The sequence below is a fragment of the Canis lupus genome, chromosome 11 (assembly GCF_011100685.1).
Source record: "Canis lupus familiaris isolate Mischka breed German Shepherd chromosome 11, alternate assembly UU_Cfam_GSD_1.0, whole genome shotgun sequence".
In the NCBI taxonomy this organism is placed as follows: domain Eukaryota; kingdom Metazoa; phylum Chordata; class Mammalia; order Carnivora; family Canidae; genus Canis; species Canis lupus.
In genome coordinates, this window is record NC_049232.1 from 10,264,417 (window position 1) to 10,536,317 (window position 271,901).

Genomic DNA, 271,901 nt, shown 5'->3' on the forward strand with positions numbered 1-271,901 from the left:
TGTAGGCTTCACCATTTCTCAGCACTTAAAAGACAGTTCTGATAATGAATGGGATGTTTTTATGTTGTATAATGAAAGGTGTCAGAAACTGAACGTTCTGCATAAGTCTATGAATGAAGATTTTTCACATGACCAGTGCACAGTGGTTCATGTAAAATAGCAAAGGGCAAGACAGGCCAGTGTCTTTTAATAAAACAATGAGAATAATCCATTGGTATGGTTTCAGATTGAACCTTACAACTAACCTGTAAGAGTTTACCACATGTTGAGTGTTAGTATATAATATCAAAGAATGATAGTCTCAATTATCTGATAAGGCTATTAAAATTATCTTCCCTTGTACAATATATACATTTGTGATGTAGGAATTTATTTATTTATTTATTTATTTATTTATTTATTTATTTATTGATGTAGGAATTTCTTTACATACTTTAATCAAAACACTCTGCAATAGATTTAATGCAGAGCAGATTTGAGAAGCCAGCTATAATATTCTTTTAAGTCATATGTGAGATTTGCAAAATTGTAAAACAATGATATTCTGACTTTTTTGGAAAAATGTGGCTATTTCCTATAGACAAATATTTTATGTGAACAGGTAATGGGTTTTTATGGTTATTTGTAAATCAAATTAAAATACTTTATAAATTTCTTTTTCAAAGTATAGTATGAAAATAGAGTTAAAACTCAGTTAAACAGCAGCTCTTTGGAATCTTCATGTACTTTTAAGAACATAAAGAACATGAGATAAAGTTTGAAAACTGCTGGTCTAAAAAAATCTGATTGATTATTCCAGAACCTGATTCAAACTTCAGTCTTAAGAAACATTTTCTATAGCTCCCTAGCCTCTCACTCCCTCCCTGTTTCTATGTTTGTATAGAATTTATATAATACATGCATATAAGACATGCCTTTGCACATGTGTATTTTGTGTGCGTGAGAGACAAAGACAAATAAACTCATACACAGGTATAATCAAGCAATGGCTGTTCATATAAAGTGCAGACAATGGTACATCTATGGACAAAGACAAAGGATCAAGTGCGTAGGGAAAATAAAAATTAAAAGAAAAATGCAGGACAACAAAGCAAGAATACCTGCTTGGTTTTAAAAATACTGTTTGTGAAAAAGAACCAAAATAAAATAATTAATCTTAGAAAGCAGTGACTGTGTTTCTCTGTCTATATTGAGAGAGGTTAGAAGTGAGAAAGATTTAGTATTGGTGAAATGACAACTAAGAACAATGAGAGAAATCATGTTAATGACCTTATCCTTTCAAAACAAAAAACAAAAATCCAAAAAACAGAAACTCCACCACCTACTAAAAGAAAAAGATGGGAGGGGAACTTGGAATCATGGCCACACAACCACCCTGGCTAGGAAACCAATAGAGATGAAATAAAATATTTATAGCATGATGGAGGGAGTATGGCCATGGTGAGTAAGTTCGGATGTTTGCTAGAACCTCTCTGACCTTTCTCTGACTTTCTCTTGCAGAACAGGGCAGAGAAAGCTACTGAGAGTCAAAGTCAAGTTAAGAACCAACAGAAACAAAGCCATGGAAAAGGGAGCCATGGAGAAGGGAGCCACAGAAAAGGGCAGGCGTGGGACTCTGCTATGAAGAAATTTTAAAGAGAGGTTGGTTTGTTGGCTTTATTTGGCTGTACTTTTGTGTTTTGTTTTGTTTCCATTTGGCTATACATTAGGCATAAAGCAAATTACCTGAATAACTGGCAAATAATAGGTGTGTATTATAATTTTTGAGGTCTAGCTAATGTCTAATTTAGTTAAGACTAATGAACAACTTTACTAATTATTATTCTAATTATAATGCTTTTATGAGGATAAGGAGTACTCAGGGTAAAACAAACCCTCTGCCTTAGTTCTAAGAAAACGATATTTGAGGCTGGCATGTTGTGGGATCTCTTTCAGTAGCAATCATCCTGATGTGCCAATTGGTGAGGGTTTAGCAGTTCATGCAAGTAAGATATAGTCTGTATAGCAGTTATAAACTGGATCTCATAAATTAAGTATCATGTTCTTTTTGCTTCTTTGGAAAATTAACCAGTGTTCGACCTTAGTCCTGTGACCCAAAAAGGAGTTAACAAACTGGTTTGTGTACTTCCGGCAATAGAGACTTTTGGTTCCTTTTCCGGTTAGCTCTTCTATCCTCCAGTGAGCTTTCCTTGATTTCCCAAGTCTAGCTAGATGCCTTTCTCCTGGACTCACATAACACACTATGTCAACCTCCCTCTTGGAATATATCATATCTATATCTATATCATCTGTATCTATATCTATATCACCTATATCTATCAATATCTATATCTATATCTATATCTATATCTATATCTATATCTATATCTATCTATCTATCTAAAACTCATTCACTTGTTTGCATCTCTCAGACAAAAAAATTCCTAAAGGGGAAGATATGTATTTTATGTATAATATCATTCTCAGAGCCAGACAAGCACCAAGGAAATGCTATATAATTTGTAAATATTTTTGATCAACTTGAACACACACACACAAAAAAGAAAGTATGAAAACAAGTCACAATGGCTTTAAGCCTAAGGTGGTCTTTCCAAGCTAAATAAAGGGCAAGGTAACATACAGGAAAGGGCTTCAGCACTTACATTTGCACATGCAAACCCTGTAGCTCTTTAGTGTGGCTGCAGGAGGTTCTGAATGAAGTATTACACAGACAACTAGCACATCCATGCTCCTTTATGATGTAAGCATCTGGGGTCACATGTTTTCTTACATACACTCACAATTTTTGCTGAAATATTTGAAGTATTTTATGTCACCTTCATCGTATTGGGGACCTTCTACTAGTCAGAGAATCTGTAAGACCATAGTGAATTGTCATGCACTTCTCTGGATATGTATTTAAATTAGAAAAAATATTCACCAAATTCTATCTTTAAAATGTTCAGATATTTATTGTATTTTTATTTTTTTAAAGATTTATTTATTTTAGAGAGAGAGAGAGAGCATGAGCGGGAGGGGCAGAAGGAGAAGGAGAGAGGATCTCAAGCAGACTCCTGAGTGCAGAGCCTGATGCAAGGCTCAATCTCATGACCCTGAGATCATGACCTGAGCTGAAACTAAGAGTGGGTCACTTAACTGACTCTGCCACCCAGGGGTCCCTAAGGTATGTACAGATAATTTTAAATGATGCTTTTGAATATGCATTACATGCAGTTAGCTCATCACTCAAAGGTTGTAGAAGAATATGCATAATAGAAGAAGTCTTCTTCCTTTTCACATTGCCCAGGCACTTAACTCAATACACTCAAGGCAAATACTGATGGAGATTTTTATAGATCATTTGTAAAATGGGAAATTAAGTTAGGTAGAATATATTTTTAAAGTAAGTTCTCACCTGACCCTTCATTTTGGCTTACTTTCTCTTGTTATTGGATCCTGTAATATCAGATCATTTTTCTTACAATACATATCACATCCACAACTTAGTATATAGTATCTGTCTTTTCTGCTGGATGGTAGTTTTCATAAAGGAAGGGGAAAATGTGTGCATCTTATTTCCAGGTGTACTCTTACCCTTACACTGCCTTTCAAAAGTCTGATAGGTACTGAAGTCTGGGTGAATGAATGGGAAATGAATAAGTGTGGGTTAATCTATGTAACCAATCAAAAAAATAGAAAGAGAGAGAAAACCAGAACTAGGTCTTTCAAAAAGAGAGAATAAAATTCAAGGAACTGTTTACATAGAGTTGCTGGTGAATCATGGTGAGATAAGGAGGCAAACCAAAGATTAATAACATATGTTGAAAGCATGATTAGTCTGGGAGCAGATGGCACAGAGGGAAGAGGTAGTGATACCAGATGCAAAAATTGGAGAGTAAGAGGAGTAAAAAGTAAGGGGAGCTAGAATAATGGCCATCAGTGGTTGGGGCACAGAGGGAGGGGCTGTTCTGCATGGGCTAAGGAGATGCAGCCACTGCTAAGGATGTTGCCACAATGTCTAACCATCCTGTAGGAAAGGAAAAAAGACTCCCATTTCTTACTCTTGCTTCCCTGTTTTCACCTTTGCCTAAACCTGCAGAGAAGCCAGTTGGCAAGAGAAGCTAGGTGGCAGAAAAATGGTGTAACCTGTGATGAAGAACAGAGTGAGGGTGAAGAAAAGCACAGAAAAAGGATTAGTGAAGTAACAAATACCCAGTGCAATTGACCCTATAAATACCTGGTGGACTGATTTCCAGCAGAGCGAGCCTGTGGCCAGTGGGACACATACTATTTCAATGTAGATGAATTCAGTATAGATGTCTTCTCTGGCATTATTCATTTTAGGAGAACAAGGATATGTCTTTCAAATATGTCTCTTTCAAAATGAAAGTGTTACAGACACTAAATCTATGAATACTACAAGAGGGCCCAGTGTATGAGAAAACATACTGAGTAATTAATAAAGTTACATACAATAGAGAATCATGGTGAGAGTAATCATTTCTCACATGTAGAGTGTGTAAGGCTGCTAGAAACATGAGGAATAGACTAGCAAAAGTATTTTGATACTTATGTGGGAAACATTTATAGCTTCTGGGATGTAAAAATGTGTGATCATAAAAGATCCTGTGTTTTTTCTGACATCAACTTTATGGTCCAAGTAATAGATTTCAGCCATCAGAGAAAACATTCCAGACCCTTTTTTTCATTGTTTCATTATTAAAGAGCTGGAAAGAAAATGAGAAAAACAGTTTGTCAGTTACATAAACATGGAGTGTTTTTAACAAATATTCTCTGATTTTAGAATAAAGAAAATATTATTAATGGCAAGAAATATGTGGCCCAAATATTGGTAAAGATAAAAAAAACGCACCTGTGTGTCTGTATTGTTGATGTAATGTAGCAAAGGAAAGAAGCAAAGGACACAGGTGGTGACTTATTTTTGTCTCTTGGTAAAATCTCCTATGAAAAACAAAGCAAGGCAAGAAAAGTGAAGTATTTGACTTATACTACCCAGGTCATCAAGCAGTGTACTTTAACATTTCTAGGCACCTGATACAAGTTCACTGAGTAAATGATTAATTGGAAATACAAAATATTACAGGTGGAAAATATATGAGGTTCATAACATAAAATGTTGTCATTGTGCAGAAAAATTGAAACCCAGAAAGAATAGAAAGAAACATAGTCAAGTTTATAGAGTCATGACAGATAATGAATGGCGTTCCTGGTTTTGTGTTTTCGTTTTTGTTTTTAACTCTAGCAGTAGCAGGTAAGGCTACTGAATTTATAGTCAGTCAGCCTTGGGATCAATTCAGAACTCTGCTACTTCTTGTGCAGAACTTCCACATTCAGGGGTGCCTGGGTGGCTCAGTTGGTTAAGCGTCTATCTTTGACTCAGATCATGATCTTGAGGTCTTGGGATTGAGCCCTGCATCAGGCTCTCTGCTCAACGGGGAGTCGGCTTCACCCTCTCCCTCCGCCCCTCCCCCTGCTCATGTCTCTGTCTCTCTCTCTCTCTGTCAAATAAATAAATAAAATCTTTTTTTAAAAAAAGAAAACCTCCACATGCAGTTAAGTTCTTTATTTTTTTATTTTTTTTATTGATTTATGATAGTCACACAGAGAGAGAGAGAGAGAGAGAGATGCAGAGACATAGGCAGAGGGAGAAGCAGGCTCCATGCACCGGGAGCCCGACGTGGGATTCGATCCCGGGTCTCCAGGATTGCGCCCTGGGCCAAAGGCAGGCGCCAAACCACTGCACCACCCAGGGATCCCAGTTAAGTTCTTTCTGCCTCAGTGTTCGCATCTGTACATAGGGATAAACATTATGGAACTTTAGATGTTTAGAAGGATGGAATGAGCTAATGCATCTAAAGGATTGGGCAGAGTGCATAGCAAGGAACAATGCAGATGAAATCTTTTTCATGTTTTGCTGTACCACAGACTTTTCATCAAGGACTTATCATCCAAGCTTTTGAGTTGAAAAGATAGTCTAAATTTCTTTTTTTCTTTTAGAGATTTTATTTATTTATTCATGAGAGATACAGAAAGAGAGAGGCAGAGACATAGGCAGAGGGAGAAGCAGGCTCCATGCAGGAAGCCTGATGTGGGACTCGATCCTGGGATTCCAGGATCATGTCTTGAGCCAAAGGCAGGTGCTCAACTACTGAGCCACCCAGGTGTCCCGATAGTCTAAATTTCTAAGGTGATCTCTAGGGAGCAGGAAGACAGCACTCAAGTTTCCTGTGATATGTTCTTCAGGACCCACTTGAGTATCTTCCCACTATCATCGTGGGTTTTTTTTTAACATTTATTTATTTATTCATGAGAGACACAGAGAGAGAGGCAGAGACATAGGCAGAGGGATAAGCAGACTCCCTGCAGGGAGCCGGATGTAGGACTTGATCCCAGGGCTCCAGAATCATGACCTGAGCCAAAGGCAAATGCTCAACCACTGAGCCACCCAAGTGTCCATCATTGTGGTTTTCTTGTCCAAACCAACAGTCTAGATTTATTATTTCCTGATTACATCTTTTCATATATATTATATACATACATATATATGAAAAGATATATATATGCTTTTATTTATTTATTTGAGACAGGGAGAGAGAGCACAAGCAGTGGGGAGAGGGAGAGAGGGAGAAGCAGACTCCTCACTGAGCAAGGAGCCTGATGAGGGGCTCTATGATCCCCAAGACCCCACGATCATGACCTGAGCCAAAGGGAGACACCTAACCGATGAACCACCCAGGTGCCTCTCCTGATTACCTCTATTATCTAAAGCAAACAGGTTACTCAGCAGCAAACTGAACACTGAGATCTTTAGTCCATTTGGACAAAGAACTTTGTAATTAGCCCTTACTTACAGGTGTGGATATAGGGAGCGTGCAGTGAGGAAAACACTTCTGGCTGTATGGTTTTTACAGAGGGGCATGGGTATGAGTGACGGTGTCACATTGATTAACACAAAATTAGCAAGAAAAGGCAGTAAGTATCCACTGAGATGCCTTGTACACACCTGGTGCCCATAAATTTCTGTTTTTAATGAACTAGGTTAAAAGATATGGAGTTGGAATATGTTCCAGGCATGGTTTTTCTGAAGGACATAGGAAACATATCAAGGACTTTGCAAATGCTTAGCATTCAATCAAATACATATATCATATGTATCAATCATATATATATGTATGTGTGTATATATATACATGTGTATTGTATATACACACATTATATATGTGTATTGTGTGTTTATATATATATAGTGTCAGTAGCTAGAATCAAAGCTTTGATAGGAAAGATGTGGGTACATGAGACTAAGGATGGGTATATTGAGGTAGAGGCAGTTGAAATATACTAACTCCGAGATTCCCTCAAGCTCTCTATGCCTGTGGACTTACTCTGTTCTGCCTTTTTAGAGAAAAATGGGCACCCTTGTTCAAAGACATAACTGGTATTTGCCTTTCAGGGCAGTCTTGACCTATTCAGGATTATTCCTCAACTACTCTCCTTGCCACCATACCAATAATTTTGTCAAATCTGAGCATGACTCGAGACGGGAAGAGCTCATTATGTGAAGAGAAGAGAGGACTTTTTTGCCAAAGGAGCTATCAAACCTAGCTAATATAACCTGCCTAGTACATGCCAAAATCAATTGGAGACTATGTCTGTGAGTGGAGACTAAAGACCCTGAACCAGAAGGGACAAAAATATAATTGTGGAAATAAGAGAGTTTTCAATTTGAGGCACTAGTTGCATGCCTTAGAAATTAACACCTTGACCCAGGCCTTTGGAGATGATAGTAATGTGCTTCTTGGATGATTCTTAGAAACTTGCAAAACTCAATGGCTCACCTTCAGTGAGTTAGCAGAATAGCTATGGGAGAGTGTGCAAGAATGGGTCTAGAGTCTCAGAAAAGAGCAAGTGCTAGAATGAATCCGCTATGGAAAATTGGAAGAGACTCCAGTTGCAAATGCCAAAGCAATAAAGGATGTGCTGGTGAACACCAGCATTCCTAATTACCTCAATAATGGCTGTCCTCTGTATGACAGGATTGACAGTGGACAATTCCATCACTCAGTGAGGATGAGAGAATTCCAGAGTAGCCAAACTCAGGGAGCAGCACTTAATCATCAAAAGCAATGTGGGTGTAATGACCAGAAGGGACATCTCAGTCAAATGGCAGCCTTGAGACATCTTACAGCTGGGTCATCCTTGGAGATGACTCCTAAAACATGATGTACTCAGAGTGTCTGTTTTATATACGTAGCCTTGGTGGTGCAATTCATGTTTAAGAGCTCTTGATGGGACGACACTAGGTCACAGTAGGAGGTCAGTCTTCTTCTGACACTGTTATGGACTGAATGTTTGTGTCCTCCCAGAATTCACAAGCTGAAGCCCTATGCCCCATGGTGATGGTATTTAGAGATGAGGCATTTGGGATCTAATTAGGGTTAGTTAGCTAGATGAGATCATAGATTAGATCTCATAGGGTAGATTAGAGCCCTCATGATGGGATTACTGCTTTTGTAAGAGGAAACCCTAAAGAGGCTCACTCCCTTGGTCTCTGTTTCTCCCTGTAAGGACACAGTGAGATGGGGGACATCTACAAGGCAAAAGAAGAGGCTCAGATGAACTTACCTTTCTGGCATCTTGATCTTGGACTTGCCAGCTCCCAGACTGAGATATAAATGACTCTTATTTCATCCAAGTCCATGGTATTTTGTTATTGCCTGTTTTATTTATAGTCCTCTGCTTTCCTCACATCCTTCCATGCTCTCCGTGAGAGTACTCAGGCAAGAATCTCTGTCTCAGGTTCTGCTACTGGGGAACCCAACATAGTATAGTAATGTTTACTTACATATTTACTGAGTATATACCAGTGCCAGGCACGTCCACACAAGATATGCAACAGTGAATAAGACAAGCACTTTAGTGGCTTCATAGGGCTCAGAGGCTAGTGATCTCATTAGCATTATTTACTAAGCATTTTATTAATGAGATCTGATAGGGATTTCTAAGAATACTTTTATTCATTTCATAATGTCTTTTAAAGTTTTTATTAGCTTCTGGATATATTGTGTTTTGATCAGAGAATATGCCAAATAGTATCTTATTTACAGAAAATGTACCAAGGGCTTAATAAATTTGATACATATTCCAGAAATATTCAAAGATCAAGTATCTTACTTGACTTCTCAACCTATTCTTGTCTTATACTTTTCTGGTGTTATTCCATAGGTGCCATATTTTCTGGTTTCTCATTGATATTTTTAAATGGGTTTTGTTTATAAAAGTATTTCCTCTGGTTTCTTTATTAAATTATCTCTTCAATCATCCTCTTTGCTATTTTTAAAGTTATTTTTTTGTACTTGTTTTTGCAGTAATCAGTCCCCATATTCTTTGTTTCTCTCTCTCTCTCTCTCTCTCTCTCTCACTCTCCCTCCCTCGCTCTGCTCCTGCCCCATCCTTATTTGAGGAGATCTGTTCCCCATCTCAGTGTTTGCCAGCAATCATGGACTGCCAGTTTCCCTATTCTTTCCATATTCCTCTTGGGTACTGTTGAGGACCTGAGTACACATGTCCGGTACAACCATAAGGTACATCGTGATGTATGATTCCAGGCTTATTCTTGGCACTTAGAGTTGGTGTATTTCTGCCTTAAGAAATGGTCTCATTTTACTCTCTGCTGTCTTCTTATGCATCAAACTTAAAGAATTAATCTTTATGTGAAAACATACAATTTCTAGTGTGCAGAGCTACATCTTGGCCTTTTCCCGTCTTACTTAATTTTACATCCCAGGGCTCTACCCTCCCACCTGGGTTTCAATTTGCCACCACTTATATCTCCTCTTCCCATAGTTGCCCCTATGTTGTTCCCATAGTTATCTGTCAGCCACAGCCTCTGCCTGGAAGAGGAGCTATGCAGGTGGACATTACTGTATTCTGATCACATTAAGAAGGAATATTAACACTGGTTAAGATTGCTTTCACCTAATACTTTTGTTAGTGATCCAGCATCTAATTTTGGAAACAAAATTTCAGGAGGCAGAATCATCAGACACCTTGGGCAAAGAAACATTTAAAACCACAACCAGCTATTTACATTTTGAGATTTTTTTAAATAATAAATTTATTTTTTATTGGTGTTCAATTTGCCAACATACAGAATAACACCCAGTGCTCATCCCGTCAAGTGTCCCCCTCAGTGCCTGTCACCCATTCACACCCACCCCCCGCCCTCCTCCCCTTCCACCACCCCTAGTTCATTTCCCAGAGTTAGGAGTCTTCATGTTCTGTCTCCTTTTCTGATATTTCCTACCCATTTCTTCTCCCTTCCCTTCTCTTCCCTTTCACTATTATTTATATTCCCCAAATGAATGAGACCATATAATATTTAAATGCATGTTAACTTCAGCTACATTTTTCCAAAGGACAGATGCATTCACACTCAACAGATACCCTGAGAGCGCTTCTTGAGAATATGATCACTCTCTCCATGCCTCAGTGAAAATCCATCCAATGTGTCTTTCAAGCCTTCCATTTTATAGAACTATTGTGGAGACTTTGCAAATGGAGACTTTGGAGGAGTCCAACAATATATAACTCTATAGCAAAATGCAGATACCGTGAAATACTGCACAGGGTTGAGTTGCATCTGTCATTATAAAATATTCAGATGAGAACACCTAAATAGGAAGAATAAGCCAGCATGGCATGGAAAAAAAACAACTTCTAACAGAGTTTCTAAAATAATTAATATGTAAAACAATTTTAATACATTCTTCTCAAGTTAATTGGCAGCACAATTGACTATTCTTGTATGAAAGATGTAACCACAGGAGTTAAAAATAATTCAACTGCATTTTTAAAATATTTATTTCCACCTATCGTGTTGCCCAATCTCTTTTATTTGCCTGACATTGCCTATGGAAGAAACAGTTGGCACAATTATACACATTAATAGTTCCCAAATATGTTTTATAGCTTAGAAGAATAATCTGAACAAGGTGTATATGATGGAAAAGTTATTTGCACAATTTAAATGGAAGAGCTAAAGAAAAAAACACTAGAAATATATAAAATTTTGTGCACCTGTGAAAATGTGTTACTTTGATCATTTAAATTTGCCAAAATTCTACTGTTTTGAGCTAATATGTAAGTAATTTATTAAATAAACTGGTTATGAATGCACTCATATTCCAAGGTGGGCATGTGGGTGGAAATATGAGCCTGAAGATACACCCTCTATTATAAAACACACACACATGTACGTATTATTTTCCTGCAATGACTGTCAATTTAGTAGAAAAGCTGGGACCCTCATTCACTCTTCTCTGAGAGTAAAGGAATTCCTACACAGTTCTTTTATATTTGTGCAAGTAGGGCCCCAACTGGTTGGCCAGCCATATGTATGTAGACGTGTTCTACTTGTACTGTGTATAATAAAGCAGGGTGAAGTAAAACATGGCGCTTTCACATAGGGTAATTTGAAAAGAGTTTAATAAAAGAAAAGGTGACAAGTGTGCTCAGGGTATAGTGACATCAAGCCGTGGTTCAGAATGTGAGGTGACGCCGAGGTCTGAAGAGAAAAGTGGGGAGAAGGGAATACATGGAACCCAGGAAGGCTTTTGTCAAGGGCTGTGAAACTTGCGGACACAGTCAGCTGTGCAGGAAATATGCTAAAGGAATATTCTCCCTCTAGTCCCCATCGTCTAAACCAGTGTGGGGGCACCCGGGTGGCTCAGCGGTTTAGCACCGCCTTCAGCCCAGGGCGTGATCCTGGAGACCTGGGATCCAGTGCCTTGTGGGGCTCCCTGCATGGAGCCTGCTTCCCCCTCTGCCTATGTCTCTGCCTCTCTCTCTCTCTGTGTCTTTCATTAATAAACAAATAAAATCTTAAAAAAAAATAAACTAGTGTGGAAAGCAGAGAATAAAGGAACGCATGGATGTAATCCACACAGGTGGGTCTTCTGTGCAGAGATCACTGCAAAAACTAGTGGACAGTTTGTCTGGTTTCATTAATTCAAACTCTTGCTCTGGTGACTGCTTCATCAGGCTCCATTCATCACCTCTCTCATCCCTTCCTGCCGTCCACCCTGCATTTTCTGGCTGCAGAATCAGCCTAGTAGAAAGGGACTGGGGAGCTCCATTTTAGCTTTACTTGGGCTATTCTTACAAAATGGAAAAGATTTTAAGGTATGTGTCATGTCAAAATCAAAAGGAGACTACTGAATTAATTTTATAATATGTAAGTGATGACTGGAGTAGTAAAACCTGTGTATTACAACCCTGAGTTTCAAGCCTGGAAACATGCATGTTGTCACGTAAATGAGAAATAGCTCATACCTCTACCAGAATCGGTATCACATAAGTCATTGATTTGGAGGCTGCAGTTCATAAAACAATAAATAAGTGAAAATCCTGGGTCACGAGCAAATTGAATCCAGTGGTTATATTATTGCAGAATTGGGTACACGGTGTGGTTTTCACACCGTTCCAACCATCAGTTCACTCGCTATAAATTACCTGGCATTCAGCTTATCAAAAGAGGAGCTAGCTGAACGTTACCTAGTGCTAGAGCCTGATGATGTGCCAGTGGAGTCTAAGTCACACTTTCTGTTCGTGTGCTGCTCTACCAAACAGCTCAGAAATGTCAAGAATGTTACTAAGCTGCCAGTGTGTCAAATGCATGGTGGAAAGTACATGGCAAAAAGCTTTCCCTTTTGTTTTCTTGGTTGCATTAGTGTATTCTGAGCTCTTTTATGGCTCCAGATGGGCAACATTTGAACAACTGCTTTCCTTTCATAGAAAACACTGTCATGCCCTTGAGGCAGGGAAAGTCCGATTGTTATAGCTCATACTGTTCTGCTACAGAATTATTAACCCAAACCTTTGAGTGGATTCACTCTAATAGTCACAGTCTTTGAGGTTTCTTGAATAAATCTTGATCTGAATTTGAGAATGGGTTACTTTTCCTTAAGTAATTCAAACCAAATAGAGCCCTCCCAACTTCTTGCTCTCCTATTCCCAAATATCCTGTAGCAAATAAAGATTGAGTTTGGTTATCAGGCAGCTATAAATAGGCAAATTCTCCCCTTTAGGGGGGTGTCTGACCTAAAGCAGAAAATATGCAAGTTTTTGGCACTGAAAGACAGCAAAGAGAATCAGGGGTGCAGGGTATGAAAGGCTAACGAGCTGGGAAGCTTTTCATTGTAGAAGCTCAATGAGCAAGAATGAGGACACCAGCTTTGTGCTGCTGGTTGTCCTACAACAGTTGTGTGATCTCAATTAAGGCTCCTAACCTTAAAGTGAGGATAATAGTACTGCTCCATTCGAGTTTTATTGCTTGATACCGAGCATCAAGGGAGATGATGATGTGACAGTAGGCAGTGGATGGAAAATAGGATCTATGAAAATGCAGCCTGATTAAAAGTAGAACAAAATTTGTGGTTTTTTTTGGAAAAACACGTGAGCATAAAAATACTACCAAAACACACAACATGATTTCTGATAAAGCCCTCTTATACCAAATAATCTAGGTATACAGAATCAACTCTTAGGAAAAGCAAAATATGATCAAGAGTAATCATCACTAGAAAGTTTTGGAATAGATCTTACTAAATTTTGCTCCATGAAATTCTTTAAGCAGAATACTTACAGGTGTTATGTTTTAGGAAGAAGTAAGGGAAGGGATGGGAAGGGAAAAACAAGACATGGAAAGTTATGGGATTCTATGGTCAAATAAAATAAATTTGGAAACTAAAATTAAACAGATAAGATTTTTCAGACTTTAACACCCTGATATTTACCTTCATCATATATAAGAGGGGCACATGGTATGCAGTGTTTCAAAAACATTTTTTTTAATTGAAGCTGCTGGAATATACTTTGAAAAAATTGATGTTGTAGAGAGGTTTACTTAAGCACTTCTGGAAAGCAGCCAAGTCCTGGAACAGTGGAGGTAGCAGGTTCCTTGATGCACAGAGAACATCAATCAAAACAAACAGAAAAAATAACAGTGACTAACTGAACTGTGTGTTCAGTAACTCACAGATTACAAAACATTTCCACATAATTATCTCTTTTGATTCTCAGTTCACTTTTGCAAATAGGTCCTGTAAACACACTGGCAGATAAAGAAGCAAATGGTGGTGGAGTTTCAGTGTCTAAGATCACAGAACTAGTGAGAGAATAGGAGTTTCAAATCTAAAGTGTCCAACTTCAAATCTACTGAGTTTCCACCATCACCTGCTGCTTTATTGTTTAGAAAGAATAAGAGAGACAGTGTAACACTTTGCAATAGTTCCTTAAAAACCCAAAATAAGGGATAGAGACTTTTCCTTCTATTAGATCCTAAAAACCACAGGGCAAAGTGGTTTTTAAAGGAAACCTCTCTAGGGTCTTTTAGATATCTGGACAGTTGATATGGGTGACATTTAATGGGATGAGGGACAATATGCCGTCCCACTGTGCTATGTGGGAAAGGGCTGAACCATTTTCGAATGCCCTGCTAAACTACTAGCTGAGCTTATCCTAAGCACAGTAGAAATATGGTCTAGCAGGACTTTATACGTGGTAATACTAAAAAGTTTGTACAAAAATTATGTGAAAAGCTAATATATAAGGTGTTATGATGGGATACCACTATGGAATAAAGACACTGTCTTAAATTGATCAACACTGAGCATTCTTCTGTATTAATTTTGGCATTGACAAATACATGCTGGGTTGAAACTGGTTTCAGAGAATTAGAGGGGCACCTGGAGTTCAGTGGGTTAAGCGGCCAACTCTTGTTTTCAGCTCTGGTTATGATCTCAGGGTTGGGAGATTGAGACCTCACCTGGCTCACATTCAGCATGGAGTCTGCTTGAGATTCTCTCTCTCTCCCTCTGCTCCTGCCCCCACCTCTCTCTCTCTCTCTCTCAAAATAAAATTTTAAAAAATACCTTTTTCAAAAAATTAGAAGTTATTATAAAAGAAATAAAACATCTGACAAGTGTGAAAAGGATATTGAGAAAAATTTAACAAGATTAGAGCCAAAAAATGAAATAGCAGAGATATCAAAGCTTTGATCACATTTCAGGAGTGACAAATGGTTAAAAATATTTCCTATGTTGCCATCCAATACACTTTTGAAACATAATAAGAAATCTGTGTTATGGGGATCCCTGGGTGGCTCAGCGGTTTTGCACCTGCCTTTGGCCCAGGGCGTGATCCTGGAGTCCCGGGATCGAGTCCCGCATCGGGCTCCCAGGATGGAGCCTATTTCTCCCTCTGCCTGTGTCTCTGCCTCTCTCTCTCTCTCTCTCTCTCTCTCTCTCTCATAAATAAATAAAAATAAATCTTAAAAAAAAAGAAATCTGTGTTATGAAAAGTTACATACTAATTTTTTTTTGGCTCTATTACCAAGTTAACAGTTTCTTTTCTATCTTCTGATATTGTCCTTGGAGGTCTCCTATACAGCTTTTCTAGAACCTATAGTACTAATGCTTCCTTTTTCTCATCCCTGTTGTCTTTCAAAGAATATTGTCATTAAGACCTGTCAGAGTACTAGAGATTGGTCATAGGCCTCAAGATGTAGGAGCTTTTAAGGTAGGAGAGATGGTTCTTATGATACCTAATTATTATATAGTGCTTTTGAAAAGATTTAGTTTAGGGACAGCTAATGTTCTTCTGACCAATTGTATCATTCTAGGGTCCATATATGATCAAGTATCAGAAGGTCTGATTCTGGTCACTTCTTAATTCTGTGTAATCTCTCTGTACTCAGTGTCTATATTAGTCAAATGAAAAGATTTGGATTAAATGGCTTCTAAGGTCATTTCCAATCCTGAAATTCTAAGATTTTCTTTTTTTTTTTAAGATTTTATTTATTTATTCATGAGAGACACAGAGAGAGAAGAAGAGGGAGAAGCAGGCCCCCTGAGGGGAGTCTGATATGGGACTTGATCCCAGGACCCCGGGAACATACCCTGAGACAAAGGCAGATGCTCAACCACTGAGCCACCCAGGTGCCCCTACTGAAATCTCACTGTAATGAATATTTTACAGTAGGGTGCAAGCACCTGCTTATTTTGTGATGTTGACTATCCTTATACATGAACTTTGACAATAATATCTGGTCTTTGAATGGTATATCCTTTACATACACACTTGAACTCTGCAGGAAAATAGCACCTACAATCACTTGGTTTCCTATTAGATGATACATTCATTTTGCTTATTTTTCCTTCAGTCCACCAAGATGCATCATTACCAGATTATGTATGACTTTTAAGTATATTTCAAAGCATATTAGGATGAAAACTAGCAAATAACATAAACTCAAAATCTTAAAATCAAACTTGACTTCCTTTACACTGATGTCTTGAATTAGTTGCCAGGGCATGTCGCTGATACCTCCTCATTCCTAAAAAACCTATGGATTATTTCCAATCCAGCCTCATTATTCCTATTTAGTTATCCCTGAGGCTGTATCAATTGTGCATCCACGACAACCACCCTAACTGGACCACCTGCTGTTTCTCTCTCCAGACTCCTTTCTGTCCATGTCAGAGGACTTTAACATTCAACTTCTCAGCTTGTGAATTGCAAAACCCCAGAGAGCATTGTTCAGTACACACTGCATGCATTAACCAGACTCCACAGCTTAACTCAAACACTCTCTAAGAGATAACATCATCTTTATGTAATAATAGAACTCCTCTAAGGTGGGTAATACCTATCTTAGAGAGCTCTGGCTGCCATAACATAATACCATAGACTGCGTGGCTTAAACAACAGAGATTTATTTTCTCGTAGTTTTGGAGGATGAGAAGCCGCAGATCAGCATGCCAGCAGATTTGGTTGCTAGTGAGAGTTCTCGTCCTGGGCTTGCAGATGGCTGCCCTCTTGCTATGTCCTGACAAGAAAGGGCCTGTCGTTGGTGCTTGCACAGAGAGGGATAGAGAAAGGAAGAAAGAGATAAGGGGAAAAAAGGAGGGGTGAGTGAGAGAGAAGTATTGAGAGAGTGCTTCTTCTATTAGAAGTCACTAATCCTGTCATGAAGGCCCATTCTCATTACTTACATAACCCCAATTACCTCCCAAAGCCCCATCTCCAAATAACACTGGGCTTGGGCTTAAACACAGGAGGGAGCGCATTCAGTCAATAACATCACACTTCAGGCTCCCCCACATTTATCTCCCTCACACATGCAAAATGCATCCATCCCATCCCAACAGCCCCCCAAATCATAATTTGTTCCGGGATTAACCCTACAGCCTAAATCCAGAATGTCATCTCAATATCATCAAAATCAGATATGGGTGAGAACTGGAGGTATAATTCATCCTGAAGCAAAATTGTTTTTCAACTGTGAACCTGTGAAACCAGACAGCTGGTTAATGTGCTTCCACCATACCATGGTGGGACAGGTTTACGATAAACACTACTATTCCAAAAGGGAGAAATACAAGGAAAGGGAGATGGGTCCCCAGCAAGTCCAATATCTAGTAAGGCAAATTTCATTAGATGTTAAAGTTCAAGAATCATCAATCCTCTTTGGTTCAGAGGGGGCAGTTGTCCCACTTCTGTGGCTCTGCTGGGTTGCGTTACAACCCCCAGGCTGTGAGCTCTCTGGTTCCATGGCTTTGCAGGATGGACTCATCTCCAAGACTTTGGTTGAGGCCTATCCAATCTGTTAAAACCAAAATGGTGGCCCGGATGATCTCTGAATTAATTGCCTTTCGGGGGTCCTTCTTCCCCTTTCTTGAAGAAAGGTGTAAGTTTACATCCTAATAACACTATGGCTCAATCCTATAGGATCTAACAAGTCTGACGGCCTTTCTTTACTTTGTCCCATCTCCATCCCCTTCCATTCAAACTGGCTGTATTCAATTTATACAATCTCAGTCCCACCCTTGTGTTCTCTCTCTCTCTTTTTTAAAGATTTTATTTTATTTGTTTATTCATGAGACACATACACAAACACAGAGAGAGAGAGAGAGAGAGAGGCAGAGACATAGGCAGAGGGAGAAGCAGACTCCATGCAGGGACTCCAGGATCACGCCCTGGGCTGAAGGCATGTGCTAAACCGCTGAGCCACTCAGGGATCCCCTTGTATTCTCTTTTGAATGCACTTATTATTTATTTTTACAAAATGGTCAGGCTAATAGTTTTCTTAATGATTAAGTTCTGGTTCCTTTTATATATATATATATATATATATATATTTATATTTATATATATTTATATTTATATTTATATTTAATTTTTAAAGATTTTATTTATTTATTCATGAGAGACACACAGAGAGAGGCAGAGACATAGGCAGAGGGAGAAGTGGGCTCCCTGCAGGGAGCCCGATGTGGGACTCGATCCCAGGACTCTGAGATCACGCCCTGAGCCAAAGGCAGATACTCAACCACTGAGCCACTCAGGCATCCCAGTTCTGATTCCTTTTAACCTAATAGTTCCTCCCTCAATTAATCTCTTTCTTATGTGTTACACTCCAGGAGGAGGCACACTGCTTCTTCAACTTATTGCTTAAAAATTCCTTTGTTAAATATCCAATTGCATTGCTCCCAAGTTCTCCCTCCTACAACACAGGAAAATGCCAAAACAATTCAACCAAGTTCTTTGCCTCTTTATAACAAGGATTGCCTTTCTTCCAGTTTCCAATAAAATATCCCTTATGTCCATCTGAGAACTCACCAGGATGGTCCATCATGTCCATATTTCTACAAACATTCTGTGCATAAGTATTTATGCACTCCCTGAAAGGATGGAGCCTTGCTCTCTCACTCTCCTCTTCCTCAGTCCTCACTAGACTAGCCCTAATATCCATAGTTCTAGCACACACCTCAAAAACCCTCCAGCCTCTGCCTCTCACCCAGCTCCAAAGCTGCTTTCACATTTTTACATATTTGGTCCAGCAGTGTTCTACTTCTCAGTATCAAAATCTGTGTTCAAATTACCATCTGACTCAGTAGTCCCACTCCTGGAAATATATCCAAAGGAAATGAAATCAGGATCTTGAAGAGCTATCCGTACTCCTATGTTCATTGAAGCATTATTCACAATAGCTAAGATCTGGAAACAACCTGAGCATTATTCAACCATGAATGAGTAAAGAAGACATCTCTCTCTCATTCTCTCTTTCTCTGTCTCTCTCTCTGTCTCTCAGTGTTGTATTATTTAGCCACAAAAAAGAAACAAACCCCACAGGGACATCTGAATGGCTCAGTGGTTGAATGTCTGCCTTCAGCTCAGTGCATAATCCTGGGGTCCTGGCATTAAGTCTTGCATCGGGCTCCCTGTAGGGAGCCTGTTTCTCCCTCTGCCTGTGTCTCTGCCTCTCTGTGTGTGTCTCTCATGAATAAATAAATAAAATCTTAAAAAAAAAAGCTGAACCCATAGAAAGAGACAGTAGAGTGGTGGTTACTAGTGGTAGGTAATGGTGAAAAAGGGGAGATATTTGTCAAAGGGTACAAACTCTCTATTATAAGATGAGTAAGTTCTAGGATCTAATGCTATAGCATAGTGACTGTAGCTAACAACACTGTATTACATACTTGAAAGTTCCCCAGAGAGAAGATCTTAACTGTTTTCATTCCAGAAAGGAAATGGTAAGCATGTGATAGGATGAAGGCATTGGCTAACATAATGGTGTCCCTCCTTTTACAACATGTAAATCATCACATTGTACACCTGAAACTTCTATAGCATTATAGGTCACCTATCTCAATAAAGCTGGGAAAAAACAAAACAAAACAAAACAAAATCTATCTAAGCTTAGGCTTCCCATAGCAGAATACTAAAAGCTAGGTGACTTAAATAACTGTTACTTATTTTCTCATAGTTTTGGAAGTTAGGGAATCCAAAATCAGGGTGGTGGCCAATTCAGGTCCTGGCGAATTGGGGATTCCTAGGTCTGGGATGTCTGTCTTCCCACAGTAGCCTCACATGGCCTTTCCTTGGTGCATGCTCATAGAAGGAGACATCTCTCTCTTCCTCTCCTTATAAAGCCACTAAAGCTGGGGTGCCTTGGTGGCATAGTTGGTTAAGTGAATTTCTCTTCCCTTCTGCTCAGGGTATGATCTCATTGAGGTGCAATTGAGCTCCTCATCGGGCTCCATGCTCAGAGCAGTATCTGCTTGAGTTTCTCTCTCCTCCTTCTGCCCCTCCCCCCACATTCTCCTTTTCTCTCTCTCTGGAATATACAAAATCTTAAAAAAAAAAAAAAAAAAAAAAAAAACCTCAAACAAACCCTAATGCTATCCCAAGGCCCCACTTTCATGAACTAATTTAAGTCTAGCTACCTCCCAAAGGCTCCATCTCCAATGCCATCATTTGGCATTCAGTATGTGGGGCTTCAATATGTGAATACATTGGAGATACAAACATTCAGTCTATAGCAATATATATTTGAAGCTTGGGTTGAGTCTTGGGCCAAAACTCATGGACTTTTGGTGAGCAAGACAGATTAAAGAGTGCAAGTAGCATGTCAATCCAATAGAGTAATAGCTTGATTGTGGAACTAAAACTGCATACTCTATCCAACCATACACAGTGGATGACATTGCTGGCCACCTTATACCTGGCGGGACCTGGCTTTTTTTCCCTAAGGGGCAGAGTACTCGTTAAGCAGAGGAAAGAGTACAATAGCTGCCAACTTCTCTGTCCACCATGACTTTATCAAAACCAGTAATTCTTCCTGGCTTACCCTTACTTACTTTCTTGGAGGGAAACAAAAACTAAGACAAAAACTAGGGATCCTGAAACTTAAAAGGACAGTGATCGCCAAGTATCCACTGAAATTAATTGGGTGCATGAATGATTGAGTAGAATTTTCAATGATCTTGGTGCTACTAGTGTATATTGTTTTCTACTAAATGATCAGGTTTTCCTTGGTTGTAGCTGAATCGCCTTCCAGGGAAAGAGGTTGCTAAGCTGTCAAACTGTGCAGAGTGGCAGTTGGCCAGGTTTTAAAAACACCTTTCTGGCATGTCTGTTAAGTAGTTGTGCAGTATCAAAAGTCTCAGGTTCTCTCTTCACTTGGCCCTGAAGTTTAAAGCAGAGAGGCAGAATGAGATGTCAGGCACAAGTCCCAGAGATTCAGGATGAGTGGAAACTCGCGAAGGCTTGGGTGAAGTGCGTAATTGTTTCAGAATTGCTTGCACATGTAGTGGGGCAGTTTGGCAGCTCTGGGATGAGTGAGGTCTTCCAAGCTGGGACCCTGAGATGGGACTGGATGAAGGGTTCTTGGTATGGGTAAACTGAATGCCCAGTTTAAGACTTGAGTGAAACTAGCTTAGGGAAGATGTGGAAAAAAAAAAAAAGTAAGGTATATGATCCAGTTAAGGTCTATATGGAGGATACTTGTTATTTCTATATTCCCAGAGGTACATCTCCTCTTTTCGGTGGAGAAATAGGGCACTGGTGTAGGCAACTTGATCCAAGTTGGGCCAGTCATTGTACATCCTCACCACCCGTTGCTCACCCAAGCATTGCTAGTCTATATGGTGTCTTTCTTCGTGTGAATCTGGAAATGACTTTGCTTCTTGAAAACACTTTACTTCTATTTACGAAAATTCTCATAATATACAGATTTTGGAGGAAAAAACTTGTTTTACTGCCACCTGCTGGATATTCATGGCAATGAGTATACAAATGGATGTCTTCTGTAGCAATGGCACAAATCTGTTATGAAGCTTTGCACCAAACCAAGTCACAAAGATTGGCTGATGTGTCCATATCCTAAGCTAGACCTATCAAAGTCTTCTCCTGGAAGCTTGCTGTGATGATCTTTTTCTTTACTAGTTGCAAAGTTTGTGAAGATGTGAGCCTGGATGTAACAGTGACCAAATTTTAAACTTATGTAGAAATGAGCTTAAGAGAAAGAAGCCATCTACAAAGAGGGGTTAAGATACAGGAACAGAAAGAAATAGTCCCAGTTATCTTAGAATTTCTGGCTCCAACTCCACTTAAAGATATTTCTACCCTTACCTTTCTTTGGTTTGGCTACAAAACAATGTCCTTTGTTGAGTTAAGCAAAAGTTCAGTTTCTGTCACATGGATAAAAAGTAAAAAACAGGGGCACCTAGGTGGCTCAGTGGTTAAGCATTTGCCTTCGGCTCAGGTCGTCATCCCGGGGTCCTGGGATCGAGTCCCACATCGGGGTCCCCATGGGGAGCCTGCTTCTCCCTCTGCCTGTGTCTCTGCCTTTGCCTCTCATGAATGAATAAATGAATGAATAAATAAATAAACAAATAAAATCTCTTAAAAAAAACCCCACACAGGTATATATTGACTTTGGACGTCAAGTAAAGTTAACTGACTATAAAGTTGGAAAAGAGCACAAGATGAGATACTCTGAGGTAATCTCAGTTTTTATACTCAAGTCATGTGTGGAATTACCTAATTGTTCCTTCTAGAACTATGTTCTGTTAAACTTAGTCACTAAGTACCCTCCGTAGTGTAGATTCTTGCCTAGAGTAGCCATTTAAAAAATATTTGTTAAATTAATCTCAAAACGCATAGAGAAGGACATTTTATTCAGTATTTTCTTTCCTTGTCAAGTATCTATTGAGCAGCTGCTTTGCTGCAATAGACACAGTTCTACTTAGAATACTTCCATTTAAACTTTGAGATCCCATTTTTTAAACCAACATGCATTTCTAGAATAGGTGGACATCATGCCCAAAGCAGTTAAGAAAAAGGAGGCTCTTCTCCAAACAAATGGAGACCACTCCACAAAATGTAGGAGTCCACATTTAATTTGTTTTCTCTAGATGGGAAACATTGCACATAGCATCTAACCTCCCAAAGCCTGAGTTTTCTCATCTCAAACACAAATATCACTAGATGATCTTTAAGTTTTACTCTGGCTCTTTTCAGCCTGAAGTTTTCTTTTCATCTCTCAAACCAGTGATTTTCAGAAAGTGGTCCCTTTCCAGCAGCCTAGAGAACATGTTGAAAAGCAAATTTCAGACCTCACCCCAGACCCACTGGATCAGATACCCTGGGAGTGGGGTCCAGTAATCTGTGTTTTAACAAGTTCCAGTGCATGTCAGAGTTTAAGAACCACTGTCCAGACATATGCCATGTATTTAATAGTCAAGGTATATATGGAGAACTTTCCTTATTTCTCTCTGATGTGTTTCACTAACAACATTTTATCTTTTTGCTACCTATGCCCTTCACCACTCTCCCCTACAATCCTCAGTGAAAACTATTTTGGTCAGAGTAATGCTGCCATTCTTTTTTTTTTTTTTCATTTTTTTCAAATCTCTCTAATAACTTTATTAGATTTTACAATGAGAATAAATTCATGCAAAAGAAAAAAAAGAAAACCAAAAGTATCCATTAAGAATGATGTTATATTACGCACATCATCCATTGTTTGAGAATCAATGAACATCTTTCAGGTAATAAGTCAGTAAGAGCCACTGCACCAAAATGGGACAAAGTATTTGGAAATATTCTTGAACTCTTTATGAATTCAAGATTATGTCAGTGTTATAACATTTCCTGCAGGCTAATAATTAGGGATCGATTGCAATAGATTACACATACACAAACATACATACACACACACTCAAGAATACTGATAAGTGCTTGTAACTAAAAAAACAACCACTAGATGATCTCCTATAATTATCCAATCCTTCTTGCTGCAAAACTCAGAAAATAGAAAGACACAGAAGAATAAAATGCTGGGTGCGCAGTCACTTCTGTGAATAAGACCTTCCTTTACTTTCTTTTAGAGATCTGTTATTGTGTCTAAGTTTGTAAGTGACGAGGTTTGAGTATGTACCTATATGTAGGTAGTTCTGGTACCTAAATAAATTTATGGACAGATTCATCAGAAATTTTTACTATGTGTCACTTTTGCTCTGTGGTCCCCATAATTTAGCTTTAAAACATCATATATGAACTCCTGAAAGAGTCCAGGATGAGCCAAAGGGATGAATGATTTTTTTTTTCCCCATAGGATAAAAATAGTAGAAAGTAAATAGACTTTCTGTATGTGTGTGTATATATATGTTTGTATCCTTTTCATTCTTCTTCCTTTACCTCAGTATTTTTTAACTCTCTCTGTAAAAGTTTCCTCTTTAGGAATATTTTACTCATACCTGCGTGGTAACTGGAAGATAGTGGTAGCCACCACTGCTGAGCTCCTATAAGCTTAGTTTGGGTTTGGAAGTCAGTTTTAACTTTTCCTCTTCCAATGGACTCTATACTATATTCAGATATAGACATAGATAGGTGATAGCTATTATTTAAGAATAAGTTATGATATGGGTGTGGATGGTGTGTTTTTTAGAGTAATAAATATAATTCAATTTTGAGCCAGCAATGGATATCATAGGACAATAGTTTTTTTTTTTTTTAATCTTTAGTGAAGGAGATTCAGAGTAGCATAGGTATTGTCTTATATTACAAGAGAATTGTTCTGTCAGTGGGAGAGAAAATACTACTTCTTTCTTCTCCAATATTCTTGCCTCAAACCACTATACTTTGAGTTTGGGGGCTTCCGTATTTACCTGCTTGCTACTGAGTGTCAAAAATTCAAACTGAGAGGAAAAGCACTTTTTCTTTTTTTCTCAGATGATCTCCTGCCATTTCTAACCATTTATCTTTATCCACAGATGATATTTAAATCTACTTTCAATTATTGCTTCTTTTTTCTCCTCTCCAATTTGCTTACTGCACACTGGTTTTCTTATTCTTTCTTTAATTGTACCCCAGGAACCTCTGCCTTCCACCATTCTTCTTTGTCCTCTGACTTTTCAATGTATTTTTCAGAGCTGTTATTGTTTTGACACCATTATCTAAATTTCTATTTTTTTTTCTGTTGCCTCTTCCTCCCTTCCCCCCATATTCCATACATGGCTTGCAATGATTTTGGAGTTAAGACTTAAGGAAGTCAGAAGAGAAGAATTGCCAAGGGTTCCTGGTCTGTAGAAACTTGTTGCAACCAACCTGAGTTGTGAGAAGGAAGAAACAAGGCCTTGCTAAGGCATGACCAAAATGGAAAGCCTATTAAAATAATCATTTGGAGTCGTGTGCACTGAAGACAATAAAGTGCAGCCATCCTACCAGGTCAGTAGCTAACAGCCCATGGGTTTGTTACTAAGGAAATTAAAACTTTAGCTAATGAGAATGGGAGCCACCTACTGAGAATGAAACTGAAGGCTTCCTATTAACTCCCCTCCCTGGGTCCTTTTGACAACAACAGTCAGAAAGTTATTTCCTATTTAGTAGCAGAAAACGTGAAATGGAGATTAAAAAAAAAAAATTTGATGGAAAAAAAAAAGTTGGAGGCACTCTTCTTCAACTCTTCTAAGAGTTGCAGACTTCTTATCCCTCTACCGAAAACATACATCAGCATAGGTCATGAAAACAGAAAGGTAAAAAATAAATAAATAAATAAATAAATAAATAAATAATAAATAAATAAATAAACAAGCAAGCAAGCCGTCCCAGGTAAGTACAGGCAAGATGACTTAGACGGGGTGGGGGTGGGGGATTTTTGGTGTGGGAACTTCCATCAATAAATCCGCTATTAGTTTTGTGGAATGAGCAGGATTAGCAACCTCTTTCAAAAATATTGCTTGAATTTCATTCTTCCAGGGGGGAGAGGGGTTATCATTTATGCACATTTCTCTCGCTCTCTCATGCTCTCTCCTGAGCAAGTAGGAACACCTCTGTTTACCTCGTGGGTCACTGGGAGAGTGACTGGAGCCTTCGGCCCCTCCTTGGGTGCTGGCTCCACTGCGAGGGGCGCTTTCGGGCGCGCGACCCCAGCTCCCGGGCCTCCTGCTGCTCTCCCCACTCGGTCGGAGAGTGGCGGGGGAGGAAGGAGGCAGCGAGCCGGCCGGCGGCGGGAAGGCCCCCCACGCCGCAGGCTGCGGAGCGGAGGGCACCTCGGGGTCCCGGGCGGGCAGGGCGCGGGCCCGCCTCCCCGCTGGCGGCCGCCGCGGTGCCGGGCGAGGGCTCCCGCAGGGCCGGGCGGCCGTCTCCGCGGGCGGGAGCGAGCGCGTGTGTGCGCGGGAGCGGCGGGCGGCGGCGGGCGGCGGCGGGCGGCGGGCGGCGGCGGGAGGAGGCGCAGGCGCGCTGCTCGCCCGCCCGCAGCCCCGCGCCCCGCGCCCCGCGCCCAGCGCCGCGGCTCGCGGAGTAGATGGCAGCACCGCGGCGCGGCCGCCCTGCCGAGCGCCGAGCGCAGCCGCCCGCCGCCGCCCGGGGAGCGTCCACCATGCGGGGGGGTCGGGGCGCCTGCGGCCGCGGCAGCGCCAGGGACGGGGGCGCGCAGCAGCCTCCGCTCGCCCGCCTGTGCTGACCTGCCTCGCCTGCCCCCAGAGAATGTCAGCCAAGCCCAAGGGGACCCCCTCCTCGTCCTCTCCAGCCGAGGGGCCGCCGGCAGCCTCCAAAACCAAGGTGAAGGAACAGATCAAGATCATCGTGGAGGACCTGGAACTAGTGCTGGGCGACCTGAAAGACGTGGCCAAGGAACTTAAAGAGGTGAGAGGCGCGCGGGTGGGGAGGAGTTCGTCACCTTTCGCCCCCTCGGCGCCCGCCCCGCGTTCACTGGGCACCGCCGTTTTTCTTGGCTCCTAGAAAACTAGAGAAAGACGCCTGCACACGGACTTTCTTTGCTCTGGCGACTCCTGAGAAGAGTTTTCGCACTTTTTTTTTTTTTTTTTTCTTTTTGATCAGGAAGAAATCAACTAGTGTTTTAATCGATGGACCTGAGACGGTGGGAAGGGCGAGCGCGCGCGCGCGTGTGCGTGTCGGTCGGCGAAGGCGAAGGGGGCTCCCTGGGGGTGTGTCGACGGAGGGGGACATGGGCAGCCCGGCCGGAGCGTGCCCTGCCCTCCTGCTCCCCCAGTCTTTGGCAAGCCGCTCCTTGCCTGGCAGTCTCCCCAAGCCGGGGCTGGACGGGGGCCGGGGTTCGGGCCCTGGGCCAGGCCGGGAGGCTCCGGCTCCCCTCCCAGCCTCTCGAGCCCCCGCTGGAAGGGAGGCGACCCGGGCTGCAGGCAGGGGAGCCCGTACTTGGGGATGGAGAGGGGGGTCCGGGACTTCCTCACTTTGGCAGCTCCTGAAGCATCCCCCCGCTCTCTGAAGGTCGCTCGCAGTAACTCGGGGGCCTTCCTGCCGGCCACCTCCTTCCTCCCTCCGGTCCTGGAGCCGCTGGGCGTGGAGCCTGGGCAGCGGCGCGCGGCGGTGAGAGTGTTCGTGTGGGGGTGTGCGTGCAGCAGGGTCTTGCCACTAGCGTCCCGGCTCCCGGGAACCGGACCGTCTGGGTCCTTTCCCGCCGCCCCTCCCCCCGCCCTGCCTTCCGCTTCTCCCCTCCCCACCCCTGTCCCTGGTGACTGGGGTTGAAAGAAGCCCAGGCGGTGTCGGGGTGGAGGCTGCGTAAGTCCGGCTGCTGCTCCCGGCGGGAGGGAGGGCGGGGTGGGGTCTCCCGCGAGCCGGCCCCGCGGGCAGCCCCGGGCGTCGCCGAGCGGGTGGCGGGGGCCGAGGCGCTGCTCCGCTGCGGGAGGGCGGCCGCGCGGTGCTCGGCCCGGGAGTCCGCACCGCAGTTGTGCGAGAGCGGAGACTGTAACTTCTAAGGTGGTGGGAAGGCGAGGACTCCGGAATTTGTACTCCCGGGTTCTGAGCCAAGCGGGAGGGGACTGAGGGTTGTTAGGCCGTCCGGCCTCTCGACGTGCCCCTGTCCTCCCCACTTCGCCACCCCCACCTGCCCAGCCCAGATCCCTCCCCCCCGACTTCCCCTCACCTCTAGGAACTGAGCTCCGCATTTGCTGCACCACCTGAAAACCTGTTAACATGGCCCATTCGCCGGCAGGTTGGGTTTGCCAGTGGCACGTGCCATTTCTGTAGGTCGTTGCAGAGACAGAACGTAATTACCACTGGGGTCCTGAGAGTGGAGATTGTTGGAGCTGCTGAGTGCGAGGAGCCAAGTTGTCGGCGCTGGCGGGGCTTCCGAGGGGTCGTTGCTGCACAACTGCCTGGTTGACGGGGGGCAGGTTACGCGTTGAAATCCAAGTCTAAAGATGCAGTTCGTTTCTTCTGTGTTATTCTTTTATTTGACACCTTTGGCAGGCTGTGTTTCCATCTGAAACGTTATGGCGTTTCGAAAAATGAACAAATGTGGGCACGTTCCTTTTGGCAGAATTGTGCTTTATAGTAGTGAAGGTTTCTACACTGGGGGTGTGGGAAACTCCCATCGCAAAGTAACGTGTTTACTGCCTTAGGGAGGAGGCTGAAATGGACAGAAAGGCAGTCAAACGTCTGCCTCTATGGGCACATGCTTCCGTACCTTATGATGTGTCACTCCACTCTCTATTTTAGACAGAATAGATAAGGAGGAACTGCAGAGAGTCCTGGTTCTGCTTTGGCTCATTATCCTGTAGACATTTGGAGACCAGGTAGATCTACAGTGAAACCTTTAACCTCCCGGTATGGTTCTTGATTAGAATCGCAAAGAGGTCAGTCAGGAAATCTGTGAGTCTCTTTCATTCTTTCTGTCTTCTTTTATATGAGCATTTGTAAGGGAAAAAACAAAAAGAGGTCGTTTACAAAAAGTATGGGGAAGCATAAATAATGTACAACCAAGTAAATGAAAGGATCTATCTTGTAGGCAGATCCAGAGATAAAATTTTGACTTAATGCTTTGGAATCTTTGATTGGCTGCCAGGGCCTGTTTATGTAACAATCTTACCCAGAGAGTGAAATTTATGAATGATAAATGGTGTGAGGTGGTTGTTAATTACTTTTGTGAGGCTATCATCCAAAGTTTACACATGGTGGTGTTCTACTAAGGCTGAATCTCAGAACATTGGCCATTTATATAATGTGAATGATAGTTATTTTGAGAACAAATATTTATGGGGTGTGTTTAACCTATGACATCTTGCAGTTGTCCAGCATTCATCATTGTAAGATAGTACTGCACATGTGATTGAACATGTCTCTGATGTAGTTTTGAATGGAGTAACTTAAAACTTTGTAAAATTGCAAATCTTGGTCTCTATATCTATGACTTGTGAATTTCACTGCGCATCAGTTATATTCAATATTCTGGCAGCTTATCATTGGTGTGTATTAAACATGAACTGTTATATTTAGAATTCTAATTCTTTTATTGGCAATGCTGTGCCCTTCGACCATACTATATCTTGATATAAATTAGGGAGTTCTTACTAACTTGGAACAAAAATTAGAAATAAAAAAAAAAGTGATTATGACTAGATCACTATACCAGTCACCATATGGTATTTGTTTTTCTTTTTTTGCTTTTTTATTCTAAAATGCAATATCCTTTTTTGAATATTCTATTTTTTATTTTTGCATAAACTCCGTACCAACAGTATTGGACCTTTGAGGTTATTTTGAAATTGCTTTTCTTTTTAGGAGTTTTCTGGACTTGAGTCATCTGAAAATCCAGGTGTTGGAGTAGATTCAAACATAGTATAACTGCTTGAAACACTTAACTAATTAGAACAAAACTCCACATTATAATGAGTTTATGATTATTTATTTATTTATCCATTGCTTCATCATTTATAATTGGATTATATATTGGAAGAAGAGGAACAGCATTTCTCAAAGTCTTAGGGCAGTTTTATTCTGCCCTCAGCATTCAGTAAAATCTCAAATGACGTGACTTCTCAGAAATAATAATAATCTTTTGATCTTCTACAGTATAATGGAAAATCCTTAAGGATAACAACATATTTATTTAGTGCCTACTATGTGCCAAGTGCTATGTAATCTTTATACATCTACCAAGATAAATAAGTTGTAGTTTCTGGTCTCACTGAGCTCAGAACATTAGTTGCAAATGCATTTTTCCTGTCTTTGAACATCAATGGTATAAAAAGGCATTACTGCTTTTAGTGGCTACTCTCTTATCTAATAGGCTTGAGAATAAGAAGCAGAATTGAAAATAAGAATTAGTGTATGCAGATTTATACAGTGATATTTGCTATGTACTTAGTAGGATAGCAAGACTTTGGTGAAGAAATTAGAAGCTTAAAACGATAGTAAGTTAAGAATTTTAAGGGGAACCTGGGTGGCTCAGCGGTTGGGCGTCTGCCTTCGGCCCAGGGCATGATTCCTGGAGACCCGGGATTGATCCCACATCTGGCTCCCTGCATGGATCCTGCCTCTCTCCCTCTGCTTGTGTCTCTGCCTGTGTCTCTGCCTTCTCTCATGAATAAATAAATAAAATCTTAAAAAAAAAAAAAAAGAGTTTTAAGGAACTTAACAATTTATTCACATTGTCATAATTAACACAAATGGGGGATCCCTGGGTGGCGCAGCGGTTTGGTGCCTGCCTTTGGCCAAGGGAGCGATCCTGGAGACCCGGGATCGAATCCCACGTCGGGCTCCCGGTGCATGGAGCCTGCTTCTCCCTCTGCCGGTGTCTCTGCCTCTCTCTCTGTGTATGTGTGACTATCATAAATAAAAAATAAAAATAAAAAAAAATTTAACACAAATGAATTGATGCCATATAGAAGTCACATATCCAAGTCCTACAACTGCGTATTGGGAGTTTTTCATGAGGACAAGTCCTTTAGGTAGATGAACAGTCAAAAAGGAAAATTTTAGATCTTCGATATGTGGATACAATTTGAAGAAGTAGAGAAGAGATGTCATCAACAGGAAATACCATTAGGATATAATATTAACCCATGATACTTTTTTCTGCACATTAAAAAAAGTAGTAGTGAAACCCTAGAATTTTAGGGATAAAATTAACCATTACTTGCTTATTAGGTGTGAGTGTATCCTTTTTTTTTTTTTAAAGAAATATAGAAAAAATAGTTATTACTCTTTAAAAATAGTTATCAAGTAATCTGACATCTTTGGGTACCAATTTGCCTGATCTTTTATAAAGATTTCACTGGTAAACTGTTCTGCATCAGATGTTGGTGTTAATATGGTATCACAAATCTTGTTGATTAGACAGAGATTGGAATATGTAGTAAAGAGCCTTTGATTTGGAAACAAAATTTGTTGCTGCTTTACCTATATTCTCTTTTAGTTTAGACTGATAATAACTGAACTTTTTTGTAGTGTTTTATTTTACAATTTGAAGTAATAAGACTGCTGATGGGTAGACTATATGCATATATTCTTTATTTGTTTAATACATGTAATTTATTAAATTTAAAATATTTGATAAGTTACATATGTTCTGTATATATATGTGTGTATCTATCTATATAGAATTATATATATATATGATTTATTTATTGCTAAGCTTTTTGAGTAGATATGTCTCTCATAGACGACCCAGATAAGGTGAGTTATTCTTTCTGTACTCTGGACTCACTCAGTGGTGCAAAGTTGTGTCAACACTGTGGCTGTTGATTGGAAAGCACTCATGATTTTTCTTGAGGTCATAAACGGAAATAAATTAAGCTCAAGTTTAATATTAAAAAGTTGGAAAATCTACTAGAAACAATACATTAGGGGACTGATGAAAACAGAAGTGACAGAATTCAAAATTACCTGCAAAATATTTTTGTTTTTAAATGTTTTCCTCTCTTTCAATGGCTTACGCATGTCAGGTTCTGTAGTTTATTGCTCTAGGAAATCCTACCAAGTATTTTTTGGTGAATAAGTCCATGCACATAAAATTCATTACTAGAAGAAATTATAGAGAATAATCTCTAGAGCATTTTCCACTTCTAAAGTTGTGAATGAATAAAATTTCACAGTTCATTCAATTGTAGCAATAGCTGTACTTTGACTACTCTGTTCAAGAGTCTACCTCCTCAAACTCTCGAGGATATTTACCAAATGCTAAAATGTTTTTTTAATTTTTCCTGTCTTGAACATGATGGCTTAGCACATTACTGAAGGAGTAGAATGGTTCTGAGAAAATAAAGATAACCAATAACCATCTTTCATTCTCTCTGTTTTCAATGCATTAAAACCATTCAAGACTCAGGGAATTAGTCGATAGGAAACTCACGCAGCCTTAAAGTAATAAATAGATAATGTGCCTCCCCCAATAGTGAAGTAAATAGATAATAAAACCAATGCAATAGGTTTCACTGTTACCTGGATTCTGTTTTTTTCCACGCTTACTACACAAGGGATCTTAGATATTCAAATCAGAATGTAGCAAAAGAGAAATGCAAGTTTGAGTAAAACAAATTTTCCCTACAAATTAAACTACAGATCCTTCCATGGATCTAGTTTCTGAAAAAATTCATGGGAAATTTTTGAGAATTAGAGGGGTAAAATTCCAATAGGTTGTTGATTCAGTTCTGACTGAGATGTCCATAACTGTCATCAAGCTAAATATAAAAGATAAGAAAACAACAAATAGTATTTTTTTCTTTTTAAAAAATAGTTTAGACATTTATTTCCCTTATTAAGATTTTATTTTTTTATTTTTTTAAGACTTTATTTTTTAGAGCAGATTTAGGTTAACAGCAAAATTGAGGTGAAGGCACAGAGATTTCCCAAATACCGCCTCCCCCGCCCCGCCATCTCCACACAGGCATTGTGTCCCCCCATTATCAACTTATCCCGGCATTTATTACAAGTGATGAATCTACCTTGACACATCATAATCACCCAAAGTCCATAGCTTATAATATGGCTCACTCTTGGTGTTGCACATTCTACAGATTTGAAAAAAGGCATAATGACAAGTTTCCATCATCATGGTATCATACGTGGTGTTTTCATTGCCCTAAAAATCCTCCATGCTCTGCTTATTCATCACTCTTCCAAAACCAACTGCTCAGGTACTAGTTTTTTAAATAACTAATTTTATTTTTTTTCTGATTTCAGAAGTAACGGAATATATGAATATTATGGAAAGTTTGGAAAAATCTAAAAATTATACAGAAGAAACTTCAAATTATCTGGAATGTCAAACAGAAGTAGATATGTTAAACATTTTGCTATATTCCTTTCAGCCTTTTTGTATGCATATTTTTAACGTAGGTAAAGTCATATAAAATTATGAAATTATATGCAGGAATATTCTTTCTTGAAGAGTATTAGATCATAGTGATTATATAGATCTCCCCTGCAGAGAGCCGGATGCAGGATTTAATCCCAGGACCTTGAGATCACATCCTGAGCCTAAGGCAGGCGTTCAACCACTGAGCCACCCAGGCATCCCTGAAGTGGGTCTTTGATACCAGGCATTTTCGTGCTAGAACCTAGGCATTTAATCACTAAGTTCTGTGACTTTTCTTAACTTTTTTGTTGTTGTTTACATTTTCTTAGAAGTCAAGGGTGTATAAGTTTTAGAGTTTTCAATTCAGGGACGCCTGGGTGGCTCAGTGGTTGAGCGTCCGTCTGCCTTTGGCTCAGGGGCTCAGGATGTGATCCCGGGTCCGGGGATTGCGCCCCCTGTCAGTCTCCCCGCAGGAAGCCTGCTTCTCCCTCTGCCTAGGTTTCTGCCTCTCTCTGTGTGTCTCTCATGAATAAATAAATAAAGGCTTTAAAAACAAAGTTTTCAGTTCATATTCAGTCTTCTAGGGAGTTTTTAGGAATTTTTACTCCCAGCAGCAGTATATATAGATGCTGTTTCCTTTTATTTTCTTTAAGTATGATTAACATACAGTGTTATATTAGTGTCAAATGTACAATATAATGATCCAACAATTCTGTATGTTTCTCAGTGCTCATCAAGATAAGTGTACTCTCAATCCCCTTGATCTATTTCATCCACCTCCCCACCCTTCTCTCCTCTGATAACCACCAGTTCTCTGTATCTAAAGAGTCTATTCTTCAGTTTGTCTCTCTTATTTATTAACTTTGTTTGTTTTGTTTCTTAAATTCCACATGTGAGTGAAATCATATGGTATTTGACTTTCTCTGACTTATTTCACTTAGCATAATATTCTCTAGCTTTATCCATGTCATTGCAAATGGCAAGATTTCCTTTTTTTTTTTTTAATTTCCTTCTTTTTATGGCTGAATACAATGTTCCATTGTGTATATATAAGCCACATCTTCTTTATTCATTCATCTATCAGATACTGTTTTTTAAAAATTTTATATAAAGGTAATAAATCTTTTTTATTTTGTTTTGTGGTTTATTATTTTGTGGTATGGCTTATTACTTTGTGGTAATGTGCATTGTTTTCTTGGATTACACTCAATTATGGGCATCAGTTCCAAAGTAGAATTAATAGTCAGTCAGCCCTTGAATTTGCTTTGTCCAAATAAATAGGTGTACAAGATTATTTTTGGCCTACTTAGTATTAAAAAATGTTAATAAGGATATTATTTAGCTTTTTTATGTTGTGACAGCAAATAAAGGAGCAACTAATATGGGTGCTTGCTGATATGTAGTTTGTGTACAGCTATTTAAAATGAACTTAAAAGAATTTGGGGAACTTATTTTCTTTCGATGTTACCAAATTGGCTTGGAAGGGGGGTAGCATCCCTAAGTTTTTTTGAGGTGTTTGGGGTTTCATAGCTTTCTGCTACGACTGATGAAGAAAAAAGATTGTTGAACTTAAGGAAGAACTGCTTTAGGCTACAATTTCTCATAAGAACTGAGGAGAACCCAAAGTAAGCACTTCTTGGGCTCTAAATAAGACCCAGAAGGTAACATTAATTAAAAGGAGGAAATAGACATATCTACGTAATGTCCAGGCAAAGTAGGTTCACAAGTTGGCCTGTTAATGCAGGACGGATATTGCCTTATTTGCTCTGTGCCCTATTTTTGTTTTTTTGAGAATGGAAGGACATGCAGTTTCCCAGGGAATTTAGCTTTTAGACCCCACTTTAGGTAAAATCATTACCATTATTAAGACAGAACTTATACCTACAGTCTTTCTCTTCCTTCCTGCTTTGCAGATGCTACTTCAAGTTGGTGTTTGGGATAAATGTTTACTTGTAGAATAATTGAAATGAGTCATATTATATACCTGCACCCAGTGAATCAGTTATTATGGTGTTTGGCACACTATAAATAGATTCTCAGCAACAGATAATGTATGCCATAGTTGCTTGGAGAAAGCAAATTTGATGATTTCCAACAGATTTTCTTCTCTAGTACTACATGAAAGCTAACAGATACGTTGGCATTTCTTTGCCTCTTGCCTAGTATCAGATTTTATCCTAAGATTTCCAACTGCTGCAGAAAAATACCAAGTTAAATTTATATATGTGTGTGTATACTTATGTGCATATATATAACTTGATATATAATTTGTATATATGTGTGTGTATATATATATATATATGTGTGTGTGTGTGTGTATATATATATATATATATATATCAATTACCTCTAGCAGCAATAGTTCTTAATTTTTTCCTCTATATCACAGAGCCCTTTGAAAGTTTGACAAAATCATGAATATTCCTCCTGGGACAAAAGCTCATATGAAAGTAAGATTTTGCAGATACTGAGAGAATCTTGAGTAGGTGAGAATAACTCAGGTAAAGAGACAAAACAAATGATTGCTTGTGTGTTTTGTTTTTGATTATCAGGTAGATAATTGAAACCTAGCTCCATAATTTTCAAGATCATATGTCCTGCCTATATAAAAAGGAGAAAGAGAGGGGCAAGAGTAGAGAGTAGCTCAGTCAGTTAAGCATCCGACTCTTGGTTTAGGCTCAGGTCATGATCTCAGGGTCGTGAAATTGAGCCCCATATTCGGCTCTACATGGCTATGGAGCCTGCTTAAGATTCCCTCTCTCCCTCCCCCCCTCCCCCCCCCCCCCGCCGGAAAAAAAAAACTCAGAAAGGAATAAAAGAAATACCGATGGCTGTAATTTGATGGTTTTTATGCTGGGGGGAGGGGGGCAGTGGGTAGCTTATCAGCAGTTTCCTTCTGATACACACACACACACACACACACACACACATTTCACTACTCTTCCCAAACTGTGGGATGGCCATATGTCTAAAGGTTAATTCCCCTTTAAAAAAAAAAAAGATAAGTGCTATAGTACATCATACATAGGACAAAATGTTTTCAGAGTTTATTGTAAATAAAGCATTTGTTTTTCTTAAAACTACTCCCAGAACAGTGTTTTTCCTTGTTTAACATTTTCCTCTATGACATTAATTCACGAAATAAGAAAGGTTTATTAAAATCTTGGTCTGTGCTGAAGACCATAAAGGATACAATCATGAATAAGCTCAAGGGCCTGGCCCTGAAGAAAGTCATCTGTCTTAAGGCCCCCCCTCTACTGGGGTGAAAGAAGGCTCTCTAAGGCACTGTGGAATGTGTAAAGGGCCATAATGCTACCCCAAGAATGGAAATATCAGAAATTCTTGTTGCTTTCCACTTTAATTGATTTCTCTCTACTTAGGAAACTGCTTAGTAAAACATGTGCTAACTCCTCTAATAATATACATCATAGGGATGTGAAGGCAGGCCTTTTAAACTCCTACATTTCTTGGTTTGTCATTCCATGTTAGAACATTATTCTCAGATATGATGTTAATATATTATAAAAACACATATTGGAAATAACAGAAGTTACTTTTGTGAGACGTCTCTCCCAGTGTTCTCTGTTGCCAAAGAAATATGTAAGCAGTTGAAAACCATCAGCAACCAGTTATTGTTCTCTTTAAAATTTGCTAGAATAAATCATTAATGTTTTACATACATTGTGTTAATCAGGCTCTTGTTAATATATGATTTAAACATTTTTAATTCAATTTCAGTAAACCAGCTAAAAACTGTGACAATTGCTAAAAAAGGTATCTAGGTAACTATTTTTTACTTTTGATGATAAAACTATACTTGATTGAAAATAACTTGTGATCTTAAAGCTCAAATATCTGTGATAAAAGTTTATATCTATTCTGTTGTATGTAGAATAAGTGTAAATTTGGTTATTCCTTGTTTTGATAGCTGGATACTTTTGACAGATATTTGGAATTATTATTATTATTTTTTTTAGTAACAGAAAAATTGGAACCTACTGTATGCCAGGCACTTTTCTATTTGCTGGGCATGTACTGGCCACCAAAATTCCTCCTTGGAGTTTACATAGTGGGTGGGGAGAGCATGAGGAAAACAGACAAACATAATTTTCAAATCATGTCAAATCCTAGAAAGTGACAAGTCCTAGAACACAATATGAGATTATAAGTCATGGGGAGGAGGTGCAATTTTTGCAGAATAAGCCTGGCTGAGAAAGAGACAGCACTGTCAAAGGAAAAGCTTGAAGGTGAAGAGGTATCCTGTATGGATATCTAGGAGAACATTTTTTGAGGTAGAGAGAATAGCAGTGTCCTGCGTATTTGCAGAAGAGCCAGGAGGCTAGTGTGGCAGGAGTGTATGAGCAGGGGTCAGGAGGACACAAGGCAACATATCTAAGGATTATAGAACTCCTAGAGTGAGATGGGGACTTTGCAGTTTTGAGCAGAGGAGTGACTAGATCCTATTGATTTCCATATTTTCCTCTTTTTTTTTTTTAAGAAGATTTTATTTATTTATTCATGAGAGAGACAGAGAGAGAGAGAGAGAGAGAGAGTGAGAGAGGCAGAGATGTAGCCAGAGGGAGAAGCAAGCTCCCTGCGGGGAGCCTGATAAGGGACTCAACCACGAGCCACCCAGGTGCCCTCCATCTTTTCCTCTTTGACTTAAATCCCTGGTTGGCACGTTCTCAAACATGCTTTATTGACATTTTGGGCAGAAACTTCTGTTGTTGAAGACTGTCCTATGTATTGTAGGATATTCAGCAGCAGCCCTGGCCTCTTCTAACTAGATGCCAATAGACACCAAAAATGTCAGTGCAAGAACTGAAAATGTTTCTAGATGTTGCTGGATGTCCCCTGCGGGAGAGGAGACTCATTGTGGTTGAGAACCATTGGTCTAGGTCTTCCCTCTTATCCCATGTTACTTAATATTGCTTTCTTCACCCACCATTTCTTTATTTATGCTTTTATTTGGTGTTTATCCATCAAGCGTTGGGATTTTGTGTTTCTTCTGTATCTCATATTCTCTCTCTTTAAATAAACCATTATTTGTGGGGTTTTTATCCCCCTATATTTACCTGATTCTGTTTTCCTTCACTGAACCTACCTTTAAAAGTCACCTCCTCATTTCCATTCATTCAGCACTTTTCCAATTTCCTTTTTTCCATTTTTCACAATGAAAAGTGAAACTGACCCATTTCAAGGAATTTAAGGGCATGTCTGTTTCACAATTTGGGGAAAAGAAAGGAGACTCAGCAGGGGTAGTGGCAGCAGCTAAGTGCTCATGTTTTTACTGATCATGGTTCCTGAGGGAAGTCAGTGGCCACCTTGCCTGGAAGGAAGGGCTCTGCATCTCACCTGCCAATTTGTTTTATACTCCTTCTGCATCTAACAAGCCTGTAGAGATAGAAGAGGTTCCAATGGTGTCTCATGCTCTGGGGTCTGGCATGAGCAATAGAAGAAATACAGCGATGGTGATGATGGTGGTGGTGGTGGTGGTGGTAATGGTGATGATGAACATGACTGATAATCTGTTTGTGTATCAGGAGCTGTTCTGAGCTAATTCATGGAATCGCCCCCCCCCCCCCCCCCCATTAGCTGGCCTGTGAGGTTATTACAAGGTGATTATGAGGTTGATCTCTCTCTGGGGAAGCTAAGCTAAGACAGGGTCACTAATGTGGAGAACAAGTGGTGGAGTTGGACTTGGGGTATTTCTCCCTTTAATTTTTTATTTATTTATGATAGTCACAGAGAGAGAGAGAGAGAGAGAGAGGCAGAGACATAGGCAGAGGGAGAAGCAGGCTCCATGCACCGGGAGCCCGACGTGGGATTCGATCCCGGGTCTCCAGGATCGCGCCCTGGGCCAAAGGCAGGCGCCAAACCGCTGCGCCACCCAGGGATCCCTAGTTCTCCCTTTAAACCATCGTCTATAACCAGCTTCCCATTCCCTGCAGCAACCAAGTTGCTCTTCTGTTTTCTGGCTTTTTCACTTTGCTGGCCTCTTTTTCCTCTCCCTCCTCTCCTTTCTTTACTTTATCCATCACTTTCCCCTTTCTGGTTCTTTCCTTCTTTTTCCCCCTCTTCCTGTCTTCCACATTTTTTGTCCTCCTCTTTTTCCTTTTGCTTTCTTATCGGCTTCTTTGATATGCCCCAACATTGTATTCCATTATTCAGAGATTTTCTTTAAACGGCTGCCCCAAGTGAAGCAATGGAAATAAAATAGTGAGCACCACGGGCACGGCCCCTCCCATCCGGAATTTCTGTGGTAGTGTGGAGTCCGCGTTCAGATAGGGACAGAAATCATATTTATGAAAGAGCGTTAAGGACTCCGAAAGAAAAGTGCAGGATGCCACCAGAGCATAACGTCACTGATAAGTCTTGCATAGCATTGCAAAACAGAGGATTTCGGATTGGCTGCCTTCTTCCTTCCCACTGCCACCTCTCTAATCCCTTTGCTGTAAACTTCATGGATGATGTTTTAATAGCCCTACAGCTAATCTCTCCTTTGTTCTCTGCAGATTCATTCTCTAAACACAGCCAGATTAATCTTCTTAATGCACTGCTTTCTTCGGGCCACTCCCCTGCTTAAAAGATCCTATACTATCCTCCTGATACTTAAAATGTCAAATGAACAAACCCAGCCTCTGAGTTTAACGTGAAGAGTCCTATTTTTCGTTTGGCTTTATCTCTGTCTTCCCTTCAGTGAGCAGCCTGGAGACCATCCCTGCCAATCTTGACATCATCTCGATTTTTTATCTGACTTACATTCTGTAGTCCTGTTTCTCATCACTGTCACTGTCACTGTCACCAACTTGCATTTGCTTACATTGCTTAACAACTGTTCCTTATTTTTGTTTTCTTAAAAACATCCAGTACCCTTTCTCTTTTAAGTACTACCAAGGTCATCATCAGTAAAGCATTTTTAAGGTCTCACTCTTGTTATCCAATGAGGAATTTGAACTTGAGGGTCCATTTCCCGATAATACTTATTAAAGGCATTCAGGGCTGAAAGCTAGTCATTCTACTTATGAAGGAGAGCCTCTCCTTTACTGTCTACTCAAGAAAATCCCCACCACTCTCCCTATCTCTTCTATGCCTTCCCTTTCTCACTCTGGCCCAGATGATGCCCATCAGTGTACAAATGAAAATAAAAATAATAGTGAAATCCTCTCTTGACCCGGCTTCCCTTGAATATTACCATCCTCCTTCCTAGCTCCCTTTTACAAAAACCTTGAAAGTTGTCATCTTCACTACTGTCACCTATTTCCTCTTCTTTTCTAAATCCACTCTAATCAGATGTATGCTCTAACCGCTGGACCATGCCTGCCTCTGTCACAGTTGTCAGTGACTCCTTACTTAATCATAGTTGATTTTGAGACCTCATTTTGTTTAATCTACTGGCAGCATTTGAGAGTCTCTAATAATCTTTCTTCACTTGGCTTGATGAATACTATCCTTTTATCACATGATTTTTCTTTCTCTGTTACCTTTACTTATTCCTCCTCTGAGATGTCTGAACTCAAATTTTGATGCTCTTTTGAAAAAAAAATATTTCCACTCTTCTGTTTGGTGTTTGTATTCAGTCTTTGGGTTAAATTCCATGGAGAGGTCTATATGCCTTCCAAATTTGTATCTTCAGCCCAGACATTTCTTCTGAGGTCTTCCCCACAGAAGACACATCTGTATTTGGATGTCTGAAACACATTGTTTTTCATTTCCAGAACTGAACCCTGATCTCCTTCCTCCCTCAAAACCTACTTTGCGATCTTTCCCATGTCAGTAGATGGCATTTCTAGCCTTCCAGACCTTGGAGTCCTCATTAGCTTCTCATTCTCCTATGCGTTGTCGACAGTTCATTGCAAAGTCTAGTTGGTTCTGTCTTTAGAATGTTTCCAGAATCTGACCAGTTCTTCTTGCCTCCTGTCACCCTCACCAAGCCAACATCCTCTCTCCTATGGATTGCTACAGTAGACTCCTGTTTTTCTCTCTTGCCTCCTTCAGCCCTCTTCCAGCTTAGCAGTCAGGATCAAGCTATATCTCATTACTCTTTTCAAATCCCCTTAGCCACCTCCCTTTGCACTCAAAGTCACAGTGCTTTTATAATGGTTCTCAGGCTCATGATATTTTTTTCATTGCCTGTTACCGCCTTCCCCTCCTTTCTTTCTGGTTCTCCTTGTTTCACCCACAATAATCTTGCTGTCCCAGGAACGAATGTGCCATGCACATTTTCATGGCCCACTCTGCTTTTGTGCTGACTCTTTCACCTCATTCATGATTTGCTCCATTGTCGCCCTACCACAGCCTCTTCTGGCAACACCATCTGTGTTTATAGAGTCTGGCATTCTCTTCTTTCCCTGTTAAGCCTTTTCCCTTTTTCTTAATACTTAGCAGCTGCTGTCATACTAAACAATTTATCTCTAGTGTTTATTATTTGTTTGTGTCCCATTTTTAGAGTGTCAGCCTCTAGAGAGTGTGCATTCTCTTATGCATCTCAAGTTCATAGAACAATAATTGTCATGTGAGATGTACTCACTAAACAAATTAATGCATAACTGGATCTCTTCCAGCTCTTGTTCCATCAAAGTTCTCAAGGACCAGCCTATCACCTTTACTCTCTACTGCATCTCTACTAGTTACAGAGAAGGAGCATATAGTAGATGCTTATTAAATACTTTCTACAAGAATTTTTATAATCTTCCTATTAATATGCTTTTAGAGTTAGGTTGGCTGAAGGGAGCACTTGTTTCCCCTCCTTCAATTTCATAATTTACTTGTCTTAATGCTTAAATGCATTTCATTAAAAACTCAATCCATATTCTTATGCTTTGAAATAAATCAAGGGGGATCCCTGGGTGGCGCAGCGGTTTGGCGCCTGCCTTTGGCCCAGGGCTCGATCCTGGAGACCCAGGATCAAATCCCACGTCAGGCTCCCGGTGCATGGAGCCTGCTTCTCCCTCTGCCTGTGTCTCTGCCTCTCTCTCTCTCTGTGTGTGACCATCATAAATAAATAAAAAAAAATTAAAAAAAAAAAAAAAAAAAAAATGAAATAAATCAAGGATCTCTCTGTAATACCTGATACATTAAATGTTTACTATGTGGGAGGCAGAGTGTTTAAAAAATATTAATTCATTTAGTCCTCATGTTTCTGGTCCCCCCAACCATTGGTTCCCATGTTATCTCTCCCATATGGAAATTCTGGAGACAGCTTGTCTGTGTAGCCCCTAAATGCAGTGTAACCTCAGGGCTTCACCTTCAGACAAAAGCCTGGCTCTGATTTGAACGTTATTTCCTTCAACCCAGGAATGTCATTTTAAACTCTTCAAAGTACTTAAGATCTAATTCTACTGTCTTCTAATAGAATATGCAGACTAAAATGAGAAGAACGTATGTCTACTTTTTATAGCATTCACTTTGTTTTGCTATTTCTTGACTATTGTGTACCTTTCTTGCCGGTAGGCATTATAAATTTTAAATTAAGTGGCAAATGGCATATAAAAAGGGATATTGGATGCCGTTTAAAAACATTTTAGTCATTCCACCATGTCCGTAAGAAATAAGCAGGCAATTTGTTGCAAAGACCCAATATTATGTAAAACCCTGAAGAACTAGGTAATATCAGCATTGGGCTGCTTTTTCTTTAATGTACTCCCTCTAGTGTTAAAAAATATGAGTACTTAAAATTAGCCTATTGAGATACTAAAGAACAGACATTAATGTAGAAAAAGGGCCTTCTTAACCTAATGTTGTTGTTGTTGTTATGTTGCTTAGGAGATTATATTGTCTGGTTGCTGAACTTCTGACATATTTTATGAAAAACATATTCCCTCTCCTGCTTTCCTACATGTATCTAGTCATGTCTGTCTTTTTGTGTACTATTTTTAATCTTCCACCTCAGTGAGTAAGAATATTGGACTTCTTGGCTTCTGTCTTTATTTATTCATTTTTTAAAATATTCTATTTATTTATTCGAGAGAGAGTGAGTGAGCAGGGGGGCAGAGGGAAAGAATATCAAGCAGACTTCCTGCTGAGAATGGAGCCTCCCACAGATCTCGATCCCACAACCCTGAGATCATGACCTGAGCTGAAATCAAGAGTAGGATGCTTAACCAACTGAGCCACTCAGATGCCCCTTTGCTTCTGTCTTTTAAAGACAATACTATATTACAAATAGTTCTTCAATTTTAAACTGAAATCTAGGTTTTAGTTGGGCAATTTGGATATGAACAAAAACTTTTTCACATACTAAATATATACAAAATTGAAAAGAATTTATGAACTAGAGAAGTGTGTTTGAACATAGAAGTTAAAATATTTAAATAATTGGCATCCTTTTTTGATACATTGAAACATTATTTGAATGCATTGGTTTCAAATTACCTTAAGAAATGACCAAGATATCCCTAGGAATAACAAGTAAAAAGAAGTAATATATATTTGTCATTTAATATAGAATATTAATAATTGCTTGGCATACATATAAAATAAGATATTTGTAATTTGTAAAGTTAAATAGTTATTACTGTTTATCCATTTTAAAAAATCAGAGACTATTGGTCAAAGTTAATTTTTCCAAACATCATATAATTATGTTACTTATATTTGTTTAATGCCGTACAGGCTTTAAACCACTTTGATATTCACTGTTTCAGTTACTCACTATCGTATGACATAAAAATAGAAAAAATAAATTACTTTTAATGACTCAGAGATGTTATTTTCTACCTTCCCTCTATCCCATGAAATTTATATTCAGTACTTAAACCTTATTCATAACCGGATACATTGTAGCCTGGAGTTAGTAAGAGTCATAATGAATTCAACAGCCTCTTTGGTTACCTGGGTTCTGATATTCTCTGTATTGAATACTGAATTGGCCAACAACACTTCTAGGGTATTTTTTGGTGGGTGTGGGGGGAGGGATAGTTATAAAAAAAACTATCCAAATTCTTACTCATACTGCCTTTCTTTTTGTCATTCTACTAAAAAGTAGTCCTATCTTATATATTGATAATTTATTATTACCTAACAGAATAAACTCCTTTATTGTCATGTTTAGTCCTTTCTTAGATTTGAAATGTTTCTAACCATATGATATTCATATTAGTCTCTAATCACCTGTCTTCTTTCCTCAGGAAAATTGATGAAGGAAAAAAGATTTACTTAAAAAGCACTGATAGCAGAACAGAGTTGCAGAGAGAAAAGAAAAACAGAACAAGGGATATCATTGAATGGGAAATATAATAAATAAGCTTATGTTGTTTAGAGTTAAGTCACTGTTGTTATAATATTTAGTGAACATGAAGATAGGCTATTATTTACTAAGTTGACACAAAATTATGAGACTGTTTTAAATTATGAGGGTATGTAAACTAATTGACTACTTTTAAGTCACTAACTTTCATCTCATTTGCATTTATAGTATAAAATTGTCTTATTTTACTCTATTATCAACAGTAAATGTATGAGGACTGATTGAATTCATGTCTTCAGAAGTCCTCTATGCTACCCCGTCTAGTACTCCTCAACTTGGCATTGACCTCAAGTGCTTTCAGACCATAAAGTACATGACAGACAGGACTTTGGCTGACTTACTTCCCTTTGATATTCATTAACTTTCAAATTAGACACACTTTACCAGCATCTTAAAATATATCATTACAAATACTGATTCCATTATTAGTATAGGAGAAGTATTTAGTACACATGTATGCATTATAAAATTCTGTGGGAAGTCTTTGGGAGACTCTTTGTTTTTTGAAAGTAAAGATAAAAATGATAATACATTAATATTGTTCCTATAAGTTATAGAAGGCATGTGAGTTTTATAATACAGGTGGGAAGTGATGCATTAACATGACTAGGAATACAATTTAAAAATGAGATGTTTCTGTAAATTTCAGAAAAGCTTCTTAGCAGAAGTGTTGCTTCAATGAACAGAATTTAGCTAGTGATAGAAGTTTAGATTTTGGGATTTAAATAAAATTTACTTCAATTTGCCTAGAATATTTCTTTTGCAAAATTAATTTTGAAATAGTGTAATGATTTTCCTCAAAGAGGCTTCCATTACTAAAGAGAACCAAGAAATATCCATATTTGATTTAATATCTGTCATTCTAACAAAAAGTGATAATGGTTCATTTTTGGTTGCCATAACAGCTGTAATTTTAGTATATTTTATAATAAAATTTACCAGGAGAATGAAAATTACAGATATGATTATCTAATAAGAAAATTGCCATCCTTTTCTTAATGAGCATATTCCCCGCTGGCCATTTTCTTCCTTACAATCCGATGTATGCTCAATGAGAGTAAGGACTGTGTGTGTACTTTATATTACTTTACCTTCTTAATTTAGGGCAGTGCCTATCATGTAGTAGCCTAGCAAAGTATATTTAATGAATACCTTTAAAAGTAAAATGTAACATTTGTTACATTTTGTGTTGACAATATATATAGCGATAGAATGAATAAGGAATTTTCAATATTTAAACATCTGTAATTTAAGTCTTATATCAAGTGTCTTTGCTCTATTTCAGAATCCAACTCTTATATTGGATAAGATAGGTTAGATTATACAGCAATAATAAATTAACCCTGAAATCTCAGTGTAACTCAACAAAGGTTTATTTGTCCAAAACACTGTACTCTTGTATGCCTGTTGGGATGAGGGTTGTAGCTGCTTCAGAGTTGCTAAGGGATCCAGGCTCTTGTGATCCTGCTACCTCAATGCATGGTTTCCAGGCAAAAAAGAATTCAAGGAGAATTTATTGCATTTAGTCTGCAAGTGACACAGAGTGCTTGTGCATATGGAACTGTAGTAAAAACCTAAGTGCAAGGGAAATGAAGTCTTCTTGTAAACAAACCCATGATGAAGAAAGTCAGTTGGTATTTGATGAACCCATTGTTGTCTTGGCCACAACTTGACTGTCTTCAGATTCTTGTTTTTCAAAATGAAGTTTATGGAATGCTCATTTCATTGGATAAATTTTAAACACACACACACATATACACACACACAGAGATTCCTACATTCACGGAAAATTTGTCAAACTCAATAAATTTGGCATTATTTCCTAAACTTATTGGAGTGAGGATTCTGCTTTTTGGAGACCATCTGTCAGAACTAGTATTCTGTGGTGCAATTTTAGAAAACATTCTTCTTGATTGAATAGATTGAATAAATGGCAGGATGTGTCATAAAAAGAAGAAACTCACATTTAATGAAATCTTTACCCTACAGTAAACTCATGAACACATCACTTTTGATTGTGCTTGTCAATAATACTTAAATGGAATAATAACTCACCATTTAGCTTATCGTGAGAGGGAATTTCTGATGATCTCAAGTGTCGGAGCCTAGCCACGGACCAGAAATTAAGAGAGAAAAGAAATGCATGTAATTGACTTAAGTGACTCTTCACTAATTTGTGCAAAGACCATGCACTAAAGCAAGTTTATTTCATTTAATTCCAGCTTGTTCTTAGTTGGCACAAAATATTAACATGAGCTGGTTTTCAGCCCATAGCAAGTTATAGCTTAGAATGGCTTGCAGGTTTTCTTTTCCCGCTAGAGACTTGTGAACTGGCACTCATGTAAAACAAAAGCATAAAAACCAACAATTAGGAAAAACCCAGAATGCCTATTAAAAAACAAGCAAATATGCAACAATTAACCATATTTTTAGTAGAAGAAAATATCTCTATTCCACTATTATTCAGGTTCTCCCAAATAAAGTTAAATTACCAGTAGCATACTCTGTTTTAAAAAGACAGGCAAATACATGAAACATTTTAAATGGTGTTATTTCAGCTATTCAAGGTAAAAAACAAGTTTCATTCCTTAAAACTGGAAACTTCAGAAATAGGAGATTTTCAGCATACATTTTCATTTCTGTCGATATAAATTAGAAGACAATGCTATAATGGTGTTTTGAATTTCTAGAATAAAATGTGCCATATAGATTTTTATTTCTCATTTTCTCTCTTAATAACATGGCGGTTGTGCACTTCTACTAATTTGCAGTTACAATGAAATCTTAATTAACTTGCTAAACTGTTATGTTTTAGGATTTGTTTTAGCCCATTTAGAAGGATAGATTTAAAAGTGTTTCTCTGTATCTTGTATAATAATTGTACTTTTGTAACAATTTGCTTCACATTTTTGCTCAAATTGTTTTTCCATAGTTCCCAAAAAAGTATTAGGATAAGTACTGATTATCTGCAGTTTGAGGCATTTTATTAGTCAAAAATTAGTACACATAATTAGGTATACTTTTCACCGGTTTTTGAAGATACATTTTGAGTGATGGCAAATGCCAACATAAAGCAGGCATTAACAGGATTATTTATGAGTTTATAACATCTGCTGTTTGTACCTGCTGTGGATTTCCTAAAGTTCTATTAAATGAAAGCAGTGATGTATCATGCAAAGTATAAATCAACTGCAGTGGAATTGTTCATTGTGAGTTACTAGTGAACCTTTTCCATATGTTGGTATAAGGCATGTCTAGATTTAGTTTTTAATGCTTTCTACTGTCACATTGAGTTTAGCTTGAGAAGTCACTCAAAAAGAATAGAATATGGCTAGGTCCCATGATTAATTTTCTTAGAAATCTCTTTGCTTGAAAGTGCATTAGAAATACTGAAGTGAGGGATCCCTGGGTGGCGCAGCGGTTTGGCGCCTGCCTTTGGCCCAGGGCGCGATCCTGGAGACCCGGATCGAATCCCACGTCGGGCTCCCGGTGCATGGAGCCTGCTTCTCCCTCTGCCTGTGTCTCTGCCTCTCTCTCTGTGTGACTATCATAAGTAAATAAAAAAATTAAAAAAAATTTTAAGAAATACTGAAGTGAGACACCTGGTGATGCAGTCAGATGGGCATCCAACTCTTGGTTTCTTCTCAGGTCATGATCTCAGGGTCCCTACATCGGGCTCCATGCTTAACTGCAATTGGCTTGGGACTTTCCCTTCTGACCTTCCCCCTTGCACACTCTCAACTAACTAACTAAATAAATCTTAAACAAAAATACTGAAGAGTATTTTCTTTTCTTGTATATTTTGTATTAACTTAGATATAAGACCTAGGGGCACACATTATTTATTTTTAATACTTTTCTTTCTTTAGACTATCTGCCAGTTAAGGGAATGGTGTTACTTTCAAGATCAGAAAGCCTTAATAGCAAAATCCCATAGGAGCATCTGATTACAATCAGTGAGTTGAAATGACACAATTACCAGTGTACATGCTACTACAGAAAATGAAAATGGAATTAATCAATTATAGTGTTTAATCTCTTTATTCACCTTTATTTTTTAAAAAGATATTTATTTTTATTTTTTTTTAAGATTTTATTTATTTATTCATGAGAGACACAGAGAGAAAGAGAGAGGCAGAGACACAGGCAGAGGGAGAAGCAGGCTCTGTGCAGGGAACCTGAAGGTGGGACCCAATCCTGGGTCTCCAGGATCACACCCAGGGCTGAAGGTGGCGCTAAACCGCTGAGTCACCCGTGCTGCCCTTCACCTTTATTTTTAATTCACATATGCAAAACACACTGTGTTCAGTTTTCTAAGGTTAATTTTTGGAACTATTGTTGTTTTTTTGTTTGTTTGTTTGTTTGATGTTTAGTTGAAATAACAAAGAGCCTATTGATTGGTTAAGGGCACTTTATACCTTAACGGTTACATTTTTCCTTATGTGTTGTTTTTCTGAAGTCTTCAATATGTAACTTTTTTTTTTTTAATCTAAAATGTGTTTATTGCGATGGTTTCCTACTCATCTTGATTCAGAGTGCTCTTTCTGATGAAGCATCCTGCATCCTTCTGTAAGCCTTGCTTTTCCTCCTGTAGGCTGGCAGAAGACAGTAGACCAGCCAAACTAACTGTTGTGCATGGCTAAAGTTGGTGCTATTTTTATAGGATCCTGGGCACTTCACATTCACAAAGTAGGAATTGTGTATCTTATATCCTATGACTTTGCTGAACATATTTATTGTTGCTAGGAGGTTTCTTTTTTAGTTTAGTTTTGAATTCTCTGGGATTTTTCAGGCAATTATGTTATCTGCAAATAAGGACAGTTTTATTTCTGCCTTTCTTATCCATTTGCCTTCTGTATCCTTTTATGGCCTTGTTTCACTGACTAGACCTTCCAGTAAATGTTACAGAAAAAGTAGGGATGGTGGCTGTCTTTCCTTGTGCCCATTGTTAGGGAGAATATATTCATTTATTTCACCAGTCAATACAATTTAACTGTTGGGTTCTTGTAGATGCTTTTTATGAACTGAAGAGAGTTTCCTTCTATTCCTATTTTTTTTTCCCCTGAGAATTTGTATCATGAATGGATATTGAATTTATTTATTTATTTATTTATTTATTTATTTATTTATTTATTTGATATTGAATTTATTTAAATGCTTTTTTCTGCATTGATTAATAATCAAGTGATTTTCTTTCCCTTAGCCTTTTACTATGGTGATTAAACAGTCCTGCATTCCGGAAATAAACACCATATGGTCATGGTGTATAATTTATATATACATGAATTTTATTTGCTAATACTTTGTCAAGGATGTTTATTTCTGTAGTTATGAGAGATATTGGTACGTGTTTTATTTTCCTGTACTGTCTTTGATGTTGGTGTCAAGGTGATATTAGCTTTACAAAATGAATTGTGAAGTGTCCCCACATCTTATATCTTCTGGAAGAGATCATGTTGCATTTATGTTAATTCTTTTAATGTTTGATAGAATTCTCCATTAGGGCTTGGAGGTTTTCCTTTTAAGGAGCTTTAAAATTATTATTTCAACTTCCTTAATGGTTATAGGATTATTCAAATTACCTGTTTTATATTGAATAAAATGAAGTCATTTGTATTTTTCAGACTTGATCAATTTCATGTAAACTGTCAAATTTATGTCTGTAGAGCCGTTTATATATTTTTTATTGTTTTGATATCAGCAGGAATCGTGGTGATTTCCCCACTTCCATTCCTAATCCTATTAATTTGTATTGTCTATTATTTTCTTTGCCACATTCTAGAGGTGTGTCAGTTTTATTGATCTTTTCAAGGAATCAGCTGATTTCATTTATTTTCTACATTTTTCTGGTTTTAATTTAATTGATGTCTACTCTTATATTTATTATTAACTTATTTTATCTTGTACTGGTGTTTTTTTTCTTTTTTTCTAGTTTCTTGAGGTGGGAATTTAGATTATTTATGTTAGACTTTTCATCTTCCCTAATGGAAGCTTGTAGTACTATGTACTTACCTCTCAGCTCTGCAATAGCTGTGTCCCACATAGACTGACATTTTATATTTACATTTCCATTCAATTCAGTTTATTTTTTAATTACTCTTGAAACCTCTTCTTTGACCCACGCATGGATTGTTTAGAAGTGTGTTGTTTAGTTTCTAAGTATTTGGAGAGTTTCATGTTCTCTTTTTGTGATTGATTTCTAGTTCAATATCTGCTGAGGTCAGAGAATAAATACACTATGTATGGTTTCAGTTCTGCTAATTACTTGAGCCTTTTACTTATAACCCAAAATATGGTATTTTTCGGTATGTATCCCATACACAAGTGAAAAGTGTGCATCTTGCTGTTGTGTGGAGTGTTCTATAAATGTTAATTAAATCTTGTTGGTTGATGGTATTTTTGAATTCTTTTATATCCTTATGATTTTCTGTCTAGTTGTACTATCGATTTCAAGAGAAGGGTTTTGAAGTCTCCAACTACAGCTGTGGTTTTATCTATTAGGTTTCGCTTAACTTGTTCATAGCTCTGTTTTTGGTGCATTCTTGGGGTTTTCTATCTTCTTGGATTGATCTTTTTATTTTTATGTAATATTTATTTTTCTGTGATACGTTTTTGCTCTGAATTCTATTTGGTCTGATATTAATATAGCCGCTCTTCCTTTTTTTTTAAATTAATGCCTGCATGGTATGTCTTTTTACTTCTTTTCTATCATTATATTTAAAGTAAGTTTCTTGTAAACAATATAGAATTGGATCATTCACATTACTAAGCTCTTTCTTTTAATTGATGTGTTTAGACTATTTACATTTAACATGATTATTGACATGTTAAGGCTTTAATTTGTCGTTTTAGTTTTGTTTTCTGTTTGTTTTCTTTGCTTTTCATTCCTCTATTTTTTCCTAATCCCTTCTGTGTTACTTGAACATTTTTGGAATTTCATGTTGATTTGTCTATAGTGTTTTTATGTTTCTCTCTCTCTCTCTCTTTTTAACTCTCTTTTTTTTTAAGATTTTATTTATTTATTCATGAGAGACACAGAGAGAGGGAGATGCAGAGACACAGGCAGAGGGAGAAGCAGGCCTCATGCAGGGAGCCTGACGTGGGACTCGATCCTGGGTCTCCAGGATCACACCTTCGGCTGTAGGCGGCGCTAAACTGCTGCGCCACTGGGATTGCCCTGTGCCGGCCTCTCTCTTTTTACAGCTTTTTTAGCAGTGGCTCTAGGATTTGCATTATATATGCATAGTTTGTCACAATCTACTGATAATTGTCATTTTACCAATTTGAGTACAGTATAGAAAGTTTACCTCCCTTTGCATCCATCCCTTCAATGTTCCTCATATGTAATATTTGGCTTAAATATTTTCTCTTCATATATTTAAAACCATATCAGGTGATCTTAAACGTTTTTATTTTACCACCAGACATAATATAGAAAACTCAAGAGCAAAGCACTATCTATTGTATTTACCCATGTTTTTGTTTGTTGTGTTTTTTCCTTCTAAATGTTTTAAGTGTCTTTTTAAATTATTTCCTTTTTGTTTACAGAACATCTTTTAGTCCTTCTTTAAGTAAAGGTCTTCTCATGGCTAATCTTTTAGCTTTCCTTCATCTGAGAACATCTTTATCTTTCATTCTGAAAGGATATTTTCACTGGTTATAGGATTCTAGGCAAACAATTCTTTACTTTTAGCACTTAAGAAAAAAAAAAAGCTGCCCCACTTCCTTTTTATCTCCATGGATTCTGATGTGAAATTTGCTGTAATTTTATTACTTTTCTCAAAGATAAGGAGAAAAGATAGATAAGGAATTATTTCTCTCTCGTTAATTTCATTATTTTTTTTTTGTTTTTAGTTTTCAGAAAGTTGGCTTTGATGTATCTTGGTTTGTATTACTTTATTGAATTTATCTTATTTGCAGTTTCCGTATTTTCCTGAACCTGAAAGTGTATGTCTTTTGAAAAATAAGAGCAATTTCAGATATTATTTCTTTGAGTACTTTGTAACCCTGTCTTTCTCCTCCCCTTCTGTGAAGTCAGTGAAATGAATGTTAGATCTTTGATTAAGGTCTTATAGATTCCTGAGGCTCTTTTTGTTGCTGCCGTTGTTGTTTTCAGTCTATTTTCATGTTTTTCAGAGTGGATTATTTCTTTTGCTCCATCTAATCTTTAATATTCAAATAAATTCACTAATTCTTTCTTCTATCCCCTCCATTCTGTTGTTGAGCTCATGCACTAAGTTTTTAATTTTGATTATTGTATTTTTCACTGCTAAAACTTCCATTTGGCTCTTTTTTATCTCTTTGATTTCTTTGCCAAGTCTTTCTATTTCCACTTTTTTTTCTATTTTTCCGTTTGTTTCAAGCATATTTATAATTATTGAAGGTTTTTTTGTGTGTGTGTTTGTGTGTGTGATGGCCTCTTTAAAATCTTTCTCATCATATCTCTTGATTGTCTTTTTTCTTTTTCATTCATTTTGGAAAATTTCTGGTTCCCAGCTAATGAGTGATTAGTGATTCCCAGCTAAAGCCTGGACATTTTGGGGTAGTATGTTATGAGAGTCTTGTGAAGTGAATGTAATACATGATTACTGCTAGAGTGGGTACTGATGAAGTTTTAGAATATAGGTGAGGTTTGGTGGGGTGAAGTCCAGAGCCGACGACCAAGAAAGAATTCTTGAGATGTCTTTGGTGCAAAATGGTGGTTTTATTAAAGCACCAGGACAGGACCTTTGGGCAGGAAGAGCTGCTGCCCCAGGCCTGTGAGGGGTGGCTGATTATATACCTGGAAGTTGGGAGGGGTTTGAGGATGGCACACTCTCTAAGGAATTTTGGGAGCAAGGTTTCCAGGACCTTGAGGCGGCTAGCTATTGTTGGGGAAGTGTCATTTATTACCGTCTAATAAAGCCTGAGTCATGAGACCTTTCAGATATATATATATCAGTGGGCTATGGGCTTGGAGGGTGATTGCCAACACATATCTTGGGGCTTTAAAGCTAAAGGAAATTTCTAAAGGAATTTTTATATGTTAAAGTAGACTTACAGGCTCCTGGGGGTTGGACTAACATTGCCAAAATATAAAAATTGAGGCAGTTGAGTCTGTAGAGGAATGTCCTTTTGTCTGTTTCAAGGACTTGTCAATGTGCTGCCCCAGGCCTGTGCTTTGTCCTCAGCTAGTCCTCTGTTCCCCCATCAGGTACAAATCCAGTTTCTGTACTTTGCTCTTTTGACACCCAAGGGAAGGAAAGAAGGCTGTAGGAAGGGGAGGGATAGTTTTTACTATCCTTTGAGTATGAAAGTCCAGGTTCTCTCCATACCCAATCTTTTCTGGAGTGCCTCTTTATAGCCTCTCAAGGGTGGAAATCTAGGCTCCCACTTGGTCTTTCCTGCTATAGGTGGGAGTGGGTCTACAGTTTTTCTGTGTTCGGTTGGAGTAGAGCAGCTGTTGTCTAAATTTTCCAGTTTTGCTGGGTTGTTCTCCTCCTGGTGATTTGGCTAGAGGAAGAAAGATGTTTGTTGACCCTTTTTAGTCTACTTCCTTTGATATTTCCAGCTTGCTGGCTCCTTCAGCAACAAGTCATGGATATATAATGCAAAAAAATAAAATAAAATTCAGGGGACTCTTCATCATTTTTTTTTCTCTTGGATTTTGAGCTCCTTAGCTGTTCTTCTTCCTTTTCTCTTCCTCTTAGAGTCCTATTATGTTCATTTTGTATGCAATGTGCAGGGATTTTAGTTATACTTCATAGAAGTGATAAAATACATCTACCCCATGTTTTTGGAAGCAGAAATCTTTGAAACCATTTGCTTTTAAATGGGAACATTAAACAAATTCTATGTTTGTTATAGTGTAGACATACTGTAATAATTAAACTTCCTTGGCTAAATTGTTAAAACTTAAATGATGAATCTCAAAAATATGGCAGTCACCAAAGAGAAGCATTAATTCTTGATTTCTTGCCTATTTGTAATTAGATAATAGAAACGTCACATGGAAAACTGGTTCCCTCTGAAGAAATTTGTATTTTCTGTCCATCTCATTAAAGGAAATACAAATACAGAAATTACAGTAAAGGTCATGACTTTTTCTTATTTTTTGTTATTAAAAGGAAGTGGTCTTTCAGAAGTGGTCTTACAGTGGGCTGTGTCAAATAAAGTAAATCCATGACAAGAGAAGCAACATTATTTAAATTATGCTAAATTCTATAAATTTTATATCCTTTTCTTTGTTATCTGGTATGGTGATTAGAAATTAATGTTTTGGATAAGACTCCCTTGTATTTATTTTGGATTTTACTGTTTTGATCTTATTCCTACATAATAACCAAGAATCCTTAAAAAACAAAGCAAGTAACTGTAATACGAAAGATGATGGAAACACAAAGTAAAAAGATCTGAATTTATGGAAGAGACACTTAACTTCAAATGACAAAGATGTTAAACTTATTACCTTAAAATAACATGAAAGGTTCTGCATTAGTATATAAAGTAAATGTGAAGGACCATAGGAAAGTAGAAATGTGTAGGATTAATTAATAAATAAATCTCAGAATTGCCTTTATTATTTGTGAATGACACACTTCATTTAATGGCGTGAATTAAATTAATTGCACTTTGCTTCTGAATTCTACCACTTACTCTTAAGGAAGTAGAAATAGGTTTAAGCATATGTTATGATAGTATTAGAGAAAAATATTATATCCATCAAAAGTTTAGATGCCAGATATTTCTTTTGTCTAAAAAAAAAGGGTGGCTTAGAGATATTAAATCACACACATGCATGCACACACACCCCAAACTGGATCTTGATAAGCAAAGATTAACTTCTAAAAATAGGTCTAGTTTATGATGGTATGATGAAAGACTAATTATTTGCTACTTCATTCTTTTAAGGAGACATTATTAATACATAATATCTTCTCTACAATTTGAAAGACATTATACTATGATGGTATTTCATCTGTAAGATGGTTCAGGTCTCATTCATAGAAATGAGTGGAGCTATCCAAATCAAAAAGTGTCAGAAAATGTCATCTAGTGGTCCATAAAATAAAAAAAAAAAAAAAAGAGGCTAGTATACATATGAAAAATTACTGTGAAGGGCAAGAGGTAGTCAAACACTTTCAAAACAAAGCTAATGAAGATACAAATTAGAATAATAGTTCTTGAGGGCAGTTTGTCAATATCTCTCAGAAGTCATGCCAACCCTGTATCCCAGTAATTTAACATCAAAGAATCCATTCTAAAGAAATAATCAGGGAAGTTCAGAAAAATGGAAATAAGTATGTGTGTCAAAATATCTGTATCAGTTTTTCTGTTTGTTTTACTTTGTTTGGTCTTCATTTTCTTCATATTTCTGCTCTTACTTGTCTTTTGTATTTGACAAGTAATGGTATCACTTTCCAAATTGGTAAAGAAATCTAAGAAATTTTATTTTCAGAAACCTATACTTAAACTATAATATTTGACCCATTTAAAACCCATTCAGTAGTAGCCAATCAGGGGTTAAATATTCTTCTTACTGTCTTTGTTACTCCTTAGGCACAAAATCCCTTTAATTCTTTCTTGTGTCTGTGATAGGAATGTTTAAAATGGGAGAAAACAGAAACTGTAATAAAAGACAACTGATATGTTAAGAAGCTCTGTGTGCTTAAAATGCATAGCCACCTGGTGTGGAACCCACAGGTCCTAGTTTAGATTCCAGCTTCGTTACTGACCTTTGGCAAATCTGTTAATCCCTCCAAAGGCAGTTTTCTTTTTATTAGTTGAAACATATGATGTTGCTGTTTTTGTTGGTCAAAATAGTTCTCTACTGGCTATTTCTGGTTCAATGTAATAAAATGAATAATAGATTTTCTCCTAGCACCAATGATCTGTGAGTTTGTTGTAGAGTTAAGGCTGATTTGTCTAAAAAATAAAGTTTCTTCTTATTCAAAAAATCTGCTTTAAGGGATCCCTGGGTGGCGCAGCGGTTTGGCGCCTGCCTTTGGCCCAGGGCGCGATCCTGGAGACCCAGGATCGAATCCCACGTCAGGCTCCCGGTACATGGAGCCTGCTTCTCCCTCTGCCTGTGTCTCTGCCTCTCTCTCTCTCTCTCTGTGACTATCATAAATAAAAAAAAAAAAAAAAAAAAAAAAAATCTGCTTTAAGAGGCAGAGGAGACTCTGGCCATTCAAAAATCTTCTCATATTAACTAGTGAAATGGTTAGCTTATCCTTTCATTTAAAAAAGTATTTTCCTGGTTCACAATCCCATGCTATGTTGAAGCACAAAAAGAAAATACTAGGGGTCCACTAGGTTGAAAAAAGTCAATTGTTACACATTTAGTTAATCTTTAAGACCTCAAATTTCACCTATAAGAAAGCTTTAGAATAAGTTAGAAAATATCTGTATCGAGCATTTTTGTAAATGTCATAAAAATAATAAAATCAGTCAGACTCGGGACTAAAGTATTTTGTGTTGGATGAAATGAAGGAAAAGGAGAGAAAATGTAAACTATAGAAAAATATTTACTTTAAAATGATGCAAATTCTAAGCATTTAAAGCTTTTTTTAAAAAAAAATTAATAGAATTTTATTCCTTTACAACTTCCAAGAAGTGATATAATATTACATGGTCTAATTTTAGGGGTAGGGAAAATGAGTTTGTTGATATAGTATGAATGCTCTAATAGAAGTAACAATACATGCAATCATTGCAGGGAAAATCTGGAATCTGATTGCCGCACTGCTAAAGTATGGTGAAAGAAGAGGGCAGAGAGATTCAGATAACCTCATGAGCCGAGGATACTTATCACTCGAGTAGTTTCACATTTCTTTGGAAAAACAAACTGTAAACTAATCCACCTGTTGGGAGACGGTGGTATTTGGCAGAGGTTTAGACTCTCACCCGCTGTCTTCTGCCCTCTGCCCTCTTCCCTCTGGCCATGGTGCTGATTCTGCTGGACATGAACAGCCAACCTCATTGTATCATCATTATTTCCTGTGGGAAATGTGTCACTGGCAACACACCAGAAATCAGCAGACATGCATTTGGGGGTCTTACAACATATTATATACTGATGGAGACAAATCAAAAGGGATGATGATAATTTCTTTGAGTTCCTGCCAGACGTTTCTTATATTCAAAGCTGATGAGTTAGTCAAGAAATTGTGTGGATATGTCATGTACTGGGCTGACACATGTTGAAAAGAAACTCTTTTCCTTCAGTCTTTGAGAAGTACTTCAAATTAACAGAGAGCAATGAGTCACTCCTCATAGGGTTGACAGGGGCAGTGAACATTTGGTTTAAAGAACGGCAGACTCTGGAAGAAAATGATGATGTGGTTAGTAGAGAGGAGCTCATGCGGGAATTCAGAAGAGAGCACCGAGCCAATTCCTTGCTACACAGCTGTGCAGTCCCTGTTAGCCACAGGGAACCCTTCTGAAGCCAAGATGCTGAAGGAGATGACCATGACTGTGGCCTTTTCATGCTGATTCTTAGGCATCTTGAATGCAAGTGCCAGAGAGTCACAGACTCAGGAATTACCTATACCTTCATATTGAATCCCTTAGGGCCCATGGTCACATATGAATAGGCAAAGAAATGTTCTGCATCTTTGAGGATGTAAAGATCCCACTCACCAATGGAAACAGGAAGACAGAGTTGATGATAGGAAGCAGGATCATTTGTGCTTGATATTGACAGCTTTTATGATAGTACCTCTCCATATTCTTAGAAATTCTCTCAATTTGGTATTATGTTTTCTGTACACACTTGGAATGTAATCTGGAGAATCAAGCTGAGTTTCAGTAGTGTTAAGAATAATGCTAAATAGAATCCCACCTGATTAATTTAATCCTCTTTACTTTCTCTCCTCCTGCTCTTTTTCTTCTGCCTTTCCAAACACTTTTCTGACTACTAGAAATGAGTTGCAGGATAATAGAAACTTAATGAGGCTTCTCATAAGTATTTCAGTTGAAAACTCGAATGTCTAAAGAATTACTGATGGGCTCCTTAATAAAGGAGCAATTTCCAATGCATTTGGTTATTAAGTGTTCCAAAGAAAATGTAATAAAAACAGTCCAAGTTCTGGATAAGAACTCTGACAGGGAGTTGGTTACTTTAAACATGTCTGAATATGGCTTTTGCATCCTGTCTGGGAAGGTGTCCAGTCATAAATGGATTTCCTAAATGGGAAATGGGGTCCTTCGTACCCACTTACCAAATGGAAAGGGTTTGAGTATGTGAAGCTGAAATTCTAAGCATGGTTCTCAAGTTTTTCCTTTAGATTGTTCATTATTAAGAATTATCAGACTCTCTCCATCACTGCAGGACAAAGGTTGTATGCATTTGGCTGTTGTTTAAGTGTCAGTTATTTTGATGGAAAAAGTGGCCTGGGATTTTCCATTTTTCTTTTAACAGATTGCTACAGAGTAAGTTTTAAACAGGTTGAAACCTTTTGTTATGTTTCCTCTTTGAGTAAATCTCAAAAGCTGTACAACGTCAAAATTGTTCATAAGTTATTTGCATGTCTACCTTAAACTGCTGTAATATCTACTTTTAAATTTCTACTTCTCTTCTGAAAGTGTGTATATGTGTGTTTTATGTATCTATGTGCATATATGTAAATAAAAATGTACTTCCCTTTTTGTGAAGTCACATATCAGCTCATATTGTGTCTTGACAAAGTAATATCATGTGATAAGGAATGAAAGATTCCTTGCTTTGAAAACTTAAAAATACTGATGTCTCAGCAATGATACTTTATAAACAGATTAAGAAATAGAGGAATGTATATACTATATGGAGGCCACAGAGTATTTTCATATGAATTCCCTTTGAGTCACCAACTATGTATCTCTGGTTCAGTTTAGAATTTTGATAAAAATTACCTTTTAGGGGGTGCCTGGATGACTTAGTCAGTTAAGTGTCTGCCTTCAGCTCGGATCCGGGAGTTCAGGGATGGAACCCTACATGGGACTCCCTGCTCAGTGGGGAGTCTGCTTCTCCCTCTGCCCTTCACCTCACTCATGTTCTCTCTCATGCAAATAAATAAAATTCTTTTAATAAAATTACCTCTTAGGTTTATTCACAACTCCTTCTATTTTTATTCCATTTTATAAGGAAAGGATAAATATAATATTATTTTAGGAGAAAATCCCTGCAAATGAAAATTAAAACGTTGGAATATATTTTGTGTAGGTATTTCTAAATAATGTTTAAAGGTTTCTGCCAGAGATACAGCCTAATGTTCAATGAACACAAACATGTAAGCTGAACTGGTTTAAGTTAGGACTCTCTTCAAGCTATGGATTTTAGAAAACCTGATTAATAGTGGCTAAAATTTATGACAGTGATTTTTCTGATGTAAGAGTAAATTCTGAGGCAGGCAATCCAGAGCTAAAGCAACAAATTCACAGTGTCATGAGGCTCTGAGACATCTTCTGTCTTTCTATTTCTCTACCCACATCATGTGATTTTTATTTTCCCTTCTGGTGACAAAATGGTTGCTGGATGCCAGCATCAAATCAGTTTCAGGCAGAAAGAAGGGAGAAGAGCAAAAGGCTAAAGAGGGTTCAGAAGTGCTTGCTAGCTATCTGTTCCTTTAAAAAAGTATTCCTTTCTGTTCCATCTCATTGAACACAGTTGGGTCCTATGACAAGCAAGGAGGCTGGAAAGGGGAGTATTTTAGCTTTCTGGCCTCAGAAGAAGGTACTTGTAAAGGTGTTGGAGAATAATTTTGATGTCTGCCACCCCATTCATCACAGCTTTCTGTCAGTGATCTCACAGGGCTAAAGAAATCCAAAGGAGAGGCCTTTTAATTTTCAACATTAGCCATACAGCTTCTCCTTTTCAATCTGATCATTGAATGATTTAATTTAGAAGTCAATTTTTATTTTTGAGGCTATATCCAGAAGCCCTAAAAAACTAAAATACATAAAGATATCCTCTTTCTGGAACATGTCACACTTTTATGGGATAATACTCCACATTTAATCTTAAAGATTTACATTATCTAAGGCATTTTTATGTTGTGTGTATGTCTCTATCTGCCAAAGCTAAAATGTACATTAAGATTTATTTCTGTTTGATGACATTATATCTGGAAAATAGTTACTTCAGTTACAAAACAGACATTTCATTGATTATCATTCCTAATTTATGAGTAGTGTTTTTCAGTTTGAAAAACCTTCTAGTTACCAAAATTGGCCCATGTATGACTGAATGCAAACAGATGGCATACCTCAACAATTTAGTTTGCTCTTCTTACAGAAAAGTATGAATTCCCTAATGATCAACATGTCCATATCAGTCATGGAGGTGACAGGGTCAATGATGTAGGCATAGTCTGTCTATATAAAGCCTGAAGAGTGCAATTCAATATTTCGGTCATTTTTTATTACTTTGTTTCATATATTTTAATTGGAAATGTCTTTTTTTCCTTCCTAACTACAAGCTCAAGTCTGTTTTAGGATATAACTTGAATTTTAGAGTCAGAGAACACAGGTTCAAATTATTTCAGGTGTCTGATTTCAGTGAAGTCACTAAGTGGGGAGTGGGGAGTTTATTCATGAGAGACACAGAAAGAGGCAGAGACAGGGGCCTAGGGAGAAGCAGGCTCCCTGCGGGGAACCTGATGCAGGACTTGAGGCCAGGAACCTGGGAACCTGCCCTGAGCCTAAGGCAGACGCTCAACCACTGAGCCACCCAGGCGTCCCTGTTTTCTTTTTTGTAAACAGTGACAATTCTGCCTCCCCCGTGAATCACAGTCATGTTTCTGTGAGATAAAACATGTGCCGTACCTAGCACAGAACCTGTGTGTGGTGGAGTCCCTAGTTTCTTTTCCTTCCCTCCTTTTCACTTCTAGCTTTTTACCTTCATACCCCAAAGAGCCTTTTTCTATTATAATCTTTGTTTCAGATGGGGCGGTGGGGATGGTGGAAGAAAGTTAACAGTATTTCAGAGTCTTCCTGGAGTGTCACACGTGGCACCTGGAGCTTAGAGATTCAAGGAGTGGCCATTACTGCCAACATTCTTCTGGAACTTTCGAAACTCTGTCCTATTGTGTTTGTATGCAGAAACGACTAGACAGCAAAGCAGTGCATTCATATCAGCAGAAGATATTGCTGGTTGACTACTCACTGCATGTTCCCTCTTTCTCCCTTCATGTCAGAATGCCAGTATGGTTGGAGGTGCTAATGTGCCTCCCTGAATAATTACTTTTCAGCCCCTTTTTACTAAAATGAGATGCAGTCAGGTAGTGACATCTAAATTTCAGTCACTGGTAGTACTTCCAGGAAATCTTTTAAAAGGAAGTAGACAGCTGCACATACCATTCTCTTTTTTCTTTCTTACCTCCCCTTCCTGCTGCCCAAAATAGGGATATAATGCCCTGGGACACAGCTGCCCTTCTGAGCCGTCGGGATTAAAAAGTCACACCAATATGGGTGACATCTGGAGTATTCATTCCAGACTTCTTGTGGTTGTAGCATCATCTCTGGAGTGCCTAAAATTGGATTTTCTGTTATATAAATCTCTATGTGCTAAGAGCAGTGTTATTTATTATTATTTTTTTACGTGCAACTTCACATGTTTTTCAATTTAAAGGAAAAAGTGTGGCGACTAATGACAGTTTGCCCTCCTAATAGCAATAGCAGTCTGCTGCAGTATGATAAAATCCACTTCCTTCAGACAGTTGATAATCTGAGCCTCAATTGCTTTAGAAATTACATTGGAAAGGAAGGGATTTAGAACAATGGTATGATCCTTCCCCTCACGCTTCTCTTGTGTGTGCAAAATGTACCTATTATGAAACTTCTTTTTACTTAGCAGCACTTCATGTGGGTAACACCCCTCTGCAGACATTTTACTTATACACTTTGAATGTTTTTTCCCAATTACAAGGATCATCTTAGGTTTTATTTATTTATTTTAAAGATTTTATTTATTTATTTGAGAAAGAGAGAGAGCACACATGAGCAAGGGAGAGGAGCAGAGGATGAGTGAGCAGCAGACTCCCCACTGAGCAGGGAGCCTGACCAGGGGCTTGATCCCAGAACCCCAGAGATCATGACCTGAGTGGAAGGCAGATGCTTAACCATGTGAGTGAGCTACCCAGGTGCTCCAATTCATCTGAGGTTTTAAAGCATTAATTTGGGGACAAAGCTACTATGTGATCATGATCTGCCTAATCAAACAGTGAGTATATTAAACATATATAATTGCTGCATACATTAAACCATAAAGTCATAAGAAGTGCCAGGGTTGTCATTGTGTGAATTTAAATATCCATTATTAAATGCTTTTATTCTGTATAATTTGGATGGTGATGATAATTTGCTTAGTAAAACAAAATTTGTCAAGTTGGAACTGTATAGTGATGGGCCTCACTCAATCTAAAATAGGCAGTTGATTATACAGCTCTATCTTCTGTGTAGGTTACCCATAACTCTAGATAGTGAATTTCTAATTAGCTAACAAAAGGCAGTAGTGTAGTCAATCCTTGTCTTTTATGTTCACGCGTGTTTCTTGTATTCATCTTGTAAATACTTTAACTCCCATGGTTTATACGCAGCACAGACCCACTCTGGTGTAATCATACATCTGTGGGCCAGATTTTCCCCTTGGCTTCTGTTAGAGTTTTCTGCATCCATCTGTAGGACTATTTACAACCATATGCTTTTGGGATTATGGGAGAGGAAAAAGGGCCATTTCAGAACACCAGAAGATGGATGGCAAGTCTTTCAAGGGTACTGAAATTTTTTCATTTGAGGTAGTCACATGCCCCGGGTGGGGTGGGGGGCGGATGCTGGTTGCCAAGGCTTAATTTTCTTAGTGTGGGGTAGAAAGAATAATGCCTGAGAAGGGCTCCCCCACTGAGGCTTTCTCTCTCTGTTGACACTTCCCTTCCTCATTCTTGATAGTTAAATGTAGTAGCATCTAGACATTATTTGGAGGTGAAGGGAGGTGGATGTAAATTAGAAAAGATGAGGCTATCAATTTTATGCTACTGATAGCTGTTGAATTTCTGGGATATTTCAGCACCAGAGTTTTCCCCCATAGTATTGAGTTAGAGCCAGAGGAAATGCATATGAACCAAAGTTGGCAGGTGAATATCAAGGCAGTTCAGTTTTCGTCATATCTGTTCAATCAGAAACGTGGGAACAAATAACCTAAGTTCACTGCTGAATTTTGTATCAGCACTGAGTATTATTTAATCTATAATAGTTTACCGAGACTTCACGTGCTTTTTCCGGGATATTCTCCAGCTCGACATACTGGGCTTCTGGTGTGTCAGGATGACTGGTTCCCTGTTCATTATAATGCCCTCTCTATGTGTCAGGGTTTGTACTAGTACATCAATAAGGCTGCTACTAGCCAAAAGAAGGTTTCCAAAAGAGCCAGTGCACCAAAGATTAAAAGATCCTTATGGTAAAATGGCCCAAACTGGGTAAATACATGTTTTATTCTAGTTGGGCTTATCATTTAAAGTGTTTTGTCATTAAGTTACTCTGACCTCTGACTTAGTGTTCATTTCTCAACTGTTAAAGGGGGAGAATGATTTATGCCTGCTTCCAAAGAGATGGTATTACGAGCAAAATACTCATGATTGGCACCACACTTTGTGTTCCCAGAAAGCTACTTAAATACTAAATAATAACATTCAACATGTTACATAGGGGCTTGTTAATATATGTTAGAATACAGTTCATAATAGAAATATGAGAAATGGATAGGTCTTGACAGTTGAAACTGCTCCTCAGTTGAAATTGCTAAGATGAAAAATTACTCTCTGGCATGCTTATCATTGTGCAACAGAGCCTGCTATCTTTGAGGGATTATTTTGCACTTCCTATCATTTGTAGAAAAGGATCATGTCCCGTGAAATGCCATCTGTACCCACATATTGGATGTTAGACATGGTACGATGCCACTAGTTTTTTTTTTTTTTTAAGTATCATAAGCAGCCTTATACGTGGCAGATAAAGGAGAAAGGATGCGTTGGATGATGATGAGCAGGGAAATTGAAAATCACCTATAATTAGATAAATGAATTCTACACAGCATGGTCCCCAGATGGGAATACCTAGAGGATTCCTATTCTTCCCAAACCCTTAGAATTTAGTCAGATTTAGTGGATAATTAGTGTGTCACGTATATCTTTGATGCAGCGTGGACAAGAAATGGGGAGACCCAGATTCCAGTCCTTGTTCTACCATGTATGGGCCATGTGACTTTAGTTATCTAATCAGTGAAATGTATGGGTTGCCTCTTTCTACTTACTTGAAAACTCTCATGTCATGTGGATGAGAGTACAGCACGACATTATGAGATATGGTCTAGTTTTCAGCCTGGCTGTTTCAGAGACCTGATTATTGGCACACTGAATGTGAATCTGTCTCTTAGGATCCCCCATACAGGCTCCTATAAGCTAATGAATAAAAGCAGAATGCCAGTGTATTAATATATAATGAGAAATAGCATTACCAGAGGAGCTATTATCTTTTGGCTAGCTGATTTTTCTTTTTCTTTTCCTAAAGGCAGGCTACTTGAGAAACCAGAATATAATTAAAAGCCTGTACAGGTTGCATGAAATCAGTTTAGATTAAATGGCATCACTCTAAGGTAAGTTAATTCATGCATAGAAGGCTTTATTTATCCCTGGGACCAGAGAGAACATATCTTCGGGCCAAAGCCTTTCCTCCCTTGGACCAGGCCTCTCAGAATGTTCATTTTCTACATTTTTCTCAACTTCCATTGCTGTCTCTCCTCTGACTGGTTCATTATTATTGATGATAGCCAGTTTTTCATGTCTGGGAACCATTTCTGGCTCTTCAAAATAACTCACCTTATCTCTCTCTAACCCATTATGTGGTGATTTTATAATTCAATTTTCGAAGGAAAACTTATCTCTCTTATTTCTAAGTTCTTGATGGAATTTCTTTCAGTAGCTTTCTCCTCCCTTCACTGCCTATATTAGATTAATTCAATATTTAGAGAAGTCAGATCTAGGACAACTTTCTACTCATTTAATGCATTTATTTGGGAAATTCTTGGTGTTTGAGGAGCAGTTAGATTTTTCAGATTTTACTCTCATCCTATAGAAAAGAATCACATTTCTTCAAAATGCAAGCTAGACGACAGAGAAGTAATAACATTGTTTTTGACACAGTTTTCGTGCCAATAACACACACACACACACACGCACACACCAACACCTATAGGAACTACTGTGGATATGTCATTCCCATCGATTTGAGTTATCTTGGAAGAGGGAAAAAAACAACTTACTGCTTCTGGAGATCTTCTAGGAAAATGAACAACCATTGTTTTTAAAAGCCTTGGGTGCAAGAGAAATCTGTTAGAAATCCCCAAGCCATACAGTTAAATAATTCACCGCAGCATTAGGTAATGCTTTATTAGTGTGGCTAACTAAGCAACCTTGAGAGGAAAGATGCTAATAGAGTTTCAGAACTTTCTCCATCACAGCTGTGCTACATTTCAGTACTGCCCTAGATCCAGGCATTACTGGCTTTGTAGGCTATCACTGCTACTTGGAACCCCCACTGTGGCTGGACTCCCCTTCTGTTGACCTCTTCTTCCCCACCCCTAGGCAGAGGATAGTGTTCCCTCCTGCATCCATTGTCCCTTACTTTTCTAGGAGGCATAACTTCCTGTTTCTGCCCAGCTTTCTGAGCATTGAGGTTGTGAGGGCTCCTGGGGACCCAATCCTTAAAGATCACACTTGCTTGGCTGTGGCTTTATATTTAGCTAATAAAATCAGCAATCTTGAGGATGGGGTGGGGAACTGCCAGTAAGGCTGGAGTACTGGTAGAACTTGATATATGCAAACCCCTTCCTCTGAGACCCTTGCTCCTGGCCATTTTTCCTATACATTTGGAAGGGAAGGATAAATTTCAGGAGGTTGGATTTTGGTAGCAGGGAAAAACTTAGGATGACATTGAGGTGGTATTGCTTACAGGCACTCTCCAAAGAGCCTACTGAAGGCTTAAATCAGATCAGTCATTCTGCTTGTATCCTTTCAGTGACTTCCCAGTAAACTGAAAATGTAGACTTCTCCTTGTGGCCATCTCTTGTTGCCTGCCTTTTCAACCTCATTCATCCCAGACCTCATTCTCCTTTATTCATTACAACGTAGCCACACCTATCCCCTTCCAGTTCTCAAAACTTAATACTCTCTGGGTTCAAAGTCTTCACATCTGCTTCCTTTGCCTTGAGTGTCTTTTTTAAAAGATGTTATTTATTTATTCATGAGAGACACAGAAAGAGAAACAGAGACACAGGCAGAGGGAGGAGAAGCAGGCTCCATGCAAGGAACCCGATGTGGGACTCGATCCCAGGAATCCGGGATCATGCCCTGAGCCAAAGGCGTCTAGACAGTCAACCACTGAGACACTGAGGCGTTCCATCTGCCCTGAGTCTTGACCTTCCTGTTCTTTCACCTGACTCCTTATTCATCCTCAGACCCTGAGTCCTAAGTGCTAGCCCTGTGCTCCCCTTCCCAGTATTCTCTACTATATTACTGTGTTCTCCTTTTCCAGAGAACTTGTAGTAGAACTTGTCATAATACGTAATTTTATGTTTACTTGTTTTTTTTTTAAATAGACACACAGGGTTAGCAAAAACATCTGTTTCATATTATCATATGCTTAGTATTTAGCACCGCCTCTAGCATATAATAGGTGCTCAGTAAGTATTTTCTAAATGAATGATGAAGAGATGAATCTAAGTTTCCAGCCTTAATGATGTACTGATTCTCTATACCACTGTGACAGGTGGCATCCATAATGCTTGGACAGTCACTAAATCCAAGGATTCAGTTAATGGAATTGAAGGATCTTTTAAGATTTGTAATAAAGGAATATTGATGCATTTTCTTCAACTGTCAAAGATGTCTTTATGGAGTGTATCATCTGTCCCCTAACATCTTCCAGGGACTCCTTAATATTCCTATTAAACTTCTCCCTTTTTTTAATTAGATAAATGTTAAATGTCCTATTCTATTTTCAGATGAAGTACCATTATAAAATAATCTACTTTGTAAATTAATGAGAAAGTAATATGTGATGGTTAATTCTGGTGATGTAATACTGCTTGATGCTATGGATGACAGAAACTCTGTGTAATGTGGCTGAGCGTGACACCTTTCTTTGGAAATTGTGTGGCTTAAACAGCATCCAGAAGACCCTCCCTACTGACCATTGTTCTTTTTAAAAATCTTTGTCCCCTCAGTCACCCCCAAAAAACAGGTTAGTGGTATATTGTATCAGTCTTTGACACATCTTCCATATGTATGTGCATATTCATTTCTGCAGTCAACACAACATGTTTCTCACCATCAGTTTTAAGCAGTATGTTACAGAAAATTCACCCCTGGAAAGTGTAATTCAGTGTTCCTTGTGTGGATTACGATTATGCAAAGATTCCCACACTCCTTGCTTTTATAGCATTTATATATTCTGTAATTACTTTGCTTTTATCTGTTTGGAAGGTACAGTAGTCCCCCTTTATTCAGGGGGAATATGATCCAAGACTTCCCCTGGATGCCTGAAACCATGGATAGTACTGAACCGTATGTATCCTGTGTTTTTCCTACACATACCTCCTTTGTGATAAAGTTTAATTTATAAATTAGGCACAGTAAGAGATTAAACAATCACAACTAGTAATGAAGGAGACCGGTTAGAGCAATATACTGTAATAAAAGTTACATGGATGTTGTCTCTGTCTTAAAATATCTTACCTTACTGTGCTGACCCTTCTTGTTGTGATGGTGTGAACTGATCAAGTACCTGTGTGATGAAGTGAAGTGACGAGAGAAAGTGAGGTAGATGACATAGGCATTGTGTCACAGCTGATGTAGTCTTAGGCTACCATTGACCTTCTGATCATATGTCAGAAGGAGGATCATCTTGGACCACAGCAGACTGCAGGTAACTGAGAGGGAGACATAAGACTGGATAAAGGAGAGCTTCTGTATTTCATACTTACTATATTGATATAATTTCTTTCTCCAGTGCTCTCTGGAGAGTGCCTGACCTAAAACACCTGTCAAATATAAATTGGTGGTGTTTTTCTCCTTATTGAGGATATTCTGGTAGGTGATTTTCACTTTTCTGACAGGTCTCTCTTATTAGTACTGTTGTTTCCCTACATTGTCTCCATGTTACAGTTCAAATTTGAGAATTTTTATGTTAGGAAGTAAAAAAGAAAGTCTCAATATTATCTCTCAGGAAGGAGGTAGACATACATTGTCAGTTGTAGAATGTTTACATTGCACTTCACAATGATCCTATCACAACATTAGTGTCTATAGGATATTACTTCTGCTGCGCAAACTATCACCTCCATAGGTGCTTTGCTTTTTACACTTTCTTCTTTCAAAATGTGGCTATTTCAGGGATCCCTGGGTGGCTCAGTGGTTTAGCTTCTGCCTTCGGCCCAGAGTGTGATCCTGGAGTCCCATGATTGAGTCCTGAATTGTGCTCCCTGCATGGAGCCTGCTTCTCCCTCTGCCTGTGTCTCCGTCTCTGTCTCTGCCTCTCTCTCATGAATAAATAAATAAAATCTTAAAACAAACAAACAAACAAAAAACAAAATGTGGCTATTTCAGGTGTCAGTCAAATAAGTAAAAAAGAAACTGGCACATATCATTTGGTATACCACCATGGATTGGTGATTCTCCATGAATAGTGGGCATTGCAGAAGCAGGAATGCTTTGCATCAGACTCATACTAATTCTACCATGGCAAGGGAAGCTGATGACTTCAGAACCTGCTGCTTTTACTTCCCATTTTAGCCATTTCCATATGGCTCGTATGGTACCTACCAGCAGGCTTTCCCAGGCAGGACCACTGAGTAGCCTGTGGCATTTTGAACATCCTGCTGGGTCTGTATCATAACCAAGAATGATTTCTATTGTTAGCACAATCTGTGAGAAATCCTCCTGAGGTAAATACAATCCAAAGAGAAGGCTTCTTTGGGGTTTCCCTGAGTCAGTAAAAAATTGGTGCAAAGAAATCTTTGGCAGCAAATACTTTTCCACCACTCTGCTGGAAAAGTCTGGGAGAAAACTGCTATGACAGAGATCATTGGCCAGTTAGTTTACTTGACCTAAATCCTTTTGGAAGGTCTACTTACTGTTTGGTTCAAAATATTAGTTTTGATATTTTATCTATCTTATATTTATTATCGGTATACAAACAATGGATTAATTCAATTAATTCCCCTTTAAGAGAGAAACAGTTGGAGCAGAAATGTGCTCTAGTACAATGCGCCTGGTTCCTTCTCTCTGGGACCCCCCACCCACTTCCACATACTTTCCTCCATAACTCTTAAGACTTTTAAGACTTTTGTTCGTATTCTTCCATACACTTCACAATTTTTCGCAAACATAAGTGGGTTCCCATAGCAAAATATAGTTCTCTTTTCTTTTTTATAAGACATAAATGGAAGGAAAAAACTTTTCTATGTCAAAAAATATATCCTAAGAAACCTCCAGGGTCTTTAAAATGATTGCAATTTCATAGATTGCCTTTCTTTTAAGAAGTAGCTAAAATTTTTAAAAATTTCTCTTTCTTAAAGTGAAGAAGTACTTTAGAATATTCATGGTTAATACTTTGTAGGTAATGGAAGAGTGTTCATATGTTAAACTTTTTTTCTTTTATCTTCCTCCTTGTTTATTTCCAAAAAGAAGGGCAAGTGGGTAGTGGTTGAGCTCTTTTTTTTTTTTTCCTGAGGACTAGGAGATCCGAATTCTAGTATCTTATCTACTACTGCTCTCTCTCTGACCTTCCTGAGTATGATCTCTCTGAGATCTACAGGCACTAAGTTAGCTCTAATTCTGAGATTCTCTATAGTATATTAGTATGCTTGCAGATGGAATAGAGTTATCTTGGCTGGGGGTAAATGTATGTCCATCCAGTGAAGGATGGATAGCTCTGTTGAACTATTGCATCCGCAGTCACATTGCCTGGGTGTAGATTTTTCTTGTCTGTTTTGGGTGTATATGATCCAGTAATGTGATAAGAAACAACCTAGTTATCTTTTCTGACGTTAACTTTAGCAAAAGTTAATTATGATTCTTTCATTTATAAACTTAAATCTCTTAGATGCCTATTTGCATTTTTCACCTAAACCATCTCTTGCACCAACAGTGAAATGGAAGCTGTTTGTTTGCTTGGTTTAGGTCTTGTTTATTTTAAAGAGAAATATGTGCCCACTATTTCATTGGGCCTCTATGATCTAGGTAAATGGCATAGTGAACAGGATTCTTAACTTCCTGGAGCCTTAGACAAGCCAACAAACACAGCAGCTATGAAATTACAGATTACAGTTATTATGGAGGGAAAGAGTTGGATGCTGTGAAGAAAGAGGATATGCTGCTTGAGATGAGAATACCAGGGCAAGTGTCTGAAGAACTGGCTTGGAAATTGTTTTAGGGATGCGCTAGCTGAGGCAAACCTTTTTTTTTTTTTTTTTCTTAACACATTAGTTGAGGCAGACCTTTCTAAGAAGAGCAAAGAATGCATGTGAAAGGATTGCTATAGAAGACCTTTGCATGGTTGCTCAACTAGAGAAAAGGTACAGCAACATAGTGATATTGGTAAAGAATTGTGCAAGGCAAAGCTAGAGGAGGTGTAAAGGACTTTGTGAGAGCAGAAGCCATGTCTAGTATTGCTCACTATTGCATCTCCAGACTCCATTTTGCCAGTTGAATGAATGAATGAACAAATTAACAAAAGTAGGAACGAGGTGACTGAAGGGAAAAGGAGCTACCAACAGGTTGGGAAGAAAACCATTAGGTGGGACAGAAGCAGAACATTTTTTAGGAAGATAGGAGTGTTCCTCAGTTGCCACTAGAAGTAAAGTAAGATAGCATGGAAGTAGCCCTGGTTTTAATAACACTGAGGTCACTGGTAACTAACGGGAGTGGTTTCTTTGGGCAGTGGACTCGGCAGTCAGATCTAATTATGTTGTTAGGGATAGTAGTGGAGAACATGAAGACAGGATGCATTATAATTTTTTTTTTTTTTTGTCCATTGAGGCATTTTATTTGCACGTATGAATTACATCCCTAGAAAAAGAATCCAAGGATTTTCCCTTCTGTGTGTTTTCGTCTTGCTTCTTCACGGTCCATGATGCCAACTGAGGTTGTCAGTACAATGAAACCAAACTGGTGGGATGGGAGCAGGTTATTCTGCCATTTTTCTAGATCTTTCAGTTGTACATCAAATCTGGAGCTGATCACTCCACACTTGTTTAACCTGCCTGTGAGGTTCACAACAATTTTCCCAGCTATGTGATCATTGATGATTTCAAATTCGCCAATGTAACCATGCTTCATCATCACAGTGAGAAATCGGACGATGACTTTGGAGCATGGCCTGATAAGAACCTGGTGCTTGCCTCTCTTTTCAGCATTGTTGATGCTCTTGAGAGCATCTGCCAGGACGTTCATGCGCACCATTGTGGCAGCTAGGAGAGATGGCGGAAAGAGCTATAATTTTTTTAGAAGCTGATGGGAATCTTTTAAGATGGAAGGAAAGAGACTCCAGAGCCTTTGAATGCTCTGGGCTATGATCCAACTAAAAACAGAATGCAGTTGCAGGAAGGCATGGCCTGCTAGAGGAATTAGTGTGCTGAGGAATTGCTTATTTTTCGTATTTTGGGGTTTTATTTTCTAATGCCAGTTACCTCATTTCCACCTACCCCCTTTGTATACTGAAAATACAGAATCTTTTTAATTCACTCTTCTATAGATATATCCCTAAATTAATCTTTTCTATTGTTCTTTTCTAAATCTTTTCTAGATACAATTAATCCTGGACATTTTTATAAATCTTATGAAAGAGTGGAATCAAATTTTTTATTTTTATAGGATGATGTCCAATATCTTAGAATTTGCCCACAGAGTTCAATCCTGTTCCTGAAGTTATAGTAAAATCAGAATAAAAAGGAAGCATGGCCGAGGGCCCCTGCAGATTCATGACGTCTTCCCTTGAAAAGAACTTTGGTTGAATCTGAATTCAGTTCATGTTGGTCTCATACTCTTAACAACTGAAACATTTATTATTTTACTACCTGTAGTAACATTGGGTCTCCTTTGAATTGGGTAAATATTGCACCATTTCAGTTTATTGTTCTCAATTGAACATCTTCTATGAGCTATCATGTATGTATTAGATTTGAAAATTAGTCATAAATTAATAAAATGTCTAAGTGAAAATGACAGTCCTTTCTTTAAAATCTTAAAAATCTTATTTCTCCACTGGAAGTTTTGTGTCTTCCCCCACCAAAATTCTTAAAGATTGTACTGATTACATTTTTGTTTAATTTGTTACCAATTGAATTATAGCAAACTTTTTTTTTCCTGCACAGTATTATAGATCATGTTTCTCAGGAGATGGGGATTGGTCTACAAGAGCCTTATTCGGAAGTGCCTTTGGAAACACCTATAAGGGAAGAACAGAAGCAGGATTAGGCAGAGGGAGAAGTTGAAATGCACTGTCATTGCAGCAGTGGGTTCAGCCAGTTGTAGTGGAAGTTCTGACCTTGCTGTGGCCCTTCAGAGTTGTTGGATGTGAGGCCAGAGCCCTTGTTACCCCCCACATAATCCAGGCCTTGAGTAAAGGGCACTTCTAGGAGGAAGGCCACTTTGGATGGGACAGCTCCCTTGGTTTAGGGTGATTCCTAGAAGGGACTCAGCTGTAAATTGTCAGCAAGCATCTAGGGGTATTATGCTTCTATTCTAAAGGGAGATAGTAGACAACATCCAGAATTAAATTTACAGTTTTGGTGAAGTGAAGAAGGAAAAAATTGCAATAACTTAGGAAAGAGTTTAAGGACAGAGGAAACAGAAATAATAGATGGTCCAAAAAAGATTTCGTTTTCTGTCTTCAAAGTATGTAAAGTCTTACCTAAATGTGTCTGGACTGGAATCATTCCCTTTTCTTAGAATAATTGGAAAGAACATATTTTTAAGTTTTGTCATTCTGTAGATTTTGTATTTTTTGTTATTATCACTATAGTTTAATGGATGTACATACTTTGTTTCTGTGTGACACACATGAGCACGCACATACGCACACAGCCCAGACTGCAACCGCAAATTATAGTTTGCCTGTCTTTATGGGACTTATTTTTGTGGTAAAATGTTGAGCTTGTTATCTGCCTTTTGACTTAATTTAGAATCAGAAAGCATGAATCCGAGCCTCTCTTATTCTAAATTAACTTCAAAAGAGTGACTGGAATGATTTTCTTTTAAGTCTTTTGTTTGTTTCATATAGAGGTACACTTCGCAGCTTGTGTATTTCTAGGAAATAATGCATCTTATCATTTGATTTATATATGGCTCTGATCTAATTAACCATGAGCTCTGTGTTGAGTTGATAAAAATATAAGGAAATTTTTTTAGGTGTATTGGCCTGTATAATTGATATATTTTAGTGGAATAACCCAATTATAGCATGTGGTACTGATGTGTTTTTTGGTAGTCTACATTATTATTAATGTGCACTTACCAGTGAGGCAAATGTTATTTTGAATTGAGTATATGAACTTGCCATAGCATAGACATGAATAATAACATTTGTATTTGGAAATAGTATAGTTAGCTACCATTTAGTATTGATGTCAGTGAATATGGCTTATTCACTTCATACTGTTTAATTTCTTTTAATTTCACTAACATATGTTGAACATAAAATATCATTAATATTTTATGATTTAACATTTATATTCAATTGAATTTTTTCTGAGAGCTTTATAATTTACTATAGTTATTACCTCCCCACAGTCAATGTTTTATCATGCTTGAATTTATATGCATTTTAAATTAGCATAACATGTATTTCCTGACAGAAATCTCCTTCAGTCAACATTTTCAGAGTGAGTATATACTATTCATGTATTCATTTATTGATTATGTATTAACCCATCCTGTACCACAAAGATTTGAGGTAATATTAAAAATCCTATCTTCTTGGGGCACCCTGGTGGTTCCTTTGGTTGAGTGTCCGACTCTTGATTTCAGCTCAGGTCATGATGTCAGGGTTATGAAATCGGGACCCTACTCTGGCTCCATCTGAGTGTGGAGTCTGCTTAAGATTCACTTTCTCTTTCTGTCTCTGCCTCTCCCCTGGTCATGTTATGTCTCTCAAAAAAGAAAAAAAAAGCTATTTCCTTACTTAAAAAAAAAAAAATACAGAGAAATACTATCTCCTAAAGGTGGAATAAAGAGGAAATAGATCCTTAAAACCAGGAGAAATAAAGGGGCACCTGGGTGAATCAGTGGTTGAGTATCTGCCTTTGGCTCAGGTCATGATCCTGGAGTCCTGGAATCGAGTCCCACATCAGGCTTCCCAGAGGGAGCCTACTTCTCCCTCTGCCTATGTCTCTGACCCTCTCTTTATCTCTTATGAATAAATAAATAAATACAATCTCAAAAAAAAAAACAAGAGAAATATAAAGAAGTAATAGCTGAAAATCAAAGAAAAGAATATTAATTTGTAGACCACAAGGATCAAAGTGATTCCTGAAGCTGAGCTTCCAACTTGGCTCTGAGTTTTTCATAATTCAAAATAGAAATTTTGGAGCAATTGCTCCAGTTATATGGATTCACTGTTAAAAAAGTGATAGCATTATTTTCCACTTGCAGATTAGGAAACTAAGACAGACATTTATGTAACCTGCTAATGCAACATATCCAGTGTGACTAAGGATTCCAGTAGTTAAACTGACTTCTGTGCCAGATTCTTACTTCACCTTTCTCTATGGAATGGTTGTCAGTATCCACCCTTACAAAATCTCTGCAGAAAACGTAGTACCAAAATCTGGAGTTGGTTGTTGCTAAAGTACTGTTCCAAAAAGATCTTATAAGGATAATTAGTGTGTCTTTAATTATTTATATCTTCCTTAGTGAAGACATCACAGGTCTCATGTGCAAGCTACAAAATTAAGTGAAAGTAAACAAATTGTGCTTCAGAAGATCCATATCATACTTGGTTTTCACTGATACCCAAACTATGAAGTTGAACATCTGAAATGGCTGATGTTTAACCATGTTTAACCTACAAAATGGCAATCCCATGGTTTAATCTAATATTGAAAGTGATATCTCATAGATTTGATAATGTGGGAACATGTCATTTGTCAGTAAGATAGTGTGTAGACTTCCTCTAAGAGATTCTCTAGTTCTGCTTTACCAGTCTGTAATTCTTCTTGAAAATATTCTATATTATCATCTATACAAGGCAACTTGTCATGGTAAGACACTTTCTTTCTAGACTTAATTTCCCCATTTTTAATGTGGACTTACTGAGCTTAAATAAATGTGTTTAACATTCTTTGTTTACTGCAAAGTGATTAGTAAATATGAGAGGACTCTATTAAATATTTAAATATACTACTTAAGGTTGTCTTCAAATTCACCAAGCTGTCCTCTCTTTGCAAGCTTAATGACTGAAGCTATACCACGTGGCCCTATTATATAGCTCCTTATTTCTGCCACTTCTTCTGTATCTAGACTTAACCTTAATAAATTAAATACAAATTGTAACTCTACCACTTTCCCCCTTTTAATTTATGTTTCTTTGCTATACTTTAAGAATCGTTATAAGCCATCCTAATTTATTTCTGGAACATGACTGATTATAAGTAAATACATTTATTAAGTAGATGTTCCACTTCAAACTATTCAGTTCTGTGGGCCACAATAAATATGCAGTAGTGACCTAATTTAAGAGCATACAATTTTCCTTAGCAGCAACAACAGTACTGCATTATTTTAGTGACTTCTGGGCAGAAAATTCTGCTAGGTATTGTGAGGGCCATTATCTTGCTAAATAAATCTGCACCCATGAGTAAGTAATAATGACAAAGTGGACACACACAAAGCAGCTGCATGTCAGTGCTTATAGGTCATTAGTGCACTTTGAGAAATAAGCCTGGACAAAGACTCACTGTACAGTTCAAATGGTCAAGTTAATGCAATAGATGTTAGGCATAAACTTTTTTTTTTTTTTTAATGACGCAATGGGTGATTTGTTAGGTAATGATAGGCTTTGCTCCCTGTTTGAAGAATTTCAAGTGTTTAAAAAGAAGAAACAACGTTTTTGGACAAGGGTTTCCCAATGTAATAACATGATAGATTAAGATAGATATGAAAAAAAATCTAATTTAATTCATTCTTCAGATGGATGAGACTAGAGGACAATCAGGTCTACATTTCCAGACTTCCTCTTTCTGCGTAAAAGAAAGGGGTAAGTCATCCAGGGAATGAACTGCAAAGAAAGTGTTACATAATTCCCAGAGCCTTTATGAGTCTGGATTATAAAGTTTCATCCTGTGGCCACCTTCTTGTCATTAATATGAGTCTCACAGACTTTCCCTCCTTCATACACCAGGTCCTGCCCAGATCCACTCTTCCCAATGAGAACACAGATTAGGCCTCCCTAGACCCTTGTTATTCCCCAATTCATTTATACAACTACTTTCAGATCTGTTAGTCTTCCAAAAGCATTTATGTTATTTAAATATAATTACATACCTTTCTTTCCCTTTTTGACTTTCAGAATACATTTCTGTGCCTTAATGTGTTTGCTCCTAAGGCAACCAGTCCAGGAAATAACATGAATTATTAAAACTGTCCTTCATTTATTCTTCTCACAGTGCACATACCAAGCTCCATTGTGGGTTAAGCCCTGCATTAGGCACATCTTTGGAAGTATGGCCACTGCTGCTTACACCAGTTTGGCTCTCTACCAGAGATTAGTGATCATAAAATAGTATAGTCTGTAAGTGCAATAATTGGTTAAATCACGCATCCTTAAAAACTTAGAACCATCTGATCTCAGCAAAAAATCACAGCAAAGTAACAGATGAAAGAATATACAGTAATTATTTTCCAAGAGTTTACAAGCATTTTCAGACTAAAAATTGTCATAGCAGACTGTCCCAACTATTCTAGATGAGCCTTTGAAGAAGAAAATCATTAATGTGTGATCTAATTAGCCAGTACCAGAATAGTTTGATCATATTGGGCCACCATTCAGACAGCATTCCTGTCTAGATTGTATCACTGTACAGATGTATTTTAGAGCTCTAAAATCTTGGAAGCATAGAGTTAGAAGAAACTTGAGTAATCATCAAAGTAAAAATTGTAACCAAATCATAAACTGGTTATGTGAAATGAAGCCACTGTCACTCAGTGAGTTAATGGTTGAAGTGGATTGATGATCTAGGTTTACCTACTGCTCATACATTGCCTTTCCTGATCACTTAATTTGTACTTCCTGTAACTCTTTATAGGTTTTGTCATGATAGGCGATGGCTCCCAGAATTAAAGCCTATTTAGGTTTGTACTGAAGTAGAAGATGAAATAAATCGGCTCCCTTACCACCCTTCATCAGAGCTCCTGATTTAAGGAAAGCAAGTCAAGCCTGTTGGCCCTGGCAGCCCCAGCTCATTTGCGGTTCTCACTTGGGATCTTTGCCTCTGTTCAGCCTTCCATGCTGGACTTTGTGATTTAAACAAGATCAGTGTACCAGAAGTTCACATTAGCTTTGGGACACAGCTCTTGCCTCACTTCTAAATCTCCATGCCAGTGTGACTGCTTCTGAATGGGGGTGGTGTGGTGGAGGGTGAACAGCAGTGACTTGCTACCTATAGCACAGACTGGAGGTGCTTAAAGGAAATTCCCAGAATGAGAAGCTAAACAAAAGCAGGAACAGTATGTTACTGTGATTAAAAATGGGGACTCGAGTCAAAGTCAGCTGTGCCTCATACTAGCTCTCTGTCTTATGTAGGCTGGTTAGTATTCCAGGGCCTCCATTTTGTAATTTCTGAACAGGAATAATGCCTACCTCATATGATCTGTGAAGGCCATAAAGAAATTGTTTTAGCAAGAAAGTGAGGATAGAGGAGTTACCATTTACGACTTTTAATTAATATACATTGCAACAAGCAGGGAAACAAATGTGCATATAAATATACAGATAAATAAGTATATATTTATATATATAGTCTAACCTGAAAAAAAATTTATAGTGAAACATATAGAGTTCTTGCATTAACTGCTGTGGAGGTTTTCCTTTGCATTCCATGTAACATCTCCAGCTGTGTTCCCTTAAAGCAGGGATCAGCAAACGTTTTCTGTGAAGGACCAAATAGTAACTATTTTAGGCTCATGGGCTCAGAGTCCAAATCAAGAATATAATGTAGATGCTTCTACCACAAACACATTTTCACATTTTTTTGAGAAGTTAGAAATATAATCATAATGAGTACAGGTTTACTGATAAGAAGTTGAATTCTTTTTTGGGGGGAATAGCATTTTCCTTAATTGTAGTTCAAAGTTACTGTTCCTTATTTGTCAAGGTGATTGCTAACATTAGTTGGTAAAAACCATTCCTAGCTCATGGGCTGTACAGAAACAGGTGGCAGGCTGGATTTGCCTCTCAGGCTGGATTTAGCTCACAGGCTGCAGTTTGCTGACCTCAGTCTTAAAAGATTAAGGAAGCAAAAGAGCCATGAGAGAGTCTGATCAAATTAACATGTTAGCAAGTAACAGTTTGAGTTGCCTCTGGCTAATTTTGAGTCATGAAGTGAGAAGTATAGCTGTAATAGTGTCTGTACATATTTAGATGTAGAATGCATTTGGAAACAAAATTTGGGACTGTGCCATGGGTTCCCTGGTTTCTGGAAGAAGGGTCTAGAATCCAAAACTGAGCATTCTTTCTCTTTTCACATTTGCCTGAATTTTTTGCTAACAGGGTAGGACATGGTTGACATATACCTTCTCATGTGCGTGTTCTTAGATGTTGGGGCCATTTTGACAGAAGGGAGAAAAAACACATCAAAGGCAGCATTGAGGGATGCTTATTTTATTTTCTCTGTTAGAGGAACACAGTAGCCTGGAAGTGAAAACAGACAAGAATAATAAATTACCTTTCCCCTTCATGCTCAGTGTGGAAACAAGATGAAGAAATGAGGGGAAATCCAGAGATGTTTTACATAATCTTTTGGCAAATGATAAAAAAAAGCCAAATTCAATTACTTAATATCATTTTAGATAAAAATCGGATAGGAAAGGCATGCAGAAGCCTTAATAGTGATGGCAGCCGAGCTCTTCCCGCCGTGCCATGATAAGCATCCTGAGCACCCGGACATGTAGAATATCCTTTACCTGCTGCTGCTATGGAAAATTCTAAAATTTAGGTGTGAAGGAGAGGTGATATCAAAAGAATCTGGGATGCCTGAGTGTCTTAGCAGTTGAGTGTCTGCCTTTGGCTCAGGGCATGATCCTGGGGTCCTGGGATGGAGTCCAGCACATCAGGCTCTCTGCAGGGAGCCTGCTTTTCCCTCTGCCTGTGTCTCTGCCTCTCTTTGTCTCTCATGACTAATTAAAATCTTTCAAAAAGAGAGAAGAAGAAGAAGAAGAAGAAGAAGAAGAAGAAGAAGAAGAAGAAGAAGAAGAAGAAGAAGAAGAAGAAGAAGAAGAAGAAGAAGAAGAAGAAGAAGAAGAAACTGAAGAAGAGTAGAAAGAAGAGAAGAAGAAGAAGTCAGAAGATCAGAACAGAATAAGACGAAGAAGAACACCTACCTCGAAGAAGAAGAAGAAGCCTCCGACTCCCCTCCTACCCTCCGCCTCAGAGAAGAAAGACCAGAGGAAGAAGAGGAAGAAGAAGAAAATCCAAATGTGAAGAGACAAAAGTACACAAAGCTTTTTGCACTAAGTCAGCACTGCAGAGAGCCAAAAGGGCAATTTCAGAGGACAGTGATTGAGGAGAGCCAGTTGGAATGTGGTCGAGTTGACATTGCTCTAAAATGGCCTTCATCTGAGTGCAGCTGAATGTTGATTGCTAGACACATTGTTTTATAGGAATCAGGACATCAACCATCTGTGGCACCTTTGCCATACTCTGGGGATGGAGTAAAGAGCTTGGAGTGTCCGAGAGCCGGTGCAAAAGTAGAAAATGGGAAAACTGGGAACCTCTGAGGAAATAGAGTCCTTAAATCAGTTAGAAATTCTGGCTCAGTGAAGACATCTGGATTTCCAGGCAAACCTTAGAAATCTAATGCAAAGTAGGATCCCATCCAATGCAGACATCCATGGAGCATTGGAAGGCAAGAGGTACAAAGAGGGTGTGACTTACACAAAGTTCATTCAAGCAGGGTGTGGGACCCTGTTCTTTCCTCAGAAGTTTGAGGGTGGCAGGAAAATATCGGAGACAGGCAGAGGCCGCCATCTGGAGACAGTTGACGGGTCTTCCCTCTGACCACCCACACGCTGGATGACAATGGGCATGCTCATGAGGAATACAGGAAAGTGAATAGTATGGATTTCTCCAAAACTCTGAAGAGCTCTGACATTCTTCAGAGGCTGGCACATACCATGAAGCCTTGTGCAAAGTGGTAAAGTTGACCCTGTGATTGGTTTCCCTGGATGGTGATAATTCCCAATTTCCTGGATGATATTCTCTTGAATAGAAAAATCATACTTTTACCATGTTGCTACAGAAGTTTTAAAATTACTACTTAACTCTTGTCATTATTATTATCCTCCCTGAAATGTGACTTAATCTCAATCCAGCAGATGTGAGTTCCTAATGTATATTAGAGCAGTCCACTTGTTAGATGAAAAACAATCAGTGTTCACTATAATGACTTCCCTCCTTACAGTGTTAGTTGACAGCCTACTAAGTGTATGGTGCCGTGCTAGAATTATAAAGATGAATCTGATATGCTTTCTGGACTGGCTTATTGACAACCCGTCATCACTGAAATGATGCTTAGTGAGGCCATATCAGATGTTGCCTTCTTTTTTAAAAGTATCTGTCTCTGAAACAAAAATCTAAATTTTTCTCTCTGAAATTGGCAAGCACAATAAGTAACAATAAGTTATATAAGTGGTATTTATCCATTGGAATTAAGTGCAGAAATTCCCATCGGTAGTTTACCATCACAAAGTGCATCAGCTTTTATGGTTCAAGAATTACTCCTGTTCAGATCAGTTCCATGTGAGGTGAAAGAGGATGGAGAAAAATTCTTAAACATTGTCTTGAAAATGGGAAGGGAGGAAAGGACAAACTTTGCAGGGTGAATGTGAATCTCAAGATTCAAGACTAAGGTATTTTTAACCCCTTTGTATTGGTTTGCACTAAAATAGAATAATTGTCAAAGGATCTAGTTACCATGGTGATACATCTTTTAAGAGCACATAACTAGATAAAATCACTCAATTATAATACCAGAAAATATTGCTCGCTATATTATAGGCTTGCTTTCTTTATAACATTAACCTTTTAAACTAAATAAAAATAATATAAAATGAAGTTTTATGTGCTTGGATAAAATGGGAAGAAAATAATACATTATGTATCATGCATGTTTGTTTTTTAGGAAGCTTACATTTCTTAAAATGTTTTTTTTTTCCTGTCATATATCAAGCCTATATATATATTTTAAAAATTTATATACTGCATGGAAAGCAGTTAGCACAAAGCCTGCACCAAGTCCCAGGTATCTGTGAACCCTGGTAATTCTCTGCTGGCTATTTCCTTTTTCCTCTGACTTTTCCTGTCTGGATTTTTTCCTTCCCTCACTTTCATTATGTCTCCCTGTACTTTTTCTTGTGTAATTTCTCTCTGTTTCTTCATTCCTTTCTCCTTTAGGTTCCTCTTTTTCTTTTCCTTCCATTTTTCTTAACTGATAATAATTTTTTGAAGATTAAGCAGTGACACTAGCAGAAGACTAGTTCTAGGATAACCTCATGTTAGTGAAACAGTCTTGTTACAAGGTTGAGAAGCATTTGATTTTGGATGAGGTAAAGTGCAGAGGATATAGGGGAGTAGTAGGGTATGAGAAATGGATGGCAGGCTGGAATTTGAAAGGAGGGGAAAGAAACAACTTTAGTAGAAGAGGGAACTGAATAATGAGGAAGCGTCTCCTTGGCAAGACTCAAGATGGAAGTTTTTGTTTTCCCATCTGAGCCAGAGAACTTCATAGAATCCATATACTAAAATAGTAGAGGGTTTTAGCAAACATTCTGCACATTGAATCTCAGTTAGAATTTTACCTACATATTTCCATGCAGTGCATAGCTTAGTGCAACAGAGGATAGAAACAGAAATAGACATACATTTGGTGAAAAATAATTGAAGATTAACAGAAATGCAGACAGCCTCCCCCTTCTATTCAATCAAACATTCTCATTGCTCAGCTCCATATTCTCTGTATCCCCAGTAGACTGGCTAGAATAACTAGGAGATTTAAAAACTCAGAGTTCAAGTTTTCTATTTCCATTTAAAGGACTGTCAGGTAAGAACTTGCCTTGAATTTAAGCATCTTATCATCTTGAGTGTGGTAGTTTGATGACAAATGATAGGTTGCCATATTGATCTCAATTTCAGTATGGAAATAGTTGTTCAGAGGGGGTGGTTTATACTTTTGAGAGAATACTTTTAGGGGCTCCTTGGCTTCTTCCTCCCTCTGCAAGGCTCCAGAGAGCTTGGACCATTATGACCAGAATGCAGTATGGCAGATGGGTTGTAGTGAGTGAGGTGGAGGTCTAGTATAGTAGACAGAGGTCTAGAAAAATATGCCCAGTGCCAACCTTACCATTCATAATGTCCATCATTCCCAAATACAGTAAACCAGTCACTGAACATGTGCATTCACTAGCAGGGCATTCCCATATTAACTTCACTTGGAGTGTTGTCCTCTATGAAGTAGTTTGAATCTTTTGATTTATGCCTTCTTATTTGTATCTTTACTTATTTAGGCAGCTTGCTTTGTGCCACTGTCTGAATAATGCTTTAAAACTCTCTAAACTGACACTCATTTGGTTAAGAACCCAAGAGAACATGCACAAAATAAGTGGTATTTTCTCAGTATAATACTAAATTATAAATATTCAACATATGCATACATATTTAGATATGTAAATATGCTACAAAGCATAATTAATTTAGTGCTGTGACTGCTGAGCCATTGTACAGTAAGTTGACAAGAAATAATGTAAGAGTTGTTAACTGGCACCTAATGAGTTGAAGATATCCATAGTCAATTTGTTAACAGTGAGCTAATTGAAGAGCTAATTATAAAAAAATCTATTAGAAGTTTCCATTTTGAGTATCCTTGTGTTCATTTATATTTTGAAAAAGTAAGCATGGAGTGAATTTTCTATCAACAGAGAAGATGAGAATAAAATTTATATGATAATCGTATAATTTGGTCTCCAAATCATAAGATCCAATTGGTTGAGATCCAAAGACATTATCTTACCCAATCCCCTTACTCTGGGCAAGATTATACACAAATCTCATTATGATTATCAGATATGTCATTTTGGGCAAAGATAATACACCATGGTTTGGAAATATTTTCTGTGTTTATTACTTTTATGTAAGTCCTTTAGAAAATCTATCCACAATTCCTTTGCAATACCTTTCTGGCTTTTTTTATGGATATAATGGATTCAGAAATTCTGTGTTAAATCTGAGATCAGACTTCATAGGAATGGCTAATAATGCTGGTTTACCCTGGTACTGAGAGTTTTTATACATTCATCATCCAAGTTATTGCTCCTCAAAGGTTAAAAATTTTATAATATATAAAATTACATTCAAGAAACTTAGAATATATACAATATACTTAAGTGTATCTTTCAAGAATGTTAACTTTTATTTTTTACAAGTAAAGGTATATAGGCTTTTAGAAGAGCTCTTATTCTCTATAAGAATTAACTTTTAATTTTATAAGAATTTTTAGGACAAATATCCACATACGAGAGAAATAACAAAGAAGCAAAAACCCACTCCAGAGCCCATTCTCCAGGAAAAAAGTCATTGTATTTTGCAAATGTCATTCACAAAACTTTTCTGCATAAAAATAAAATGTATAGAATGAGTGGGCTGGAGTTATGTCTCTCTGACATTTTCAGGGTTTCTAGGTCATTCTAACTCAGAACAGTGTCCCTTAGGTCTCAGGCAGTTTGTTGCTTTCCTGGTTTTTCACTTCCCTTCATCTTTGGCTGTCTACCTCAGTGGTTGACTACCACTAGAACTTAAGAGCCTGGATAGAAGTCACTAGACTAATTTGACCAAGATCTTACCATGCCTGCCATTTGAAGTAACTTACTGGATTTCTCTTCAGTATTCTTTATATATATTCCCCTCATTCACCTGAATACAACCCAAAGGCATCAAATTTAGTGATTCCAAAAACAAGCTAATCATCTATACCCCTACTAAGTTTTATTTTCAATTTAATTTAATTCAACTATTTATTGAGTGCCTGTTATGTGCTGGGCATTATTGCAGAGACTTGGGTATATATTAGTAAATGAAACAAAGATCCTTGCTCTGTTGGAGCTTAAGTTTTAAAAGGGGATATGGGCATTAAAAAATAGACATAATAAATTGGTAAGCTGTATAATATGCTAGAAGTGATGAGGAAAAGGAAAGGTCATCTGGTACGAAGGAGATCTAGAGTGCCACGGTGGAGGTAGAGGTGGTGATAGGTTGCTATTTTGAATAGGATGGTTTTTGTGGGGGTGTGGTTTAAACAAAGACTTTCAAGGGTGTGAAGGAATTGGCCATGTGAATATCTGTGGAAAAATATTTCAGCTGGTATATACAGCCAGGGCAGTTTCCAAGGTAGACCAATGCCTGCCTGGTACATTCAAGAAAGCATTTCTGGCTGAAACCGAGGGCACAGGAGAAAGGCCCTAGGAGATGAAATCAGAAAGGCAGCGAGAGCGTGGCCATTGAGTATTGTTTTCCATGTCTCTGAGTGAAATTGGGGACCAGTGTGGACTATTGAGCAAAGGAGTACATGATCTGAATGATGTTTTTAAAGGATCATCCTCATGTTTGCATTGAGAATAGCCTGGAGGATGCCATGGGAAAACTGTGAGAAAATTAGGCTGTTAAGGTAGTCTGGATGACAGATGATATTATGGGTTGGACCAGACAGGTAGCAGTGGAGGTAGTAAGAAGTGGCTAGGGGATGGATATATTTTGAAAGTAAAACTAACAAGGCATTCCGGCAGATTGGATGTGGGTTGTACTTGCAAGATAGTAGTCATAGATGGATTCAGGTGGGGTTTTTTTGGCCTGGTTATTTGGAGTTACCTCTACTGAGATAAGGGAAACTAGAGAGAGACAGGTGTGGGGACATATCAGGAGTTCAGTTTCTGACAGTTGGAGCTCAAGGTACTTGGTAGAAATCCAGACAGATTTTTTTTTAATATTTTATTTTTATTTATTCATGAGAAACACAGACAGAAAGCGAGAGTGGCAGAGGGAGAAGCAGGCTCCATGCAGGGAGCCTGACGTGGGACTCGATCCCGGGTCCCCAGGATCAGGCCCTGGGCTGAAGGCGGCGCTAAACCGCTGAGCCACCCGGGCTGCTCCAGACAGATTTTTAATAAGCAATTGTATACACCATTTAGGAGTTTGTGCAAGGAGTACAAACTGGAGATAAAAAATTGGGGTACTGTTGGCAAATTAGGCAATATTTAAAGCCATGAAAACTGAAGAAATCACTAAATAAGTGATACAGAAAAGATATATGTGCATAGATAAAAGCTCCATGGAGTATCATATCTGCTACTTTGTTTCTCTTTTCACAGTTGAGAATAACATTGCAGATCTTTGCACTAGTTGTTAATCATGAAAGAAAATATGCTTTGTAAGATGGTTGTAAAACCTTTTTCGTTTTGGGGGTGCCTGGGTGACCCAGTTGGTTAAGTATCTGCCGTTGTCTCAGATCATGATCCCAGGGTCCTGGGATCAAACCTTGCATTGTGCTCCCTGCTCAGTGGGGAGTCTGCTTCTCCTTCTCCCTCTGCCCCCTGCCCCAGCTCATGAGCGCTCAAGCACGTGCTCTCTCTCTCTTGCTCTCTCCCTCAAATAATTAAAATCTTAAAAAACAAAGTACTCTGAACTTCAGTCACAGAGAATTTGCACAGCTATACACTAGTTATAATGCTGTGACAGTTGAGGGTGGTGACCAGGTGGTTCAGCTCAGGTCATGATCTCAGGGTTGTGAGATTGAGATTGAGCTCCATGCCCAGCGTGGAGCCCACTTAAGATTCTCTCTCTCCTTCTGCACCCCTCTCTTCCTCTCTTAAAAAAAAAAAAAAAAAGTCATGACAGTTGGCAAAAACAAATGTCTTTGTGTGTCTGACCTTCATGTAATCAGAAGAGAAATTCTGTTTGAATCTCTTTAGTGGCCTTAATGTCATTGATATACTGATTTCCATTAATACTAGTTATGGTCATCTCTTCTGTAGTAGCACAGTATCACACATATTTTATATTAGACAATGTACTTTAAAAGTCATGTTATTTTTCCAGTTAAATATCTGACTGTCCTATTCAAAGATGTCTGGATGAAAGGTCTTCCTTTTTTGAAAAAAATTCTGTAAATAAGTGTATGTATACATTGTTCAGTTTAAACAAAACATACATGAATCAATGGAAACAGGCTTATGTGAAAGAATGTAATTTTGATGAGTGTGCAAGGTGTTTATGTTTACATTTTATTGGATCTACCTCTGTCTTTACTGTTCACCAAGGAATTAAGTTACAATGCTAAGATTAGCTATTGTCTGCATATCAGCCAAGGTATTTTCCCTTTCTGTTAAAATTTAATTAGGTGATTGATTTTCTGCTTGTGTTCCTTAACACCATTAGTATGCTTCAAGAAGAAATAATTATTTGATTCAAATTTAATTTTAAGAAATTAATCACTTGAAAGTTCTAGGATAACATACACTTACTAATCAACAAATTTAAATGTGGCGAAGATCACCAAGGTATTTAATTTGTTTTACCAAATTGATTCTTGGAATAAACATTTCCCTGCCTTCTCTGGACATACATTTGGCACTTCTGGAAAATGTATTACTGACTAGAAGGGTATAATGTTATACTTGGTTCTCTTGAAACATCAGATTTTTCAGTTCCTGTGGCATACACGTTGCATACCAAGCAAAACTCAGTGGCTACTCTAGCAACTATTATACAGTATTATCCATTCCATCATAAAACACTATTTTACCCATGATATTAGTGGAATTATTAAATTAGAAGGCCCCTTACCCGACCCTAGCTGTTAACTGAACAGCATGAGCTGAATTTGGCCAAGCCAAGATTATAGTTTAGTTTCATTACAGACTCTTTAACTATAGTTACCTGCAAGTGACTGCCCTTAAAAAGTCAGCATAAAATGAATTGTTTTAGAACTTTTGTATGATTTTTAACCATAAATGGTTACTGATGAGGGAACAGAGGACTAGCTCAGGACAAAGCACATTAACAATTCCTTGAAACAGACAAAGGACATTCCTCTATAGACCCAACTGCCTCAACGCTCATACTTTGCTAAAGGCAAAGGCAATTTTAGCCCAACCCCCAGGAGCCTGTGAGTGTACTTTAACATATAAAAATTCCTTTAGAAATTTCCATTATCTCTAAATCACCTGAGCTACATGTTGGCTATCATCCCCCAAGCACATGGCTCACTGGTATACATCTGAAGGGTCTCATGACTCAGGTTTTATTAGATGGTAATAAGTGACCTTTTCCCAACAATAGCTAGCCCCCTCAAGGTCCTGGAAACCTTGCTCCCAAAATTCCTTAGAGAGTGTGCCATCCTCAAACCCCTCCCAACTTCCAGGTATATAATCAGCCACCCCTTACAGGCCTGGGGCAGCAGCTCTTCCTGCCCATGGCTCCTGTCCCAGTACTTTAAAAAAACCACCATTTAGCACCAAAGATGTCTCAAGAATTCTTTCTTGGTTGTCGGCTCCAGACCTCACCTATATTCCTATATTCCCAAACTTCATCAGTTACCTATATAGTTTAGATCTTTTTTAAAAATGGTATTTTTAACCTATCATAATTCTAAAATATACTTTAAAGCATACCTTCTGCTAAACAAAGAAGATTAAGGCTGAGTTGTCTGCTCATTGACTCCACCCATGTTGAATATTTATTATTTAGGAAATACAAAAAAGCTATTATTAATGTTCCATTTCTAATCCGAACAAGAAATTTCTACTACCCCTATTTCAAGCTACTGAATTAGTTTAATTGATGAATAGCCTGAGATTTTAAGAGGAGCTCTTGAGAAAACACGGCAATTTCAGCTCCATTTCTATGTGAATTAGGATTTTGTCACTGCTCTGCAACTAAAATGAAATCCCTGAGTAATTTGTTTATGAAAGCAGCAGTCATATATCAACCTCAACTGCAAGATTTTTTGTTGTTAAATATACATCATTTCCGTTTATTGGGTATACATGTGACAATTTTGAACTTGTGAACATTAATATATACTATTAAAATGCCACTTTTAGTGGAGATTTAATGGATTAAATAAAGTCTTCCACTGCTGAAAGTTTGATAACTGCTTCATGGTTTAAATTCCTCGGGAAAAAAAAGGAGGTACATAGGGTGCCTTTGAAAACAGAAAGGAGTCTCAGCCTTTGCATTAATGTGTTATGGTTGCTGATACAAAAGAAAGTTGTCCTTGCTTCTAAGACTTTTTCTCAAGATCTCAAATAATCGAGTTCCTCTGAGATCTCAGTTCTCCGAATGACCTCACTATTCTATTCCCAGAAGTTCCAGCCCTGTTTGGAGGTCTTTGAATTTGTGCCACCTGTTTAGGGCCACTGTTGGGAGAAAGTCTTGGCTGCTGATTTAGCAATTGTAATGTGAGTTTGTTCTCTGGAGGCAGATTGAGAAAAAGTTGGGTGAAGTGAAATAGAAAAGAAAATTAGTATGAAGGAAAATGACTAAATCAGGAGGAGTTGACCCCAAGGGCAGGAAAGGCTTTATTTTTCTCCTCCTAATACTTAGGCTCCTGATAAAACAGGAAAGACCAGCTCAGTATGGCTTTCAGTATTTTGTGCAGTTTCTGGCAGGCAGCTTCGAGACTATTTCTACAACATGAACAGGAGAAGGGACGCAGGTTCTCATGAATATTTCCTATTGAAGGAAAAAAGGTTTCAAAAAATCATGATTTGGGTAAAACAAAGCAACTCTATGTGTTTTTACATAGTATATTTTTTTCCCCTGGCAGTTTCAAAATATTCTAAATCCAGGCCAGATATTTAATTAAGATTACAATATTAACAAAAGGACCAAGAAATAAGAAACAATGACTACATGTTATTCAAAATGATTTCAATTTAGGTTTTATTTTGTGAATAAGCATCTAAGACTTCTGTGGCTTTTAATCTTTTTTTCTGGCAAAACGTTAGCTATATTTATTGGCAAAAAGTGTGCAGAAGAGCATTATGAAGCATGAGATTATTGTATAGTTCACTGAGTGTTGAAATGATCAGTTCAGTATGATGTAATTGGGTGGTTAATTTTTTTAAAAGATTTTATTTATTCATGGGAGACACAGAGACAGAGAGGCAGAGATGTAGGCAGAGGGAGAAGCAGGCCCCAAGCAGGGAGCCCTATGTGGGACTAGATCCTAGGACAGCTGGATCATGCCCTGAGCCAAAGGCAGATGCTCAACCACTGAGCCACCCAGGCATGCCAGGTGGTTAATTTTTTAACAACAATTAATGTATCAGCCTCAAACAAAGTATATAGAGTATTTTATTTCTGCTTTTTGCAAAAATTATTATGGAAAGAATTTACATATATTAAGTTTTCCTCTTAATATTTTGTGTTTTTTGATGGGTGGTAACATATGTAGTGGTGGGAGAGTTGACTTGGTTACTTTTAGAGTTCCTTGCCTTTTATGTTTCGGGTTCTTTGTTGTTTCAAAACGTCTCTTTGTTTGACTTGGATGCATGTTGCTCCAAAAGCCCAAGAATATAGCTACTTCTATAGAGACTCTACCTATGTGTAGCTGGCCATGTTTTTTAATTTTAAAACCCGTTTCCATTTTGGTGAACCTAATAAGGTTTCACATTTTGATGGTTCATTAGGTAGAGAAGATATTTTTTAAGTTTTTTTTTTTTTTTACAGAATTATTATTTTTTTATTTAAGAGAGAGAAAAAACATGAGTGGAGGGGAGGGGCAGGGGGAGAAGCAGACTCCTCCCTGAGAAGGGAGCCCAATGTGGGGCTTAGTCCCAGGACCCTGGGATCATGACCTAGCTGAAGGCAGATGCTTACTTAACCAACTGAGCCACCCAGGTGTCCCCAGAGAAGACATTAATTAAATTTTTTGCTTTTTTTACGACTTCTCTTGAGGCCAGGACAAAAAGTCTTAGGGCCACAAGAGAGACCCCAAAGGAGTCACTCTTATTCACACAGCAGCCAGTTGGATCTTTTTTGAATATAAATATGGAACTGTCACTTTGCTTCTTAGCACACTTTACGGTTGTGGGCTTGCCTTAACTGGAAACTTCAGGTCTCTTGGGATCACAGTGAGGTTTCTGTGTCAGTGCTCTTGGACCCTGTGTGACCTGGCCCACCTCTTTATCGAGATTCACCATGTATCTTATGCCCCTGGACAGCCAGTGTTCAGGTCACATAAGCCTGTTTTCTAACCCCTTGAAAATACCATGCCCCTTCTTGCCTTGGCCCTTGGAAACACTGCAGCAGCCCCTACCCCCATCCATTCTCACTTGGTGTTCCCTAACCAACTCTTCTCTGCCCTTCAGAACTTAGCTTGTAGACCCCAGGACAGACGAACACCCCTTGTTTGCTATTTTTCAGTGTTAAGTACTACTATTCCTTTGTGGCATTTATCATATTACCACACTAAGTTACAAATTGGCTTCATCATCTACCAGCCCAGATAGAATGTACATTCTGTGTGGGCACATGGTACAGAGCCACAAACAAAAGGCATGTGAAGTAAATGCTATTCAGACAATTACAAATAGAATGTAATATAACTATCCATTGATTTATTAATTTAAAAAGGGAGTCTTTTGCAGTCTTCTAGTCGGTTGCTTTAGTATTTGAGGTAGGGCAGTAGTAGCCCAGTTTAGACATACAGACACAGCAAAAGGTAACTTTTTTTGGAAAGCCTGGATGTTTTCATCTCCTCCTCAGTTCTGCATCATTTCTCATCCCAAGCACAGGATTTTGTTGAGCAGTGCACACTAGACTGTGTTCCTCTCCTGAGAACTCATGGCAAGAAATTATGTAGTATCTTCTGCCACAGAAGATATGGAGCTTTAAAATGACTGCTTATGGGCATTTTGAAAAATTGCCTGTTTCCTAAGATTCAAGTGCTGAGATATCCTCATGTCCATATCAGATGTTTATTTATTTATTTATTTATTTTCTATTTATTTATTTAACAAACACCTGTCTTTGGTAATAATTGATCTAGACATAGGAAAGTTCCTTCCAGGATAATTGGGGTCATGAAAATTTGAGGATCCAGATGGGCTATTTTGGACATGGACATTGTCCATCAGCTGAAAAGACAATTCCCCGGATACCTCGGCCTCTTCATATTCTCCTGAACTTTCTCTGAATCAGTTGGTGAGCTTCCCCCAACTTCTTCGGTTTTTTTTTTTTGTTTTTTTTTTAATTGTACTCTAAAGTATTCATTGAAACCACAGTTTAAAGATAAGCAGTATGTCTTCTCAGGTCTATGCCATTAAAACCAAATCTGCTATTTCTCTCTAGGGTGTTACAAAGAACATCTGGAAAACATCCCTCTTTATTAGTTAGAACTATTTGTGTGTGTGTGTGTGTGTGTGTGTGTGTGTGTGTGTGTATGTCCTAGTGAGTTATGTTTAATGTGGAAGCAACATTTGGGCCTTTTTAGAGCCATGACCTTTTTATAAGCCTTGAGCCAGCCTGTTGCAAGGTTTTGAGTGGTGACAGTTGGGCTCGAGTCATTTTTTTGACAAAGGAATGTTTTCTTCAAGATAAATTTATCCTTTTCTGTTTTTACTGCTAAGGAATATGGCATTCGCATAACATCTTTATTCATAGTTTCTCAATATTTTTAAACAGAACTTTTGTTTTGGAAATAATTTTGGATTTACAGAAAAGTTGCACAGATTGTGCAGAGAGTTCCCAGACACCCTTCACCTAATTTCCACAATGTTAACATCTTGCCTTACCATGATATATTTATCAAAATTAGGAAATTTACCTACGTTGTTCTTATGTTAGAATGTATGCTATGCAGTCCTTGACCTATCCTAGCTACATTTCTTCAATTGATAGACATTTGGATACCATAGGTAAAGAAGGAAAGGGATGTGAACAAAATATGTTGGTGTGAGTAGAATGTTGATTGCCAGTACTTTATTTATACCAGCAGTGTCTTCATTACCTATAGATCATTTACACATCACATAGATATGTCTCTGTAGCCTGAAAAAAATGCCTCTCATTTCTTTAAATTATTCAACTCATGGCAGCCATGAAAGGGCATCAAGATAGAAGTGAGACATTATTTCTGGTCATGGAGCTACTAAAGCTATGACATTTGCCATTTCACTTGTTCTCTTTGGGTCTCAGTTTTCTTGTCTGTGAAATGAAAAGTTGACAGTAAGGACCTCTAAGGGATATGTTGGCTTTACAGATGGATGGCTTTGTAATTATTCTTTTCATGACCAGAGACAGTCTAGACTCAGTATCTATCAGGCAGTGGATGATCCAGTATCTATCAGGCAGTGGATGATCCATGAGTTTCTTTAACAATTCCTGGACCTCTGTGATCATTGTCAGAGCACAGGTATAGACCAGTGGTGTCAAGTTCAAATGCCTGAAGTTATCTGGCAAGTATAAAACTGAGAAAGAAAGGAGAAGCGAGGAACCATGATGACCTGGAGAGCCCATGTCTTTTCTAGTGGCAAAGCTAATTCTCAGCTCCCAGGGACTGTGTCCCAAAGGGATGTTAGATCTTCCAACTTTTCAAAGGAACCCACATACACAGCTTTTTATGTGATCTCTTGCGGTCTTTAAATATTAGCAATGGATCAGTGTCCAGAAAGCCACTCTGTGGACTAAGTTAAGTATTTGGTTGACTGAAACTTATGTGTTAAATGCCAGTTTGTGATTTCTTTTTCATTTCAGTGGCTTTCAAACACTTTTGCCCATTACAACAGTTAGAAATGCCTTTTTCAAAAAAAAAAAAAAAAAAAGAAATGCCTTTTTCATCAAAACACAGTATACGCATCTGTGTGTGATGTTTGCACATGCGTGTGTATGTCTATATGAAATTGAAACAAAATGTAATGAAATAATGTGTGTGATACAATTATGTTTTCTGTTTTATTCTGTATAGCATGTTTTCTATTCTGTAATTTCATGTTTAATTTCTTGAAAAAAAGAGTCTCATTCCTGTTAAGTCATTTTCATGACCCATCCGTGGACTGCATTTCCTAGTCACTGTGCCTTTGAACAATTCGGAGGGCAATACTATTGATACCTACATGTGATTTTGAGACCTAGATCTGTGAGATACAAGATACCTCAGACATGATTTCCTCCACTTGATATCATAAGGAACATTCCATAACCAGCATAAACAAGGCATTACCTATGGAGAATGGGGGATTTCTTGGTCTCAAATTATCAGTTAAGTAGAAAATAATAGTGCCCTTAAGAAGATAAGGCTAAGAAGAGAGAGTAGGAGAGAAGGGACAGAGATCAGCTACTTAGGAAACTTACTTTTTTTTTTTTTTTTTTTAGGAAACTTACATTTGAACATCACAACTCTTTTTGGTAAAAGAGGTAATTTTCTTCCTTTTAATTGCCAACAGATGGCATGTCTTCATGCTTACTCATATGCACATGGCAGTGTCTGCAAGGATCCTTGGCTTTTCTAAATGTTGTAGTTGTTTCCTGGCAAATAAAAATCTATTTCTAATGAAAATGTAAAATATTCTAATGAAAATCACAAATTATTGATGATAATCATTACAGTTGGCTTTATAAATTAGATTTTCTTTATGAGATTGGTATTTTTATTAGATACTTTATTTGGAATTTTTTTTTAATATTTATTTATTTATGATAGTCACAGAGAGAGAGAGAGAGAGGCAGAGACATAGGCAGAGGGAGAAGCAGGCTTCCTGTGGGGAGCCTGATGCGGAACTCAAACTCAGGACCCTGCGACCACGACCTGAGCCAAAGGGAGATAGATGCTCAACCACTGAGCCACCCAAGCATCCCTGACAAGATTTCTTTCAGCTCTAATATCTTATAATTTTATAATAGGCAACTTATATATGTTAATGACTTTCCTGATGTCCTAAAGAAAGCTGAAAAATATTACCATATGCTTTTTTAATTCTTTAAGTCATTGGAGCTTATTTTTAGAAGAAAATATTGGCAAAAAAATATTGATCTTCCTCATAAAAATAAGATGTCATATAGTGCTTCCCAAATGAAATTTTTTTAAAAATCCTGCATGACATATTTAAATTTTTTATTCATATCTGTGGAGAAATATCCTGAAGCCATATATTTTGTCAGCGAATCATGTAATATCACAACCATACCACACAGCTGATAATAAATAATTTCTCTCATTAAAATGAAAAGACACCAGCTACCACTTTTTTTTGACCTTTTTAAAATTTAGATCTTACAAAAATGCATTTGTTCCTCAATTCCCAAACTTAATCTGAAGGCATACATCATTCCCCAACAGCTTGAAAAGTAAGATATATTCATGCAAATTTTTTTTAGGTAACTTAAAATAGTTGGGAGGCTCTATTTTCTACTGATCGTGACAGTGTAGCTAGACAAAGATATGTTCTACTATTGAAGTAGATGTATACCAGTGTTTATTGAGCACCTGCCATGCAAAGTGCTTTTTATACATTACTCCATCAATTCTCATAGCACTCCCAGGAATATTCTTATCATTTCCATTTTATGAATTGAGGAGGCTGGAGGTAGTAACAGTGTTGTATAGTTAGTGGCATGGCCCAGGTTCTTAACCATTGTGTTACATGGTCTCCATTCTTAACTAAAAAAGATTTACTTGTAAGTCTACCAGCGATTAAGTCTTCACACTTCCTAGAATATAGAGGAGATGCTTATGCATGTAAATATGGCTAATTTCGGGAGTACACAATGGTAAACATGTGCCAGTTGGATTGTTGAAATACTAGAATAGTTTTATGTAGGTTGGAAGATAGTTATTGATCGGACCTAGCCTCCCTTGATTCCTCTCACCTACCCCCCAGAGTTTCCCCCAGTGCATCTGTAGGACCTCCATGATTCAGAAACTAGAAGATGATTGCTGGTCACAGCAGGAATCTGTGGAGGATTGCCCCAGCACTCAGGTTCCTGCTCTTTCTGATTGGTTGGTATGACCTACTGATTGTTAAAGACTTTAGAATCATCCTTACACATCAATATTTAGCTTAAGGAGACAGATTAGCCTCTCATTGTCTTACCTACTAACTGGGGAAGTGACTAAGGATTTGGCTAGATATTTCTTCTCTCCTCTCAGGAGTCTTGAGGGGGATCCTATCATCACATCCTCCTAATGAAGGGGCCTGGCAGTATCTAAGGAGCTCGTACTATTATCATTTTCCAAGACTGGCAAAAAAACTCCCAGATCCTTCAGTATTTTTTAATTCCTAGGAAAACACAAAAGAAAAAATAAAGCTAGAGACAATATGGAAAGTCTTGGAAAATAATCTTAGTTACCAAGTGAGGCAGTAAACAGGATAGCTCACCAAATCCTATCCACTGTGGCCCACCTAGTGTGGGTGGCTGAGTCTGTCTAAACTCAGAGGCTCCATTGGCCTGTCTTTAGGGGAAAAAAAAAGAGCTGGTGACTCTTCTAGAAATCTTTGACACTCTTAGATCTGTGTTTCTTGGGAAGACAAATCATCCTCATTATGATGCAATTTTCATTTTTATGATATTAATTATCTTTTGGCATTATCTGCAAGAACATAATGGATAAAAACAAAATTTAATTTTTGTTATCGGGCACAGTGTTTTAAAGAGAAGAATGTAAGTCACAACCAAAGTGCTTACCTATTTGAAATAATTTAAAAATGTCTACAACAAGTTTTTATTCCCTTCATGCTTTGAGATTTGCAAACATTAAAAAAAGGGTAAATGGATTTGCGTGTCTACATGAATATAAAGTTTATTCTGTTTCTTTAAAAATTGGTTAAAATGCACAGTGAGTATATCTACCAATTTTTACAAAAGTGTGCATGTACACAGTCAATAGGTGAGAAATTGTATTTCTTTTAATTTTCATAGGACTTAAATAATATGAAAAAAAATAGTGGCTAATGAAAATAAAAACCCCAGAACTTTTGATGAATGAATATGTTAAATCTTTGACTTAGGATGGATCTCCTTGGCTTCTGGGTGCTGATAATAATGGTGATAAGTTTAAAGAGATACTGAAGAAGGAAGGGGTGTTTTTCAACTTGTGAATCTCAATTTCAGAAAAGGAAACCAGAATTGCCTGACTCTGTTTTCAGATATTGCAGTTAGACATACCTGGTTGATGTCCCTATTCACTTTGTTTCTTAAACTGTAACTACTTCTAAGTGACCAACCATAAGTAAATTGACTTTCTTGGTATTCAGCAATGCTCACCTGAGCCGCATGTAGCCATCATTTTACAGGTATAGATACATGAGTATTTTCTCTTTACTTGTTTCTATCAAGTTACTATTCTTTTACAATTTTCTCCTTAGAAGTTTAGCCAGTTTTAAGCAAATTCAATGAAGGGGGCTCAATTAAAGCTTTTTAAGCAAATTCATTGAAGGGGGCTTGGATTTTTAAACACTAAATACTGAACAGGAAAAAAAAACAGTCCTTAAATAGCCAGTGATAATGAGAAAATATATATATTATTGTATACTTCTCATTGCTGGTCAGAGGAGAATGTGTCATTTTAGTTGATTCAGAGATGTTTTAAGGAAACATTTTGAAGTTTATAGAAAAGTAACAGGTCGGTCATTTCAGACTTTCCATGTTCTGGCTGGTTGACAGAGTAACTTCAATTTAAGGGGTCAAATGTTATAATTGACCTTCAAGTCTTCTGCTTTTCCTTTTGCTGTTGTGCTGGAATTATCTTTCATCAATAAAGCCAGAAAGAAGCAAGGGCTTGACACAGGTTATCTTTCCATGGACTGACTGTAATATCACACTGAGGTGGCATCTGACTTGCCCTTGGCCAGGAGGTGACTAAAGAAATAGCATCCAGACAGTCATAGAAACCACTGCATAACTGCCATGCTCTCTGCTTTTGGTTAGATTCCACAAATTAGATTTCGATGCACTGAACTGAGTTTAAATGTGCTGATATCTGAGTGCTGAAAACATGGAGACTTGATGCTAAAAAAAAAAAAACAACAACAACAATTAGTCCCTCTCTCCACTCTACACACACATACTTGCACATGAACTTATATACCTATTTATTACCATTCTAGAAGAGCATATGACTATTTTCCTCATACCTCCAATTACTTACATGTTTTTCTACTTTTATTCCTAAAAAATAAACTTGTTAGAATAGTTTTCCTAAAACATAAGTTCCAACGTGTCCTTCCATTGTTAAGAATTGGAAGTGGCTCTTTGTGACCTACCTTATCACCTCAAGTCTCAGGCTGGGTTTAAGACATTCTTTGTTCTCTGGTCTCCTTACTTAGGGAAACATTCTCACTATTTTTCTACCCTCTGGAGAAGTCAAGCAGACTTCCTTCCTTTTCCCTGCCTTCTGAATAGCTAATGTTCTCCTTGTTTCTCTGGCCTGAGAACACATCTTCTGTTTTAATCTCCCTCCTTTGTGTTTCAGGCTGAGCATTGGGCTCCATGGCCCTGGTCTGCCCCAAGGCCCCTCTCACTCTGACTCCAGTGGCCTCCCTCTTGGTTGCTACTTTTTTTTCACTTCCTTAAATTTCTCTCAGCATATTAGTCAACTACATTATGAATTTTTTTTAAAGATTTTATTTGTTTATACATGAGAGGCCCAGAGAGACAGGCTGAGACATAGGCAGAGGGCAAAGCAGGCTCCCCACAGGGGCGCCTGATATGGGATTCGATCCCTGGACCTCAGGATCACGACCTGAACTGATGGCAGATGCTCAACCACTGAGCCACCCAGGTGCCCCCATTACAAATTTTTTGAGAGGAGGAAGCACAACCTGTATTTCTTTGTACTTCTATAGCATCTCATGTGTTGGAAAGATTCTGAATGCATACTTATTGATTCTTTAAAATATACCTTTGTATTCTTGGTATTGAGAAAAATGACATGTTGGTAAAGTCTTTGGAGCTAAGGCAGGTCACGACTAACATAGCTATGGATGGGGACAGTGTCCCAATTAACTAAGATTTCAATCTGGTAGACTTTATTGTGTTCCATGGCTACAGATTTGTATAGCCTTAACCCTAGGTCGTTAATTTGCAAATTAATCTATTAAAAAATACTTACAGAGCACCTACTACGCATTGGAATGTTGCTAGACATTTAAGGAGACAGTATTGCTTAAAAGCAGATAAACCCCTGTCCTTCTATAGTTTATATTCCTCCCCTAGGACTAGAATTACAATCTCTCATAAAAAATGTACAAATGCAGCACTCATCGGCCCTGTAAAGGATGGTGATAAGAGAGATTTGACAAGGTCAGGAAAATAAGAGCAAACTTTCCTGTGAGAAGAAACTGAAAAGTGAATTCAAGGTAAGCAACTGATGAGAGAGTCTGCCTGTGTGAATGCGGAGCATGCCATTCATAAAAATGTTCCCAGGAAAATGAAGTATGCAGAGGATGTTCTATGGCACCTGCTTGTCCTTATCACTAGAAGAGGATTTTCAAGAGCATAGTCATCTTTTATTGCTTAACACTAACTCCAAAAATGAAGCTTAAGCCATTCTAGAATTTCTTGAAATATAACAGAGTTGGCCATTAGGTTTGAATAGCTCACCTCTTAGTTTTCCTAAGATATTTGGTAGAAAGAAATGATTTGCCCGCCCTGACAATGGTAAAGAATAACTAAGAAAAAGAACAATTAAGTGGCAAATGGTGTGATTCTTTTCCAGGCACAAGATGGAAGAAGCTTCTGGGTTTGGTGGCAAATAAAGATGAAATAAATTTTAGAACACAGTTACGCTTCCCTTCCAGTCTGATGAGAGGAAGAAGTGCTCTCACATCCCTTGTATTGATCATTCTGACAGAAGGGATGCGCGCACCTCTGTATACAGCAAGCAAACAAAACTATCCGAAAATGCACCGTGTTTGAATCCAACAGACCTAGATTTCATCTGGGTGTTGCTATTCTGAGGGTGATTTCTCCATGTGTGGAAATAGGAACAATATTAAGAAGATTAACTGAGTTAATACTTGTGTATGTACTCAACACAATATCTTGATCATGGATGTTCTCTCCATTATTTGTTCTCCTTCTTCATGACCCTCATTACTTTTCTTCATTGTTGATAACATTATGGCTGACCTTGAAAAGCACAAGTTTGAACTAGGTTTCTTTTTTCTTTTTTTTTTTTTTTTTCCGGTTAATACAGTACAGTACTATAAGTGTGTTTTTTCTTCCTTATGGTTTTCTTTTCTTTTCTTTTTAAAGATTTTATTATTCATGACAGACACAGAGAGGGAGACAGAGACAGAGGCAGAGGGGGAAGCAGGCTCCATGCAGGGAGCCCGATGTGGGATTCGATCCTGGGTCTCCAGGATCACACCCTGGGCTGAAGGCAGCACTAAACCGCTGGGCCACCGGGGCTGTCCCCTTATGCTTTTCTTAATGACATTCTCTTTTCTCTGGCTTACTTTATTGTAAGAGTAGAGTATATAGTACATAGAACATACCAAATATGTGTTAATCTGCTGTTGATGTTACTGGTAAGGCTTCTTGACAACTGTAGGCTATTAGTAGTTATGTTTTCAAGACATTAAAGGTAGTATGAATATTTTTGGCTGCCTGGGGTTGGCACCTCTAATTCCCTCATTGTTCAAGGGTCAACTGTGTTTTTTATGCAGTGTAGCCTCAAGAAGGGAAGGACAGAACTTGGCAGATGCCCTGATTGTTTCAATACCTTCACTGTTCTCTACCAGCCCTCCCAACTGTGTTTCCTCTTTTTATAAGGAAGCTGAATTAATGCATGACTTTTAAAGTTGGATAATCTTGGGTTGGGGTATGGCTCCTTGACTAACGAAGCTGTGTGCCTGTTAACTGGTTATTTAATTTCACTTTAGATTCACATGGTTAACAAGAACACGTTCTCTTGTGCTAGCCTCATGCCTTATGTATGTAATGAATATTTAGACATATTTGATCAGAGGAATGACTGTGTCCAACAGGGGGTTCAGTGCAGGATATCCAGAATATCTGTTGCATTTACTTACTCATGTAGAATCAGAGGAGAACTTTCTTGCTGATGGAGCCATAAACAAAAGTGAGTCTCAGGCATCCTCTTAGATCCCAATTTATAATCACTTATGGCATTTGGGACTAAAAGTGACATATGGCTTTCATAGTAGCAGCAGACTAGAATGCTGACCATTTCAATAAGACTTCATGAGCCTCTAAAGCTTATACTAATTAGAAATTCAATTTGTGTATTTTGGACAGGACAGTGGTCCCTGTCATTGTGTAACTGAAGGTGTCAGTAGGGACTAATGGTAAACACTTCTTTTCTCACTGTCATTATATTCCTTCAAGTGACTGCATTGGTAACCAGATGCTTTATTCTTTCTTATTGATAGTCAGTGGATGTAACATTGATATCACCTGTAAAATACCAATGAATTACAAAGATGACCAAGACAATAGGCATATGTATTATTTTGGGCAGTGGTGTTGACTTTTGTAATAGGACTGAAGTCAACTGGAAATTGTAAGACATGTACTTAAACACAAAATTTATCTTTCTACCACTCAGAATCCATGTCATTCATATCACTTAAGATGAACTTGCAAATAAGAAATATATTTTCCAATTGTATGTGGATTTGGAAAAGCTAGCAATGGCTCATTCCACAAAATTGGGCTTTCAGGTTTTTTAGTTAGAAATAATTTTGGGAAATTACGTCATTCAAAAACTAGTATTGTTTTATTCACTAAGTAAACCATGTTTCTTGATCTTTGACCCTCCTTGGAGAAATAAATCGTGTGCAAATTTCTTCTGCAACTTTCTCACTGTAGACATATTAAATCTTAGGGTAATACAAATTTTGCAGAAGAATATTAAAGAAACTATCGTAGCTTTAGCTTTCATTTCCATTTGCATGTCATGCCTTAGGAAATTCTTTAGTGGTAATATCTTACTGATTTTTGAGTCTCCTACTGCATGTTAATGGTGAGTGACAGATTAGAACTCAGATAAGGAAATCTGAGTTGTGAGCCCGCCTCCTCAATTAATCAGCTTTGTCCCCTAGACTCTGGGCTCGCTCGCACAGTGCAGAGAATAGACCAGGTAACTCTGAGTTCAGACTACTTCTCTCCTTGTATAGAGAGCACAGAGATTTCAGCTGGTTGGTCTAAGACAAATTTGTTCAGCTAATGTATCTAAAAATATAACCTAATTCTTCTGCCTTGTTTTTGTGCTTTTTCCACTACATCTTCAGATGCCATGCACAATGAAGAAGAAAACACATTCCCAAGTGGTAAATCATTTTCTTCCCTTTAGCAAAACAGATCATGTGAGGTACATAGATTTTCATTCTTACAAAATCCTATGTAGACTTGTTAAACCATGATGTAAGGCCATTAAAAAGAGCAGTGATAACCAAAATATAATGTGTATGCCCTAAGAACCAATTTCATCACACTTGCTTAAGTTGGTGGGGTTACTTAATGGTCCGTTAGATGCTGCTTCCTTTGTATCATATCTTGATTTTAGTAAGAGATCATCTAAACCTAATTACTTTCCAAAGGCTCCACTCCAAATGCTGTCACATTGAGAGTTAAAGCTTTAGTATATGAATTTGATGGAGACATGAAACTTCAGCCCACAAATGTTTATAACAGGGCTTGATCTATAAAATGAATAACTTCCTAGTTCACAAATTATAGATGTAATCTGGCAGAAAATTTTTTAAGGTTTTATCAGTTTGAATTTCTCAGTCACTTTCTTTCCTATGTGGGAGGGCAAAATTTTAGCTTCTAAAATGTAAGTCTGACCACAGTCACAATTGTTTTTTCCATCTAGAAAACGGATTTTTTTTTTTTTAATGGTGAGCTCTTGCTTCCATGGAAGGGAATTGTATTTCAGCCAAGTCATATTCTTTGAATATAATCACCAAACTTTTCACCAATACCATTGTAAGACTCACAGTCTTCTAAAATGGAAAATCCATTTTAAATGGTGTAAAATAGGAATGCGTCTTAATTCCCATTTTTGTGTCTCCCTCTATAGCATATAGAAATGCATGTGTTTTGAAGACCAAATATTAAAACAGCTCACAAGAGCCTGCGTAATTCTAGGTATATACATGCATATAACTGTTTAATATATAAGTACTTCCCAATTCTTCCTTACACTATTTTATTCTACTTACATCATGGTATTTGATTTTATTGTATCTGTGCTTTCTTATTTTTCTTTGCCAATTGCTTTACATTATCATTACTGTTACCTTGATAAGATGAAAAGAGATAAGGACTGGCTTTCAGGACACCCGGCTCCAAATAAATGACTGTTATTTGTTAGCTTTTTTTTTTCCCACTAGCGTTATTGATGCATTATTGGCAAATAAAAATGTATGTATTTAAGGTGTACAATGTGATATTTTGAGATTATGTGTGTGTACATACATACACACACACACACACACACTGTGAAATGATTGCCACAGTTAAGCTGATTAGTATATCCATCACCTCTCATAGTTATCCTTTTGTGTATGTGTGGTAAGAACACTTGAGATCAGTGTCAACAAATTTTAAATATACATTTTTATGAACTATAGTCTTGATGCTATACTTTCAGTCTCTAGAACCTCTTTATAATATAACTAGAAGTTTATACTATCTAACCAATATCTGCCTTTTTCTGAACCCTCAGCCTGTTCATTAACCACCCTTCTACTCTCTGACTTATTTTTTTTTAGAATCCATATGTAAGTGAGATTATGTAGTATTTGCCTTTCTTTGGTTTATTTTATTTAGTGTAACATCCTCCAGTTTTAACTATGTTGTCACAATGGCAGGATTTCCTTTCTTTTAAAGGCTAATAGTTTGGGGTGCTTGGATGGCTCAGTTGGTTAAGTGTCTGCCTTAGCCTCAGGTATGATCCCAGGATCCTGGGATCAAGCCCCACACAGGGATATATAGTCCCTATATATATATATATATATATATATATATAGTCTAATAGTCCCTCTACACACCTCTCTACCCACTCCTTGTGTTCTGTCTCTCAAATAAATAAATTCTTTAAAAAAATAAAGGCTAATATTTCATTGGCTGTGTGTGTGTGTGTATATATCACATTTTCTTTATCCACTCATTTGCTAATGGGCATTTAACCATGTTTACGTATTTTGCCTATTTAAAATGAGGCTGCAGTGAACATGGGAATATAAATATCTGCTCAAGATACTTATTTTAATTCCTTTCAGTTTACCCAGAAATAGGATTGCTGAATCAAATGGCAGTTCTATTTTTAATTTTCTGAGGAATCATGATACTGTTTTCCATATTCATTGTAGCAATTTATATTCCGACCAACAAGTAACCTGAGTTGCCGTTTTTTCCCCATTCTTCTGAACACTTGTTATTTTGGGGTTTTTTGATACTAGTCGTCCTAGTAAGTGTGAGGTAATGTATCATTGGGGTTTTGATTTGCTTTCCCCTAACAATTGGTCATGTTGAGCATCTTTGCATGTACCTATTGGCCATTTGTGTATCTTTTTTGAAGAAATGGCTATCCAGGTTTTTTTTTTTTTTTTTTTTTTTTTTTTTTTTTTGCCTATTTTCCAATCCAATTATTTGGGTTTTTGCTATTGAGTTTTTTAAGATCCTTATATATTTTGGATTTTAGCCCCTTATCAGATACAGGGTAAATATTTTCTCCCATTGCATATATTGCTTTTATTTTGTTTGCTGTTTTCTTTGTTATGCAGAAACATTTTAGTTTGGGAGCACCTGGATGACTCAGTCAGTTAAATGTCTGCCTTTGGCTCAGGTCATGATCTCAGGGTCCTGGGCTGGAGTCCCATGTTGGCTCCCTGCTCAGTGGGGAGTCTGCTTCTCCCTCTGCCTCTGTGTCTTCTTCCGGCACTCTTTGTGCTCTCTCTTGAATAAATAAATAATCTCTCTAAAAAAAAAAAAAAAAGAAAGAAACCTTTTAGTTTTATATAGTTCCATTTGCTTATTTTTTTCTTTTGTTGTCTCTACTTTTAGTGTCAAATCCAAAAAAAAAAAAAAATCACTGCCAACACTAATACTTTAGGCAAATCTCTGGCAGTTCTGGATATTCATTTTCTCATGCAAAACAAAGGGTTTGATTATATATAATTATAATTCCTGTGGTTTCTTTGGCATTCTTAAATAGGAATTGTGATATATAATTACATTTAGATTCATTAAATGCTTATTAGAAGAAATATGAACTATATCTGATAATTAGATTATTGACAGTTTGAATTTTTTAGCATTCTTTAAAATATGTAATATGTTTTTCAAAGTTAGGATTCTTGTACATAAGTACATCGGAAAAGTAGTTTTGGAACTCATTCTACATGCTTATATTAGAAAATATTTCAGATTCCCAAGAATCAGGGATGGTATGGGTTAGAGGTCACCTACCAAAGTATGGGAACTTTTTATTACAAGTGAGATATTTTACTATATCAGGGTTTTTTTTTTAATTTAAAGTTATTTAAGCATTTCCATGTTTTTTGGATATTAAAATTTAAAAATAAGAAATTTTTAAAACTATTGTTTAAAATAGTCTAATCTATGTTAATTTTTTAAAAGATTTTATTTATTTATTCATGAGAGACACAGAAAAAGAGACACAGAAAGAGACACACATTTATTTATTCATGCCTCTCCCACAGGCAGAGGGAGGAGAAGCAGGTTCCATGCAAGGAGCCCGATGTGGGACTCTATCCGGGGAATCCGGGATCAGGCCCTGAGCCAAAGGCGGCCCGCTCAACTGCTGAGCCACCCAGGCATCCCTAATCTGTATGTTAATTAACTTGATTGTGGAAATGTTTTCACGGTGTATACACGCATCAGATCATAATGTTATACACTTAAATATATTACAGTTTTGTCAATTATGTCAGTAAAGCTGAAAATAAAGTAAGGGAAACAATCTATTCTTTCACAAGACAGAATAATGGCCCTGAGATTTTTTTTCACCTAAAGGTTGAAAGATCATTAACAAGTAAATTGGTATGATGAGTTGGAGGTAAATTCTTCCTTCATAAAAGTGACATGTAGTATGGAAAGATAACAGGCTTTTGGGAGGATTATAAATAGGATGCTAACTCTTCTTCTGTGTTTTTGACATAGAAAATTTTGAAACAAAATAGATAACTTGTCACTAGGCTCTAATGTTAGTTCCATATGTAACTTTGAATATGATCTCGCCTATTATTTTAAGGAAGGATTAGTCATATCCTCCTGGGAAGCAATTGGGTAGTGATGCTTTTTTAAAACCACATATATAAATCCCTTTAACAAATGATACTAAGTGTCAGTATTTTCCAATTGTTTTTATACAATTTCTGTAGGGAATTTTAGTGGTTGCTTTATGTGAAGGAGATACAGCTTGCATACTTAATTATGACATCAGTAAAATATGTAGGATTTGGTAATTTTGGTTTTGGTTATCTTTGGATTATAGCACGCTATGGTACAAATTAACATAAAATTTTTTATTGTCTTGTGTTAGTAATCCACAGTTGAAAGATCAGATGTGTGCAGTGGCATAATGGGTTGTAACATTTTCTGGGTATCTAATATACTGGTGATCCACTTAAATGTATGTGTTTTGTACTTGTGCTAAAATGCTGGCTGTTTTTCACTTTCTTCATGTGTAATATATTAGAAGTTAACTGGGGCAAAAGGATTTAAAAAATATTAAAGTGAGGTATAATCTTGAAAAACCAAATGGTAAATTGATGTCATTATACATGCACTGAGATGAAAAGACATTTTAAGGTTCTGTACTCTTAAATTCAGACCAGATAATCTGATTTAACCTTGCCTAAACAACGAGAACCATTGGAAAACTAGTAGTTTCAAAAAGAACATGTCCTGCTATGTTCCAATGGATGTGTAATTCATTGAAATGTGACCTGGAAAGATCATAGGTGTTTGTAATGAAGCCGGACTGTGACTTCTTTCTCTACCACTTTCTGTCTGTGAGATCCGTAGCAAATTTCTGGCCTTACACGTAAAATAAAAAGAAATAATGCTCGCCACTTAAAGATTTGTGGGATGGAAGAGTGCTGGCTAAGAAATATCGTTGTTAATTTTAACATGCATGATAAGCCTTAGTAGTTACTGTCTCAAAACCCGATCTCTCTAAAATACCATTCAATTTCATTGTTTTGCATACTGGGCGTATTATAAGTACAATTAACGTTGCAGTTGGCTCACAAATGGATTTCTTTCACAGTATTTTGACATTGCAATTTATCCTGAATAGTTTTCTCCCTAAATTTTGACAGGTCTGATTTAGACTATTCACACATGGATCATGGCATGTTCTGTGTTAAATGATAAAAAGTCACGGTTGACTGAGTGGGTGACTTACTCTGCCCATTCTAGTAGATGTCACCAAAACAGTAGCTTGACTGACATGTGTTTTTGTATCCTATTGAGTTTTACATATTTTGTTTTGATGGTGTTTGCACCAACAGTTTAGAATTTCTTGGCCCTACAACTCTTTAGAAAAATGTCTTTTGCTGAAGTATGTTCTCTGCTGATGCGAGGTTTTTGATCACAGACTTCAAAATATGGTTGTGTTTGTATATATAAAAAACAAAGTGAGAAATTGAAGCACTCTCTCTGGTTTTCAAATTCATATAATTTTTAAATAGTTTATAGATAAACATTCTGTAATTTAAAGTAGTTTATTGGTAAACATTCTATAAAATTTAAGCTTCAAAAGGGCATTCATTTTGCAATGAGAATAGTCTCTGCCTCTCACTCCTCCTGGGAAGTGAGAGCTGTTAACAGTTCTCGAATTGCTTCCCATACATATTCTAGAAGCAATTCACTATGAATTCAATCAGAAAAGCACTTTTACCTTAACTTAGCCAGCATCCTGCTGTGCTTAGGCTTCACTCTGGTCTTTGATATATTACTCTTAAATTGTTTTTTTTAAAGGTGATTTTCTTATATGTCTTATGAAGTTCTATCAGTTATTTTTCTTTCTGTTCCTGAGGCATACTTAGCTCCTGCATAATTCTTAAGTAAACTGCTTTTCAGCAGTTTGAGTTTGGTCTCTCATGCTGATCAAATTAGTGTGTGTTATGCTTTTTTTTTTTTTTTTTTTATGATAGTCACAGAGAGAGAGAGAGAGAGGCAGGGACACAGGCAGAGGGAGAAGCAGGCTCCAAGCACCGGGAGCCCAATGTGGGATTCGATCCCGGGTCTACCAGGATCACGCTCTGGGCCAAAGGCAGGCGCTAAACCGCTGCGCCACCCAGGGATCCCTGTTATGCTTTTTTTATTTTTTATTTTAGAAATTGGTGTAGAGGAGCAAACCTATTGTCCTAAACCAAATATCTTGTACATGTCATTTAAGACTCTAATAGCACTCTTGTGCCTATTCATTGGCAGTACAAACTCTTTAACTTCAGAATTCATACCCAGTCTGTGTTGCTGGCTTCCTGGGCTAGTTTTTTTGTTTGTTGTTTGTTTGTTTCTGAGATCTAGTCTGCTTGCCTAGGGCCCTGTCATGAGCTGAATGTTTATGTATCTCCAAATTCTTGTGTGGAAGTCCTAACTCCTGATATTAGGAGGTGGGCCCTCTGAGAGGCAACCTAATTTTAAATGAGGTCATGAGGGCAGCCCGGGTGGCTCAGCGGTTTAGCGCCGCCTTCAGCCCAGGGTGAGTTCCTGGAGACATGGGATTGAGTCCCACATCAGGCTCCCGGCATGGAGCCTGCTTCTCCCTCTGCCTGTGTCTCTGCCTCTCTCTTTCTCTCTCTCTCTGTCCCTCATGAATAAATAAATAAAATCTTTAAAAAAAAAATAAATGAGGTCATGAGGGTGAGGTCCTAATGATGAAATTTATACCCTTATAGGAAGAGACCTGAGAGCCTGTTCTTTCTCCTCTCTCTGCCACGTGAGGATACAAGAAGATAGAAGGCCATCTGCAACCCACGAGGGATGTTGGCTGGCCTTCTGAGCCTCTAGAACCAGGAGAGAGAAATTTTTTTGCTGTTTAAGTCACCCAGGGTATGGTATTTTGTTATAACAGTACACACTGTCTAAGACAGGCCCTGACAACCTGTCTAGTAGAGCCTCTTACCCGATGGACTAGACCTCCCATTAGTTTTTCAGTTAACTTTCCTACCACAGTGCTTTTCCCATCGCACTTGTCTGGACTAGACTGCATTCGTAGAGCTGGATGGAAGGTTATCATTAAGATAAGTGACTACCTTCTAGAGGACAGTCCTGTGCAATAAATGATCTGTCATGTTGGTCCAGGCCCTATCTTGTCCAGGCCTTCTCTCCTTCCCACTTGTCTCCACTGTGGTTTGCCATGTGTTTTGGAGGAGGCTACAGAATTATGGCAGTCGTTTGTGTTTCATATGGTTGCAAGGTAGATTTATAATATGATATGACACAAGCTTTAGTTTAAGTGAATTTACCAGGGACTTACATTGTTTCTGTGGTTGTACATATGTCACCACTGCCTGCTGGACAAATGATTACAAGCTTTGCTGTGAGGTAATTACTTAATTGCATATCAGTCATCTTTTAGGAGACCTGGGGAATCCAGAAAAAACGACTCACCTGGAGCTAGGCAGGATACAGGGATGCAGGATGCAGGACTGCAGATGCCAATATGTGACCCTCATCAGCTGGCTTTCTAGAAATGTAGGTCTCCAGGTAGTCCCCAAAGAGATTCTGGAAAAATGGGGTTGAGCTAAAGCCCAGACAATATGTACTTTTTAAAGCTCCATAGGTGGTGACACAGTTGTACAGTTAGTAGGGAATCACAGCACCAAAGAGCAAGAGATGAAGTTTCTGCCATTGATTTTAATCAATGATATCAGACATTTGAGAAAGATCTTTCTTAAAAGAAAACAGAATACAATCATCTGGGGTAAAAGTGACTTTCTAGTGTTTTTTTTTTTTTTTTAAGATTTTATTTATTCATGAGAGACACACAGAGAGAAGCAGAGACATAGGCAGAGGGAAAAGCAGGCTCCTTGCGGGGAGCCTGATGCGGGACCCTATCCCAGGACCCTGGGAACACGACCTGAGCCAGAGGCAGATGCTCAACCACTGAGCCACCCAGACACCCCACATTTTAGTGTTTCTATATAAAAAAAATAAAGGACCAAATAGTCTCCCCTCAGCCTCTCCACTTTCTTTATCACCTTATCAAAGGAACCAATTCAGAATAGAAAATACTGTTCAATATTTGTGGATTTATTGTCTGGGTTGTATAGCATGGTGTATAGGCTACAGCACTTTTCATTTTTGTAGTGAGTAGGGTAACATAAAAGTGAGAATTACACATTTTTCGGCAATGATAGATCATACAATACCACAAACCTTTTTTTTTAAGTGATTCTGATACTTTTTTGGCACATAGGATTTAGACATTAACTGTCTTGATATACTAGGTTATGTTGTCACAACCATCTGAGAAGTTTTGTGAAATGAATTTAGCTAATTTTATGAAAACTGTGAAGTGTTTTTGGAACGCTGTCATCACTGGCTCCTGACAAACACAACAATGGAATCACCAGCCACTTCTTAAAGCTTTGATAATAGGTCTTCTGTCTGGTTTCTCAAATCATGGTTCTTTTTTTTAAGTTCTCATTCTGGGTTAAGTAAGATTCATTCATTCCACTCATGTTTTGACAGCCCCATTCCATAAATCTTTCTCATCACGATCCTGCTTTTAGAGGTTGTTTTTCTCTCTTTTTATAAATGTTTATAAACATTTGTCAGGGATGCCTGGATGGCTCAGTCACTTAAGCATCTTGATTTTGGCTCAGGACATGATCTTAGGGTTGTGAGATCGAGCCCTATGTCGGGCTCAGCACTCAGCAGGAAGCCTACTTATGGTTCTCTGTCTCCCTCTCCCTCTGCACCTCCCCCCCTTTAGAAAATAAATAAAAATAAGTGAATACATAAGTAAACATTTATTAGATGTTCTAAGATTTTCTGTTATATATTCATGAAATATGTTCTTTAATCAATTGTTTAATTTATCCTCTAGGAGCATTAAAGTGCTTTTTTTTTAATGTGCTCTCTTAAAAGCTTGCAAATTTCATATCTGTAAAAACTGTTGAGTGGTGCACAGACTGTTAGAGCATCCAGTGTAATACACTGGGGAGAGATACTTGGTAGTCAAGGGTTAAGGCAAATTCATTGCTTTAGTTTTAACAGTGGTGGCTTTTTGGGGTTTTCCATACAACATGGAGTCTTGCACCTTGGAAACTGAGAAAGAGGAGTGAGAATGGAAAAGACATGGACATGCTTTATAGAGTGTGTTCATTAATAAGGATTTACTGTCTTGGAAGAGATAATGAAATAAAACTCATGGTCCTTGAACTCAGCAAGCTTATGAGTCGGACAAGGCAAGAAGCATACTACAGCATAGCAGAAGATGTCCATTGGAACATAAGACTAAAAGAAATGGTGAAAACAGAACATTACCCCACAAAGAAAAGCAGAACCATGCTTCCTGTGAAGTTCCAGCATGATTAGGAAAGGGTCCATAAAAGAGGTGGGAATGAAGCTGGGCTATGAAGTATGGGCAGGAATTTGCTAGATGGGAGGTAGAATATAATAAATATCAGGGGACTCTTGGAAACAAGGGACCTGGCTGGGAATGGCTGGGTGAAAGGTTAATGCAAAGGAACTATTGGAGATAAAATTAGGGATGTATTATGGCTTTTATGAGACATGTAACAGAAACTCTGGTTAAAGAAAAAATAAAGTGGTAGGGATTATTGGATCAGACAGTGTAAAATTCCAGGTAGAAGATTAAGTTTAGATATGGCTTATGAGGATCTGAAGTTGTGACCAGGACCTGGTTTCTCTGTTGTTGTTTCTTGATCCTACATCCCCAGAGTTTGTTCTGTTTCAAGGTTACAAGCCTCTTTCATCCAGGAGATGAGAGTACCTCTGTAGTCAATTCCATAGAAGAGTAATAAAAGTCTTCCTCCCAGAAGTTCCAACGAATGTCTCTAAACAGTTTACCTCGCTATCTTTGAAGGCATTACTGTGGGTTGAGAGGATGGGATGTATTGAATGGTTTCTGCCAGTCAGTTTCAATCCTAGAGCTGGCTGTCACACCCACCTGAACTTCTGAAAATGGAAAATTGAGTTTATCAAGGGAAAATTAGGGTACTGTTGGCAGAAGAAAGGTAGGGTAGCTGGTGAAAAAGGCAGCCACTAGATGTCCTGCATAGTTAAATATATTGGTCCAGATGTATAACAGAGGGACTGAAGAAGCTCAGATGGTTTTCAGTAGAAACATGAACCATGACCTGGTACAAAGAATAATGGAAAAGCATAACATTAAATAACCTACCACTTAGGCTTTATTTTACCAGTGGAAACTCTTGCACATGTGCATAGAGACATGTACAGTAATATTCATAGTAGCACTGTTCACAGTAGCAAATTTGAAAACCATCTCAATGTGAATGAGCATAAGAGGAGATGATGTAATTTATTGTGTATTCACAAAATAATACCATAGGCAAAATGAATAACCTTAGCAAAATCCAATGACATGGATAAATCTTAGTAATAAACTATTCAATGAAAAAATGGATTCTCAAAGGTTATAAACATAATTTTTCTGTAAATTTAAAAACAACTAAGATTTTAAAATATGTAGTTTTTAAGAATAATACCAGTGCAATAAAATTATACACAAAGGGATGAAACAGAAAATAAATAAACAAGGTATATAGGTAATATAAATGGCTGAATCACATGGTTTGGGGAAAAAATCAGTATGAGAATATAGAGTTCACTGGAGTGGGAATGTTGGGATGTTATTTAATAGGTCATGGTCATCAATATTTTCTCCTAGAAGAAGCAATTTAACCAGATAATGGATGGAACTAAAGGAGGGAGCCATGTGGTTGACCAAGGATGAGACCTCTCCTGGGTAGAGGGACTAGTAAATGCAAATGCAGTGGCTAATGCAATGGGAGTATGCTTGATGTGTCCCGGCAGCTTCAGAAAAGCCAGTATGGCTGAAGCACACAGGTATGGGGAAACATGGTAGGATGAAAAGTCAGAACAGCAGAGGAGGTTCAGATCACGTTGTCTATCAACCTTATTATAAGACCTGGTTATTAACCGCCATTAGGTAGGAATCCTTTGGAGGGTTTTCAGGAGATGAGTGATATAGTATTTTTAAGAGTTACTGTGGCTTCTTCGTAAAGAAGCAAATGGGAAGGCCAAGCTTGGAATCAAGGAGATCAGAGATCAGTTAAAAGGCTTTGAAGTCATCCAACAGAAGAGTGATGATTCCTTGGGAAAGCATGATGGTTCTTGTTATCCATTACTTTGGATCAAATTATCCCAAATTTAGTGGCTTATAAAAACAGCCAGTTGGGGTATCCCTGGGTGGCTCAGCAGTTTAGCACCTGCCTTTGGTCCAGGGCGCGATGCTGGAGTCCCGGGATCGAGTCCCACGTTGGGCTTCCGGCATGGAGCCTGCTTCTCCCTCCTCCTGTGTCTCTGCTTCTCTCTCTCTCTCTCTATGTCTATCATCAATCAATCAGTCAATCTTAAAAAAAAAAAAAAAACAGCCAGTTTATACTATGTCACATTTCTGTGGGTCAAACATGTCTTCAGGGACTTAAGCTGGCCAGTTTTGCTTCATGAGGAGCAAGCAAAGATCATTTAGAGGTATTTGGTTGGCTGCTTAATGTGGATGATCCAAGATCATTTCAGATCATGCTTGATGCCTCGGAAGGGAGATCAGGAAGGCTGGGCTTCAGTGAATCCCTCTGTCTCTCTCTCTCTTCATGTGGTTTCAGAACTTCTTGACATGGCCTTTCCAGTACATTATTCAGTCTATGTACAGAGTGGGTTACAACTCCAAAAACAAGTATCTTAATTAAGAGACCAAAAGTGGTAGCTGCCATGTCTTAAACCCTAGATCTAAAAAGTGGGGTAGCTTCACTTCTGTCATACTCTATTTGTTGAAATTGCCACAGGGCAATTTCAGGGTAGGGGATTTAAACTTTATCTCTTGGTGGGAATCTCAAAGAATTTGTGGTCATATATAACCTGCCATAGCACAAGAGGTGTAGATTGTGGGAAATGGCCAAGTTCTAGTTAAGTTTTCAGTGTAAAACCTATAGGTTTAGCTAATGGATGAGATGTACCTTTTTAAAGAAAAAGAAGAATCAGGGTTGGTACCATGATTTTTTTATCTAGATACCTGGAGGGACAGAGCTGCCATTTACTGTGATAGGGGAAATTATGGAAAAGCAAAAGCAGAAGTTCCATTTTGCACATGGTAAATTTGAGCTGCCTGGTAGACACCTGAGTGGACATGTCAAGTAGGTTGTCAGATATATGACTATGGAGTTCGGGAGAAGGGGCTGAACAGAAGCTATTTGCATATAGATGGTATTTAAATTAATGGGACTGGATGAGCTTCATTTAGGGAGGATTGTAGGTGGAGAAGAGGAGAAATCTAATTATTGAGCCTAAGGGAAGCTTAAATATTAGCAATTACTGAAATGAGGAGACACTAGCAGAGAAGCCAAGAAAGAGTGAGTCATCAAGTAGAAGAATCAAGGGAAAATGATGTCTAAGAAGCCTAGTAAAACTTTTTGAAGGACGAGGAATGATCACATTAATACACACTGCTGATTACATAGGTGAGGACTGAAACAGGAGTATTACCTTGGAGCCTAGAACCCATTGGTGAACCTTACAGGAGCCATTTGTTTGAGTTATAGGAACCAAAACCTATTAGAGTGGCCCCAAGAAAAAAACATGAGGAAAGCAAGTAGAGAATGCTAACATGGGAAAAATCCATAATCCACTGTCTTGTCTTCCTCTTGTCTTCCAGAATAAAATGTGTCTATTCTCCATCTTGGCCCCTGTGTCTGAACAGAGGTGAATAGAGGGCATTTGTCTCAACTTAGGGCACTTGCTGAAGGTAATATCTGTGACACTAAGTCTGTGCCTTAAAGAATGTTGGCTAGAAATGTTTTGGCCATTGAAGATGTTCTGTTTGTCTCCCTCTCACACTGTTAAACATCCAGAAGTTTTCTCACTTAAGTCTAATGCTCGTTTGGAAATGTTTCCTTACTAGTATGTCAAAACGACAGGAGGAATAAATTCTAATTTCAAATCTATGAGGAAAAAGATGGAATTTGAAAACCTTTCGACTTAACACTTACCAGCTGGCCATTGTTCACACCACTATGGTCTGTCTTATTTTCCTCCTTGTCTTCAAAGCTATTGGTATTTGAACTGTTGGTTTCACTGTGGCAAGACTACAACCTTCTCTTAGATTTAGTTGGTAAAAGTTTGGTAGCACAATGAGCTTGGAAGACATCAGCCCCTCAGGTGGGAACTCACTGGAGTGGAGGAACTCTTACTACTCACTAGATGATATTGACAGCAGTGATGTTAATGATAGCACCATCACCTCTACAACACCACTGCAAGAAAAAAAAAATCATTCTCAATTCCACTACATCCTTTGTTTTTAAGCTGAAAAATTAGAAGAACTCAGAAAAACATATACAGGATTCAAGGAATAAAAAGTGTTAACCTGATCTTCAAAATATGTTTATGTTAAACTAACAGGAAAATAATGGGAAGAGAAAGCCTGAAACTATTTTTTTTAATAAACTGTTAGGTTGTCTCTTCTCTGTTAAGTTACAAAGGATAGTTTTCATTCAATTTATCTTCATTTGGTATTATTTCACCCAGGGAAGTACACATAGGGATCTAAGGCTATATATAGTCAATATCTACCAATTTACATACTATGAAACTAATTCAGATATCAAAAGGCATGCTGAAACCATTCTGCAAAGCACATGGCCTATTTTCTTTCTCTTTCAAATAACTATAAACATAGGGGTAACATGGTAGAATGGTTTAGCTTGAAAAATTCAGAAAGGAATGTTTGGGTTGTAGACAGTTGTTTAGTAATCCAGAGCATAGGGAAAACCCGGCACAGAATTTGATTTCGGCAAACTTGAGACATTCCAAATTCAGGATTTCCTCTGTTCTGTAAACTGCTAGGTCCTAGCATTCTGTAAATCCAGCACATGATGCTCTCTGCCACCGTCTCTGTCTACTCATGAGTACTGCAGATGTGTGGAAACCACATTTGCTAATAGAAAACATGGACTTTTCTAGCCAAATGACTGTACATCCACCCACAATTAAGAGAATTTATGGAAGAAATGGACTTGAGAAAAGTTTTGTTGTTTTGTTTTATTTATTATTCCACTTAATCTAGCCTCATAAGTCACAAGAGACAGACTGGGCATCCCAACTTTTGCTCCTTACATTGTATTGAACCAGTCTTCTTTTTTGAAAACTGATAGAAACGCTTCTCATGGAAAACTAGTTGTTTTAATGTAAGTTAGACCTTTTGAAAATATTTTTTTTCTGTGTGTAAAAGCACCATAGATTCATTGTCAAAAGTTTAGTAATATACTGAAATGTAAAGAAGAAAGTAAAATGTGGCATACCTCAGAGATATTGTAGGTTTGGTTCCAGACCAACACAATGAAGCAAGTCAAATAAATTTTCTTTCCCAGTGCATTTAAAAGTTATGCTTACAGTGTAACTATTACTAGGTATCTGTAATCTGATGATACTGTATTAAGTGTGTAGTATTTATTATGTATTATGTATTATGTCTAAAAACATAACGTGGATACCTTAATAAATACTTTATTGCTAAGAAATGCTAACCATTATCTGGGCTTTTAGCAAGTCACAATCACTGATCATTGATCACCAGAACAAATGTAATAATAATCAAAACATTTGAAATGTGGTGAAAATTACCAGAAGTGACACAGAGACACAAAGTAATTAAGCACGGTTGGAAAAATGCTCCACACAGGGTTCCACTGACCTTCAAACTGTAAAAAACACAAGATCTGTGAAGTGCAGTAAAGTGAAGCAGAATAAAATGAGGTATGCCTTGAAATATAATTCCAAGGCAAAAATTGATGCTTTTTAGATGAAAATCCTTGAATTCCAAAAGCAGTAATTTCTTCTATGGCACCAGTCTTAACTGTTGAAGTCATTGTTGTGGCAAAGGAAATTTGCAAATTTTTCCCGGTCAGGAAAAGTCGGTGTTTTCTTTTAGCAAATGTGGTCTTGTGCAACTGCAATACCAGTGAATAGACAGAGATGGTGGTAGACAGCATCATGTGTTGGATCCTGCTCTACAGAATGCTAGGACCTAACTGCTTTTGAGAGATTTCAGAACAGAGAATTCTCAAATTTTGGAATTCTGGTACTTCTTTCACGAAATGTAAAGCACAATGATACTCATAACTATTGTGGACTAGGATATATATATGAAAACCAAGACTACCGTTTTTTTATAAATGAAGAATCTGGTACAGTTAGAAAAATGTGAAATCATTTCACTCAAGAAACATTTATTGAGCACCTACAACATGCCAGTTAATATTGTAGATGCTGTGAATATAAGATCTTGAACTCCTTATTCTATGAGAAGCTAGCAAAGTCATGGAATTAGGAATGTGGTGAGATTATAAGCATTACTTTTTATTTTGTAGGCAATACGCTTATTCCCAAACCACTTTTAAAAAGCAACAGTTATCCGTAATACTATTTTATGCTTGTGCATTAACAAAGCTAAATTTAAGTACTCAAAATGTCCGCAGCTGTGGAAAAAGGATTTTTTTTTCCCGGTAAATAATACCATGCCAATTGAATATATAGACTGGAAATAATAAATGAATTTTGAACCTTCCTATGATTAAAACATTGTTACTATTATTGAAGCTCTAAAAGTGACAGACAAAACTCTGTACCTTTTAAGAAAAAATAGAATATCTTCATGACCTTGTAGTAAGCAAAATATTTTTACAAAGATCAGAAGGATATAACTGTAGTGGAAAACTATCAATAGATTGAGCTACTATTTATTAAAAATCACAAAGAGTGAAAGGGGAAAACACAAAGAGGAGAAATGTAATATGAATATTTAAGAAGGGACTTTATTTCCAGAATATACAGTTAATTCCAACAAATCAGTAGCAATAAAAGAGACAACTCTGTAGAAGAGAGAGAGAGAGAGAGAGAGAGAAAATGCACAAATTATGTGATTGTTCATTTTTCCAGAGTTTATCTAGATGCCCAAAAAACATAAGAAAAGCTACTCAATTTCATTAGTCAAGGGAAGTGCAAATTAAGCTCACTTTGTGATATTTCTAAACATGCAGCACAATGATAGAGTGGAAAAAAAAAAAAGACCATATGGAATGCTGGTGAGCACAAAGAATGACTGGAACTCTCAAAAATTGTTGGTGAAAGAATAAATTGGTATGACTGCTTTGAAAACCATGCCTGGAGTCTACTAAAGCTGAATATAATATATACGTTAAAATAGAAAAATTGCATTTCTAGCTATATACCAAAAGGAACTTGTTCATATATTTACTGGAAGACATGTAAAATAATGTTATAGCAGGAGTATTTAAAATAGTCCCAAAGTAGCAGTAACAGAAGTGCGTATCAGTCATAAAATGGACAAGTGTGATATATTCCTATGATGAAATACTACCTGCAGAGAGAATGAAGTTTATGCAACGCTGTAGTTTAATCTTATGCATTCACAATATTTCACTTCATATGTTGAGCAAAAGAAGCCTGACACAAAAGATTATTCATTTATCAAAAATTCAAAAGAGGTGAAAGGGATCTATGGAATTAGAAATGAGGATAATGATTATTTTTCTGGGGAACTAGTAATCACACAAGGGGTATGAAGCACTTCTGGAATGCTGTTCAGGGTCTATTTCTTGAGCTATCTCCTGATGTCATTACTGTATTCTCTTTGTGAATTCCAAATACTTTGTGCAGTCTTCTGTATGTATGGTATACTACAATGAAATGTGTTCCTAAAGATTAGAAACATAAATGCAAGGGAAAATATTTGAAGATAAAAAATTGCTTGGGATTGACTCCTCCAAGACAAAAGCTTAATAATTTTTTATGAAAAAAATCACGTTTCTTTTTAAAAGATTTTATTTATTTATTTATGAGAGACACACAGAGAGGCAGAGATATAGGCAAAGGGAGAAGCAGGTCCTCGCAGAGAGCCTGATGCAGGACTCGATCCCCAGAACCTGGGATCATGCCCTGAGCTGAAGGCAGATGCTGAACCTCTGAGCCACCCAGGCGTCCAGAAAAAAAAAAAAAAAAAATCACTTCTGATAGTAGGAAAATGCCCACTCATCTCTATGACCCTTTACCAGTTACTATGCTAAATTGAGCCATAATTCCTTAATCATACTACTACTTTTGTTCTTATATTTTTGCCTGGAAAAATCAGAAATTTCTCACTAAATTTAAAAAACAGTAACTGTAGCAGGATATTGATTTTTTTTTCCTGCCTTCCAACTTGAACTGAAATATTGGCTTTTCTTGGGTCTTGAATCTGCCGACTTTTGGACTGTAACCTATACCCTTGGCTGTTCTGGTTCTCAGGCCTTTGGACTGGGAATGGAACAACCCTGTGGGATTTCCTGGATCACTAGCTTGCTGACCACACATCTTGGAACTTTTTGGCTTTCATCACCTCCTAAACCAATCCCATATATTCTCTCTCTTGATGCATCCATTTATTCTGTTAACTAACACAGAAACCATTTTTTGAAAAGATTTGGTTTTACTCAAGCTTACATATTCTTTTTTTTTTTTTTTTTTAGCAATAAGCATGGGTGAATTCCAGGAAACGGTTCAGAATGGGTGAATAATTGCATATCATTGTGGGTTCACACTAATATGATTCACATATAACTATAAATAGCAATGTGTATGGACAAAAGCAATACGTGTTCTAAGAATGTGCTTTGAAATTTTTAACAAAGAAATCTGAACCAGAACGTTTTTATATTTTTATTTCAAATGTCCTGTTTCAAGCTCTGCCGTGTCCATATGGAGAAGGCAATAGCCTATGAAATCTCAGGAAGCAAAGGCTATAACCTCGGAAAACTATAGAAGCTTGCGAGATACTTCTATCAAAGTCTGGAGGATGACCTTGATCAGTCAATCCTCCCATGGACGGTGACTTGATTAGCACATTAGTTCAGTTCTGGGGAAATAAAATAGGAGCTAAGAAATACCACCACTATTTTCTTTCTTTTTCTTCACCACTATTTTCTTCAAGCTAATTTTCAGTTGTGTGGGTTTTTTTCTTTTTTGAAACACTGACATCCTCCTGATATTTTTGGGAAACACTGTTTCAAGATCACCGGTTCTTGGGAATTTTGCAAATCTTGCACAAGTCAGTGCAACATTACAGAACACACATGTTTGCTCTGGTTGGGTAATGTTTGCTGTGCCTTCTACTTGTAACAATATTGAACTTTTTTTCCAGGAGGTAGAGGACACAGAAGGGGGAGCAGCAGGCCATAAAGTGTAAGGTAGCAGATCTCATTTATTGACTAATGACCATGTGGCAGGCAACAATGTGGGGAGCTGTATTTCTATTATTCCCATTTAATCTTCCAGCAATCAGAGATACAGATGCTATTATTATACCAATGTTTATAAATGTGGAGGTATAAGGAGTTACTAACTTACAGAAGTTCCCACTATTGGAAAGTGCCTGGGATGTAACTTAAACTCAGTTCTTTTGGAATCTGGGAGACCAAACTCACTCTCTCTCTCTCTCTCTCTCTCTCTCTCTCTCTCTCTCTTTTTAAGGATTTATTTATTTATTTGGGAGGGGGAGAGAGAGTGTGGGGGGAGGGGCAGAGGGAGAGAGAATTTCAAGCTCCCCACTGAGCACAGAGCCCTATGCAGGGCTCAATCTCATGACTCTGAGATCATGATCTAAGCCTAAATCAAGAGTCTGCCACTGACTGAGCCACCTGGGCACCCCTGGAGACCAGACTCTCGATTGGTATGCTAACTTGTGAATGAAGAAGAGAAAGAATGAAGGGAAAGAGGGGAGATGGGATAGGAAGACAAAGAGAAACTTAATTATAAAATATTTCATTAGAAAATATATATTTTCCATTATAAAATATTTGGTAAAATAACATAAAATGTGAAAGCAAAGAGTAATCTAGACACTCACATCCAAGGAACCTCTTATATTGCCCGCCAGTTACACTCATTTGATTGTGGTCCTATGATATATGTGCTTTAGTTATCTTATTTTCTCACTAAACATTATGCTTTCAGTATTTTCTGAGGTGCTATAAATCCTTGTAGACAATTTAATGGTGTATAGTACCACATTAAGAAAATGAGCCATAATTTAATTAACTGCATTTCCATCTGGGGACATTCACTTGTTTGCTGTGATACATAATACAAGTATGAACATCAGTATTCATAGACCTTTTTCCCAATTTAGGATTAATCATCTATCTGAATATCCGTTTTGTAGTAAGCTTTTTAAATAGTCGGTTCTTGTCAGAATATTTATTTTAGAAATGGTATATTATAGTAAGCCTTTTCAGCCTGATGTTTTCACTTTCCTTGCAATAAATTGTATATCATTTTTTAATTTAAATATAATTGATGTACAATATTATATTAGCTTCAGGCATGCAACATAATGATTTGGTATTTATATGTATTGCTAAATGATCACCACATAAGTCTAGTTAACATCCATCACAACAGAGTTACAGAATTCTTTTTCTTGTGATGAGAACTTTCAAGATCTACTCTTTTGGGGACACCTGGGTGGCTCAGTGGTTGAGTGTCTGCCTTTGGCTCACTGGATCCAGGACCGAGCCCCGCATCAAGGCTCCCCACAGGGAGCCTGCTTCTCCTTCTGCCTATGTCTCTACCTCTCTCTGTGTCTCTCATGAATAAATAAAAAAATCTTTAAAAATAATCTACTCTCTTGGCAACTTTTAAATATGCAATACAGTATTATTAGCTATTGCCACCATGGTATATCATATTGATTTTCAAGATAAAGCACTTAGATGTTATTTTTCCTAAAATCTTAGAATACTAATGAGCTTCTTTTCTACAACTGTAATACTTGTTTTTTTTAATTCTTCCTTAGCCTTTTCAAGTAAGCCTTTAAACAATACAGATCAGAAATATTCAAATGGAGATCTACTTTTTCCATAAAGTGAGCGCTGTGTTCTTCAACTTTTTTTTTTTTTTTTTTTTTTTTTTTTTTTATGATAGTCACACAGAGAGAGAGAGAAAGACAGGGACACAGGCAGAGGGAGAAGCAGGCTCCATGCACCAGGAGCCTGACGTGGGATTCGATCCCGGGTCTCCAGGATCGCGCCCTGGGCCAAAGGCAGGCGCCAAACCGCTGCGCCACCCAGGGATCCCTTCAACTTTTTATTTTAAGTCATCCCTTATCACCTTCGGGCTATGTAGACTTCTATCATAGTATTTATTACTTTAATCTAAATCCCAAGATTTAGACCTGGACCTGGTTGTCAAAATCATTCTTTGACATCAGTCCTGTGAGTCAAGAGAGGTTGCCTAAGCTTTTTTTGGAGAGATTGCAGGGGAGGAGGTGCCTTATACCTCTAAACTGAGAGAAAGAGCTTCAGTTTTCTTGGGAAACAGAGTATTCACTGAAGTTGTGTCTTAGCAGATGAAGTTCTGGTCATAACTTGATTTCCTGAATTTGCATATATTTTGTCAAAATTAATAAATCCTACATGAAATATTGGAAAAGGATTATGTTTCTACTTTTATGCCTGTGTTTTAAATTGTAGGCAGCCTTTGATTTTGAATATAATTAATGTCAGTAAGTAATTTAAAAGTTCAACATGCTGACCTACTCCAAATCCAGATCATCACATAAAATGAGTATTATGTAATTGGCTATGCACAATGGTAGTGTGAGACAAAGAACCTGCTCAAAATATCTTGAATACTATTAGGAGAAGATGTAAATATCATAATAATTATGTGTATACCTGGACCTATTAAATGCTTATATTTTTAATTAATTCTTACAGCAACCTCTCTCACAGCAAGAGCTAGATACCACTTCTAGTCTCATTTGATGGATGGGAAAACTAAAGCATATATAAAAGATAAATAATGGTCCACAGGGGAGATGGACTTATTTTGACCTGGGGAGTATATTATCTAGCAGATCAGAGTGAGATATTCTAGATAGGGTGTTCTGTGAAGGCTTGTTGAATGTCTGTGGATATGCTTATTGATGGGTGACTGGGCAGAGAAGAGATTAAGATGAGTCATAGGTTTAATGACAGGTGGGAGGGAAGTCTAAGAATGAAAACTGAGTAAACCAAAGTTTGTTTCAAAGGAGTGTTTCTATAAACCACAAAATTTATTGGAATCAAGGGTTTATAGAGATAAATTCATATAAATGTGTGAAGACCTCATTGTGAGACATTATGGGGTAGATTCTTGTGAATTTTCTGCCAAAGAGAGATCACATTTCATTTAAAACAGGGAGAAATAAGTCTTAAAACAACAATAACAGAAGCACCTGTTAGGCTTCTGACTCTTGGTTTTGGCTCAGGTCATGGTCTCAGGGTCCTGGAATCGAGCCCCATGCCAGGCTCCCCACTCAGCACAGAGTTTGCTTGAGATTCTTCTCTTCCCTCCTTCTTCTCTGTTCCCCCTCCCACCCATGCACTCTCTCTCTCAAATAAAGAAATCTTTAAAAAAGAACACACACACACACACAAAACACCCCGCCAATAATAACAAAACTATGCTCTTCAAACCTTGTTGGAGAAATATAGTTAAAAACATTGGGAAAGATTGTGGAGGGGTTTATTAACAATCTGAAATCTATCAGTTCAGGAATTTAGTATTTTCTGAATGATTTTCTTGTTTCTTCCATAGTGATAATATTTGCTCTAGGATATGAAATTCAGAATGGTTATTTGCAGATAGTCTTTCAATAAAAAAAGAAAGAAATTTCTCAGAGTATGAGGTCTCAGACTGCCTTAAATCTAGTTGCAAATTGATACTCCAAAGACAAGGCAGCCTGCCAGGTCTATTTTGGTTATTCATTGCTGCATAACAAATCATTCCAAAACTTGATGGCTTCAAATAGGAACCATCATCTATTATCTGTCATGGTTTGTCTCAGCTAGAAGACTCCCAACACTGGAGTTTGGGCTTATCTTCTCATTCACTCCCACATCTGGTAGAGGGTCTTGCTATGGCTACTGGTTAGTACGCCCACATGGGGCCTCTTAATGTAGCCTGGGATTCCTCACAATGTGGTGGCTGGGTTCCAGGAACAAGTGTCTCAAGACAGAGGGTTAGCCAGTCTGAGGTCATTTTGTTTTTTATTATCTAGCATCAGAAGTCACACAGCCCTGCTTCTTCTGCATATTATTGATTGAGGCAGGTATAAAGGTCCACCCAGATTTTAGGAGGAGAGAACATAGACCTCACCTCAGTTCATTGGAGGACTGCCATCACATTTTAATAGAAGTGTGTGGGAAGGGATGTGTGTGTGGATGTGTGTGTGTATATCTGCCATTACAGAAAATGCAATCTGCCATTCCATCTGAGGGTTCTAAAAATTGCCAGAGCCTGGCAAACCAGGTAGGAAGCAATGAGTCACATATGTCTCCTGGAGGTATTTTATTAAAATTGCAAGGGTTAGGGCAGTTCATGAGGGGAGACTTTATTCTGTTTCTCTAGCATGCATATTTTGGTAAGTATTTATACTGAGAAACTGGGAATTTCCCTTGTTGATGATGACTGGAAACAGATCTAAAAATAAAACAACTGGGTTCAGGATGTGATAACTGTGTCAAGAATGGCAGTACAGTTGTTTATAAATCTCATGAGATTTGGTCATGCTGTTCTGCCAAGGCTAAGATTGGTTACTTGGTACAAAGGAAACCATGGACATGGGTAGATGCTTCACAATTACATTGTTTGTTGTTTGAATGGAAACCACCTCCTAAGTCCTGGGCACTGTGACTCTAGGCCACCCACTATTTGTCATTATATGGCCAGGTTCTCAGACTCACTGACACAACAGCTGGAATCATATAGCAGTTGGAATCATCTGACCCGGGAATCCCAGGTACTCTGGGAATTTGTTCGAAGTTTCAGAGATTGTCTTGACTTTTTTATTGGCCCATTATAACACATTAAGTATCTCTTGTGGGTCGAGCACTGTTTGCTATACTGGAAGTACCAAGATGTACAAGGTCCTTCCCTGTTCAAGAACATATGTAAAAGAAAGAAGGCGGGACACCTGGGTGGCTCAGTGGTTGAGCCTTTGGCTCAGGTCATGATCCTGGGGTCCTGGGATCGAGTCCCACATTAGGCTCTCCGCAGGGAAGCTGCTTCTCCCTCTGCCTATGTCTCTCCCTCTCTCTGTCTCTTGTGAATAAATAAATAAAATCTTAAAAAAAAAATAAAAAGAAAGAATACATGCAAATAGGGCATGTCACTATAGGTTCTGAAGTGTCCTGACACAAGGTCAGGGAAAGGGAGATCTTCCAGGCAGAGGGAAAAGCACTTGAATAGAGAGACACAATGCCCCAAGGAACTCATTATAGAACAAAGTGGGATGTGATAAGAGTTGAGGCTATCAAAGTAAGTAGCATCCGGGACATAGAGAAAGAGTTTTATTATTGAGAGGTGTAGCCTGAACTATACACTTAAAATGCCTTCACTTTTTTGAGTTCTGATTTATAGTCCAGGTAAGCGGTTTTTGCAGGAGAATATGAAAAATTATAAAATTCAAGAATCAAAAAGGATCTTAGAAGTCATGAGGTAGCTATATAATTCTAATAAATGCAGGGTAATAAGTTTTCCTGGGAACATATCATCATTGATTAATAAAAAAGTTAACTGCTAAACTTTTTTCTTACTCTTATTCTTAAATATTAAAAAACTATGTTATGAACACTACTTGGAACTTGTTTTACTACATTTATGTTGCCTTTTTATTCACATGCAGTGTCTGATTTGATGCTCAAGCAATTTCTTTTTAGACAGGCAGAGAATAAATTATCTGCATTTTATAATGGAGTAAAATGTTTTTTGGGTGAGTTGTGAATAGCCCATGATCAAAATTTAGCAACTTATACAACCAGGAGTAATAGTTTTGACTTCTGACTTCAAATCACAGCTTTAAAGTGAAGGTAGTTTCTTCCAAAATAGCAGCCATCTGTGTTCATTCAGAGCCTACTTTTTAGAAAAACCTCTGAGAGCTCCTTTCATGTTATCTTGTTTCATCTTTCCCCCTTCCCGTGAGATAGGTGGTGTGGTAGAGACACTAAAGATTCAGAGACACGAGGTCATTTCCATCGTGATCAGGGCATCATGAAACATGTCGTGTTGAAATCCAAATCCCTGGACTTCCTCCCTCACCAGACAGCCCCCCTTTTGTCCTCAGTCTCTCAAAAGTATTCTGTAGAATAAAACAGCAATGTATTTACGTTTTCCCCAAAAGGGAAATGAGAGGTTCAATTGTTAAAACAGTTTAAAAATCAGTGGACTTCGAAATGTAAATAAGAACAAGACAGACATGTCAGTTTTACTTCTAGGCTTGAGGGAAATGCATTATTATTATTATTTTTTTATTGAAGTGAGGCCTAATTTTTTTACTAGTCAAATTTCAAGTCATAAAATGAGCAGCATATATCACTATACAAAAGTGTAAGAAAATTTTGCTAATTTGAGAGAATGAAGGAAGGCAGTTTTTTGTTTGGTTAAAAAAAAGCTTAATTTTTGTTTGTCTCCCCTGATATTTTCATTCCATTAAGAATGTCAGCTATAGTATTCAGCACATCAAGGTAGTGTTTCTAGCTGAGCATGTGTGTTTCAGGTACTTGGTAACATATTACCTTCTGTTCTGGGATCTCTATTATCTTGCAGTTTACTCTCTACATCAAGAAATAAAATCCAAAAATAGATTTTAAATTGATGTGTGCAAATCATCATAATCTTGAAATATAATATGTGTAATAGCTCTCAATCTAGGATTAAGGTATCCATGCTTCATTCTCCCTTATTTCTTCCTTTAAAAAAAAAAAGTCACAAGGGAAAAGTCCCAGGGAACTTCCTTGATTAGAACGCTGGCTCTACTATTTTCTAGCAAAGTGAACTGAAATTACTTAGCCTCTCTGGGCTCCAGTTTTATCTTCAGTAAAATAGGGATAATAAGAAAACCCACTTTATACTGTTATTATGAGGATTAAGTCAGTAAGCTTTTTATTTTAATAAAGAATAAAATTAAGCTCATTAGCCTGATTTGTAAGGCTTTCTTACTCTCTAATTTAAAGACTCTTTATGAAATGTATTATTTGCCTTAAAAAAAATCTTTGTTCCATTTAACCTGGAACAAGGCTAATTTTCTGAGTGTTCCCTACTGGCTATTACTTGAACACCTTTGCCGAGTCCACTGTCTTTAAGAACCTCTACCTACTTTCCCTTATTATAATCTAATAGTATTTGATGTCACCTAGCCCAGCCCAAGGACGGTACCCATAAATTCTCAAGGTATAGAAATGTTGCCATTTCCCGTAGGCTTAATCAGAGGCTGTGGATTTAGGGCACTGATCTTTAGAGTAACTGATCAGAAGGCCACAACACAAGAGGGTCTGGGCTCAGAATTTGCCTACCAAGAAAGTTGCTTAAACTGAGAACAGTTTTGCTCTCTATGTATGCTGGGAAGAATGCTTTTTTCTTTTCTACTGAAAATTATTTCTGTGATTCATAGCTGATTTAATTTTTTTTAATCTAGAATCCTCAACTCCTACTTTTTAAATATTTCATTGAGATATGATTGGCATACAGAAAGGCACCCTTATTTAACATACACAACTCGCTGAATCTGAATACATGTCTGTGAGATCATCAGCACAATCAATGCGATAAACATTTCTGTTTCTTTCAAAGGTTTTCTCCTGCCCTCATTTTATATATATGTTTTTAAGAGTTTATTTATGGGCACCTGGGTGGCTCAGTCAGTTAAGGATCTGCCTTCAGCTGGGGTCATGATCCCAGGGTCCTGGGATGGAGCCCGGTGTAGGAGGGTGGGGCCCTGCCCAGTGGGGAGTCTGCTTCTCCCTCTCCTTCTGCCCCTCCCCCTGCTCACTCGCTCTCTCTTGCTCTCCTTTCTCTTTCAAATAAATAAACTCTTTAAATTTTTTTTTATTTATTTGAGAGAAAGAGGGACAGTGAGAGAGAAAGAGAGAGATCACGAGCAAAGAGGAAGGTCATGGGAAAAGCAGACTCCCCACAGAGCAGGGAGCCAGATGCAGGGCTCCATCCCAGAACCCTGGGATCACGACCCCAACTGAAGGCAGATGCTTAACTGGCTGAGCCACCCAGCTGCCCCTTACATTATTATATCTTGTGAGAAGAGCACTTAATATAATATCTACCCTTAAAGCAAAATTTTAAGAGATACCTGCACTCCCAGTGTTCATTTCAGCTTGTTTTGTTCCCCATCCAAGACATGATTTTCAGAAACAACTGTAAGAATATGCTTCCGTCTCAACAGAAAGTAAACAAAAGATAAGTGACAACATCAGATGCTCTGTTACCAAGGCCTCATTTTCCAATCTCTTCTCAGCTTGCTCCCTCCAGATCCAGCTTGGGTTCAGGATTCCTTCTCTTTCACTCTCCGCCTCTGAGAGCCCATGGCGATTGGCACTCAACTTGATGCACCCTTGGCATCGTTTTGTGTACTGAGGCCATTTGTGCACTTGACTTGTTTCCCCAAGAAATAGCCACTGGAGAGGATTTTGCCTTGTCTACCTGTTTTCCACAAGTATTTTGTCAGTAAGAGTTTCTTAATAAAGATTTTATTTTACACTTAGTCTGTAATCATTGATAATATTTTATGTTCATTTTATAATGACCGATTCCATGTTCCAGAAAGTTTTAGAAAATGTTACTTTCTTCAGAAAGCTGCCATCTTGTGAGCGGCCACTATACATATCTAGAATTCTTAGCAGCTAAGAATGATACTGGAACTGTTCCTGGGGAACTTTGAGGTTAGATAGACCAGGCTGACACCACCGTGAGGTTGAGGTTGATTCTAGATGTGTGAGCTCCCAGAGTTCCAGTTTCTATAGTTGTAGAATGGAGAAGGAAAAATTTTTAAATGGTTTAGTGAAAGTCGAAGGACACCATGACTGTGAATTCAAGTGTCTGGCTCATCATGAGCATTCAATAAAGACTCGATGTTAGTCTTATTACTGTGAATAAAATATGAATCTATAGAAACATGTATTTGTGATTATTTATCACTGTTCTGATATGTAGTAGCTCACCATGAAGAAAGCTTCTCTGATCTTCAACTGTTACCTATTTTGTATTCTTTAGATTTAATCTAATAGTATTCTCGACTGTTCTCAATAATAGTATTGCATGTTTTTTTATGGAATGTCCTTGATTTTCAGTGAATATATACATGTATCTCACATATTTCTCTTCCTTCACCTGTCACAATCATTGTTCTAAAGACTGTATAAATATTTTTATAGATGGATACAACCCTGGCTTGATTTATAACAAATGAACAGTGTATGTCTATTTTGTATTAGTCTTAGAATCCTGCACATTATGAATTATCTGCACATTATATAGTAAAATGTAAATTGATTTTTATTTAGTTAATTTAATAAATACAATAACTGTTTTGGAGGGTCCATTGTGTCAAGTACTTTATGTGTTCATTTGTTTTGCTTTTTAAATTATCTGCATAATAACTTCCTTTTGTACCATAATCACATGAATGGTCTAAGTGCCATGGGTATATAAATTGTGTTGGTTGCTTTCAATTTTCAGGATTATAGAAATTGCTATATAATATCAGGATAAATATAAAAGTATTTAAAATGTACCTTTCAAAGAGTAAACTCAAAGAAATTAATAGTGTTGTAAATATAATTGCATAAAAGCATTTGGAATTTCTTATTTGAATCTTTAAAAGAAGGAATAAAGTATGAGTTTTAGAATTATGTATTTCCTAAGAGACGTGGTATAACAGCTTTGCAAAAGTAGCTTGCGTTTTTATTTGTGTATAAAAGAGAAAAATTCTAGGATTGCTCTCCTCATCTTTATTTCTTATGCAACATCATAGCTTAAATCTTTATATTGTATTTTGGACATCTATCACTTTCAAATCAAAAAATTCCTGAGAAATAAACTAGCATCATCAAGGCACTATACTGTGTTACAGTTTTGCCATACATACTGATGATGTTATACTACTCCATAAATTTTGGTAACACACCTTGGTTGAAGTTTATATGCTGCACATATAACACTGTCTTTCACAACATAAAATTCAGATGAAAATAGTCTACTTATGAATGTGAAAAATATATTTGTAGACCTAGAGAATGAAATGCAAAACGACTCTGGAGCATTGTTGTCTGCGGTGAATGCTTAGTAAATACTCTTGAGTGAACTGACAGTTGATGTGGCCAAGTTGTAAAATGCAGTATTCAGGACCAGCCAATTTATTTTTGTTTTGTTTGATATATTGTGTCAACTGATATCTTACATTTATATGAAGTATATGAACCAGAAGAAAGAAGAGGGTTTTTTTTGTTTTTGTTTTTGTTTTTTATTGTGACATTAAGAAGACAGGCTTTTTTGGTGAATGATGAAGCTATAATCTTCTGCAGTGGTTTATTTCAAAAGCAATTTGACATAAAACTATTCTATACATTAGTTCTTTTATTTTTCTTTGCTGCCCACTCTCTACCTAATTCATCCTTAGAGGATCATAATTTATTTTTTAAATGATACTATAAATTTCTGTATCTTGGCTAATAATTAACATTAGATTTTCATAATAATGGTTATTATTTTATAGGACACATGAAAATATTTTAAGCACTTTTTATAGTTGAGATGCCCATAGCAGGACTAAAAAGATTGGCAACTATTGTGAAAATATAAGAGATTTCTCATCAAAGTTAAGGATGGCTTTTTGTTCTCAAGTGTCACCAATTACTTGGCTTTGACTCCCTAGAACTGGTCATTGAAATATATGAAAGTCAAGACACCTGGGTGGCTTAGTAGGTTAGGCATCTGACTTTTGATTTTGGCCCTGGTCGTGATTTCAGGGTCATAGAATCAAGCTCTGCCTCACACCCTCTGTTGGGCTCCTCTTTGCCTCTGCCCTTCCTTTCTCTCTCTCTCTCTCTCTTTCTTTCTTTCTCTCTCAAAATAAATAAGTCTTAAATAAAATCAAAATAAAAGGACTTCTGTCACAGATTTGAGAAGCTGGCTATATTTTTTATAATTATATTAAGATAAATACATAATATTAAATTTAAGTTTTTTTCAGTTATGACCTTATGCTACTTTATTGACCACCAGTGCGATACTCTTAGGAAAAATTATTGTAAACCATACCACTTTCTTTATCTAAGATCATATATTATTGGTTCTAGGTATTTAGTCAAGCAAACATCCAGAGCTGTGTTAAATAATTTCAAAAATGGAGGAAACGTTTTGAGGATCTAATCAGAAAGAAAGATCCTTTTTTCCCTTAGATTTGTGAGTATAAGAATTTCAAATATCAGAAAATTATATTTTATTGATGCCTCTTTAGAGCCTGTACATAGTTGTGCTTGGTCCAACTGTTTCAGGAAGGTATTTGAAACACTACAATATAACCGTAATTTATAACAACTTTGTTCAGGTAGCCAGTTGTAAAATGTACATCTTAGCTTATTCACTTTTCTAAGAGAGACATCTCTTTTCACCTATAAACAAAAAGTGAAAAGTTGTCGGTGTTTTTTTTTAACATACTGTTTTCCAGATGCAATGATGTAATGTGCAATGTGATAATTAATTGTGTCGTGTTAGCCCTGAAAGGAAGAAACTGAGACAAACTTCTTGTTTTTTTCACTTTTAGAAATAGATCCATAGTTTCTTTGAGATATCTTACTCTACAAAGGAATTCTAATTGGGCATTTACAGAGATTTTTCTGTACAGGGTTGCTGAGGGCAAGAGCTGTGTTGGGATTATGGATGATGCTGTTAGAGACTCTTGCTCTTTGCTTCCTTGGAGTCTCCTACCATGTTCACCGTCTCTCTTAGTTTCACAGTCCCTTTTAATAATCTGCTTCACTGAGATAGCAGTTTTACCAGGGCTTCCCACTTCCCAAGGCATCTTAAAGAAGATTTTCACTAACCTCATTAAATTATACCAGCAGGGAATTTTCTTGTGGTGCTTATTTTGTTTCTGTCCATTTGTCTTGTTTTCCTGACATTTATTACCCATTTATGTATTTTTTTAATGTTCTGATAAATTCACTTTAGAGGAGACCACGAACATTTTTTTTTTCAAATTTTATTTATTTTGGAGAGTGTGTACCCAAGCAGGGGAGGGGCAGGGAGAGGCAGAGGGAGAGAGAAAATCTCAAGCAGACTCTGCTGAGCATGGAGCCTCCTACCGGGGGCCCTGATCTCATGACCCTGAGATCATGACATAAGCTGAAATCAAGATTCGGAGGCTTAGCCAACCTGAACCCCCCAGGAACCCTGGAAAGTCTTTTAAATTTGACACATCCTCAGTCATTCTGATCCTTTCCTAATTCCTGTTCCCCTAAAAATAAAGAAATAAATAAACAGTAACAACTTACATTGAGAGACCTACTTTTTAATGTCTTTAAATCACTTATTCTTTTCCTTCCACTCATCCTTCGAGTGGGTAGCACATCTTGGACTTGTTATAGCTGCATCACAGACCTGCAGACCTGTTTTGATTGAAATCTGTCCCTTATATTTCCATGGAAAATATCCAGTTTTTTCACTTTGAACCTAAATGAATAAGAAGTAATGGCTAGAGGCTTTTGGAAGGGCAAGGATGGAGTAAGCTTTAACCTTCCCTCTATATTCTCCATGTTTTATCCTATCCTTACCCCTGGGGAAGGAACTTATGCTTTCACTAAAATTAGGGTTCTCAGTATACAAAACAAGTTCCTTAGACTAGGCCTTTGGCCCTACTTTGCAATTAGATTCTGCTTCTGAGCCCTTCTCATGCAGAAATGTTGAAACAAGCACTGATATTCAGCACTAATTATTACATTAGGATTCAAAATAGGGGGCAAAAATGAAGAATAGTTGATGTAAAGCTGTCCAACAAATGGGAAAAGCAAAACAAAAACAAAACTGTAGACATATCTTCACAGTGAAGGTTTGTTTACTGCTTAACAGTTCAAACTTTATAAGCACTTGAGTAGTTAAAAAATGGCTAGAGTACTACTTCATGGTTTTATATACTGAAAAAAAAAACATTTTAATCTATTAGTTATAGGCATGTTTCTATTAGGCTAGATGTTACTAACCTGTTTTCAATTAGAAAACTCCATTTCTTTAAAAAGCAGGTTTTTTTTTTTTTTTTTTTTTTTTTTTTTTTTTTTTAAGAAATAAGGCTCCTGGATGATAGAGGCTCCTGGGTGGCTCAGTCAGTTGAGTGTCCAACTCTTGATTTTGCCTCAGGTCATGATCTCAGGGTTATGAGATTGAGTCTTTCATTGTAGGGCTCTGTGCTCAGAATCCTTGTCTGCTGGAGGTTCTCTCCCTCTCCTTCAGTCCCTCCCCCCAAAAAATATATATTGTGATAATTATTAAGTCTTCTTAAATGTCTAGGTGGTATTTCATCTGTTTTTTTATTTTTAATTCCTGCTCCATCCAAAGTTCTGTTGTTATGTTTGACCCGTAAAAAGTTAAATGGGATTAACCCATTTTTGGTGGAATTTTAGAATGTCAGCTGAGATCTTCATTCTCATTGTATTCCTAGTATCAGAAAGTTGTCAAAAAGAAGATCTCTCCTGCTGGTCTCAGGATTCTGAGAAGCAAATTAATCTTTGAAACTCCTCATATTCAAAAAAAGAGCTGACTGTTCATCCTGGGAAGATCATATCTTCCAAAAATATGTGCTTTCCTTCTATAAGAAGGGATATTCTTCATCAAGTTACATCACTTGGTTTCTTTTTTCAAATTATTCAGGGACATTTGTCAAATCCTGTGGAAACAGATACAAAAATCTCAGGATGAAGTGCCATTTATTCAGGCTTTTAGACCATGAAAAGTTTCAGGATTAAAATAATATTAATATAGGCATGAAAGGAAGACTGAGTATATATTTTATGGAATTATTCCCCTCTTTTCTCTAAGAAAAGCAGTTCCTTACTGTTTAATATATAGATTTGCAGTGGAGGATGTTTTGTCTATCACTGTATATGTCTCTGCTAGCCAGCTGAATAAATTCCCTACAAGGCTAACTAGTTCAAAATTCAGCTGCCTTGGAGTATTGTTTTAGTGCTACACTCTTATTTAAACTCTGAATATCTGATGTGGCAATATGAGCTTTTAATTCTGAGGTCAGGGCAGCCCAGGTGGCTCAGCAGTTTAACACCGCCTTCAGGCCAGGGTGTGATCCTGGAGATTGGGATCAAGTCCCACATCAGGCTCCCTGCATGGAGCCTGCTTCTCCCTCTGCCTGTGTCTCTGCCTCTCTCTCTCTCTCTCTCTCTCTCTCTGTATCTCTCATGAATAAATAAATAAAATCTTAAAAGAAAAAGAAATGCTAATTCTGAGGTCAGTGTTAACTATGGTTGAAATATACTTTAAACCTAAAAAAAGTTTCCATATATACATTATTTAATGTGATTCTTTTGAAAATATATGCTATTTTGTGTTCCAAAATGTGAATACATGCAATTGTTTTATTGCATTACTCAGTGAACCATGTATATAATATCACTCATATACTCTCACAAAACTTTAAAGGCCTTTTTAGTATGGGTATTAATGCCTGTGGTTTTTTTTTTTTTTTCTTTGAAATTGAGCACTCAGGTGATATATTTTGGCCCTGAAAATTCACATTTTCATTTTATTGAAATGAGGGCTTAGTGATGAGATCATTCTCTTTTCTGCAACTGAAATTCTTACTGGACAAAGACATGAATGAGTGTTATGGATACTTCCTGAAGACTCTGGGCAAAAGCATCCACTTAGTAGTTTAGCAGAAATTGAAAGATGCTCTTATCTACCCATGAATTTATTCATGGATCCTAGGTACAGCATATCTTGCCCAAATCTAAATACTATGAAAGAAACCTAGTAATTAAGCTTGAATTTTAAAACAAGGGTCACATCTTATGTAATTGCTGGTTTTCTGGATAATCATAGAATGCACAATTAGAGCTAATATTGTTATACTATAAATGAGGTATGTTCAATTTTATAGTCAGCTTTCATCATTGTCTTTCTGATAGCACTTAAATTGAAATTAATTTCAATTTGAAATTTGTAAATTTTTTTCTTTTGCTATTTTCCTTTCTCTTAAATCTTGAAGCATAAATCTTTAATCTTCAATTACCCTGTGGAAGGTCATGCTCTGTATTTTTTCTAGAATTCTATAAGCCTTTCATTACTAAAACCCATTACTTAAATCCCCGAAGATGTTTCCATATCATTTACAAGAAAGCGATTTAAGCCATCCATTCTACCTTCTATTTGGGACAAAATAAGTAACGTATATCCAACATTTGAATAGTTTAGTTTATTCATATGATTGCTCTACATGTAAGTTCTGTTTTTAAAATGTATTTATATTGTAGGCTTTTCTGGGTTTCTTGGTGCAATTTATTTTAATATTTTTATTTATTAATTTGTTTGTTTGACAGAAAGTGCACAAGCAGGGGAAGCAGGAGAGGGAGAAGCAGGCTTCCTGCTGAGCAGGGAGCTAATAGCTGGGCTAGATCCCAGGACCCTGGGATCATGACCTGAGCGGAAGGCAATTGTTTAACCCACTAAGCCACCTAGACGTCCCTCTTGATGCAACTTCAACAGCATCATGATGTATTGATTCTTGATAAATACCTTTTCTTTAAGGCAATTGTACATCATATAGGTAGGTGATTGCCACTAAAAGTGAGACGGAACCCGAACTTTCTTTATATCCAGACACATGAGTCATTTAAGAAATCTGGACTCAGTAATGCCTAAGAGCTGAGCATTAATTAAATGTGTTTAGCCATAAACAAATCTCCTTTGATTCTCAGATGCTAGTGTTCTAGAGAGTAGTAAGAGGTTATCACTTCCCTGCAGGAACTTTCAGTGCAGCCAGTTGGATACTGATTAGAATTTGAATGGAGCTTTTCTTTGCAAAGCACATTAGCACACATGGATTCAGTTGATGGATATTTGTAGCTTGTGGGTATGGGTGTATGTTTGATTCCTAGTTAAATGTGATAGCCTAATACAGAGACATCTTTTTCTTCTATTACCATACCATGACCCTGTGCATGTGACACATTTTACAAATGTATGTTGTTGATCATGAGGAGACCAGAGAATGTGGCAAGCTCAGTGTAAAACCTGTCATGATTTTTGAAAAACCTATTCAACATTCAGTTCTTCTACTGTGGGCTTTTTTTGCATCTTCTTGTTGGAAGGATAAGCAAATACTCCGAACAGAGGTATTAAAACAGATTGTGGATGTTGATTAGTTCTGCAAAGGCCAAAAACGTAAATGCACATTTGTCAAGAATTAAGGTTTGGGGCTTTTCCCTCTCACAAATTCAGATCATCTTCTGTAATTTCTCAGTAGGTGATTCTAAGCATAGAGTTCAGACAGCATCCTTCTAGAATGGGTAATAATATTCTTGACAATTGAAATGTGGTTTCATGATTTCCTTCAAACATTTACCAGATAATTTCAAAACTTTTCCATTCTGGTTTTAGCCTTATCTGAGACTCTGTGCGAAATATATGGCAAGGGGTCAGAGGAGGAGTGAAGGACAGAATTGTTTAGCTTGTTGTTGGCAGAGAAGTTGTATTGCTGAATAAGATCACACGTTATGGCTGGAATGGTTTGGTAACAGTTTTTTCCACACTGGGAGGCCAAACAGTCTCTGCCAAACAGAAGAACATAATCTATACTGTCAGAATGGAAAAAAAAATGGAAAAAGTGGTAGCCATTATGAAGCTGGGGAGTTCTGGAGGTGACCTTAGAATTTGGCTCTTGCATGTTACCATGAGGAGGAACATACAGACACCCAACTACTGCAGAGTGGTTGGCTCCTGTATTGCCCAGAGAATATTTGACACTGAAACTAATGAAAAGGTGAAAGTGTTCGATTCCAAATTCTTTCTGAGAACTTCTGTCAGTGAAGATTCTGACATACATCGTTGCTACACTGCTCTTCTGATTTAGTAACAGAAATGGAGAGTAAATACTAATGTGCTCAAAAAAGTGTTTTTCCTTTCCATGTATTAGCTCATTTAATTCTTACATTGACCTTATGAAACTATTATGATTATTTATTTGTTTACTTGCTTGTTTATTTTTACCTCCCTTTCAGAGTTAAGAAAGGAGAAGCAAGTTAGTATCTTGTCTGGGGACACATAGCTAGTGAGTCTGGCTGTGGACGTCATACTTCAACTACTCTCTAGTGTCTTGGTATGAAGAATGATACAGTGGTGCTCAACAGAAAAATCTAGATCCCCTTCCTTTAGGCCTTGATTTTAGTGTCTTGTTTGTGTAAAATATTTGTTTTGGTCAGGGGACAGAGGTACATAAATTCCATAAGAAGTATTAATATAAAAAAAGAAGTATTAATATAGACACCCTAATTTTTACCATTTCTTTGTTTTTCCACATTATAACTTTATGAATCTTTGATTTTTGTCACAATTCTTAGGAGTACTCAATGTAGACTTAATGTGAAATGTGGTTAGAAACTTTGATTGCTGTTCTTGTTAACTTTATTAAAAGTGTGAACCATAAAATTGTTTAATAATAATATGAGTGCCTGCATAATACTATTCATTAGATTATTTTTTAAATGAGCATTTTTTTGCATTCACATTTTATGATTCATTATTAACAGAAGTGTTTCCTGTAATCCACATGTATGTAATAAAAGAGTGATCAGGGGTTATATGATTGTTTTACCCCCTACAACCACAAGGGCTCCTGGCACATAGTTGGTGCTCAATGAGTATTTCATGAATGAGTATTCATCATAAACAAATGAATGATGAAATTAACTGCTTCAAATAACATTTGAGCTTATTCAAATGCATAATTTTGTGTTTCCTCTACTATTAGAGAAATATTCAAGGTTGTTGATAAATAAAATCAAGAATAGAATGGGAAGCACCAGGATGTTGAGAAAATCGTGCCCGTTCTCAACCCTTTGCCCAAGCTGGTTCTTTTGAGGTCCTTGAAAGAGGGGTACTTCTTAGTTTTCTCTTCATTGCCAGTACTGACAAAGCGCAGGGCTCTGGAAGTCATTAGTGACAGAAAAGTCAATGAGCAGACTGAGTGACATAGCTTGTGTCCTTTCATGGACACCTCATGTGAATAAGATACAAGTATAGCAATCTCAGTGTTTAGGGAACATATTACTGAAGGCTTAAGGCAGGTGTAAGGACCACCTCCTTGGGGAATAGTGATCTAGCATCTCTGGATTGGGTGCAACTTTATGGACCATGAAGTCTTTATTTAGACCTCAAGTCCAAGGGCTCTATGTTCACTACCCTCTGGTACTTGGAGTTTTTATAGTAGCACTGCGAAGAGATCACTCAGCCTCTGCTTTGAGTTCCTCTGTCACTAAGATTTTGTGTGGGCTTTTGTTAACATGCTTGTTAACATGCTCAAGGGTACATTTTGTCTGCAGTTAGTTGAATCCACTGGCCCCTCATCCAGCCAGCCTTGGTTTCCTAAGACAGGGCATCCTTTCAAATATTTTAGGACCATTCTCTGATTTCCAGAGGCTACTCTAATGCTACCATACTACTTGGGGGTATTTACATCAGTCTCCAGGACTTGATTGACTCCTCCTTCTCCTTCTGATCACTGGCTAGAGCTGGTCCTGATTTGTGGCTGTTAATGACTCATTGGGCAGCAGTACTAAAACAGGATTGATTAATGAATAAGTGTTAATCTCAGGAAACTTCCCAGTGACTTGCTATATAGCATTCTGTTCTTAGAAAGGACAGGTACTCATTGAAAAGTTCTTGAACACTTACTTGATTGCTTGATCTATACCACATTTCCTATGTTTTCAGCCTCATGATGTCCTTCACATACATTTCCTTCATATGTTAACTTGTCCTCTCTTCCAGTCATGAGTCCATCTGCATTACTCCAGCCTCTTTCTTCCTATTCCATTAGCTGACTAATGGTTCCCCCCCCCATGCCCCACCATTCATAATCTCCTGTACCTGTTCAGTTCTGTGTGTTTGGAAAGTCTGTAGTAACTACACTATTTTTAAAAGTTCTCTAATTTTTTTAACAGAAGCTCCATAACCTCCTCCCACCTCCCCACATGATGACACAGGGAGACAGTGCTACAGGCAGACAGTGACAACAGGACACCAGGAAGTGCCTGAGAAGGTCAGCCCCACCTTGACATGATGTGTGCAGGGATTTGGACAACACATACCAGCATTTCTAAGAAACATGCAAGTCCAGTATATCATTCGTTATTTGAAATATAGACAAAAGTTGTGGTTAACAATCAGATATATGACTACTAAAGTAATTACATAATGACCCTGAATAACCATTAGCAATCACAGCACCATGTAAGTTGTCATATTTTTCAGTCTGTGTTTTATGTTTAAATTCCATAGAGGAAAAAACGTATAATAACACCATGAAATGAAGCATTGTTTGCTTTGTGGGCTCCAAAGGTTTTTTTTTATGGAACCCTTATAGTATTTTTGTAACTGTAGGATTTGACTTCCAAGATGCCAGGATTAATGAGTTTGTGTTAGCACACTTACACTTTCAACGAACAAAACTGGCTTACATTTCCAGAATTTCTCTTTATATATATTGACTATAGACAATAGTCAAGTTGGCCATTAAAAAACAAAAATTACTAAATATATGATTATTTAGAATCAAATATTGAATATTCTCATTTTTTCCCTTAAAAGTTGATTTGTGTTGTGTAGAACTCATTCATAATTCAGGGATAGTTGGCTATACCATATGTGACTGTAAGAAGGATCATTACCTTTAACAGCTGGGAATTCTTAATGAAGTGAAAATGTGTACAGTCAAGGTCAACAAAGTTTTTTGTTACAAATTTTTATTATCCCAACATCAAAGGCTACTGATAAAGGTTTCCTTGGTACCAGTACTTTTCTATATGTGAAAGAATATGGGTTTATTACGTATTAAGCTCTGAGGCTTCTGGAATAATAATTTAATTTCAACATTTGTATCTGTATAGGATTCTACTTATCATTGGTGTTAAATATGAATGCTAAATTTTTCCACACTAAATAAAATCTGTAAGATGCCATGGTCAGTTAACTATTGAATTGGAAGAGCAAATTTATCATATCTAAAAGCAAAAATAAAAGATGTCTGGGTAATGTCAGATATTGGGGATATTAGACATGTTTCCAATGACTGTTTTTCTTTAATCAGTTACATTCTTTTGTCATGCATTTGGGAATAGTGTATTTGAAATGAATTCCTCAGAGTAGTGTTGATTTTGTATTTGAGAGCCTGTTAAGTAAGCATTCTGTATTAGTGAATTCAATAATGTAAATGGTAATTTTTTTTTCAATTTTGGAATTGTAACAGCCATACTAGTTTTTAATAGTTAGGACCTGTGCCATGAATTGTCTTCATTTTAATGTGCCCTACTCACAAAACAAGAGGGAATGTTATTTGGAATTTAGCTATACTCATCTTCTCAATCAAATTCCACTTTAGAGGTAAGTTAAATAGAAGTTATTGAGTACTATGTAAATATACTGAATCAAAAGTATGTTATTGACTAAATCAGGAAAAGAGCTTTAAAAAAACTGTCTATACCTATATTGGTAGGTATGACCTGTAGAGAAATATTTAGAATAGTTTTTTATTTCACTTCCCCTTTCTATAAATAATATGATTTCACTGTAAAGCTACATGCCATATCCAAGATCAGATTACATGGTGGAGATAATGTAAGACTAGAAACAAAGATTTCTTATATTTAAATTCTGGCTCTAATATTAACTGATGATTAATATTTTGCAAGTCATTTATTCAATATGAGTTCCTAAGACCTTCAGCTGACCTAGTGGACCAAAGAATTCAGGACCTAATTTCCATGTATTCTGCTTGACATGACTTTTACAGAAAAAACAGAGCACTGTAGGCCCAGCATTTTGCATTGGAATAAAGTCTTGACAGTCTACAACCAGACAATTTATTTCTTCTCCAGTGAAGTATTTTGTACCCTTTAGATTTCTGTTGCACTCATCAGACAGTGATAGAACCTCTCAAATTCATTTATAGTTTTTCTAGTAAAAAGATTCAGGTCTAATATTTAACTGTTTTAGCTGAGTTTAGTTCACTATAAATAGGATTAACTGTTGAAATGATTATAAAGGTGACTAGTAAAAATAGTGCTATGGAATTTGCAGTGTCTTCATCATGTTTATAAGGGCTATAAATTTTTAAATACTTCTTCAGAAGTATTTGCCACCTTGCACAAAAGAGAAAACTCCAACATTTCATGATGCTATTGAGTTTAACCACAGCTAGTTCCTGAGGCCAAAAATCAATCAATCAATCAATCAATCAATCTTAGGTCGATTGAATAAGAGTTGTCACTCAAAATGGTTGTTATTATACTAGCACACTGATGAAAATTACATATCCGAATTAAAGAGATGTGGGAAAATTTGAGAGGTTGATAAATCTCAGCAATAGGAAAATTTCTCCTTCTGTGTCATTTAGATATAATAAAGCAGTCCTTTGATATCTTTATCATTTTTGTCAAACTGAAAAGAAACAGTTTGAACTAATATAGTAGATTACTTAATCATGCATTCGCTCAGCAATTAGTGAAAATGTCCTTTGAACTGGACACCGTGCTAGAAATAAAGAGATGTGAAGATTCCTAAGACAAAGTTCTGCCCTTGATATGTTCAGAGTGCAGTAGAAAAGTAAAAAAACAAACAAAAAAAAAAAAAAAAACAAGGTAAGGTAAGGTAAGTGAGTTGGAAGGAAATCAGAGCGAGAATATAGTCATAAATTGAGTTCAGGAAATAAGGATGACTAGTGGCAGTAGAGAGAAACTAAAATGAATGTGGCTCACAAACTGAAGTAAGTATTGTTTCATAGCCATTGAGATTTCTAAACCTAGACTGCACAAGCCATGGCCAAGTCTCCTCTTTCAGTTAGTGCAATGAAAAGGAGATGAGAAATCTCAAGCAGAACATTTGTGGTGTTGTGCAGTGCCATAACAAAAACAGTGGATGGAATTTATCTCCAATCTATTCATTACAGAGGATGACCTTGAATATGGTAACCAGTGGAGAACTGGGAGAGCATGGTGGCAGAAGGCCCATGGTTGCAGGGGGACTCAGGAAGACCAGCTTCATGGCTATGTTGCAATTCTCCACTGGTGGTGCAGTGATTGAGAACCTGCAGGAAAGTGTGCTTGTGAGATGGGCTTACTTGATTTTGTTGTTTAATCACAACACTGTAGAAATTATTCTAGGGAAGTATTGTTTACACTCCGCTTTAATCAGCAAGCAAGTGCTTCTATGGCCTAGGTCCCTGAATTTGTGATAAACACAAAGCCATAGGTAAAAAAAAAAGGCAGTGCGCTGGTCTTTGGTTATTAGCATGGTAACTGTCAAGGTCCTGTGCATGGAATGGGTAAAATTACATCTCCCCTCTGACTTGGAATGGGTAAAATTACATCTCCCTTCTGACTGGCCACCCTATGTAGTGCTTTTTGCTGAATCCTTCTGGCTTTCTTAACTCTAGATGTTTCTGTACTCAAATATTCGGTCTGAGAGCTCTCTTCCTGCATCTCTCCTTCTCCCCACCCTGCTGCTGACCTCAGCTAGTCCTTCAGAGCTCATCACCAGGTAGATGTGAGTGCCTCCCAGAATCACAGCTCTAAACTCACCTGTCTCCAGAGCCCATGCTTCATCTCCGATGGATGTGTCGTGGGAATCACAAAAGGAACATGTCAAAAGGAGAACTCAGAGTCCGAACCCAGACCCTCAACTCTCTTTCTCCCTTCTGTTTGCTCAATGTCAGTTAATGGTCCCATACCATTGCCTGGCTCCAAATTCTTGGGATCATTCTTGTGTGCTCCCTTGTACTTACCTTGCATGTCCAGTCTTCTAGAAAGGCTTGTCAAACCTGCCTCCAGAATATATCCTGAATCCTCCTTTTTAACTATCCTTTCCCTAGATGATCCTTACATGAATTCCTACCCAGACCCTGCTTGCTCCCTTGCCATCCTATAACTACTGTTTTTCTCAAAGCACCCAAAGTAGGGGTCGAAATAGAAAAGAATGAGTGTTGTCTCATGTTGAAAACTGTGTTTCCCCATTGTCACATGGATGTCTTCAGTTTCCTTGCCATGGCTGTGTACCTTGTGGTCAGCTCCCTGTGGCCTCTTCTGACCCCAGAACTCATCCATCAGTCAGATGTCCCTGCCTGCCGTTTACCGTACAAGCTACTCTTTCGGTTCCTTGGGCTTTCCAGATTCATTCCTGCTTCCAGGTCTTTGCTTTTGGTGGCTCGTCCCTTCCCCTCTTATAGTTCCCAGTGCTGGGTCACCTTTCTCAGAGGTACTTTTGCTGACCACCCAGCCTGGGCTGTCGCTGTCCATATGTGTCGCTGTCCCGCACTGTCACACACTTAGCCTCTTGGCACATAGTTGTCTCTCACTGTACTGTAGGCTTTGTATTTTTCTTCATCACACTTACGATTCTGTGATTTCTCATTTATGTGTTTGTTTTCTTGTCGACTGTCTCCTCCCTGCCGAATGTGAGTTCCTTAAGGGCCTGAACCTGTTCCTTTCACTACTGAATCCTCCACATCTAGAAAAGTAATGGCCCAATAAGTATGTATGGAGAGAAAGAAAAAGATCCTTTCTGCAGATCAGTTTGTCCTTTTATCCATTTTCAGAGGCTGTCAAGGGGTCACCAAGAAATAAAGAAGCTTCAGAGAGCTGAAGAAATGCCTCACTCATGGCTTTGATATCATCTTCTGGGAACAAATCATGAAAAGTGTACATTTTTTTAGAAGTTGGCTCTCCATATTTTAGTAACTTCTTGCAGTCCTTAAATCAAGTGCATTTTGCATGACTTCCTTTTTACTCCTTAGAAGTCTCTATGTCAAAATAGAATTTGATTTGCAGAAACTTGATGTTAGCCCTTTTAAATGTATTCAGTAAGGAGAAAACAATAAAAAAATGCATGCTGTTCATTCACAAGCACAACACATTTTGCATTTTGGAATTAGGGATTAATGCATGAAATTCCTTACAAAGAAAAAAATCAAGGTAATACGAAATAGTGCTTTGACTGCAGATACATTTTTTCCCAGGGATTTACAGAATATAGCACCATTTGAAAATGTGCTGGTGCTGCAGTTATTTTAGGATAGGGAAGAAGAAAAATGTTCCAATCATCGGACTCCTTAGTAATGTGCAAAAGAGACATACACAAATGGAAAGGTTTTATTGTAATAAATGTATCAAGAGTTGATATAAATTATGGTGAGGGCAGCCTGGGTAGCTCCCTGCATGGAACCTGCTTCTCCCTCTGCCTGTGTCTCTGCCTCTCTCTCTCTGCCTCTCTCTTTCTCTCTCTCTCTGTCTCTCACGAATAAATATAAATAAATAAATAAATAAATAAATAAATAAATAAATAAATAAATAAATAAAAATCCTATCACCGTTCTTAGATTTTCCTTGGTATTCTATGAAATAATTACCTACTCCCTAGTTGATACCTCTTAAGAGGGATTCTGTATTTATATAAAGTGCTAGGATTGCCTACAACATGGTGGAAGGTGGTTCAGTTTAATAATAAGAATATGAATTCTGGATTTAAAATGGATGCCTTTGAAGCCCAGCTTTACCTCTTTCTAAGTGTGTGCCCCGGGGACATTACTCAGTTTCTTCTTTTGTGAAACAAGAATCAATAAATACATGCTTGCCTTTTAGGGTTTTAAATGAGGTAATCCATATGAAACACTTAATGTCCAGAGCATGATAAACCCCTAATAATGTTAGCAAATATTACTCTATTTATTCTCATCTTTACAGTTACTTGTGTTATCATATATTATTAACTGTCATCTTTCCACATGATGCAGGCTCCAAAGATTGCATTAGATTGTTTTCATTAGAAGAATAAGAAATAATTGCATTAATCTGTTATAGATTGGTTAGCCTTCCAGAGCAATGCTTTTTTCTTTTTTCTTTTTTTCTTTTTTTTTTTTTTAGAGCAAGTTTTCTAATAATAGGTTACAGATATTCCATGGGGGAAAATCAGGCTTTTATTTTATTATTATTTTAACATTTTGAGAAATGCTACATTAAGCAAATTTAATCAGGTTCTTATACATCAGGACTTTTCAGAGCCTTTAAAATGTTCATGGAGGGCTACATTTCATTTTTTTGGAGCTTTTAAATCTTTAGGAGTATGTACTAAGTGCTTACATAATTAAAAAGTTAAAGTGTTTATATACACCATGATCTTCCAAGAAGGACATAAATTGTGCAAGATTTTTCAGAATTGGGAATGTTTTTCCTCAGAGGGAAAAAACACTGCCCTCTCAATTCATGGATAGTGAAAAAGTGATTGGTAAGAGAGAATGTTCTTATGGTCAGGTTTGGAATCCTTTCTGACTTGTGAAGAATCTCATCTATGATCTTGAGAAGCTTGACTTTTCCAGTATTGCATTTATATAAAATGGATCATGGAATTTAAAATGAAACTGAAAGTAGGGTATAATTTAGACCTTCCTTATTTCCCTCGTCTTTGAAAGAAGCTTTTTCGTATAGCTTAAAGTAAATCAAATAGTATGATTAAAAGCAATTAGTCTTTGTGCAGAACAAAACTGATTAGGCTTCTACTTGTCTTTTCTGGAAACATGTCTCAGTCTAGTCGGACATTTTTGTCTTCCAGTAAAATAGGTAGTAAAGCATAATGGTGTGAACTGCACCCTGGATCTCTGTTGTCCGGGCTACACTGACTAGTTGTGTGATGCTGGTCAAATTACTCAGCCTCTCTGGGCCTCAGCTCTCTGATCTGAAATTGGAGATAAAAGATACTCTCTCATAGGAAGTGATGGAGATTAAATGAGTTACTGTTTTTAAAGGATTGAGAATTATTCCTGGCCCATTCCTGGCACTGTTATAAATAAGTGAATTAAGCTGAGGAAGCTATGTCCTTGCTTTTCTACCTATTTTTCATTCTCTTTCTTCTGTGGTATGTCTAGTGTCCTACTCAAAATGATGTGTTAGTGGGAAGAATGTTCGTGGTGGAAATTCAATTCTGCTGCTTTGTCTCTGAGTCCAGAGAACCAACCTTCCTTCCTTCCTTCCTTCCTTCCTTCCTTCCTTCCTTCCTTCCTTCCTTCCCTTTCCTTCCCTTTCCTTCCCTTTCCTTCCTCCCTCCCTCCCTCCTTCCCTCCCTCCCTCCCTCCCTCTCTCTTTCTTTCTTTCTTTCTTTCTTTCTTTCTTTCTTTCTTTCTTTCTTTCTTGAGTTGACACACAATGTTACATTAGTTTCAGGTGTACAACTTAGTGATTTGACGAGGTTATGCACAATGCTGGGTTCACTGTAAGCATAGTTACCATCTGTGCCCTTACAGAACTATCAGGATATCATCAATTGCATTTCTTATGCTGGGCTTTTTATTTCCTGACTTATTCATTCCATAACTGGAAGTGCGTATGTCCCATTCCCCTTCCCCCATTATGTACAGCTCCCAAACCTCCTCTGCTCTGGCAACCATCAGTTTTTTCTGTGTATTTATATGTCTGATTCTGCTTTTTATTGGCTTGTTCATTTGTTTGTTTTAGATTCCACCTATGAGTGGAATCCTATGGTATTTGTCTTTCTCAGTCTGAATTATTTCAAATGCTTTGTGATTCTTCTAAAGTTGTGAGGTGAAGAGAATTGAGAATTGTAAAGTGGTTGACAGTACAGATTCTGGAGCTGGATTTCTTGGATTGTAAACCATCATAACTAATTATAGGTTAGACAAGTCATTAGCTTCTTTGGTTTTCTTTACTGTAGAATGGAGATAATGACAATGTCTCCCTTTTTTAATTTTTAAAAAATATTTACTTATTTTAGAGAGGGAGCATGAGTGGTAGAGGGAGGAGTAGAGAAAGAGAAGGAGAAGCAGATTCCATGAAAGTCTGACAGACAGGGAGTCTGTCACTGGGCTTGACCCCAGGACCCCGAGATCATGACCTGACCTAAAACCAAGAGTCAAACACTTAACCAACTGAGCCATTCAGGTACCCCAACAATGTTTCATTCATTCATTCATTCATTCATTCATTTAATTAATTAATTAATTAATTATTTTTAAAGATTTTATTTATTCATGAGAGACACAGAGAGGCAGAGACCTAGGCAGAGGGAGAAGCAGGCTCCCCCACGAGGAGCCTGATGCAGGACTCAATCCCAGGACCCCGGGATCACGACCCAGGCCTGAAGGCAGACATTCAACCACTGAGCTACTCAGGTGCCATGACAATGTCTGTTTTATAAGCTTACAGTGAGAGTTAGATGATGAACACATATTGGGCAGTGCTTCCTAGCATTTGAAAAGCCAAAATTCATGATTTGTATATCTCAATACCAATTTCCCCAAGGCCTAGTAAATGCTACAGATGTATATACCCGTGTGTGCGTGTGTGTGTTTGTGTGTGTGTGTGTGTGTATCAGGGAAATAATTCAGTATGTACCTGTGAAACTGGATTATGATATCCATAGCAGCATTATTCATAATAGCCAAAAAATGGGAACAGTCCAAATGTCCATCAACTGATGATTGGATGAATGAAATACCACATAACCATGCAAGAGAACATTATTCAGTAATAAAAAGTAACCAAATCCTGATACATGCTACATCAAGAATCTCAGAAACATTGTGTTAAGTAAAGGAAGCCAGATATAAAAGACCAAATGGTGGGTGCCTGGGTGGCTCAGTTGGTTAAGCATCTGCCTTCGGCGCAGAGTCCTGGGATTGAGTCTGCATCAGGCCCCCTGCTCTGCATGGAACCTGCTTCTCCATCTCCCTCTGCCTGCCACTCCCCTGGCTTGTGCTCTTTCTCTCTCTGTGTCAAATAAATAAGTAAATAAATAAAACCTTTAAAAAAAAAAAAAAGACCAAACAATGTATGATTACATTTATATAAAATACCCATAAAAAATAAATCTATTGAGTTGAAAAGTAGATAATTGGTGGCCTGGAACTAGAGGTTGTAATAGGGGTCACATATAAGCATGAGAGGTCTTTCTAAGGGGTAATGCATATCCTAAAGTTAGATTGTGTTGAAGGTTACACAAATTTGTAAATTTACTAAAAATCATTTAGTAGGAAAGAATTGTACACTTAATGGGTGAGTTTTATCATATGCAAATTATTCCTCAGTAAAGTTGTTTAATTAAAAAGAGAGATAAACCTAATCATAGCCCAGAAACTGAGTATTTTGGTCCATAGTTTAGTGTTAAGATAAAGCAGCTGAAAATCAAGTTCAAAAGTTGATAACATTGTAATTTTCACATATTTCTGCCCTTTCACCATAATTTGTAGAATAAAAAAGTCATTGTTTACATTTTGCATCAAAATAAGTTGAAATAAAATAGGAAGTTTTATTTCTTTAGAATTCGGTCATACGTAATTTCCCTTTGACATGACAAACTGTGTATCCGACTTTGGAAATAAATTAGGTTTCTGTACTTCATTTAAAGCTTGTCTCTTAAAAAAAATAAATAAATAAAAAAATAAAAATAAAGCTTGTCTCTTAAGTAAAAACATTTATTAAATGGAAGTTGCACCATGGAATTAGATTCACGTAGAGAGGAATCTCTGCAAAGTATAGAAGAAACTCTCTATCTTTACCCTGGATAGGTTATTAATATACTTCTTCAGTCAGTGGTCCAGGTGTATTAAGTTCTGTCAATTGATTTTTATTCATTGCTACTTTGCGAGATATGCAGGGCATTTGTTTTTCATTTCCCCTATTTTGCAGATTAAGCAACAGAGGCATATAGGGATTTAATTGGGTCTTGTACTCAGTTGCCCTGAATAGTAGTCATGTATGATCCATAGATGATCCTAATACTTTGTACTCGTTATTTGAAATAATAGATATTTAATAAGTGCTGATGGATGAATTTGGTAGAGCCATGGTAAATATGGTCACTAGGTTCTTAAGCAATTTCATGACTATTGTCTTAAAAGATGCTCTTAACATTTTGTAATAAGTTGGAACTGCAAGCAGGAAGGATCAAGAATATGACTTGGTACTGATGCATTATAATAGTCTTTGCTGTGCATTATCAGGCATCTTACATGGGCAGATGGAGAAAAGTATGATCCCACACAAACTATACCCAAAGATAATTTTCCTAAGTGCATCATTTTTCATTCCTGGGCTTCAAGCTTTTGAAAAAAATTAGGGAAGTGTTATAGATTATTTAGCTATTGTGCTGGCACTCCATGCATCAAAACAAAAGAGTGATACTCTGCTCACAAAAGGTGGAACTGGGCTCTGACATACCTCCAAGTTATTCTTCCCCAAGGAAAATCCCGAATGGCACATTCCCAGATGCTTAAAAGCCTCAGATCTCAGGCTATTTCTCATGTACTCAACAATTTACCATCAGAGACGGATTTGTCGAAACCTCACAAATCCATTCTCTCCCTCTTTAGTCACTTTCTTAAAGAAATAAAAGAACCCTCAGTATGTTTTCCTGTTTTGTTTTAAACACTATCTCTTGACCTATTAGTTGCAATTACATTCCTTGATTGTATTCTCTTTCTGTTGTCCTTCTTCTGCGGGGTGTTTTTCTTCTTTTAACAGCAACGTGGATCCTCTAACCATTTCTTCAATTGTTCTGTTATCTTGTAAATTTATGTGCCATACATGTGAAGATGGATTGTTCCCTGGAAGGCTGAACGTCAAGCCTGGATGCTTTGTTTTGTATCTGTGGCCCTCCTGTTTTCACTTTATGGTTTTTGTATTCAGAAACTGACGTGCTGACAGCAAAGACATAAAGCTGGGTATCTTTTTCAGAAAGCAGTATGCATGGGAGCTATGTAAACATTTTTCTGGTTACACTTACTTTGTTTTGAAGATAGTTGTTTTTTAGATATAAGTGATATAAGTGAGTCTGAGTGGGGTGGACTTAATGTAAAGCACATGTCTTGGCAACTTTGCAGACACTTGTTAGAACTCTCTGCTCACATGTTGAATAATAGATTCTGTTTCTGTTGTGTGTTTTTGGCAGTGCCCAGCACTGTGCTTTTTTAAAGTCTAGGAAAAATATAAGTTTATTGAAACTCTTTTCTGCCCACTAAAGCTGGAAAGGGGAAAAGATACGAAATGTAGGACAGAGATATTAGATTTCTGTAGGATAAAGCAGATTTTTGTCTCTTATTTTGTTGCAGGAAATTGTATCTATTTCTTTGCCATCCAAAAACAAGCATCTTAAAGGTGGGAATCTCTCATTTCATTGTTGAATTCTTTTAAATTGTTTGAAATGCACACATTTTTTTCCCGCTTTTTTACAGACCACATTCAATTTTTAACATGCCTGCTTGATTTCTCCAAGTGTTATTTCTAAAATGCAAATTTAACATTACATGCACAGTATTCCTATATGCCACTTGCCTGGTAAAGGGATCTTAGAATGTTTTAGTTTTACTCACTACCTTACTACCCAATATTTCAGACTCCTCTTGGCTTATATGCCTTAAAGCAGTTGTTTTATGCTGACAAATTTTTACTTAGATTTACTGATGTTTCCCCATTTCTTTGCTCATTATTTCACATTCAATACTGGCTCAGTTTCCATATTCCTAAAGTCATCCTTTGGTTTTTTAGATAAAGAGCAGCTAGTAGAAGCCTCTCTTTGCTCTTGCTTTGAAGAATATGTATTTGATCCTACATTTTAGATTTACTGGGCAGAGGATCCAGAGCAAACAGTTACTTCCACTCAGCCTTTTAATAATACCAATCCATGATCTTCTGGTGTCTCCTGTAGCATCAACTGGTCTGAATTCAGCTGTTGGCATGACTACTATTATTTAGCAGTTCATCTGTCTTTTCATTTTGGTTGTTTTCAAGAGTGTCTCTATTCCTTGGTCATTGGTCATTCCATTATGACAGCCCTTAGATGTGAATTTTTCTTTTTTAATCACACATCTAATTTTTTCCCTCATGCAAGGATTCATGTTTTTTGTCAATTCTGGAAAATTCTCTGTCATTCTTCCTTTAAATACTAATGTATTCCCATTTTCCTTTTTTTTTTTTCATTCTCTCATACCTTCCCCCTCCCTCCCTCTCCATCTTAGAACTCCTGTTAAATGCTGTTCCTTCTTGAGGTGCCTGTGTCATTCAGTTAAGTGTCCAACTCCTGGTTTTGGCTAAGGTCCTGATCTCACAGTTTTGAGATTGAGTCCCATGTCGGGCTCCACGCTCATCTCAGAGTCGGCTGCAGGTTCTCTCTCCCTCTGACCCTCCTCCCACTCATGTGCATGCGTGTGCTCTCTGTAAATAAATAAATAAATTTTTAAAAAGTGTTGTTCCTTCATACTGTATCATCTATGTCCCCTACCCACTCATTAATATTTTCTCAATTTTCATATTACTCTACTCTACTTTCTTATCTGTTTTCTGGTTCACTATTTTCCCCTTCAGCTCTGTCTACTTTGATGTTTAGCTTGCTTATATGTTTAGTTATATTTATGCACAGTGTCTTTTTTGATGTTAATTTTTTAAATTGATGTCTTTAGTCACTTTAAACATAGTTATTTCACAGCTGGTCTCTTCTAAGCTCTTGGATTGCTATTCCTGTTGTTTGCTCCCTGTGCCGACACTCTGTCATAGTGGCCTGTTTCCTTACACATTTTATCATTTCTTTTTATTTTTCATTTATTTATTTATTTTTTAAAGATTTTATTTATTTTTTCATGAAAGACACAGAGAAAGAGAGGCAGAGACACAGGCGGAGGAAGAAGCAGCCTCCTCATGGGGAGACCAATGTGGGACTTGCTCCCAGAACCCTGGGATCACACCCTGAAACGAAGGCAGACGTGTAACCACTGAGCCACCCAGGTACCCCCTGTCAGTTCTTTTTATGATAAAGTTATCTAAATCTTGAAAATATCCTAAGATCAGACTTGCCTCCACTTCTTTCAGATGTTTCTGTGCTATTCCTAGTTCATTGCTAGATACACTTTTATAAGTGTATTCCTGGCTTGGGATTGCCACAGTGGGCAGATTCTGTATGTTTGAATCCCAAATCTGGGTAAAATTTTTTTAAGTTACCCAAAGAAACCAAAAAAATGAAACAAAGGAAAACAACTTGCACTTTGTTTTCCTTGACCCCACAGTACAGAACAATGTCCTTAAGTTCTACATTAAGTTGATATTTTTACTTGTTTCCTTGGCTCCACCTTCACAGAGGGCGTGGCTCTTCTAGGGCTGTGTTCTGATGTGGTGTTGCTACCCTATTATGGTCCGTGTTGAGAGTCAAACCCCAAACCTCTTGATTAATCAGCCACCTTCTTCTTCACCACAGGTTGTTTCTGTCCTAGCTCTCTGGCTTCCATGTCTTTTCCTTCCACCTGGATGGTCCCTTTCTTTTTGAGCAAGTCTAACTATGTATTCTAGAGAAGTCTCAGGTTTTCTGGTCTATCTAGTCCAGTATATTGTAGGACACAGAAGTCTCCCATATCCCTTAGTTATATATGTTCTCTCTAAGTGTTCATGAGTCACCCACAGATGAGCAGATTTTTAATGTTTGGTCGTGACTCTTATTATAAAGAAGCAAATGACCATAGAATAAGCTGATAGTGAAGATTTATTTAAAACCTAAAACTTCAGAGGGAATTCGCAGGACTCAAAATAGACACAGCCTCCTCTTTCTACATCACTAAAGAGCTGGTATTTTAAAGTTCATGATTCTGGGGCATATTAAGAGCCCTAATTTTATATGCACACGCATAATATAAACCTGGAATACTCCTTTTCTGCTGAGCATGAAAAGAAATAGATTGGAAGGCAAATAATTTACCATTTGAGTGTTGCTTTTTCTTGATTTTTTTTTCTTATTAGATGAATCTACTTCCTCTGCCTTTATGTTTTCCTATTTTTTGCTGCTTTCAGCTCACTCTCTCCCACACACTTTAAAAAAAGATTTCTCTTAAAAGGAACCCTGATTTAGCGGTTTTGTTGTTGGTTTGCTTTGAAATGCATGCAAAGTAACACATAAAGGCAAAGAAATATTAAGGTATTGTAATATTATTATATCATCCTCCTCATTAGAAACTTTAGTCGGATTCATTAATTCTTGTTGATCTCTTCCTCCAGTGTTGGCAAGCATTGTAGCTATCTTTTTTAGAATAGAGAAATGACATCATAGATGGCTTATTTCACCAACGTCATTCATGTAGTTATTAGTAATTACAGTATTTTTAAGCATAAGTATGTCCAGAAGCTCTCTAAACAATGTATTTGACCCAGTGTTTTTAAAGATAATTTACGACACATAGAAGCTAGAAGAATTTTGGTATTGGTAATCAATGAGATGATAACCCTGTGAATCAGGCACTGTTTCAAGACTTCCCATTTATTTGTTCATTTAGTCCTAACAGTCCATGAAATTATATTCTAATCCAATTTAAAGGCCAGGCTCTCTGAGAAACTGAGCTCCTTCTCAACATTATGGAGGTAGGATGTAGTGAAGCTGGGATTTATAACCAGGTCATCTGCAATGTGGCTCCACAGACTAGCTGTCAGCTACTACTCCGCCCTGTCTCTTCCTTCACACACACACACACACGCACACACGCACACACCACACACATGTATATACACATAGCAACACATGCACATTCTCACACACACACTTCAACATACCTAACCTCTGATATAATTATCTTAGAAATATTTCTACCTTGTCCTTCTCCGACTGACTTACTTCACTCAGCATAATACCCTCCAGTTCCATCCACGTTGAAGCAAATGGTGGGTATTTGTCATTTCTAATAGCTGAGTAATATTCCATTGTATACATAAACCACATCTTCTTTATCCATTCATTTGGGGAATGTAAATAATAGTGAAAGGGAAAATAAGGGAAGGGAGAAGAAATGTGTGGGAAATATCAGAAAGGGAGACAGAACGTAAAGACTGCTAACTCTGGGAAACGAACTAGGGGTGGTAGAAGGGGAGGAGGGCGGGGGGTGGGAGTGAATGGGTGACGGGCACTGGGTGTTATTCTGTATGTTAGTAAATTGAACACCAATAAAAAAATAAAGCGAAGAACATTTTGCTTCCTTGCCTGGTGTATTAGTGTAGATTATATTCTGTTCTCTAGTTTGACTGAGTTTAGTAAAAAGTTCTATGGAGGTGCTTTGTATAGCATCAAAATTCAAAGCCCCAAAATGATGATCAGTTTTCTGATTCTCCTCCTTCTTCACCTGAAAAGAGTCTCATTGCCATTTTAAGTCAAATGTCACTGAATTAAAATTTGTGACATAAAAACTACAAGGATTTTTACATTAATGACAGTAACGTACTTGATGCCATATGGAAAGAAAACATGAGACAGGCACTCATACAAGCTTCATGATGATAGTCATTTTCATGCTGTGCCAAGCCCTTGTAATTCACAGCCATTGCAGTCCATCACAATTCTGAAGGCAGCATATCCTTAGGAAAGCTTGTGTCTTATTTATACAGTAACCATTCATACACAGATAGAGAGCTAGGATTATGTTTAGAATGGTTGCATGTGCCTATGAATGGAGCATTAAGTAGGGGCCAGAGGTAGAAAATGTATTTTCCTGCTCTTTTCTTCACAGGGTAACTTTTGGCTAACTCTCATCTTTATTTAAAGGTAGAAAGAGAGCACATCAAATGACCTTACTACTCTCAAAGAAAAAAAAAAAAAAAAAGACAAAACAGAGTAAACCCCAGCTCTTCTGTGCTCCTATGTCCAACTGGGTCACCCACAGAACCACAAGTCTGCTTTAATCCTGGGGGTGGAGCTAGTTTATGGTTTAGGCAGCTTTTGCTTTGCCATTCTGTGAATTGGCAGTCTGTGACTTGCCCGTCAGTGATTTGGCTGTCTTCCTGCAGAGCCTGGAGGCAGAGAGTGAGAGAAGGATCCTGTTGCCTAAAATTTTTCAAAAGAGACCATTTTAAGGCTAGAGGAGCAGAGTAAGTAGGGGTGGAGGTGGAAAAAGAGCAGGAGCATAGCAACAAACAAGCAAACAAGACAAACAGTGAGGGCAAGGAGTTAAATGAAATCCTCACCCAGTTTAAAATTATACTCAGGCTGAGCAGATTATGGCGTCTTCTCCATATGCAAAATAGTAATAATAATAATAATAATAATAATAATAAATCTCCTTCTTGATATATTCATCCAGCAAACATTTATTGAGAACTATGTGCCAGGTAATGTATAATAGATGGAGAGTCACTATTAAAAATCACAATACCTCGTCTGGCAAAGCTAACAGATTAATGGCTGAGAAAGACCAAACCAATAATTATAATGCAGTTGAATAAGCAGCAACAGCACAAGAGTATGATGTTGCTTAAAAAAATGCATAGGACAGGGAAGCAAATGTTTTTCCTCTTCCTTGTCTTTAACTAAGTTATCCAACCTTTCATGATAAAGGAGAACCCTGCTTCCAGGGATATTGTCACAGTTTCACACTGTCTGCCTGAAGTCTGGAATGGGCCTCAGGCAGCGTTTCTGCCCAGAAGCACACTCTCCGTGCTCTAGAGTAGAAATAGAACACTCTTCATGCCTCTAGATGGCCATCCATTTGCCTTCCCAAGTAGGGACAGCTCAGGCTTTCTTCTGTTCTAGTTGACCTTCATTCCTTCAAATGAAAACAACAATTACAAGAAAATGTCACTGTTGTCACTAAAAAACATTCTGGGGACAAATCATCCATAGGTAGCTTCACTCTCCTACATTACACTAAGCCTAACATTAACCTGAATCTGTAAGGATGACATCCTTTTGCCTGTTGATTACATTTATTTGGATGTCCCCAGAGCCTCAAATTCACTATGTAAATCCTGAACCCATGTGGTTCTCCCCTTCCTGTCCCAACCACGGCACATTGTCTTCCCTTGTTATGTATGCTGTATGTTATGTATGTATGTATGTTATGTATGTGTGCTGTCCATCTGTACACTCTAACCAGAAATGTTGGTGCCCTCCTAAACCTTCCTTTCTTCGTTACCCTTCACATCTCATCAACCACCAAGTCCTGCCTGTTCTACTTCCAAAGTTCTCCATGATTTATCTCTTCCTTTGTTCCTTAGTTCCTTCACAGTGTCACCATTTCTTTTTCTGGGTGGTGGGGACAGCTTCCTTCCTTGTCAGCTTCAGCCCTGTCTGCCACCACATGAAACTTTGGGTATTTTTACCTGCAAATCTGAACCTGTCATTTTCCTGTTAAAAGTTCAATGGAATAATACTCAACCATCAAAAAAGGATGAAATCTTACCATTTACATTGATGTGGATGGAACTGGTGGGTATTATGCTGAGCAAAATAAGTCAATCAGAGAAAGACACTTATCATATGGTTTCAGTCGCATGTGGAATATAAGAAATAGCCCAGAGGAGTAAAGGAGAAGGGAGGGAAAACTGAATGGGAAGAAATGAAAGCGGGAGAAAAACCATGAGAGACTCTTAACTCTAGGAAACAAGCTGAGAGTTGCTGGAAGGGAGATGGATGGAGGGACTGGGTAACTGGGTGACAGACATTAAGGAGGGTACATGCTGTGATGAGCACTGGGTATTATACGCAACTGGTGAATTACTGAACTCTACATCTGAAATAATGATGTTCTATATCTTGGCTAGTTGAATTTAAATTTAAAAATAGCTCAATGTCTGCTTATTTCCCATAGCAGTAGTTTTCAAACCTGTGTTTACTGGGCAGACTCTTCTTTTTTTTTTAGATTTTTTAAAAATTTTTATTTATTTTATGATTTTTTTTTAGATTTTTATTTATTTATTCATGAGAGACACAGAGAGAGAGGCAGAGACATAGGCAAAGGGAGAAGCAGGCTCCCTGTGGGGAGCCCGATGTGGGACTCAATCCTGGGACTCCAGGATCACGTCCTGGGCCGAAGGCAGACTCTCAACCGCTGAGCCACCCAGGCGTCTCTTAGGCTCCTCTTTCAAATGATATTTGTGTACTAGCTGAACTGTATGGAGCCATTTCAATGTGACATTTAATGTGTGGGACAAGAATGCAAGAGAGCAGTGATCTCGGAAAGGTCCTTACTGTCATGGCTTGCTGGGTGACCTAAGATACCTCATCATGTCTACAGGGCAGATCAGCAGCTTGAAAATCATCAATCTATAGAAAAAGTGTAAGCTCCTTTGGGTTACCTATGAACCCTTAATTATCCTTCTATCTAGGTTCATTTCCTCCCCTCAGCATCTCTATGCTGTGCCCACACTGAACTGTTGCTATTTCACAGGCACGCTGAGCTCTGTCATGTATCTGTCTTTGAACATCCATCTCTCTGTACAGAATGCAAGTTTCTGACAAGTACGTCAAGCAACTGGCTACTGGTCCTCTGGTGCTCAGCGCGCATCATCTGTTCCTTATCACACTCCCCTCTTCCCACTCCCCAGGCACACTCAACTTCTCCTTTTCTACACATTCCTGCCATACTACACCTTCATCTCTATAGTATACTGCTTTGTGGACTCATGTCTTACCATCTGTTTCTGCAAGATACTTGAGGACCTTAACTAGTTCTCCATTCTTAATTTCTCACTGCCTAGCAGAGTCTTTCAGCTTACAGTGGGTCACTCATAATAAATATCTGCAACATGAATAAATGGAAAACTTGCCTCTTGAATTACTATAGAGTTAATTTCAAAGTTAAATATACTCTTAAAACATTTGATATAGTGATATGGTCCAGTTATTATATATTGGGTGTGAAACTTTCTGTTTTGGCCTCTTTAGTTTATTAGTAGTAAATTTAAGGTATCTGAAGAGACCCTGCCCAGTCCCCAGCCTATTCAGGGTTTCTGTAATCTGTGTGATTCTATTGGGAGTACTGGCAGTCAGATGTCACCATTTGTGATCGTTTTATGTCCACATTACATTCGGGCAACTATGTTCAGACTGTGCTAGAAAATGGAAACATGGTTTAAGAAAAAATTACTCTGGGATGTCTGGGTGGCTCTGGTTGAGCGTTTGCCTTCAGCTTAGTGCGTGATCCCAGGGTCCTGAGATCGAGTTCCACATCAGGCTCCCTGCAGGGAGCCTGCTTCTCCCTCTGCTCTCTGCTTGTGTCTCTGCCTCTCTCTGTCTTTCATGAATAAATAAATAAAATCTTTAAAAAATTACTCTTTGTTTTGGTCAAAACGATATAAGTCTTTAGCAAATTGTGAAGTATACCTATTGTGATTTATCCTTTCTTTTTACCTTAAAATTGTTAAAAATTTATTTTAAATATTCATATCAGGAACCTGGTGAATATTGTATGACATGTCCTGAAAATGTCATGGGGACCAGTGGACACTCACTGTGAGCTCAGTAGGTGGATCTCTTCTCTAGGTCTGCTTTCAGTAAACCTGGATGAAGTGGGCAGTGGGGAAGTAGCCATGGGATGAAAGCATTTAGCTGAGGCTTTGGGAAAACTCAAGAGAGCCAGGTCCAAGATCAGTACATTCTCTTATTAGCCATGCGAGTACTTGAGCCAATCACTTAATTTCTCTAATCTCTAGTTTCCAATTCTGGGAAGTAGGAATGATAACTCCCTCTGAATGAGCATCCATGGCAATAATGTACTTAAAGTGCTTCACATAAGTCCAGGCATATAGTGAGCATTCAATAAATGCTGGCTATTATTTTTATTTGATGCCAACATGTATAACATTGGTCCTCTGAAAAGCTCTGATGTATGTTGTAGGGCTGCCAAGAGAAGAAGGCAAAAAGGAAATGCCTAAATGTGCTAAGTGCAAAGAGCTTGGAAAATGTCAAGCACTGGAATCATAACAAATAATGTTTAATTTGGAGGCATCTGGGTAGCTCTGCCAGTTAAGCATTTGTCTTCTGCTCAGGTCATGATCCTGGGGTCCAGCTTAGTGGGGAGCCTCCTTTTCCCTCTCCCTCTGCCTGTGGTTCTTCCTGCTTGTGCTCGCTCTCTCTCTCAAGTAAATTAATACAATCCTTAAAAAATCAAAATAATAATGTTTAATTTTGTTCATGTTCTTAATAAAAAGCGTCTGATGGGAGTTAAAGATGTTTAGGGCAGATAGATGGCACAGGTTAATGGCAACAGGGAGGGCGAACAGGGCTTCCCAGTGTGTCTGACAGCAAGCCATTGAATTTACACCTAAGTCAACAGAAAATGGAATCATATTTATATTTTCATCAAATGTTGCCTCTCGGGTCAAAATGTTTCATAAAGTTTTGAGCTGTGAGCCAAGCCTACCTCATTTTTTATGATACATCATCATATTCTTCATTTGACCTGGCGTTTGGAAAGGCATCCCAGTCCCTTGCTTTGAGTAATGGATGGTCCTTGTTTTCTCAGATAGAACATTGTCACGGAGGGTATTCCAAACAGGAAAATAACGTTGCTGGTTTATGTACTGCAGTTGGTTTGTATTGTTAGTTCATAAGCCATATGGGAATTTAAATACCTTGAAATGAGACCTTTGACAGAAAGCCTTCTTACCTGATTCTCATTTACAGTTAAAAGATTCATCTCAACAACTTCTTCATCTAAAGCCAGCTATAGACTGAAATAAAATATATATTCCTAGGGCTCTTGTCTGACTATGTGCCTTGCCAATATTTGTATGTCTTGTCATCTCTGGAGCATATTCAATATTTTCAACTTTTCTGACAGCTGTACCTTTTCTGTTCTCTTTAAAATTGTAGATCACTTGGCTGTGTTTATGGCCTCACTATGTAGACAAGATGTGAAACCGTTTTTTACTAAGAGAAAGAGAATGAAATGGAATTCTTGCCTCTGTCCTTTTATATCATCAGAAGTATAAACCTGTGTGTTACAGCATCACAGGAAGCACATTCTAATTGAGCTCAGAAAATTAAGCCTGTAACTGCTGTGTGATGTTTAAAAACCTGGAAACACACACACACACAGTGTGAAAGAGGAAGGGAAGAGGAAGACAGAGGGAGACAGAGAAAATATAAATGAAAGATATTTCTGTTGAAATGCAACTTTAATTGTCCCATCTACTATTTTTGATCAACTAATATGAGCAAAAATCATGACAGATAACATGGAAATAATGGAGAGAGAAATACATATGCTCCCATCCTCAGAGTGTTTGTGATCTTATAACGTAATATGTCAGACTTGCTGCAAATAACTGGCTCAAACAGACAGGAACATTCTCAAGTCAACTTAATAAGGGGTTTAGGGTTAGTTATGTCTGTGGGTACCGCAGGATTGGTGAAATAAGTGGCCCAAGAATTCCATCAAGAGCTGAGGCTCTTTTATTACTTCGTTGTGTCATCCTTGGTTTTGGTATTATTCTCACTCTGATGACTAATTATCTGCAGTACTTCCAGGCATTACATCTTGAATATCAATGGCCAGAAGAAGAATAAAACATACCATGTAATCTTGTGGTTATCTTTCTTAAGACAGGATTTTTTTTTTTTTTTTTTGTCCATGGAAACAGCTTAGTGGTCCCTCCATTGCAGGGACCATGATTGATTTAAACTGGTCATTTGAGTGCATAAGGTCTCCAGGAGTTACATTCCCCCAAATAGGAAGATAAGTTGAAATTGCAAATAAATATACAGACCAGCATGATACAAATTCAAGAAATCTTACTGAGGTATTATTGAAATGGAAAAATGACGTGGGGTTTAGCGACAGGAGGAAAAATGAGCAGGATCCCTTTGAGATCGTGTGGTATAGATAAAGAAAGTGGTAAAAAAAAAAAAAATTCCGTCACATTATTTAAAGATGTTACTACTAACTCTTCCATCATAGCACCTATCATAATTGCAGCTGGTTATTTACAAGATGATTTGTTTATTTTCTGTTGTTGCTTCCATACCGGCACTTTATTAGGACAGAAGAAATGACCATCTTATTCATCAACGTGTCCCTCTCTGGTAAATGAATCAAAGAATGAATGCATAGCCTTGGGGAATGTGTAGAATTTTAAGCTAGTGAGAGGAGGACATTCTAGATAATGGGAGCATAATTAGCAAAGCCCTAAGTCAGGAAAGCTCAGCCATCTGCTGGAAGCTTAGAGTGAAGGTAGTAGAAGAATCAGAAACTATGCTGGGATGATACGCAGAGGATGAAATGCATGGATTCTTCTTAGCAGTCAGTAAGGAGAATGGAACATTTCAGAGTTAATTGGTGATACGCTTTTGGAAGAGAAACGTGGCAATGATATGTTAGATTGACCACAAAGGGACAGAGTGGGTATGACACTGGCCAGTGTCTGAGAAGCTACTGAGATCCTGATTTGGGATTAGCAGAGGAACAAAACTGCAATTAATGCACGTCTAGCGATATTACAGACGGGAATTGAGAAGGTTTATTAAAATGTAGGGAAGAGAAAAGGGAATTAACAATGGAAAGAAAAAAAAAAAACATGGAAAGACCAAGAGAACCATGACACCACAACTGTAGATATCAGAAGCAGGCCTTACATTTTGTTTTCTTTTCTTTTGTTTACAGGGATAGGGGGCACATGGATAGAATATTGTGGTAAGAACAGGCAGTGGCTCTTCTAGGTGGAGGACTTGATTGTAGATTCCTGAGACTGCATTGTAGGAGATGTTCAGTGTCTGACACTGAATAGAATGACAGTAACAATAATAAAACTTGTATGAAATGCTTTGTGAAATAAAGTAAATTATTAATAATTCACAGGAACTTCAGGATAAATTTAGAATGAAAAATTAGAATAGAACTATGACATAAAAGGCATAGGATAAGAAATTTCAGAAGGAAATAGCGGCTGCATTTTTTATTTTGCCACTCGTTCACTCATTGCCTGGTATGTGTCTTGGCTTTAACCATGGATTTGTAGAAAGAAAAGAACATTGTAAGGTCTTCTACTCTTCTCTCTGGCTTTCAAGTAGATGACAATTAGTATTCCAGATATATGAAAATCTTCTTAATTTTTAAAGAGATTTCCCTCAAAAAGAAATTTTTAGAAGCTGAAATATTTGGGTGACAAATGTCAATGTCTGCCAAGAAATTTTTCTTGTATAATTATACTTTGGTATGATTAAACACTTACACCAAAATGTAAGCCTTTTTTTTTTTTTTTTTTTTTTTTGGTCTGTGGCCTCATAGATTGCATTTGACCAATCCCTTTTACTGCTAAGTCTTAACTTATTGAAATCTATTATAATATCAACCCTTCAACTTATTTCTTTAATAATTCCAGTCTCATAATTGCATTTTTTAAAACCCATAATTGCTTTTAGATGACCTCTGAACCTTCTTTAAAAACTTATATAATCCTTCTGAATTCTGTACAGTCTAGAATAGGCCTTTATAAGATTATCTGGATGTCATACTTTATTTTAACATTATTTCCTAAAATACTTTACCAAAAAAAATGTATTTACAGGTAATAGGAGTAAATTACCAGGTTATATAGTTTTATTTGTGGGGGAGAAGTATTAAGATCCTGATTTAGGGGCTACCAGAGAATGAAACAGCAGTAAATGCATATTTAGCTGTCCTACAGAGGTAGAAATGAGGGGACTTATTATATTATTAGATACAGCATTTTGGAGAGGAATGGCTTAGAAGTCACCAAAATGAGAAGATTGGGTAAAATTTGAGAAATTTTATGAACACTGCTGACTACTTATTCAGGTTCCTTATATGCTGGTCTTCTCTGAGCTTTACTATGCTAATATTCAGTGTATAGATGCAAGAGGGTAAATAGCTCATCTGCATAGCATTCATTGAGCATTTATGAATTCAAGCTTCTTTGGTCCCAATGGTGGTCCATTGCTGAACCTAAGTGTATACCACAAAACAGCCGATGTTTATGGAATGTCTGTGGTAACTTCACATCTGTTATCTCATTTTACTCATCAAAAGTTTGACAACATTGGTATTACTTTTTATTATTATTAAGACTCAAGTCTTAGAGATATTATGTTCCTAGTGTAAATGGTGAAATCAAGATGAAACCCATTTCTGTCTTTCACCAATGGGCTTTCCTACCTTCTCTTACATTCAAAACTTTAAAGTCACATATAAGTTTCAGAATTTGTTAAACCCACATAGGAACTTTCTCCCTCAAGACGGTTGCTTGCTTGAAATCACATCACTTTTCTGTTTTTCTATTGAAATTCTATTTCAAAAGAATTTAAATCTTTATTATCTTTAAGTGAACCAGTATTATATACACAGCTGGAAGTTCCCCCAAAATGAGTGTCTTTAAAGAGAATTGATACTAAGATTGCTTTTGGAGTGGGGGATAGAATTGGCAAGAGGGAGGGTTAGACATGGATTGGTCAGTGGTGTGCTGGTAAATGTTTAACAACCAGTTCTCTGAGATGAGGTAGTAGAGCCCTGGTTTGTAACATTTTCTTATTTTTATGGTGTAAATACTGCCCCTCATGGTTTATTTCAAGCTACCAGCCTGATGTCACTGAGTGTGGAATTGAAAATGATGCACAGTAGCAACTATATGTAGAATTTCTTGCATACACAGCAGATGTAAATGAGCTCAAGAACATGTATAATAGTAAGGTGTTAGGAAGTGATGAGGTTTGAATATTCATTACCTTTGTTTTTAATATGATTATACTGTTAGTTTATATAATTTAATTTCTAATAATGACTTCAACAATAGGTTCACAAATTCCAGAAAATTCAACAAATGGCTCTTATAAGCCATTAATAAGCTGGCTTCAGCACACCCCTGAGATGGATTAAAAGATCTATTTTGAGTCATGTAAAAAATAAACTATCTGGGGAACAGTGTAGCTCTATCTCAATATAGTTCTCTCCCACTCTTTTGAAGTTCAGTGTATTAGTTTTAATAATGGAATTTCAGTAGTATGGGTTTTTCTGGGAAGTTTGCAATGTATTTCTTGCTAATTTACATTGATCATTCCTATTTGCAGAGTATGAGTCAGGGCAGCCCATGTGATTCACAGTTAATGTGAAGATCAAGGTCATTTTCCCTCAGGGATAGATGAAGATATAGAATCTGTTTTGAAGATCATTGTCATTTCTATTACTACTGACTATGAGTTATCCAGTACCTTATGTTGAAACTTCACTCAAAAAGGATGGAAACTTGATTTAAGAATAATGTGAAGAGATATAATTCTAGCCTATGGCCATTTGGCAGATAGTTTAGGTTACTCAATGTCGTTATAAAACTGAAGATTATATGATTTACAATATCATATATGGAAAATATGCTGTGTTACTTTTTACGATATTAGATTAATAATATACTTTATATATTAAACTAAGGAAATAGTTAAGACATTAGGCATATTTCTCATTAGATTTATGAGATAAAAATGATGGTGGTAACTTATTTGTTGATGGTATTCTTAATAAGGTACTTCTTAATAAATTATGTAATCTATTTTAATCTTCTATGAGTAGATCCCCTCAGCATTTTTGTATATTTGCAATATCAACTCTTAATACTAGATGGTGTTTATTTTTGGAAATCTTCCTTAGAAACTCTGTAACTAAGCTTATACATGCAAAGAGACAAGTGAATAAAATCATGCAAAATTTAGCTAACCCAGATTTTCAAATGATTTTTATTCAATACTTTCTAGTTTTTCACTTGGCTTATTTAGAATCAGTCTAAGACTATTTCCATAGATGCCACATTAATAGAAAAATCAAGTTATTTGACAGTCATTTAAAATGATTTCATGAAAAAAAACTACAATAGTTTTTCTGGGCTGATACTCTGTGTGGATATAATAAATTGGATCCATTGTAAATGTCACTGTCATGTAAGTTTCTATGTTCTAGTAGTTAAGACTTGTACTTTGGAATCATATAATCTTGTTGTTTTCTAGTCTATATTACGTGCTTCCAAAGAGTATGGTAGGAAAGGATGAAGAAAAACAAGAGGGATGGTGACTTTACAGTGGAGAAACTTGACAAGTACTACCTGAAGCCAAGTGATTTAGCTCAACATCAAAGATGACATCATACACATACATATACCTCAATGTGATGTGATAAGAATGGCCCTTTACCTCTGTGGTGTTCTTCCCAAAAATATATTCCCTCCATTTAACCATGAGAAAAACATCAGGCAAATTCCAGTTGATTGCCCTTTCACAAAATGCCTGACCAATAATCCTAAAAACTGTTAAGATCATGAAAAACCAGGGAAACCTGAGAAATGGGCAACCAAGAGAACCTCAGGAGACATGATGACTATATCTAATGCATCTTAGATGGGGCCCTGGGCAGAAAAAAGAACATTAAGGGACAACTAAAGCAATTTCAGTGCACTGTAAGCTTTAGTTAACAATTATGTATCGATATTGGTTCATTAATTTTGACAGATGTACCATATGAATATGAGATTCTAATAATATGGAAAACTGAGTGTGAGGTTATGTGGCAACTCCTTGTACCATTTTCACAATTCATCAGTCTAAAAATGTTCTTTAAAAATATTATTTAAAATAAAACTACATATCCAACAGTGTAAACATATTTTATCACTTAATATTCAGCCAAAGAAGGAAGACACAGAGTGCATATGAGATATGATTTCATTTTTATTAAGTTCAAGGATAGAACTAACCTATCTAATCCATGCTATTAGGAATCATGAAGATGGTTTTACTTGGGAAAGGAAAGTGCCTGAAAGGGGCCATGAGGCATCTCCCAGGTTGCTGGCAGTATTAGATTCTTGGTCTCTGTATGGGTCACATGGGTAAGTTCACCTTGGAAAAAAACTCATGGAGCTGTTCTTAGGATTTATTCTTGTCTCTATATGTCTTATACTGCAATAAAAATAAAAAAGGAATGCGGTTATTTGGTTTTTCCCAGTGGCTTTTGGAGTACATAGATTATAAAGGTTTTTTAGCATTAAATTGAATGCCAAAATGCATTTTATGGGAATTATTTAAAAGAAAATCAAAAGTTTGGGGCACCTGGGTGGCTCAGTGGTTGAGCATCTGCCTTCAGCTCCCAGAGTGATCCTGGGGTCCAGGATCAAGTCCCAAAATGGGCTCCCTGTAGGGAACCTGCTTCTCCCTCTGCCTATGTCTCTGCCTCTCTCTGTGTCTCTCATGAATAAATAAATAAAATCTTTAAAAAAAATCAGAAGTTAGAAACTATAGTATAAACCCATAAGTGTAGCATGTAAGTGTTATATTGTAAAACTCCAAACTGAGTTTTAGATGGGCGAGGTATCTCTCCTATACTCCTGCAGAGCTCTTACAAACTTTTATTTTTGTTCTTACTGTCATTGTATTATAATTACCATTTTATGTGCCCTGTTTTTTTTAATAGAATAAGGTCATGGAGAGCAGAAACATTACCTTATTCATCTTTTGCTCTCCAGTGGCTGAAGCATGTGGTCAGTAATTAGGACTGGATTACATGAGCTAAAGAATGAATACATGCATATTCCAGTAAGTACATCCTGAACATCATTTACTTTTTTGAGATGTGCTCAGGTATAATGTTTCTGATAATGCTCCTCATTCCTTTCTTCTCTCTTGCTGAACTTCACCTTCCTAGAAGTGGATTATAGAGTGTTTCAGATTGATCATGCTAATATTTGTATTTTTTCTTTCTTATTTTCCATTTCAGTCATTTTGTCCTGCTTTCTGGGGCTTTATTCTTCTGTCCCTTTTACTGGAATTTTAAATAGGGCAATAAAATGTCAAATATGTGGGAGCTCTTTCTTATTTTTTATTGCATAGGACAATATTCTTTTTAAGTTGGTGCAGTATATTCTCTTTCTCTCTCAGAAGTTATTTATCTGTGAGGTTTACTTTTTCCCTGCCTTGTATTCTAAATCCTTTTTCTCTGTTTTTCCTTTCCTGGGCCAATGAGGGTAGGAGAAGGTTAAGAAGATTTTCTTCAGCTCTAAAGGTTTTCTGAACTTTTCTGCAGCAACTACCGTGTGTCAAACAACATGGGGTAGGGCAGGATAAAAATACTATTTTTGTCTTCTAATGAGTCCATTGCCCAATTTTCCATGCAAAGGAGTAGAGCTTGAATAGAGGTAGGAGCAGAATATTTCAGACAGATGAGCCATCTTCAACTAACACATAAAAGTAAGAAATAGCATGGCGTGGTCTGAGAACTGCCAGTTAGTTGTAGCTGCTGTATAGAGGCAACTGTAGGAGTAGTAAAAGATGAGTGAAAAGAATAGATTGACCAGATCACATAATGTGTTTTGTATTCATTCAAATTAGGATTAACTCTGAGGGACTAATTCTCAAAATAGCAAGAATTTAAATGAATTGGAAATCTACTTTTCTCTCATATAAAGTAGGTAGTCCAGTGCATCTGTGATCCAAGATGGCTGTTGCAGCTATCACATCAGCATTCCAGGGAGCAGAGAGGAGATCAAAATCTCCTCCCTTGAGGAGGTTTCCCAGAAGTTGTACACATTATCTTCCATTGGCTAGGCCGAAGTTGTATATCACATCTACTCATTACACAAGAGCCTAGGAAATGTAGACTTTTGGCAGAGGGTGGCCATGTGCCCTGCTAACATTCTTGTAGTTAGGTAGTCTTTTGTTGAGGAAGAAAAGGGAATTTGTTAGGGGATGATTCACAGTCTTGTTTAGGAGTTTAGGTTTTATTGAGACAGTGGAGAGAGGTCCCTGAAGAGGTGCAAGCCAAGGAATCTCCACTTCAGAAAGGTCAATCTGGCTGTGACATCAAGGATAAAGTGATGTTAAATTAGCAGTTGTCTGAGCAATTAGGCAACTATGAGAAGCACCTAACTATGAGAAGTCTAACTTGTCCAGCTGTGCAGAGGAGCTGGAGAGAGAACAGCAATGTCAGCGACATTAAATGACTGAATTGATTTTGTCTTTTTATCCACAGGGTTGTACATTTGATTTATAATTATTTATGGAAGTGCAGTCACCATAAACCCAGGCCTGAATCAAATAGATGGCAAGCAATACTCTTGACGTCAGATGCCCCTTCTAAATCTTAGAGGACTTTTGTCCTATTGGTAGAGAAGCTTTGTTTCTCTAAGAATGTGTATTATGATTTTTTAATGGAATATGCATATGGTAAAAAATTTAAATACAAAAAGATAGACCAGCAAAGTATGTTTTTCTTAACATTCAAAGATCTGAGAACAATGTAAATCTTATTGTCTCACAGATATTATTTATTCTTCTAGATAACCTTCCTGTACACACACATGCCTTCTTTTTAAAAACATGTTAGTATTTATTTTCAGAGGATTTTCAACGTAAGTTCTTCAACTAATGGAATTTAGCTGGTTCTGCTGATTCAGCATAACAAAGGGTATTGGGAGGTGAATTTAACTATTGAACAGTCTGTTCATTGTCCACAGGTTCGAGAATGGGGACATAAATATTCTTGTCTAGTAACAAGAATCAAGTCTCAGTAATATCTACTCCCCCCAATGTTGTATAATATAAGCATCCCTTGAATTGAGTGATTCAAGTATTGATAAATGTACATATCTGCATTATTTCTCTATATATATGTATATATGTATGCATATGATGTATTTGTATATGTATATAACTTGGACTTTAAAAGCAAGTTAATTACTTCATCTAGTGCTCAGTCAAATGGTGAGTCTGTCCAAGAGCTGGAGGAAAAGCCACTGTGTTAGAATTATGGCGAAAGGATATATTAGTCTCCAGCCTAGAATCTTCTTTGGAAGAACCTTCATCTCTATATGCACTGTTCCATATTTTTGCTATTGTTTAAAAGTACAAGTTCTTAACCTTTCCATGTCAGCCATATCAGCACATGCAGACCTTTCTACATTAGTTTTTAAAAGAGCTGCATTGCATATAACTCTAGTTCCCTATTGATGAACATTTTATTTTGCTTTGTATTTTTGTTGTATCTTGTGAGAATTTGTTTTTGTTCTTCCTTGTATTTTATGAACAGTGTTTTAACAAATGAAAATAATTATTTTTTAAAAGATTTTATTATTTATCTCATAGAGAGCACAAGCCGGAGGAGCAGCAGAGGGAGAGGGAGAAGCAGGCTACCCATGGAACAGGGAGCCTGATGGAGGGCTCAATCCCAGGACCCCGAGCTCATGACCTGAGCCAAAGGCAGACGCTTAACCAACTGAGCCACCCAGGCTCCCCTAACAAATTATATTTATTTATTTTAAAAGATTTTATTTCTTTATTTATGAGAGACACACAGAGAGAGAGAGAGAGAGAGAGAGACTGAAAGAGGCAGAGACACAGGCAGAGGGAGAAGCAGGCTCCATGCAGGGAGGGAGCCCGACACGAGACTTAATCCCGGGTCTCCAGGATCACACCCTGGGCTGAAGGTGGCACTAAACCGCTGAGCCACCCGAGCTGCCCAACAAATGATATTTAGATTAGCATTCTTATATTCATGATGAGAATATATCTCTGTTGACACATATGTACCTGTATTGCAAATAGTACCTTAGTGAACATGAGAAAGAAAATATGTATATAAATACTTACACACAGGTAATGTGAATCCTAGATATAGAGTTGAGGGCCAAATGATATGTTTATTTTTCATTTTGATTAATTTAAAATTACCTACCAGAATTAGTCTGCCCTATGCGCCCACGCAAATATTTTCATGGTGCCTCGGGTGTATAATATAAATGCATGGAGCAGCCTGTGTGCAGTCTTGTTTGTACTGAGACCAAGCAACCTCTTTATATTCTTTTAAAACATTGTCCACTAAACTATCTAAATCAAATAACCAACTTAGGTTACATGCTTGCCAAGGCTATATTGTAAAAGTTTTCACTTTTGCTGTTTTCTCAATGAAAGATGATATTTAATGATAAGGTTGAGCAATATTTATATTTATAAGCAATATGCCTGTCTTTGTGAACTTTTGCATTCCCTTCGTGAACCATGACAATAAAGATGATGAGGGCATAGTTATTGAAGATCCACCACCGGAAAAAAAAATGCTGTGAAAGACACACCAAGATATATTGAACCATCAGTGGAGGGTGAGAATAGACAAAAAAACTGATAGGACAGAAAAACTTCAGAAACTTCATAAAGCAAAAGAGATCTCCTTCTCATTGTTCACATCTTCCCTTATTTTTCCTTAATATACAACCCACCAGCCTTTTCCCGTAACTTGCTCATATATTGTTCATGTTAACTCTGGCCTGTAGAAATGATGAGTACTTAATAATGTGGTAGTTAATGATATAAATGCTCATTTTCTACTAGTGATTATATATATTGGCTTGTTGGCATTAAGTCCATAAAATTGAATTGTACACATAATCAAAGGATAAGAAATTTATTACGTTGACAGAAGTTTTCAATGCATGTTTTTTCTTGAGTAATAAAACACTTTTTAAAAAGAGTTTTATGATACTTAATAGTTTATTATGTAAAGAAAAGTATGGGAGGAGGTGGATATATATATATATATAGAGAGAGAGAGAGAGAGAAACTGTCACATAAATTAGCAAAAAATAGATGAGAGGAAGGAGGGGTAGAAGGAGTGGTTTAGTAATACTTGAGGACCCATTTTGATGCTTCATTTTTTTCCCTTAACATTTCCTAATTTAATTTATAATCTGAAAACTCAGGGAAATGGTCTGTGGGATTATCCATTAAAATGCTCTAGAATCAAATGTAATGCAATAAAACCATGCAATTACATGCCCCACAATAATGCAAATTTGGATGATAGTGATTGAAGGTTGGTTTTCATCCTCAATCCGCTCCATATATTTAAATGAAGAGAATCAAATGAGGAGGCTGGATATGGAAGGAAAAATGAGACCTTACTTGGGGAGCCAGGCAGGTTGAGGAAGGTCCTCCTGGTCTTGGTATTCATCCTTCCCAACTCTGTGGTTGGGGGATGACACAGGTGCCAGCTAATCAGGAGATTCCTAAATTATTATCACTCTCCCGAAATCCCAGCAAGTCTTGGAATCTGACCTTTGTCCACTTCTACATTTAAGACAGAGTGGACAGCTGCCACCAGGTGGTGCCCATTTTGAGCTGAGACTTCATAGATTTTGATTGCACATCCAGACCTGTAGCATCCCAGCTCTGCTAGCTGCAGAGATGTGTCCAGTTTGCTTTGTTATCCTTACAGTATAATTACCAACTTCTACATGAATGAATCTCTTGGAGCCTACTTACCATGTCATTATGGTTTTATTGTACTCTAATTTCTGCTGACTGGAAATCTGCTATTATACTACCTCAGCATCATGGCAAAAGAAGCCAACTGAGGAAACTTAATTGTGTAACTAATTTAAAGTTATGTGTTTGCTGTCTTTGGCTCAATTGCCTGTTCACTTCTTATAGCACCTCTTAATAGATGTAAAGCTGAAAGGTGGTAGCAATTATGTGAAAAAAAATTTTTTTTACATGATATCTCATCACATTGAGATCTAAAAGAAGTAGAAAAACTCTGTAATGGTAGTAATGATTCTTAAAAAAAAAAAAAAAAGTTTAAGTACTTATGAAACATACCAGAATAGGGGAAAAATAAATGTAAGTACAGAAGTCAGCACCTGAAATCCAGTAATTCACTGTGACAAATAAGCTCCAAAAGGGGTGTATTTAGGTTGACATATACACCTTGCCAAAGTAGCTTTTTGCCATTTTTTAAAAATAACCACTTATATAATTTTTGTGTCTAATCGAAATAATCAATTTAAATAGTCACTCTGTTGTTGACTTACACATATGTGATATTTTTGTGCTTAATGTTTCATTATTAAACTGGGATTTTCTTTAATTCAATATACATTTATTATGAGTTGACCATATGTGTGTGAAGAAAACATATCCAAACACTTTCAGTAGAAATATTTGAGGTTAATAATAAAAGGACTAAGTATTTTTATTCCCCAAGGCTTTAGAATGAGAAATGTCTGCATTTACCTTGTTAGTAGCTAAATGAATTTTTTTACATAAGAGCCTAGATTATTTGAATAAAGGTTGCACATCATGCTATTTTATATATATAGAAATATCTCTGCATCATCAAAACTCAAGTATATTCATTCATTTTAATTTGCTAAGTGTTTCATAGGATTCATTTACTCTATTACTCACAGAGCTCTAAGGGTAAATTAGAAATGATCCCTGTACTAGACCGTGTATATTTTGCTGTTTGAGGGAGACAAATAATTAGCTCTCCTCTTGCCAACTCCAGCTTTAAACCAATTGAGAATCAGCATAAGCAATTTGAATCTAAAATATCACCTAAGTTACTGATAAAATCAGCCTGAAGAATGACACATGCGGTGGTAGCTGGAGCCAACTCATAGGGGCTGTGAGAGCCCATTGTTCATGCACTTCCCCAGCTCCATGATTAGTGACATCATGTTGGTAGCTTAAAATGAGCTGTGATCAAAGTATGTACACCATGGAAATCAGTTAATGACATTTAGCAGGGACTTTTTTTCCTCCTGGAGATCTGATTGTTAAACATTTAACAGTGTACCTCTGTCTGAAAGCATAAATTAGTCTAAGTACTGAATCCCAGGGTGACCCAGTCAACCCCACACAGTGGAGGCCAGAAGATGCCCTCCTTATACTTGGAGCTGAACAAATGTGTTCTCTGCATATAGCTAAATCACTAGAGGAAGTGAAAAGGAACAACTTTATATTTGTTCTTTGCAAACTCTTCCATTCATTCCACATTCTCAAGGTCCAAAGAAGTAAGTATATGAACATACTGGACTCCACTAGGAAGGAAACATTACAGGTATTAATGTTTCTTCATCTTCAAAAAATTGCCCCCAATCCTCTGCATTTTTTACTCTTTTGTCTATTGGATTTAACCATTAAGAATTAACTGTTAAGGAATAATCCTGTTCTCTGTTGGGAGGAAACTTGCGTTCCATTAGGAGAGTTTTCTTCCTACTTTCCTGAGCCTGCTACCTCAATACCAGCCGTTGTTTCTTTGAGTACCCTCTGGAAGTACTGGTCGCCCATTATCTTTTGTTTCCAGAAAAGGCTACCCACATATGAAATGAAATATTAATAGATTTAAATTCCATTGTTCTCTCTATAGAGTCACCTTACAGAATTTTCTTGCACATTTTTGTTTTCTGGAACAATACGTGATTTCACAATGGCAGGCATTCCTCACGCCATCCTGAGAAGTTAATGGCTCTGTAATTTTCTGGTGTAATATATCCCTGTATAGTATATCAACTTTAGCCACACCTGGATTTATAGGATTTGGGTGTTTCTGCAGCTGGTGTAACAGTTTTCCATGGGTGTCCAGAGACATGCTCTGAAGTTTCTTTCTCCATGGAGCCCACAACCTGTGCGAAACCTAAACAGCACTAGATAAAAGACGAGGGAAAGCAGAAATACCTATGTCCACCACACCACTGTCTTCAGAAATTATTCAGATGAGTACAATAATTAAATCAATCTCAAAAGCTTTCCACATTCAAAGTGAAGATTTATTTTCTGGTCTCTTTCTCATCCCACCATGCGTCCAACCACATTGTCTAGGAGAAGCTTTACAATTTGGTTAACAGAACATTCGATGTCAAGGAGATGAGAGATTTCATAGCCAAAGCACTCTCACAGGTTCCTGAGCCTGGTCAGTGAGAAGCTGAGATAACACGCATGCCCTCCTGTCACTACATCTGTGTCATCATACACATTCTCAAGTCAGAGTCTTCTTACTCATATCTTAGATTGCCTCCTTAGCAATCTTGAATGTAAAGCACGGGTCATGGAGGAGAACTCCACTACTGCGCTCACCTTCAAATTATGAAACTATGTAGAAGGACAGTACAAATACATCCGTTGCTTTATGCAAAGCAAACATTTTAGAGTCAGTGCATCAACTTTTTTCTGATCCCCAAACTTCTAGTTGTTTTTAAATTTGAAACCATATATCTTATGAATATTTTTTGTTTGCAACACATTTTAAATGACAGGATGTTAGTGGCAACATATTTTGTAACTCTTTTTCATTGACAGGCATCCTTGCTGAAGAAGCTTGCCAATGATACTCTTTATGTTTTCTTAACATAGAATGTAAATTTTGATAACTTAATACACTATGTATTAAAAATGTTCAGAGCCCCTACCTGGTAACACAAACTAAGACATTTTGTAGGCTTTGTATTTTTAAACATTTTTAATTCAGAACATTTTTAAGCACACAGACAACTACAAAAAATAATATTAACAGGCACATGGTACCAGAGAAACAGATTTTATAGATATTCTGGTGTGCTCTGTCTGCCTAGGAACTTTTTTTCTTTCTGTTTCAACAACACAGAAACCACAAAACCTCTGAGTCCCTTGATCCCAATCCAACCACCCCCTTCCTCTTTGAACTTTTACTACATACATACTCATGACAATATAGGGTCTTACCTGCATTTTTAGAATTTCCATAAGTGGTATAATTTATGAATTTAATTTCTAATTTTATTGCTTGATGCTTAGGAAATATAAAAAGCAAAAGTGGGGCCTCCTGGGTGGCCAGTTAAGCATCTGCCTTTGGCTCAGGTCATGATCCTGGGATCAAGCCCCACTTTGGGGTTCCTGCTCAGTGGGAGCCTGCTTCTCCCTTCCCCTCTGCTCCTCCCCCTACTAGCGCTCCCTCTCTGTCTCACTCTCTCTTGCTCTTTCAAATAAACAAAATCTTTGAAAATAAATAAATAAATAAAAGCGAAAGTGGATTTGAAATCCTCATCCATGTTTGATGAGATCCTGTGTTGTCAAGTATACTGTCAAGTAATTTCTGTTTGTTTTTATTTGTACATTTGCTTTCAAAGAAGTGTTCAAGAGATCCTGTAGTCTTTGTGTTCTCAGATGCTTGCTATTTTCTGTCAGTTGTCTCCATACTTGACAGATACTTTTTTAAATGCTCGGGTAATATATTTTCTCCTTCGGGATGTGTGGACCTGGGTGATGAATATTGATCTAATCCTTTCTGCACAGCTTTCCCTGCTATCATCTGGGTTGGCGAATTGTGGTGTCTGCCCTGTTGATACTGGAGATTTGAGACTATGATGTCTGTTGTTCCTATATTGCACAACGCTGTGGCTGGGGAGCACATTCTTGGGTCACATTTTCTTCTTCTTCACCAGAACCTGATGCGCATGGCTGTTCCATCTCCTGTCATTTGATATTGCTCTGGGAAAATTCTGATACCAGCTTGATTTTTCTCACTTGAATTCAACTTGCCCCTTCTGCCCAGCTGCCTATCATTGAAGTGCTGGATATTTCTCGGTGGCAGTTGTTCACCAGCAGATTTTACTGATGGGTATTGTGTAGTTTAAACAACCACATTCTCTAGTTCCTATCAGAGAAATGAGCTTTTTGTATACATTGCTTTTTTTCTGCTTTATAATAGTGGAGCCTATTTACTAGGAAAACCAACATTTCCCATGATGGATATCCACTTTTATTTTCTCCATATCTATTATTTCCTCCCTAATTTCTGCAGTCAGTACAGACTTTAGAGCTCATCAAGAGAGACCCATGCTTGGATGACACTGTGTTTGAGAGCACCCTCTCAAACATTTGTTCAGCTCCATTTGTTCTGCCTTCTTGTGCTGCCTTCTTGTTCTGCTTCTTGACCCAGCGCTCCTGTCCAGCTGACTTCTGTATTTCCCATCTAGATCACACCCCAGTACCCTAGAGCCTGGCATTCCCCAGCTATCAGCTCCAAATCGTTCAAGGACTTGTATCAACTTCCTGTCATGATCTTTCTTTCTGAGAGCAGACCAAATCCCTGGTATATTGGAACCCAAAGAGTAGCCAAAGGTGACTTTGCAGAGGCTATTTAGGGACAGAGCTTGGAAGTATGGGCTAGGGTATCCCCATATGTGCATTCGAAGCCCCTCATGGTGTAAGGAAGACTAGGGTCTTGGGGGCCGGGAACTTGTCTTCTTCACTGCCACACCCTGACATAGGATGCAGAGTTGTCCAAAAATTCTGTATTGAAACCTGGACTTCCCAAGGCTTTTTATCAAGGTCAATAACTTAGTTTCAGTAATATCTATTCTCTGTCTTGCTCTTTGCATTTTATCGATCATTTTGGTAATGATGGTGTTTTAGAGTTCATTTTGTTTCTTTTGCTCTTTAGTTTCTCTTCTCTTTCATTCTGAATGTATCTCTATGTCTGTATATTATGTATCTATGTATCTATAAATGTAGACCTAGATAATGCTTTAGATAATGGAATAAGTATATCTTATTAAGTATATCTTTAGCACAAAGCATTCAGGGCACATCTTCTTCTATCTCTTCCAAATGGAATTCATCACCTTTTGTGTGTTCCGTGTTTCTTTCCTTCCCTCTGCCCTTGCCACAATGTTGTTTATAGCATCTCCATACCAGTTTTCTTCATCTTTCTTAGCACTTGCCTTGGGTATCAAGCAGTGTGGGTGACATTTCTGTACCACTTTCCTCTCGTGTCCGAGTCTGACTTCCTTTCCCAGGCAAGCCCCGAGGTTGAAGGTGAGCTGCTTTCATGTAGTAGCCACAGTCCCAGAGCTTGAACACCTGGGGGAGAAGGAGCAGAGGCGGAGATGAAAAGGAATAGTGAATTACCTCCTCTCCTTTTGTAGCATAGGTCATGCTGTGTTCTAGTTCATTCTCCTACCATGTTCAGGGTTTATCATGGGCCTATGGGGAAAGTCTTTGTGTGTCATATTGTTACTTCTGTTCAGCATGGCCCCAGCACATCTGCTTCCTGCCCTGAGCCCCTGCTCACTTCCCTTGTTCTGCCACCTGCTATTCTGCAGTCCTGCCCACAGTCCACATCACATTTTCATATTTGTTATGATTTGTGAAAATGTGAGCACTTTTGTTAACTTCACTGGTACTTTAACCGAGGCATAAAGGTGGATCTCGGGATGCCTGAGCCAAGCTAAAACTCTTGTTTCCTTTAGCTAATATTATTTCACATATAAGATGGTGAATGGCACCACTTCTGTTCTTAAGCACTTTTGCTCTTTCTTGCTTTGTTTGTTATTGTGGGAGGAGATTCTACTTATACTAACTTTTCACTGGGAGTTCTCTTTTTATGAGTAAAGCAATGCACACATGCTGCTGAAAAGAGTGAAAAAGTTGAATAGGGTATAAAAAGTAAAACAATGAAAAGTCATTTCATTTACATTTTCATTCAGTACACACCGCCTCCAGCCGTTGGCTCTTATTACCCAGAAACTTTTCCTTTGGATTGCTTCCTGGAGATTCTATCTATCATGCTGCCTTAAGTAAGTAGATTCTGGTCTTGACTTAGCTTGTACCAGAGCATTTGAAGTTGAGGAGAAGGAGCTCCCCGAGGAGCTTTAGAAAGAAAAACATTGTTTTGAAAATCATCTTTTATTTAAAAAAAAAGGAAAGTTATCTATTATGACTTTTCAGCATTACAACTTCTTTCTTCTCTTATCTCAGAAACTCTTCTCTCTCTTATATGCACATTCATGTAACTGTAGAGTACACCCTTTCTACTTTGGGGGATTAGATGATTATTCTGTTGCTTCTGACAATTGAATCTAAACTCATTAACGGTGCACTGGCCCTATTTGCTAAGCCATTGTTTAAGTTGTACCAGGAAAGTGCCTCAATAACGTGCTATGACACCCCAGTGTCACATCCTATTCTGAGATGGACTGAAGGTAATTTATATTTATCAATAGTAAATATGGAAATTGGGAAATTAATTTACTTTAAACAGTAATGATATTCGGCAGTGTATCTGTTAGAACAGTGAACATAACCAGAACCAGACAGATCCTTGTATTGTAAGATATTTATGCTACAGGCCTGGGAACAATGGCTGTGTGTACCATCTTCCTACATCTCAGACCATGACAGGGCTGAGAAAAAAATATCTTAAGAGAGAAAATGACCCTTGGGAAAGTTGGATGCCCTGTGTTTATTGTTTGAGAAAGGCTAATTCAGGATTTTTAATTTAGAGGAAGGTTTGTCCAAAATATTTTTTTCAGTTGTGTAAAAGGAGACCAACTCTATAGTGTATTCATGTAGTAACTCAGTCTTTTAAGTCAGAGGTCTCAGATTGGTAATGTGTGAAGTGGATGATGCCTGCGTGAAGATTTGGCTTGCCCTGCACCATCATTTTTTTAAATTGCACCAATGCTTGAAAAATCTGTAAATTTCACAACACAATCAGTCTTTCTAGCTTCTTTTGAAATATTTAGAAAAGGGCAAGGCAGGGGCACCTGGGTGGTTGGTTGATTAAGTGTCTGACTTTGGCTCAGGTCATGATCTCAGGGTCCTGGGATGGAGCCTGCCTTGGGCTCCCTGACCAGCAGGGAGTCTGCTTCTCCCTCTCCTTCCACCCTCCCCCCCCCACTCTTTCTGTCTCTGTCTCTCAAATAAATAAAATCTTTTTTTTTTTTTTTTTTTTTTTTTTAAAGCGCAAGACAAGGCCTTCTTTCTCTGTCACTTTTTTACACAGTGGTATTTGGTGCTGTTCACCATGTTTCCTTTTTTTTTTATTGTGGTGTATATACATACGGCCTCCACCTGTCAGATGTGAACACTTTACTCTGTGATATGCTTGAAAATGCTCTGTTATTTTGTAAACATTCCTTGTATAGTTCTCACATCAATGTTTTAATCTTAGTCTTTTGCAAAAAGAAAAAAAGTTGAATGAGTATTACAAATTACCCAGATTTAGTTATCATTCCCTAATTGTTGGTTTACACATAGGAAAATCTTATGTTCTAAAATCCATATAAATCAATCCTCCGCATATTTGATCTTGGCATTTCAGAACATGTGGCTTATGCACTCATAATTTCATATTATATGGAATATATTTTAAAATCCCTTAATGAAATTAACTTAAATAGCACAGTTGTCCTACCTTTTCATTCAATTAGACCTCAGGAAAAAAGAAAATTTCACTTTGAATAAGTAAGGCTTTATGCTAACAGTGTAACAAATACGCTACTTAATTTTTTTTAATAGTAATAGAGAATTTGGGGATTTATCATGGATCTGTATATAATTTTGGCCACTAGAGGGCTTTGCTTTTTTTTTTTTTTTTTTTTTTTCCTAAACCAATGGGAATATAATTGTGAAAATAAACAAGTCTTTATGGTTTCCAAAAGTTTAACTGTATAACTACAAAGTTTTAAATAACTACATAATATAGAATATATATTACAACTTGAGACTCTTTATCCTGAGTATAAGCAAAGTTTGTAATATTTGAAACTATATGTGGGGAAGGCAGTGTTTCATATTTTAATAAGTGAAAAGTAGTCAATAATGCATATTCACAGGTGAGAGAAGCTTTAAAGTTTTCAGTGTTCATTGACTTAACATTTTAAGAGTGTTAGAAAAATATTCTACATTTTTCTTATCCAAATACCATATGTAGAGCATGTATATTTATAGCACCTTTTCCAACAGTTTTGTTAGAACTAACCCATAGGAATAACTTTTGCTGTGAGTGCCCTGAAATCTCTATTCTCACAAAGAAAAAAAAAATTGTGTTGAAGTCTTTCAGGGAATTCGCAACAATAAGAGCCATGAAATATCAATTTCCAAAGCCTTAGGCACATTTAAGTGGCTGCTGGCTCTCTTTGGTGAAAATTTTCATTGTTTTTCAAATTATATGCAATTTATTTTTACAAAATATCTCTGGGGCCCTGTGACAATAAAGACAGATGCTTGAGAAGCCAATTCTAAAAGAATTTCAAATTTTAAATTTTCTTTTCCTTTCATTTCATATATTCTGGTTCATTTAATTAGACATGCAGGTATTATATTTTAAAATATAACACACCTTATTCCATTAAGAATGCTGGAACTCAGGCACAGAGGGAATATCATAACGCCTGCATACCTTTATTAAATCAAGGATGGTGTCCCTGTGTACATTCGTGCTAAACATGCTCTCACCCTAATTGAGTTAGACTGGGTACTTTTAAGTTGGGAAAGACGTTTTAAAGATGAGCTTCAGAGATTTTCATATGTTTTCACTAATGCAAAAATAATGTAATATAATCTTCCCATTTGCATCATTTTCTGTAATTATTCCTAGGTTTGCTTAGGACAAGAATAATCTTTTTTAATGGCTTGCTTTATGGCAATGTGTTTCCACTTCCTCGGGGCTTTATAAAATCATAGATGCTCACATCCTTTTTCTGTTCAAACTTTGCCTTTTTTTTTTTTTTCAGATACAAGCCACACTCATGGTATTTAGGATGCTAGTGAAGACCTGTAAGCATTCTAGCACTTCCTCACCCGCATCTTTCTCCTTTTCTCTCCTTACATTTGTTTTCCCTTCCTAGACTGCTCCTTCATGTGTCCACAGTGTGTGCACACACACACACACACACACACACATCCATCCCATATCCCTTACAGTTTGCTATATCAAATGACTTTCCACATCTGGAAATTGCAATTTATTTTTCAAACCTTCCTTCCTTAGCATTGCATGTTGTTGTGCTTTAAGTGTTCTTCCACTATTTTTTACCTTATCCTTCAAGGTCCATTTTAAATATTTCCTACCTCCTGGACCTTCCCTGACATTGTCTTTCCCTCCATGGTAGAATTAATTGTTCTTTCCTCTCTCCTCTCAAAATATTTTACCCATGGCTACAGCAGTATCACAGATGCCACAGACAGTTTCTCTCTCTCTTCTTCTTTTTTTAATTGATGAAATTGGGAACTAATGCCAGAAAGGAAAGACCCGGTTTCACCATTGTGTAACTAGTCAGAGTCTGTATTAAATTTACTTTCAGATATTCTACCTTCAAATCAAATAGTATTGTCAATATCAATATTTCTAGTACTATTATTTTGAGAGTTGATACATGCTATTATTTCTATAGTTTGATTATATGCTTGAAATATCATGGAAAGGAATAACAGGTTTTTTCTGGTGTTTTTAATAAATAATTTAATGTTCTGCATGGATTCTAAGGTACTTTAGACAAAAAAAATCTAATTTACTGACTTCTTCCTTTATGTTTTTTACTAAACATTTAATTCAATATCTGAGATGTACAAAGTAAACACATATGTCAAAATGCCATTTAGCCTACATGTATTTCTTTAGAGATATTGATAAATGAAATGCTTTAGAAATCTTACACATTTATTTTTTTTAAAGATTTTATTCATTTATTCATGAGAGACACAGAGAGAGAGAGAGAGAGATGCAGAGACACAGGCAGAGGGAGAAGCAGGCCCCATGCAAGGAGCCCGACATGGGACTCGATCCCGGGACTCTAGGATCACGCCCTGAGCTGAAGGCAGGTGCCAAACCACTGAGCCACCCAGGGATCCCCTTACACATTTATTTTAATGTATCATTTTAGTGTCTTCAAGAGAGCTATATCTGAAAGTTACCAAATTTTTAAACTATGCATATATGTATGTATGCATAAACATTACATATGTGATATATAACATGTTACATATTACTTATTATTAAATATATGTAATATATCAGTATATATTAGAAAGAGAGGGAAATTAGAAATCTCATTAATATAGTTTATTTATAACCCAAATTCAACACCCCAAAAGTTTATAAATAAGCATCAATCTGTAAGTAATAGGTAACTAACTTTAAAATGTCTTGTTATAGTATTTTTCATTTGATTTTTAAAATATGTATTATTTATTCATTCAATATATATGTCTGTTCCAGATAAAGGCATAGGATACCCTGCCCTTTGGGAGTTTATATTCTTGCCACAGAGATAGACGTTAAAGAGCTGATTGCACAGTTAATCACTGTATTAGTGGGATCTGTGCTCTGAAGAGTTACATGCAGAAGCTCTAGGGCTCTGGGATGGAACTTGAGAGCATTCTGGAAAATTTCCTTGAAGAGGAGGTATGTAGACTAATGTTTTAAGGATAGGCAAGGTGTGTGAAACAGAGTCCATGTGTATGCAGGTGTGTGTCTTATGGGAGAAAACAGTGGGGGAATGATTATGTCTAGGTGGACTTCTATGTAAATTTATAGATTCTCTATGAATGAGTTTTACAAAGACCCATAGGGGACACCTCCATGGCTCAGTCACTTAAGCATCCAACTCTTGGTTTCGGTTCAGGTCATGATCTCAGAGTTGTGAGATTGAGTCCCATGTTGGGCTTAAGATTCTCTTAAGATTCTCTCTCCCTCTCCTTCTGCCCTTCCCCCAGCCATCTCTTAAAAAAAAAAAAAATAGACCCAGATATAGGAGCTTAGTTTCTCTGAAGCACTGGAAGAAATGAAAAGAGCGCGGAGTGAAGAAAGTGGCATAGGAGCATGCATATGTGGAAAACCAAACCTAAATCTGAGAGAGATTATGACCTTTTTAATTATTTGCCTTTGATTTTAAGAACAGTAGGAAATCACTTGAGGTTGAATATGTTATGTCAATACGTATAAGAAATATATACATATTTTTTAAGAGCTCTGTCTGACTGCAATGCAGAGAATAGATAGAAGAATGAATTGGCTAGAGGGAGGTTTTGTTTGTACAACCTTACTCATGATGCTTACAGAATATTTTTTATTGAGCTAGTTTAACATCAATAGGGAATATAATATACACCCTGAGATTTATTTCATTTACACTTTTACAAATACAAAAAGATAGATTGAGAGCTGTAAGCTGGTGTTAAAGTTTGCACTTCCATTATCATGAGCTACAGCCTCCTCTGGAATATTATTAGCATAGTGGAATCATATTGAAGTGTATACTCACAAAGTGCAAGGAGACGAGTCTTTTACCTCTATTAAGCTGCTAAAGCAATTACGATGAGCAATACTTCCTTTTCCATACTTTACAAGTAGCCTCAGTAGAAGCATGTTGCCTGTTAAAATAGCAAGATACCTTATAAAAGCAGAAATTAAAGTTAATAAAGGCATTTCAGCCTTTATAATGTGTGGGTAATGTTTGTCACAGGAGAAAGAATAGTAGTAAATACCTCACCTGATACACAAGCAAAAAAATGATAAGTAGGGATCCCTGGGTGGCGCAGCGGTTTAGCGCCTGCCTTTGGCCCAGGGCGCGATCCTGGAGACCCGGGATCAAATCCCACGTCGGGCTCCTGGTGCATGGGGCCTGCTTCTCCCTCTGCATATGTCTCTGCCTCTCTCTCTCTCTCTCTCTCTCTCTCTCTGTGTGTGACTATCATAAATAAATAAATTAAATAAATCTTTAAAAAAAATGATAAGTAAATGTGGTATTTATAGCATGCATAGTACATGTTAATTATATGAAGCTAAGCCATGATTTAATGGCTCTTTCTACCTTAATACTTATTGTTTTATGTTTACTCTAAAGAGTATGCATTTAGGTGGCCTGTCACTGTTAGAAACTGTGTACAGTCATACCTCAGAGGTATTGTGAGTTCAGTTCCAGACCAGGGCAAAAAGGCAAATATCTCCATAAAGCGAAATGATTTTTTTTGTTTCCATGCATACAAAGTTATGTTTGCACTATACCGTAGTCTGTGAAGTGTGCAATAGCATTATGTCTTAAAAAACAATGTACGTCTTAATTTTAAAATATTTTATTGCTAAAAAATATTAACCATCATCTGAGCCTTCAGCAAGTTACTGTCTTTTTGCTGGTGGAGGATCTTGCCTCGATGTTGACGGCTGAGGACCCATCAGGGTAGTGGGCACTGAAGGTTGGGGTGGCTATGACGGTTTCTTAAAGGAAGACAGCAGTGATGTTTGTTGTGTTGCATGACATGTCGCTTCATGAATGCTTTCTCTGTAGCATACAATGCTGTTTGATAGCATTTTACCCACACCAGGACTTCTTTCAGAGTTGGACAATTGTCTCAAACCCTCCCACTGCTTTACCAACTAAGTGTATGTCATGTTCTAGATCTTTCATTGTCATTTCAATTATCTTCACGGCATCTTCCCCAGGAGTAGATTCTATCTCAAGAAACCACTTTCTCTGCTCATCCATAAGAAGCAATGCCTCATCCATTCAAGTTTTATCATGAGATGGCAGCAGTTCAATCCTGTCTTCAGGCTGCACTTCTCTTGCCGTGTCCACCACCTTTGCAGTGACTTCTTCCACTGAAGTCTAGAACCCCTCAAAGTTACCCAGGAGTGTTGGAACCAGTTTCCTCCTACCTCCTTTGAATGCTGAGATTTTGGCTTTTTCCCTTGAATCACAAGTGCTCTTAATGGCATCTAGACTAGTGAATCCTTTCCAGAAAGTTTTTTATTTACTTTGCCCAGAGCCATCAGAGGAATCACGGTCTGGGACAGCTGTGAAATCTATTTCTCCAATAACGAGACTTGATCCATGGGTGGCAGTGTGCATGTATGTTAGCAGGAATGTAAACAATATCAATTTCATTGCACATCTCCATCAGAGCTTTTCGGTGACCAGGTGCATTGTCAGTGAGAAGTAATATTTTGAAAAGAACCTTTTTTTTTTTTTCTGGGCAGTAGTTCTCAACAGTGGGCTTCAAATATTCAGTAAATCATATTGTAAACAGATGTGCTGTCACCCAGGCTTTGTTTTTCCACTCATAGAGCACAGGCAGAGTAAATTTAGCAGAATTATTAAAGGCCTTAGGATTTTTGAAAAGGTAAATGAGCCCTGGGTTCCGAACTTAAAGTCACCAGCTGCATTAGCCCCTAACAAGAGAGTCACCTGTCCTTTGAAGCTTTGAAGCCTGGTGCCAACTTCTCCTCTCTAACTGTGAAAATCTCGGGTGGCATCTTCTTACAAAATCAGGCTGTTTTGTCTACATTGAAAATGTGTTGTTTAGTGTAGCCTCATGAGTGATCTTTTAGCTAAGTTTTCTGGAGAACTTGCTGCAGCTTCTATGTCAGCCCCTGCTGTTCCCCTTGTACTTCTATGTTACAGAGATGATTTCTTTTTCTTAAACCTCATAAACCAACTTCTGCTAGCCTCGGACTTTTCTTCTGCAACTTCCTTACCTCTGTCAGCCTTCACAGACGTGAAGAAAGTTAGGGCCTTGCTCTGAATTATGCTTTGGCCTAAGAGAATGTTGTGGTTGGATTGATCTTCTATCCAGACCACTATGACTTTCTCCATATCAGCAATAAGGCTGTTTTGCTTTCTTATCATTCTTGTGTTCGCTGGAAGAACACTTTTAATTTCCTTCAAGAACTTTCCCTTTGTGTTCACAATTGGCTGTTTCATACAAGAGACTCGCTTCCAGCCTGTCTCACCATGTGACATGCCTCTGTTACTAGGCTTTATCATTTCTAGCTTTTGATTTAAAGTGAAAGACATGCGATTCTTCCTTTCATGTAAACACTTAGAGGCCATTGTTGGGGTATTAATTGGCCTCATTTCAATATATTGTGTCTCAGGGAATAGGGAGGTTCAAGGAGAGGGAGAGAGTTGGGGGAACAGTGAGTCAATAGGACAGTTGGAAAACATACGATATGTATATTGATTAAAATTTCACATCTTAATATGTATATGGTTCACGGTTCCCCAAAACAATTACAATAGAAACATCAAAGACACCTTATCAGAGATCAACATAACAAATATAACAATAATGAGACAGTTTCAAATACTGTGAGAATTACCAAAATGTGACACAGAGACATGAAGAGACCAAATGCTGTTGGAAAAATGCCAGCAGACTTGCTCGATGCAAGGTTGTGACAAACCTTCAATTTGTATGCAGAAATGCAGTATCTGCAAAGTGCAATAAAGCAGATCACAATAATAAAATGAAATATGCCTGTATAATAATTTCAGGGATTTCTACTTCCTTCAAGAGCATCTCAAAAATGCTTATGGTCCTGTACAGAATTGATTTAAATGGAACTGGGAACATTTATGTTATGAGTTTTTTTTAAAAATTGAATATCTTGGTTTAGAATACTGTAGAGTTAAATTTTTTTGATTATTTAGTGTTTCAAGTAACATAACCTGTTGAAACTTGTGTGGTTTTCCAAGGCTGTCAGTGTCCAATAACATTTTTGGACAAATCATATCAAGAGTTGAATTTTATTACTAGATCAAGGTTATCTATATACTTTCAATACTATGGTTATAAATAAGTTATAACTTTAAGGAAATGAATCTACTACAACATGAGCGTATATTTGCATTTCTCTGTCAAAGCATTAACTTCAAACATTTTTTTTTATGGTGCTGCAAATCTCAACTTTCTGAGGACTCATCTTTAAAATTGCAATTTACAGCATCCAAACTTCTCATTGTGGCCCACTGGGCCCTCCACAACCTGGCCTTTATCTGTTTTCAGCCTTGTGTCCTATTCACTTGTCATTTCTTACTTTATTTTTTATAAACACATAAAAAATAGTATTTCGTACCTTCATGCTATTGCCTCTGCCAAGAGATGACTTTTCCTCCAAATTTTATCATTCAAGACTTCTCTCAGGTGTCACCTGGCTTAGAAAGTATCTCTAACCAATGCTACCAACCACTGCTTGGAAAGAGTAGATCACTCCTGCTTTCCTATACTTGCAGATCCTTTTACCAGCATGCACACACACAATGTATCATAATTATTAACCTATGCAGGGAAGAATCAAGTCTACTTCATCCTTTCTGATTTTCTTGGGTATGATTTTAACCACTGTCGAGCTAGTTATATGCACTTGCATTCTCATCTCCAAATCAGGTTCTTTATAAGGGCATACCAGTACAATTCTCCTTCTTTTATCCACCCCGCCCCTTTTTTTAAGTAGACTCCACACCCAGCAGAGAGCCCAACACGGAACTTAAACTCATGACCCTGAGCTGAGATCTCAGGCACTTAACCAACTAAGCCATCCAGGTACCCCTCCTTCTTTATCATCTCTATCCAATATCGAGTCCTTTCCTAAGACATAACCCCTTTTAACTACTTTATTTTCTTTTTTTTTTCTTTAAGATTTTATTTATTTATTAGAGACAGTGTGAGGGGGGAGGAGGAGAGGTGGGGGAGAGAAAGAATCTCAAGCAGACTCTGCTGATTGCAGAGTTAGACTCAGGTCACATTGTGGGACTTGATCTCATGACCCTGAGATCATGACCTGAGCCTAAATCAAGAGTTGGACACTTAACCAACTAAACCACCCAGGTACCCTACTTGTCTTTATTTTCCAATTAGTCAACTAAGTAGTAATATGCTCAAACACTTTTTTTTTTTTTTAACTTCAACTCATGTAATTGACTCCATCTTTATGGACAATGAAGAATTAATCTATTGTTTTTTCCATGTGTTGAAGAGATCAACCAATAATCAATATCTCAATAATAAAAATAGAATGAAATGTTGTAATGAACTCATAAAGAAATTAATTTAAACATGTGTTTCTAAACTTGAACCTCCCAGAAGGGAATTCAGTTGAAAATTCAAATGAATTCTCTTCTTGCCCATCGTTGTTATCAATCACACTGCCAATGGTGTACTTCTTCCCCATTTCACTGCTGTTTTACAAATTTCCAATTATATGACATGTTGAATGTAACTCATTATTATTTTTTCTTAGAGCTTTTCAGTTCAGTTATGAATAACTATTTTTTAGGGGTGCCTGGGTGGCTCTGTCTGTTACTCTTGGTTTTGACTCAGGTCGAGATCTCAGGGTTGTGGGATCCAGCCCCGGATAGGGCTCCATGCTCAACACAGAGTCTGCTTAAGACTCTTTCTCTCTCCCTCCATCTCCTTCTGCCCCTTCCCACCCTAAAACAAATAAATAAATCTTTTTTTAATATTTCTTTTTAGGTCAACAATACAGGTGCTATTCTTAAATTCTTTTATTTGCTTTCATCTGTTTCTTGGCTCTAATTCTTTCTTTCTTGGATTCCATTTTACTGTGTTACAGTATGCCCTTCACTTTTGAAGAAGATACAACGTACATACACTGTCCTTGTCCCTACTATCTAAAAATATTTTGTCACTTACAATGAGTTATTAATTGATCCAAGTGTAGAATTGAGGTTGAAATCACTTTAGCCAGAACCCTTGAAGTTGCTGGTAAAAATGTTTCTTGTCGTCTTCATCCTGAAGAAATTGTGATGATTGTTTGATTTTCATTTCTTTCTGAGTGTCCTGGGTTTGTGTGGTAGGAGATTGGCTTTGTTTTCTACTTTATCCATCCTGATTAACCCTCAGATGATGCTTTCCATCATCTGAAGTTCTATCATTGATCCTTTGAATGTTGTCATACTACATTTTCCCCCTTCTTCTGGAACTCAATCAGTTGGGGCTCCAGGATTGATTTTCTTGCTCTCAGTGTCTTAATTTTTTTTCTTTTACTTTCCCCCAAAAAAATCTTCTTGCTTTATGGTTGGGAACATTTCTTAGATTGTATCTTCTGGCCTTTTTACTAACTTTTTAAGTTAGTATTTATGTTTTATATTCCAAATATTTCTCTTATGTCTACTACTTTTTTTTTTCAAATAACTGTGTGTTCTTATTTTAGAGCTGCAAGACATTCTCAAACATCTATAACACATTAATTAGATTTACTGCGGAGTTCTTTGGTTCATTAATAATGGCAGCTTCATCATCAGTATTGATCTGTACATTTATCCTGATTTTTCTATTTTGTGCTTTTGTTTACATTTACCCTCAATTATCTTTGATCCTCGGGCATATATTTATATTATATAGATGTTTTACAGTCTTTTCCAGATATAGGACAAGGCACAGTGCTGATAGAAGTTTCTGAATATGTTAGATGGGCAGGCACTACTATACCATGTCTAGACCAGCTAGTGAGAAACTAGCTGTATTTACCCCGTTTCCACTGCTTTCCCAATCAAAAAGTAAAGGAGAAGAGTTTTGTTATGAATTACCTAGTACACACAGCCTTGAGAAACACTGTTCAATTTCCTTATAGCTAGAATCTCAGTTTTTCTCAGTATGAGCTATTACTGTGTTGCTAATGTTGCTGCACTTTAAAAGAGTGTGAGGCCATTTGACACAGTGTTTTCCATTGTGAATTATAGTCACTCAACAACTTCAGACTCTAAAATTTGGATTACTTCTCACTCCCACTCTCTCTATACTTTAAACTTTATACTCTAAACTTTCAGGTTTAGAATTTTTCTGGGACTCCATCAGTGCTTTTTCCACCTTTTTGTTAATTCATCCCTATATTTATAAAAATCTCTGATCTGTATATACCCCACTTTGATAAAATTTTCTGAATTTATTACTGTTTTTCCACTTTACTCTCATCTAAATATGATTTGGAGAGGAAGATACTAAGTACATGTGATAAGTCCCTATTTTTTTTAAAGATTTTAATTATTTATTCATGAGAGACAGAGAGAGAGAGAGAGAGAGAGAGAGGCACAGACACAGGCAGAGGGAGAAGCAGGCTCCGTGCAGGGAGCCCGACATGGGACTCGATCCCGAGTTTCCAAGATCACACCCTGGGCCGAAGGCAGCGTCTTCAGTGGTTACTGAGACACCCGGGCTGGGCTGCCCAGATAAGTCCCTATTAAACTGGAAACTTTTTTTTTTTTTTTGAAACTTTTTTTTTAACTGTTTTTTTTTTAAAGTTCTCACAGATTATATATATATATATATATATATATATATATATATATATATATTTTTTTTTTTAAGATTAAATAAATGCCAAAATAGAGTTAACCAAATTGTGGAATAATTTCAGTGTTTCCATGTATTAAATTGTTTCTAACACAAGTGCACTCACAAAATGATTACAGGAATTATTTGTACATAGTAATTCAGATGCAGTAAATAACAAAACCTGTGACCTAGCAATGGAACACAAAGTTGTATGCTCTATGATAAACTGTTTATTTCAATCCTATCAATAGATCAGTAGCATAGATAGATAATGGGTACATAGATAAGTATAAATGTAAGTTTTTAAAATTTGGTATAATATCAAAAATAGAAATGAAGTGTGTGAGTTATGAACAGGAGGCCAAGGAAATTGACTACTTGTCCTCATGCTGGAATAGCCCCATTGGTGACTCCACTCCTTTCTGTTTCATCCATCCAGGGAGGATCTGACTGAGTCCACCATTTGCTATTCTCTATACTGTGCCTCTGCTGGACAAAGCTCTTTGGTCCACCTACATTTGGGCTCAGCCACTGACTATGGTCTAAGGGCTATGAGGAGGGAATGTTTTCAACTGCCTCCTTCTCTTGGGAAAAATTCATATGGCTCCCATTCAATTTCTCTTTTTATTTATTTATTTTGTAAGAAAAATATTTATTTATTCATGAGAGATACACAGAGAGAGGCAGAGACACAGAGGGAGAAGCAGGCTCCCTGCAGGGAGCCAGATGTAGGACTTGATCCCAGGACCTCAGGATCATGCCCTGAGCCAAAGACAGATGCTCAACCACTGAGCCACCCAGGCACCACTCAATTTCTCTTTTTAGATCTTTGCTGCTGATACCACATATTTTAAAAGTGGTTGTTTTGATACATCAACATTAAAGACCTTAGAAGATTTCATAAATTTTCTTATACAGATTTTTAAGTTGGGGTTAAATTCTTTCTTTCTTTCCATTAAGTATGTAACTGCAATTTTTATAGTTGCAAATTGTTACTGAACAGATCCCAGAGGAAGATTCCCTCACATTGAAAGGGTGTTTTCTTTGTTTCTAAGGCAATTGAACTATATATTGTGTGGTTTTTATTTAAACCGATAAACAGGATTTAGGAAAGTTATAAATACAACTAGAGCTATCGATGTAGACAAATAATTAAAGATAAATATACACTTTAGCTATCTTCATTGTTTTGGAGAGAGACTGAAATGCTTTCTGTCCCAAGCTGTGGAGCCAGGTGCGCAAAGTCAAGAACATAATAAAAGAGCTCACCAAGTGTCACCAGTGCCTTCCTTTTTCTCTGCTTGATCCATTCCTTTTTGCCTTCTAGAACCATCTGGAATTGGTGTATTTTATTTTATTTATCTATTTTTTAAGAGTTTATTTATTTATTCATGAGAGACACAGAGAGGGAGAGAAAGAGAGAGGGAGGGGGTGTGTGGCAGAGACAGGCAGAGGGAGAAGCAGGCTCCATGCAGGGAGCCTGACGTAGGACTCGATCCTAGGTCTCCAGGATCAGGCCGTGGGCCGAAGGCGGCGCTAAACTGCTCAGCCACCCAGGCTGCTCTGGAATTGGTGTATTTTAAAGACTTTGAAAATCAGACCCAAGATGGAAAAGCTGGGGAGGGATGGAAGTGAGGTCAACACCTGTCTTTTCTCTCCGAGTCTACTTTTGTCACTTCTCTCTCTCAGCATATTATTAGAGCATCTACTCTTGCAATCACTGCTCCCTACCCAGGGAAACAAAGACAAAAATCCATGCTCATGGTCTGAGCGGAACACATATGAATAGACAATTCCAATTTATTAATCCAGTTGTAATAATAAAAGGACATAGCCACGTGAGAACATAAGACAAAGAGCTCTTAATTTTAGGTAAATCTATTTGTCCTGAATTTCACTCTAATGATAACACTACAATGTTTCTATTTTTATTCTTCATAATTAAATATTTATAGAATTCATATAAATAAATTTTGGATTTCCACAAATAACTTAGATCATATATACTCAATTTCTACCAAATCCACTTCTCGTTTGTGAAATATTTGGGTATTCCCCACATATGAAAACCTTGAGCTCAAGTTTCCTAATTCCTAAGTCAATTACCATTATTCTTAATTATTCCACAGTTGAACCACAGCTTCCTTGTATGTGATGCTAACAGAAAGCTCCTAAAATCATCAAACCCGCAAGTCATTGTCCTTTCTTTAAATCTCTCTCTGTTTTAGTTCCATTAGCAGATTCTTCTATAGACATGAATAGCCACAGTTGGACAGATGGCTCAGTTTCATGTTTGATATATACATGTCTCCTTTGCATCTCATGTTTAGGTGTGCATGTTCTCAGACTTATGATTGATGTCACGCTCCTTCTCACCTCCAAATATCTGCAAATGGTCTGTCCCTCTAGTCCTACTTTCTTTCATTTTGTTCTGTTGAATTCTATCCTTCCTGTGGTTATGATTCCTTGAGTTTCAATGTGATACTTTGGGAAGAGTTTCAGCAAAACACTGAAGTGTAATTATAAGGACACAGTGTATTCCTTGTCTGGCTAATTTATTCATCTCTCACTTGGCTGCCATGGAGTCTAACTAGCCAAGTAAATAAACTTCATCACCTTTCAATATGTTCTCCACATGGCAGCTGTAAGCGTTGCTGCTTTTCTTTCTTTCTAACTTTATTTAACAAGTGTTAAATATTTCTTTTATTTTCAAATTATAAAATGTTTCACACATGACCAAAAATAAATAAACTAATGGCAACAAATGCAACCCAGATTTCATGAAAGCTAACCTTTTACCATGACTTTGGCTTGAGTTTTAAAAGAAATAAAGTATTTTAACTATATGACTGCTGCCTTTCAACATCTGTTCACCTTCTTCCTTGCCTATATTTGATGTGTATTATTTATTTTCACATTTTATAAATAAAACTACCCTTGTTTCTGAATTTGAACAATACAGACGTACTGAGTATATGTATTTTAACTTTGTTACATCCAACATTAGGTTTTTGAGATTTATCCCTACTGATACATATAGCTCTAGTTATTTCCTTTGAACTGCTTTATATTTGCATACCCAGGCCCTTACTAACAGATATTTAGGTTGTTTCCAGCTTTTTTGCTATGAAAAAAACAAACAAAAAACAACAAAACACACACAAAAAGGAAAGAAAGAAAGAAAAAAAACAAACAACGAGCAATGAACAACATTCTTATGCTTTTTCAACCCTTGTACACATCCATTCGAGTTTCTCTAGAATAGGGTAGGCTTTGTTCCTCAAATACCTGTAACATAAGGTATGTACCTTATCCATTTTAGAGGACATTGTCAAGAATTTTCTCCACAGACCAAATTTATATTGGCAATAGCAATGTATGGAGTTCCCATTTATTGGCATCATCATCATCAGCTGGAATTATCAGACTGTTTTGTTTTGAATAACGATTGAGAATGAAATGCTATTGCATCTTCAGTTTGCCATCCCTCGAGTACTTCTGAGATTAAGTGTATTTTCATGGTTTTTGGAAATCTGTCATTCACCTGTGTCAGTTACTTTTTTTTACATTTTTCTCATTTTTCATGTGTATATGTACGTAAGTTCTAAATTTTGTTTCATTCACTTTTTTTCCAAAGTATCAATACAATACTGTTTTGATGAAAAAAAAAATTATGTTAGGTGTTTTGCTTAGTGTGTATAAGCTGCATCAGGTTTTATTAGGCTATTTGCCTGCTATATCTTACTTGTGTCAGTTTATATCAATCTTTCTGTGTTCCTTTATGAATAAATTATTGTAATCTATGTTTGTTATGATTACTAATATTTTTGAAGTTTTTTTCTATATTATAGTTTTTTTCTGATTACTATGCTCTTTTTTTTAAGTTTTCTTATTTTCTGTCTTTTTAAAATTTAAAATTTGCCAAACTTTTCTCACTCACTTTTTTAAACTTTATATTATTTTGGAAAGTATAAGTTTGTCTATTAACTGAGTAGTGGCTCTAAAATTTTTTCACACACACTCTTGACTTAATGAATCAGTATCAGATAGCTACTGATTCCTTGCGTGCACACACGCACACAAATATCATGACCTTAAAGTGCTCTAACTCTGTTCTTCAATCAGACATGTCATTTTCCCTAGCATTTTATTTTCACATTTTCCTAATCTCCCTGCTTAGTCATTAGTATATTACCATTTTGTAAACAATGCACGTTTTTAATATTTTATGATTTCTTTGCTCACATATGCTTTTTGTATTCTAGCCCTTTCTTCTGTTTTTTTTTTCTTTTTTACCTCTTTCTGAATTGTCATTTATCAGTACTTTCTAAACTGAGCTATAAAAAGTACAGTCTCCTAATCCTTTTGTCTGACAATGTTGATTTCACCCTCCCTTTTACAGAAGAATTCAACTAAATTGTATTTCCAATTACTTCCTTTCAACATGAGCCATATTCCTAAATCTTCTTTGGATTTCTCTTGTTTGGTTGGAAATCTGTCAGCCTAATTTTTGTGACTCAATACATATTTGATACCCCTTGTTTTATTGTTGTAAAACTTGTGTCATTCCTTTCATACGAGGAGACATTTCTTCTTCTCCCAGGGTTCTTCTAGCTGGTTGAGGAATTAAATTGACATGGGAAAGAGTAACAGGAGGGAAAAAAACCCAGAGTTTTATTACGTGTGCATGATGGTTCAATGATGAAACTAAGACCCAAACAGATGACTGAGGCAGGCAGTTTTTATACTTTTTAGACAAAGAGGAAATAAATTAATGGGGAATTGACAGGATAAAGAAAACAGATGCTTGGGAACTTTAATTAGTAAGGAATTCTAAGCAGAATTTGGGCTGAGGTAGTAGATGAGTAAGAAAGTAATAAAATTTGCTTCTACCATTTTCTTGACTTTAAAATTCCCATCTCTGGTGATAAAGATGCCTTTTTATTTCTTAGTACAGGGAGGGTACCTTTGATACAGAAGATTTATATCTTGTTTTCAGGGGGACCAAGGAGGGTCTGAGTGTCCTTGCACCAGCTGGGTCCCGAGTACCTTTAACACAAAACAATATGCCTTTGTGGTATTTTGGGCAGCCTGCCCTTGGCACCTACACTTTTCCTTGTTCTGTGTTCTCACTACAGTATGTCAGCACGTGGGTTTGTTTGTATTTTCCTATTTTCAGCGACGTGTATTCTCTCATTAGACGATGTTTCCATTCTGAAAAACAGCAGTTCATCATCTGTTTAAACATTGTGTCTCTCACTTCTGGAACTCCTTAAAACTATGGGGTGCTTGCTCAGCACCTAGTAGGGACCCCAACAGCCTGGCTGCTCACTGACTCTCCAGCCTCCCCTCTCATGGTGCTCTTCAGCCTAGAATCTTCTTTACATGGCTCACACTAAGGCCCTCTCTCCTGTCAGAGTACCTTTATCATCAGGCTCTTTCCTCAGTGGCCTTCTGGAATTTCTTTTCTCTTAGCCAGTTAACAGCCACTCATCCTTTTGGTGGGCTTCACGGACTTTTCTGATGGGGGTTTTATCTCCTCTCCTGTTTAAAAATCTTAAAAAAAAAAAAAAAGATTTTATTTGTTTATTCATGAGAGACACAGAGAGAGAGGCAGAGACAGAGGGCTCTAGCCCCACAGGGAGCCCAAAGCGGGACCTCCGGATCACGCCCTGAGGCAAAGGCAGCCGCTTAACCACTGAGCCACCCAGGTGCCCCTCCTCTTACAGTACCGTGGTCTGTCATTCAGAGCTCCTGGAGCATGAGTACTTTTACAATTATTTGAGTATCTAATTAATGCCAGGTCCTTCTATGAGATTCCCTTCTCCATGAAAGCAGAACAGTTGATCCTTAAGTCCACAGGTTTGAACCCTGTACATCCACTTATATGCAGATTTGTTTCAAAAAATACAGTACACTACTGTAAATGTATTTTATCTTCCTTATGATTTCCTTAATAACATTTTCTTCCCTTTGTTGTAGGAATACAGTATATAATGCATATAATATACACAATATGTATTAATCAACTGTTTATGTTATCAATAAGGCTTCCAGACAACAGCAGGCTAGTAGCTCTTAGTAGTTAAGTTTTGGGGATCCAACAGATGCAAATCTTTGGCTGCACAGTGGAAGTGGCACCCTAAGACTTTTGTTGTTCAAGAGTCAACTGTATTTTGTCTGTTTTAGTTTTTTATTCTTGTTGGCATTTTGTAGGCATTCAGGAAATAACCACATGGAAACTAAAACCAGCTAGAAGCTCTAGAACTATGAGAGACTCAGCCAATACTGATTCATCTCTGACCAGCAGCTTCACTTCCTAGAGTAGACCAGCTCTCTCTCTTTCTCTGCAGATACTTAATACAATAGACAGCTCAGGGTCAAGATCTTTCTGGGTTAAATAGTATACAGTATCTTTGAGTCGGGACTCCCCCTATGTTTCACATTCTTTCAGTGTCCTCCCATTTTAATTTCTAGGATGTCTGAGCCAGAGCTGCAGAAAGTGCCACCACCTCTGGATCATTTCTGATAAATCCCTTTCGCCTATTTTATTCCAGAATAACTGAGCAGATGTGACTTTTAAAAGTAACAACTTCAAAAATCAAATGAGAAAGAACATGTTTTCATTCATTTCTGAACTAAAGAAATAACCTTCAGTGCCTTTATTTAACAAATATTTATTGAGATTCTTTTGAGTGCCATTCACTGCATTAGAACTTTAGGTCACACTAGTAAAAAACCAGCATAGACACTGTTGTCACTGAAGTTATAGAGAAGAAAGACTATTCCATATTCCAGTACTCCTACCAGTAACTAAACAGTAAAAAAGTATGTGAATGCTTTGAATGAAAAAAATAAAGTTCCCTGTGACCTTAACAAATTCACATGACCTACATGGGAAATTGCAGGACGATAGGGAAGGCTAACATCATGACTAACTCCTGAGCTAAGATTTTAATTCGACAAAGGGGAGAGGTAAGAGCACTTCAAGGAGAAAAATTAGTATGTGCAAATGTCTTATGGTAGGAAGCAGATTGACAATGATAAGGGTCTATAAGTAGACCCAAGAGATTTGAGAATGAAAGAAAAGGAAGTTTTATTAGAGTTGAGAATGGAGAGCCATTTAAGGAGAAACTGTGACATGCTGACTTGTACTGGCTAATAAGGGCCAACTGTTCTATTTTCAGAAATTTTGTGTGAGCCAGCCACTAAATAACTATTATTAAAAACAAAAGTATAGAATCACTGAACTCTACCTCTGAAACTAATAATACACCCTATGTAGACTACTTGAATTTAAATAAAATTAAATTGAATTTAAAAATATATTTTATATTATACATATTTATTATTTAATATATTAATAAAATTGTGTTTTTGAGATAATAAATTATATAACCAACAAAACATTTAATATATTAAGTAATTATATTAAATGTAAATGTTTTGCTTTCTTTTTAAAAAAAATTTAGGGGATCCCTGGGTGGCGCAGCGGTTTGGCGCCTGCCTTTGGCCCGGGGCGCGATCCTGGAGACCCGGGATCGGATCCCACATCGGGATCCCGGTGCATGGAGCCTGCTTCTCCCTCTGCCTGTGTCTCTGCCTCTCTCTCTCTCTCTGTGACTATCATGAATAAATAAAAATTTTTAAAAAAATTTTATAAAAAAAAATTAGTTATTATTCATGAGAGAAACAGAGAGAGAGGCAAAGACATAGGCAGAGGGAGAAGCAGGCTCCCCACAGGGAGCTAGATGCTGGACTCGATCCCTAGACCCCAGGATCACGACCTGAACCAAAGGCAGGTACTCAACCACTGAGCCATCCAGGCGCCCAAATATAAAGGTTTTCTAATTATTCTTAATCATTCTTAATTACGTTCTTAATAGTAAAATGTAGTCAACACATTTTACTATTGTGCTCCTGAGTTTATTTTTGCCTATTCTATTGGCATGGTAGAAACACCTCATATTGCTATGCCACTGAACATTTCTTTCCAACCTCCCAGGCAGTGATGTCACATTTACTAACTCGAAATTGATCAAGTGGGAATTTACACCAAGGAAATTGGCAGGCTGTTCGATTTAAAACTCCCCTATACCTCTAAGAACCAGCTGTTAAACATTTACCAGCACAGCACTGAGCGAAACTGTACACGACCTGGGAGACAGTGTTAAGAATTGATCTTTATCACAGGAGAAATGAACAGGCATTGAAAGATTTTAAGCAGGGAGTTGACAAGAGCTCATTTCTATTTTAAAAAATCACTGATGCTACAGAAATGGAAGAGGAAGCCTTGTGACTTGGGAGGGGGGCGTGGTAAATACTCGTGGCTCAGACTAGGACCAAAGAAATGAAAATGCAGAGAAGTGGTTTGATATATATTTAGGAGCTAAAAAATAGAAGGCTGAGCTCTAGTGACAGTAGCGTGAAGCAATCACTTAAGACCCACCTGAGGAAGAAGTAGAATCTCTACATCCTCCCTAAGTTCTGGCTGCTTACGAGATTTTCATCTGGAGCCCAGTTCTGCCACTGTGTGTCAAAGAGCCAACTTCACAGTTGAACAGAGTTAGGCCTGAATAAGAAAAAAATGTGCATATGGAAACATGAAATGAAAAGACTATCTCCATATATAAATAAATTATTTTAAAAGTAATCTGTAACCTTTCCATCTTTATTTATGGGTAATCGTGCATTTATGGCAACCGTGAGAATGGTCTCCAAGATCTCTGAGAGAGAGTGAATGACCATGTTCTGATGCCCAGCATTTGAGTCAAGGCTGTGCTTCCAGAAGCTACTGCCTCCAGACAATGACTGAACATGATAGAGACCCTCAGGCAAGCCTCGTAGGGGTGATGCCAGATTCCTTCCATGAGTGGCTTTAGCACCATGACTCCTCAGGCACATCTGCTCCTTCACATCCATTCTCTTCATTTGAGTCAAACCTCCATCATGGTCTGGTGGCTCTGCCGGCCACATTTAATTCTCTGCCTCTGCCCTGTGTCTGTGGCAGGTCTTGAGATGCTGCATCTTGGATCTTTCCTCGCAAGTGATGGCACCCATCTAGAGTGCAAGTTCTTGGACCAAGAGAGTTTTCTGCCTGTGTGTTAGGTGTCGCAGGGGTTTCTGCCATTCCCTCAATGCTTTGGTGTTTTGGTTTTTTTTTTGTTTTGTTTTGTTTTGTTTTTTAATCTTTTTTTTTTAATTTTTATTTATTTATGATAGTCACAGAGAGAGAAATAGAGAGAGAGGCAGAGACACAGGCAGAGGGAGAAGCAGGCTCCATGCACCGGGAGCCTGACGTGGGATTCGATCCCGGGTCTCCAGGATCACGCCCTGGGCCAAAGGCAGGCGCCAAACCGCTGCACCACCCAGGGATCCCATGGTGTTCTGTTTTATGTGGGACAAAGGTCTGGGAAGTCCCTGGGGTTTTATGCCTGTGTTCCCTCAGGGCGAGCTCATTCATTCCGTCCCCAGCCCTGCCCTCAGCCCCCAACAGGAGAGGCCCGTGGAACAGAGACAATGAGTGAGGACAGACCACACTGTGTCTGGGTTCCTGAGGACTCTAAATTGTCACGATCGCATATGCTTCACCTTTAATTATTCATTAAAGTTGTAGCTTTTTCCTTTCTTCATTTTGGTGGAGGCTGCCTCTTCCTTCTGATTTGCCAGAGATGAAACAGTTGATGTGTCCTTTCTATCCTCAGAGGGCTGGAGACTTTTTGCAGCTCATCTCGAGGGTGTCCTTGTGATCTCCGTTCTCCGATGGTCTCAAGAAAAATTAGAATTTTTCAGAGTATCTGGCTGTTCTCCTTCTTAGCATGAGATTAATGTTCCCCTGTAGCTTTTGACATGCTGAGCAGAGAGAAAGTCCCCGCCTCTTGTTTTTACAAATCAGTTATGTTTCTGCATCAGGCTTTTATCTTTGGTGAGTACAGCAGAGCCGGGAATAAAATGTGTGCATAAATCATCCATTATATTCTAGATACGTGAAATCATTAGGTTGTCAAACAGTCAACATGCCAATGGAGGCTGTTCTGTAAATTCACTGAATGTAAACATTATGCAACAATGGAATACACAGGGGCACCTGGGTGGCTCAGTCAGTTAAGTGTCTGCCTTGGGCTTGGTCATGATCTCACGATCCTGGGATTGAGCTCAGCATTGGGCTCCCTGCTCAGCCGGGAATCGGGGAATCTGCTTCTCCCTCTGCCCTTACCCCATTTGTGCTTGCGGTCTCTCTCTCTCTCAAATAAATAAATACAATATTTAAAAAATTGGAATACGCAATGTAGTATTAGTGTATTAAGGCTCCTGGAGCAGATTTCCAGCTGGACAGGGAGACATTGTTTCTAGTATGCTTGGCTTTAGGTCATTGTTCAACACAGTTACCTTGTCCTTTCCACCAGGTGGTTGACCAGATTGATACCCTGACCTCTGACCTACAGCTGGAGGATGAGATGACCGACAGCTCCAAAACGGACACCCTGAATAGTAGCTCAAGCGGCACCACAGCCTCCAGCATAGAGAAGATCAAAGTGCAGGCCAACGCACCCCTCATTAAACCCCCCGCCCACCCGTCTGCCATCCTCACGGTCCTGAGAAAGCCAAACCCCCCGCCGCCGCCCCCGCGGTTGACACCTGTGAAGTGTGAAGACGCCCAAAGAGTGGTGCCGACTGTCAATCCCGTGAAGACTAATGGCACCCTTCTGCGAAACGGAGGCTTACCCTTAGCACCGAACAAAATTCCAAACGGAGACATCTGCTGCATCCCCACTGGTGGCTTGGACAAGGCTCCAATGCAGCCTCTGATGCACAGACCTGAAAAAGACAGGTGTCCCCAGGCAGGGTCCCGGGAACGGGTTCGGTTTAATGAGAAAGTGCAGTACCATGGCTATTGTCCCGACTGTGATGCCCGGTATAATGTAAAAAACAGGGAGGTCCATTTACACCGCGAACCTGTCCACCCACCGGGAAAGCTCCCGCACCCCGGCCCTCCCCTCCCTCCTCCACCCCACCTCCCTCCTTTTCCGCTGGAAAACGGGGGACTGGGAATAAGCCACAGTAACAGCTTCCCCCCTCTCAGACCTGCAACTGTGCCTCCTCCCACTGCACCAAAACCACAGAAGACCATCTTGAGGAAATCGACCACTACAACAGTGTGATGTATGCCATTTCCAAAACCTTTTCATTGATTTTTGGTTTTTTTTAATTTCTATATTATAAACATAAAATAATAAGTAATGAGCACTTTCTACTCAAGCAATAAAAAAATCCCAAATATATTAATCCTGCATTCAGCAAAGTGGCATAAAAACCACCTGGTAAGTATGCAGTATATTGTTTATATGCCGGGTAATGCGGTATTTAACAAGTTGTGTCATCAGAAACCACAGAACCATGAAAAAGCTGCCTATGTTGTTGTTTTTTTTTTTTTTTCAACTGACCTAGGATAAAGTGACCTGTAGATTTCAAATAGTTTGATTTACTTTCACAGACGGGATTAGATTCATTTTATTCATGCCTAACTCATCTATGCATTAATAACATGTCATCCTTCTCACTTTGACCAGATGCTTTTTAAGGAAGAAATTTTAATACTGAAGGACTATTTTATTATTTTTTCTAAAGATGTTTGTCACTAGTTTTACATCATGAAATGCCAAGAACAATACCAGAAAGTTTATTTTCTATACTATACAATTATGATTCTATGTTCAGCTATATATGTAATGAAAGATTTTGTCTGTGGAAATATCATATGTCAATAAACAACAGTACATAATGGCAAAAGCAAATGTTCCTCAGAACTAAAATGCAGCAGTGCTTCTTCATTTAATCCCATGTTAATAGTCATCAAAATGGATAGCTACTCTGACAGAGTTTGAAGATTACAGTGAGTATATGGCAGACTTTTCCAAATTAAACATCCTAATCAGATCATAAATAGTGCTTTACACATTTTCATATTATGTATTGTGGTACCCCACCCCAAGACCCTATATTAAGTGTCTCATTGACGCAATATATGGCCAAGCCCTTTAGGTCCTCCTCACACTCAGCATCCCTCCTGGACACACCATAAACCAGGACATTAAAGCAGTGGGATGATTTGCCCCCTGCATCAGCAAGTCCTCTGCCTCCCCAAGGGAATCCCTATTTATAAGAGAATCCCAGCAGAAAATAAAGATGCTTCTGGAATAGAATGTTTTAAGTACCAGCCTTAATGTTGTTTCCCCTCACAGTTGAAGCATCCCAGGGGTCCTTGTCATTTATAGAAGGAAGAGGAGAAATCCTTTCCTCCTGACATCTTACAAAGGGCCTTCTCTTAAGCCTAACTTGCTGACTTATGTCAATTACCCACCCATGGATCAAGTTCACTTCCCAACTACTATGCTTTGGAATGATTGGATATTTTGCCCTGGAACTAGAAATTAGTTTATCTGTCCTAGAATCATGATTGACAGGTGCACACCTGAACAAAAGTTGTCCATTAAGTGGCAAGAGTAGAGGGAGTTATCTTTGGTGAAATTGGTTTATTGTGCAGCATAATAAAGAATACTGTAATCTTTTGGACTATTTGGCTTTTGATCTCAAAACTTTCATTTTTGTTGCTAACAGGGACCTAGTCATATTTCTTTGTTGCCTTTTTCAAGCCATATCATGGTAATCTGGAATACTGTTTTCAACAACTTCCTATTAAAAGATGCTAATGTACCTTAGGCAGAATAACAGAAAGAAAGTAGGCATTACTTTTTGAAGGAACAATTAAATAAGTAAAAAAAATAGAGGATGTCATGTTACAAATTTACTCAGCATGATTTTCATTCCTGTGTATATTGGCCATGAAGATAATGCAAGCACAGTACATCCATTTTTTTTTTCAGGAAGTTACAGAACATAAGACCAATAATAAAAAGGCTATAATCTAAAATATATTAATAGTGTGATAAGTATGTTTAATAAATCTGACCCAAGTAAACACAGAATTGACTTCCCGAATACCAAACTAATATATTCTTAACTTTTTCATGCATTCATTTAGGCTTGCTATAAATAAACCCAGCTTTTATCATCTTCCTAGATTTTAATAATTACTTCCTTTCAAATGTGCATGCAGTGTTAGACCATATTGGTATTATAAATAGTCTTTGAAGACATGTAGCTTTCTCCCTTCAGCTCATCTTCCTTCCATAGCCAGGTACCATGACCTAATAATTAGCTTTTCATTTGAAATGCTGACCTCTGTCAATCTGGGGGCCAGTCTGGATCTCAAGGTAAGAGCTTCCTAGAAACCACAAATCATTCGCAGAGTAGATAACTTAATTGCAATGAAGTAAGTTGAATAAGCTAATTAAAGCTGATCCAAAAAGGATATTGAGCCAGGTGCTTAGCCACAACCTGTGAGGTTCAAATTAATCTCTGCTTCTCAAAGTATAGACAAAGGTATCCTGTGAAAAACCATCTTTTGAAGTGAATTTGGTGACATTGCCAAAATGACAATACCTGTTCTCAGTCAACATATTTATAAGTAACTTTTGGCATAGAAGGCCAAGTTAAATCCCAACCTTAAAAAAGGTAAGAGGTGTTGACCTTCTCTTATTACAGTTTATTAAATGTTCAGCATTAAATGTTAGATTATACCCGTGTTGGGACTTTCTTTTGGGTTTTTTTATTCCATATGTTATTTCATTTTTTTCCTTTAAGGTGTGGAATATATTGGGCCAATAGGGTTTGTTTTGTTTTTGTTTTTCCCCAACTGATCATTTTGCATCATTCACTGGAACTTATGTCTTTAAATATATATAAACTTGTAAAACATGGGAAACAACTAACATAGGGCATCATAATAAAGGTATAATTAAAGTATCATAAGTGGCAGTGCCATTTCTTCCATGAGCCAACATTGCTTTCAAAATTTAAATTCTGTAGTACAGGCTCTGCCCATCATCCATTAAATCATCATAAAACATGGCAAAATGTTGCTCTTCCTGAAGATCCCAAAGCAAAAATGCTTTCTTCAAACCCTCCAGGGCTGTTCTTTTTCCCAGTGTGCACTTGAGGACTTTCATTCTCTTGCAGAGTACATACCCCCCAAGTTAGCCTCCATCCTCTTTTGAAGGCGATATTGCTATACAAAATGTACAAGGGTAATGCTGCTCATGGCAACATTAACTCAGAGCAAAGGGTAAAAAAATATTTTTTGTTGTTTTTTGTTTTTTTTTTAAGTAGCATCTATTAAGTTGGAACAGGAAAGGGTTTCTCTTACTAGTTTAAACAATTATCCCATTTTGGGAATGGGAGGTTATTGTATCTCATCTGATGAAAGGTGAAAAGGAAATAAAAATTGACCAAAGTTCTCTTCCATCCCCCCGTAGTTATAGCAGTTATAGAAGGAGATAAAACTGATACTTTTTTAGGTTATGCTGAAGCTAAACTTAAAATATCTGCTCAAAAATACAGAGCGTGCAAAATTTCCCACTCTCCAATTTGTTATTATTATATTCATACCTTCCCTCATTAGCTTCACATTATTCTAGGAAAAAAATAAGTGGTATTAACTGAAGTGGTTTAATTAACCTAAAAAATCTTGTGTTTGAATTATGCCTGTATCTAATTATTTAATGAATAAAGGAATAGGACACTGTATTATAAAACTTTCTTTGGACAAATCAGCAGTTGCTTTTAGCATTACCAAGAGCAGCAGCTACATACCATCTCTGAAACTATGCAAGACCTTTTATCTACAGATTCTAATTATAGTTCTTTTTGGATGCTCCATGAAGAAAAGCCTGAGTAGCTCCACATGTATTTGCACTGGGAGTGATATAATCAAGTCATGAATCACTGCCTTGACTGAACTTTTTCCATGGAATATAAATATATATGCAATGATGAGATGTCAAGTCTTATAATTGTCCCAATTCAGTCTCTCCTGATTCTTGTGTTGATAGCACATTTTGCTCTAATGTACATTGAAATATGTACACTGAAATGTACACTGAAATATGTAGCAGGGGATAGCAGTGTAATGTACTTTGTACATACCGATGAGTTCTAAGTGAGGAAATGATTCATGAGCAATGAAGTTCCATTAAAAACTCGTATCCTCAAAAAAAAAATCACATAATTAGATAAAGTGCACAGAATCTGACAATTAGTAGACACTATCACCAAATCACATGACATTTTTCAGGTCAATTTGTAACTGTGACAGTGTATTTAAATGTTTAGACTAAACATTTTAGAGTTTTCGAATCGTTCAGGTTGCCTGATCTTGAAATAATGACAGATGTAATACTACCATTAAGGCACACAGCGGTGTTGAACATAAAACTGTAGTTAGCCACATCGTTGTGAAGCAGCAATTATGTAGGGTGTCATTTCCTTGGAAGCACTTGGGTCTATCATTCCAGGCTTTTTAGGAAAAACTAAAGTGGAACATAAAGAAGCTCTGCAAATAACCCTCTCTCTAAAATGTAGTTAAATCAACATGGGGTAGACACTTGAGTAAGTGCCATGGGAAAATAAGGAGAAAATATTGCGTATAATTTTGACTTCTAGATTGATCAGAGTTAGGTAAGGTAACAATATCAACTGTTTTCTGAAACTACATGCATTAAAGGTTCTCTAAGTTCTCATATGAATGTATAAAATAGATGACTTTACCCTGATTCACAAGTGCAGGAATCCAGGACCTCAGTTTCAATATTTTGCCAAAATCAACCCCTTAGTAAGTGACTGAGCTAGCATTTTATGCCAGCTTGACTCCCCATAATTTCCCCACATAACATCACTATTTAATTAGGTTCTTCATAACCCTGAACTTTGCAAATCTTTCTTTTATTCTGAGCAGTTATTTTGACGCTTGAAAGGGGTTACCTAATGTTATTTTGACATTCTTAATATGTTTGATCTTTGCAGAATATAAAAGGGATTTCAGGCAATTTAGCAACCGTCTAAAATGAATGAGCTGCTGAATAATGCCAGCCTCATTTTCGTGTGGATTATACCAGCAGCTTCACCTTTCATTTTTTTTTTTCTCTAAGTTCAAAGGCTGTCTATTATTTTGGTATCTTTGCCTAAGAGGTTCTGATTTCATAGTAGTAATGCCATTTGACCCTGAATGTGTCACTTTCATTCCTGGTATTTCATTTGTGAATTTCAACTATTTAATATTGACCCTAAAGTTAAAAATAGCAATTGATCCATTCGGGGGAACCACCAAAGAACCAGTGCAGTAGAGCTCTCTTTAATAAAAAATTTTCCATCCTTTTGTTACTAGACTACAGATACAATTTTCCACTGTTTGACGTAGTTTTCAATTCTTTAAACCACTGGAGGGGATTTTGGGCTGGCTAAATAAACCAACCATGGGCCCTGGAGTGGTTTAGGGTTGATATTGACCAGACGTGATATCTAACCATTGTCAAGACTCACTTTGTGCCAAACATTCTTCATCATGTTTTATATGTATTATTGTTCCCTCATAACACCATTTTTCCCTTGTAGTAACCCAATGTCTTAGACACTGTTATTATCTACATTTGCAAGTGAAACTATGGCACCAGAGTGGTGCTGCCCAAGATGGTAGAACCAGGAAGTGGCCAGGCCAAAATGGTAAGGCAGGCACTTGGCCTCCATGGCCCAATTCTTCCCAGCCTTTCAGAACTGCCTAAGAGAGTAGCCCTAGCATTGTGCATGGGTAACCTATGCAGTTGAAGGTCACCATTTTACTAGAACTTATCTGAAGCTGTGGAAAGGTAGCCCATGAGAGAAGAACAAGTGTATTTCTGTTTAAGTCAAGATAATCTAGGCCATGCTGTAGTAGCAAATCACTCTAGTATCTCAGAGGGACCTAAGTTATTTCTCGTTCACTCCAAGTTCATCCTGAGTCCGGGAGACTCTCCAAGCAGTCATTCAACAATATGGGCTGCTGCCCTGAGAGTGTAGAACCACCATCTGGTCAAGCGTCCGCTTCCAGGACCAACACAACGGCAGGCAGGTGGGGCTGCTGGAGAGTCTTCCCTATGCATTTACCTCATTTCCTGGTAGTGTTACTGGCCACCACTAGTCACTGTAGTCCCCATATACCCGAAAAAGGAAAGGAGATCTGAATATTGCTGAGTAAAAGTCATGCCTACCACCATTTCTAAGGGGTAATTTTTTTGGTGTGTGTATGGTTTCAATATATTATTGATTATTATAGATACCCCTTTCCTTTAAAAATAAACATTTTATTTATTTATTCACGAGAAACAGAGGCAGAGACATAGGCAGAGGGAGAAGCAGGCCCCCTGTGGGGAGACTCAATCCCAGGACCCTGAGATCACAACCTGAGCCCAAGGCAGATGCTCAACCACTGAGCCACCCAGGTGTCCCATGATGAAAACATTTGACATGTGAAATAGGGATATTTGCCTCACAGGGTTTTTGGGAGGATCAGAATAACTTATTGGTAGAAAGCCCCTCAGGGGTCAGGGGGAGCCATGGTAGAGGCTGTGTAAGTGTTGGCTATTATTTTTTTATTTTTTATTAATAAATTTATTTTTTATTGGTGTTCAATTTGCCAACATAAGAATAACACCCAGTGCTAATCCCATCAAGTGCCCCCCTCAGTGCCCATCACCCATTCACCCCCACCCCCCACCCATCTACCCCCTCCCCTTACACCACCCCCAGTTCGCTTCCCAGAGTTAGGAGTCTTCATGTTCTGTCTCCCTTTCTGACATTTCCCACCCATTTCTTCTCCCTTCCCTTCTATTCCCTTTCACTATTATTTATATTCCCCAAAGAATGAGACCATATAATGTTTGTCCTTCTCCGACTGACTTATTTCACTCAGCATAATATCCTCCAGTTCCATCCACGTTGAAGCAAATGGTGGGTATTTGTCCTTTCTAATGGCTGAGTAATATTCCATTGTATATATAGACCACATCTTCTTTATCCATTCATCTTTCGATGGACACCAAGGCTCTTTCCACAGTTTGGCTATTGTGGCCATTGCTGCTAGAAACATAGGGGTGCAGGTGTCCCTGCGTTTCATTGCATCTGAATCTTTGGGATAAATCCCCAACAGTGCAATTGCTGGGTCGTAGGGCAGGTCTATTTTTAACTCTTTGAGGAACTTCCACACAGTTTTCCAGGGTGGCTGCACCAGTTCACATTCCCACCAACAGTGTAAGAGGGTTCCCCTTTCTCCGCATCCTCTCCAACATTTGTTGTTTCCTGCCTTGTTAATTTTCCCCATTCTCACTGGTGTGAGGTGGTATCTCATTGTGGTTTTGATTTGTATTTCCCAGATGGCAAGTGATGCAGAACATTTTCTCATGTGCATGTTGGCCATGTCTATGTCTTCCTCTGTGAGATTTCTGTTCATGTCTTTTGCCCATTTCATAATTGGATTGTTTCTTGGGTGTTGAGTTTAATAAGTTCTTTATAGATCTTGGATACTAGCCCTTTATCTGATACGTCATTTGCAAATATCTTCTCCCATTCTGTAGGTTGTCTTTGAGTTTTGTTGACTGTATCCTTTGCTGTGCAAAAGCTTCTTATCTTGATAAAGTCCCAATAGTTCATTTTTGTTTTTGTTCTTTTGCCTTCGTGAATGTATCTTGCAAGAAGTTACTGTGGCCGAGTTCAAAAAGGGTGTTGCCTGTGTTCTCCTCTAGGATTTTGATGGAATCTTGTCTCACATTTAGATCTTTCATCCATTTTGAGTTTATCTTTGTGTATGGTGAAAGAGAGTGGTCTAGTTTCATTCCTCTGCATGTGGATGTCCAATTTTCCCAGCAGCATTTATTGAAGAGACTGTCTTTCTTCCAATGGATAGTTTCCTCCTTTACTGAATATTAGTTGACCATAAAGTTGAGGGTCCACTTCTGGATTCTCTATTCTGTTCCATTGATCTATGTGTCTGTTTTTGTGCCAGTACCGCACTGTCTTGATGACCACAGCTTTGTAGTACAACCTGAAATCTGGCATTGTGATGCCCCCAGATATGGTTTTCTTTTTTAAAATTCCCCTGGCTATTCGGGGTCTTTTCTGATTCCACACAAATCTTAAAATAATTTGTTCTAACTCTCTGAAGAAAGTCCATGGTATTTTGATAGGGATTGCATTAAACGTGTAAATTGCCCTGGGTAACACTGACATTTTCACAATATTAATTCTGCCAATCCATGAGCATGGAATATTTTTCCATCTCTTTGCGTCTTCCTCAATTTCTTTCAGAAGTGTTCTATAGTTTTTAGGGTATGGATCCTTTACCTCTTTGGTTAGGTTTATTCCTAGGTATCTTATGCTTTTGGGTGCAATTGTAAATAGGATTGACTCCTTAATTTCTCTTTCTTCAGTCTCATTGTTAGTGTATAGAAATGCCACTGATTTCTGGGCATTGTTTTGTATCCTGCCACGCTACCAAATTGCTGTATGAGTTCTAGCAATCTTGGGGTGGAGACTTTTGGGTTTTCTATGTAGAGTATCATGTCATCGGCGAAGAGGGAAAGTTTGACTTCTTCTTTGCCAATTTGAATGCCTTTAATGTCTTTTTGTTGTCTGATCGCTGAGGCTAGGACTTCCAGTACTATGTTGAATAGCAGTGGTGAGAGTGGACATCCCTGTCTTGTTCCTGATCTTAGGGGAAAGGGTCCCAGTGCTTCCCCATTGAGAATGATATTTGCTGTGGGCTTTTCATAGATGGCTTTTAAGATGTCGAGGAATGTTCCCTCTATCCCTGCACTCTGAAGAGTTTTGATCAGAAATGGATGCTGTATTTTGTCAAATGCTTTTTCTGCATCTATTGAGAGGATCATATGGTTCTTGGTTTTTCTCTTGATGATATGATGAATCACATTGATTGTTTTACGAGTGGTGAACCAGCCTTGTGTCCCGGGAATAATCCTACTTGGTCATGGTGAATAATTTTCTTAATGTATTGTTGGATCCTATTGGCTAGTATCTTGTTGAGAATTTTTGCATCCATGTTCATCAGGGATATTGGTCTGTAATTCTCCTTTTTGGTGGGGTCTTTGTCTGGTTTTGGAATTAAGGTGATGCTGGCCTCATAGAATGAACTTGGAAGTACTCCATCTCTTTCTATCTTTCCAAACAACTTTAGTAGAATAGGTATGGTTTCTTCTTTAAACGTTTGATAGAATTCCCCTGGGAAGCTATCTGACCCTGGACTTTGGGAGGTTTTTGATGACTGCTTCAATTCCTCCCTGGTTATCGGCCTGTTCAGGTTTTCTATTTCTTCCAGTTCCAGTTTTGGTAGTTTGTGGCTTCCAGAAATGCGTCCATTTCTTCTAGATTGCCTAATTTATTGGCGTATAGCTGTTCATAATATGTTTTTAAAATCGTTTGTATTTCCTTGGTGTTGGTAGTGATCTCTCCTTTCTCATTCATGATTTTATTAATTTGAGTCTTCTCTCTCTTCTTTTTAATAAGGCTGGCTAGTGGTTTATCTATCTTATTAATTCTTTCAAAGAACCAACTCCTGGTTCTGTTGATCTGTCCACAGTTCTTCTGGTCTTGATTTCGTTGAGTTCTGCTCGAATCTTTATTAACTCTCTTCTTCTGCTGGGTGTAGGATCTATTTACTTTTTTCTCTAGCTCCTTTAGGTGTAAGGTTAGCTTTTGTATTTGAGTTCTTTCCAGTTTTTGAATGGATGCTTGTATTGTGATGTATTTCCCCCTCGGTACTGCTTTTGCTGCGTTCCAAAGATTTTGAATGGTTGTATCTGCATTCTCAGTAGTTTCCATGAATCTTTTTAATTCTTCCTTAATTTCCTGGTTGACCATTTCATCTTTTAGCAGGATGGTCCTTAACCTCCACGTGTTTGAGGTCCTTCCAAACTTCTTGTTGTGATTTAGTTCTAATTTCAAGGCATTACAGTCTGAGAATACACAGGGGACGATCCCAATCTTTTGGTATCGGTTCAGACCTGATTTGTGACCCAGTATGTGGTCTATTCTGGAGAAAGTTCCATGTACACTTGAGAAGAATGTGTATTCAGTTGGGTTTGGATGTAAAGTTCTGTAGATATCTGTGAAATCCATCTGGTCCAGTGTATCATTTAAAGCTCTCGTTTCTTTGGAGATGTTGTGCTTAGAAGACCTATCGAGTATAGAAAGAGCTAGATTGAAGTCACCAAGTATATTATTATCTAAGTATGTCTTAACTTTGGTTATTAACTGATATATTTGGCAGCTCCCATATTCGGTGCATATATATTGAGGATTGTTAAGTCCTCTTGTGGGATAGATCCTTTAAGTATGAGATAGTGTCCCTCTTCATCTCGCACTACAGTCTTTGGGATAATTTTAGTTTATCTGATATAAGGATGGCTACCCCTGCTTTCTTTTGAGGACCATTTGAATGGTAAATGGTTCTCCAACCTTTTCTTTTCAGGCTGTAGGTGTCCTTCTGTCTAAAATGAGTCTCTTGTAGACAGCAAATAGATGGGTCCTTTTTTATCCAGTCTGACACCCTGCCCCTTTTGATGAGGTCATTAATCCCGTTCATTCAGAGTTACTATTGAAAGATATGAGTTTAGTGTCATCATGATATCTTTCCAGTCCCTGTTTTTGTGGATTGTTCCATTGGACTTCTTCTTAAAGGGGAATTTTGAGAGTCCCCCTTAAAATTGCTTGCAGAGCTGGTTTGGAGGTCACATATTCTTTCAGTTCCTGCCTGTCTTGGAAGCTCTTTATCTCTCCTTGCATTCTGAATGAGAGCCTTGCTGGATAAAGTATTCTTGGTTGCATGTTCTTCTCATTTAGGACCCTGAATATATCCTGCCAGCCCTTTCTGGCCTGCCAGGTCTCTGTGGAGAGGTCTGCTGTTACCCTAATATTCCTCCCCATAAGTGTCAGGGATTTCTTGTCTCTTGCTGCTTTAAGGATCTTCTCTTTATCTTTGGAATTTGCAAGCTTCACTATTAGTTGTCGAGGTGTTGAACGGTTTTTATTGATTTTAGGGGGGGATCTCTCTATCTCCTGGATCTGAATGCCTGTTTCCTTTCCCAGATTAGGAAAGTTTTCAGCTATGATTTGTTCAAATACATATTCTGGTCCTCTGTCCCTTTCGGTACCCCAATTAAACGTAGATTTTTCTTCCTCAGGCTGTCATTTATTTCCCTTAATCTATCCTCATGGTCTTTTAATTGTTTGTCTCTTTTTTCCTCAGTTTCCCTCTTTGCCATCAACTTGTCTTCTATGTCACTCACTTGTTCTTCCACCTCGTTAACTCTTGCCGTTAGGACTTCTAGTTTGGATTGCATCTCATTCAATTGATTTTTAATTTCTGCCTGATTAGATCTGAATTCTGCAGTCATGAGGTCTCTTGAGTCCTTTATGCTTTTTTCTAGAGCCACCAGTAGCTGTATAATAGTGCTTCTGAATTGGCTTTCTGACATTGAATTGTAATCCAGATTTTGTAACTCTGTGGGAGAGAGGACTGTTTCTGATTCTTTCTTTTGAGGTGAGGTTTTCCTTCTAGTCATTTTGCTCAGTGCAGAGTGGCCAAAAACAAGTTGTTTTGGGAAAAGGAGAAAAAGAGAGAAGAGAAATAAGGAAAGAAAAAGAAAAAATAAAAAAGGAAGAAAAAAAATAAAAAGAGAAGAAAAAGAGAAAAAGAAAGAAAGGAAAAAAGGGGGAAGCAAACAGAAATCAAAAAGCAAAAAACAAAAACAAAACAAAACAAAAAACAAGGGGGAGTATCCTCTGATTATGTATACGGTAAGTCCCTTGACTTCCCCTTGAACTTTCCAGGGCTGCTTGGTCAATAATTTGTTTTTCCCCTGTCCGTCCAGCTGGTCTTCTGGGAGAGGGGCCTGTTGTGCTGATTTTCAGGTGTTAGCACTTGGGGGAGCTGCTCTGCCCCCTGCCTGGTGCAGGGCTCAGGGGGGGTTGTTTACCCCGTGAGGCCCCAGGAGGAACAGCCCCAGTGGCGGCGCAGGTCTGCGGCCCTGGAGTCAGCCCCCGCAGTAGCTCCGGAGCTCTCCGTCTGCAGGGCCTGGAGGCTCCGGGCGGGGCCGCTGATCTGCTCAGCTCCGGGCAGGAGCGTCCTCGCTGTCCTGGGCCCTCCCGGCCTCTGCCTGTCCCGGGGGAGGCCGGATTCCAGGCTGTGTCCCGGCGCCCTGTGCTCCGGAGCCTGCGCTGTTGGATTCGCGCTCCCGCCCTGCAGCCCCCTCCGCGGAGCCACCCCCGAGCCCCTCCGAGCTGCTCCGGGTCCCGCCGTGCGCGCTGCAGCCCTTAGGGAGCTCGGCGCACTCTCCCGGGGCGCAGGTGTCTGTTAGTGTCCCCGGGAGCCCAGGGCATCCCCGCCCTCCTGGGTCCTGCTCCAACTCCCCGCGAGCCCCTTTCCCCCGGGAAGGTCGGTGCAGCTCCTGCTCCTCCAGGACGGGGCTCTCCTGTCCTGGGGACATTCGCCCCGGCCTCAGCCCGGCTCCTCGCGGGGCCCCTCCCCCTTGGAGGCCTTTGTTTCTTTACTTCTTTTTCCCCGTCTTCCTACCTTGATAGAAGCGCGAACTCTTCTCCCTGTAGCATTCCAGCTGGTCTCTATTTAAATCTCAGGCCGAATTCGTAGATTTTCAGGATGATTTGAAGGTTATCTAGGTAATTTGGTGGGGACACGTGATTTGGGGACCCTACTCTTCCGCCCTCTTGCCCCTCCCTGATACCCCCTTTCCTTTTCATATTACTTGATGCTCAGTCTCATCACAAATTAGGATGACATCTTATTTTAAACAAAGATGGAGAAAAAAGCAAGCGAACTTAGCAACAGCCCTGCTACAAACTTAGTGGAGGGAATTGACATTTACTAAGAGGAGGGACAAGTTGTTGTTTTTTTTTTGTTTTTTTTTTTTTTTTTTTTAGGATTTTATTTATTCATGAGAGACACACAGAGATTGGACAAGTTCTATTGCAGCCTTTACCTGCCATATTTGCATTCTATCTGAGGATACTCACCAACTTACATTTTGTAGCTGAGCATTTTAGAATCGCATACTACATTTTCAGCAGTCTAATTTCTAAAGATCTTAAGTTAGATTGCTATATGAATAATTATCCCTATAAGAATAGAGAAACCTAATATGAAGACACATTTATCTAGAATAGTCCAAATACAAAACTCTGTATAGAAATTGATGATATAAAAAAAAAGAAATTGATGATATCAATTATGACTTGTATTTATAATATTCATTAGGCCACAGTGTATTAGGATAAAAATGTAGACTTGAAAGCAAAAGGTCTAAAAAAAAAAGAAAGAAAGAAAGCAAAAGGTCTAGATTTGGGTCTCGATTTTCCCAACTCCCAAGTGTTCCAGGTCAAATTGCAAAACCTGGTCTGAGGTTTGCTTTCAAATGAAGATAGTGGTGCCCCTCTATTCTATCTAATAGGGCTCTTGAATCATGACCCTCCTCCCTTTGTAGATTCTGGGCTCACACAACCCTGTTTTTACCTGTTTTGGGCAAGGATAGTACTTTCAGCAGGAGGATGCTGCCATTTTATTGCACAAAACTGAATGAGCTTCTAAGGCATCAGGACTATATATTTAAGCTCTTTCATAGGTAGCAAGACTGAAAGGTAAAATAGTCAAAGCCTCACAGACAGGCAATGTCAGTATGCAACAAGCCTACAACCTGCAGAGCTACTGGGTAGGCAAAATCACCAAAGTATCCCACCTCATTCTTTGCATATGTCATTTATTTGTCCCAACTCCAATTCCTTTTTAGTTCGTGTCTCTCTTCCAGACACAAAAATAGAAATGATATGCATTTCCCTTCCTTTATTTTGTCTATTCCTTCACAAGGTCTTTGGTCTCAACTTGTTACCCACATTGCCTCCTTCAGATATTTTGATTCTACTATAGTCACGTTGACACATTTGACCATCTTCCACTACTTCCCAATTCTCTAACATCTTTCCCTGTGTTTTTCCTCTAAAGAAAGGGGCACCTGTGTCTCAGGTCATGAATCCAGGGTCTGGGGATTGAGTTCCGCATCAGGCTCCCTACATGGGAGGGAGGGAGCTTCTCCCTCTGCCTGTATCTCTGCCTCTTTGTGCCTCTCATGAATAAATAAAATCTTAAAAAAATAAAATAAAATAAAATAAAATAAAATAAAATAAAAGGACGCCTGGGTGGCTCAGTGGTGTGATCCCAGGATCCAGGATCAAGTTCCACATTGGGCTCCTGGTGAGGAGCCTACTTCTCCCCCTGCCTATGTCTTTAACTCCGTCTCTCTCTGTGTCTCTCATGAATAAAGAAATAAATCTTTAAAGAGAAATAAATTAAAAAAAAAGAGTCCCATCTTCCAACATATTGTCATAAGGTCCTAATAATTTAATGAATGTAAAAGTACTTTATGAACAGTAAAACCTCAAATGCCTGTCATTATCATCATCTTGCGATACTTCTTGTCAAATTCCTCTGCTCCTTGTTAATCTGGTAGATTGATGTATATTTGCCTAAATTCATGCTAATGATATTGTATTCATGTTATTTATAAAGTAATTATTTTAGTTAGATGTTTTTATACTTCCTATGATCAAGTAAATAATGATTTTCTTAGAACCTACTGCATACATAGAAGTCTCATTTTGATTTATTAAATCTTGTTAATTAGCAAGTCAGAAAATGAACATGATGGAAATCCTAGGTGACTACTGCAGAAAGCACAGTTTATTAAACTACACTGACAAGTGTAGCATAGTTTTACTTTTTTATGATAATATTTAATAGCACATGAGTAAATTCATTTAGAATATAATTTGTTAAACTAACTAAAGTCTAATACCATTAGGCCCTTATAAATATTCTAAAAAATGTTTATTCGATTAACATATTAAATCATCAGGCTTTTGTTTAAAGAGAGAGTGTGTACATTTGTGATTAAAAGCATCACTTATCAATGATATCATTAAACTCTGACAAAGCATTAACTATTGCTTTGCTTTAAACAAAGTCTGTGGTGTATTGGAGTTCATGTTTCAGTGAGGTACCTTTCAGAAGAGCAAGGAACTAAAGTTTTTGACCATAGCAATTAATGGATTAAGTATAATAAATATTGGTAATAAAAGCCGAAAATTATCATCTGGAACTTTTTATACCAATTCAAACGCTTCAAGGAGAAAAACAGATATTTGGATTTACTTTACCTCCTTTTTAAAACTTGATAGTTGTACCAAATGGTGACCAAATATCGCTTGATATTTGAAATACACTACTGACATTCTGAGGTTTTTTTTTTAATAGATTTCTTTTCTGAGTGGACTTAATTATCATTACAGAGAATTAATATTAAAAATAGCTCCTCCTTGTCACTTCCCAATAAATCTGATCATCAAAACTCCAGTTTTCAGCTGTATTTCACTCTGCCCATGTCTTGTTCCTTTTATCCAATTTGGATTTTTTGTCTTTTTTTTTTTTAAGCAATTTATTCCCAGTTTTCAGCCTCTCAATTTCAATATTTCATTTGCTACCTTCCTGGTCACTTGATCCTTTGCCTAAACTTTCACTTGATTCTGCAGATACCAACAGGGAGAGTTTTCACTCATCATTTCACCTCAGCCCAGAAATGTCGAAGGCTCAGGACAATCTATTTAAAATTCTTAACTGGGCCTGGCAGTTCCAGCAAAAACCCTTCCAGGGCTGCTTTTATAACCTCCCAATCTAGGGAGCTCAACCTAGTAGGACTGCTCTAGCCAAGCTGTCTCAATAACTGATCCCCGACATGAATTACTCACTTCCTATTCTTGTACCTTCTCTTGGACATGTGTCTTGAGCCTGAAATAATTACTACTTTCTGTTGTAGTTTGGTAAAGCTTGCTTCATAGATTCCCACTATTTATCTGAATCCTTTCCTAATCAACCAGCCAATCAATTAATCAGATAAAAAAATTTAAAGACTTTAACACTGCCACAGTGGTAAAATGGGTGCAACATAGGTAAAAATTAAAAAAAGAAAATATTAAAATGCATATGTAAAAAATAACTAAATTAGCAATTAAATAATATTTAAATAAGCATAAAGCATATGTCTTCTATGGAGAAAATTATGTAAAGGCAGTTATATCTGCTTTCACTGGCCAAAAAAAAAATCAGTATTACTGTAGAAGAAACTTGGTCCCATCATTTTAGTATGTTAGAAAATTGACCTATCAGTAGGGCAAATAAACTCATGTAAATTCATGCACAGAAATATGTCTCTTCACTTGATATAAAATGTATTCCTTTTTTTTATTTTTTTAAATTTTTATTTATTTATGATAGTCACAGAGAGAGAGAGAGAGAGAGAGAGAGGCAGAGACACAGGCAGAGGGAGAAGCAGGCTCCATGCACTGGGAGCCCGACAGTGGGATTCGATTCCGGGTCTCCAGGATCACGTCCTGGGCCAAAGGCAGGCGCCAAACCACTGCGCCACCCAGGGATCCCAAAATGTACTCCTTTTTAAAAAGATTTTAGTTTTTTATTTATTTGAGAGAAAGTGAGCACATGAGTAGCAGGAGTTGGGGGAGGAGTCAAAATGGAGGGGAAGGGAGGAGAGGGAGGGAGAGGGACAAGTGGACTCAGCTCTGAGCACAGAACTCAAAGCTGGCTCCATCTCATGACCCTGAGATCATGACCTGAGCCAAATCAAGAGTCAGATGCTCCACCGACTAAGCCACCCAGGTGTCCCTAAAACAAGCAGTTCCCAGTAGAAGACAGATGGCCACATGTTGGTGTGTGAGAACCAGAGTCTTGGCAGAGAAGAAGAACAAGCAAGAAAGCGTGAGCTAATAGTGTAAAGTACTGTCACATATGCAGCAAGTGCTAGGCAAAAGGAAGGAAGGGCAGTGAAAAGGAAATTGAAATGAGCAATTAAAGTCTTGTACTTAAATGGATACATAAATACAATAGAGAAAAATGAAGGTTTTGCACTGAAGCTAATATGTAAAGGTTTAGTTATCCCTTTAACCATTTTGATGAAAATTGTAGAACACACAACTTATATTTCATGTTTTTATGTTTTAAATTTGAAGGTACTTTCAACTTTGACTAGCAACATGGGGAAGAGCCATTTTTTCCTCCTAAGATGTACATAGCTGAGTAGAGGGATTTTACAGGGACAGTTCTGCCCATAAGTGTTCCCATGAGACTGAGGCTTTCAATTGGGTTTATACTTAGTCTTCGATTGCACTCATTTAAGATCCATCTCGCCCAAAGCTCTATCCAAGTCACTAGGATGATGTAATGGGGACAGGAATGAGTGCTCCCTGCTGACAAGGACCGAAGTGCCAGATTCAAAGACAAAAGAGGTAAATAACAATTTGCAACTCCAATTGTATCCAGGACATTCTTTGAACAACCCTAAATCTGTCTCCACTTACCGGAATCAATATACAAAGATATGTAAGTTTTCTTCCTGTTGAGAAAATTTAAATTATCTTTTCATGGCTTTGTCCAGTATTCTCTTGTTCTTTTTTAAAAAAGATTTATTTATTTAGTTTAGAGAGTGAGAAAGAGAGCAAGCACGCAAGTGGGGGAGGGGCAGAAGGCGAGGGAGAGAGAGAATCTTCAAGCAGACTCCCTACTGAGCATGAAGCCAGACACAGGGCTCCACCTCATGACCCTGAGATCAAGAACCAGGCACTCAACCACCTGAACCACCCAGGTGCCCTGGTTTTGTCCAGTAGTTACATCAAATACGTTTTTCAAGACTAGCTAGCTTAAACCTCAGGTCTTATTTCCAGCAGATTGCCTGTTAGATGAACCACAAGTAAGCAATGTTCTTTCCACAGCCCTTGATAAAAGTGCTTTGATAAAGATACAGCAGCCATCTCAATATGTATCTGTGGAGTGAATTCATAGATCGAACAATAAGGTGTAAAGTGTTTTATTGATAATTTCCTATTCTCATAGCTTTTTCTGTTGCTCTTAATAAATTCATTGTTCTTTACAATGTTTGGGCAGACTAGAGAGATAGCTGAAAAGACTATTTTTATATCTATCCCTGGTTCAGTTGTATGAGTTTCCTCATTGATAGTTTTAAAGTGTGACATTTACTTAGCTTACAGTTAGAAAGGTTAGTCATAATAAATTTCCTAATCCATGAAATGAGGGAAGATATTTGGATTTCTTGAAACCAATGGGCTGATTGCTTTATACACACTCATTTTTTAGAGAACAGGGCCATGGAATTGAATTTGGCAGCATATGCTACCTCAAGCTATCTTAGAAACTTTTCTTTTTTTTTTTTTTTCAGTATTATGTATTCCCTCAGAGTTTTTTTTAAAATTATATTGTTATGGTTACCATGTTATATTTAACAATGCTTTTAAAGATTTTATTTATTTATTCATGAGAGACACACAGAGAGAGGCAGAAACATAGGGAGAGGGAGAAAAAGGCTCCCTGCAAGGAGCCGGATGTGAGACTCGATCCCAAGACCCCAGAATCATGAACTGAGCTTAAAGGCAGACACTCAACCACTGAGCAACCCAGACATCCCAACCATTAATTTTTATATGGCTCTTTGCTCTACTAGGATGTGAGCCTCTCTAGGACATGGACCATAATCTACCTTCCTTCCTCCCTTCCTTCCTTTCATTTTTCTTTTCTTCATTTCTTTCTTTCTCATTTTTTATTATTTTTTAATTAAAAAATATATTTTTTTACCTTTTGACCTTTCACCCATTTCTCCTCAGTTCCTGCTTCTAGCACCCACAAATCTGTTCTTTGTATCCATGAGCTTGGGTGTTTTTGTTTGTATTTTTAAGATCCCACATATGTATTATCTCAAAGCATCCTAGAACTTTTCTATAATGAATCAGATACTGATAATGCATCAAAGTGTAGCCAAACAGAATCTTTTTTTTCTGTCAAAATTTAAGCACAGAAGTAATACAGGAACATGGGCTCTTACAGTCCCTTCTGAACTTCTTAGAAAAAAAAATTCATTTTGGTTTTGGTTTTGGGTTTTAAGATTTTTATCCATTCATTTGACAGTGAGAGGGAGAGAGACAGAGAGAGAGAGAGAGAGAGAGAGAGAAGAGAAAACCAGCAGGAGTAGTGACAGGCAGAGAAAGCAGGAGAAGCAGACTCCCCCCTGAGGACCCTGGGATCATGACTAGAGCCTAAGGCAAACATTCAACTGATGGAGCCACCCAGAGGCCCAGGAAAAAATCTTAAGGAAGAAAAGAAGCAAAACCCATTGATGGTGTTGGAGAAGGATAAAAGACACCTGTAGATCCCAGGGGAGACAGTGCTGTAGAAAGTTTTCTCCTGATCTTGGATCTTGAAAATGGATAGTGATTGGGGCAAGGTTTCTATGAGTATGGGAAATGGACTTCATTGGCTTGAGGTTCCTTTTTTCCTCTCCCGTTTTAGCCTAGGGATATGCTGCAGATCTGAAAGAGTGCAGGATTCCTATAAAAGAGTGGTACTAATTGCACCAAAGAGAACCTGTTTTTATTTTCCAGATGGAGAGATGAAAAAAATCTGAGAATATATGTTCTAAAAATTCTTAGCATTTTATGGTATAGAAACTAGAGCACCACTGTGCTGAGGAATATTTAGAACTCTGATATTCCCTTGCTTGGCTAGAAAGGCCAACGTGGCTGTCGGTGCTGACCAGACATGCAATCACCTGGGAAGGTTTACATGCTGAGCCCCATCCTGGGCCAATTAAATCAGAATCTCCTCATGGTGGACCCAAACATCAGATTTTAAAATGACTCAGGTGTTCTAGGATGTCAGCATGATTAAAAACCTCTGAATAATGGTAAACAGAAAATGGTACCAAAACATGCTACATCTGGTATTCGTTATTTCCTCCTAATTGCAATAGTATGAGATCAGTACTTATGGATTCTATTTACACACCTTTCTTTTCCATATATTTAGAGATGAGAATATATTTAGAAATCTATATTTTAGGGGATCCCTGGGTGGCTCAGTGGTTTGGCGCCTGCCTTGGGCCCAGGGCGTGATCCTGGAGACCCGGGGTCGAGTCCCACAGCGGGGCTCCCGGTGCATGGAGCCTGCTTCTCCCTCTGCCTGTGTCTCTGCCTCTCTCGGTCTCTCTCTCTCTCTGTGTGTGTGTGTCTCATGAATAAATAAATAAAAATCTTTAAAAAAGAAATCTATATTTTAGAGTTTAAGTGGAGCATTAAAAATCTTGCTTCGGTTAATGCGGCATTAAAAAAAGGTAATTAATTCTGAGCTAGAGATCCCTTTGAGGTAAATTTAAAGTGGGGAATATATATGTTTTATGTATTCGTTTACCACTCAAAGTTTCTGAGATTCCCTGGATCAGTGTCTATTTCAAGAAGTGAAAAGTGAAATTTTGATATTAAATTGTGACAGAAACCAAACATTGGATTGTGTGCATTTTAAGAATATTGCTTAAGTATTAGTAACATGCTTAGGTATCAGTAATTCTAAACTGATTATAAATATAGAATATTACTGTAATTTTAGGGCAATAATTCATTCTCAGTCAGCTATTCAGATTATTGATGGTACCTTTAAAGTATCAAATATAATATTCTAACATTGTCAGATATCTTATATTCTTATGACCTCCATTTCTCTTTTCTACAACTCAGGTCAATATCATGATAATGAATTATCTTGATATTTTCTTCATGTGCTTTAAACAAACTTCAAGTGTCTATTTGCCTCGTTTTTATGTAAAGGAAGTGGTATTCAATTTCAACATTTAGAAAGAATTCTTCATACATAACTTCTTTGAAAGTTACATATTCTATTAATTATGTTTATCTTTTATAGTTAGCTTCTATTTTCCAGATTAGCTTTAACAAACTTGAAATTTTCTTTATTCCTTTTTTGTGTCCTTTGGGTTAGAAAGTAAGGATCAATTTTTTTTTTTTTTACATTCAAGAATAAGTAACATATAGTCATTAAAAGTATACAAATTCTATATTAAATATTAAAGATATTGGGGTGCCTGCATGGCTCAGTTGGTCAAGTGTCCTCTTGGTTTTGGCCCAGGTCATGATCTCAGGGTCCTGGGATTGAGCACTGCGTTGGGCTCCGTGCTCAGTGGGGAGTCAGCTTGAGATTCTTTCCCTCTTCTTCTGTGCCTCCCTCACTCTCTGTCAAATAAATAAATATTTCGAAAATGATAAATATTAAAAAATATCAACTATAAATAATTCACAATGCTCTTTTCTGGTCCTATGATAATTAATTACTCTTAGAAATAAATATTGCCAGTTAATACATTTGAACAGAAGCTTGTCATAGGATGATGTGTATAGAAACAGTAGTAAGACATCTCAATCTAAAAAAAAAAAAAAAAAAATCATTTAATATCCCAACAGAGAAGATCTTGGTATGTCCTTGATTGCTTATTGCATAACAGGAGAGGCATCTTTGAGAAAGCACTTTCATTTAAAAATTCACATTGTATCTTTTATTTTTCCCCTTTAACAGTCATGTAGCAAAGTTCAAAGAAATGTAATTAATTAAAGTGGGTATAAAAATGGCTCTAAACAGTCTTAGGAGTGATGCCAGTGAAGAACACAAAGAGAGGAGACCATTTTCATATTTATGAAAATCGAACTGGAAGTGACTGATATCTTGTTTTCTAACCCCAAGAACAACTTGGAAGGAGTTTTCTTTGGTTTAACTCCGGAGCACATTCAGGGTAAAACAAACTTTGAGAATTTACATTTAAAATTGCTGATCGTGTCATCATCAAGCCTTCTGATGTGATGAGACTCCATGTTCTTGCTTCATGATTTTATCAGTTCCTAAAGATGAAACTTGCACTTTGGCTTTGGGAACGTATTTGCCCTTTCCACTTGTGATGTTGATGACACGGCATTGAGGCCAGAGACCTTTCCAGTCCTCTGACCAGTACGCACCTGTCAAAGCCCCATCATCGTTATTGGTGCTAATGTGTGGGGCCGTTCAGGCCTGCTGAGGGAACGCTAGAAATAGAGCTTGCTGTTAGATTGCTTGAGTCTCTTCTAACATAAACACACACATGACACAAGGGATTTTTTTAAGGTTTTTACACTATCATAACACAATACCTGATCTTTGAAAAGAGGCATTTGGCATTTTCAGGTACCTCTGATCAGAGAAGAATTGTGTGCTTTGAAAGAGAGGGAGAGAGAGAGAAGGTAACGTTTATTAAGCAACCACATTGGGTATCTTCCATAGCTGTATTATTTCATCTTTATAACAAGTTTTGTCAAAGAAAAATTTCACTGGATAGGTAAAACAGGCAGGAATGCCTTTATTCAAGACAAGTGCCATAGGTGTCAAGACTATAGAAATACAGGGAAAGACTGAACTCTACCCAACTGAAAAGGCAAAGAGTTTTCAACCCTGTGATGAGCTGGTGGAGGAGCTTCACCTGGGGAGGATGGTTAATGTGATTAGACCGTCTGTTTTGGCTGTTTGTGCTATATTGAAACCAGACTCCCTACCCCCTACCTCCAGAGATGGAAAGACAGCTGGTGTCATTCTTGATGATTATGGTTCAAAAAGATGGGACTAGACAGAGAAAGACGTGCCTGAGCTGTAAAACTGGCAGGAGGCTGAGAGAAAAGTCTCATCTCATAGGGCAGAGAAAGAATTTATAACTGGAAGTTGTCTAAAGTAAATGTCAGAGACCAGTAGTCAGGAAGAAACCTGCCCAGAATTTAGTCAGGCTGAGGGGAAGTAAGGGCCATCTTGATCATCTTTAAGGCAGATGTTTATTCCTCTTGTTACTACAACACTGGGACTTGGTTGTTTATTTGCCCTAGGTCTCCCAGGTGTTAAATTAAGCCATTAAGAGTTGTAACTTGACCCTAAATCTGATCTCCTCCAAAACCTGTGTATTTTCCAGGAAATGGTTCAGCTTTGTCAAAATTCCAGGCAAAAGAATGCTGGGCACATGGGAATTTTTAAGGAGTGCGTTCTTAAATGATTTTCTAAAGCTCTCTGGCTCCTTTAGGGACATGATGATCTCTAAAGAAGTTTTTTGCTCTAAAACGACTGTATGCCACATGATGTATAGTTTTCACCTGTCTGAATATTTTATGGGCTTAAAAGCAGACCCTACTTTAAGGCAAGAGCCAGCTCGTCTGCCTGCCCGTCATGTTCTGCATTTCTAATACAGGCTTCTTACAGGCTGCAAGTGATTCTCTTAGGATGTTTGTGAAAGAGCTTGGGGAAATTTCCAGTTTTGCCTCTTACATGAAAGCCATGTGTAATACTTTGGAATATGGCACCATTTTTAATAAGGGGAAATGGAGAAGAAGAAAAATTAAACAACTGTTAATAAAGGGAGTTGTCTTCACTCAAATCTTGAGAGAAACAAGGTGAGGAACAGCTCTGGGGGACTCCCAAAGGTAAGGGGCCATTTTGTTGCATTTACGAATAAAGCTTGGTGGCCGGAAAGCATCGCTAGGCTCTGATTCACATGGCAGGCTATGAGTCGATGGCCCAGGGAGACTCAAGTCTTCTTCCCAGCTGGCTACTGTTCAGTTATTAGCTTCTAAGAATGGAACAAAACATCGAATTTCTCTGCATAGATCAGCATCTATGCAATACTTAACATTTTCATTTTCATAAACTTAGTCTTGAATTTTAATTTATCAAATGAAAGCCATCTGTTTTGTATGTATGGGTGTATGGTAACCGTGAAAGTCATCTCTTTTCCCCTCAGTAAAATCTCTTTTTGAATTGAGTAACTGCCAAGGTCATACCTTCATATTTCCTGGTTATGAATGTACTATATGTTGCTCATTCTTCCTTGGTTGTAATCTTAGAATAGACGAAAGACAAAAATTCTACCCTCCCCCCTTTTTTGACAGTAAATTCATCAAAAGCTTGAAAAATTCCAACCAAGTGCTCTAATTATGGCTATGTTATTTATTTCACCTTTTCCATAGAATGGTGATCTTTTGCTTTTCTTTTATGAAAAGGGTCATTTTCTTTTATAATACTACTAATGAACTCCTAGCTGGATTTTAATTATGAGGAAATGGTTTCCTTAGGATACTTGGCATGCTATTATCCTAAAAACATCTTTACTTGAGTATACCCATATTCTGATAACCCTCAGACAGAAGTTAAAATGCACTTATTTCAAAGAATGTTATTATTGTCGAGCAAATAAAATGGAAAGTGTAAAGGAGACACTTGTAATTTTATGAGGTACAAGGAGCAATTTTCAAGGACCGTAAACCCCAAGAGAAAGATGATTGTGAGTTTGTATGAAGCATGTCTCTTTCAAAAGACCAGAATTCGATGAAATGTACGTGCACAGTTTCAATTTTTTAAGAGTTTGGGGAAATAGAAAGCAGAATTAAAGAAGGTATGGGACATTATCAAACATATTTAGTTTAAATTAGCCTGTAGTTGTAATGGTATCCTCAGGCCATTCTTAATTGATCATCTGCAAATAATCTTAATACTTTGGAGTGAGGTTTTTCAGGGAAGAATTTGATCATTGTTCCAAATATCTTCTGCATTTATTTTGAGTCTTTGGCATTCCTTTAAAAAAAATCCACATAATTATATCTCGTTATATATAATCATCTCTTTCTGGCAAAGGTTTTACTACAGAGAAGCAAAATTTATTAACACAAAATATCCAAATAGAATCCTTTGATCTTAGCTTGATATTGCACAAGGAGGAGAGTAGCCTGCTTTAACCAGCATTAGTTTTGGTAGTGGTTTGTTTTCAAATTCACAAGGCTTTGCTGCAAGTTGATATATTGAAGGGTTTTGGACTTATAAAAATGTGTGTCCTTCTAGAAGCAAATAGAAATTTAGAAATATTCCAGTTATCTTGAAATAAGGACACAGTTTCTTTTGTGATAGTAGAGTGTGAATTATAGGTTTTTCCAGACATAATGGTATAAACAACAAGATCTTTCCAATGAAGTTTTCTAGTGTGTGTTTTGGAAGGAAGATTTATAGTTTACATTTCCTTGTACAGCTTTATTCTGAGAGATGATTCCATCAAATGAACTACAGGATTTCTTAATTTTCAAGAATAAACTTTCAAAAGTAAACAGACTACAATTTGTTGAACTACAGAGGGGATGGGCTATGACTTACTTGGATACATAGCTGGGTTTATTCCTCACTAGCCCATCTGCCTCCAAAATCCACATGGTTTTCATCTGTCCTAATGTCTTCATAATCACATAAACGTCATAATCACACAAAGTGCCTGAAACATTGCCCACCTTCTCCCAAATATGCTCAATCTCATTAAGGGAATAGATGTCTCCATGGCACTTGTTACTACTGTATTCATTTTCTGCTGCTGTAGCCCAACCACAAACTTAGTGGCTTAAAACACAAATGTACTGTAATTCCTAGAATCAGAAATCTGAAATGGTTTCCATTGGTCTAAAGTCAAGGTGTCAGCAGGGCTGTGTTCCTTTGTGGAGGTTCCAGAGGCAAATTCCTAATGCAAGCTCTAGGGGCAGCCTACATTCCTCGGTTCATGACCCCTTCATCGTCAAAACCAACAATGTCTGGGTAAGTCTCTCTCACATAGTACTACTTTGACCCTGGGTTCTTTCTCTCTTTTACATATTTAACAGTCATATGATTACATTGGGCCCACCTACATAATCTGGAATGATTTCCCATCTCAAAGTAAGTTGATGATCAATTTCTCCTTCATCTGCAATCTTAATTCCCCTTTTCCATGTAATGTAACATATTTGTAGATGCCTGTGATCAGGATAAAGATATTTTTGAAGGGCCGTTATTCTGCCCACTACAATTATTATTTTACTTGTTAACCTGTTTTTAGCTATTTCTGCTCACTGAAATTTTAGCTCAGTTGGAATGGTAACCCTGTCTGTCTCTTGCTAGTGCTCAAGTGCTGGTCGAAGGAAGACTGAGTACCTGAAGGGGAAAATAAAAAGTATCTACCATGCTGTTTGTTAAGGGTTCAGGTCCACGATGAATACCGCTCCTCTTACCTGTGTTAGGAACCATTTAAGATTTATACAAAATTCCAGTGTCAAGATATCAGTAGGTCACCTTAATTACTGATCAAAGTTAGAGTGGAGGTCTAGGCCCATCATCCTGCAGATCTATCTCTTTTGGATTGAAAAGACTCCAGTCTGAAGCAGTTTAGGACAAAGGCCTGCTTCTGTCTTAAGTGCAGACCCTGTATTGCTCAGGACATGGTGTTTAAGAAAACCTGTTCTGAGCAGCCACACCTGCAAAGAAGAGGAAGCTGAGCCAAGTGTGATCATCCCCTCTTCCAAATTCAACTGAATATCATTCAAGCTTCTTCTCTCAGGGAAAAATGAGGGATTGGCAGACTGAGATCGGGGGTGTCACCTCATGGAGTCCCTCCCATGGCTGAAGTGAGAGGAAACATGCTGAATTGTCAACTTTCATTCAACCACATGTGTATGCTACTGCTTTTTTTCTTATTGATGAGCTTCTGACTCCAAATCAGTACTAGGTAGATGAGTCCTAGCTAGGCCACTTCTAGGCTCCTGAAAATACACTCTTCTTTAAAAAAAAAAAAAAAAATTTACTTATTTGAGAGAGAAAGCACGTGCATGTGTGCACGCAAGAGAGAGGGACAGAAAAACCAAAGCTGGCTCCCTAATGAGCTCAAAGCCCAACGTGAGGCTCAATGGCGTGACCCTGTGATTGCGACCTGAGCTGAAACTTAGAGTCAGATGCTTAACTGACTAAGCCACTCAGGTGTCCCCCCCCCCCCCCCCCCCCCCCCCCCCCCGCCGCTAGCCTGGTTACATAAATGTACCTACAATCTATACATACTCCATACATTATAACTTGCCTTTCATGGGCTAGAAAAAGAATGTCCTTCCAATCTAGGTACCCTTTCAGGCATAAAGGGCATATATGCCCTTTCAGGCATATAGGGTAATTGCCATTTTGTAACAGAAACAAGAAATACTAAGTATAAAAAAGACTCAGCATTGATTTCACAACTTTTGTAGCTCTCCATTTAAAAAATTATAAAATCAGTACTCTAATATATGATATATTCCTGAAATCAGGATGTGGACCTCTTTGGGGAGACCTTATTCTGCCAGAGTTACAATTTTACTTCCTAGTTTACTTGTTTATCTCTGTTTCCTCCCACTGGAGTATCAACTGAGTGATAATATATAAGTGGGAAATGGGAATTCAGAATCTTATATCTTTGAATCTCTGAATTTAAAACCCCTACCATTAAACTATTGATACTATGAATGAAACATTGGAATTCAAAAGACATTCAGTGATTTGTTCACGTTGCCACAGCCCCATAGTAGGTCAGAGCTAGAAGCTAGGCTTTCTATTCAGTAGTTCTTAACTGGGGGATAAGCAACTAGGGGGAGAGGGAGGGAGGAGAGAGGGAGAGAGGGAGAGGGAGGGGAGGGAGAGGGAGAGGGAGGAGAGGGAGGGAGGGAGAGGGGAGAGGGAGGGAGAGGGAGAGGGAGAGGGAGGGAGAGGAGGGAGGGAGAGGGAGAGGGAGGAGAGGGAGAGGGAGGAGGGAGGGAGGGAGGGAGGAGAGGGAGGGAGAGGGAGGGAGGGAGAGGGAGGGGAGGGAGAGGGAGGGAGAGGGAGGGAGAGGGAGGGAGAGGGAGGGAGAGGGAGGGGGAGGGAGAGAGGGAGAGAGAGAGGGAGGAGAGGGAGAGGGGGAGAGAGAGAGGAGAGAGAGAGAGAGGGATATGGAGGAGAGAGGGAGATTTATCTCCTCTATATATGATATCTCTTTCTCTCTCTCTTTCTCTCTCTCTTTCTCTCTCTCTTTCTCTCTCTTTCTCTCTTTCTCTTTCTTTCTTTCTCTCTCTCTCTCTCTCTCTTTCTTTCTTTCTTTCTTTCTTTCTTTCTTTCTCTTTTCTCTCTCTTTTCTTTTTCTTTTTCTTTTTGTGTGTTTTTGTTTCTTTGCTTTTTTTGTTTGTTTCCTTCTTTCTGACATGTGAAATAATTTTGAGATAAATAAATCCATAGGATATGAATAGTATGTAAATTGTAACATTTAAGTACATAAGTGCCTAATACTAGAATACATAGGAATATATTTAGGGTAATATAAAAGCATTTGAACACACTTTGACTTTGCAAGTAGTCTTCTTCTAAGCCGCTGTCCTATATACAGAAGCCCAGATTATATGAGAAAACTGCCCTTGAGCCAAAAATTTGGTACGTTTTCAAGATCCATGAATCTTCCTAGTGCTCCAAGGATTTGACTCATGTACATTATGATTAGAAAGCAATTATAAAGACTAATTTTCTGTCTCGTTTTTTCAAGCAATAAGTTTTTTTCTTTGTCTAATATTGTATTAAATTACACTAAGTTCACAAAAAAAAAATGGCCAAAGACCTAAGTGGCACGTATTATTATTATATTTGATGATGAATACTGAACAACTTGTTAGAATTTTTATTAAAATCAAACACAGAAGTACAGAATGTAAAATAGGTAATTGGAACTGATTTAGTCTCTGGGAAAGAAAATGTTATAATAAAAAAACTTATTTTTTGCCTGAATTGGCTTGGGCTGTGGGTATAGCAATTATATTGGTTTGCTGTGTCTAATCTTCTGAAAGCAACAATCTTGTTAAACTTTTGAACTCTGCATGCCCTGCCTTTAAAATAAATTGTAGGACTTTTATTATGAGTACACAAAGCACTGAGAAAAAGCCCATGGAAGCTGCTTTGGTTTCAATATTTCAAATTTATGTCCTTTGTGGCTCAATGAAAAAATACAGAAACATCTGCATGGATATATTCTATTTATGACATAATTAGGTAATAAGTAAGCTATAAATGAATGTTCCTCAAATGCATTTATAAGTGAAAACTAAATGAATATATTCATATTTATGATAATACTTCATGGAATATTTAATATGATTTCTACTGAGGAATGTTATATATTCATAAACCCTTTATAGACATGTTCTACAATTTCATTTCTGAGCAAATACCAGATCATTCTGTGCTATCCTATTCTTCTTACCATGTTAAAAACATAACCAAGCAAGAAAAAAAAGGTGAAAACAGGAGTGGTGTATGAAAATCAAAGTAAATTAAACAGTTTGGTTTTCTCTTTATTACTCTTGTGAACTTTCCAGAAAATGCATTAGTTTTTTTTTTTTTTAATTGACTCCTATTGCCCCTTCCAATCCCTTTTCAGATGAAGAGTCAATAGAATAATAGGGAAGTATTTCTTTTTTTTTTTAATTTTTATTTACTTATGATAGAGAGAGGCAGACTAGGCAGAGGGAGAAGCAGGCTCCATGTACCGGGAGCCTGATGTGGGATTCGATCCCGGGTCTCCAGGATCGTGCCCTGGGCCAAAGGCAGGCGCCAAACCGCTGCACCACCCAGGGATCCCTAGGGAAGTATTTCTAAAGTGCTCCTTGATTCCCATAGGCCTTCTTTCTCTCTGGAAAGTAGACTCCAGAGCCATCTTGCTGCCCTCCAGCCAGCCATGCACCATGAGAACTTCCCTGCATGGGGTTTTACACACGAACTGACTGTTGTAGCAGCAGTAATCAGCTAGCCTCCAAGACCTTTCCTTTGCATCTCTATCACAAATCAAAAAGAAAGAGCAGGAGAATCTAGTAAAAACCAAATCTGGAAGTATTCCAACATGAAGAAATGTCCATCACAAAAGGAAACCCCTAGAAACCTTTTCTCCATCATCATATTCTCTCAAGTACTTGAACATTCATTCAAGTATTTGTTGGGCCCCTGTTCCATCCACCTCCTCATATCCTTCCCTTCCCTGACTTTGTGATGGGCAGGGATTGGTCTTCCCACCTATACAACTAGTCCTCTCGGGCATCATCATTAATTTCCTCTTGATCTTTGAATCTATGTGCATCCCACCAATTTTATTTTTAAATTTTATTAGTTTTCTATTTCTATTCCAAAAAACAACAATGTGGTTTTCCCTATCTATTCCATAAACCACCATCAGACACCTGCAGAGCATAAGCACTTCATTTCAGCGTTTATGTTTTGTTTGTCCTCCCTTCCCCGGCTGTATCACCAACAATAACCTCCTTTGAAGACAACATTGCTTCTTTCTCTGCCTTGTATTCACAAGTGGCTGGCACAATTTGTGGGAGAGATGTAAGGCTGGATACCTGGTTGTTGGCTGAATAAGGAGAATGTGTGAGTGAGTGAGTGAATGAATGAATGAATCAAGATTCCTGAGAATTTTCTTTATACCAGGCAACATGCTAAAAGCGGAAGGTGAGTAAGATGGACATGGTTCATCTACTCAGCATGACAGTCTAACAGCAATTTCTGTGCCATATCACTCATCATTTGACAATTATTTTGATGGTAAAGTGTTTCATTCCAATGCAGTAATCACCATCTCAACTAAAAATGATTTATCTGCACTAAAAATTTGGAATAGCTTTCCTGTCATAGAATCAATGGATCAAAAGTATGAACACTTTTAAGTTTTCAATGATTCATTAGCTGTTTCACTTTTCATATAAAATAAGAAAGTTATAACTATTGACATATTCTTGTTTATATCTTTAGCTCGAGGAAAATGTTTTCTTCAGGGGAATATTGTAGTTTTATATATTTTATTTCTGGTCAAATCATTCTTCCTGAATTTTTTTTTTTTGTTATCTTTGATCATTTATTTTTGAGCACTTCTGAGGGAGCTCAAGGGTAACCTGACAAAAATAATGATTTGATTAATAAACTCATGCAGGACAGATAGATTTGCATAGAAATCAGAAAGCTATTTTCTTACACCTGTGTATTTTCAATTTTCTATTTGGCCGCTGGCTGCAAAGAAAATTTCAATGCTGTCTGTCACGTAAACAAGCTCTTTCTGCTTGGTAATAATCTAGAAAGATGATGACATTTGACAGGAAAAGAACCTCATATGAGCAGTGTGCAAAATTTCCTTTGTGAGGAACTTGGTGTAATATCCTTCCTCACCTGGCGCTCTCCATGACTCTGGGCTCTTTATTTGAAAAATGAACCACACTATTAAGAATCAAGAGAGTATTCATTAAATTTGAATGTCAGGAAGGGAACTTTATGAGCAACTTTTAATATTTTATCCTTCCATATCTAAATCAAGATAGAAATACCAAGTTAGATTTCTTTTTACATTTAACTTGCCTTACATTCAGTACTGCAAGTATGAAGAAGCAGAAATAGAATATTCTGCCTTTTGCCTCCTGTAATCTAGAAATTTATTATAATACGACAAAAGGGAAATGCCTTGTGGATTCCACTCATCATCTTTGTAACACATTAGACTTGCTAGAACCTTGAATATTGGAAGTCAATATTGCAGTTGCTATTTCAGAAGTCCATAACGTGGCTTTCGTATGCATAAGATATTTTTGTAAATTATTCACCTTCTGCATTGAAACCAAAGTTAATTATTCATTTAAAATATTTGAGGACTTACTCAATAAAGTGGAAAAATCTGTGTTCCATTGGAGACCTTTGACTGCAAATATCAGAAACCTCCAACCAATCAGGCAGAAACAACTGAAAAATATCAATTATCTTTCATACCAAGAATATGTAACTCCAGGGATGGTGGTGGTTCAGCAGTTAATATAAGCAAGAAGCCAGGTGATTTTGTTGTTTTTTTCCTTTCCTTAGTTAACAAACTCTCTTCACAGTTACTACATCATTTCCACAGTTAGAGATACCGCATGCAAACCCAAAAGCCTCTGAAGGAGTGGTCAACTCCTTTTAAACAAAAAAACTTTTAAACAACAGCTTATTAAACCTTTTCTGGAAGCCACCCAGAAGGCTTCTCCTTCTCATTAGCCGGTGCTGCGTCTAACACCTCTGCCTACCAAAGCAATCGCTGCAACCAGAAGGGAATTACCATGTGCATCTATAATCTATGGTTTACCCTGGGCCAAGAGAACTATTACCCTCCCCCGGATTACACAGTGTATGAGAGTGCCCCTGGAATATAATCAGGACTCTGCTCTCAAGAAATTACAAGGATCCCTCTCTTGAGAAACAACACATAAAATGTCACAAATTAAACTGAGAAGGAGTTTATGATTTTAGATGGAGTGTGCAAAATGGAGATGGTACAGCTGGGGAGAGGACTGGAGGACACATATTAATACTCTGTGGTTATCACTGCAGTTTAGAGAATATGTCATGGTTTTCCAAGGTTTGACAAACTGTGAAAGGTACCGTGTTAAATTATTTTCTGTTGCTTCAGTCATATTATCATTTTGATTTTCAGTAGACTTATTATTACCTATTTTCTTGGAATATATACCTACAAGTAAGGTGACTTCTAGAGCTTCGTTATGGCTGTTGATTTTGTTGTTTCAGACCTGATAGGTTTGTTTGACTAGAGTCCTGATGACAATGATGAGAGATGATCGTGATGTTATAGTTGAATGTGATGGCACAGCAAATTTGACTGTGTGTGGTGCTAGATGGGTTGTGGAAAATATTTTATTCTGGGCTTTTGAATTGGTATACTAAACAACATTAAGTATTTTACAATAAATTAACTCCATTAAGGTAATTGTCAATTATGCTGCCACATACATGCTGGAAAATTTGTTGCCTTATCTTTTTTCTCTGTTAAAATTATCATAAAAGGAGAGAGAGTAGATACGATGACGTTTTGGATGTGTAGCTGATGGGAACATGTTTTACACTCATTCATTTGCAAGTAGTGCTATGATTTGAGACCTATTGTACAACAACAACCAAAAAAGCCAATTATTGTCTCATGCAATGCATGCTCACCATTCCAGGTAAGGCGAGGAAGGCAGCAGGACAGCTCTAAGAGAAGACATTTACATAGCTTTAACTAATGGCACAGATTCAGTAAGATTGTTTAAAAAATTATTTTATCTTTATCTCCTGTGTGAATTTATGTTCGGTAAGAATGACCTACCGGCTTTCTAATAGACTTGAAATCCTTGGAGACTATACAAAATTCATGTACAAGGAACTATTGATCAAGTGTTATCTTAATTTCAAAGAAGTCATGGCATGTACTGACTAAAAAAACAAAGGACTCTATACAGAGCCCTGTATATGATAGAGGGTTGTGGGTTTTTTTTTTTTTTAAGTCAGTTAATTGCTTAGAAATCAGTCCCAAAGGGGAAATATTTAACATATATTTTATTATTTTATTGGTGGTTGATTTTTGCCAACCGGGGGCAAGAATAAAATGGTGATGGGTAGCTATACAATTAATATCATGTCCTGTCTCCCATTCTATTAAATGGGGCTTCTGTTTCCACGAATGACCAGAGTTAGGATACAGAGTGTGTTCTAGCTCTTCGTCTCTACTTGTTTTATGCTTTCCTCTTATCTTTTTTTTTTTTTTTTGCATTTCTACCATTCATTTTCTTTCCTTCACCTTTATTCTGCCATTTTCTTTCCCCAAATTCCAGTTGATTAAATTTCTTTTTGATCCATTACCCTCTTCATCATCTTTTCCAAATGAAAAGGCATGGATATTTCTTCTGCTCATGTAAGACATTAAATTCTCCCAAGCCTCTTATGGGTTTTGACTCATGAAATAGAGAATCATATAATCATCACACAGAGATAACAGCAATGGTCCTAATATCACATGACTGGTTTCAGCAAATAGTCTCAGTCTTGGCCAGATTTTTGTCTGGTTTTATCATTTTGTAGGAGAAATAGTATTTGGGGGTGAAGGAAGCTAATCTCTTTTCATTTCTCTTTTCCACTTTTTGATCAAGAGTTAACAGATAGGGGCACCCAAGTGGCTCAGCCAGTTGAGCATCTGCTATCGGCTCAGGTCGTGATCCCAGGGTCCTGAGATCGAGCCCCACGTAGGGCTCCCCACTCAGCAGGAAGCTTGCGTTCCCTCTCCTCCACACTCGTGCTAGCTCTGTCTCTCTCTCTCTCTCTCAAATAAATAAATAAATTAATTAATTAAATAAAATCTTGTTAAAATTTTTTTAAAAAGAGTTAACAAATAATAGACATTTGGAAAATAGGGTTCCTGAATAATTGCTTCCAAATCATCTACACACATTAACCATAGTGCTTGACACAGTATTTTTCACAGCTGTCAGCCATAAAGTTGTACTAAAGATAACATTTAAAGAAGTGTTTAACGTGTATAATCCAGTTATATCATGGTAAAGGATGGGATACAATTTCAGATTCTACATACAAGTCATTTTGAATGGTCATGTTCCTTTTTGCAATGATATCCTTCCTTATAGTATCACCTTTCAAAAGAGTTTTTACAGAGTGGCAATAATTTACAGACATGGGATATAAACCTAGTCTGTAATTTTTAATGTTCTATGTAACATAGGGTTTAGAGTAATTTAATTGATAGTGCCTAGCATCAAGCTCAGTATCTGCCATGAGTTAAGCATTCAAGTTATGTTTGTTGATTCTCTTAAGTAACCTCATTACAACTTGATTTGTGCTATTACTCTCAATGAAACCCCCTTTTATGAAATATAACATTGGATTAATTTCTATGTCTCAGATTAGTAATTCCAGAAAGGAGTGGTGGAGCAAACCCTTATATTCTCTATGAGAAACAGTTTTCCCTAATAAATTAATAATATAAACAAGGTTTCAAGAGGTCAATCACAAAAAGAAACATTTTAATAACTTTAACAGCTTAACTAGCATATAAAATGTGCTGATTGAAAATATTTTGTATATTCAATAAAGCAAACATGATCGCACTTACGTTTGTCAGAGCAAGTCATTTATATTAATATTTGTGCTAGTAGAGTAATAAGATTCCTGGTTTTAACATAGCCTGAAATTCCTACTGTATAAATTAATCAAGTGGTTATCAGTTACTCCAGGTTAGTAAACTTCTCTGTGCTTTTGATTTCCATGATATTCCAGGTTATGGGTATCTTTGTTTAATTTGCCCCTTTGCTGCATATAGTTTACTCTTGAACACCATGGGTTTAAACTTCACAGAACCACTTACATATGCTTTTTGTTGTTGTTGTTAAGTACAGTGCAGTACTACAAATGTACTTTCTCTTGCCTCTTCCTTATGATATTTTCAGAACATTTTCATTTCTCTATTTTATTGTAAGAATACACTATATAATACATAAAAGAAAATATATGTTAATAGAATGTTGATATCCTCAGTAGGATTTCCAATCAGCAGTAGGCTGCTATTTGTAGTTAAGTTTCTAGGGAGTCAAAATTCTGTGTGGATTTTCAACTGCCCCTCACCCTGGTGTTGTCAAGGGTCAACAATAGTCTCTTTTTTAAAGAGAAGTTATTGGCTATTAATTTTATTTCATCCTTGAGTTCTTAAATTGATCATATTCACGGTCTTTATTTTTTTCTGAATGTAAAATAATTGGAAAAATACATAAAAATATGCTACAAAGAAGGGCAAGAGTTGAGGTTCTGCTAAGTTCATGACTATCTGATCAATATCACTCTTGTCTGCAGGACCAGGAGCATCTGGCATGTTGCAAATTTAAGTGATTTGGTTTTTTGTTTCCAAGACTTATCCCAAAATCTGGCATATACTAGGTCTTCAGTAAATATTTCTTGAATAATAATTTTTAAAAACGAATGAATGAGAAGCAGGAGTAAATGCCATTCAAATGTTTGATCCATTAGAACAGAATGAACAAAACAGCCCGTGGTGCTCAGAAACTTCCAACATTCTTATGTGGCTGAAAGTGGGAGTTGGGTGGGAAGTATCATGAGAGAGAAGCAAGAACAGCAAGTGGCACCAGACCATGGAGGGCTCTTGGTACCAATGGGAAGAGCTAGGATTCTATTCCACAGGCAAGTGCAGTTATTGGCAGGAGATTAATAGGATCACTGTTTAATTTGGGGGGGAAAGGATCCATCTGCTGGTGATGTGAAAGATGAAATCAAGGATGTAGAAGGAGGGGGTCAGATCTAAAAGATAGATTAACATGATAGAATCTACAGGATTTCAAACACGTCATATACTTGGTTTAAGGAAACAAAGCCCACTTGCAGCACCTGATGGTATGATTTAGGACCTGATAGGAAAGGCTTTCACTGCATTGGCATTGGAGCAGGGAGATCAGTCTGTTACTAAAGGAACAACATAATTGCTTATTGCTGGTTACTTGTGTGTCTGGCCAACCAGGTTTAAACAAGTAGGAAAAGGACTGTGTGTTATATCACTCTGTCACCCATTTCCTCTAGAATGATACACTTGCACCTATAATTCTTCATTAAATATTTGTTTAGGATTTCACATGTCAGCACATTTTATTAGATGCACATTATAAGCTTGAGGAAGGGGGAAAAAGGACTCTGTGATTGAAGTGGTCTATAATTTCCTCTCCATTTTCCATGGGAGTAAACAGATGATTACAGCCAAGAGTCTTAGCAGAGAGAACGAACTGGAATTAACTGTTATCTTTGCCATATTGTCTGTGAGACAAGATGATACAAAAATCCCCAAGTTCACTCAAGGTTTTATGGCACCAACAGATGAAAAAATCTTGAAAAAAAATGAATTAAGCCATGTTGCATTAATCATAGTAGAAATCAAAACCCCAGTGTAGTGTTTTCAACTTTTCAAAGTATGTAGAAAGTATAAAATAATTTTATTTTGCTAAAGAGGGTGATTTTTATCAGCAACCTGTTTGAAAACATCACTTGAGTCCCTAGGCTTGTCTAATAACATATAACGAGCTTTTAGTGGCAAATTTTTCTGACTGGTTTGTTAAACAAGTCCCTTGTACTCATGCCAAATAGGTCCCTTCTGGGAAATTTGTCTTGACGTCTAGGTCGTTTCTCCACAATCATGATGTTACTGTGCTCTATTTCACATAGCTGTGAAATGAAAAAGAATCAGGAAATGAAAATGGCCAATATTAGTTTTTTTTAATATCGTCATGTAACCAATGCATAGATAAAATAACTCTTCTACCAAAAAGCACTGTATTCTTCCATCATGCAATTAAGGGTAGTATATAATAACCTGAAATTTTATTAGAAGCACAATATCCTAGACATTTAGTTGCCCGAGACCTTCCAGCAATTTCTCAACCTTCAATGACATTAATCAGCTCAGACTGGCCTACTCTGTATCAGCCACTATACATGTGCTGGAGAAATAAAACCATTATCGTATGATTGCTGCCCTTCAGAGTCTATGTTAAAATTATTTTAATATTTAATACATATACTTTACATACTTTACACATTTCATATACTTTACCCATTTAAATAGTGTCAATATTTTTTTTAAACTAAGGATGTGTATGTTCACTTTAAAATTCACATTGAAAGTTCATCCTCTGGTAAAAAGAAAAAAGCATTTATAAGGTTTTTATTAATATTTTTCAATGGCAGTTTATTTTATATCCTCACTGATTTTGTACACATAGACGTAGGTCTAGATTTACGGGTTATTTCTCTTCATCAGTCTGTGGGATATTGATTAATGTCTTTTACATGTTTGACAGGAAATGTTCCTTTTTAATTTTTATTATTTGTTTAAAGATTTATTTATTTTAGAGAGATGGAAAGAGAGTGTGGGAGGGGCAGAAGCAGAGGGAGAGAGAGAATCTCAAGCAGGCTCCCCACGGAACATGGAGACCTACATGGGCTCCATCCCATAATCCATGAAATCCTGACCTGAGTGAAAATCATGGTGCCACCCTCCTCTTTTTTTTTTTTTTTTTTTTCCCTTGTGACCAGACTAGTGTCTTCATGGCAGAAAGTTATGCTTAATAAGTTTATAATCAGAAATATCTTGGGGCATCTTGGTGGCTCAGTCAGTTAAGCATCTGACTTTGGCTCAGGTCATGATCTCAGGTGTTGGGATTCATTCAGCTCCATGTTGGGCTTCGTGCTCAGCAGGGAGTCTGCTCATCTGTCTCTTTCTGCTCCTTGGCCCAGCCCCATCCTTGCTCATGCACAGGCTCTTTCTCTGTCTCTCAAATAAATAAATAAAATAAAATCTTTTTTTTTTTTTTTTTAAAGAAAGAAATATCTTGAAGACACAAGCTGGAGCAAGCTCCAGCCCCAAACCCCTGTCAGGCCTCTGGGAATGCCCTGGAGCACTCCCATACACCCATCACTCGCACTGTCCGTCTCAACTGCAGCATTCAGCTTTAGTGATCACCATCATGGCAGGGATTCTTTTCAATGCTTCGATGAACTTTTTTCAATGTTCAAGGTCTTTAAAAGAAAAAACAATGTGCAAAGGTGGTGTTCAATTTATTTTTCAAACGAAGGCATGAATGAATACTACAGTGAGTAAGCAGAGGAACACCTCTCATCCAAGGGAGGGATCCAACAAGCTCTACCTGCAACATATCATTAATGCATCCTCTTCAAGATTCCAGAGTGGTAGACAACATCTAGTAGTCTCGTGTTCTGGAATGTCTTGGGAAAGAAGAGAGGTTTATTATGCTAAGCACTTGTCTTTGTACTTGGTACAAAATTTGTTCATTTCATGGAATTAAAAGTGTTTTTACTCTGTTCAGTATTGAAGATAGCATATACGAAAATGCCACAGGCTTCATGTGATCTTGGTAGTTCTGCTAACGTTTGAATATAAAACATAAGGAAATTTGAGGTATAAATAGTTCTTTTTTTGCTAAACAAAAGAAAGTCAGAACAAAGAATTATCTCCTTCAGATTCAAATAGTAGTAGTAATTATCTCTGGGCGTCAAGAAATCACAATTGTACTTTTCCTCTGAAAGCCTTGTGTGGCAATGCAGCTGGAGGTGATCATAAGTGCTGAGCTGTTTAAAGGTCATGTGATTGGGGGGAGCTATAACGTATGCATGACTTTCCTTAATACTCTACAATTTATGGATTTTTATTAAAAAGATAGATAAGAATGATACAACTTAAGTTGTAAACTGCTCAAACCCGGAATCCTACCATTTTCTCCAGGCTTTTTGACAAACAGAAATGGCATGAGGCTAAAACAGCTGTCATTGCCATAAGTAATTATTTTGTTTCTTGTATTTCTTAATAGTTATTATTTTAGTATGTTTCATACTTCATAGTTTAGTGTAACAGTTAATAATGGCTTGGATATGGTAGGCAGCATAAATGGCACTTGGCATTGATTTTATCATCTGTGAGTAGGCTAATGGAGAGGGCCTATCTGTTGCCCTTCCTCATTGACATAACGTATCCACTCTATGGGAAGAAAACTTCCTGTGCCAAGTTCACATACAACAGGGCTGAATCCAGGGTTACACATCCTCAGAGGACTCCTTCGAGAGTCTCCATGACAGGCTACCTGGTCCTTCAACCCTCCTCTGCAGTTTTGCCCATTGTTTCCAGGAAAGCAGCAAAATGTCTTTCCCATTTTGCACATTTGTCCTGTAAATTCTTCCTGTTAATTAGGACAGCATCTCACCAACCCATGAAAACCTCTCTTAGGCTCAAACCTCTCTTAGCCAAGATCACTAGTGGTGTCTTTATTGGTAAATAATCAATGTCCTATCTTGAAAGTGTGTCTTTCCTTGGTTTCTAAAACATCATCCATTGTTCTTTCACTTTCTCCTTCTTTCCTTGTTCACTTGGCTTTTTTCTTTCCAAATTTATTTGCAACTCCCAAGATTCCCCATTTTCTCCCCTTTGCCACAAACTGAAGACTTCCAAATTGGTGTCTATACATGTTAAAATATGGAGACAATAGAATACGTTGACTAGTAGAGTTTCTATAAGCTTATTTTACCTTATTTTATATTAAGGATTTTATTTACTTAGAAAGAGAAAGAGAAAGTGAGAGAATGAGTTGCGGGAGAGACAGAAGGACAAGTAGACTCTCCAGTAAGTGGGGAGCCTGCTACAGAGCTTGATCCCAGGACCTTGAGATCATGGCCTGAGCCAAAGAGCCAAAGTCAGATGCTTTAACCACCTGAGCCACCCAGGCACCCCTCTATAAGTTCATTTTTAGAATCATTAAGAGAATTTGTAAATATATAAGATGTCTCTTAAGGATTAGGTAAAAAGGTTATAAGTATACAGAAAAAAGAACTAAAAATTATCTAAATGTCCCCAAACAAGATTAAGTAAACTATAGATTATCCTCTCAGTAGCATATGTGCATATAGTAAATATGGTAGGAAGATTCTTGTAATTTAGCATCACATGAAGAAATTATGGTATAGTATTACATATATTATTTGGTCAAATTATTCATAAAAAGAGCTTTGTAAAAATAAACTTCAAAATATATATTATAACTATATGTGGCAGCTGGGCTAACTTTTAAAGTTCTTTTTTATTGTTTACTTGTTTTTAGAACTTAGAAAAACAAATCAAACTGGTAAAGCAGTAGTCTCTGATCTAAAAACAAGGTATAAATATTTAAACAGTTTATAATATTTTGAAATAGTAACAATAAAAATCTTATTTTTTTAAATAACTTTTCACACAGTAGCCTGGAAACATTTTCATATATATATATATTTATATACACACACACATATACATATATAATAGACACAAAAACAACAAATGGTTTTTACTGTATTGTCCTACAAGGAGGCAGTTTTTAAGTTATTAAATTTTGATGAACAATTAGGAGGTGATCTTAGGGGATAGGTCTCCACTAATGGCAAATCATACCTGTCAGATTATACTAAATTCCCAGTCTCCTTATTTTTTTTCCAGTCTCCCTATTTAATAAACAAAGGGGCATAATTGGGAATCAGCTCTGATCTTGAGCTTTCCTGGTTTTGTTTGCTCTTGGGAATTCATGTTGGTGGGTTTGGAGGAGCATTTATTTAGACTCTACAGGGAAGCTCTTTATCACAATGAACAGAGTGTTTTTCCACATATGGGCAGCAGTAACCTGAAGTTCAGGTGCTCAAATGCCTTATTTTTAACATGTTTACTCTCACTAAATTCTTGTAGCATCCATCTATTACTATTAAATCATTTGTTAGTCATTATGTTTGGAGCCCACGTGTATCATTTGAGCATCTTACAGCAAAGCTATAAGCATTTTCAGAATGAATAACTGAAGCTTTAATTTGGTGCTTATATAGCAAAGAATGCCTTGACTACCAGGTGTTCCGCGCATTTATGCTTTCCTCTACCTCCTCAAAGTCCTTTCTTTCCAACAGATGCTGCAGGAGACTGTTCTCTCCTATTGCTAAAATCAGTGGGGCTACCACAGCGTATTTTGTAGATTCACTGTACATGGTTAAATCCTTTTGAATTCTAAAGTGCTACAGTATAAAGCTTCCTCTAAGCTTCCTAGAATTTAGAGAAATCCATCCAGGTCTGAGGGATTTGAACATGTGAATTGACTTCAGTTAAGGATGAAGCCTTTTTTTTTTTTTTTTTTTAATAGCAGCAAAAAACCAATGTTATCATGAATATGGATGGTTTCTGAAATTAGATATTTCTGGTTTTGTGTTTAGATTTTGATAACTCCAGCTATGTGACGATGGGTAAATTTGTGAATCTCTCTGAGCCCTTCTCTCCCCATCTACTAAAGTGGTAGAAGAACCCTGATTTTCTTGACACAATTTTGATAAATAAAATGAGCAGACATATGAAAGTAATGAGTGCTATGCATGCTGATTGTAAGATGCTCACTAATGGTTTTCTTGAGTGTCTAGTACATGGCCAGCATGGTGCTAATAGGTGATTCAAGCAGTTCATTCACTGGAGTTTGCATATTTGTTTGCTTATTGTCTGTCTCCCCTCCACAAAATTATGAGCTTCGTGAGAACAAATATTTTGATCAAATATTGATGTTTGATAAATAAATGAATGAAGTTTCATCTGATTTAAATCTTAAAGCTGCTTAGTAAATGGCCACATGATATGAGAAGAGAGGCTCAAGGGGCATCCTTTATGAGGGGGTAACATAAAGACAGGAAATGAGACAGCATGGTATCTGGAGAAACTGCCTTCAGTTTCATAAGGCTGGGATATGAAGGGTAAGGTGGGGACGAGCAGTACATCTTGGGTTTTGTGTGCCCTTCCAAGAAAGGAACTTTATTCTGTAGTTCATTGGCTTCCAATATTTGCTATGCTGACCCAAATGAGTTCCTCAGACTACCTCACAACTAGCAAGGAGGTAAAGGAGAAGCCGTGTGGCTAGGGCTTCATCCTGCAACCCCTCTTTCTACCCCTAAACCCCAGGATAGGGTGCCAACCAGAACTGTTTTTATTTCCTTGACATATTTTGAGTAAATATATTTAGGGTCTTGAGTTATGGTTTATTTTTCAAATAATTTTACTACATTATAATTGGTAGAAAATGCTATTTTAATAGCAGGGGAATGGTAATGGAAATCTTTGTATCATTTTTAGTTTACCCCAGCAGCTCTCTGAAGGATACACTTTCAGGCTTCTAAGGTAAACAGAGTGAATCGGAGTACAATGAAAGTGGAAAGCACCAAGGTACACATATGTTGTAGTAGGAAGATAGGGAACATTTGCTGTCCTACAGACGTGGAAGAGCTTGTGGAATATTCGGTGGTGGATGTTCAACCAAAAGTTAGGTAGATGAATCTGAAACTTGGGGAAGTTTCTAGGTTGAAGACATAGATTTGAGTATTATTTACATAAAAGAAAATTGTAAAAGTAGATAAAAATAACTTATAAGGTTCATTAAGAAGACGTCCGTTGACCAAGGGTAGATCTATGGAAATAATTGGCTTTTTAGAAACCAGGATAGGATAAAGAGTCCAGCGAGGAGATACAGAAGAAATTATAACTAGGGTACCTGGGTGGCTCTGTCCCTTAAATCTGACTCTAGATTTCAGTTCAGGTCACGATCTCAGGGAAGTAAGATTGAGTGTCGTGTCTGGATCCGTGCTGATCAAGGATTCTGTTTAAGATTTTCTCTCTACTTGTCCCTCTGTCCCACCCACCCCACTTGCATTCTCTCTCTCTCTCAAAAAAGATAAAATAAAACAGAAGAAATTGTAACTAATGTACAAAGAAAACTATGACCATTCCATCGATGGTGATGAAAGCCAGGAGCAAGATGAGTTTAAGAAAGGATGAGTGATTGTGAAATGTAAGATGTCCAGTGGATTTATCCAATAGGGAGTCAATACTGCAAATCATACATATGAAAGATAGGATCCTTATCTGACATGGTTTTTCCTAGTGTTACTATATAGTCTAAATTTGACATCTCACCATGTTTAGCAGAGAATCCTTTGTTCTTTTATTGTCTCTAGACTCATTCATGTCCTTACTCAGACTGAAAGGTGTTTATATGGTGATTAGAATTAATCCTTTTCTCTTCTATGAAGATGTAAATATATCATTAAAACCTAAATTATGCCAGAAGAGCGTAGCCTTAAATGTGAGCCCTTTAGGCAAATGTTTAGAGATGGTATTTGGATTTCACAACATTTGTAGTCAAGCTGAGATAAAAGACATGCTTCATAATTCAGCAGTTTTAAGGACCTTGCAAGAATTCTTATGCTTGCATCTAATACGTTTCCCTTGAGAAGATAGAGACCTGTGTTGATAACAGATATTTGTATTTACAAGTCTATAGTAGGTTAAAATATGGAAAATTTCTGGATTTAGAGACCAAGAAGCAGGGATCAGAAATCTTCAGAAATGCTCTTCAAATGTTGTTGAGTTATACAAGAAGTCCTGAGTTTAATGATCTGGACTGCCACTATTATGAGGTATGGAAGAGGTTGTTTTGGTGGCATGTTGGATCTGGCTCACACCAGCTCATAAAAGCTGATGATGCACACCCTTTCTCAACTCCAGTGATGTCATGTTGGTAGTGTGAAACCAGCTATGGTGGGAGTGTTTACCCCATGGACTATGGCAAAGACCACATCTTTTTCTTTTCCTTTTTCTGGAGAACTGGTTACTATAATGAATGCTCTCAATACTTCTCTGATGGAAGATACAGTTCAACGCAATTGGCATTTATCAGCTCCTGTTGTAGTATTCTTTTATGCCTTACTACGCTGAAACAGAGTTGCTTAGGGCAAGTGTGTACCTTCTTAATTTCCAGTGCAAGGCAAAGCTAGAAATGAAAGTGTGTTATACTGTGAACAGGTAGACCCAAGTCTGTGGAATGCCCACCCATTGATTTTTATACCATATATATTTTTAAGATTTTATTTATTTAATTCATGAGAGATACAGAGAGAGAGGCAGAGACACAGGCAGAGGGAGAAGTAGGCTCCCCATGGGACTCCTATGTGGGACTGGATCCCTGGACTCTGGGATCACACCTGAGCCAGAGGCAGATGCTCAACCGCTGAGCCCACCCAGGTGTCCCTTTTATAGCATATTGATAGGTGTAATCACCTTTGATCCTACAGTTCCACTAAACTGTTCTTTATACTACAGAGTTTGTGCCTAATTTCTGCCTATATTACTGAAAATTATTGAATTTTTTCTTGCAGTAAGTTGAGCAGGTCTATAATCATGAACAGCATTGGACCTATGCTCAGCTCTCTAAGAAGTGACTCCTTGAGTAGCTCTGTACACCTCTGGGAAGCATCTATGATTTTTGCAGTGTAATGGCCATACAATCTGCAACCAGATTATTCAACCTTCTCACAGTTTTCCTGAATTGGTAAAAAGGTTCTGTCAATTGTTGTGATCAATTCAGTTCTTTCTCTCTTTTTATTTCATAGTGTTTTCATTGTGTCCTTTGGTTTAAAAAAAAATGAAGCTCTTTACCAAGTAAAATGTTTTTACTATAGCAAGTATAATATACTTGCACGGTAAATTTATTTCAACCTTCTTCATCTCTTATTTAAAATTATGAGTGTGTGTAGCAGGGATAGATCCTACTAATTCATTAATAAAGATGACTAATTTCCTTTTATCTTTCAATCTTTTATTCATTTATTGATTTTGGAAATTCTTTATATTTAGAACTTTTGGTGAATTTCTAAGTAATGTGTTAGCAACTAAGTAACTTGACTCTTACATTTACAATTCAAAAGGATTTTATTTTCCTTTTTAACCGCCTGTGCCTCAGTTTCCCTATTTATACACATACTCTCCTTTCAATAATGTTAATCATTTGAACTGAGAATCTTCCAAGAACTTGCATACAAGTTCTTAGAGTACAAATGGAGCATTTATTTGGGGAAAGTAGAATTTGAAAAGAATAGTTATTTGAGGAAATGAAGAATATTTTCTCAAACTAGCTATTTGACAGTTGATTTGTGACTAACTCATAGAAATCTCAAAATTTTAAATGTTAGAAATGTCATAAAAGTAGTTACTTAGTGGTAAGGCATGGGTTTCTAACCTCTGCTTTTCTCTCCCACATTGCACATCTACTAGTTCCTTAAGAATTTTGTGTTTGTTTAGATTCTGAGTCCCACACAAGGGTCTCAAATAAACGAGGAAAAAACAGCTTCTTTTACATTTTGAAGATAGAATAATTAACATGCCCTGAATTTTAATATTGGTCTTTGTGCTTTAAAAACCTCTTGTAGGGCAGCCTGGGTGGCTCAGAGGTTTAGCACCGCCTTCAGCCCAGGTCATAACCCTGGAGACCCGGGATGGAGTCCCACATCGGGCTCCCTGCATGGAGCCTGCTTCTCCCTCTGCCTGTGTCTCTGCCTCTCTCTCTCTCTCTCTCTCTGTGTCCCTCATGAATGAATAAATAAAATCTTTACAAAATAAAAAAATAAAAACCTCTTGTACTTCTAGCTATCTTTGCCTGGTTTAGCCCAGTTATACAGGGCACAGTGCAGAACTTAATAATTCAAAGTAGTTTAGAAAAAAAAGAGTAAGCAGTAAAACAACAGGTGAAAACTGTGGTTTAGTTTGGTTTTATTTCCTTTGAAACTCAGAATATTAAAATGATTAGAATATATCCAACTCCAAATCACACTGTTTGGGGCAGTTTGAGAAGGTAAGTGCTCAAGGGTCATGTTTCTGTCTGGCTTCTGATGGTTACACACTTACATCTCAAAGGATGAATCTTTCTTTAGAAAGTACATAGTTTAAGCAGTTTTTAATGCACAGGATAATCTAATGTGCATTTTTAAAAGTTTCATCTTCAGAATATCTAGGCAAATGATAGAATAACATACATGTATACTAACAATATCGATGTTGGACAGCATATTGTAAAAAAAAAATTTTTTTTTTGAAAGAACTATTTGTGATTGATTTAGGAATTAGGAAATACAGGAAAGAAAATAAAAAGCCCAGGAAAATGCTTTTGGGAGCACAAAGTGTCAGAATTGGATATTAGCGAAGTATAAATAATCGCAGAAAAAAAAGATGATGGGAAAGAAATAAAACATTTTCTATATAGAAAATATAATATTTATAAAAATTACGATGAATAATTTTTGAGATTGTTCTTTAAAGCATTGGGCTTATCAGTAATGCATCTACAAGAGCTCCAGGGTATAGCTGTGTGCTGATCTTTTCTTTAATTGAATAAATCAATTGCCATTAAGTTAGAAGGTGGGTATAAAAACAAGGTTGAACTGGCAAGCCTGGTCTCTGGATTCTCCAACCCAGATATGATATTCTCAAAATATTTAAAAATACGTTACATTGAGAAATTAGTTTAATATTGTTGTTTTACACATTCTTTTCTTTAATGATCAGAAGTTTGCTTTTGACTTTTCAGATCATAATACTGACAGGAGAATTCCCCAACTTTCTTCACCTAACAAGCTTGACCACATCCTCATTAGGAGTTAAAGCAAAGGAATGATTTTGCATGTTAGAAAGCCCTTTCAGACTAGACTGACCTTGTATGTTTAAACCTAAACCAGACCATTTTAAAAATTCATGAACTTGCAGCTTATTTTAGATTTTACTTCCTAAGCATAGAGCTCAGGATTTGGCCTATAATCTTGGTAGCTGCATCTGTGTACCAATTTGATTTTCCTTTATCAGAGGGTGACTGAGTGATCTGTGTTCAGTGTCAGTAATTACAACTTTAAGCAGCCACTTCCATCCTGTAAGAGGCTATTTAGCAAACAACAATGAGCAGATAGGGCCACCTACTGAGACCAGCTATATCAAAGAAAAGCAAGTGACCGATCAAATGCTGATCTTTGTAGGGGAGATCTGATTTCCCAAATATTTGTCCAACTTTATTAATACCTGAATATAAAAATATGATTTCCATACCACAAGAACACCCTTCTGGACATTGGCAAAAAAATAGAAATACCAATAATGTGTCTTTCATGTCCTCAGGGAACATAAATAGAAAGAGAAATAAATAGAGGTAAGCAGTAGCAAGTGGTATAATCAGGCAGGTATAATTTTGGTAAGCCACTCTTACAGAAGAAGTTCCCAGATGACACTGGAAACTAAAATCTCTCTGTGAAGTGTTATGCTAAGTATGCATTGAGAAGAATACTTTCATAAGGTACTTAGAAAAAACATGCTTTGTTTATTATGAGTTGTTGGATTCCTTTGTAAAAATCTGTAATGTTGAAATGAGAATATTGATCTGCTTTCCCAAACTATGACGTGTGTCTAAATATGGCTCCTCAAGTTTTGCGTAGCCATTACAATGCAAGGCTGAAATTGCAAATCAGGAGCCCTTATACTGGTAAGTATAAGGTAGAAGAGAACAGATTACATTGCTTTGTCTAACTCCCTGCAGGGAGCCGGATGAGGAACTTGATCCCAGGATCCCAGGATCAGGACCTGAGCCAAAGGCAGATGCTCAACCACTGAGCCACCGAGATGCCCTGTCCAATTCAACTCTGAGAGCAAGTTTAAAAAAAAAAGGCAGTTGTCTGGTCTGAATTGTGTATATAAAAGTCAACCTCTTAGAACCCTGAAGCATAAAGTTATAAAGTTAGCACCCAAATGAAATTTACTAGTAACTCAGTGTCTTTAGATTTTCTCTCCAAATTGATCCATATTGCATGTGGGACATCATACAATGAGTTTAAACTTGTCACTGCAATACTTGGTAAAAAAAAAAAAAAAAATCTTTTCTGTATTCTGTATTCATAGGATACAGCAATCCTGGTCTCTTCTCTCATTAGGAAAACCTAATGGGACACCTGGGTTGTTCAGTGGTTGAGAGTCTGCCTTCGGCTCAGGACGTGATCCCGGGGTCCTAGGATTAAGTCCCACATCGGCCTCCCCACGGGAGCCTACTTCTCCATCTGTCTATGTCTCTGCCTCTATCTCGGTCTCTCATGAATAAATAAAATATTTAAAAATATATATTGTAAGAAGTAGTTTCATAAAATAGCATCTTAATTATGTTTAAAGATATTTGGATGTTTCATGTTTTAAACCTTTTGGAAATTCTGAAATTGCTATCAGTTTTGAGAAAGCAGTATTCTGCAAGGAAGCCTCAAATAAATTACTAGAAAAACTAAAACATATTTTAAGATCTATGTAATGAATAAAATTGTAAATGGCAGACTCTTGATCTACTAAATTATTATTATTTTTTTTAATTTTTATTTATTTACTTATGATAGTCACAGAGAGAGAGAGAGGCAGAGACACAGGCAGAGGGAGAAGCAGGCTCCATGCATCGGGAGCCTGATATGGGATTCGATCCCAGGTCTCCAGGATCGCGCCCTGGGCCAAAGGCAGGCGCCAAACCGCTGCGCCACCCAGGGATCCCTACTAAATTATTTTATGACAAATATATGACATGCTTAAATGGCCCCATTACAACTATATTATTTTATAACTATATTTTATATTATTTTAGAATAATATCCAGGATTTGAAGTTTGGCTAATTGAATGATCGCTGAATGACTTCATGATTATTACTCCCCAAATTATGACAAGATCATTGAATCTTTAGGGCACTTAGATCTGCATTTTTCACCTAATAAGATGCTTTGTCCATCTGAGCAATAAGTGGAAATGGTGCCCTAATTTTCTCTCTTTGGCTCATTTTTTTTGAGTATTTTGTGCAGCCACATAATGTCTGTCAGGTTTCTCCACTGTCAAGTTACAACTTTCCTCTTCAGAATTAGTAGCACTTCAAATTTATGTAACTTGGACTTAATAACTTCTGTATTTTGTATCTTGGTTTAAAAGACCACTTTCATTCTAGACTCTCTGTTCTGTATGTTTGGCCTATATTGTATCCTTGTACCAGTCCTACACTATCTTAATTACAATGGCTTTGAAAAATGGGTTGATAAATGGAAGCAGAAGTCCTTAATTCTGTTCTTATCTTGCTTTGGCTGTTCTTAACCTTTTTAATTTCTTTATAAATTTTAGAATCAGTTTTATTTATTGCCTCAAAAAAGACTTCTGGGATTTGGGGACAATTTTCTTGAATATATCGGTCGATTTGAAGCAAATTGACTTTTTAAATATGTAGTATTCCAATCAAAAACACTGTAACCCCTACATTTATTTAATTGTTCTTTAATTTCTTTCATAATATTATGTAGTATTCTATAGAAGCCATGAAGTTATTTCTATCGATTCCTCCACATCAGATATACTCTGCTGGTGATAAAAATGAAATAATTTGTTATTAATTTTTTTCTCATTTGCTATTTCTTATATACAGAAATACAATCATTTTGTATGTTGACAAATTGGCATCTTATATAACTTTTAATAATTTTTATGTAGATTCTTTTGTTTCCTTACATATACAATCGCATCATCTGTGAGTCATGAAAGCTTTATTTCTTCTTTTCCCATCCCTACAACTTTTATTCCTCCTTCAGCTATTGCAAAAGTTTGGTCCTTCAAGAAGCTGTTGAATAGTAGTGGTGATAGCAAATATTTTTGTCGTCTTCTAGATCCTAGAGGGAAAGTATTCAGTATTTTACCCTTAAGTTTATCTTAATATTTTCTTTAGGGTTTTTGTAGATTTGTGATTTGTATCATATTTAGGAAATGCCCTTCTCTGCCTTTTTTTTCCTCTTTTTGCTAAGAGTTTCTGTTTGTAATCATTAATATTAATTTTTTCAAGTGCATTTTCTTTCTCTCTTGAGATGATACTCTCTCATTAGTATTAGTCTATTTCATCTCATTCATTTATGACTTTCTGAATCACTGCATTTTAATGCATTGCTTTAAAAATATAAAGTTTGAATGTTCTTGATACAATGCATTTTTAAACCAACGAATAAATTAATGTACATTTGATGCAATGCATATATTAGTTTGTGATTCTGTTGTCTCCTCTGTTTAGTTTTTTCTTATATTTTCAATATTTTATTTTTGTTTTTTTTTTCCTCACATGTGTGACTTTTACAGTTTACATGTGTGTCTGTTTTTGCCTCAGGTTATTTATATTTAAAAACTTTTAATGTACACAACATTCCTATTTATTTAATTTTTAATACTGGGGGCTCCTGGGTGGCTCAATGGTTGAGCATCTGCCTTTGGCTCAGGTCGTGATCCTGGGGTCTTGGGATGGGCTGCATTGGGCTCCCCACAGGGAGCCTGCTTCTCCCTCTGCCTGTGTCTCTGATGAATAAATAATTTAGAATCTTAAAAGAAATTAATACTGGTCACCACTTGACCACTGGATTTGCTAGGTATTTTAAATTTTTGGTAGTCTCCTTTTATAATTTCACAAAAAAGATTGAAACCATACTTTTTTCATATATTCAATGCCTATTGGTTTTCTTTAAAGGAAGTTTAAAAAGTGAAGGCATCAAAATTGTTTTCCATCTGTATGTGTTTCTCATTGCTGCTTTAACAAATTATCACAAACTTAATAGCTTAAAGCAGTGCAAATTTATCTTTAAGCTCTGGAGTCTACAAGTCCAAAACCGAACTCACTAAGCTAAAGTTAAGGTGTCTATGGGGCTGGGTCCCCCTGGGTTCTGGGAAGGTAGCATTTCCTTGCCTTTTGCAGCTTCAAGATGGTGTTCACAGTCCTTAGGACATGTATCCCTGCTAGCTATAGCAATGGCATGAGTCCAGCCTCTAACATCAAACCCATCTGAATACCCAGGGTAATCTCCTGAACATGAGACCCTAATTCGAACACATCGACAAATTCCCTGCCTAATTTGTTGTCGTGTAACATAATAAATGTACAGGTTCTTAGGACTGGAACATTAACATTTTGGGGCGAGAAGGGATGGTTATTACATCCACACCTACTTTCCTTTTTTCTTCCCTAAATATCTTCTTAAGTATGCTTCTGTGATTTATGTTTCGAAAAGAACACCAGGACCCTTGGTTGAAGGGTGAAGAGTGTTTTGGAGAGAGAGAAGAGTGAACACTGAGCAAAGGGCTAGAGTAGGCTTAGGCTGCAGTGATAGGAAAAACAGTCCAGCATATGGGGTATGGTCAGAAGATGGGCCAGTTGGTTGCATTTGGGGATTAAGAAAAAGTCAAGTTTGTGTAGTGGGTATGAAATTAAAGGAAAAGAAAAGAGAAGAAAACCCTAGGTGTACCAAAAAAAAAATTCTTTCTTTAAATTAATTTAAATTCTATACATCACCCAGTGCTCATCACAAGTATATTTCTTAATATCCCTATCAGTGATTTTGCTCATCCCTCCTCCCACCTCCCCTCTGGGAACCATCAGTTTGTTCTTTATAGTAATGTATGAAATTGTCGAATCACTAGATTGTACACCTAAAACTAATAAGACACCGAATATTAACTATACTGGAATTAAAAATCTTAGAAAAAATAAAATAAACCACATAAGCATAGTTTTAAAATGTTTATCTCCTTTGGAGGAGGTCATGGAGAGGGAGTGACTGCCGGTTGACCTGAGAGCTGGACCTGGCAATTAGAGGCTCCTCACCCCCTCACCTGTCTTTGGAATGTACATTTTGCCACTGTTCCCTTTTCAAGGACACAGCCTCAAGAGTGCAGTGTATTGTTGAGACCACCTGGACATTAGATGCAGGTGAACCCAGTTAAGGCTTCCATATAAAATGTTAAGATTCTGGTTGTCCAGTGAGGAGAGCTTCTTGTCTTGAGGCTGTTCAAGATAAGCTGGGTACGGAAGTTCCCGTTTATTAAGCCTGCTTCCTACCAATCCGTAGTCGTCTGACTCTGAGGCCCTGCTTGCCTTCTAGGTGCAGAAGCCAGCTTCCCATTTCACCCAGGAAACTCCCCAGGGTGTGAACTAACAATCTCCTGTAATCCTTTCTCCCCAGTTGTTCCATCTTCCCTTTTTGTAAAAACAAACAAAACAAAACAAAAATGAAAGAAAGAAAAAAATACAGTATTAAAAAACAAAGACTTTATTAAGGAGGGCATGTGATGTAATATAAGATTGATGATTCACTGACCTCTACCTCTGAAAACAATAATACATTATGTTAATTAATTGAATTAAGATAAAAATTTAAAAACTTAAAAAATATTTTTAAAGATTTTACTTATTTATTTATTGGAGAGAGAAAGCATGAGCTGAGTGGGGCAAGAGCAGAGGGAGAAGCAGACTTCCCACTGAGCAGAGAGCCCAATGTGGGGTCTGATCCCTGTACCTTGGATATCATAACCTGAGCCTAAGGCTCTCTCTGAGCCACCCAGGTGCCCCTCCATGTTTCTTTTACATTGTAATTAGTGAAATTCAATTTTGAAAAAAATTTTTTGAATTGTTTCATGCAAGAAGATCTCACTCATTATTTCCTAGGAGATTTCTTTTTGTTTGGGGATGTGGGCTATAGCTTTTATTGTGACTGGTACAAATTGTATTGGACCAAACTTTCTTTCCTGCAGAATTTCAGCATTACTGCTCTAGGGTGGTCTGCATTTGAATTAGTGGAGAAGTCTGAAGATAGCTTGATCTTTTTACAATTATAAATGACTTTGCAAAATTTCTTCATCCTTGAATTTCCCTTACTTAATGAAGGCATGTTTCATTCTTTATGGTTTTGTATTAGAATTTTCCCCTAGAAAATGTTACATGCTTTCATCTTCATTGTCAATTTTTCTAGAATTTCAAGAAAACTTTCCTCTGTTTCTGAAAAGAATTTACTTTTTGTTAATAGATTTGCTCCTTCAAGAAGACCAGTTATCCTTGGGCTGATCATCTCTGGTCACCTTCCATACCTCTAGGCTTTTCCTTATTCGCTCTAATTACTTTATCTTTTGCCTTCATTCTGAATATATTAATTTTTCCTATTTGTCAGTAAAACATTTCTCGCATGTTCTTTCCCTCTCTGTACTGAATGCATTTACTAATTCTGTAATACTGTAACATTGACCCTATATTTGTTTCCTGATTATTCAAACTCTGTTTTTATCTCTTCCTGTTTTTTTAATGATTTTACTTTGAAGTACTAATTAGAATCATGTTTTCTATTATAATTTTACACGTAGATTACCCACTCATTTTCTTCTAAAATGGAGTGTATCATATTTTTCACAAGGCCCATTTTTAACATCAACAATTTGGTCCACACTTTTTCTTCACACTAATGTTTGTATAACTTCATTACAAATGTTTGTTTTCTCCCCTTATCTGACTTCTACTTATCTCAGAGCTGCAGCAATAACAGTGTGTGTTCTCTGCATGGTTGAGAGAAGGGGATTGCAAATCGTGATGGAGTGAAAAATCAGCTGGGATTAGGTAAAACCTAATCAGAAACATTGAATTGTACTTTGTATCCTATACCTCAATCACTTTACAGAAGCTGTATCCAAATCCATGCAAGAATATCTTCAGGCTTCACATAGCACCTATGAATTTGGTGCAGACTCTTACAGTCTTGGCATTTGTGTCAGAGAAGCTGCATAACTAGCTTTCGCCCTATTCCTCCCTGATGTTTCCATAAGTTTTTTCAAATTCTCTATAAACATAGGATGATGAGGTTGGCAATTTTGATTTCAGCCCCCTGTGTTGAGTCTAGAGTGGGCTGGAGATACTTAAGCAGGCTTCTATACATCTTACTACCCTAGAAATCTCTTCTTTATTTTTTCTTAGATTTGACTAAAGTCTTGCTTATTCATGGGATCTTACCTCTGGGGTTTGAAATGTTTCTGTTTTCTCTCCCAGCAAGAAAAACAAAACCATAATGTCAACAGTGTTTTCTTTTTCTGAGTTTCTCGGTCCTCTTTGAGCTGCCTTCACAGTTTCTCATGATGCTTTTCCCAACCGTATATTTCTAGTTGGACTTTTTTAGGATTTTGAGAATTCATTTATCTTTCCCTGTGCTTCTTATTGGGCTGTTAAAAGTCCCATGAAGCTAATAATCCAAGGTGTGCCTTGGAGAATATTTTTAAAAACCTTCAGTTTCTCTGATTCCCGTCTCTTGTTTTCAAGGCCTCTCTTATTTTTGTGGAAGTTTTTTTTTGTTTGTTGGCTGGTAGATCTTGTTTTGTGCTTAGCCTATTTGCAGTCATATTTTTAGGTTTGGAGGCAGTGAGATCTTAAGATTTATCATAATTCTATTATGTTTAGAGGTTCATATTTAGACTTATTCAGTGTTATCTAGAAGGGGTTCTTCTATTCAGTTATGTTCTTTTTTTTACTTTTGGGACATTTCCATATATATTTGGTAGAGAAATATGTTGGTGATTGTGATTTGCATGGCCCAGGCAACCATAACTATAATTGACTTTGGCTTGAAGGTGCCGTTAGTGAGGCATATGAGATGTGCTTCCAAGCCCTGGTGCTATTCTAGTTAAGAGTGATTTGAACCTGGGAAATAGCTCTCCTCTTAAGTTAGAATTGATTTTTTTTTTAAATGTGCTCTCTGTTTCTGAGGAAAATAAGAAATTTGGGGCCATAAGAGAAGTTCAGAAGTACTGTTTGGTAAAGCATATTTTACTAGGACTTCTGGAACCAAATGGGAGCTTAATCTAGGACTTCTCAAATTTGTTGACCATTTTTCCTTAAATTCTTGGTGTTCATCTTTGACTAACTTCTTTCAGATGAAACACTGGAAAATGGTTTGCAGCCTTCACTGTGCACTGGAATAACTTGGGAAGTTTTGTGGGTTTTAAAAAATATTTTATTTATTTTGAGAGAGAGAGAGAAAGAATAAATGGGAGAAGGAGCAGAGGGAGAGAGAGAGAATCTCAAGCAGGATCTTGGCTGAGTATGGAATCCAACATGGAACTGGATCTCAAAACCCTGAGATCATGACCTGAACTAAAATCAAAAGTGGAACACTTAACCAGTTGAGCCACCCAGGAAAGTTTTAAACACAATATCTGTCCAGATCCTAGCACCAGAAATTTGATTTCAATCTGTCTGAGGTAGAACTCTGATAGTGGTATTTTAAAAGCTCCTAGTGGTGTTTAATGTTTTCAACCAGAGTTGAGAACCATGTAATAGAAAATCATTTAGGAAGAATGCCCATTTTCAGGACTGAAACTATGGGAATACTTGCTTAACACTTTAACACTTCAATACTTCAGGATAAATGAAAGTAAATTATTTCCCCTTCACCTGGAGCCATATGAGAAATTATGCTGATCTCAACTATTGTCCAGTATAGTAATTGAATAAAAGCACTTACTTCTGGGGAAAGAAAATCAAGCTATCCTTTGAAATTTGGATGGAAAATAATAAAGTCTCCTTTTTATATTCAGCTCTCTTTGAGGTAATGTACTCTATCAGAGTGCTGAAAGATAAAGTTCTTCAGTGACTGTTACACCTAAAGCTTGCTTTGGGGTTTACTTGAAATTTGATAAAATTAGGGAGAAAGAGTTCAAAGTTAAAGGCATACTTAAAATCCCTAACATTTTTTCAAAAAAGAAACCAAAAGACATTTAGATTTATGCTCAAAGATTGTCCATTTGTGTGGGGCTAGGAATAAGTCTATAGTCTATATTTACCTGTCAATCTACTATCCTACTAGAAAGTTCACCTCAGGAATGCTCTACCAATTCAAGGTTTTTGTTTTTGTTTCTTTTTTTTTTTTTTAATTAGTCTGAGAAGCAAATTAGACATTCCAACTTTTGCTCTGCTGAGAACCAAAGTCCTTTACCAGACTAGAGCAAACAGGCCTGAATTCTTGGCCAGGTTCTGTGTCATGTGGAAAGCTTCATCTTTTAGAAAACACTCCTGTGTCAATAGACCTGATTCCATCAGTGATTCCCCAAATTCTAAGACTGACAGGAGGATATGTCAGTATAAAAAAAAAAGGAGCAGCATCACATGCTCACTCAGAAAACTGCCCCATTGACCACCTATATCCGCCATGGATACCTGTAGATAAGCAATCTGATGTTCAATTTATAGACATTACTTGGACAAGAAATACAGCAAAATGTAAGCATGTCATCAGGTGGCTTTTAGCACTTAGAAATTGATTCTGTTTCAAAGAAAGAGAAATCAGGGAGGAAGTAAGAAAGGGAGAAAAATAATTTAGTTGATCAAACATTTTCTAAAGTGATAATTGTGATTCATGTGGCTCCATGGATTATTAGGCTCAATTATACCATTACAGGTATATTTGGTTTCAAGAAATTAAAAAAAATGACATTTGATACAACCTATTGCCCACATTTTAAGAATTATTCATATTTTTTAAATTACATTTTTATGAAATACGTGAAGTTAAAGTGATTATCAGTTTCCATCATATATTTTCTATATATTATCCAGTAATTAAAAGATGTGAATGATACCCATGCTATCAATCCCTATGAGGGATATCTTTGGTTAATATGTTATTGAATGGTATTTGATGATTCCATCTTTCCTGAAAGTTTAACCAATCAATAATGTTTGCTTTAAGAGAATAAAATATTCAGGTCACCTGGGTGGCTCAGTCAGTTAAGCTTCCCACTCTTGGTTTCAGCTCTGGTCATGATCTCAGGGTCATGAGATTGATCTCCACATAAGGCTCTGCCCTTAGTGTGGAGTCTGCTTGAAAGTCTTTTTCTCCCTCTGCCTCTGCCCTTTACCCACCCCCACCATACACACACACACACACACACACACACACACACACACACTCTCTCTCTCTCTCTCTCTCTGTCTCTGTCTCTTTCTCTCTCTCTCAAAGTAAATAAGATTTTTTAAAAAAAAGTAAAATACTGAAATAGAAAGGTAGGTTGTTTCTCTCCACATATTTTTAAATCAATCATGTAAGTTTCACAACAGGTTGAGATGCAAATGAAGCTGACGCTTCTAAAGCAGCCAAGATTGAATAACAGTCATCTTATTGGGCCAAATATTAGTGATGCTTTCCCAATATTTGTCTTAGTTTTGGAGAACTCATGCTGAAATATAATGTATGTTTCATACACTGTTTTTCCTTGCGCAGAAAATTCAGTCTTTCTTGCATTCATTCATTCTCCTTGCATTTTGTATATGCCTAGTACATACCAGAAACTGCAGTAGAGAGCTAGGAAAGTACTGTCAATGTGGAGAATATGGAAAAAGGAGATAAATAGGCATTAATCAAACAAAAGCACAGATATGTAATGTAAACCTTTAATAATTGTGGGAGAGAAGGATATCAGTTCTTACTAAGCATTTGGAAGACATTATCTCAAGTTGAAGTCTGGGAAAGCTTATGTAAGGAAGTGATATTTGGTACAGATCTAAGAACTGAAGAAATATTCGTGTAATAAGTAGCCTGTCAGGCAGATAAATGAGATGTGACAAATCCTTGACATAGAAGAGAACATGTATGGGGAATTAAAGGGACTCAAAGAAGGCTGTGAGTCGGTGGTAGGCAAAGAGGAAGGAAAAGGAATATGAGGGACAAAGAGAATAAATAGCCATCTAGAAATGTCAGAATGAAAATATACTTTTATTTAAGGGAGATGATACAAATGGAATCATATACTGTTATTTTGTTGTCAGTGTTGTTTAAATTTAATTTTACAATTTTAAAGCTTATTTTTTTACTCCAGTTTTTTAAAAGTCTAGTATAATTGAACCTTGAATAATGAAGGGGGTTAAAGGTACTGACCCCCATGCGGCCAAAATATATGTATAACTTTTGCCTCCTAAAAACCTTAACTATTGATATTCTACTGTTGACTGGAAGCCTTATCAATAACATTAGTTGATTAACACATATTTTGTATGTTATACCTATTATATACTGCATTCTTACAATAAAGTAAAAGGAAACAAGTAAATAAAATGTTATTAAAAATGATAAAGAAGAAAAAGTACATTTACTATACTGTATTGAAACAAAATCCAAATATAAATGTACCTGCGCATTTAAAACCCATTTCATTCAAGTATCAATTGTATTTCTATTGTTTATGCCACTACCAAGTGGCATAGGGTGCCAAAGCTTTAGCCACAGAGATCAAATAGTAAGATATACAGATAAATGCAACTATAAATCAGTATAAGAATAGTTTTCTCTTTGAAAACGTTATACATGTATCTATGCATTATAGCTAAATCAACATAAAACATATTTTCATAGAAAACATCAGAAAATGCTTAAATATTTAATTTGAAGGTCTCATATGATGTCCTTTCTATTTTAAGCATATGCTAATTTGCTTTTACAACGTAAGCTGATTTAAATATTAGGCAACTCCTCTTGTTTCTAGCAATTTAAAAAAATTTTAAGAGTATGTATTGGCTTTGTGTTTATCTCTCCCTGCACTTCATCATAACACTAAAACTGGAGCATCTACTGACAGCTATTGTATGTATTTTATTGTCTCCAGGATAAACAATTTTTCAACCAATTATTGAAATTGCTAAAGAAACACAAATGTTTGGGAATTAAAATATGGTAGGCCTTTGGTGCATGGTTGCATTGGGAAAGCAAAGGCCTAAGGTTTTTTTTCTTTTTAAAGTCTCATATCATTTTTCTATAAAATTTATTGGAAGGTATATTCTCCTGCTGAAGGTAATTTTAGGGTTCTACCCTATTTAGGTCTTGAAAGGTTCACAAAGGACAGATGTACACACACTTGCTGGGCACTATCTTTTCACCCGTTAAAGTGTTACATGGTGGGAAAGAAGTGTCATGATTGCTAACCTCAATCAAGTAGCCATCTAAGTAGAAAAGTACACACATAGATTTTCAGGATTAGAGATCATGAAAGGCCAAATGAAATGGAGATAGGATTGCAGGGGTAAAGTCTAGATAGAAGCAAGTTGAGTTTATTAAAAGACACACATAGATTTTTTTTTATACTTGAGCTAGACTTAGAAAGTTGGGCAGACCTTGGCTGGCAGTGAGCAAGGGCAAGAACACAGCAGATCTGTGAGTGAATTTCTCCAGTACAGAGTTGAGGAAACAGAAAGGAGTGTGTGAGGCTGGGGGAAGAAGCAATGTAAACACTGTCCAGACCAGAGGAAGATGTATACTGAAAAGTGATGGGGGACCAGGTTGGGTAAGGGAAGGGTCTGATTATAGGAATGTGGGCGATGCTACCAGCAAACGTGCATAATGTGTTGTTATGTATATTACAGATTTTTGGAGAAGGCCGACAAGATATGGGGGAAGGATGAGTATCGGTTTAGAAAATGAAATTGGTATTGGATTGCAAAAACCATAGTACATGCTAGGACTGAAGAGTCTGTGTATACATATATAGGGCATTAGTTGCCTATTATATACTTGCTGCAGCTGAGTGATATGCTCATAGCTGAGCTTTGAGAGACAAGATTTTATGGTATCTATAAATTTAGTGTCTAAAATTAGACCACCTGTTTGTAAATTCCGGCTTGGACACTTACTACTTATGTGATAATGGGGAAGGAAGGTTTTTTATTTATTATTCAAATTCTTAAAATTATCAATTATATCAACTTAAAAATATTAATTACTAATTATTTAAATTGTGTATTATTTAGATTCAGTTAAATAACATATAATGTATTATTAGATTCTGAGGCAGAGTTCAGTGATTCATCAGTCTTCTGTAATACCCAGTCCTCATCACTTAATATGCCCTCCTTAACGTCTATCACCCAGTTTCTCCATCCCCTTAATCCCCCTCCCCCCTAGCAATCCTCAGTTTGTTTCCTATGATTAAGAGTCTCTTAAGGTTTATCTCCCTCTCTGATTTTGTCTTATTTTTCCCTCCCTTGCCCTATGATCCTGTTTTGTTTCTTAAATTTCACAAGTGAGATCGTATGATAATTATCTTCTTTGATTGACTTACTTCATTTAGCATAATACCTTCTAGTTCCAATCACGTTGTTACAAATGGTAAGATTCTTTTTTTTTTTTTTTTTGATGGCTGAGTAGTATCTATCTATCTATCTATCTATCTATCTATCTATCTATCTATCCATCCATCCATCCATACCACAGCTTCTTTATCTATTCATCCGTCAATGGACATCTGAGCTATTTCCACATTTCAGCTATTGTGGACATTGTTGCTATATACATTGGAGTGCTGGTGCCTCTTCAGATCACTACGGTCGTATTTTTGGAGCAGTGCAATTGCTAGGTCATAGGGTGGCTCTATTTTCAACTTTTTGAGGAACCTCCATACGGTTTTCCAGAGGGACTGCGCCAGTTCACATTTCCACCAACAGTGTAAGAGTGTTCCCTTTTCTCCACATCCTTGTCAACATCTATCATTTCCTGACTTGTTATTTTTAGCCATTCCGGCTAGTGTGAGGTGGCATCTCATTGTGGTTTCCAATTGTATTTCACTGAAAGGCAAGGCAGTTTTAAATTCTATGTTTGCTCTTGTGAGGATTAATGAATTATTATGTGTAAACAGGTACAATGCCTGTAACACAATAAAGTCTATGTAAATATTAGCTACTATTAACTATCAGCAATATTTAAATAAATAGGTATAAATATATTTAAGGAAGGGAAAAGCAGATGTAATAGTACAGGTAAGAAAAGGTTACTATCTGAGGTAATAACTGAGTTTGGAATATTGTAGGTGGTAGAAATAACATGATTGACAATTTTAGTTTGCTTCAAATTAGCAAGTTATATAGGCAAATAACTTCTGTTACCTACTTAACCTACAAAAGATATCAAACCACTTTTTAAAGCTTCTTAAAATTCTGACTTTTGAAGTTTGTTGATATTGGGAATTATAAGAGGGCATTTACCTCCTGGGCTTAAAAATATTTCATTCTTGGAGTACTGAGAAAACATCTGAGTGATAAATTGTATAGAGTGGGAGAGATGTTGGAATTGGCATGATGGACAGGTGTTATTCTTAGAATCTCAATGGATAATTGAACCCACAAACTTATCATTCATATGCTTGCAAAAATCTAGAAAATATTATCAAAAGGATAATTTATGGAAACAAAATATAGAAGAGAAAGCAGTGATCACTAGAACCTAAAAAGGATTCTCTACAATGTCATGTCCATTACAGCTGCCTTCTCTGGCACCATCTGGAAGAGATAGACTCAAGGCATTTTTACAGTTTCCTCCCATTCTTCATAGACAAATTATAGGCCTATAATAGAAATATATAGACTGGATACATGGGTTACTAAATGGATCAGTAAATGGTTGACATTGTTTGAAGTTGCTGTCAACTATTTGACAATGGAGAAGGAAAATTATCAGATGAGCTCTCTGGGGTGGCATTCAAAGAAAAAGATGAAAGCTATAACAAAGGGAACTCTTGATTTAAGAGAATCATGTATAACCAAGCTGTCTAACCATGGATGCTTTCCCATTGGTGATTATTGGTTGTTTTGTTTTTCCATTGCTGATTATGTTTAAATAGAATGGGCAGACCTGGATCAGAAAATCACAGAGTGTGGCATGGATGTTTGCTGTTTTTGCCTGCCTGGTGTGCATATTCTATATTGCACAATGATAAAGTTTTGCTTTGAGAAACTAATTTACCTTTTTTGAAGAAGGTTGAGGGAAGCTGCTAATAGAAAGTCTTCCTTTCCTGGTTAAGTGAGCAACTTGATGCATATCAATCAGAATCCCTTTGAATTTGAGTTGCCAAAGATGGGATCTTTTCATCCCTGACACAAACACAAAGGAAAGTGCTCATGAGTTCTCCAAGATAGAGAACTCTATTTTCACTTCTTCCCGGAAAGTAGCTTTTCCGTGTCTATTTTCAGGACACTTCTCACTTTTATAATTACTTCATAATATTACAAAACTCTCCAGATTTGTTTTCGTTGTTTAAAACTGCAGAATCCTGGTTAGTACATAGGTGTTGAGCTGCACATTCATGCTTGAACGAAATCACTGTTAAATTATTTTTCCATCCAGACTGTCTGTGATTCTGTGATTTAGAAAATTCTTTGCCTCCTTTTAATAGGAAAAAATGACAGGAAAATAGGGGAACCTGAAAATTGTTGACAGGTCGAAAAATCCCAGCTATTTTCTTCTGATTGCTAATTTTTATGGAATTGATCATAATTACTCTGCTATCCAAGCTTTTGAAATTTTTATTTATTTAAAACTTCTCCTTGGGTTCCAGTGTCCTGCAGTTGTTCTGCATTCACTTGACATCTGATCTGTACAAATGATCCAAAGGCCTAAGAGTGATTTCATGGAATCCGACATTATCTCTATCAGTGTCAGTTTCAACAAACAAGCAGTCACATTTATACTATAGGCCAAGGGGACCCTGTCACTCAGGAAAATAAGTGAGATTTCCTACCTTGAGGAGATTGAATTGATCCTCTGGACCAAATAGTGAATTCCCCAAACTGGAGGCTGTCCCCTCTCCCTCTGTCAGATCCCTAAGATGTTGTCTTCATGTACTTACATAAGTCACCTGGATAATGATTGGACTTATGTCAATGCAGTGGGCTGCAGATAAATCTGAAACAGTCCACTAGGGTTTGGCCGTGTTAAAGAACATGTCATTCATATCGACTTGTTCTGTCCTCTGCTTGGCTGAGCCACACTCTGTTATTAACCATTGCTGGAAGTTTTAGATCTTCAGTTATCTGACCTTACTTTTTTGTACCTATCCTATTTTGTGGGAGTCCTCTTGGCTTCTTCCAGTTCTCTCCTTGATCCCTTCTCCGTTCTGGTGCCCGTTAGTTATAGATCTTAATTTTCTATGTGATTAATCTATGGATTATATGTGAACTGGACTAATCAAGTTTTCTAACTTGGTTAGAAAACAATGAACTATATTCTATGTCCTCAGGGATTTCTTTTCGATTTTACTTATTTGTCAGAAAGTTATATGTCTTATTCTCTTCTAGTTCTTATACTCTCCTTAAATCTTCAATTAGTTTTTCTTTCTTATTCCAAGTATAAACTATTCTATTGTCTATCTCATAATCCTAAAATTCTAAATGTTTTTCTGGGTTTTTTATTTTTATTTTTTATGTTTATGGAATTGTAAAATAAGCAACATTTAAATGTAGATATTCGGGCAGCCCTGGTGGCCCAGCGGTTTAGCACCGCCTTCAGCCCAGGGTGTGATCCTGGAGACCCGGGATTGAGTCCCACGTCAGGCTCCCTGCATGGAGCCTGCTTCTCCCTCTGCCTGTGTCTCTGCCTCTCTCTCTGTCATGAATAAATAAATAAAATATTTAAAAATAAATAAATAAATATATATATATATATATATTCTTTGTATCTGTCTCTTCATGTGCTGGCATGTGGCTTTCTATTTCATTAATCTCAGATTTTTTTCCTTCAAAAATCCCCTATTTAAATTTCTTATGGCTTATTCAGTTGGGTTTTTCCCAATGAGTATTTTGTAGATATTTTTTTCTTCTTTAGAATTAAAGATTTTTGTAGCCATAAATTTTTCACTGAATAAAGATTTTGCTGTGCTCTATTAGTATTGTCATAAGTTATTCTGATTTTCCTTGGTTTTTAGATAATCTGTTTATCAATTTAATCAGCTTTGAGGTAAATAATTTTTGGAGCTAAGTAATTTTTATGGGCATGTTTCTTCATTTCTTAAAGATTCATTTTTGTAACTAGTGATTTCTAAACTTTTACTTATTATTTTCCTGTTATCAGGTACTATGAGATAGACAAATTTCTGTTATAATTTAAAAAATATTTTTGTGACAAATTACTTATTTTTGGAAAGCTTTTTCTAAACATAAGAGCAGTGGACTTTCTCTATTTCTTCCCTCTTTCTCTTTACACACTTGTTTGTAATAAATACTTCTGACATGCATTACATTTTTCCTACTGTTCAATTCTGAGAAAAACGTGTTTTTACACTCCCAGACTAGGGCTTATCTTTTAGTTCTCTTAATAGTGTCTTCAAAGAGCAGAAGGTTTTTAATTTTTATTAAATTCTGTTTATCAACTGTTTTGTTAATGAATTATGGTTTTGATGTACACCTAAGAAATCTGTCTCTAACCCAAGGCCACAAAAATATTATCTTACACTTTCTTCTAGAGGCCTTATAGTTTTAGGCTTTGTAATTAGTGATTAGTAATTTCTGTATATGATGCATTATAGGGATTGAAACTCTTTTTCTTTTTCTTTTCTTTGTATTTGATATCCAAATGTCCAGCACTAGTCATTTAAAATGACCCTCCTTTGTATCTTTGTGGAAAATGAGTTATCCAAGAATGGATGTGCCCTCTATTTTCTATCCCATTGATCTATTTCTCCATCTTCTCACAAATACTACCTTGTTTTTTGATTCTTGAAACTTTGTAATAAGTCTTGAAATAGAGTAGGATTAGTTCTATAACTTTGTGCTTATTTTCCCCAAAGTGATTTTGGCTATTCTAGGTCTTGTGTATTTCTGTAGGAATTTTAGAAAAAGTTTTTAAATTTCTCCCATTAAAAGCCCACTTTGATTTTGATTGGGATGGCATTGATATACAGATCAGTTTGGGGAGAATTGGTGTCTAAACAACTTTGAGTCTTTCCAACTCATGAAAATGGTTTTACTCTATATAAGTCTTTCTAAATGTCTTTAAGGAATATTTTGTCATTTTCAGCCTATAAATCCTGCACATAATCTGTACAATTTATGTTCTAAGTGCTTCATTTCTTTTAATGCCTTGGTTGTTCATTTGTTTGTTTGTGTCTCTCATGAATAAATAAACAGAGAGAGAGAGGCAGAAACACAGGCAAAGGGAGAAGCAGGCTCCCCACAGGGAGCCTGATGCGGGACTTGACCCCAGGACCTCGAGATCATGCCCTGAGCCAAAAGCAGACACTCAACCACTGAGCCACCCAGGTGCCCCCATTCGTTTGTTTTTTAAAGACTCAATTTTTTTTAGAGTAAATTAGGTAAAATTGAGAAGAAGATACACGGATTTTCCCTACTCCCCCTCACGTATAGCTTCACCCACTATGAACATTGCCCATTAGACGGTATATTTGTTACGGTTGATGAACCTACATTGATATACTGCATTTTCCCAAAGTCCATTGTTAACTTTAGAATTCAATCTTGGCATTTTACATTCTAGGAGTTTGGAAAAATACATAGTGGCATGTATCAATCATTTTGGTATCATACAGAGTATTTTCACTGCCTGAAAAATCCTTTGTGCTCTGCCTTCTCTTCCTTAACCCCTGTCAACCACTAATCTATGACACTTTCCATAGTTTTGCCTTTTCCAGAATGTCACATGGTTGGAACCATACAGGATGTAGCCTTTTCAGATTGGCTTCTTTCACTTAGTCATATGCATTTAGGTTTCTTCCATGTCTTTTCATGACTTGATAGCTCATTTCTTTTTAATGATGGATAATATTCTGTTATCTGGATGTGTCACCAACTATAGGACCCCTAAGTGACTTCCAAGATTTGGCAATTTTGACTAAAGCTACTATAAGCATCCATGTACAGGCTTTTTTGCAAACACAAGTTTTCAACTCCTTGGGGTAAATAGCAGGGAGCATACTTGCTGGATCATATGATAAGAGTATGTTCAGTTTTGTAGGAAATTACCAAACTGTCTTCCAAAGTGGTTGTACCATTTTGCAAACCCACCACCAATGAATGTGAGTTCCTATTGCTCCACATCCTCATTCACCAGCATTTGGTGTAGCAAGTGGTCCAGACTTTGGCCATTCTAGTGCATGGTGGTATCTCATTGTTGCTTTAATTGATATGGAACATCTTTTCATATGCTTATTTGCCAGTTGTATATCTTCTTTGATGTGGTTTGTTAAGGTTTCTGGCCCATTTTTACATTGGTTGTTCTCTTATTATTCAATTTAGAGAATTATTTGGATATTTTAGATAAGATTCCTTTATCAGATGTGTCTTAAATTTTTTTCTTCTGGTCTGTGGCTTATTTTCTAATTCTCTTGACATTGTCCTTTGCAGAGCAGAAGTTTTTAATTTTAATCAAGTCTAGCTTATCAATTATTTCTTGCATGGATTATGCCTTTGGTGTCATATATGTGATTTCATTGCCAGATTTGTTTTGTTTCTTTGTATTCCAGCTGTTCAGTGCTGATATATAGGAATATGGTTGAGTTTTGTATATTGGCTTTGTATCCTGAAAACATGCTAAACTCATAAATTAGTCCTAGCAGCTTTTGTGTAGATTCTTTTGAATTCTCTACAAAGACTTTTGTGTCATCTTTAGATAGGTTTATGTCTCTCTTCCCAATATGTATTCTTTTTATTACTTTTTATTGCATTATCTAGGATTTTAAGTACCATGTTGAATAAGAGCGATAAAAGAAGACATTCTTATATTGATCCCAATTTTAAAGGGAAAATACGGACTGTTTAACCATTAAATATAATGTTAGCTATAGCTTTTTGTTCAGTGCTGATTAAGAAGTTTTTTTCTATTTCTACTTTGCTGAAATTTTTTTAAATTATAAACAGATGCTGAATTTTGTCAAACACTTTCCTACATCTATTGAGATACTCAAATGGCTTTTCTTAGTATGTTAATGTGGTAAATATTTATTGATTTTGAATGTTGATTCTAAATTTGGTTTGATGCTCTTTTGTTGAGAAATTCCTGTGTCTTTGTTTACAGCAGGTCTATAATTAAAAGAGTGTATTGAGTTTTGGTATTCAGGTAAAGTTGGCTTCATTAATGTTTTGGAAGAGTTTCTATTGCTTCTAATTTTTGGAGAAGTATGTATAGAAATGTTATTTTTCCCTTCAATGTTCCATCAAATTCAGCAGTGAAACATCTGGGCCTTGAGTTTTCTTTGTAAACTTAGCCAGTGGCTACTGCTTCCCTCCAGTAGTCATTATTGTGGGTAAACTTCCTCAGATCTTCCTGGTCTTCCCTGGTGCCCTTGTGGAGGCAAATCCTGTTAGTGTTGGAATTCCCTTTGTCTATAGCCCAAGAGACTTTGCTGTCATGTGCTAGCCTATTCTCAGTTCGGCAATATGTTAGAAAGAAAAGAAAAAAGGAAAGAAAAGAAAAAAAAAAGGAAGGAAAGAAATGAAAGAAAAAGCAAGAAAGCTAGCTCAATCTTACGAGCTTATGTGTCACTTAGCAGCATCTGTTAGTTTGGTGACATGCCATTTCTTTCTGCAGGTGCCTGTGTCCCTCTCCATTTCAGGATAATCATTCATCCTGCGAGTTCAGTTCTCAGAAGATTTCAAGAAAAATATTTAATTTGCAGTTTATCATTTTTTCTCTCACTGTAGAGGTGGGAACAATGCTCTTTGCAGCTCTACATTGAAATTTTTTATATCTCTGAGCTGAAACTGGTAACCTGGTACTGTAAACTGCTGATATTATTTAATTAGATCACAAGAACATCAAAATACTTTTTAAAATAGTATATATAAAACTTATTTCATTTGACTCAAGTAGCTATTAATGCAGATTTCTTAGAGGCATTGTTTTCAGCATTAAGAAATTTATATCCGTAAAGACTGCTAACTCTGGGAAACGAACTAGGGGTGTTGGAAGGGGAGGAGGGCGGGGGGTGGGAGTGATTGTGTGACGGGCACTGGGGGTTATTCTGTATGTTAGTAAATTGAACACCAATAAAAAAAATAAATAAATAAATAAATAAAAAAAGAAATTTATATCCATATTCATGTTTGCTAATTTAAAGTTTTCAGAATCCCATAGGGGGTAATCTGTTGATACTTGTATGTATGCTTGGTGCTTAAATAGAGAAAATGAATAATTTACAGGAGGAACTAGAGAACTCAAATGAAGTAAAACACAAAATTTAAGTTGAAATTAAATAGGACAAATTTTTTATATTAGGAGCTTGAATATTTAAGTTATGACACATAAATTATTTTCCAAATCTACATTGGGAAAACTGTTGATGGTACTTGAATTTTAAAATTTGGAGTAGGGATCCCTGGGTGACACAGCGGTTTGGCACCTGCCTTTGGCCCAGGGTGCGATCCTGGAGACCCGGGATCAAATCCCACATCGGGCTCCCGGTGCATGGAGCCTGCTTCTCCCTCTGCCTGTGTCTCTGCCTCTCTCTCTCTGTGTGTCTATCATAAATAAATTTAAAAAAAATTAAAATTTGGAGTAATGGGCAGCCCCAGTGGCCCAGTGGTTTAGCACTGCCTTCAGCCCAGGGTGTGATCCTGGAGACCCAGGATGGAGTCCCACCTCGGGGGACTGCTTCTCCTTCTGCCTGTGTCTCTGCCTCTCTCTCTCTCTCTCTCTCTCTGTGTGTGTGTGTGTCTGTCATGAATAAATAAACAAAATCTTTAAAAAATAAAAAAATAAAATTTGGAATAGTTCTAGAATATTATAGAGAAGTCAAACACAAGTGTTAATTTTTTGTTTTTAAACTATTGATGATTATTCATAATAAAGTACTCTCACACATTTTTTGGTCTGATATTTGAAGGAGTAGAAACAGAAGGTAGAGATCTGAGGAGACGGGGCAAGATGGTGCTTGGAAGAGTAGGGTCCAAAGTCACCTGTCCCCACCAACTTACCTAGATGACTTTCAAATCATCCTGAAAACCTACGAATTTGGCCTGAGATTTAAAGAGAGAACAGCTGGAATGCTACAGTGAGAAGAGTTTAGGCTTCTATCAGGAAGTAGGAAGACCTTGGACCAAAGTAGGAAAAAAATAAAGAAATAAAAAGGCATCCAAGGGGGAGGGTCCCCGTGGGGAGCCGGGCTGAGGCCGGGGCGAGTGTCCCCAGGACAGGAGAGCCCCGTCCCGGAGAAGCAGGAGCTGCACCGACCTTCCCGGGCGGAAAGGGGCTCGCGGGGAGTTGGAGCAGGACCCCAGGAGGGCGGGGATGCCCTCAGGCTCCCAGGGGCATTAACAGAGGGAGAGCGCGCCACACCCCAAGGCCGAGCTCCCTAAGGGGCTGCAGCGCGCACCCGCCCGGGGCAGCTCGGAGGTGGCATAGGCGGCGGCTCCGCGTGGGGGGGGGGGTGGCAGTGGGGGGGGGGGGTGTGGCTGCGCAGCCCGGGAGCACAATTCCAGCGTTACAGGCCCCAGCGGCGCAGGCCTGGGAGCCCAGGGCTGGGACTCAGCCCAGGATGCCGTGCTCCCCTTGGACAGGCAGAGGCTGGGAGGACACAGTGTCGCCAGGATGCTCCTGCCACCGGGGCCGAACTGGGCAGATCTGCGCCCCCGACCGGGAGCACCCAGGCCCCTGCAGACTGGGAGCTGAGGTGGATACTGCAGGAGCGGACTCTAGGGCTGCAGAGCTGGCCGCCGCCACTGTGCTTGTTTCTCCTGGTGTCACCTTGTGCCTCGGACTGAGCAGGGGCCTCACAGGATAAACAGCTCCCACTGAGCCGTGTACCTGGCAGGGAGCTGGGCAGTTCCCCTAGGTGCACACACCTGAGAGTCAGCACAGCAGGCCCCTCCCCCAGAAGACCAACTAGAAGGACAGGGGAAAAGCAAGTTATTGACCAAGCAGCACTAGAAAGTTCCAGGGGAAGTCGAGGGATTTACAGTATATAGAATCAGAGGATACTCTACCTTGTTTTTGTTTTTGTTTGTTCCCCCCTCCCCGCCACCCCCCCCCGCCGCTTTTTTTTTTTTTTCTCTTTTTTTTTCTTTTTCTAGTACAACTTGTTTTTGGCCACCCTGCACTAAGCAAAATGACTAGAAGGAAAAACTCACAAAACAAAGAATCAGAAACAGTCCTCTCTCCCACAGAGTTACAGAATTTGGATTACAATTCGATGTCAGAAAGTCGATTCAGAAGCTCAAATATAAAGCTACTGGTGGCTCTAGAAAAAAGCATAAAGGATTCAAGAGACTTCATGACTGCAGAATTTAGATCTAATCAGGCCGAAATTAAAAATCAATTAAATGAGATCCAATCCAAACTAGAGGTCCTAATGATGAGGGTTAATGAGGAAGAAGAAGAACAAGTGAGTGACATAGAAGACAAGTTGATGGCAAGGAAGGAGGCTGAGGAAAAAAGAGAAAAACAATTAAAAGATCATCAAGATGGGTTAAGGGAAATAAATGACAGCCTCAGAAGGAAAAATCTACGTCTAATTGGGGTTCCAGAAGGCGCCAAAAGGGACAGAGGACCAGAAAGTGTATTTGAACAAATCATAGCTGAGAACTTCCCTAACTTGGGAAGGGAAACAGACATTCAGATCCAGGAGATAGAGAGATCCCCCCCTAAAATCAATAAAAACCATTCAACACCTCGACATCTAATAGTTAAGCTTGCAAATTCCAAAGATAAAGAGAAGATCCTTAAATCAGCAAGAGAAAAGAGTTCCTAACCTTTATGGGGAGAAGTATTAGGTTAACAGCAGACCTCTCCACAGACCTGTCAGGCCAGAAAGGGATGGCAGTATATATTCAGGGTCCTAAATGAGAAGAACATGCAGCCAAGAATACTTTATCCAGCAAGGATCTCATTCAGAATAGAAGGAGAGATAAAGAGCTTCCAAGATAGGCAGAAACTGAAAGAATATGTGACCATCAAACCAGCTCTGCAAGAAATATTAAGGGGGAATAGAGGAAGTCCAAGGAAACAATCCACAAAAACAGGGACTGAATAGGTAATGACACTAAATTCATATCTTTCAATAGTAACTCTGAACATGAATGGCCTTAATGACCCCATAAAAAGGCACAAGGTTTCAGACTGGATAAAAAAGCAAGACCCATCTATTTGCTTTCTGCAAGAGACTCATTTTAGACGTAATGACACCTACAGCCTGAAAAGGTTGGAGAACCATTTACCATTCAAATGGTCCTCAAAAAAAAGCAGGGGTAGCAATCTTCATATCAGATAAATTAAAGTTTATCCCAAAGACTATAGTAAGAAATGAAGAGGGACACTATATCATACTTAAAGGATCTATCCAACAAGAGGACCTAACAATCAGGTATATTTATGCCCCAAATGTGGGACCTGCCAAGTATATCAATCAATTAATAACCAAAGTAAAGATATACTTAGATAATAATACACTTCTACTTGGAGACTTGAACACAGCGCTTTCTACAATCGATAGATATTCTAAGCACAACACCTCCAAAGAAACAAGAGCTTTAAATGATACACTGGACCAGATGGATTTCACAGATATTTACAGAACTTTACATCGAAACGCAACTGAATACACATTCCTCTTAAGTGCACATGGAACTTTCTCCAGAATAGACCACATACTGGGTCACAAATCAGGTCTTAACTGATAACAAAAGATTGGGATCATACCCTGCATATTTTCAGACCATAATGCTTTGAAACTAGAACTAAACCACAAGAAGAAGTTTGAAAGGATTTCAAACGTGAAGCTGAAGGACCATCCTGCTAAAAGATGAAAGAGTCAATCAGGAAATTAGAGAAGAATTAAAAAGATTCATGGAAACTAATGAGAATGAAGATGCAACCATTCAAAATCTTTGGGATACAGCAAAAGCAGTCCTGAGGGGAAAATACATCGCAATACAACCATCCATTCAAAAACCGAAACAACTCAAATATAAAAGCTAACCTTGCACCTAAAGAAGCTGGAGAAAATACAGCAAATAGATCCTACACCCAGCAGAAGAGAATTAATGAAGATTCGGGCAGACCTCAATGAAATAGAGACCAGAAGAACTTTGGAACAGATTAACAAAACCAGGAGTCGGTTCTTTGAAAGAATTAATAAGATAGCTAAACCATTAGCCAGCCTTATTAAAAAGAAGAGAGAGAAGACTCAAATTA

The 271,901-nt window shown here is 37.5% G+C and overlaps 2 protein-coding genes across 20 annotated transcripts; one reads left to right on the forward strand and one right to left on the reverse strand.

The window, feature by feature from the left end:
• The first annotated feature begins 3,099 nt into the window (after positions 1-3,099).
• PRR16 (proline rich 16) lies at positions 3,100-201,729 on the forward strand. 19 transcript variants are annotated; one of them, XM_038551894.1, is made up of 4 exons: positions 3,100-3,163; positions 24,885-25,071; positions 26,329-26,490; positions 199,562-201,729. In XM_038551894.1, the coding sequence occupies exons 3-4, from the start codon at positions 26,332-26,334 to the stop codon at positions 200,315-200,317; spliced, it is 915 nt and encodes a 304-aa protein (XP_038407822.1). In that variant the 5' UTR covers positions 3,100-3,163; positions 24,885-25,071; positions 26,329-26,331; the 3' UTR covers positions 200,318-201,729. The 19 variants fall into 19 exon arrangements, with proteins under 19 accessions (XP_038407822.1, XP_038407836.1, XP_038407821.1 ...); XM_038551908.1 differs by lacking the exon at positions 26,329-26,490 and adding an exon at positions 114,310-114,399; XM_038551907.1 differs by lacking the exons at positions 3,100-3,163; positions 24,885-25,071 and adding exons at positions 108,320-108,473; positions 114,310-114,399 and having other exon boundaries at positions 26,361-26,490.
• Positions 71,228-71,650, reverse strand: LOC106559461 (40S ribosomal protein S15a-like). Its single transcript, XM_038551911.1, has one exon. It carries the CDS (start codon positions 71,618-71,620, stop codon positions 71,228-71,230), a length of 393 nt encoding a protein of 130 aa, XP_038407839.1. The 5' UTR covers positions 71,621-71,650.
• Positions 201,730-271,901: the final 70,172 nt, after the last annotated feature.

What these genes read in the sequence shown, in the direction of transcription:
- PRR16 (XM_038551892.1), top strand. Translation starts at nt 27,028, where the DNA reads ATGGAGAGGGGGGTCCGGGACTTCCTCACTTTGGCAGCTCCTGAAGCA. An exon ending in CTGGGCAGCGGCGCGCGGCG is followed by an intron (nt 27,193 to 199,561) that starts GTGAGAGTGTTC and finishes CCTTTCCACCAG; the next exon opens with GTGGTTGACCAGATTGATAC.
- LOC106559461 (XM_038551911.1), bottom strand. Translation starts at nt 71,620, where the DNA reads ATGGTGCGCATGAACGTCCTGGCAGATGCTCTCAAGAGCATCAACAAT.